The sequence below is a fragment of the Podarcis cretensis genome, assembly GCF_951804945.1.
Source record: "Podarcis cretensis genome assembly, chromosome: 5".
Classification (NCBI taxonomy): domain Eukaryota; kingdom Metazoa; phylum Chordata; class Lepidosauria; order Squamata; family Lacertidae; genus Podarcis; species Podarcis cretensis.
Window position 1 is genome coordinate 512,545 of NC_137174.1, and position 288,358 is coordinate 800,902.

The following is a 288,358-nucleotide window of genomic DNA, read 5'->3' on the forward strand; positions in this document are numbered from 1 at the left end:
GATAGAGAGTAGAAGTACCACTCTCTGGAGTAGATTTGTCAATAGAATCACCAATAATTTCCAGTATAATTTCTTCTGATGTTTTCTTTGAGGATGATTTTTAATGTAGCCACTTTGTAATCATGCCGCTACCATGAGTTTTAATTTCCTGAGCAATTTTTTGTTGGACCCATCCCAAGAATTCTGGCTTAGCTTCTTAGCTCTGCATGTGGGCTTCCCTTGTGAGAACAGTATTGGAACATCAGCCTTTGGCCTGTTCCACCAGGTTCTTCTTATATTCTTATGTCTGAGGGGAATGACCATGGCCCCATGAGAACTACTGACATATCCTGGGTGATCCAGTGCTTGAAGAGCTTCAAGACTGTGATCCATGATTGTTTTGCAGCCGTAGAGCTAGTTATACGTATACAGTTTGCTGACTATGCTATGAGGATGCACAAAAAACACATAGGATTTGCCAACTTGGAATGGTGATATTGGGTCATTCTATTTATAAAATTGGAAGAATATTAATATACCTACATCATCAACTTTCTGTTTAATAAAGAATAAAAAAAACAGTTTGTCAAGAGTATTTGTAGCAAAAGGTCAGGACCCATTAATTCCCTAATGGCATTTTCCCCTCAGCATTTAGGCTGATTTTATTTCTAATGTGAAAATCAGCCACTTTTTGTCAAGCAGCAAAAACATTTGATAACATTGGTTGTGGCCTCCTTTCTTGTAGAATGTTTGATGAAAATCCACCGGCAAAGGCAACTGTAACAGAAGAGTGCTCTTTATCATGAAATTATTGCCTTAAAATCTTCTCTTTTTCCACTTGCAAGTCTGTTGGGGCTCTCATGGTGGTGGAGGAAGTGGGTGTGGATGTTATGGTCATCCTGAGTAGAGGAATGGCCCCTTTAGGGCTGGTGTTAGCAGAGCATAAACGAGAGAGGTTCTTAAATTATACTTGATTTGTGGAATGTTTTGTACTGCCAGAAAAGCATGGATTGAATCAGTGAAACAGGATTGCTATTTTGGTATAGCTTGTAAGGACATTCTTTCTGGGCAACACATTTAACTCATGTGTCTTAAGAGTTCTTATTTAGCCGGCGTTTTTCTGTTTGGATTCCTTTCTCTTTTGCCCCTCAGCTGTGGTTGTCCCCCAAGATTTTAAGGCTTGGGGTCATTTTCTCAATTTATCTTCTCTCTCTGGCAGCTATAATCCATTTAACTAACATTAATATAATTTTAGACTGATGAGTATAAAATCATCTTATATTTTTTATTTCTTGTGCACACAGTATCTTAATCGTGACCCTTCCAAACTTCTTGCCTGTTTTCCCAACTCTGTTTTTGTTCTCTCTTTCTGTGTTGGATCCCTTACTATCTTTCCTTCTTTGCAAGTATGCAGTCCATTCTAGGTCTTCTAATCTAAAGAATTCTTCAGCTTTTGCCCCTTATTAAGCCCACTAATTAATAGCAGAAGAGTGTTGCCTAACTCCACCCATTTAAGTATACTGGTACTGGGGGAAATTGGTTCAGTTGTCTTTTTGTGTCATATATTTATCTTCTTTGCATTTTTCCTCTTGTTTCAGTTTTTACTATCTCTCCTTTGACTTGTGTTTCTGTTGGATAGTAAGCTTTATCTGGATTCATTGGTACCCATCCTTCACCAGGATTTTGGTGCCTTGGCTGCTCAGGTGGATGGTTCTACCCAGTGCTTTTTTCTAAAAAAATAAATGTTTAGGGGTACTCTCATTTTGACTCAAGAAAACAACAATTTTATAGTTCAAATTGGAAAAAATAAATTCAGTAAATGGACAAAAGTGCAAAGATTCACAAAATGTTTAGGGGTATGCGTCCCCCCAGACAACAAACCACTGGTTGTACCTAAGTGAATAGGTAGCCGTATGTAGGAAGGATAAGGCTGCCCGCTTTGGGAACAGGAAAATCCCCACCAATCTGTGGCAATTGCTATTCAAGGCATCTACCTCACACTTGGGTGTGCTGGTACTAAAGCCCTTAAACACCCTTTCTTGTGATTTTTTTTTTTTTAGCAACCTACCTGAAATCTTGCCATCCTTGAACTATATCAGGAAGGCTTCTTAAGTGCCAGGCACCAAGAGGCCAGAAAAGTACCCAGTACATATACCTACAGGGTATCCAAAGCCCTTCAAACCATTCCTGTTCAAAATCTAAGTACTGTACCATTTGGAAAATCTTTCTGTTGAAATACTGGTGCTGAATGGTAAGAACCATCCATCTTGGTAGTTTCCAATGTGAGCACATTGCTAGCAGGGCATTTACCTGTGACTCCTGCATTGCAAGGGGTGACATGACCCTTGTGGCCCTTTCTAACCTTGCTATTCTATGATGCTGTGGAGTCTGAAAATCAGACCAATGGGGAGCTATCAGGATTAACTCCAGATTTCTGCTTCTTTATTTGCTATAAGTTTGATGAATAGTAGACATAGGACACTGCCAAGTAGAATGATAGAATTGTAGAGTTGGAAGGGAGCCTGAGGATCACCTAATCCAACCCTCTGCAACCCAGGAATATGCAGCTGTCCCATACAGGGATCGAACCTGCAACCTAAGTATTGTCAGTACCACACTCTAACCAACTAAGCATACAGCAGATCTCTTGACACTCATGAGCCAGATAAATTTATGTCTGAATATAAAGTTCCCACTTGTCTGTTCTCCAGGGTCATACAGTAAATGGTAAGCAGAATGCATTTCCAGTAGTCCTATCTTTGTCCAGCAGGCACCTTTGATTAAGTCTTTTATATTGGGTGGCCTGCTCCATATTGATGGACATTTCACCTACTGTGGCATTTGAGTAGGTGCGCCTTCCTTGTCCTGCTTGAAAGCAGAGAAGATACAGGTGACTAGGATGGGGAGAAGGTGGCTTTAACTGGTGCAAGCACAGACACTGTGTGGGTTGAAAGCACTTTTTCTCCTTTCTCCCCTTCTCACCTGTAGTCATGTGCTTTATTTATGTGGAAAGTGGTAGTGAGAAAGAAAGTAGAAAAAGAGGTGAGAAGGAAAAATAAATACATAAAGTAAAGAACAAGGCAAAACAGGATAAATTCTCTAAAATTCACCTGGAACTCCAGTTTCCAGCAACTATGTCAGTGCAGATCTAGACAATGGAAAATGATTCCCACCTGCTGAGATGGCAATCAGTCGCTGGCCAGCTTGGAGAGGTCACCCCATCAAGTGAATGCCTGACCTCTATCCTACTAAGCAAACTGTATTGTTATGGATTTAGGGCAAACCTTAGAAATGAATAAATGCCAGGGTTTTGGTTATTTGTGATATGAAAAGAGAATGCAAGCGGCAAAGGAATTTCTAGGCTGGTTTATGCAAACCAGCCCGGTTGGCTTAGTGAAAAGCAAACCTAACATGGCAAAAGGTCAAAACAAAATAAAACAAAAAATTCCTTCCAGTAGCACCTTAAAGACCAACTAAGTTACTACTTAGCTGGTCTTTAAGGTGCTACTGGAAGGAATTTTTTGTTTTATTTTGTTTTGACTATGGCAGACCAACACGGCTACCTATCTGTAAATGGCAAAAGGTGTTGACGGGACACTATGGAGAGCAATCCTTTAATTTGGGGGGGGGTGAGTGATGGGGTGTACATTTGAGGGAACAGGAAAATGGAGTTTTCAAGCAAGGGGTTTTCTGAGAAGGAGGAGAGAGAGCGGAGATCCAACTTTGAGGAAAGCAGCTGAAGGTTGCCTGCACTGCTGCCTCTCGAACTGTGCATGCCATAAGATCTAGACTCCCTCCATGCAGACTGAAGGTATAAATAGGTGAATAAACCATATTTGGTAAAGCACAACAGTCTCCACCATGTCTTCCATTCTCTAAAGTGACACAGACCCTGTGGGGGTGCCTGGGACCCCATGGGCTCTTGCCACTGCTTGGCAGAGAGGGGCAGGCACACGACTTTTGTAACAGTATTTTTCTGAAAAAACTTATACAAATTATAAAGAAAAGTGAGAATAACTTCTAATATAAAAAGCATAGAAAAACTAGGCTGTTAAATATTTCAGCATGTAAATTATTATCTTATTTTTGGAAACTTTATTTATTGCTAAAGGCAATGAAGTGAAGAGAGTTTAAAATTATCTCTGCAATGATTTCTCATGAATTATTACATTATACATATGTGAAAAACATACAGATATTTTCAATACCTTCTCATTTGACTTGATTTGAGAATTTAGAAACCTTTAGATGTGTTCTTTCATTTTCAAAAGAGTTAGCTAAATACACTAAGGCTAATCCATAACCAGAGCACATCCAGTGAAATCAATAAAATTAAGTTAGTGAAGTCCACTGGTTCAGTGAGTCTGCTCTCTGTATGACTTAATTCAGATATTACCCCTTGTGTTTCCAGAAGTAAATGGTAGTGTTTCCCACCTCCTGCTTCTAGTCAAATGGATTTGGAATGAAAAATAAGATTCTACATCCATTTAACAGAGCGATAAATAACATGTATAGAGTTCTAAATGAGCAACCATATGAGCTTCTTCTCAAAGAATGTGATACTGAAGTTATTCAACAGGGACTTGTCAGTTACTGCATTCTTCAGCCATTACTGAAACCCTTGTGATAAAAAGTTGCCATTGTAAAACCCTTTATCTTTGGAGGCATCCTTTAACTAGATTTCATATGGCCATGAAAGTGAAAATCAAAGACTAAAACAAATAAGGCCGTCTGATTAATCTTGAATCAACAACTCAATTCTCAGTGTCTTAGAATGATCATCTGCAGCATTTAGTTTAGTAACTACATACATTTTCTGTGATTTTAGAGGGACAGTTTCTTTTGTTCTGCATCTAATGTAGATTCTTCATGTAATAAAGAACTCAGTTGTTTCTGTGCACAAGAGAGGAACAATTCCAGACTTGATAGGCTACGTTGACGGATAACACAATCAATCTGTGAGGACAAAAGAAAAATATACTTAGAAAAGTAATCTGTATTAAGAAAAAAAATTGCAACTATAATCAGTGAACACTTTGCCTTATTAAACGACACTCAGCTGTATCCAGTGCTAGTTCTACTTAGAGTAAATCCATTGAAATTAATGGCTATAACCAACTCAGGCCCATTATTGTTAATAGGTCCACTCTGTGGAGGACTTTGGTTGGACAGTGTTCTTGAAGCTACCAACATGAGCTTGACCAAACTGCGGGAGGCAGTGGAAGACAGGGGAGCCTGGCGTGCTCTGGTCCATGGGGTCACGAAGAGTCAGACACGACTAAACGACTAAACAACAACAACAACAATGGAGGACTTAGTCAGATACAATCCACTGGACGTTTGTGGGAATTCAGTACATTGCATATTAGAAAGCGTGACCAATGGCTGATTTCCTTTCAGCTTCAAATATGAAACAGAAAAACAAAACCTAAATCTGTGAGTCTACGTAGATATTTCATGATTACAAGGCAAGCAGTGGCTTTAGATCATCTTAGCTGTTCCTGCAAATTGAGTCAGAATATAAATAACCATCAACAGGATTTCCACATATCTAATGGTGTTGTCAAATTTCTTAACTAGGAAAGCAAGCCATGTATTTTTTAATAATCTGTTTTTAATGAAATTTTAGAATACATGTGCTTCACTCCTTCATTCTCTTTAGCTACTGAATTCCTTTAATATGATCTCTGAATAAATATGACACTTTTGTTCCCTTTAGTGCATATAAATAAAATTTAAGGGATTCCCAGGGAATTGTATTTGTTTTCTGCTTTTGTTTTATAAAAATTAAGTTGCTTGTTATGTGTAGCAAGCAGAAGATGAGTAACAACATTGGAGAAGCTCCAAATATTCCATTAAAATACCAGCCTGCTAGATTGGTACTCCAATGAAACATTCATTTTCCCCCCAAATGTAGCAAACAAAACTTAACAAAGTACTGAATCAACGGACAAAACCTTAAGAGGTCAAGAGGCTCTGCAGAACAGCTGGACCCTCTGGGTCTAGGCACAGCCACAGCAAGCCTGGCTGAGAGCTGTAAGAGGGCCCTTGGGCAATGGTGGCTCGAAGTAAGAGCAGCTGTGTCGGTGCTCCCTAGTAAAGAAGCAGACTTGCAACTGTGCAGAAGAAAAGGGGGGAAAGGTGCAGCTAGACTGGTTGCTTGGCATGGCTTAGCACTGTCCCTTTTCAGCACTTGCAGTCAAGCGCAGCATAAGGCCATCACCAGCCTTCTCTTTTTTTTTTTTTATAAAATTTTTATTAGGTTTTCACATTTTATAAAACAAAAACAAAAACAAAACATATATATTTTTTAACTCTTATTTTCATTACCCCCTTTCCCTGACTTCCCCCCACCCTCTCTTCATACATCCCAGTTCCAAAAATTAGTTCAGCAAGTTCTTATCTCCCATCTTTAACATATTATTGTTATTTTTAAACTTAATCCTTTTTACTTATCCAAATTTAATTTATCCAATTCTCTTTTAAACATTAAATCTTTTTTTTTCTAAGGTCGACCTAATTACCCTTCCACGAATTTCTCCCTTTGTATTTTTGTTAATTATATGTCATAATGGCCAAATACAAAAATCATAAAATTTTGAAATTCTGTTCTCCCCTCCCTCCCTACCCCAGTTTCCATCCCTTCCCAAGCAATTATCCTAGCCCGGATTCCTCACATCAGAGGCCTTCAAGTCTCTGTCAGTCTCTCTCTGCCGATTTTGTTGGTAGCCCTTTTTGTTGGTCCTCAGGTCTCGAAGGAATTCTATCTCAGTCACATCATATTTTCTTCCATCCAAGATACTTAATAGCAGTTGCTGCAAAAAGTCAGTTGATCTCCCATACTCAAGGAGGAAGTCCCAATCATATTTCTTTACTCTTTTGAATTCCAATATTCCAAGTGCTCCCGGGACTTCCTCCTTCATCTTTCTCATCTTTCGCAGATTTGTAATCCAAAGATCATCTTCTTTATTTCCTGACAATATGGGCTTCTGATTGATATTTTCCTGCACTTTTTCCATTCCTTCTTTTCTCCCCACCGGTTCCAAAAAAGTTTTTTCTGGTTCAGCTGCAGATTCCTTATCAGGCAAATCCTTTATGCATTCAGCAGAGTCGTTTGTTTTGGAATTCAAGGTCATAAGTTCTTTGTTCATAGCCGTACTCTGCTCTTGCAGGATTCCCACGAGAAAAAACATTCTTTCTATCTCTACCAGTAATTTTCCCTCTGCAGCCATTGTAATGTCTCTAGTTCCCCCTAGGGGGATTACAGTTGCTTGATAGTCCTTTTCCAACAGCCCATTACTTTGTTGTTTATGACTACGTTGTTTCCAGCCACCTCAGTTCAAAAGCAACACTTTTAGTTCAGAAAGTTATTAAATAACAAAGTTCTTAAATTTTAGCCGCCCGTTTGACAGCTCCTTTGACAGCTGTCAAACTCCTTGTTCTTTTTCCTCCGGCTCACACACAGGACGCTCCCGGGTTCGGGAGGGGGGGGGTGTTACACAAAAGCTTCCAAAACTCCTCACTTTCTCTCCAGCACAAAGACTTCTGTCAAACTCATGGAAATATTTTTTATCTAACACCAAAAACAGTACTCTCCACCTTAGTCCACCGATCCTTGCTTTAGATCGTTTGTAGATAGGGGGGTGCGGACTTCCCTTTAGCACATCCCCCGGTTGTACCGAATTCAAAGATATAGATTTTAAAGTCCAAATTCCATTCTACTCACGGGTTATTTGTTTCCAGTCCGAATTTTGGGAAAAAAGTCAGCGCTGTCCGGCCATGGCACGCGGCTTCGCTCCACTGAAGTAGCGGTCTACTCTCAGCACCACGCCGCTCCCCGTACCCTCTCCGTAGCCTTTAAAAAGGCTCTTTGTGGGTCAGGGAGGGCGCTTAAAGGTGCCCACCGAGTCACCAAGTCCGCAGACTTCCGCGCCTGCGGTTTCTGAGGGTCCCCGCGTCGCCGGCGCGGTAGGACCCGTCTTCAGCAGAGCCGATTCCCTCCGGAGCTCGGAGGGAATCCGCCATTAGCCGATCGCGCTAACCCGGAAGTCTCGTCACCAGCCTTCTCAGTGGTTTGGCTGGGACCATGAAGACCCCAGCAGAGAACCCAAGCAAAGCAGCGGAGTACCTCAAGGAACTCAACAAAATCGTCGAGATGCAGCAGGAGCTGCTGGAGAAGATTGAGCAGCAAGTGGCCAAGCTGGATCACGAGAATGCCTGCCTGCAGCTCCGGGCACATGCAAGCTGCTGCTTCTGCAACAGCAGGCAGCCCTGCCCACCTCGCTGCTGCTGGGAGACCTCCAGGAACGCACCACTGGTGATAAATCTGAAGATGAAAGTTCAAGAAACCTCAGGACTCTGCCTATGAACTGCAGAGAAAAGTTGGCAATAATAGGCATGGTGTCTTTCAGGCACACTTGCTCACCATTACTAAGTTGCCAATGCCTGCAGAGGTCCCCCCAAACAAAGTTCCAAAGCCAGGAAGATCTTTGGCCCATCTTGCTGCTCGAAGGCAGACCATTCACCCATTAGCCGCTCCACGGATGGACCAAAATAGGCAACAGACTGCTGGAAACTTTCAGTCACAGTGCAGAAAGGTCTCCAACCTGTTGGCCACAAGATCCGGAACGCTGTCTGCAAACAAACGCCGGCTCCCTCAGCCTGAAGCCAGATGAGCGCCACAACCCTATAGTGGCCTTTGACTGGACTTAACTGTTCAGGGTCCTTTACCTTTTTCCTTTACTTGCTTATAGTAGTAGCATATAGGAATGGTGTGCATAGATTTCATCATCATCATCATCATCATCATCATCATCATCATCATCATTATTACATCTATTATGAAGGTGGTTTCAAGATTTCAAGGGTTGGTTTCTAGGTTTCAAATTAAATCTCTGGAGCCTCAGTGGAGGAAAGGTTTGCTGCTGTCTCCCCACCCGACTCCTTCATAGCTTTTCAGGCTGGAAATGGCTTGTCTCATTCAACACCACATGAACCTAACCACTCAGCTGATGAACAGAAGTGTACCTGTTCTCCTCATGTAGATATTAAAGGATATGCACAGTATCCTGCCTCTGACAGCAGCGGATGCTCCAGAGGAAATACATGAGATGCCAGAGGGTTAATGAGAAAAGGAAATGGTTGCCAGTGAGCTGGTTAGAAGCACAACTTCATTTGTTATTATTTTTTAAAAAAAACCTCAAAGTCAAATATTACAGAATAATTTCCCCATTTATCTTTGCCCCTTCATGGATCACTGCCTTGCCGTGGCGAAGGGGCTTGAAGAACTCAGAGAAGCTATGAACTATGCCGAGCAGGGCACCCAAGATGAACAGGTCATAGTGGAGAGTTTTGACCAAACGTGATCCACCTGGAGGAGGAACCGGCAAGCCACTCCAGTATCCCTGCCAAGAAAACTCCATGGACAAAGACAACAGGCATATAAAAGTTATGACGCTGGAAGATGAGCCCCTCAGGTCGGAAGGCGTCCAACATGCTACTGGGGAAGAGCGGAGGGCAAGTACAAGTAGATCCAGAGCTGATGAAGCGGCTGGGCCAAAGCCGAAAGGACGCTCAGTTGCGGATATGCCTGGAAGCGAAAGGAAAGTCCAATGCTGTAAAGAAAAATATTGCATAGGAACCTGGAATGTAAGAACCATGAACATGGGTAAGTTGGAGGTGGTCAAAAATGAGATGGCAAGAATAAATATTGACATCCTGGGCATCAGTGAACTAAAATGGACGGGAATGGGTGAATTCAGTTCGGATGACCATCATATCTACTACTGTGGGCAAGAAACCCGTAAAAGAAATGGAGTGGCCCTTATAGTCAACAAAAGAGTGGCAAAAGCTGTACTGGGATGCAATCTCAAAAATGATAGAATGATCTCGATACGAATCCAAGGCAGACCTTTTAACATCACAGTAATCCAAGTTTATGCACCAACTACTGGTGCTGAAGAAACTGAAATTGACCAATTCTATGAAGACTTACAACACCTTATAGAAGTGACACCAAAGAAGGATGTTCTTCTCATTATAGGCGATTGGAATGCTAAAGTAGGGAGTCAAGAGATAAAAGGAACAACTGGCAAGTTTGGCCTTGGAGAGCAAAACGAAGCAGGGCAAAGGCTAATAGAGTTCTGTCAAGAGAACAAGCTGGTCATCACAAACACGCTTTTCCAACAACACAAGAGACGACTCTACACATGGACATCACCAGATGGGCAGCATCGAAATCAGATTGATTATATTCTCTGCAGCCAAAGATGGAGAAGCTCTATACAGTCAGCAAAAACAAGACCTGGAGCTGACTGTGGCTCAGATCATCAGCTTCTTATAGCAAAATTCAAGCTTTAACTGAAGAAAGTAGGAAAAACCACTGGGCCGGTAAGATACAATCTAAGTCAAATCCCTTATGAATACACAGTGGAAGTGAGGAACAGGTTTAAGGATTTAGATTTGGTGGACAGAGTGCCTGAAGAACTATGGATGGAGGCTCATAACATTATACAGGAGGCAGCAACGAAAACCATCCCAATGAAAAGGAAATGCAAGAAAGCAAAGTGGCTGTCCAATGAGGCCTTACAAATAGCGGGGGAGAGAAGGCAAGCAAAATGCAAGGGAGATCGTGAAACATACAGGAAATTGAATGCAGATTTCCAAAGAATAGCAAGGAGAGACAAGAAGACCTTCTTAAACAAGCAATGCAAAGAAATAGAGGAAAGCAATAGAATGGGAAGAACCAGAGATCTGTTCAAGAAAATTGGAGATATGAAAGGAACATTTCGTACAAAGATTTCCATAATAAAGGACAAAAGTGGAAAGGACCTAACAGAAGCAGAAGACATCAAGAAGAGGTGGCAAGAATACACAGAGGAATTATACCAGAAAGAAACGGATGTCTCACATACCCCAGGTAGTGTGGTTGCTGACCTTGAGCCAGACATCCTGGAGAGTGAAGTCAAATGGGCCTTAGAAAGCACTGCAAATAACAAGGCCAGTGGAAGTGATGGTATTCCAGCTGAACTATTTAAAATTTTAAAAGATGATGCTGTTAAGGTGCTACACTCAATATGCCAGCAAGTTTGGAAAACTCAGCAGTGGCCAGAAGATTGGAGAAGATCAGTCTACATCCCAATCCCAAAGAAGGGCAGTGCCAAAGAATGCTCCAACTATCGCACAATTGCACTAATTTCTCACGCTAGCAAGGTTATGCTTAAAATTCTACAAGGAAGGCTCAAGCAGTATGTGGACCGAGAACTCCCAGAAGTGCAAGCTGGATTTAGAAGAGGCAGAGGAACCAGAGACCAAATTGCAAACATGCGCTGGATTATGGAGAAAGCTAGAGAGTTCCAGAAAGACATTTACTTCTGCTTCATTGACTATGCAAAAGCCTTTGACTGTGTCGACCATGGCAAACTATGGCAAGTTCTTAAAGAAATGGGAGTGCCTGATCACCTCATCTGTCTCCTGAGAAATCTCTATGTGGGACAAGAAGCTACAGTTAGAACTGGATATGGAACAACTGACTGGTTCAAAATTGGGAAAGGAGTACGACAAGGCTGCATTTTGTCTCCCTGCTTATTTAACTTATATGCAGAATTCATCATGCGAAAGGCTGGGCTGGATGAATCCCTAGCCAGAATTAAGATTGCCGGAAGAAATATCAACAACCTCAGATATGCAGATGACACAACCTTGATGGCAGAAAGTGAGGAGGAATTAAAGAACCTTTTATTGAGGGTGAAAGAGGAGAGTGCAAAATATGGTCTGAAGCTCAACATCAAAAAAACGAAGATCATGGCTACTGGTCCCATCACCTCCTGGCAAATAGAAGGGGAAGAAATGGAGGCAGTGAGAGATTTTACTTTCTTGGGCTCCATGATCACTGCAGATGGTGACAGCAGCCACGAAATTAAAAGACGCCTGCTTCTTGGGAGAAGGGCAATGACAGGCCTAGACAGCATCTTGAGAAGTAGAGACATCACCTTGCCAACAAAGGTCCGTATAGTTAAAGCTATGGTTTTCCCAGTAGTGATGTATGGAAGTGAGAGCTGGACCATAAAGAAGGCTGATCGCCGAAGAATTGATGCTTTTGAATTATGGTGCTGGAGGAGACTCTTGAGAGTCCCATGGACTGCAAGAAGATCAAACCTCTCCATTCTGAAGGAAATCAGCCCTTGTAAAGCTGAGGCTCCAGTACTTTGGCCACCTCATGAGAAGAGAAGACTCCCTGGAGAAGACCCTGATGTTGGGAAAGATGGAGGGCACAAGGAGAAGGGGGCGACAGAGGACGAGATGGTTGGATAGTGTTTTCGAGGTTACCAGCATGAGTCTGACCAAGCTGCGGGGGGCAGTGGAGGACAGGAGTGCCTGGCGTTCTCTGGTCCATGGGGTCACGAAGAGTCGGACATGACTAAACGACTAAACAACAACAACAACATTTATCTTTATATTCCCATTTATAAATCTGGGGCAGTGGGGAATCAGAACTAGCTTAAGGATAGAGGGTGGTGGTGGGGAACCAAGCAAACAAAGCACAAAAGGATCAAGTTGCTCATGGAACAAGAACACTATCACACTGTTCCTATAATATAATTCTTATTATGTTTTACTGAAAGCAAGGTGGTCAGAAAAACTGTTCATATGCACCTCCTTCTGCGAAGGAAGGATGAGATGGTGGTGTTCCACAGGAAAGGCAAAACAGGAGAGGCATATAGCACCTGCCTTAAATGTCAGGTGCCACCTCCTTTTCTCGTAGTTTTCTTTGGAGCAGCTGTCCTGTCCCACCCTCCCCCTCCAGATCATCATGGGACAAGCCAACTGCTTCTTCTGGCTGAACAGGAAATTCCCACCCCTCAACTGATACCTGGGAGTGCCTCTTTTTTGCATATGCAATACTGCATGAAATATGGGGAAGAATATTGGCTTCAGTTGTTACAAAGTCATGGCCAGCATATCATAGCCAAATGCACATGGCAGGCCACACTCTGGATCTTGTTTTCTCGACTGGGCAGGAAGACCAGTCCCTGGTCGTGGTCAGATCACTTCCTGTTGTGATTTAGGATGTCAGCACCTTTTCCTATCCTCAGAGGCTATTAGGAAGGTCTGCCCTCGGAGGCTGATGGGATTCTAAATGGCTCTGGGGTTTTTCCAGCTGATATGACTGGTGCTCCTGTCGAAGCCCTGGCTGACCTCTGGAACACCCAAATGGCTTGGGCTATTGACATGATTGCCCCTGAGTGCCCTCTCCCACTCCATGGAGCCCAATTGGCCCCCAGGTATACTCTGGAGATAAGGGTGAGGAAACAAGCTGGGAGATGGCTTGAACACAAGTGGAGGAAAGATTCAAATGACTTCAAGAGCTCATTATCAAACCTACCTAGTGGCAGTGAAGGCAGCAAAGAAGGCATACAGTGGTACCTTGGTTCTCAAACGCCAAAAACCTGGAAGTGTTTTCAAACGTTTTTTGGAAGCCAAATGTGGCTGTCGGCTATTGTTTCCGGGGCACCTGCACCAATCAGAAGCTGCGCCTTGGTTTTTGAACATTTCAAAAGTCAAATGGACTTCTGGAATGGATTATGTTTGGCACTTTTATTTTTGCTATTTATTTTGCATCTTTATTTCTGAGGCTTTTTTGGTTAATTTGTTTTTGTGACTGTGTGGAACCCAGTTCAGCTACTGATTGATTGTGTGACTGCAGAAATGGATAAAATCCAAACAATGACTATCATCAGTGCAGGTAAGAAAAAAAATAATAATTTTAATTTTTATCATCTACAAAACTGTCTTATTTATTTTATAGTACTGTACATTGATTATTGCCTTCATTTTATGGATGAATGGTCTCGTTAGATAGAAAAATTCATGTTAAATTGCTATTTTAGGGATTGTTTTTAAAAGTCTGGAACGGATTAATCCATTTTGCATTTCCTCACAAGGCATCCAGTGAATGCATTTATTTATTCATACTAGTATTTATATACCACAATATAAAACCCATTAAAAGGAGTACAAAACAATAATTGAAATGAGTAGCTACTGAAGGAAATTCTGAACAACCACTTGGGCCTGTTGGCACTAAAAAAAAAAAATCTTCAAGAGCCATCTAAAAGTCAAAAGCAAGGAAACCTGCCAAATCTCTGCTGGAAGAGTATTTCCACAGCATGGGACCAGCAAAACCTCTTTCCACTCAATAAGGATGGTGGACTAGAAGAAGACTAGAGATTTAACTTCCTTAATATTACCGCTTCAAAAAGATATTTGGTTTATTATTATTATTATTTTGATGTTTTTTTTTAATTTTTACATTTTTTTGTTTGTATTGTTTTATTGGTTTTGTTTGTTTGTTTAAGGTGTTATTTTGTTCTTAGGGGGGAGGGGTCAGGGCTGCCGGGGAGTGGGCCCCAGCCCACAAAATGGCTGGGGCATGTTCCACAGGGGGGGATGCACTGGGACAACCAATCTCAGTGATCATGGGTAGGAGGAGGAGTTACGCTAAGACTAGACCATTTAGCGGAACCACTTGCAACATCGGGGCCCAGTACAGGCCACATGTTCTCCTGCAATGATTTTGCAAAGTTTTTTTGCAGATAAAATTGCTCAGATTCGGGAAGAAGTAGACTCCACCGTGGGAGCAGGGCCGGGCCGGGAGAGTGCTAGAGTTCTGTCTAGTCAAGTTGAGTGGGATCAATTCCAATCTGTTACCTCCGAGGATGTGGACAGGCTGCTTGGATGAGTGAAACCAACCACCTGTCTCCTGGATCCTTGCCCATCCTGGCTTATAAAAGCTAGCCGGGAAGGACTGGGCAATGGGCTTCGTGGGGTGGTGAATGCTTCCCTCTGTGAGGGAGCCTTCCCAGACCCGATGAAAGAGGCGGTTATTGAACCGCTTCTTAAAAAACCATCTTTAGATGCGGCCACAATGGCCAACTATCGCCCAGTCTCAAATCTTCCATTCTTGGGCAAGGTGATTGAGCGAGCGGTTGCCGAACAACTCCAGGCACGCCTGGAAGAAGCGGACCATTTGGATCCCTTCCAGTCGGGATTCAGGCCTCATCATGGGACTGAAACTGCCTTGGTCGCACTGGTTGATGATCTCCGTCGGGCTAGGGACAAAGGTGAGAGCTGTTTCCTAGTTCTGCTGGATCTCTCAGCGGCGTTTGATACCATCGACCATAACATCCTTCTGGACCGTCTTGAGGGGCTGGGAGCTGGGGGCACTGTCATACAGTGGTTCCGCTCCTTCCTCCTGGGCCATGTCCAGAATGTGGTGGTGGGGGATGAGTGTTCAGACCCCTGGGCTCTCACTTGTGGGGTGCCTCAGGGTTCTGTCCCCTCCCCCCTGCTTTTCAACATTTACATGCAGCCGCTGGGAGAGATCATCAGGAGGTTTGGGCTGGGTGTTCATCAGTATGCGGATGATACCCAGCTCTACCTCTCCTTTAAATCAGAACCAGTTAAGACGGTGAAGGTCCTGTGTGAGTGTCTGGAGGCGGTTGGAGGATGGATGGCGGCTAACAGATTGAGGTTGAATCCTGACAAGACAGAAGTACTGTTTTTGGAGGACAGGAGGCGGGCAGGTGTGGAGGATCCCCTGGTCCTGAATGGGGTAACTGTGCCCCTGAAGGACCAGGTGCGCAGCCTGGGAGTCATTTTGGACTCACAGCTGTCCATGGAGGCACAGGTCAAATCTGTGTCCAGGGCAGCTGTTTACCAGCTCCATCTGGTACGTAGGCTGAGACCCTATCTGCCTGCGGACTGTCTCACCAGAGTGGTGCATGCTCTGGTTATCTCCCGCTTGGACTACTGCAATGCACTCTACGTGGGGCTACCTTTGAAGGTGACTCAGAAACTACAACTAATCCAGAATGCGGCAGCTAGACTGGTGACTGGGGGCGGCCGCCGAGACCATATAACACTGGTCTTGAAAGACCTACATTGGCTCCCAGTACGTTTCTGAGCACAATTCAAAGTGTTGGTGCTGACCTTTAAAACCCTAAACGGCCTCAGTCCAGTATACCTGAAGGAGCGTCTCCACCCCCATCATTCTGTCCGGACGCTGAGGTCCAGCGCCGAGGGCCTTCTGGCGGTTCCCTCATTGCGAGAAGCAAAGCTACAGGGAACCAGGCAGAGGGCCTTCTCGGTAGTGGCGCCCGCCCTGTGGAACGCCCTTCCAACAGATGTCAAAGCGATAAACAACTACCTGACATTCAGAAGACATCTTAAGGCAGCCCTGTTCAGGGAAGTTTTTAACATGTGATTTTACTGTATTTTTGGTTTCTATGGAAGCCGCCCAGAGTGCCTGGGGAGGCCCAGCCAGATGGGCGGGGTATAAATAATAAATTATTATTATTATTATTATTATTATTATTATTATTATTATTATTGTATGTAAAAGAGGGGAGGAAGGGCCTTTATCCTGCCTCCTTACTGAGTGGGAAGAAGTGTGCTGCTTGAGAGCAATGAGCTGGGGGAAACCGCATGGTGTATCTATGGCATGCGTGTGTGCCTGTGTGTGAAACACTTCATTAATAGTAGTGTTCACATAAAATACTGGAAGCCCAGCTACGGTTTAATGTATTTGTCCCAAGTTTTGTAGAAATTAAAATGTACACCAACACCCTATTGCATGAATTACTGAATTATTTAAGTCTTGAATAAATGACAGAACAAAAATAAGCAAGCTGCACTACATGTGCATGCAATAAGGACAATGTCACTAATATTACAATCCACAGAGGGGACATTTCCAAATGCCTATTCAACTTTTCTGTGTATGAAAAATCCCAAATCTTTCTTCTCTTTAGATTCATTTGGCCTTCTTCAAGGACAGCCAGGTGCACAGACTCATCTTACATTACAACCTCTCACAAATCCCTTATTTAATCTTCTGGGTTTACACTGCTTTTTGAGCTAGGGTAAGTGGCAGCATGAAAATGCTTCATGTAAATGTTGCTTTAATCCTATGAAAGCCACAAAACAGGCCTAGCTGAATGAGCAGGAAACTGAGCTCAGGAACTCTCTGTGACCTTGATTGCACTGTCGCTCTTGGCACCAGCATGGTGGCCACAAGGTCATGCTGAGGACGAGGAAAGCGACCCAGTCTCACTTGTAGGACCTCCTTTGTATGGATCAGCTGGGCCAATCTGTGTTCTGTGGTGTGTGATGTTTACAATGCTTTGAGCTCTAGGGTTCGATTACACATCTCTCCAATTGCAGATAGATTACAGAATTTCTATCCCCAAATTTGGATGTGACATCAGTCCAATGTGAAATTATTCTTTATTGCTTTTGGTTTTAAAGTATTTTGGAGGGTGGGAAAGAAACAGAACAATGCAGAAAGTTCAAACAAACAAATGAGTGAAGAAATTATTTAAAAACACTCCATGTGTCACCACTCTCTTAAAAAGTACCAAGAACCAGGTCTGTTGACATGTGTTGGTGATAAAATGCAGGGCTTGGAGGACTATCATTAACGTGGCCTCTGGGAAAACACAAATGCACTTTCTGAAATTAAATCTTCAAGTTTGCCCACTGCAGTCAGTTGCTGGCATGTTAACCTGTAGCTGAGGCCTCACATCCAGTGCCAATGCAAATACTAAGGAACAAGAAGAGCAAATCACAGAAAAGGGGAAAAGAGATAGCAACACTCAAATTTTAAACTCAAATACATGCGCACAGGATTATTTTTCACATTGTCTAAACTGTACTTGCTTAGAAACTTCTTTTTTCATGTTTGTAGAAGAAAAAGTTAAAGAAAGAAACAACGAAGACTTTCCTCAACAACAATGTACACAGAGTGGGTGAAGATGAGAATCTCTCTGCTTTTTATTACTGACCTTCAACATAATACAGGTTTTGCAATAAGTATGGTTTCATGATCAGTGTGGAAATGCAGCCTAGTTCCCGCAACTGTTTTATTGGCAAAAGTAAGAAAGGGCTCGGGTCAGTTTGGAAATTAGTACAAGAATATAACTTGAAATTAGAACTTGAGAAAAATAGAACTGAACAAGAAAAATTGAGGCTTGAGCAAGAATTGGAAAAAGAAAAATTGAGGGCTGAGCAAGAAACTGAACAATTTAGGCTTGAGCAAGAATTGGAAAAAGAAAAACTGAGGGCTGAGCAGGAAAGGGAACAGCAGCGGTTTCAGTTAGAGAGGAGACGGTTGGAATTAACAGTTTTAGAAAATCGTAATAATAGTAACAACACTGATGGGCAGAATCAACTGAAGATAGATGTAAAACACTTTCCTGAGTTTAGAGATAAGGATAGCCCAGAAGCATTTCTACTATCCTTCGAGAGAGCCTGTCACGATTTTCAAGTGAGAGAGGGAGATAAAATGATGATCTTGAGAGCTAGAATAAGCGGTCCTCTAGCCAAAATATACGCTCAAATGGCTGAGGAACAAGCCCGAAATTTTGATGAGTACAAGCAGTTAATATACACACGCTTTGGGATTACCTCAGAGCAGTTGAGAAAAAAATTTAGAAGTGTGACAAAGGTGAGGGAGGAAACCTATGCACAGATGGGGGTAAAGATAAAAACTTACCTCACAAGATGGTTAGAGCAAGAGAATGCAGACACGGTACCTAAGATTAGAGAAGTGATAGCGTTGGAGCAATTTTATGACACAATAAATGGCCAATTGAAGTACCTGATAAAAGAAAGGAACCCAAGGACTTCAGGAGGTGGCGCCATCGGCAATGGCAGTTTCCCTCTGATCTGGAGGGAGAAGCCCCGCAAAAATCGGGTCTCACCGCTACAGCGAAGCGGGGACCCTTCCGAAAACTGCAGGCGGGTGAAGCCTGCGACCGTGGGACTCGACGGGCACCTTTGCGCCCCCCCGAACTTGTAAAGGAGCCCTGCAAAGGGCTCCGGAGCGGGACGGGAGTGCGGCGCAGTGCTGAGAGTTGATCGCTACTTCTGCGGAGCGAAGCTGCACAGCTGTTGCCGGAGAGCGCTGTCCTCTTTCCTGTGAAACTTCGATTTGAAACAACTACCCGTGAGTAGGAAATTGGAAAGACTGAAAGATCAAAGGAATAGTCCCTTTGATCGATAATTTGAACTTGAATTTGGCACTGAAGCGGGAAGGCGCAAACAGGAAGTCCGCCTTTCCGGTCTTGTAAATAGATCTAAAGCAAAGACAATGGAACTATGAACTGTGAAAATTGACTTTTGTTGTTGTTTAGTCGTGTCCGACTCTTCGTGACCCCATGGACCAGAGAACGCCAGGCACTCCTGTCCTCCACTGCCCCCCGCAGCTTGGTCAGACTCATGCTGGTAACCTCGAAAACACTATCCAACCATCTCGTCCTCTGTCGCCCCCTTCTCCTTGTGCCCTCCATCTTTCCCAACATCAGGGTCTTCTCCAGGGAGTCTTCTCTTCTCATGAGGTGGCCAAAGTACTGGAGCCTCAGCTTTACAAGGGCTGATTTCCTTCAGAATGGAGAGGTTTGATCTTCTTGCAGTCCATGGGACTCTCAAGAGTCTCCTCCAGCACCATAATTCAAAAGCATCAATTCTTCGGCGATCAGCCTTCTTTATGGTCCAGCTCTCACTTCCATACATCACTACTGGGAAAACCATAGCTTTAACTATACGGACCTTTGTTGGCAAGGTGATGTCTCTACTTCTCAAGATGCTGTCTAGGCCTGTCATTGCCCTTCTCCCAAGAAGCAGGCGTCTTTTAATTTCGTGGCTGCTGTCACCATCTGCAGTGATCATGGAGCCCAAGAAAGTAAAATCTCTCACTGCCTCCATTTCTTCCCCTTCTATTTGCCAGGAGGTGATGGGACCAGTAGCCATGATCTTCGTTTTTTTGATGTTGAGCTTCAGACCATATTTTGCACTCTCCTCTTTCACCCTCAATAAAAGGTTCTTTAATTCCTCCTCACTTTCTGCCATCAAGGTTGTGTCATCTGCATATCTGAGGTTGTTGATATTTCTTCCGGCAATCTTAATTCTGGCTAGGGATTCATCCAGCCCAGCCTTTCGCATGATGAATTCTGCATATAAGTTAAATAAGCAGGGAGACAAAATGCAGCCTTGTCGTACTCCTTTCCCAATTTTGAACCAGTCAGTTGTTCCATATCCAGTTCTAACTGTAGCTTCTTGTCCCACATAGAGATTTCTCAGGAGACAGATGAGGTGATCAGGCACTCCCATTTCTTTAAGAACTTGCCATAGTTTGCCATGGTCGACACAGTCAAAGGCTTTTGCATAGTCAATGAAGCAGAAGTAAATGTCTTTCTGGAACTCTCTAGCTTTCTCCATAATCCAGCGCATGTTTGCAATTTGGTCTCTGGTTCCTCTGCCTCTTCTAAATCCAGCTTGCACTTCTGGGAGTTCTCGGTCCACGGTCCACAATTGACAATTGACTTAGAAGGACTCAAATTGACTTAGAAGGACTCAAATTTCAATGCCAGATAAAAGAACCCCCTTACCGAGTTGCGGTAGTGGGGTGAAGGAAAATAATTATCGGGAAAGAAAGGGAATGGAAAAGACCACAGCTCTATACTTGATATCGATCTGCCTAAAAACACTAGCAAGGTCGTTTTGGGCACGCACCGTTTATAGACATTGTAACTTTTTTGTGAACTCTGCAAGGAAAACTGAAACTTTGGAGGGAAATTTTAAATTTGTCACTGTTTTATTGCAGCAATTGGAAGTTGGGGAAGAGACTTTTGGAAACAAGTATTGCTAAGACAAATTGCTACTGTGCTCCCCTAGGGGAACTTTGTGTCATAACTGGGGATTTTCCATTGCAGCTGGCCACTCTCTTGCTACAAAAACAAGTCTGAACTCTGAGAGTGACCGTGGTTCTCAGACACAAAGTAATGGATCAACTTCAACCTCAAGATAAGCCACAGGAAAAATCAACAAGGATTAAAACCAGACTGCAGCAACGGAGACCATCATTAGTAGCCCCTCCTGCCCCAGAAAAGGAAGATACTGTACAGATGGGAGCAAAAGGAACAGGGTCTGAAGAGAATGTTTCTGCAACACTAGACAAAATACTTGGGGCCCTACAAAATTTGACAGTTAAAATTGACTTAAATACTACAAGTATCAATGATTTGGGACAGAAGGTGAACTTAAACACTACAAGTATCAATGACTTGGGGCAAAAGGTGAATTCTAATACACAGGCCATTGACAGGTTGCTGCAGGAATCTAAAGAGACAAAAAAGATTGCTGAAGAAGCGAAAGAGAAGGTGTTGGCGGTAGAAGAAAAGATACTGCCAATTAACAAACAGCTAGAGGATCATTGAGCACAATTGTCTATGTTTGAACTTAAGGATAAACAGACCAATCTGAGGGTCAGGGTGGTACCGGAATTAGAAGAAGGGGACCTGGGTGATTTTCTCACACAGGAATTTGAAGATTTTTGGGGCCTGGACCCGGATAAACAAGAATTTAAGATAGTGAGTGCTTTTAGGCTTGGGAAAAATAGAAGGAAAAACAGGGTGAGAGACTGTTTGATTACTTTTAGATCAAAAGAAGAGAGAGACAAAATACTGAGTCTCCACTACCAGAAATCACTGGAGATAGAAGACGCCAGAATAGAAATCTTCAAAGACATCCCAAAATATCTACTGGACCTTAGGGCCAACTACGGAGATCTAGTGGCCCTGTTAAGAAGAAACAGCATTATATTCAGGTGCGAATTCCCTCAGGGTCTGTCTTTTACCTTCAGAGGGAATAAAGTAGAAGAAAAAAGAAGAAGATAAAGTGAGATTTTTGAGAGACTACGGGAAAGATCTACAAAAAGAGGCTGAAGAAAAAGAGCCGAAAGCAGGATTATTAGACCTAGGAAGGCACCCCTTGGGATTGGATGAACCAGAAAAAGCGACACTGCCGACGGAACAAGAACAGTTACTGGGAGCAGTTGGAGGAAAAGCCAAATAACTACAACATGTCTCTGCAGATACTAACTTGGAACATTAGGGGTCTAAATTCCCCTGACAAGAGGAAAAGAGTCTTTCACCTGTTGAAAAAAGAACAATTGGACTTGATTTGCCTGCAGGAAACTCATGTAACCAGACTACATAGGAAAGTATTAATAAATAAAAGATTAGGCCAAGAATTCATCTCATCAGACAAAGTTAAAAAGAGAGGAGTTGTGATCTATGCAAAAGAAAGTTTATCACCAAAATTTATCATCAAAGATGAACATGGAAGATTTGTGGCTATTGAAATACAATTTCAAGGAGAGAGACTCTTGATAGTAGGAGTATACGCGCCAAATGAGGGGAAATCTGAATTTTTTAAGAAACTGCATGAGACGCTGTTGGACTTTATGGACTGTAATATCATCTTGATGGGAGATATGAACGGTGTAGTGTCGACAAATATGGATAAGTCTGAAAGACAGATAGTGACAAAAGATGGAAGACTACCGAAAACTTTCTTTGAAATGATAGACAATATGGACTTAATTGATACTTGGAGAACTAAGAACCCCCTAGGTAGAGAGGGGACCTTCTTCTCTGAAGCCAAAATGACCTGGACAAGAATTGACCAAATCTGGATAACCAGAGGAATGACTCCTAAGATCCGAAAAGTGGAAATTTGGCCAAAAACTTGCTCCGACCATAATCCTGTGAAGATGGAAATGAAACCAACATCGACTGGCCCCTTTAGATGGAGGATGAATGACACCTTGTTTAGAGATCCAGAAATTATTAAGAAGGCCCAAAAAATTATGAAAGACTATTTTGAAATAAATTTGAAGACCACAGTGGAAAAAAGAGTAATCTGGGACGCAAGTAAAGCTGTAATGAGAGGGTTTCTGATTCAACAAAATGCAATAAAAAGGAGAACTCAAGAGGAGAAAAAAGAAAAGATTCTGGAGAAAATAAGAGAAGGAGAAAAGAAGCTCAGAGCTAAACCAAAGTCACAGGAGATCCTGAGAGAAATTAAGTTATATCAAGTGCAATATATGAAAATGACAAATCAGGACATAGAATGGAAAATTAAACAGATGAGACAAAAGACTTTTGAATCAGCTAATAAATGTGGAAAGTGGAATGTGGAATAAATGTGGAACTGCGTGGCAGTTGAAGAAGAGACAAAAGTTAAACACCGTTACCAACCTTGAAGTGGATGGAAAGAACATACAGAATCCACAGGAAATTAGAGACTGTTTCCAGAGATACTTTAAACAACTGTATACACAAGGGCCACAGAATGAGATTAAAATCGACCAATTTCTGAAAATTAATGGATTACAAAAAATTTCCAAAGAAAGTAAATTATCATTGAACTACAAAATATCTGAACAAGAGGTAGAAGGTGCCATTCAGAATAGGCAACTGGGCAAGTCTCCGGGACCGGACGGGTTAACCTCCAAATATTATAGAACATTGAAAGACTACCTAATTCAACCATTAAAGGAGGTTTGCAATGAAATTATGGAGGGGGGGAAAAGCGCCAGAGTCGTGGAAAGAAGCTTATATCACACTTATACCGAAAATTGAATCTGAGAAGACACAACTTAAAAATTACCGCCCCATATCCCTGCTTAATGTGGATTATAAAATTTTTGCTGACATTTTGGCTAAAAGATTGAAAAAAGTATTAGCAGAGGTGATACATAAAGACCAAGCTGGCTTTCTCCCTGGCAGACATCTATCGGATAACACGAGGAATTTAATTAACATTTTGGAAAAGTTACAAGTGAACATCAATTCAAAAGCAGTATTGATATTTGTAGATGCAGAGAAAGCCTTTGACAACATTGCTTGGAGTTTTATGAAGAAAAATCTGCAAGGAATGGGGGTGGGAGAAAACTTTGAAAATGGTATAGGCGCGATTTATTCAGAACAAAAAGCCAAATTGATAGTTAATAATGTGGTGACAGAAGAAGTTAAAATTGAGAAAGGGGTGGACAAGACGGAGTGCTTCCGGAAGTGGCAGAGAGATATATCTAAATTTGTCTGGCAGGGCAAAAAGCCCAGAATTACGTTTAAGATACTAACTGATGCGAAAGAAAGAGGGGGCTTCGCCCTGCCAGACTTAAAGCTGTACTATGAAGCCGCAGCTTTCTGCTGGCTAAAAGATTGGCTACTTCTCGAAGACACTGACGTATTGGATCTGGAAGGTTTTAACAACGCTTTTGGTTGGCATGCATACTTATGGTACGATAAGGTTAAGATCAATAAGGTCTTTAAGAACCATATTGTCAGGAAAGCAGTATTTAATGTCTGGACAAAATACAAAGACTTATTGGAAAACAAAACTCCGAGGTGGCTTTCACCTCTGGAAGCTAAGGCCCGAAAAAGACCCAATATGGAGGCCAAATGGCCAAAATATTGGGAAATATTAGAAAAAGATGGAGACAATTGGAAATTGCAGAGTTTGGAGAAAATGAAGGATAAAGTGCAAGACTGGTTACATTACGCTCAGATTAAAGAAGTCTTTAAAAATGATAAAAAGGTAGGGTTCCAGGTGGAGAAATCAAAGTTGGAAACAGAATTGTTAGAACCAAAGACTAAGGTATTATCAAGAATGTATAACTTGCTGTTAAAATGGAATACACAAGACGAAATGGTTAAATCGGTTATGATAAAATGGGCTCAGGACATTGGGCATAATATTATGTTTGAGGACTGGGAAAGGTTGTGGACCACTGGGCTGAACTTCACTGCATGTAATGCTCTGAAGGAAAATGTAATGAAAATGATATATAGATGGTACATGACCCCAGTTAAACTCGCCAAAATATACCATTTGTCTGATAATAAATGTTGGAAATGTAAAGAACATGAAGGTACATTCTTTCACCTCTGGTGGACCTGCCCTAAAGTGAAGGCCTTCTGGGAAATGATATATAATGAGTTGAAAAAGGTATTTAAGTATACCTTCACTAAGAAACCAGAGGCCTTTCTTCTGGGTATTGTCGGCCAGAAGGTGCTAAAGAAGGACCGAACATTTTTTATGTATGCAACAACGGCAGCAAGGATACTCATCGCTAAGAGCTGGAAAACTCAAGATCTACCCACACTGGAGGAGTGGCAGATGCAGCTGATGGACTATATGCAACTGGCCGAGATGACTGGTAGAATCCGAGACCTGGGAGAGGAGAGGGTTGAGGAGGACTGGAGGAAATTCAAGATTTATTTACAAAAATATTGTAATTTGGTTGAATGTTAAGAAGGATGCTAGATCATAAATAACTGCCTACCACTGAATTAGATCTGATTTTGACGATAAGTGAGATTAAGGAAAATATAATTTTTTTGGAGAATTGTTAGATTTTATTTAAATGAGCGGAGATAAGATTGTAAACAAGTGGGTAATTTGCTTGGAAAAATTTTTTTTTCTGTAACGATGTAAGTGCGAGCGGGAGACGTGGGGGAGCCCAAAGAAGTGATGAAATTATGTTATAATATAAGTAATGTTGTTTATTTATGCATTTGTATTCAAAAAACTTTAATAAATATGTATTTTAAAAAAAAATTGAGAAAGGGACACGGCAAGGCTGCCCAATTTCCCCATTGCTTTTTATTTCGGTCCTGGAGGTCTTGCTGAACATGATTAGAAGGGACCACCAGATTCAAGGTATCCAGGTCGGAGTTAAACTATATAAACTTAAAGCTTTTGCAGATGACCTAGTATTGACACTACAGGAGCCAGTCTCTAGTACTAAAAGGGCCCTGGAGCTAATCCAAGAATTTGGTCAGGTGGCAGGCTTTAAATTGAACAAATCAAAAACTAAGGTTTTGGAGAAAAATTTAACGCCGATTGAGAAAGAGAGGTTTCAGAAGGAGACAGACTTGACATTAGTAAAGAAAGTAAAATACCTAGGGGTGAATATGACTTCTAAGAATGTTAATTTATTTAAAGATAATTATGAGAAGTGTTGGTCAGAAGTGAAAAGGGATCTTGAAATTTGGTCAAGCTTGAAGCTTTCCTTACTTGGTCGAATTGCTGTTATTAAGATGAATGTATTGCTGAGAATGCTGTTTTTGTTCCAATCATTGCAAATTATAGACAAGATGGACTGTTTCAAGAAGTGGCAAAGGGACATTTCTAGATTTGTCTGGCAGGGCAAAAAGCCCAGAATAAAATTTAAGATACTTACAGATGCGAAAGATAGAGGGGGGTTTGCCCTGCCGGACCTTAAGTTGTATTATGAATCAGCAGCTTTTTGCTTGTTGAAGGAATGGCTACTTCTTGAGAACACAGACATTTTGGATCTAGAAGGTTATGATAATGCATTCGGGTGGCATGCATACCTGTGGTATGGTAAGGTTAAAGTGCATAAGGCGTTTAAAAACCATATTGTCAGAAAAGCATTGTTTAATGTCTGGACTAAATATAAAGACTTTTTGGAGAATAAAACCCCAAGGTGGCTTTCACCTATGGAAGCAAAGGCTCTGAAAAAGCTTAATATGGAGACTAACTGGCCAAAATATTGGGAAATTTTGGAACAGGAGGGCGATAAATTGAAATTGCAGAGCTATGAGAAAATTAAAGACAAGGTGCGGGATTGGTTACATTATTTTCAAGTAAGAGAGGCCTACAATTTGGATAGAAAAATTGGCTTCCAGGTGGAAAAATCAAAATTAGAAACAGAATTGTTAGAACCCAATGCTAAGATACTATCAAGAATGTATAACTTGCTGTTGAAATGGAATACTGAGGATGAAACGGTAAAATCTGCTATGATAAAATGGGCACAAGATGTTGGACATAACATTATGTTTGCTGACTGGGAACAGTTGTGGACCACTGTGGTTAAATTTACGGCATGTAATGCCTTAAGAGAGAATATTATGAAAATGATATACAGGTGGTACATGACCCCAGTTAAGCTTGCAAAAATCTATCATTTGCCCGATAATAAATGTTGGAAATGTAAAGAAACTGAAGGTACATTCTTTCACCTTTGGTGGACGTGCCCAAGGATTAAGGCTTTCTGGGAGATGATCTATAACGAAATGAAAAAGGTATTTAAATATACCTTTCAGAAGAAACCAGAGGCCTTTCTCCTGGGCATGGTCGGCCAATTGGTGCCAAAGAAGGATAGAACTTTTTTTATGTATGCCACGGCAGCAGCGAGAATACTCATCGCAAAGCACTGGAAGACACAGGACTTACCCACCCGGGAAGAATGGCAGATGCAAGTAATGGACTACATGGAAATGGCAGAAATGACGGGCAGAATCCGAGATCAGGGAGAAGAGTTGCTGGAAGAAGACTGGAAGAAATTTAAAATCTATCTACAAAAACATTGTAAAAATTTTTAATGTTGATGACATTGAAATGAAATGAATGGGTTCTAGTAAAAAAGGTAAAATAAGAACATGAAAGAAGGGATAGATATTAGATAAAAATCAGGAACAAACAATACGTGAAGAAAGATAATTAAAGATAAAATTAATAAGAAGGAATTTGCTAATTAATTTTAAATTGGAATACAAGAAAGGGGGGTGCGAGGAAGTCAAGAAAATAAGTTTATGAACGGTAAGAAATTAAAGAGAGGGATTTTTATTTTTAACTTTTTGAATTATTATTTTTTTAGTGTTCAAATCTTTTTTTCTTTTTTTTCTTGTGTTTTTTTTGTATTATGTTTGAATGTTTATATGTTTGAACGTTTATATGCTCTGTGTTTTTTGTATGTAACCTTTTTCTTTGATAAAACTTAATAAAATATCATAAAAAAAGAAAGGAACCCAAAGACAATAGAGGAAGCAGCTGGTTTAGCCGATAAAATAAATGAAATCAGAGACCACAGATTTGATGGGCCAAAACTTGGTGGGAGATATTGGGAAACAAACAAGAATAAATTTCATCAAACCAAAGGAAATATTACCTCAGAAACTGATAAGAGAAGCACCCCCTCATCAAAAAACCCACATGAGAAGGCACACACCCATACAGAGTTTACTGAGGGAAAAGTCAATAAAACAAGTTATGCAGGACCTAAAGACATTTCATGCTGGAGATGTGGCAAATTAGGTCATAAAAGTTTTGATTGTAAAACAGGAAAAGAAACATCTAGTTATAGCACCACACAGAAACAGACATATTGTATCCAGCCTGTGGAGCAGGGCCCAACTAGTCAGGTTGTCAAGGAAACGGACATGCCAACTAGGCCCGAGCCTGCTGAGGTAGTAGAAGCCAAAGTCCTGCACTGTTATGCGATTCAACAAGATAATCTCTTGTTGAAGAACGCTGGAGAGTATATCTGGGTAGACGGAAAAAGATATATCGGGTTAAAGGACACGGGATCGCAAGTCACCATAGTCCACCCAGAAATAATCAAGGATGAGGCCATAATTCCAGGGAAAGTAATGAAATTAAAAGGAATTTCGAAACAAGCAGAGATCCTAAAGGTGGCGGAAATAGATGTCAGGTTCAAAAACTGGGCAGGGAAGTGGCAGGTAGCCCTTTCGGAAGAAATTCCCGCCCCTGTGCTCATTGGTTGGGACATTTTAGAACATGTGCAGAGTACTTTCATAGTTACCAGAGCAAAAGGGAGCCCACAGTCACCTAATCCTGAGGGAGTGGATACAGTAGCAGAGGCAAACAATGCTGAAGGACAGCAAGGGGATGATCAGTGTGAGGAAAGAAAAAACACCTTTTTGTTTCCTTTGACTAAAAGTCAAACCCCAAGTTTTGCCAAAAAGCAGAAAGAAGATACTGAGTTACAAAGGTACTTTGAGGCAGCCGAGTCGGAGAGGCCATTAACTCCTGAGTGCCCAGAACGGATTTGTTTGAGCAGAGACCTTTTATATCGAGAAGTCCTTGCCCCACCATGGGGGGGGGGGGGTTGAAGAAGTGAGAAGACATTTAGTAATCCCACATGAATACCGAGGCAAAATCCTGCAGCACGCTCACAACAGTGTATTTGGAGCGCATATGGGTATTACACGTACAAAACAGATCTTGCAGGAATATGAATCCTTGTTCAGTTATATTCCAGGAGTGGCCAAGGGTGTGGAACATCGGATAGACACAGGGGAAGCCAAACCCATTGCTGTGAACCTCTACAGGAGGGTATGTGGAGAAGGTTTGCAATGAGGTGCGGGACATGTTAAAAGCGGGAATTATTGCACTTTCAGAAAGCCCTTGGGCAGCCCCTATAGTGCTACTGGACAAGCCCGATGGATCAGTACGCTTTTGTTTAGATTTCAGAAAACTGAACCATGTCACCAAAGCAGATGCGTATCCCATGCCACGATTGGATGATCTGATAGAGACCACTGGGCGATGTAATTACATCACGTGTTTAGATTTAACCAAAGGATATTATCAGGTTAAGATGAATCCGAAGGACCAAGAGAAGACAATCCATGGACATGACTTAAAGAAGAAAATTAGTTTACCCTATAAAAAAGAAAAATCCAGCTTGCATGTGGTATTTCCAATTTCCAAACACACCTGAGAATTCATACTTGGCTCCCCTTATTGCCTAAATCTGACAAAAGGATATATTGTTATTGCCCTTGGTCTATCCTAGAGTCCAGAATGAGAATTTTAGGTATTCTGGGAACCCAAGCCATTTGGAACTTTTTAAAGAATGGCATCTTGAACTGTGCAGGAGGGATAATAGGAAGCAATGCCATTTTTGTTGTATACTATAACTGGGGCCAAAGGAGATGTGTTCTCACCTTTGACAGCAGCAGAAACAGTTTCTCCAGATCAGTCCCATATGGACAATCTTGAGGTTATAGAGGTACAAAATATCTGCTGCCAAATCTGCATTTGATAAAAAGGATTGCTGAACAGAGCATAGCCCAAATCCATCTTGCATGCTGTCAGTGTTTACAGCAGACCTTACAAATGGAACATGGAGATTAAAAATATATATAATGCATGTCTGAAGTAAGAGATATTAGCCCCAAGCTAGCATTCTTAAAGTAACAAAAGCACGGAGCAGGAGACTGGGAACTTTCAGAATTTAAAACTAGATCATGGAATCATTTCAGACAATGAGAACAGTAAGATGATGAGTAGAAGGTACTCTGAATGTGATTTATTATCCTCTTACATGCAAACTTCCATATTTTTTTTCATTTACAGCTATTTTCTATAATCTTGATAAAATTCAAAACTGAAGAATAATTACAGATTGGAAAGTGTTTATAGTGAGTTTGTCATGCTAAGAAATTATAGTATTTATTCTAAAGCAAGGTGTGCTAATAATTGACACCGCTTTAAATGCTTTTGTTCTTTCTAATTTCTTTTAAAGAGCAGAATCCCAGTCTCCTCTTCTTTTATTCTTTTTATTGTTTTATTCCATTATTTTTAAACTATTTTTAAATGGAAGGCATTAAATAGCCAATTGCTAGAGAGAGAAGGGACTATTCCTTGAGATTTGCCAATGTTTTGAAATTTTACCGAGTCAATTTCTTGACAACTTACAAGAACAGAATCAACAGGAAAATGGTATTGTAGAAAGCAGGGTACAGCACTGCTGCCTGACAGTCCCCTACCCTCTCCATTGCCTTATAAAGAGTAGAGGTGGCCAAGGAGAAGGGACACTAAGGGTTCCTTATAGGAAAGAGACCTGTCACCAGTGGAAGCACATTGACTATCGGGGCACCATCACCTAAGAAGGGGCAGGAGACAGGAATCATGCTTCACATGTGGCCATCTGTTCATCTGAGCCCATGCCCCATGCCTTCACATCAATGAGCAAAATCATCAGAATTTGCAGGCGTGTGTTCTGTATGAAATGGAGCTCTACAGCTCAATCCAGCTGTTGAAAAGAATATCCTCATTGTAAACCAATGTAGGCATTCCCAAAATTTCTCATGCCTGGATACGTTAGAATATTTTTAGCTGCTTGCCATGTGCCCACAAAACATGTACCTTGTTCCTTTAATATGACAATGCAAACACATTATTACTAAAATCATCTTTTTGCTTTAAATTTGTTGCCAACAAAATAGCAGGTTGGATCCTGAGATGCTAACTTGAGGAAGTTTCTTCCCCCCTGCTTCCTCAGCAGCCTCCTGCATCACATGCCACATTGCTCAGGAGCCTGCCCCCCGCCCCACAACCATCTGGAGAAACTCTTCGGGGTTGCAGATGGCTGCGGGGGGGGGGGGGGAGCTTCCCTTCCTTGAACTTAAGTTATCTTAGGATCCAAGCCAATGTCTTTTATTAAGTTACTCTATAAATTCAATAATTTAGGGATTAATTGTTACTGCTAACCAACATAATACCCTTCCACTAAACAAAACAAAACAAAATTATGCAAGGAAGCGTAATTCCTTTCTGATGCTGGAGCTGAATCTTCCCCAAGGACCAGCAAAATGCTGACACTTTCAGTTAAAACTATGCTCTACAATGCTTTCTCTAAGTGTTTTATATTAGTTCATAATGATTCACACTGCACCACAGAATTGCAAGTGCAACTCTGCAAGGTAGGATTGGAAGTCTGAAGTAGGCAAACAATGGGCTGGCTTGACCGATGGTCTGACTTGGAAAAAGACTAATCATATTCAGCTAGGACAGTTGCAAAGTAAATACACTTACAAATGCACAGAAACACCTAGCTGTTGTAACTTTTTACAATGCATGGCAGGTAAGGACCATAGGTTTAAAATGAAAATATTTCATGTAGGTAAATAGATTCTCATTCCCTATATTGCCACTACAGGATGAAAAACATCATTGGTGGCTGCCTAACAACACAGAATTCCCTTAACACTAGAGTATTGGCAAAATCAAAGCCTGAACATTTTCCAGAAGAACTATAAAGCATTTTTATTCGATTCTGTGCTAAGCAAGCATGAAGTAATTTTAATTTTATATTGGTGTTTCAGTATGAATTTTATTAATGGCATTTTCAAAATCTGGATAGTAGAGTTGTTATTTGTATGTCTGGGATAGGGCAGGCAAACAACCCACAGAAAAAAATATTGTATGCATTACAGTGGTACCTCTGGTTACGAACTTAATTCCTTCTGGAGGTTCGTTCTTAACCTGAAACCGTTCTTAACCTGAGGTATCACTTTAGCTAATGGGGCTTTCCACTGCGACAGCCACACGATTTCTGTTCTCATCCTGAGGTAAAGTTCTTGACCCGAGGTGCTACTTCTGGGTTAGCGGAGTCTGTAACCTGAAGCTTCTGTAACCTGAAGTGTTTGTAACCCGAGGTGTTTGAAACCCGAGGTACCACTGTATTCTGTGATATGCCATTAACTTGCTGTTGGAACATAATTAATTACCTTTAACAATTCAATATTATTACAATGATTCTACAAACATGGGGCACAATCCATTGATTTCAGTGGGAAGCAGAGCTTCATGTTGGGTTGTGCCTGATGCATTTACAGTCATCCCAGCTGCTTACAATCAAAGCAACTGGTGAGATGGCAGGTTGGCCAGAAAATGAATTTATTTTAGAGAACATGTACAACCATTAAGCTTGCATTAATATATCCATAATTTAAACCTTAATGGTGGAGGCTCCCTTTGTTTCTTATGAAGAACTCAGATCTATAGTGAATAGATAACAAAGCCCCTCCAGTTCTTAGAACCCACATGCTCCCATTATCTGTAATTGACCAGCTTGACAGTTGCTATTATAACCGTACTGTAATGGGGTATGGGGTTGCTTGTGCGTAAAGCGCAAACTGCTCCAGGCCGAGTAGTTTGGACAAAACTTTCCCCCCAGGCTGGACAGTCAGTACACCATGACTGTCTCAATCACTGGAAGAATCCGTCAGTGGGCGTTTCCTGAATTTCTTCCAACGTAAGAGTTCTTTCACACCCAATCGTCGTCTCCTTTCTCTGCGCGGAAGCTGTCTGCGCAGAGTGGGCGTCCCCAGAGGAGGTCCTATGCTCTCTCCGCTGGTTTCACTGGAAGAGTCCTGGAGCCTTCTCTCCGCAGCTCCCTTGGACTCCCCTTTCTCCCTGGTGTCACCTCTATCTCCTTCCCCAGCGGAAGCGTCCTCTCTCCCTTTGCTGGTTCCCTCTCCAGCATCATCATTAGGGAGCCTCAGCGCCACCCTTGGCTCCGATGGCAGTTCCCTGACATCCACCTCCCCCCCAGGGCCCTCCCCACCCCCGCCCCGGTTCCTGGGCGGTGAAGCAGGAAACCCCTGGAACGAACTATCCCCTTCCTCAGATGATTCAAACATCGTTTTCCACCTGCTGCTGTTCCTGTCCTCTGCCCAATCTCCCCAATCTAACTCCTCTTCCTCTGATACCTCCCTTCCCTCTCCCTCTGAAGGAGGATACCCCACAAATTCTTCTTCATCATCCGTGGTTCCAAATTGCTCTTCCCAAAATCTTGCCAATGGTTTCGGCTTCCTTGGAAACTGGCGATGAAACTCCCCCAGCAGACGCTCATCCTTTATCTCTCCTGCAGGCACCCACGCATTTTCTGACTCAGGCTCTCCCTCCCAAGCTACCAAATATTCCACCTGCTTCCCCTTCCACCTTGAGTCAAGTATTTCCGCTGCTTGACTACTGAGTTCCCTCTCCTCCACCTCTGGGTGACTGGGGATTTCTCTCTCTCGCCCCGGAAACTCCCTCCCTTCTCGGTATGGTGAAAGTAAAGACCGGTGGAACACCGGGTGCAATTTCATGTTGGTTGGCAGTTTTAGCCGGAAAGCCACAGGGTTCACCTGCTGCGTGACCTCAAAAGGTCCCAGCCTCCTTGGCCGTAATTTTTTACAACCTCCTTTGAACGGTAGCCCTTTGGTTGACAACCACACCCGGTCCCCAACCCTTATTGTCTCCCCTTCTCTGTGGTGCTTGTCTGCCTGCCTTTTGTACTCTTCCTTGGCCCTCTCCAGGTTCATTTTAAGCTGCTGGTGTAAGGCCTCCATTTCTTCCACAAATTGCTCCGCCGCAGTTACGCTCCCCCTCCCCTCCCCCTCCCCTGGGAAGGCTCTGGGGTGACACCCGTAATTGGCCATGAAAGGACTCATCCCCGTGGACACATGCTCCGCGTTATTGTAAGCAAATTCAGCCAGTGCCAGCTTTTCCACCCAGTCGTTCTCTCTCTCGCCGACGTAACATCGTAGGTACTGTTGGAGTATGCTATTGGCCCTTTCCGCTTGCCCGTTGGTTTCTGGGTGACGAGCCGTCGAGAAGCTCACCTCAACTTGAAGCTCATGAGCTTCCTCCAGAACCTGGAAGTGAATTGCCTTCCTCTGTCGGATAAAACCCTCAAGGGGGCGCCATGCAACCGAAAAACGTGATCCACAAACAGCCTAGCTGTTTCTTCTGCCGATACTGCATGCGAGCAAGCAATGAAATGGCACATCTTGGTCAACAGGTCCACTACCACCATGACCGCTGTTTTCCCCCTGGACCTGGGCAAATCGGTCATAAAATCTATGGATACCACCTCCCATGGCTTCTCCGGAGTGGGTAAGGGTTCTAGTAACCCTGCGGGTGCTGCTTTCTCCCCCTTAGCCCGCTAGCATTGGTCGCACCCCCTCACGTATTCCCGCATGTCTTCCCTTACTCTTGGCCACCAGAACTCCCTGGTAACAAGCAACATGGTCTTGTGCTGACCAAAGTGCCCCGCCGTGGGGTTGTCATGCGATTGCTTGAGTACCCTCCTCCTCAAATCCCCCTATGGTATGTACAATGCTCCCCTGTAATACAATGCTCCATCCTTTTCCTGAAAACCCCCTTGATTTTCACCCGCTTCCCGGAGCTCCCTGATCTTGGTTTGTGCGTACTCGTCGTCCCTCGCCAACCCCGCCAATTCCCTTTTCCCAACCAATACTCCCCCACACACCCATCGGTCCTTGGGTATTACGTGTCGTACTTCTGGTGCCCCCTCTCCTTCTAAGTATTCAGGTTTCCGGGATAGGGCATCTGCTCGGACGTTTTCTTTTCCCGGTATGTACCGTATCTCAAAAGAAAATTTGGAAAACTCCTAAGCCCACCGCATCTGTCTCTGGTTGAGAACCCTTGCAGTCCTCCAGTATTCCAGGTTCTTATGGTCCGTGCACACCTGGATCTTGTGTTGAGCCCCTATCAACAAATGTCTCCAGCGTCGGAACGCTTTGTGAATAGCAAGTAGTTCCCTGTCATACACTGTGTAGTTTTGTTCTGATTTGCTCAACTTCCTCGAGAAAAAGGCGCACGGTCTCCAGTTGGACTGTTCCCCCAGCTGGAGCAAAATGGCGCCTACCGCTCTGTCTGACGCATCTGTCTCCACCCTCATTGGCTTCTGCAGGTCCACGTGCAAGAGCTGCTCTTCCGAAGCGAACGTTCCTTTTAGTTTCTCAAAGGATTGCTGTGCCTCTGCCGTCCACACGAACTTCTTCTTGCCACTGAGACAATTGGTGATTGGTGCAGTCAAGTGCGCGAAGTTCTTGATGAACTTCCTGTAGAAATTCACAAACCCCAGGAACCTCTGCACGTCCTTTCGGCTCTTAGGAGTCTTCCATTCCAGCACCGCCTGCACCTTGCTTGGGTCCATGGCTAACCCCTTGTCTGACAACCTGTAACCCAGGAATTCGACCTCTCGGGCATGGAACTGGCACTTCTCCAATTTCACCCACAACTGGTGCTCCTGCAACTTCTTCAGCACTTCTCTGACATCTTTTACATGCTGTTCCTCGTTCTCCGAGTAGATCAGGACGTCATCTAGGAAAGCCACGCAGTTCTTGTACAAGAGGGACCCCAACACGTGGTGCATGAACCCTTGAAAACATGCTGAGCCCGATTGTAATCCGAAGGGCATAACTAGGTACTCAAAGGCTCCCAGGGGGATGAACATGGTAGTCTTCCATTCATCCCCTTCCCTTATCCTAATTAAATTGTATGCCCCTCGAAGATCCAACTTGGTAAAGACCTTTCCCTTCCTTACCCTGGTCAAAATGTCATCGATTCTGGGCATTGGGAAGGTCACCGGCTCCGATATTAAGTTTAACCTCCTGTAATCACAAATTAATCTCAGTTCTTTTGAGTCTCTCTTGTCCACGAAAAACACTGGACTGCCCCCCACCACCCTCGATTCTCTTATAAAACCCCTCTTCAGGTTCTTGTCGATAAACTTCTGCAACTCCTGCATTTCTCTGTCCGACATGGCATACAGCTTACCCACTGGCAGCTGAGCCCCTGGGAGTAGGTTGATTTGACAGTCAAAGGGCCTATGGGGGGAGCCTATCTGCCTCCTTCTCACTGAAGACTTCTTTCAAATCAGCGTACTGTGGTGGTATCCTCACCTTTTCCTCCGCCTCCAACCCTGCCACTCTGGCTACGGCCATCCTCAGGATCTCCCCCCCGTGGCAGTGTTCTACACAGTGAGCTGACCCAAAGGATACTGTGCGCTGGTGCCATCCCACCACCAGATCATGCAGCGCCAACCAGCTCATTCCCAGTATGATTGGCGGCCCGGCCAGTGTGGCTACATGAAATGCAATTGTCTCAGTATACCTAGAGACTCGCATCTTCATGGGAGGAGTTTGGTGTGTCACTTCTCCCCCCAGGAGTTCCCTCCCATCTATGGTCGTAACTTACAAGGGGCGCTCCAAGGGCAACAGCTGCAGTTGGTGCTCTAGTGCAAAGTCCCTGCTAAAGAAATTGCAACAACTGCCTGAGTCCAGCAGTGCCTTCACCTTAATAGGATGTCCATTGGGTAGCTCTAGCTCCACCTCTATGGCTATGGCCGGTCCGGGGGGGTCTGGTTTGGGCACTCTTACTGGTTGTTTGCCTGGCTGCTGTGCTCCTTGATCGGCAGCCAAGCACTCTCGTTTCCCTGCTGTGAATGCCCCTCCTCCTCACTGCCCGCAGCCCCCACCATCCCTTGCCAAGCCTTTCTCTGCGGGCACACCCTGGCGAAATGTCCTGGCTGTTGGCAGAGGAAACACTTTCTGGTCGCTTTCCCCTCCTTTTTGCGCACCTCGCCGGAGTTTGAAACCCCGTGTGCGCGCGCGCCTCCGATTTCCATTGGCTCCTCTGGCTGGGAAGGTTGCCCCGGCATTTCAGGAATCTGGTTGTCATGCCAACGCTCTGCTTTCCCTTCCCGCCTCTCCAAAGCCCACGCTTCGTGTCGTAGTCCAATCGCCAGCGCCATTTTGGTCAGCTGATCCATCGATTGCGGGCGGGACGAGCGGGAAAGTTCGTCCTTAACCCAGGGGGCTAAGCCTTCCTCAAACAGCATCTGAATAGGTTCCCAACTCACTTCCCACCCAAGTTTGTGGATTAGCATAGAAAACCGTGACCAGTACTCTCTAACTGATTGGCTCCCTTGCTTGCAAGCCATCAGCTCTCTGCGCCCCAAGCTTTGCTCCAGCTCACTCGAAAACATGTGATTCATGGCGCTAAAAAACTTCTTCAGGTCTTTTAATGCAGCATTGTCCGATGCCATCAAGGGTCTAACCCAATCCCTGGCGCCGCCTTCAAGATGCCCAATCACGAAGGCAACTCTTGCACCATCGTCCACAAAATCATCATACTGCAGTTCCAGCGCATACTGCACCTCCGTCTTAAAACCATTATAGTTCCTCGGGTCGCCCCCAAACTTATGCACCTGTCCCGGTACCTTCCTTCCAATGGGGGTGGGTTTCCCCTGAGCATCCTGAGTCTGCCTTTCATCTAGCCGCGCCGCTAGTAAAGCCAGCTGTTGCTCCAAATCTCTGTTTCTCTCCTCCAGAGTTGGTCCTCCCCTGGCTCCCTCTCCGGCGCCTGCTCCTCCTGTCAGACTCATGATGTTCCCTTCACACAAACAACGTCAAGGACTGACGGATTGCTGTAATGGGGTATGGGGTTGCTTGTGCGTAAAGCGCAAACTGCTCCAGGCTGAGCAGTTTGGACAAAACTTTCCCCCCAGGCTGGACAGTCAGTACACCATGACTGTCTCAATCACTGGAAGAATCCGTCAGTGGGCGTTTCCTGAATTTCTTCCAACATAAGAGTTCTTTCACACCCAATCGTCGTCTCCCTTCTCTGCGCGGAAGCTGTCTGCGCAGAGTGGGCGTCCCCAGAGGAGGTCCTATGCTCTCTCCACTGGTTTCACTGGAAGAGTCCTGGAGCCTTCTCTCCGCAGCTCCCTCGGACTCCCCTTTCTCCCTGGTGTCACCTCTATCTCCTTCCCCAGCGGAAGCGTCCTCTCTCCCTTTGCTGGTTCCCTCTCCAGCATCATCATTAGGGAGCCTCAGCGCCACCCTTGGCTCCGATGGCAGTTCCCTGACACATACCATCCCCCTATTGTCAAGGTAAACTTCCAAATTCTATATTAACAAAGAACCCATGTAAAATTGCTCACTCCCTAGACAACAGAAAAAATACCAATGTTTTTAAACATTCTTGCACACTCCACAACATTTCGAGAACATGGCTTCTTGTTTGTGACCACTAGTTTATGGAATCTAGTCACACATTTATAAATATTTTTTGTTGGTACATGAACTTTCTAAACATATGACTCTGGAAAAGGTTGGAAATTAATAAACTTCCATTTGTCAGTGTGTTAAGAAGAAAATAATCCATGACATAAGTAGGCAACTGATAGTATCCTAGTTTTGTTTGTGTGGGAACTAGTGGTCTTTGCTTAAGCTTGGTAATTACACCAGTATGACATTTCACATTTGCACAAGAAGTCTTTTATTGTTTACCGTATTTTTCGCTCTATAAGACGTACTTTCCCCCTCCTAAATAGTAAGGGGAAATGTGTGTGCATCTTATGGGGTGAATGCAGGCTCCATGGCTTCAGTGAAAGCAACACAGAGCGCTCCGGAGGCTTTGAATTGCTTTTGCTGAAGCCAGGAGAGCAAAAGGGGTCGGTGCGCACCGATCCCTCTTGCTCTCCTGGCTTCGCTTCACTGGAGAGGCGCTGCACGGCTTTCCCTCTCTGTGCAGCACCCCTTCAGTGAAGCAGGAGGAGAAATGGAAGGGTCTCTGAAGGGGCGCTGCACAGAGAGGGAGAGAATTTTTTTCTCTTGTTCTCCTCCTCTAAAACTAGGTGCGTCTTATGGTCGGGTGCGTCTTATAGAGCGAAAAATATGGTGATTCCTAATCAATAGCATGTGGCAGGGATACACAGTACACTCTATGATTCATGCCATTCAGCAAAGCTCCCAGAATATTTACTGTACATGTACACAGAGCTAATAATTTCTCTCTAGCATTAACGTCAACTGTTGTGTAAGACTGCTGCTTACCCTTTTCTGTTCCTTGATATATTCCATCAGCTCTTCTCTTGTTTGCTTCACAGCTTTTTCTATAGCTTTTTCACTTTTTTCTTGCTCTTCTAAAATGGCTGCTTTTACAATTGACTATAAAAAAATAAGAGTTACAGTGTGTATAGAGTTTGCTTCAAATATTCACCCTCATATACATATTGTGAGATAAAGGAGATTTTCCTCCTCTCACACACCTGCCTCAGCACATAAATGCTTTGGACATCAGCCTCTGACAATTCTTGCAAAAGGGATGCAGGAGGCAGAGGCATGTAAGTGGGCAGAGTAACAGGGCTGCATCCTGTACTGGCACATGCACCTCCAGGACCCTTAGAAGCAACCAAGGCAGCCCTTTTAACAGTAGGAAAAGGGTTTTTGTTACTATCCAGATGCTCTGGCATCTGGCTGGCCACTATGAGAACAGGATGCTGGACTAGATGGGTCATTGGCCTGATCCAGCAGGCTCTTCTTATGTTCTTATGTACCACCAAAAAGGTGACTGAAACCTGTACAGGATGGATCCCACAGTGGTTGCTAGTGCCCATTTTGACTGGTCGGATGGATGGAAAGAGGGGGGCTAACAATGAGTGGTGGTGGAACCCATGATAGGCAGAGCAAATGTTCTCCCCTTCTTCCTCCCTGCCATGCTCTACAAGGGCAACACCGAGATCAAGGAGGAGTGAATGGAGTAGTGCCCCCTCTATGAATGGATTGTAAAAAGGCAGGCAGCTGAGGGCTGGCTGAGGGCAGACTGAGAAGGCTGGAGTAGAGCCCCATTTGCCCAGATGGATCAACCTCCACTGACCCCACAACTCTGTCATACAAATAAAAGGATCCAGTCTGCCTTTCATCCAGGGCAGGTCTCCCTGTGAACGGCTCCCAAACCTCCTGACGCATGCCCTTTACCTAGTTATGCCAATAGTTGTTTCCCACTGCAAAACACACAGCCCCCCTGCCATACAATGTAAAGCAAAAATGCTGTTGCCAAACTGTTTATAAGAAGGCCTGTAGCTAAGTCACTTGTGGGTTATAAAACTCTTCTGAGAAATAAACAAATATCTTTGCAACACATGGTTATTACTTCATTACTAGCCTTAAGCATTCCTTGTTGCTTTACAATAACATTAGAAAGTAGCACTTTCTTTACTGGCATCTTCTTCTTTGGCGATCACTCGTAGCCGACTAAGATTGTCTTCCATAAACACAGTTTTAACAGTGTGTCCATAAGTGATTGTGGAGGCCAATTCTGGATCCACACGTCCTTCCACAGTGGGGACATTGGTTTCTGGGTGGGAGTTGATCACGGTGTGGATTTGCCAGGCGTGCCTTCCTCTTAGCACGTTTCTCCCTTGTGTCCTGAGTTCGAGTGTCTTCAAAGCCCATGACACCTTTTGGTAAAGGCTGTTCTCCAACTGGAGTGCTCACAGGCCAGTGTTTCCCAGTTGTCAGTGTTTTATACTACATTTTTTTAGATTTGCCTTGAGACAGTCTTTAAACCACTTTTGTTAACCACCAGCATTACGCTTTCCATTTTTAAGTTCAGAATAGAGTAGTTGCTTTGGAAGACGATCATCAGGCATCTGCAGAACATGACCAGTCCAACGAAGCTGATGTTGAAAAATCATTGCTTCAACACTGGTGATCCTTGCTTCTTCCAGTACACTGATATTAGTTCGCCTGTCTTCCCAAGTGATGTGTAAAATTTTTCGGAGACACCGTTGATGGAATCTTTCGAGGAGCTGGAGGTGGCGTTTATAAGTGGGCCATGTTTCACAAGCATATAGTAAGGTTGGCAGTACAACAGCTTTGTAAACAAGTATTTTGGTTTCCCTGCGAATGTCCCAGTCCTCAAACACTCCGCACTTCAGCCAATTTTCAGAAGGGCAGCCAATTTTCAGAAGGACAGTCCACAGGGCATTACGATTTACAGTGTCAAAAGCCTTAGTCAGGTCAATAAACACCATATACAGGGGTTGTTTTTGCTCTCTGCATTTTTCTTGAAGCTGTCGAGCGGTGAAAATCATGTCCACTGTCCCCCTAGAAGGCCGAAAACCATTTTGGGATTCAGGAAGGGTCACCTCGGATATTGTTACGAGGCGGTTTGCTAAGATCCTTGCAAGAATTTTGCCGGCCGCAGCTAATAGAGAGATGCCTTGATAGTTTCCACAATCAGTTCTGTCACCTTTCTTAGAGATTGATAATTTTGGCATCCCTAAAGTTTGCTGGGATTTCTTCACTTTCCCAGATTTTTTCAATGATGCTTGTGAAGTTGTTGTGAAAGTTCAATTCCACCCACTTTGAAGATTTCGGCAGATATCCCATCAGGTCCATTGGCTTTGTTGTTTTTCATTTGGTTAATAGCTGTACACAACTCTCCCAGATTTAGAGATATTGCGAGCTCATCTCTAACTTGTTTTTGCGGAATTTTGAGAGGACCTCAGCAGCTATGGGGGAGTTGCGGTTAAGGAGATGTTGATAATGTTCTTTCCAGCGCAGTGCAATAGCTTCTTTATCTTTTAGAAGTGTGATACCATCTGCTGAGTGTAGGGGGCATATGCCATGAATTATTGGCCCATAGATGGTCTTTGTTGACGGAAGCCAGCCGTCAAAAAATTGGTGCACAGCATAGAAAAAGGACACAGAAAGACAAAAATGTATCTTCAGTGTGGAGAGCAGCTCATTCTCCTTCTCTCCTCTCCGGTAACCTTTTTATTCTCCTTTGTCTCACAGCCAGCATGGTCATCATGCCAATGTCTCACGTTACATCGCCCGATCATGGTTTTACGACACTATCACCATAAAAGGTAATTACTGCCGAGAGGGAACACAACTCCATATATCGTTATACTGCTGCATCACTGAGCTCAGTGAGGGACTACGTAGCATTACAAGCTACTAGTGGCTGCATGGCTCCCACACTTTGTGGTCTTCTAAAAACCCAACCCAAACCCCAAAAGTCCCATAAAGGTAAAGGTAAAGGGGGCCCTGACCATAAACATTAGGAAGAACTTCCTGACAGTAAGAGCTGTTTGGCAGTGGAATTTGCTGCCAAGGAGTGTGGTGGAGTCTCCTTCTTTGGAGGTCTTTAAGCAGAGGCTTGACAACCATATGTCAGGAGTGTTCTGATGGTGTTTCCTGCTTGGCAGGGGGTTGGACTCGATGGCCCTTGTGGTCTCTTCCAACTCTATGATTCTATGATTCTATGATTCATTAGGTCCAGTCGTGAAAGACTCTGGGGTTGCAGCACTCATCTCGCTTTATTGGCGGAGGGTGCCAGTGTACAGCTTCTGGGTCACGTGGTCAGCATGACTAAGCCGCTTCTGGCGAACCAGAGCAGTGCACAGAAACGCCATTTACCTTCCTGCCAGAGCGGTACCTATTTATCTAGCACTTTGACATGCTTTCGAACTGCTAGGTGGGCAGGAGCTGGGACCGAGCAACGGGAACTCACCCCATCACGGGGATTCAAACCGCCAACCTTCTGATCAGCAAGTCCTAAGCTCCATGGCAATCGGCAAATGGTAACGGGGCAGGATCATGAAATCTGGAAGCCCCTAGTTATCATGAACCAGCACATGGACGGTGGATACAGATTCAGTTGTTCCGACTCAAGGAATGAGGGAGTTGAGCAGCTCGGCAGCTGTATCCATGACTGATCAGCCCTTTTTAGGATCTACTCTGCTCACCCCGAAAAGAGGGAGGGGCTAGAAAAGGTGCCCTAAACATAGTTTTCCTCCCTTTTTCCATAACTGGATTACCGCACCCAGTGGGGTCACCACCTAGCGGTCGTAAAAGACAATTGAACTTTGGAACATGGAATATACGGACTTTGTCAGATAACACAGACAGCGAGCATCCTGAATGCAGAACTGCCATCATTGCAAGAGAGCTATGATGTTTTAACATCAATATTGCAGCGCTTCAAGAAACTCGAAGAGCAGGCAAGGGACAACTGAAGGAAGAAAAAGGAGGCTACACATTCTTCTGGAAAGGTCTATCTGAACAAGAACATCAAATACATGGGGTAGGCTTCGCCATCAAAAATGACCCTGTGAAGCTCCTGTCAGAAGTTCCTACCGGCATTAATGAGAGACTCTCAACCCTTCGAATAAAGGTCACCAAAAACCAACAGGCTACTATTTAAATACTTATGCACCAACACTGGATGCCGATGAAGACATTAAAGAAAAATGTTACTCTTAGCTGGATACCATGCTATCAGAGACGCCTAAGGAAGAAAAAATTATCCTCCTGGGTGATTTTAATGCAAGAGTTGGGTGCAATTTTGATCTGTGGCCTGGGACTATTGGGAAAGAAGGAGTTGGCAAGAGCAACCAGAACAGAATCTCACTTTTGACGATATGTGCAGCACACAACCTTGTTATTACCAACACACTCTTTCGACAGAAAAATAAATTTAAAACTTCATGGAGGAATCCTCGGTCAAACCACTGGCACCTCTTAGACTATGTTATTGTCTGTGCTAAAGATCGCCGTGATGTGCTCCTTACCAGAGCTATGACAAGCGCCAACGACTGCTGGACAGATCACTGATTAATACGCTCCACGATGGCTATCAAGATTATACCAAGGCGCAAAATGAACACTCAAGCCCTTCAAGATCCCATTAAGCGGGATTGCTTCCAAATGACTCTTAAGGACCTTCTGCTTTCAGAATTCCCTGATAACATCAAGGAACACTGGACCAAGCTAAAAACATCCATTATTGCAACCTGTGAACAAACTATTAGATTCCAAACCAAGAAACACTAGGACTGGTTTGATGAGAATGACAGTGAGATTGAACGCATGATTGACAAGAAAAGGAAGGCCTTTTAGATCTGGCAAAGAGAGAAACTATGCCACTAAGAAAAAAAACCTATGCCAACGCTAAGGCTGAGGTTCAAAGATGAACTAAAAAACACCTGGTGGATAAAAAAAGCTCAAGAGATCCAGCACTTAGCCGACACTCATGATGCACAGTTTCTTTACTGGTATAATCCACAATTAACCACAACAGTAAGTAATTTAAGGATTATCCAAATATACAACCAAGAGTTACAAATATCACTTTTTTCATATGAACCAGCTCCCTGAGACATACTGTTTAGTGTATTTGATTGTTTAGGTCAGGGGTCCTCAAACTTTTTCAGCAGGGGGCTGGTTCACTGTCCCTCAGACCTTGTGGGGGGCTGTACTATATTTGGGGGGGGGGAATGAACCACCACGGGAGGGGGGAGAGAAAGAGCTGGAGTTGGGAGCCCCCATGGCCACAGTCCCCACTGAGGGAGGAGGGCCCAAGCGCTACCGCCGCTGCCTCGCCGGCCACGACAAGGGCACAGGCGAGGGAGCACGCAAAATCGACTAAAATATGTCCATAAATAAAAATATTATTGCAGGAGCTGCCAGCCAAACTTTGAGGCGGGCACAGCAGCAGCAACAACAGAGCCACTTGGAATGGAAAGGGAGCTGGAGGAGACTGCGGGAGGAGCACGCACGCAGCCCGGACAGAGAGAGGAGGTGGGCGTTGCCGAGCAGAAGCCAACCCTGCCCGCCCTCTTGGCATCCCGACAAGGAGGGCAAGTTGAGGTTGGGCACAGCGTGTAATGTGAGGGAAGCCGAGAGGGCACATGTCTCTCGGGGGAGGTGGGAGTGTGTGTGTGCATGTGTGCATGGTGGAGGAAGCCAGCCCAGTGCCAGGCTTCAGAGGTTCCTTTCGTCAATTGAGGAGGTTGCTGCCGCCGCAGCTACTGACATTGCAACCCACGAAGGCAGTGGCTGGCAGTTGTCCTGGGCTTGGCTCAGCGCAGCCTCTGCCCTCATAGCCTGCCTGCCAGCCACTCTCTACACTGCCTGCCACCAGTCCTTACCTACCACTGGTGGAGCAATATTAGCACAATTGGTAAGAAGTGAGCAGTGGGAGCATTGCAGGTGATTATAATGTAAAGTTATCATTGTGGAACAAATCAGTATGGCATTGTTTGTATGCTTCATTTAGGTCTATCTGTGTATTGTTTTACAACTGAATTACATTTTAAAAAACTATCAACTCACATCAAAATGTCATTTTCATTGCTGAAACCTTTTATTAAGAAATAATAAATTAAATATTGGATTTTCTGTGAAAGAATTCATTACAAGGTGAAGTGCAGGAGGAATTCAATGGGGGTTGGAGGAGAGGCGGAAAGAAGAGCTAATTTGTCTGTGGCTAGGGGGCTAATTTGTCCGTGAACGGTTCTGCCAGGGGTGATGAAAGATCACCTAGCTACAGCTCTGCCTGCAAGGCAGGAATCTCAACTAAAGCATCCCTGACAGATGGCCATCCAACCTCTGATTAAAAACCTTCAAGGAAGGAGAGTCCACCACCTCCAGAGTGAGTCAGTTCCACTGCGGAACAGCTCTTACCATCAGAAAGTTCTTCCTGATGTTTAGTCGGAATCTCCTTTCTTATAAATAGTTCCTTTATTTACAAATATACAGAAGAGCATAAATACAGGAAGAGACATTACCAATAGAATGAACGTGGAAGGCACAACAGCCAGTTTGTAGCAAAGTTGCACCATCACAGATTATTATTTTGTTGGGAACAAACCTGGATGAAGGAATCATTAAAAGACACATGTAGTGAATTGTCGGCAGACGTAGCTCTACAATAACAGAAGAAGAGTATCTGCAGGATGAGGTCAGTGGCCCATCTAGTCCAGCCTTCTGTTCTCACAGTGGCCAACAAGCAGCCCCTGCAAGCAGGACCAGAGCACAAGAACACTCTCCCCTCCTGCAGTTTCTTTCTACTGATTATTGAACAATTAAATTATTTGTTTTACTTTATTAATTCATTTTGATCTTATCATTTTTTTAATATGGATTTTTATACCTTGGAGATTATTATTTTTCAAACTGAAGATGTTAACTATTTTAATAAATATATGACCAACACTTCAGTCCCAGGTATATTTGTTGTTGTTGTTTAGTCGTTTAGTCGTGTCCGACTCTTCGTGACCCCATGGACCAGAGAACGCCAGGCACTCCTGTCCTCCACTGCCCCCCGCAGCTTGGTCAGACTCATGCTGGTAACCTCACAGTCAAAGGCTTTTGCATAGTCAATGAAGCAGAAGTAAATGTCTTTCTGGAACTCTCTAGCTTTCTCCATAATCCAGCGCATGTTTGCAATTTGGTCTCTGGTTCCTCTGCCTCTTCTAAATCCAGCTTGCACTTCTGGGAGTTCTCGGTCCACATACTGCTTGAGCCTTCCTTGTAGAATTTTAAGCATAACCTTGCTAGCGTGAGAAATTAGTGCAATTGTGCGATAGTTGGAGCATTCTTTGGCACTGCCCTTCTTTGGGATTGGGATGTAGACTGATCTTCTCCAATCTTCTGGCCACTGCTGAGTTTTCCAAACTTGCTGGCATATTGAGTGTAGCACCTTAACAGCATCATCTTTTAAAATTTTAAATAGTTCAGCTGGAATACCATCACTTCCACTGGCCTTGTTATTTGCAGTGCTTTCTAAGGCCCATTTGACTTCACTCTCCAGGATGTCTGGCTCAAGGTCAGCAACCACACTACCTGGGGTATGTGAGACATCCGTTTCTTTCTGGTATAATTCCTCTGTGTATTCTTGCCACCTCTTCTTGATGTCTTCTGCTTCTGTTAGGTCCTTTCCACTTTTGTCCTTTATTATGGAAATCTTTGTACGAAATGTTCCTTTCATATCTCCAATTTTCTTGAACAGATCTCTGGTTCTTCCCATTCTATTGCTTTCCTCTATTTCTTTGCATTGCTTGTTTAAGAAGGTCTTCTTGTCTCTCCTTGCTATTCTTTGGAAATCTGCATTCAATTTCCTGTATGTTTCACGATCTCCCTTGCATTTTGCTTGCCTTCTCTCCCCCGCTATTTGTAAGGCCTCATTGGACAGCCACTTTGCTTTCTTGCATTTCCTTTTCATTGGGATGGTTTTCGTTGCTGCCTCCTGTATAATGTTATGAGCCTCCATCCATAGTTCTTCAGGCACTCTGTCCACCAAATCTAAATCCTTAAACCTGTTCCTCACTTCCACTGTGTATTCATAAGGGATTTGACTTAGATTGTATCTTACCGGCCCAGTGGTTTTTCCTACTTTCTTCAGTTAAAGCTTGAATTTTGCTATAAGAAGCTGATGATCTGAGCCACAGTCAGCTCCAGGTCTTGTTTTTGCTGACTGTATAGAGCTTCTCCATCTTTGGCTGCAGAGAATATAATCAATCTGATTTCGATGCTGCCCATCTGGTGATGTCCATGTGTAGAGTCGTCTCTTGTGTTGTTGGAAAAGCGTGTTTGTGATGACCAGCTTGTTCTCTTGACAGAACTCTATTAGCCTTTGCCCTGCTTCGTTTTGCTCTCCAAGGCCAAACTTGCCAGTTGTTCCTTTTATCTCTTGACTCCCTACTTTAGCATTCCAATCCCCTATAATGAGAAGAACATCCTTCTTTGGTGTCACTTCTATAAGGTGTTGTAAGTCTTCATAGAATTGGTCAATTTCAGTTTCTTCAGCACCAGTAGTTGGTGCATAAACTTGGATTACTGTGATGTTAAAAGGTCTGCCTTGGATTCGTATCGAGATCATTCTATCATTTTTGAGATTGCATCCCAGTACAGCTTTTGCCACTCTTTTGTTGACTATGAGGGCCACTCCATTTCTTTTACGGGTTTCTTGCCCACAGTAGTAGATATGATGGTCATCCGAACTGAATTCACCCATTCCCGTCCATTTTAGTTCACTGATGCCCAGGATGTCAATATTTATTCTTGCCATCTCATTTTTGACCACCTCCAACTTACCCATGTTCATGGTTCTTACATTCCAGGTTCCTATGCAATATTTTTCTTTACAGCATTGGACTTTCCTTTCGCTTCCAGGCATATCCGCAACTGAGCGTCCTTTCGGCTTTGGCCTAGCCGCTTCATCAGCTCTGGATCTACTTGTACTTGCCCTCCGCTCTTCCCCAGTAGCATGTTGGACGCCTTCCGACCTGAGGGGCTCATCTTCCAGCGTCATAACTTTTATATGCCTGTTGTCTTTGTCCATGGAGTTTTCTTGGCAGGGATACTGGAGTGGCTTGCCAGTTCCTCCTCCAGGTGGATCACGTTTGGTCAAAACTCTCCACTATGACCTGTTCATCTTGGGTGCCCTGCTCGGCATAGTTCATAGCTTCTCTGAGTTCTTCAAGCCCCTTCGCCACGCCATGAAGGGGCCAGGTATATTTACTAAAGAGTAAACTCGACTGAATTTAACATAGCTGCACCTTCACTTGCTTTCCATTGCTTTCAAGGAAGTCTATTATATCCAGCATCCCTGAATAATATGCTTGCTTCTGCTATGTTAAAATGTTTACTAGATTTTATATGAAATAGATGGGAGAAACATTTTCACATAAATAAAACTGTGGATTTGGCACCCTGTGTACAATTTTATCCTTTTCAGTTGGTGGCACACAAACGGTTGAGTGTTCCACCCCCCCCCAAAAAAAAACCCTACCTGACTTAAGAATCCTCCTGTGATTTATTCTGACAGCTACCATATATGAATTGGCCTTTAAAAGGACCATGTCAAATATAAGCAAGATGCTAAAGATAGAACAAAAATAGTGGAACATTGCCAGCACGCCATCCTGCTTGCACACCATGCAACATCCGCAGCATTGGTATTACAAAGAACACAAAGCTGCAGAGGAAAAGCCAATCAGCTGAGGACAGATGTTGAGAAAAGAGTGATTTGGGACGCAAGCAAGGCCATAATGCGAGGTTTCCTAATACAACAGAATTCTTTAAAGAGGAAGAAACAAAATGAGAAGAAAGATAAGATTCTGGAAAAAATAAAAGAAGGAGAAAAGAAATTGAGGTCTAAACCAAAGTCTCATGAGATTTTGAGAGAAATTAAGTTTTATCAGATGCAGTACATGGAATTGATGAACCAGGAGATAGAATGGAAAATTAAGCAAATGAGACAGAGGACATTCGAATCAGCGGACAAATGTGGGAAACTTCTAGCATGGCAATTGAAGAAGAGACAGAAATTGAACACATTCACAAACTTGGAGGTGGATGGAATGAACATTTTTAAACCAAATGAGATCAGCAACTGTTTTCAGAGCTATTTCAGAAGATTATATGCACAGGGGCCGGAAAACGAAGGAGATATAGAAGATTTTCTTAAGAAATATGGATTACAAAAAATTTCGCAACAAAGTATGTTGGTTTTAAATGAGAAAATAACAGATCAAGAAATAGAGGGTGCCATTCAAAATATGCAACTAGGGAAATCTCCAGGACCAGATGGACTAACCTCCAGATACTATAAAGCATTGAAGGAATGGTTAATACAGCCACTTAAGGAGGTTTGTAATGAAATATTAGAGGGGGAAAAGGCACCTGAATCGTGGAAAGAAGCTTTTATTACACTTATACCAAAGACTGAAACTGAAAAAAATCAGATCAAGAACTACCGCCCTATATCATTACTTAATGTGGATTACAAAATATTTGCTGATATATTAGCAAAAAGACTGAAGAGGGTGTTGGTGGAGGAGATTCACAAGGACCAGGCAGGCTTTCTCCCAGGAAGACATTTATCAGACAATGTAAGGAATATAATTGACATTATGGAACTGTTGGCTGTAAATATTAATACAAAGGCAGTTTTAATTTTTGTGGACGCAGAGAAAGCCTTTGATAATATTTCTTGGAACTTCATGAAGAAGAATCTCCATGGGATGGGGGTAGGCCAAAGGTTTGAAAATGGTATAGGTGCAATATATTCTGAACAAAAGGCAAAGTTAATTGTAAATAATGTGGTTACTGATGAACTTTCTATAGAAAAAGGCAGGGGTGCCCAATATCCCCATTACTTTTTATATCAGTCCTGGAGGTTTTGTTGAATATGATCAGGGGGGACCAGCTGGTAAAAGGAGTACAGGTCGGAGCCAAACATTACAAATTGAAGGCATTTGCAGATGACCTAGTATTGACTTTACAAGAGCCAGACACTAGTACAAAAAGAGTTTTAGAGTTAATTCAAGTTTTTGGTCAGGTGGCAGGATTTAAGTTGAACAAACAAAAAACTAAAGTTTTGGAAAAAAAATTTAACAAATGTTGAAAGAGAGAGTTTTCAAAATGAAACTGGGTTAACGGTGGCAAAGAAAGTAAAATATTTGGGGATTAACATGACATCTAAAAATGTGAATTTATTTAAAGACAATTATGACAAATGTTGGACAGAGGTAAAGAAAGATCTAGAAATATGGTCGAACTTGAAGCTTTCCTTGTTAGGCCGAATCGTGGTGATCAAAATGAATGTATTGCCTAGAATGTTATTTTTGTTTCAGACATTACAAATTGTGGATAAACTAGACTGTTTCAAGAAGTGGCAGAAAGATATATCTAAATTTGTCTGGCAGGGCAAATAGCCCAGAATAAAATTTAAGATACTTACTGATGCAAAAGAAAGAGGGGGGTTTGCCCTGCTGGACTTAAGACTGTACTATGAATCGGCAGCTTTCTGCTGGCTGAAAGATTGGCTACTTCTTGAGAATGCAGACATTCTGGACTTGGAAGGATTCGACAATAGGTTTGGTTGGCATGCATATATATGGTATGACAAGGTTAAAGTTCACAAGGGTTTCAAAAACCATATTGTTAGGAAAGCATTATACAATGTTTGGATTCGATATAAGGATTTGTTGGAAAATAAAACTCCTAGGTGGTTATCACCAATGGAGGCTAAGGAGGTGAAGAAACTTAATATGGAATCTAAATGGCCAAAATATATTGAAATCTTAGAACAAGAAAGTGGCAAATTCAAATTACAGAGTTTTGAGAAAATAAAGTCCAAGGTACGAGACTGGCTCCATTATTACCAAATAATGGAGATCTTTAAACATGACAGGAAAATTGGCTTCCAGGTGGAGAAATCGAAATTAGAAACAGAATTGTTAGAACCCAATACTAAGAATTTATCAAGAATGTATAATCTGTTGCTGAGGTGGAATACAATAGATGAGACAGTCAAGTCAGCTATGATTAAATGGGCACAGGACATAGGTCATGACATTATGTTTGCTGACTGGGAACAGTTATGGACCACCGGTATTAAATTTACGGCATGTAATGCCCTAAGAGAAAATATTATGAAAATGATTTACAGGTGGTACATGACCCCAGTCAAGCTTGCGAAAATTTATCATCTGCCCAATAATAAATGTTGGAAATGTAATGAGACTGAAGGCACCTTCTTTCACCTTTGGTGGACCTGCCCAAAGATTAAAGCCTTTTGGGAAATGATTTATAATGAAATTAAGAAGGTACTTAAATGTACTTTCCATAAGAAACCAGAGGCATTTCTCTTGGGCATGGTCGGCCAATTGGTGTCAAGGAAGGATAAGACTTTTTTTATGTACGCCACTACAGCAGCAAGGATTCTTCTAGCAAAGTATTGGAAGACACAAGAACTACCCACACTGGAAGAATGGCAGACGAAAGTGATCGACTTTATGGGACTGGCAGAATCTGTGACCAAGAGAAAGAGACGGTGGAGGAAGACTGGAAGAAGTATAAAGTATATCTTAAGGACTGTTACAAAATTGAGGAGTGCTAAAATGTCAAGGGGAAGGAAGACGCAGAATTACAGCTGAAATTGTTTGATGATTTAAGGTGAAATTGAGAAAGATAATAAGTTTAAATTTAATTGGCAAAAAGGGTTGCTGAAAAACTGCAAAATAAGGATGCAAAAAGGGTGAGGTATGGGGAAGTCCGAGAAAGGAGGTTTATGAAAATGAGGTTAAGAAACTACATTTGTATGTTTGTTTGTATTTGTTGATGTTTGCATGTTGTTGTTGATTTGTTTTAAAATTGGAAAACTTATAAAAAAAATTTTTTTAAAAAAGGAAAAGCCAATCAGCTGTAATCAGAACTTTACTTATTTTAAAGCTGTAATCAGAACTTTACTTATTTTAGGAAGTCATGTTTTTCACCCATATTACATTCCAAATAAACTAATAAGTTTTTTTTTAATATAGTAAGTCTCCTTTATAATTTGCATTTATCCACCTGGATAGCATATGTCTGAAATGGAAATCCCAACATACCCTGCTCAAAGGAAACAAATAATATTTTGGACTCGCTTATGCTGTACATCTGCTACAGATACCACTGTAAAAAACGTCTAGCATTCCCCTGGTGATATAATATCATTTATCACTGTCATATTTATGTCTCCACAAGGAACAATATTTCCAATTTATTAAGTTACCTGGGAAACTTGGATTTATGTAACATTCAAGATGTTTGTAGAGAAAACAAGTTGTTTTTATAGGGAAAAGTTAGAAAACTGAAACATTTTCAGAACTTTAATGGAGGGGCTTGATACACATTGGCCTTGTACAGATAATGATAAACAACAGTTTACTGTTACAAGAATGAGGTGCAGTGAGCTTTGGTTTCCCGAGCTTGCCCTATCCCCACTCTGAAATGGCTAAAGCTCTTGCTTCTGTTTTTTAATTCAGAATTTTTAATTGATCTGAACTATGTTCAGTTTTCAAACCATTGTTTATGAACTGGCATGTTTCATCTAACTTTCGTTAACATTAACCATAGTTTAGGGTTCAGGTGCTATGCTAAACTGTGGTTAAGCTTCTCTGTATCTCCTCATGGCTGTGCCAGAGAAGGTGAGGGGAGGGGAGAGGAGCTGTCGGGGACTGACTGGATGAAGAAGAGTGGTGGGAGCCACCAGCCCAAGGAGGGCTCCTAAGATGACACCTTAGAGACCGGAGCCTGGTGGTGGGACACTGAGGAGCACTCAGCAGAAGGGACAATCTGGGAGGTGATAGAAGCAGGAGAGCTAAGTGATCAAGGGGATCAGGAGAAGGAGGGCCTTGCAAAGACAGGATTAGAAGCTGAGAGTCACAGCATGCGCAGAGACAGCCCCAGTTCTGCTGACTGCCCTCCCCCCCCCCAGCTCTGCTTGAGGAGGAGCCCACCCCCTTGATGCAGCCTTTGTCTGCTTGGTAGGATGAGTGGTTAGAGGAGAAGGGTGGGCCTAGAGCTTAGTTTCAGCAACACCTTCATTAAGATGCTGGACATTGCTGTATCGTTGTTTCTCTGCTAATAAAAAGCTAATTGCATTCCATATCTTCTGTGTGTGTGCCCTGCCCTGAGGATGTCCTGGCTCATTGATAGCTCCTTGACAGCAGCATTGTTTATCACTATTATGCAGCGATGACCCGGATTTTTTCTAGGCACTGAAATAAGCTATTCTATTTTTTCTGATTTCTATGCGTATGGCATACTGAAGATACAGGGTGCTCATAAATCCTGGAAGTAACAAGGTAACTAAAATATATTTACTTTCTTTTAATTTACCAACTTCAATATTTTGCTTTCCCCTACCCACACTCTATTTTAACAGAAGTGGATGAAATATCCAGGCATAGTACCCCTTCCAGAGTGGATAAGGTCGGAAACTTAGAGGTAAATTTTTCCATTTTTTTTTTTTTTAAATGCTGGCCATCTTTAAAGTTTCTTCTTCTTCTTCTTTAAAAAACCCTCTTTTTTGACAGTTAGATGAAATTTTGAGGGGAGGAATCCTGTAAGATTTCTAGAGGATGGTTGTAGTGGTTTGCCCACAAGACCAGTCTTTTTAGTTTGGGTTGGGGGGAAATTGTGTAATCTTCCCAGTATTTTACAGGGAAGAGGTCTGAAAACAGGAAACAGGAGAGAGGTGCCCCCAGTAAGAAACCTGCCAAATTTCAGACAAATAGGTCAAAGGATTTTTGTACAAGGTGTCTTAAAGTTGTTGACTTCCGGGTTAGCGCCTCCGGCAATGGCGAAGCTCCTCCGATCGGGAGGAACTTGCTCCGTGGAAAGTAGGGTCTGACCGCCACAGCGAAGGCGGAGACCCACTGAAATCACAGGCGGAAGAAGCCTGTGAACTTGGGATTCGGCTGGCACCCTTTGCGCCTCCCCTACTCGCGGGGAAACCCTGTTTTGGGGATCCGGAGCAACGTGGTGTGAGTGGCGCGGTGCTTTGAATCGACTGCTTCTTTCACGGAGTGAAGCCGCATTGCTGTTGCCGGAGAGCGCTGACTTTTTCCTGTGTACAATTGGACTTTAAACAACAACCCGTGAGTAGTACGGAAAATTGGATCTTTAAATACCTTAATTTGACATTGAACGGGGAAGGTTCAAAACAGGAAGTCCGCCTTCCCCTTTTGTAAATAGACTGAAGCAAAGAGCTTACAAGTTAAGGTCTTGGAAAGCCTTATGTAAAGGATTAAACTTCCATCGATTGAAATTATTAGACCCCCCTTGGAAGCAGGAGAAGAGGGGGGAAATTTTGGACCGTGTATCCTGCAGGATGTTGAGCTTCAGACCATATTTTGCGCTCTCCTCTTTCACCCTCATTAAAAGGTTCTTTAATTCCTCCTCACTTTCTGCCATCAATGTTGTGTCATCTGCATATCTGAGGTTGTTGATATTTCTTCCGGCAATCTTAATTCCGGTTTGGGATTCATCCAGCCCAGCCTTTCGCATTATGAATTCTGCATATAAGTTAAATAAGCAGGGAGACAATATACAGCCTTGTTGTACACCTTTCCCAGTTTTGAACCAATCAGTTGCTCCATATCCAGTTCTAACTGTAGCTTCTTGTCCCACATAGAGGTTTCTCAGGAGACAGATGAGGTGATCAGGCACTCCCATTTCTTTAAGAACTTGCCATAGTTTGCTGTGGTTGACACAGTCAAAGGCTTTTGCATAGTCAATTAGGCAGAAGTAGATGTCTTTCTGGAACTCTCTAGCTTTCTCCATAATCCAGTGCATGTTTGCAATTTGGTCTCTGGTTCCTCTGCGTCTTCTAAATCCAGCTTGCACTTCTGGGAGTTCTCGGTCCACATACTGCTTAAGCCTGCCTTGTAGAATTTTAAGCATAACCTTGCTAGCGTGTGAAATGAGTGCAATTGTGCGGTAGTTGGAGCATTCTTTGGCACTGCCCTTCTTTGGAATTGGGATGTAGACTGATCTTCTCCAATCCCCTGGCCACTGCTGAGTTTTCCAAACTTGCTGGCATATTGAGTGTAGCACCTTAACAGAATCATCTTTTAAAATTTTAAATAGTTCAGCTGGGATACCATCACTTCCACTGGCCTTGTTATTTGTAGTGCTTTCTAAGGCCTATTTGACTTCACTTTCTAGGATGTCTGGCTCAAGGTCAGCAACTACACTACCTGGGGTGTATGAGCCATCCCTATCTTTCTGGTATAATTCCTCTGTGTATTCTTGCCACCTCTTATTGATGTCTTCTGCTTCTGTTTAGGTCCTTACCACTTTTGTCCTTTATTATGGTAATTTTTGTAGGAAATGTTCCTTTCATATCTCCTTTTTATTTTTTTTATTTTTTTTAAGTACTTTTTATTCAAGTTTTGAAAATACACATGTCTATACAAATATACGCTATACAGATCATCATATCACCCAACTTACAAGCATACATGTAGATATACAAAAGCATACATGTAGATATACAAGCATACATGTAGATATACAAAAAAGAAAGAAAGAAAAAAAAAAGAAAAAAAAAACCCTTTGGACTTTAGTTAGTCCTGGACTTCCCTCCACCCTATTGGTAAGTATCAAATAATCCTACATTCACGTATTTTCTCTTAAATTTAAATATTAGTTATTCTCTGTTAGAGTTAATCGAAGCCCACCAGTGTCATCTACAATTTATTTTCAGTATATTTCCAGTATTTACTCCAATTTTTATGAGATATTTGCTCATCTTGGTCTCGTATTCTAGCCGTTAGTCTAGCAAGTTCGGCGTATTCCACCATTTTAACTTGCCAGTCACTTATATTAGGTATAATTTCCGTTTTCCAGTTTTGTGCCAGCATGATTCTTGCGGCTGTGGTGGCGTAGAGGAATATATTCTTATCTTCTTTTTTAATCTCTTTACCCAGCATTCCTAGCAGAAAGGCTTCAGGTTTTTTGGGAAAGGTATATTTAAGAATTTTTTTAAGTTCATTATATATTAGTTCCCAAAATTTTTTCACTTTGTTACATAGCCACCACATGTGGTAGAAATCGCCTTCTGCGTTTGTTCTTTAACCTATAAATCTTAGCTAATTTCACCGGTGTATGATACCACCTATATATCATCTTCCACATATTTTCCCTCAATGCCATACACGCCGTAAACTTTATATTATTATTCCATAATTCTAACCACCTTTCAAAATCGATGTTATAGCCCACGTCTATCGCCCACTTTGTCACTACCTCCTTCACCTCCTCATCTTTAGTGTACCACTCCAGTAGTATGTCATATATCCTGGACAGTGCTTTACTCTTTCCCTGTATTACCTCCACATTAAACCTAGATTTTTTATCTTCAAATCCTAATTTCTTTTTATCTTCAGTTAGCAGACCATTCACATTCATATCTCCAATTTTCTCGAACAGATCTCTGGTTCTTCCCATTCTGTTGTTTTCCTCTATTTCTTTGCGCTGCTCGTTTAAGAAGGCCTTCTTGTCTCTCCTTGCTATTTTTTTGAAATCTGCATTCAATTTCCTGTATCTTTAACTATCTCCCTCGCATTTTGCTTGCCTTCTCTCCCCCGCTATTTGGAAGGCCTCGTTGGACAGCCACTTTGCTTTCTTGCATTTCCTTTTCATTGGGATGGTTTTCGTTGCTGCCTCCTGTATAATGTTGCGAGCCTCCATCTGTTTGTATTAGATAGAGCAGGAATGTCCAACAGGTCGATCGCGATCTACTGGTCGATCGTGGGGTGTCCGTGGTCTATCCTGGGACCCCGATCCCCTCCCCCAAAAAAGCACAATAACGTTGGCTCATCCTCCCCCCCAAAATGATCAACAACTGCAAGTTTTTAAATAATGGGAGTAGATCGCAGTGTCTTGGAAGCTGGACACCCCTGAGATAGAGTAACCGTCTATCATTTGAAGATGCCATCATTTTCCCCCCACAAGGTGGGTAGGGATATGGAGTCAAAGTCTATATAGGTGGCATTATAGAGAGGTTGTATTACTAGAGGAATATTTCTTAATCAAATGACGTAATACGAAACATTAATCAATGGTAGATCGCCTTTCCCTAAACCGAGCTTTTTCGTCTGCTAGAATGTTCTCTTGTTCCAGTCAATCCAAGAGTTTCCTGTGTTTTTTTGCATAGAGCTTGCTAACGGTGTTAAATAGACAAATTGCTCTGTAGTTTGCCGGATTGTTTTTTTAACCCTTTTTCGAAAATGGAAACTATGACTGCCAACCCCCAATCTGAGGAAGCCTGTCCATACCAACAGATGCAAGTAAAGAGAGAGGCCAGTACAGGAGCCTAGAAGTCCAAATTGCTTTTAATAGCTTTTTATATTTTAGTGGTGGTTCTTAAATGACAGGGAGGCTGATGTGTGTCCCTGTATCCTTGGGTGGTAGGCAGTGTTTTGCTTTTTGCATTTATTCCTACAAATAATGAAAATGGCCACACTGATCTTGTGGCCTAACCAGTATCTTGTGCCTGCTCTGCTGCTGGTCTCAGGTTTTCGCATAGCCCAGGGGCTCTGTGATCCTTATGAGCCGCAGAAAATGCAGATGGCAGCAATTCCTCTTGCCCCCATAGTCTATCTTAAGTTCTCACTTCTGATCCCAGCTCTCATCTGGGAAGTAACCAAACTACCCCCTGCAAAGGTACTAAGTCCACAGGACTGCAACACTCTCTTGCCCTGACATTCCTGGGACAACCAGCAATCTGTATAGTCAACCACATAACAACACCATTCTCGAAGTAAAAACAAGTCAAATAGCACCGCGCCTTTGTCCTTGTCTCAGCCCTCTGATGTCATCCCTTCAGTTAACCTGCTGCAATTCTGCAGCTGGTTTTAGAAAGTCCTTGGGCTAGCCAGGACTGCCCACACAGCTCTTGGAGCTGCCTCCTCCAAGCTACAAGTGTGAAGAGTCAATGATTCAGCAGCAGCAGGCAAGGAGTGGCTCCCCCTAATTCTGCAACAAGTCCAGCCAGTAAGGACTCACACAAAAATACAGGGGAAGGATAAGTAAGACAAGTTATAAAAAGCCTCTCTCAGGAGCTAAGGCATGATCTAACTTAAGATTGTTAACAACAGTGGTGCAGCTGTATAGAAGTAATAATAATAGTGATAAAAAATAAAAATGTGACCAAAATGTATTGGTCAGTGCTTTACTGCTTACAACAGGGTGCTCTTGCTTTCACAGTAATAGCACTGGAGTCCAGTAACAGGTAAGTGCATGTGAAATTAACTAACCTGACTGCTTTGTCTCTGTTCTTCAACTGCACCTGCAATTGCTTGAGCAATCCTTTCCTGATCTTTGTTTCTCTCTGCTTGCCATAGTTCCTTTTCTTCTACATGGAGTTTTTTCATGTTTTCTCTTTCTGCTTTTACTGCTGTTACAATGGCAGCTTCCAGCTCTTCTTTTTCAATCTTCAAATCATATAAAGGGAAATTAAAAATAGTTTTATCACAGATACACAATGTTGAATAGGATTCCTAAGTCTAGGCACCAACAATAAATATTCTCCCAACCTTTCTTCTAGCCAGAAGGAAAGGCGAGAATCTCCCTCACTAGTGGCAAAGCTTGAAGACTTTTGGAGGTAGAACTGACCATCTGACTCCAACAAAGCTTGTCCGCCCACCAGCTAACCACAGTCAGCGTCACTCTCCCTCAGCCAGACTGTTGTTCCTCCTCTACAGAGGCTGGGAGCACTGGCCCTAGCACGGGGACTGAGAGAGAATACAATCCCGATAGACATACTGGCTCAATCAGCCCTTCTGAAGAGAGAGAGAAAAATGCATGCCCAGAGCACAAGGAATGCCAGAATTTACAGACTAAGGCTGTGACACTCATGCCTAGCTCTCACCTTTCAATGGCAGGGTGTCCCAAATTTTTGGATGCACACCTTGGGCTGTGCATGGACCCCTCAATCCAATTTGGGGCTTTATTTAGCAATTTAGATCAGCCCCAGGATGATCTGAACCCAACTGGATCCCAGGATTCGGACTGTGATCTGGAAATGCAATTATTAGGAAACTGTATTGACTTGCATTGAGAAACCAAAACAACTAACTTTCTTGTTTTTAGAAGATCAACTCTCAAAATTTTGACACAACTCTCAATTTAATCTTAAGTCACTGATTCAGTTTTTGGGCTGGGCCAGGAGGAAAAAATAACTAGCAATTCCAAATTTCAGACATTGTTCACCTTCTACTCAATGGTTCTCACTTCTGAGTAGATATGCACAGGACTGTGTAGTTTATTTTTTTTTAATTACTTTATTCTCATGCCAACAATATTCCATACAGAATAACCATAAAACAGTTCAAAAGGTGATCTCATCAATTCTTTCTGCAAGCCGAGGTACCTTTGCAGAGGCTGCCAAAGCTTCCTTATTGCTTTCCCTCTCGCTCTCCATGCATTTTTCCAGCATGTTCTGCAAATACAATACAAAGTAAAGCGTATTAAAGTGTAAAAATACAAGTGCTTAGTTTGTTATTAAATTCATTATTTTATAATAACTGGGCATTTCCTTTGTAAACTTTATATTGACTTTTAAAACTTATTATACATAATACCAAGTGAATACCAAGTTATGAAGGAGCATAAACCTAGACTGGATTAAGACTGCATGACTGCAATGTACTCTGTGTGGCGTTTCTTTCGCATTTGACCTGGAAGCTGCAGTTAAGTGGAGAATGCTGCAGCACGACTGCTGACAGGAACGAGAGCCTGTCAACATAGAATACCTGTGCTCAGAGATCTGCACTGTTTGCCGATTTGCTACCAGGCCAAGTTCAAGGTGCTACTATTAGTATATGAAGCCCTCAACAACTTGGGACCACCTTACCTACGAGATCGCTTCAATCGGCGGAATTGGCATTACTGCAGGTGCCACATAATACTGGTTCCACATTTGTAAGAACTTGATCATTTAGTGTGGCAGCACCTGCAATATGGAACTCCCTGCCTATTCAGATTAAACGGGAGCTGAGAAGAGCAGGCGCCTTTGCTCTGCTGTTTCCTGTGCCTGCTAAAAACATTCTTGCTTAATAATAATAATATTTTTATTTTATTATTATTATTATTATTATTATTATTATTATTATTATTATTATACCCTGCACTTCCCGGGTCAGAAAACCGGGCTCAGGAGGGCGGCTAACAACAAATTTAAAACAATTGTAGAAGCAGCATAAAATACAGTATACAAACATGAGTAACAATAAAATTCAAAGTTCAAAAATCAATTTGGGGAAAATCCATCTAATAAGCATTAGCTAGCTGGCTGAATTAGTCCTACTTGGGCCAGCGAGGAGACATGGGGAGAATTAGCTGTGGGGTCCCAGAGCCGATAATCTTCATAAAAAGGGGAGGGGGGGAGGAAGGGGAATAAAAGATCAGGCTGAATTCAAATTAAAGGCCAAGCAGAATAGCTCTGTCTTACAGGCCCGATGGAAGGAGGTTAAATCCTGACAAGCCTACCCAGATGCTTAGAAGGTTAAAATTTTATTCTGTTTTAGTATTTTACCTTTTGTATGTTTGTAGCGTTGTTATTTTTTGTGATTTTATTGTCTTATCTTTTTGTAAGCTGCTTTGAGGTTGTTGTTTTTTACAATCAAGAGGTGTATAATTTTTACTCAATAAACATCTAAATCAAATAACCCTACCCTCTAAGGTCCCATTTCCCCTCATGTGCGTGCAGTCATCAGCCCTAAGGAGAGGTGCAAGGCATGAACTTTGTTCTAGATCCTAGAGCTTTGATGTGGCCACAGAGCACAATTTTCAGTCCCAAAGAGGACTGAGGAGCACAGTAAATGTTGGCAAGAGGGAAATGCCTAAGGTGAAAAGCCTAGCCTATGGCTTTTTTAAAAATTTTATTTTATTTCAGGGTTAAAAAACAAACAAACCCAAAGGATCCCCCCAGTAAGATCAGCTAAATAAATATAACCTTTTAAACCCTCTGTCTTCTCCTCTCCCACTCAACAGAAAAAACAAAATAAAAGGGTAGGGTGGCATAGCCTAGCCTATGGGGAGGTTTTCCATTCCTGAAGGGGTGTTGTGGTTCTGGACTGTCAGGAGTTAACACTCCAGGAGTGTTCTTATTGACTGGGTGCACTGCCCACAGGATCCGAGCATTTTATTCCTTCGATCTGTGCTCTGTGGGGGCTGAGCTCTCTCTGAAGAGCAGTCTGTCTGAGAATGTGAGCAAGGTCCTTTCGTTTTTTGTTAAGAGGCAGAAAGCTGCAAACATGCAGCTAGATTCTGTAGGTTTTTCTTTTCTGTTTTGAATGCTTCTAAATAAAAAGTTTTAGATTAGAAGCACTGGTGTCGAGCTGAGTTATTGAGGACACCACGTCGACACAGACAAGCCATTTTACGCTGCGTGTGAACTATGCTACTACCCGGCAACTGGAGAGAGTGGCAGCGCGCGGAGTGGAAGCGTGTGGGCACCATTGGAAGTTTGTCGGAGTGGCAATAAATCAAATTTATTGCAGGGCCGTTGCAGCAGACTCAGTGGGTCAATAGATATACTACCCAACAAACTTTAACAAAGGGTCTTAGTGAAGGAAGGAAGATCTGGAGGGAGGAGAGCTAGGACTTGAAATAAGAGATAAAATAGTGGACAGAAAGTGTAAAATGCTAGCATTGCTTAAAAACCCTTTTGAGAAAAATGCATTTCCTCAGCCCATTTTATGCAGAGGAGTCTTCCACCCCAAACAAAAGATTGCCTGCACCCCAAAACCACCAAATAAATGTTATTTGTTCTCAGAGCTATGTACCTCAAATGACACTCTACTACCACCAAGCGTCTAAGCAGGGGTTGCCAATATTTTTGGACTTGCGTGTTAATTGCAAATTGGAGAAATTATTGTGGGCAAAATGCGCTGAAACACCACAATCAAGCACACACCAGAACCTATTCTATTGCCTGCCACAGGGTGCTTCTCTCAAGGCCAATTTCACCGGGGGGTGGGCACCAGGGAAGCTTTCTATGGGTACCTGCAGGAAATCGTTGACCCCTGGGTTTTAAAAGCTTTAAAGTTTGTATATACAATGTACCTTATATTTTTGTGATTGCTGCAGCAAAGATTCTTCTGTTTTTTCTTCTAACACTTTGTGCTCTTTGTCCAACATATCAAGCAACCTTTGATGCTATAAAAGAAGAGGATCATATGCTATGACTCTGCAACTGCATTAGTGGCAAATGAGAGCTGGTAAAAGGAACAGGTTGTTACAGATAATATATAACACATGTAGACACATATATAGGTTCTGTGTGTGTACTGAGCAGCAGTAAAGGGAAATTGCAGGTTATATGAAATTATACTGATACCTTGTCATCTGCTGTGTGTGCACAACTTCATTTTTATGTAGTACATAGAAACAAGATCAGAGACTCCACTAGCATATGCAGTAAAAATGGTGACAATTCACTTGTAATGTTAGTAAGTATTTAAAATATGGATTTTTAAAAACATTTCAATTTAGTTTGTGCTTATTTTTACCACTGTTTATTCCAATAATTTATATCCCACCTATTATCAGAAACTATATTTTTCCATTCACAATTTTAAAAATGATAACTGAAGCTAGCATAAATGATATATGGAGCTGCTTTTTATAAAATATTGTATATGTAATTAAAAACACACCAGAACTAAAAAGTATTTACTGTTTGATGGGCAATGATGGGGCCAAATGGCTTTCCCTGAGGAAAAGTGCAGTGTGTGTGTCTAATTTTCATGAGAAATGGTGAGGAAGGGGGTCTCTTCCCCTAACTTTCACTGTGCATGCTCATCACTTTCTCCTAGCCTGGCTCCGATATCAAGTGAGCTAAAGCAAAAGTGCAAGGGCACGGGGAGATAAAGACAAGATGGGCATTGTTCAGCTCCCCTCATCCATATGCCCCTTCTACAATAAAAATTAAACATCCCCCGCCCTTGATCTGCAAACAGTGGATACAAGAACATCCATTTGTGCCTCCTAAGCCCGTCCCTAGACAGCCAGAACAGATGTTGCCAGACCCAACAAATACTGTATTTTTCGCTCTATTGGATGCACCGGACCACAGGACGCACCTAGTTTTTAGAGGGGGAAATCAAGGAAAAAAATATTATCCCCCCGAGCCCCAAAGAGCAACGGACAGGCTGCGAGCTTCCTCTTTAGCCTTGAGCAGCATCTTTAGCCTTGCACAACAGGATGGATCGTGCCCGCTGTCCACCGGGACTGGACTAGATGACTCCTGGGGTTCCCTTCCAACCCTGCAATTCTATGACCTCGGAAGTTGTTGGGGGTCTCCACCACTGGAGGCTTTTAAGCAGCGGTTGGGGGACCATCTGCCTGGCGTTCTTTAGCTGTGATTCCTACATTATGAGGGGGCTGGGCTAGATGACCCTCGGGTGGCCCTCCCAACTCTATACAGTCCTACACTTCTGCGGCAGGAGATCCACAGCCACTTCACACAATGCCCACTCCCAATTTTCATTGGAGAGACATGTGGCTTCACTGTCTAGGTAGGTACCCCCCTACCTGCCACTCTTCCCTCACCCCACTTAAGCCGAGGGAATTCCTGCCCAGAGAAGCTCCCAGGTGAGGCAAGGGTTAAGATCTACCTCTGGTAAATGGCTTTGTATCCTCCCTCTTTCCCGTTTCTCTTCTTCTTCTATGCTAGTTCCTTCTCTTGTGTTTTGTTTAATCTGTTTTTATTGTATACTAAAATAAAAGCTGCAAAGTTTCCTTTTTTATAATATTCCCCCCCCCCTCCAAACTAAAACGTTAATCCAGATAAAAACACTGATCCAGAGGAAAATAAGGGGGTGGAGAAAGGACGAAAAAAGAAAAAGAGGTAGAAATAGAGAGATTTTTAAAAAGTTGGCTTCTTTAGCCTTGTGCAGCCTCCCGCGGCTGGAGAGGCGTGCTAGGCAAAAGAGGAAGCCCAGGCAGCGAGCGGGATGGATCGCGCTCGCTGCCCGGGCTTCCTCTTTAGCCTTGCACAGCCTCCCACGGCTGGAGAGATTGCGCAAGGCTTTTCTAGAGGAGGGAGAAGGGACTGACTGGCCGCGTCAGTCCCTTCTCCCTCCTGGGGAAAAGCCCACAAGAGCCGCACGAAGCTTGTGTGTGGCTCTTGGGGGCTTTTCCTGCTTGCCTCCCCCCCTGCATTCGCTCCATAGGACGCACAGACTTTTCCCCTTAGTTTTTAAGATGGAAAAACTGCATCCTATGGTGCGAAAAATACGGTATGTGAAAATAGTTGCTCACAAGTCTACTTGTGAGCAAGTGCAACATCTCTTTTAGGTTCACATGAGGATATGACAGCAGCTGCTACTGCGCTAAGAAAAACTGCACAATCTATTAATATAAAAATAATAAAACTTGAAGTTTTTTCTAATCACTGATGTAGCTTCTGCAATCTTCCATGTGGCCATGCTTTCAAGTGTAAATTTTAAAAGACAAAAGCAAAGGGGGATGTTTTTCAAAGTAATATCTGCAATGGCTCTGAATATGGATATCAAAGATGACAAAGAACAGTTAGTTCTAAAATGCACACAAGTGTGTCCCTTTCCCACTAAACAATAAGGGTGGCCCAAGAGGTTTTAAAGATTATTGACTATGTTGTTCAGTATAAAGTATGTAAAATTAACTGAAGAGATTTACAGACCATCTTCAAGAACAGGTTTTGCTCAGAAATTTGGATAAAGGCCTGAATAAACCACCGTAACTGTTTGCAATGCTTTTGCCCCTCTGGCTTTCTCAAGACATCTTCCCTGGCCTTGATCTCTAAAAGCAGGATCCTCTACCAACACACTTAAAAAAACCTTAACATCTGTAGGGAGAAATTAAGGAGTTTTAAGTAAAATATTTTGGGAAACTGTTTGGTATGTACAGACAGGAAACATTTGCTAAAATAATTTCAGTCAGTTCCTACAGAACGTTTGTGTAGTGGGTGGAATGGGGAGGAATTAGACACATAAGCTCAACTGGGTTTGGAAAACAGATTTAGAAAAGTATTTCTTGAAACTTATCAATACCTATCTGAATGAAGACCTCAGCTTAGTGTCAATTGCAATACAGTTGCTATATTTCTGTTATTTTGCTACACCGAGTTTGGGAAATGCAGTTCATCTACATACCTGAATATTTTATTTAGGAGTTTCTCTTTGTTCTCAGTATGATATTAAAAAAGACAGTATCTCTGACACAGCAGTTTATGAAGTTTCAATCCTAAAAATGTGGTTATTTTGTTCAGGAAGCTTACGATGTTTACACATCAATGGTTTCCCTGACAAACTAATAAATTAATGAGAAATGGAGACAGGACAATTATACCTTATATTGTGCCAGTTATTTATTTTACACTGTGTAAAATTTATTTTGGCTGTGTAATTGGCCCTTATTAGGAAAAGGGTCCAGGAGACGGAAATGCTTTCTCCAGGCCTCTGCTACCTAGGAATCCAGTACCATCAACCACCAAACCTATGTATGCATTAAATAAAAGTGCTGTATTTTTTGCTCCATAAGATGCACCTGACCATAAGACGCACCTAGTTTTTAGAGGAAAACAAGAAAAAAAATATTCTGAACGAAACAGTGGATGTATGATTTTTGCGGTTCATGCTGTGGCGACAGACATGATATGTGATTTGACGGTGACTTTGGGGTAGCCCAATGCAAAAATCCTGAGAATCCATTTGGATCCGTGCTTTGTAACCACGTTTTTGCACCATTGCGGCCCCACAAAACAGTGGATGCGTGATTTTTTTAATGCAGGCTGTAGCCATGGACATGCTATGTGATCTGATGGTGAATTTGGGGTGACCCAATGCAAAAATCCTGAGGATCCATGTGCTTTTACCTCCCCCCTCCCAGGCTGCCTCCTTTATCTCTACAGTCCCTTATCTCCCTCCTGATCGCTTGCCGATCAGCTGCTCACCCCCTTCCCTCCTGTTTGCGTTAGTGTCTTTTCCTTAGCTGGAGCAGTTTTTTGCTCCTCCTTTTCTTCTAATTTCTCTCCTCATTGTTTTAGTATTCCTGTCTCCTTTCCTTTACCTCCCCCCTCCCAGGCAGCCTTCTTTATCGCTAGCATCCCTTATCTCCCTCCTGAATGCTTGCCGATCAGCTGCTCAGCAGCTTTGTTTCAACACCCCCTTCCCTCTTTCTAAAAAAAAAAGCACAATCTGCCTTTTGCCCCTGGGCAATTTGGCTCCAGGGACCACGCATTTGCTCCATAAGACACACAGACATTTCCCCTTACTTTTGAGGAAGAAAAGGGTGCGTCTTATGGAGCGAAAAATACGGCAAGTACTTAAAGACATCTGTCATCTACAGATGAATGGCTGAAGTGATGTGCATTACAAGGCATAGCTGGGGATAGTAGAGCCTCAGAACTGTAGATTTGGAAGGTACCCCAAGGGTCATCTGGTCCAACCTCCTGCAATGCAGGAATCACAACTAAGAGTAATGGTTTGGTCTCTTTCAAAAGGTCAGTCACTGAGCAAAGAAGCAATTAAGGGAAACCTGCAGGGAGTAGGGGTAGTCATAGCTCACAGAAAATCCAGCTGCACAAAGAAGGACTTTCTTTCATCTGTCCTGAATCTTCCAATGCTCAACTTCATTGGATGTTCATGAGTTTTATTGTTAGAGGGAGTAAAGCTTTTATAAACGTCTAATAAACATCTTTTATAATTCTATGTCTTGCATAACTTTATAAATGTCTACTGTGTCACCTCTTACTTACCTTTTCTCTAAACTCAAAAGTCCTGAACGTTGCCACCTTTCTACATAGGGAAGTTGCTCAATCTACTCATTACTATAGCGACAAACTTCACGACCCCAAGCCTCTATCATTTTATGAACTTTAATTCAGAAGCTGAGCTCTCAGCTTGCTAACTCTCATGTTCTTTAATTCCCCCCTCATAAAAATGAGAAAGCACTCCATTTAAAAAAAACCAAAAAACACCACATTGCTGTTTCGAGACTACACCACCTTCCTTATTCTGTACATTTCTAGTGATTCTCCCCAGTGATCTAGAAGCTACAAGCAAGGCTCCCTTCTCAAGTATCACAAGCAAACACAGTATCCTACCACTATGCTGAACAGCTAAGAGGCTCCTGGGAGGCCAGAGAGACACTGCTGGAACAACTCTTGGGTTGGGGTAACTAGCTAAAATGTTTTAAACTGTTCTAATTTTGGTTCCCCTGTTTTGTTTTTGTCATTTAGTGTTGGCTAAATGTTGGCTAAACGGCGTTTCCGTGTGCGGCTCTGGCTCGCCAGAGCAGCGATGTCACGCTGGCCACGTGACCCGGAAGTGTCTCCGGACAGCGCTGGCCCCTGGCCTCTTAAGTGAGATGGGCGCACAACCCCAGAGTCTATCAAGACTGGCCCGTACGGGCAGGGGTACCTTTACCTTTACCTTTAAATGTTTAGTTGAGGTTGGCGGTTATTTTAATTTGGGTAACTGTAAACTGTTTATTGTTATTATTATTATTGTTAGTTTCTATTGATTTATTGGTCTGTTTCTTGCTTGTATAGGGTATTTTTTAATGTTTGATGTTTTGTTGTGACTTTATATATGTTGTAAGCTGCCCAGAGTGGCTGGGGCAACCCAGCCAGATGGGCGGGATATAATTTTAACCACCGCCACCACCAGCAGCAGCATTAGGATCAGGACAAGTATTAGTCACTTCCAGGATAAAATGCCTGAACACAGGACTGTGCTACTTTAATGTCTCAATAATCAGAGTGTGATTGAACTTTTTGCCAGATGACACCACCACTGAATTGAAAAATTCCCCTGTAAGTTACACTTTATATGAGACTGTTGCTGAAAAGTGTTCCATGTCATGTACTCCATCCTCAGTCTAGTGTTGGGGGACGCTTACCTGTGTTGCAATTTCCTAGGCCCCTTGACATTCTTCTTGCTGTGTCCCCCCCAAAAAAAATATCCTTTTGCACAGGACCATAGGCTTTTTTTTGGGGGGGGGGGAGTACCATTCCTGTGAATGGGGACTTTTTGCAAACCCTTTTTTGCTGCAGGGAGTGGGGGAAGAATTGATGGAGAAAGGGAGATAAAGTTTAAATGATTATGTGGATGATGTGCAGATGTTTGGAATGACAATATGGATGGATGGTGTATAGACAACTGCATATGTATTAGTGGGGGAAGAACAGAGGTGGCTTTGGCACCACCCACTTGTGGCTCTGACACCACTCACCATTGGCACGTAGCCCCCAGAATGTTACCCTCAAGCTGGAAAAGGTCCCTCAACCTTATATTAAAGGAAGGCAAAACTGTATGTGGATCACATAATTTCTGTCTGCACCTTTGTGAAAATGAAGCTCAAAACAAAAGTTCAGAATTAGGCTACATTTCTTCTGCAAGTAGTTCTTCAAGCAACAGCTACAGATGAAAACTGTTTGATGTAGAGTCAAATATAAATACGGTCTTGCGGTTTTTCATGATTCCTGGTAAAAAAAATCCAGGCAAAGGAAAAAATCTCTTTCCTGGAATGTGAGTCAAAGAAGATAATGTAAACAGATTTTATCATGTTCAGAAGCAGTTACTTTTTTATATTAAGCTTGTGTCTGAGGAATCACAGCAGGTACACAGCTGCATATAGTCGCAGCTACTTCAAATGACCCATCTATCAAGAACAAGATGAACTGAAATGCAGTACAGAACTGCTACAATCAAGGTTACAAACATGAAGGTGTAAACGAGCAGGCTGCATACTGTATGTCTAACTCAGTAACAGTTGCTAAAAATGTTCCTATTGCACTGAAAAACTATGTAGAAAAGTCAATTTCTCAGGAAAAATGTGTAAGTAAAGCTTCCCTTTGACCACATTAAGTAATCCTTCACATACCATTCATTACATGGCTTCACTGAGCTGGTACATATAAAATGCTGCTCAGTCTCCTGCCACAAAGAGTTATAAGGAAGGGCGTTCTATGGATTCATTAACTCCCCCCTAACAACTCCTCCTCTTCAGTTTTACCACATACATTGTCACAAACTATAAGGAGTGCCAAGATACAGTTTACAACCATGGTTAGAAACAGGTTTGCAAACCCTAATTCCAGTATGAGTGGGGTGGGAGAGCTGAAAAAAAATTCTATCTGTAACCAAAGCGGCACATTGGTTGCCAGATGTGAAATATATTGGCATTCTTTTCCACTCTCCCACCCCACTATATAGACATTGCACTAACAAAGATTAGTTGTAAAACTGAAAGGACAATGCTTGTGTGAAAGTGGAGGATTGAAGAGAATATGTTTGCTTTTCACCCACCATTCTAGCAGGTTCTGGATTAAGCATCAGCAAACAGACCATTAATGAATTGAAACCGTGTTTGATTGGGACACTTTGAGCCCTTGCACCTTTTATGTATGGTGCTTTGGATTTCTGATTCATTGAAACAGGGATAGGACTAAGCTGAAAGGCAAGGGTGGGGAACTGGATTCAACCAGCGGGCTGGATCCTTATCTCCAGCATGCCCTGCAGGCAAAGTTTAAAAGGTCGGGGGAGTGTAACCACCTAACATCTAATGTTACAATGGTACCAGATGACCAGTTTTCACCCACACAGCTTGCAGACGGCTGCATGTAGCATTTTGTAAAACAGCCATGCTAGGTGCTATGCACAGGCATTTGCAGGTGCCCACAAATGCATTTTTGGCCCAGCTGCCTTTGTACCTGCTCCACATCTTATATTATATACAAAGCCAAGAGTGGAACAAATGGCTGTGGCTTTGTTCCAACAGCCTCACAAGCCAAATGAATAGGTGTGGTGGGTCTCATTAGGACAATGGATCAGAGGTTCCCTACTGCTGCCATAAGAGTAAAAATATTGATTTCTCACTAAAGGGCCCTCTCTGCCCAAAATACCACATGGCAAATCACTACCTGGATAGCAAATTGTGGAAGGCTGAGGCTGTGCATGCACTATACCTTTAAAGCACATTTTTTTTCTTAACCAACTACAATGCCCAGAATTCTTTCAAGTAGATACAGTGGACGCTTGCCCTGTGAACGTGATCCGTGCAGGATGCACATTCGCAACCCGCAGCGGCGCGTCTGCGCACACACGGGTTGAGATTCGCCGCTTCTGTGCATGCGTGACCGCCGAAACCCGGAAGTAACCAGTTCTGGTACTTCCAGTTCTCGGCGGGTCCGTAACCCAAAAAAAGCGCAACCTGAAGCGTCTGTAACCCGAGGTATGACTGTACACTATATAAATTATAAATTATTATATAAAATGTGCTTAAAATGTTCTTTAAAGGTATAGTGGGTACCCAGGCTTACACAAAAGTTTAATTATTTCCCTCCAGACCAGTGAACCTCTCAACAGAGAGTTAAATTTAATTAAATAACATTTCATTGTTGCACCCAATTTATCTAAACATAGCCATACTATATGCTATGGTGGTTCATAATAGAATTATTATTATAATCAAAGGAACAGAGTGCAGAATTACACAATAATTTCAATACACCAAAGGAAGCTTTGGACTTGAGTTTCTCCAACAGCAGCCATTTAGGCTGCACAGCAAGAAACATTTTAAATCCCATAATGTATCTGGGATAAAATATGGATACTTAAAATGCAAGAAAATCCACTGTACATTTAATATGCCCTTATATGTCTAAGTAGCTCTTTGAATTCTGTCCCAGATATACATATTTTTATATAAACTTTTGCAAAGAGACATTGCAATTACTTGAGCAATAAGCAGTTCTTCACACTTTTGTGCCTGTTTTTCAATCACAGATGCATACTGTTTTTCAATGGTTTCTTTGCGTTGCTGAAGTGTAGACTGCAGTAAGGCCTGAAACAAAGATACAGCAGATTGGTATAAATGGAGAAGACAGTCAGCCTGTGACTATAAATGCATGCAAATAGAATTTGGTATCAAAGTACACCCACAGATATGTACAATTTCTAAGGCAAATGTTAATATTAGTCTAATGCAAGTTTTATATTTCTGCTAACAGAATTACATTCTTGCTTCTCATGTTCCTTTTTAGAATCTTACATTTGAAAGACTGGTAACAGATAGGGAAGGTGAGTAGTGCTGTTAAACAGATCCAATTCAGTGGGACCACACAAGACGAAATGCTTATGTGAGCCATGGAGGCGGCGGGGGGGCGGGGGGGGGGGGAACCAGACATATTTCCCTGACTGACAAAACTCCACATCCTCTCAGCACACACTGTTAGATCCCATGGGCCAAGCATGATCTTCACAACCACAAGTAAAAACAGATGGAAATTATGAGTTATTTGAAAACATAGAAGCAATGCCCCCAAAATAGTTCACACACCAACTTGAAGAGATCAGACATCAGAACTGTGAACATTAAGAAAGTGCCTCCCCCCCCCCAATAAACCCCACCAACATGCTAAAACAGCAGTATGACGCAAGCAGAATCAGAGCCATACCAGGCTCAGGTAAGCAAAGCAGGAGGGGGAAGGAATCAGCCTTTGAAAAGGGTTATAAGAGAAGCAAGCTCATATTATGCCCAGCAATTTCCTTTAGTTGATTGCTAGTCTTAGCTCTGTCTCATCCTTCCTGCAGTGGCACCGTCTAATTCAAATACTAATACCATATGCTATTTACGTTATTCCTTTAAAACGGATGTTCTATCCACTCAAAAGATATAACACTATGGTTAAATAGGCAACATAATGTTTAAATAAGTTTGACTGAACTATTTGCAATTACAATTATGCTAAAAGAGGCTTATTTTATAAAAAGCAGATCCTTGGCATGCACAGACAGCCAGGCAAGCAAGCACAGCATTCCAAATCTAAAATAGATTTTTGGTTTTGAAAAATAAAATATGTATTTGGTGGAAAGCATTAAGCAAGATGATGCATATATGCAAACAGCCTAGAACAACAAAAAACCACACTAGTCATTGGCATTTTCCAATTACGTGTCTCAGCAAATGCTGTTAATACACCTATTTGCTGCCTTTTAGCACTGTACTTGCCTCTCATACCCATACAGTGGTACTTGCAGGCTTTGACAATGTACTCACCAGGGCAATTAATTACTTCAGTTACAATGAGGTTCTCAGGTTTTGCAATTTTTGCGGCTTATCATCTCGAATTCTGAAGGTGAGAGACAGGGCAAGAGCCAATCTCTCCGTAGGTTACCTGTAGTTATTTTATCAATGCTAATCAACTAAGCAGGGAACCAAGATGAAAAAAAGCTAAATTGTTTTTAAGTACCAAATCTCTTTCCATCAGCAACCCTTGAAGTCAATGAGAGAATGGATAGCCTGTTTCCTAACTTAAGGGATTACTACTTCAGGCTAGCAGTTAAATGATAACCATTCTCTGTAAGGGTTTATTTTTATTATTTCTAAGGAAAAGCTTAAAAGCCACCTTGCTGCTGAAGGTCATTGATAACACTCAGTGTTATCAAAAGTAAGCAGCACTGCTTTCGTAAGTGAGCACCACTGAGCTTAGTGGAACTTACTCCATGGTAAGTTCCTACATATGGATAAGACTGGATTGATGCCACACACAAATGGTAGTCTTTAGGGTACTGCACGATTCCTCCATGAAAAACTGCAATTCTTCTTTCAACATGGCAATAAAATCTGGTAGCCAGAAAGTTAAAACAGGCATCTTACTAGCCAAAATACACATTTACCTACGCTGTAACGTTCACGTCAAATAACAACAATGTAGGTGTTTAATATTTGAGCATATATAAAGCACATATATTTCTATGTAAAAAAGAACAGTCAAGCATTTGAAGGGAAGTAGGAGATAAAAAGCTGTAGAATGACCAATGTCAAATGTTCAGCAACTTGCAAAACGTTTGACAACACAATCCTATATATGTCTACTCAGAGGTAACAAAGCATTGAATTATATAACTCCATCAATTTCACCAGTTAATGGGTGTGCCTGCTAGTCACATAAAGTAATGGTTAACAGTTTACAGTAAATGCATTGATCTCTTTCTCCTCTCTGCTAGCAAGTGGGAACAGCAAGTCTTGGGTAAGTGTTACATCAAAACCAGAGTTCATGGTTTGTTTCACTTTAAGCAAACTGTGATCTAAAGCCAAAGTTGGTTGTTTTTTTACCAACAGTAGGGGTGTTTTTGGTTAAGTAAACCACAATCCCTGTTTTGAAGTGGAAAGGAACAAAGCAGGAGCAATCTGTGTGCTTACAAAAAGTAATGATATGGATATGCAGTCAATATCCACAATTAAAATGCATATAATTTTGTTGCATTATCATGATAGGACTGGGCTTCACAGTTGGCTAGTAGAAACCAGTGCTTGGCTACAAAGCCCAACTGTAATTCTAGGTACTTGCAGCACATCTTTTTTCAGTAAAAATTAAACTTAGTTTTTCAAACACCAACATTCTTAGAGCAAACAAGCTTAGGGTAAACCTCTTAAGAGGTGTTTTGTTTTGCCAATTCAGAGCTATACAGTGCTACCTATAGTTACGAACTTAACTCATTCCGGAGGTCCATTCTTAATCTGAAACTGTTCTTAACTAGAGGCGTGCTTTCGCTAATGGGGCCTCTTGCTGCTGTTGCGCTGCCGGCATACAATTTCTGTTCTCATCCTGTGGCAAAGTTCTCAACTCAAGGTAACTCTGAGGTTAGCGGAGTTTGTATCCTGAAGCGTTTGTAACTCGAGGTATCAGTGTATAGATTTCAAACCAAGCTAAACATGGGTAGTGCTATCTAACAGGAATATTATTAAAATTATCACATGTATATAATAATAATAATTAATAATAATAATAATAAATAATTTATAGCCGCCCATCTGGCTGAGTTTCCCCAGCCACTCTGGGCGGCTTCCAACAGAATATTAAAATACAATAGTCTATTAAACATTAAAAGCTTCCCTAAACAGGGCTGCCTTCAGATGTCTTCTAAAAGTCTGGTAGTTGTTCTCTTTGACATCTGGTGGGAGGGCGTTCCACAGGGCGGGTGCCACTACCGAGAAGGCCCTCTGCTTGCTTCCCTGTAACTTAGCTTCTCGCAGGGAGGGAACCGCCAGAAGGCCCTTGGCACTGGACCTCCATGTCCATGCAGAATGATGGGGATGGAGACGCTCCTTCAGATATACTGGACCGAGGCCGTTTAGGGCTTTAAAGGTCAGCACCAACACTTTGAATTGTGCTCGGAAACATACTCGGAGCCAATGTAGGTCTTTCAAGACCGGGGTTATGTGGTCTCGGCAGCCGTTCCCAATCACCGGTCTAGCTGCCACATTCAGGATTAGTTGTAGTTTCCAGGTCACCTTCAAAGGTAGCCCCACGTAGAGTGCCTTGCAGTAGTCCAAGCGGGAGATAACCAGAGCATGCACTAATCTGGCGAGGCAGTCTGTGGGCAGGTAGGGTCTCAGCCTCCGTACCAGATGGAGCTGCCCTGGACATAGAATTGACCTGCACCTCCATGGACAACTGTGAGTCCAGAATGACTCTCAGCACACCTGGTCCTTCAGGGGCACAGTTACCCCATTCAGGACCAGGGGGTCCCCCGCACCTGCCCGCCTCCTGTCCCCTCAAAACAGTAGTTCTGTCTTGTCAGGATTCAACCTCAATACAGTGGCACCTCGGGTTATATACGCTTCAGGTTACATACGCTTCAGGTTACAGACTCCGCTAACACTGAAATATTTTTTTAAAAAAATAATTTTTATTAAGTTTCAGATTACCAAATTAAACACATCAAACCAATTAATCCAAATTATAACAATACATATCATGTAATCCAATTGTTTTCCAAATTATAAATTTTTGTGGGGTGTACCCATGCTTCTTGATCGGCAGGAGTCCAATCCTCGAATATTTGTGCTGCTTTCATCTTAAGAATGATATTTCCAGTTCCCTCTTCTCAATCCTTGTCGTTACTCATTTTCCTTTTCATTCACCTCCGAGTTGCTCCGCAAGTGGGTTGAAAAAAACAGTCTTATTTGTGTTTCTGTGTGGGCTTTGTACTGCTCTCTAGTAAATCACTCTCATCCAATAGTCCAGGCATTTCCGCTCGAGCAAGCAATCGCCATCTTGTCGTTCCGATGAAATACAGTCTAAAAGCTCGCTCTTTAGCTATCCCGACCTGTTGCATCGTAAATTAGTTTTTTTCCAGGAGGGCTGCCCCTTCCAGTTTGCAATCTCATCGAAAGTAATAAATCTTCGGCTCGCCCTCCCCAAGACCAAACCTCCTGCAACACAGTATCAAATGCTCGTATCAAATCTCCATTCTTACTGTGTCACAGGAGAACCCTTCTTCTTTCCAAATCCTTCACAGGGTAAAACCTTTAAGTTCATATCATTCTCACACAATTCATTTTTAGTTCCATTTGCAATTAGTTGCTGTGACGGATCTTCTAAGAGGGAGGGTTATTAGGTAATCACATAGAGCAAAAAAATAAAAAGTCGTTCCTCCCCCTTTTCATTTCCGTTGCATTCCATTCCACATACCATGTCTGTAGTACTTTGATGTAATCTTCCATCTCAGTCTTCTTCATTTCAGTGGTAAAATTGTTAGCAGATAAGAACCTCCTGCCTCTCTTGAAGCATGTGCGTTATCTTTCACCAATTTTTTTCCTTTTAAGTAACGCAACTAGTTTCGCACCTGGAAGCAGCTTCGCAGGAGTTCCGAGGCCCGCCGACGGTTGTGCACCCAGTGCCTCACCCCCTCCTTCTTCTGAACTCGGGGGTGATTTATGGCAACAGCGGGTGAAAACTGCATCTCTCCCCCCTGGAGAGATGAAGGGAGACTGATTTACTCCCCATAATCAGCCTCTAATTACCTTGTGCAGGCTGGATAGATGTTAATATCCGCCGTCTTCCAAGGCGCCCCTAGCGGCCCCCCCGCTAACCCAGAAATAGTACCTCGGGTTAATAACTTTGCTTCAGGATAAGAACAGAAATCCTGCTCCGGTGGCACAGCAGCAGCAAGAGGCCCCATTAGCTAAAGTGGTCTTCAGTTTCATGTTAAGAACGGACCTCCGGAACGAATTAAGTACTTAACCCAAGATACCACTGTATATCCTAACCAATGATACTCCAATTTTATTTTTATTTCAGTTATTATTTATTGAAACATTTTATCCCATCTTCCGATTTAAAATTTCCAAGGTAGCTTTCAAGAACCAATTAAAGGAAGGACAGAGTAAGAGAAGTACATTTTTTTAAAAGCAGCACACACCTAGAATAGAACCTGTAAGGTGATCAGGTGTCTTAAGGTGTCCAAATGCATAGCAAACAAAAGGACAACTTTTTAAAATACACAGCAGTTTATTGAATGAAGATTTATTGGATGACAGTAATTTTTCATAAGGGACGCAGGTGGCGCTGTGGGTTAAAGCCTCAGCGCCTAGGACTTGCCGATCAAAAGGTCGGCGGTTCGAATCCCTGCAGCGGGGTGCACTCCCGCTGCTCGGTCCCAGCGCCTGCCAACCTAGCAGTTCGAAAGCACCTCCGGGTGCAAGTAGATAAATAGGGACCGCTTACCAGCGGGAAGGTAAACGGCGTTTCCGTGTGCGGCTCTGGCTCGCCAGAGCAGCGATGTCACGCTGGCCACGTGACCCGGAAGTGTCTCCGGACAGCGCTGGCCCCTGGCCTCTTAAGTGAGATGGGCGCACAACCCCAGAGTCTGTCAAGACTGGCCCGTACGGGCAGGGGTACCTTTACCTTTACTTAATTTTTCATAAATCGCAAAAAAGGCACTGGGAGATTATTTTGAATTAAATCTTGATAATGGAACCAAGCTGCAAACAGTATGGGATGCCAGTAAGGCAGCTATGAGGGGACTGCTTATCCAACAAAACTCAACCAAGAAGAAATTAAGGGAAAAGGAAAAAAAGGAAATATTGGGTGAAATATTAGAGAAAGAAAAAGAATTAATAAAAAAACCAAATAAGGAGACAGTTAAGCAGGCAATTAAATTATTACAAACACAATATTTAATGATGATTAATGAGGAAATAGCGTGGAAAATTAGAAGGATGAAACAAAAGTACTTTGGACATGCCAACAAGCCAGGAAAACTGCTGGCATGGCAAATGAGGAAAAGTGAGCAAAAAAATTATATAAATAAGATAAAATCCAATGGCAAAGTCACAGATAAACCAAAGAAAATAAGGGAAGCCTTCATTAAATATTTTACTGAATACTGAAAAGAAGATGTTGATGGAAGAATATATAAAAAGTAGTAACCTTCCAAAAATAAAAGAAAAACTGACATTATTTAATGCTGAAATAACAGTGCAGGAATTTTTAGAAGCAATAAATCAAGTAAAGACAGGTAAATCTCCAGGACCAGATAGAATCTCAGCAAAGTATTATAAAAATTTAAGTGAACAGCTTGTGGTTCCCTTAAAGGACATGATGAATGAGATTTTAAAAACGGAGGAAGTCCCAAAAAGATGGAGAGGAGTATATAACATTAATCCTAAAACAAGATTCAGAGATAATTTTAGTTAAAAATTATAGGCCCATTTCATTATTAAATAGTGATATAAACTGTTTGCATATATTTTAGCCAACAGATGGATTTTTATTTTTTTTGGAAGAATATACACATTAAGATCAAGCAGAATTTCTCCCAGGTAGACAAATGAAAGATAATATTAGGAATGTTTTAAACGTAATAGAATACCTGGAAGTTTGAAATTAAAAACAAGCTGCATTGATGTTTATAGATATAGAAAAAGCATTTGATAATGTTTCTTGGGACTTTATGAAAAAGTCCTTGAAGAAATGGAATTTGGAGAAAAACTTAATATGGGAATCCAAGCTATATATTCAGAACAGAATGCAAAACTAATTATTAATCAGGTGATAACAAAGCAATGTAAAATAAAAAAAGCAACCAGACAAGGATGTCTATTATCACCACTCTTGTTCATTCTGGTCCTGGAGGTTTTAGCAAGAAATATTAGAGCTGACAAAGATGTGGCAGGAATAAGAATAAAGAAAAGTGAGTATAAATTGAAAGCTTTTGCAGATGATTTGATTACTGTAGAAGATCCAAAGAATTCTCTCCCTAGGGTAATAGAAAAAAATCAAAGTTTAGACAGGTGGCAGGTTTTAAACTTAATAAAAATAAAACTAAATTGTTAGTCAAAAATCTTAAAGGAAGGAGCTATCAGAATCTATAGACATAGAAATCCATAAAAAGGTAAAATATTTGGGAATATGGTTGACGAAAAAGAATCACAATATCTACAAAGATAATTATGGAAAAAAATGGAATGAAATAAAAAGGTATCTACAAATATGGAACAGGATGAATCTTTCCCTTTTAGGAAGAATTGCAGCAATTAAAATGAATGTACTACCAAACATGTTCCTCTTTCAGACAATACCGATAATAAGTTATAATGTCTGTTTCAAAAAATGGCAAAAAGATATTTCATAATTTATCTGGAGTGGGAAAAGACCAAGTATAAAGCATAAAATACTTACAAATTTAAAATTTAAAAGAAAGAGGAGACTTTTCCCTTCCAGATTTTAAAATTTATTATGAAGCAGCATGATAATTAAAATTTATTATGAAGCAGCATGACAGTAAGAGCTGTTCGACAGTGGAATTTGCTGCCAAGGAGTGTGGTGGAGTCTCCTTCTTTGGAGGTCTTTAAGCAGAGGCTTGACAACCATATGTCAGGAGTGCTCTGATGGTGTTTCCTGCTTGGCAGGGGGTTGGACTCGATGGCCCTTGTGGTCTCTTCCAACTCTATGATTCTATGATTCTATGATTCTATGATTCAGGATTGGATCAAATTGGAAAAAGAAGAGGCAATAGAGTAGGAAGGACATGATATGTCACACATACTTGTGGTATGAGAAAGCAAAGGAAAAAAGGATTCCACAATCATATAATAAGAAATCTTTAATAAGGGTATGGGAAAAATACAAATAATTATTGGAATCCAAACCCCTGTGGTGGTTATCACCCACTGAAGCATTATCAGTTAAAATGTCAACAATGGAAATTCTTGATAGTAGGCATCTATGCACCAAATGAAGGAAAAATTTTAAGAATTTTTTAAGAAGTTAGATGAGACTCTGATGGACTATATGGATTACAATATGATTTTGATGGGAGATATGAATGGAGTGGTATCTACAAACATGGACAAGGCACAGAGACAGGTAATTACCAAAGATGGTAGACTACCAAAAACCTTCTTTGACATGACTGAAAATATGGATTTACTCGACATCTGGAGAATGACGAATCCTCTGGGAAGAGAGGGAACTTTCTTTTCTGAAGCTAAAATGACATGGACAAGAATTGACCAAATTTGGGTAACTAGAGGACTGGCTCTGAAGACCAGCAAAGTGGAGATTTGCCCCAAAACTTGTTCTGACCATAATGCTGTGAAGATGGAATTGAAATTGATGCCAACTGGTTCTTTTAGATGGAGGATGAATGATACTTTATTTAGGAATGAAGAAGTGACCAAGAAGGCCCAAAAAACTTTGAGAGATTATTTTGAGATAAATATGAATACTACAGTGGAAAAAAGAGTAATCTGGGACGCAAGTAAAGCAGTTATGAGAGGATTTTTGATACAACAGAATGCAATTAAGAAGAGAACTCAAAATGAAAAAAAAGATAAAATCCTGGAGAAAATAAAGGAGAGAAGAAACTGAGAGCAAAACCAAAGTCACAGGGGATCCTGAAAGAGATAAAGTTATATCAAGTACAATATATGAAAATGATGAATCAGGAAATAGAATGGAAGATTAAACAGATGAGACAAAAGACATTTGAATCGGCAAATAAGTGTGGAAAATTGTTGGCTTGGCAAATGAAAAAAAGACAAAAACTTAATACTATTACGAATTTGGAAGTGGAAGGAAAGAATATACAGAACCCAGTGGAGATCAGGAAGTGCTTCCAGAGGTATTTTAAACAACTTTATACACAGGAGAAACAGAAAGAAATGGACATTGATCGATTTTTGAAAATAAATGGACTACAGAAAATCTCTCAGGAAAATAATGTTGAATTATAAAATAACGGATCAGGAAGTGGAAGGGGCCATCCAGAACATGCAATTGGGTAAATCTCCAGGACCGGATGGTTTGACTTCAAGATATTACAGATCTTTGAAAGAATGGTTAATACAACCATTGAAGGAAGTTTGTAATGAAATATTGGAAGGGAAAAGGGCACCAGAGTCGTGGAAGGAAGCATATATTACACTTATACCGAAAACAGAGACTGAAAAGACACAGCTTAAGAATTACCGCCCCATATCGCTGCTTAATGTGGATTATAAAAATTTTGCAGACATTTTGGCTAAAAGATTAAAAAAGGTGCTAGTAGAAGAAATCCATAAAGATCAAGCGGGCTTTCTCCCGGGCAGACATTTGTCTGACAACAACAACAACAACAATAATAATAATAATAATAATAATAATAATAATAATAATAATAATAAATTTTATTTATATCCCGCCCTCCCCAGCCGAAGCCGGGCTCAGGGCAGCTAACAACACTAAAACAGTATGACATTATAAAACATTATAAAAATGAATTAAAATCAAAATTGATGGCAACCATAAACTAAAGTTTTGTAAAGATTGCCAGAGGAGAGGGTCAGGCTGCGCCCTGACCAAATGCCAGGTGGAACAGCTCTGTCTTGCAGGCCCTGCGGAAAGATGTCAAGTCCTGCAGGGCCCTTGTCTCTTGTGACAGAGCGTTCCACCAGGTTGGAGCCGCAGCCGAAAAAGCCCTGGCTCTAGTTGAGGCCAGCCTAACCTCTCTGAGGCCTGGGACCCTCAAGGTGTTTTTATTTGAAGATCGTAAGTTCTTCTGTGGGGCATACCAGGAGAGGCGGTCCCGTAGGTACGAGGGCCCTAGGCCGTATAGGGCTTTGAAGGTTAAAACCAGCACCTTAAACCTGATCCTGTACTCCACCGGGAGCCAGTGCAGCTGGTATAGCACCGGATGAATGTGATCTCTAAGCGAAGACCCCGTAAGGAGTCTCGCTGCGGCATTCTGCACCCGCTGGAGTTTCTGGGTCAGTCTCAAGGGCAGCCCCACGTAGAGCGAGTTACAATAATCCAGTCTGGAGGTGACCGTCGCGTGGATCACAGTGGCCAGGTCAGGGCGAGAGAGGTAAGGAGCCAACTGCTTAGCTTGGCGGAGATGAAAAAATGCCGCCTTTGTTATAGCTGCAATCTGCGCCTCCATGGAGAGGGAGGTATCGAAGATTACACCCAAACTCTTAACGGACGGTGCTGGCACTAACTGCACCCCCGCAAGAGATGGGAGTTGCCCCTTCAGTCCCATGTCGTCCCGTCCCAGCCAGAGGACCTCTGTCTTCGAAGGATTTAACTTCAACCGGCTCCCACGTAACCATCCAGCCACAGCCTCCAAGCATCTGATCAGTGTGTCTGGGGCCGAGTCCGGGTGGCCGTCCATCAACAAATAGAGTTGGGTGTCATCAGCATACTGATGGCAGCCCAACCCAAAACTCCGGACAAGCTGGGCGAGGGGGCGCATAAAGATGTTAAAAAGCATCGGGGAGAGAATCGCACCCTGAGGCACACCACACACCAAGGAGTGGCGGGATGACAATTCCCCCCCAAGCGCCACCCTCTGTCCCCGACCAGAGAGAAACGAGCGCAGCCATTGAAGGACTGTGCCCTGGATCCCCACGTCGGCAAGGCGGTGGTCCAAGAGTTCGTGATCGACCATGTCGAAGGCTGCTGACAGGTCTAGAAGAATCAGCAGCCCCGACCCGCCTCGATCCAGCTGCCTGCGGAGATCATCTGTTAGGGCGACCAGAGCCGTCTTGGTCCCATGACCAGCGCGGAAGCCGGACTGGAATGGATCCAGAGCTGATGTTTCATCCAGAAACCTACCAAGCTGTTCAGCAACCGCTCTCTCAATCACCTTACCCAGGAATGGAAGATTCGAAACCGGGCGGTAATTGGATAGATCTAAGGGATCTAATGATGTTTTCTTTAAGAGCGGGCGCACCACTGCCTCCTTCAGTTCCCCTGGGAATGTCCCGGTGCCAAGGGCCAGATTGATGATATCCCCCAGGGGGGCCCGCACCTTGTCTGGACACGCTCTAATCAGCCAGGACGGGCACGGGTCGAGAGGACAGGTGGTGGGCTTTCCAGCTCGGAGGAGTCTGTATACATCAGCTGGGGATATCCAGTCAAAGTGGTCCAATACTGAACCCAAGGACAGTCGAGGGGCCTCCAGTTCCTTTATTGTATCCAAATTGGCAGGGAGGTCATGGCGGAGCAACAAGACCTTCTCCGCAAAAAAGCTCGCAAATGCCTCACAGCTGTGTGTCAGATTGTTATTTAAATTTGGCTGTCCTTCGAGGGACGTTAAAGACCGAATTATACTAAATAATTGCGCCGGGCGAGAGCTAGCGGATGCAATGGAGGCCGAGAAGTAGGACTTTTTAGCGGCCTTCACTGCCATCTCATAGGTTTTCATAAAAACCCTATAAGATGTTCTTGAAGCTCCGTCACGGGCACCCCGCCATACTCGCTCTAGCCGCCTGAGGTCCCGCTTCATTTTCCGGAGCTCCTCGGTAAACCAGGGATAAACCCCCGGTCTCTGCGGGGTCGGTAAACCCCCGGTCTCTGCGGGGTCGCAGAGGGCGCTTAGGTGCGATCTCATTGATGGCTGCCAGGAGCTGGGTATTCCAGGCCTCAACAAGCTCAGTCAATGAGTCGCCAGGGGGAGAAAGGTCCCGCAAGGCTTGACGGAATCTATCAGGGTCCATCAGCCTCTGCGGGCGAGCCCAAATTGGCTCGCCACCCAAGCAGGGTGGGGGTGGAACGTCAATCCTGGCTTTCAGAGCATAGTGATCAGACCATGGCACCTTCATCGAAGGAAACATGATCACATCTATACCGACGCCAAAGATCAAATCCAGCGTGTGGCCTGCTTGATGTGTGGGGCCCGAAACAAACTGGGAGAGCCCTAATGTCGCCATGGAAGACACCAGGTCCAGAGCCTGTGAGGAGGGAGTGGCATCAGCATGGATGTTGAAGTCCCCCAATACCAATAGGTTAGGGAACTCCAAGGCCCAGCCGGCCACCGCCTCCAGCAGGCCTGACAGGGTGGCTGCTGGTGCGCTAGGTGGCCGGTACACCAGCCAGACAGCCAAGCTCACCTCGGAGCCCCACACTAGGCCAACACATTCAATGCCGGGGATCGATGGCGATGGTAGAGCCCTGAAAGAACAATCTTCCCGGATTAATAACGCCACCCCTCCCCCCCGGCCCACAGTCCGCGACTGGTGAAGGACGGAGAAACCCGGGGGCGCCATCTCTCGTAAGGTAACAGTATCCCCTTCGCGCACCCAGGTCTCAGTCACACATGCCAGGTCAACCCCCTGCGAGGTGAAGAAATCTCGCAGGGTGGCGGTTTTGTTGCCTATAGACCTGGCATTGCACAACACCAGTGACGGAGGTGAGTAATCCTTGCTCACCCTACCCTCGTCTCTCGGGATGGGGCGCAGATTGGAAGGGGTACGAGCATATCCGTATCTCGATCCCCTTCGCCTATGACATCTGCCCCCACCGCCATACCTCCCTCGCCCCTCCACAGTAGGAATTAGGAACATAATTAATATTATTATTATTAGGAACATAATTAATATTTTAGAAAAACTACAAGTGAATATTAATACTAAGGCAGTTCTGATATTTGTGGACGTGGAGAAAGCTTTCGATAATATTTCTTAGAGTTTTATGAAGAAGAATTTACAGGGAATGGGGGTAGGTCAAGTTTTTGAAAATGGTATAGGTGCAATTTATTCAGAACAAAAGGCAAAATTAATTGTGAACAATGTAGTGACAGAAGAGTTTAAGATTGAGAAAGGAACACGACTAGGTTGCCCAATCTCTCCATTGCTTTTCATATCGGTCCTGGAGATTTTGTTAAACATGATTAGAAAGGACCAATTGGTTAAAGGTATACAAGTGGGAGCTAAACAGTACAAACTGAAAGCATTTGCTGATGACTTAGTTTTGACTTTACAGGGGCCAGAATCTAGTACCAAAAGGGTACTGGAACTGATTCAAGAATATGGACAGGTAGCAGGCTTTAAGTTGAACAAAATGAAAACTAAGGTCTTTAGAGAAAAATTTAACTATGAATGAGAGAGAGAAGTTCCAGGAGGAGACAGGATTTACATTGGTCAAGAAAGTGAAATATTTAGGAGTTAACATGACTGCCAAGAATGTGAATCTGTTTAAGGATAATTATGAAAAATGTTGGAATGAAGTGAAAAAGGATTTAGAAATATGGTCAAATTTGAAGCTATCTTTGCTAGGTCGAATTGCTGCGATAAAAATGAATGTATTGCCAAGGATGTTGTTCTTGTTTCAAACACTGCAAATTATAGACAAGATGGACTGTTTCAAGAAGTGGCAGAGAGATATTTCCAGATTTGTCTGGCAGGGCAAGAAGCCTCGAATAAAATTTAAGATATTAACTGATGCTAAAGAAAGAGGTGGATTTGCCCTGCCAGACCTTAAACTTTACTATGAATCAGCTGCTTTTTGCTGGCTGAAAGAATGGCTGCTTCTTGAAAACACTGATGTGCTGGATTTAGAAGGTTTTAACAATGTATTTGGTTGGCATGCATATTTGTGGTATGATAAGGTAAAAGCACATAAAGCGTTTAAAAACCATATGGTTAGAAAAGCACTTTTTAATGTTTGGATAAGATATAAGGATTTGTTAGAAAATAAAACCCCAAGATGGTTGTCACCAATGGAAGCGAAGGCACAGAAAAAACTCAATATGGAGGCCAAATGGCCGAAATATTGGGAAATTTTGGAACAAGAGGGAGACAGTAAAACTGCAGAGCTTTGAAAAATTAAAAAACAAAGTGCGAGATTGGCTCCATTATTACCAAATAATGGAGACATATAATTTGGATAAAAAAGTTGGCTTCCAGGTGGAAAAATCAAAATTGGAAACAATTGCTCGATCCCAAAATTAAGAATTTGTCAAGAATGTATAACTTGCTGTTGAAATGGAACACTCAGGATGAAATGGTGAAATCTGCTATGATTAAATGGGCACAAGTTGTTGGACATAACATTATGATGGCTGACTGGGAACAGTTATGGACCACAGGTATGAAATTTACGGCATGTAATGCCCTAAATTTAATGAAAATGACTTACAGGTGGTACATGACACCAGTCAAGCTTGCAAAAATTTACCATTTGCCTGAAAATAAATGTTGGAAATGTAATGAGACTGAAAGTACATTCTTTCACCTTTGGTGGACATGCCCAAGGATTAAGACATTCTGGGAGATGATTTATAATGAAATGAAAAAGGTATTCAAATATACCTTTCTGAAGAAACCAGAGGCCTTTCTCCTGGGTATGGTCGGCCAATTGGTGCCAAAGAACGACAGAACTTTCTTTATGTATGCAACAACAGCAGCAAGAATACTCATCGCAAAGTATTGGAAGACACAAGATTTACCCACCCGGGAAGAATGGCAGATGAAGTTGATGGACTATATGGAACTGGCGGAAATGACTGGCAGAATCCGAGACTAGGGAGAAGAGTCGGTGGAGGAAGATTGGAAAAAGTTTAAAGATTATTTACAGAAATATTGTAAAATTAATGAATGTTAGAAAAATGATGGAATGAAGTTACATGGCTTTAGCAAAAATGTTATAAGGAATTAGGTACAGACAGATTGTAAATGTATTAAAGGGAAAAAACAAGGTTAGAATATGTTAAGATAAATTACAGGACAGAAAACAGAGGAAGATGGAAAGGGAGCTGGGCATGTTTAGCCTGGAGAAGAGGAGGTTAAGGGGTGATATGATAGCCATGTTCAAATATATAAAAGGATGTCACATAGAGGAGGGAGAAAGGTTGTTTTCTGCTGCTCCAGAGAAGCGGACACGGAGCAATGGTTCCAAACTACAAGAAAAAAGATTCCACCTACCCTCCAATTATAGGCCAATTAGCCTGCTTTCAATAATTGGGAAGCTGTATGCCCGATTCCTCAGTAGAAAACTGACAACTTTTCTAAATGAACATAATATACTATCTGAAGCCCAGGCAGCCTTTCGTGCGAACCATTCAACATCAAACCACTGTCTAATGCTGTCCTTCCTAGCCGAGAAATATACCAGGCCTCTACAGGGTAAACTCTTCGTGGCCTTCATGGATCTGAAATCAGCATTTGACTCCATCCCCAGATCCCAGCTATGGTCCAAATTAAGTCTAATTTTGCAGGACAAACGACTTCTCTTTCTTATAAAAGCCCTGTACAATGGAACCAAACTGCAGGTACGATGCGGTCGACAGGGACAGTTATCGAACAGCATCGAGATGACTAGGGGGGTGAGACAAGGATGCATTTTGGCCCCCACATTATTTTGTCTATTCTTAAATGACCTAGAAGAGAGCTTAATGGACCCAGATGGACACCTCCCAAAAACAGGAATGAGAAGGACCCCCTTGTTGTTATATGCTGAGGACGTGGCCATCATCTCACGTTCCAGACCGGGTTTGAATTATCTGCTGAGGAAATTTTCTGATTACTGTTCTGGAAAAGGTTTATCCATTAATTATGAAAAATCTAAAATTTTAGTTTTCGAAAGAAGCTTCTCCCGGTGCTGGATGGCCATAACCTTGAACAGATCAAATACTTCAGTTATCTAGGGCTCACATTGCATCATACAGGATCTTAGAAGCACCACTGGCAAACCTCCCTTCAAAAGGTGGAGATCACAAAGCTAGCCATACTCAGATTCTTTTCACAAAGGGCAGCAAATATGTTCCAGCAGCCGTAAGGGTTTTCAACGCAAAACTCGTGTCCCAACTCCTTTACGCTGCAAATGTCTGGCATAATGGGGACCTGCCAAAGCTAGATGGCTTTCAGGCAAAATTTCTACGATCTCTGCTGCAGGTTCCCAACTGTGTCTCCAACTCCATACTTCTGTTAGAAGCTGGTGAATGCCCAATTTCAATTAAAGCGTGGTGGGCTGCCCTAAAACATTGGCTCAGGATTTCAGTGTTTGATCTAGGGAAGGGTTTCTACCAACACCTGACCAATGAGGAATTTGTCAGCAAATGGCAGAAAACCATGGCTAAAAAAGCCACCTCTATTGGTCTGTAAACCCCCCCCCAACTGTATTAACTGGGTTATGAAGGCGCCCTAAAGACGTTAAAGCAAAGATTATGGGATAATGCACACAGTGACTTGCGATCTCGATCACACGCAGTGCGTAGTCCGCTGGCAGTAGGAGTACAATATGGGCATGTCTTTAAGTTAACATCTTACATTAAAAACCTGACAGTACCAAACTATCGAAGGCTTGTCACCAAAGCCAGACTAAACGTCTTTCCTTCTGCAGTGTTGGATGGTAGGTTGAGAGGAGTTCCCTACCAGGACAGCCTTTCCTGGTGTGCTCAAGACATCGATTTTGGAGCTTGCAGGGCAGCAGCTGAAGAAGGAGCAAGAAGGGTTTTCTTGTGTGTGTTTCCTGTGGCTGATTAGTTGCTCTCCCTGTGCAAAGGTCAGAGGGGGCAGGGTTTCTGTTGAGGCAGGTGATTAGCTGTGGGAGGAGCTTATCAGAGCTTGCAGGGCAGCGGCGTGCGCCTAGCGGCGCACGCAGTTTAATCCATCTTTTAGATTTAGGTGAGCTAGTCTCAAACGTTTGTTGGGGGAGACCTAGGGTTTTTTGGGGGGGGAGTTATTTGTCCTGTTTGCACGCTTCTTATGATGGAGGACCGCTGTAGCCACCCCCAACAACACGTTCTCAAGATGGAGAGTAAGGGAACAGATGCAGTCGCCTGCGGTTCCTGCGCAATGTTTGCCATCTTGTCAAAGGTTGCAGGCAGCTTTACCTGCAGCAATTGCATGTTGGTTGCCCTCTTAAAAGACAAAGTCCAGCAACTGGAGGAACGTGTAGCTACGCTCCAAAGAATTAGAGAGCTGGAGCTCTTTTTGGAAGCAACAGAGCACACCGTCTCCACCAAAGAGGAGACAGGGAACTCCCCTGAGAAGGAGGCTAGTTCACCAACACAGGAGCCAGATATATGGAGAAACGTGACTCAAAGAAGTAGGAGGCCCAGGGTTCGCTCTGATTGTTTAGAAATACGCAATCGCTTTGAGGTCCTCTCCCCTAGCATGGAAGATGAAGAGCAGACTCCATTTGAGGATCTCTCCCTCATTACAGTCGATCAGGTATATGAAGACGAGCAGCAAAGCCAGTCCTCAGGGAATGTGCAGGCGACCTTGGAACGGACAGATCACGGAAGAACCCCGACCAAACCTAAGAGGAGGCGTGTAGTGGTGATAGGGGATTCCCTACTGAGGGGAACAGAAGCAGTGATCTGTGGGCCTGACAAGATGTCTCGGGAAGTGTGCTGTCTGCCCGGGGCTAAGATCCAAGATGTAACTGAACGACTGCAAGAAATCATAAAACCCACTGACAAATACCCCTTCCTCTTGGTTCATGTAGGAACCAATGACACTGTATGTTTTCTCATCTCTAGTGATTGTCCTGGTTCAAAATTTTTGGAATTTACTGTATACCATATCATGGCTATTTTAAAATTTTCCTTCTCTAGAAACATTTCTGTGAAAGGCATTGGGTTCTCTTGTGGTTCAGGAAATACAGCGCTGTAAAAGGAAATCAGAGGAGCACAAATTCGGCAAGGGAAAGGAAAGAATTCTTCAATGTCAAAAAAATGACCATAGGACTTCAAGACATGTGCTTTTAATATATATATGTAAGATTTTAAGCCACAAAACAACTGCCCATCAAGCAAGATTTCTGTAGATCTAAGTGGTGCCCATTTCGTTTAGTAGTAATGCCAAATCCTGTATTTCTGTTCGTAACAGGGGTCTGACAGCTGGCGTCCCTTTTTAAGGAACATGGCTCCGTTTCAAGTGTGTTAGGTTAAACCCTTCTGACGTGTAATCCTAATTTCATGGCAACTTCAATTCTGCATCCAAAAATAGAGCAGATAATCATGGACCAACCTCTTAACTCATTCCCACTGATTCCACATACAATAAGACAATTCTCTAGAGCAGACACTCTTAATATTTGACTACTCAGTATTAAATAAAGTATTTGAGAATGTTTGTGAACATTATTGCAATTCAGAATAGTAATCCAGAGTAATGGTTTGAATTATATCCTGTTTTGTCATTCAATGCTTCCTTCTTCCAGTTCACTTAATCTCCATTTTATCATAATAAGCAGGACAAGAAGGGGACTGAGAAAAATGAAGATTTAATGTTCAAACTGATGGTGGTTGACTAAACTTGGCCCTAGAAAAGGCTCTTAAATTTCCAACTTGGCACAGCCTTCAATAGCTTTGCTGGCTAATCAAAGATACAATTTTGCCAAGTTTTAAATCTTGCACTTTAATCTATAGCTACATGCTGGCTTATAGATCAGGAAAAGAAACTGATAGTTTGATTTGTTGCTCAAGTTAAATAAAAAAGGTCTCCCTCTGATCAGTGTGCCAATATTATGAGTGAAGGAGAAAATGCAGTTATGTTTAATAAAAAATATTAAGTAAAAGACCAACAACTATCAGAGATGAATTTTATTTCTTTCCTCATGGTCTGCCTTTGTCAAAGCTGTATACATGAACTCAACAGTCCTACAAATATTACATGTCTCCAGCAATACTATAATGATAAATCCAGGAGCACATCTGGACAAAGTATCTGTTCTTTCACAGGAATGTGACCCTGCCCAGAAAAGGCCACATGCCCAAATCCCAGGCCCACAAACACCATCCGCACCCACATCCCACCTACAAAGTCTCTAGGAATTCAGCTTCAGCCAAATAGCCCTCATCCAGCCTACTACTACATCAAAGAACTGCAACCATGTTTTCCAATAAGATGTTGATGTTCATGGCAGCCGCTGATCGTACAAAGGGTGCCATAACCCCTGTGAGTGGTAGTTGACTCTAAGATTTATATGCTAAAGTAATTAGCTCTGCCACCGATCTGCTGGCAGTGAACTCTGAGGTCCAATCTTGGCAACACACATGGATTATCTGAGGATTTAAACTCATAAGACCTCCACAGGTAATCCAAGCTCACATCACAGATTCATACTTTCCGATGCAATGCAATACAAGGCAAAGATGGAATTGACTTTATTTATTTTATGAACATTTATCTATGCCAACTTTCATGTGCAATAGCAAAGTAGTGTACAAAAAAGTCAAGTAAAACAAAACTGCAGTTCTGAACTAAACAACAGCTCCTGGAACATTTACCATTAGGTTTAAAATAAACCACCTGGTGTTAGTGGCCAGCTAGGGCTCAGAAAGTAAATGAGAGTTCAGCCAATGTCAAAATGGCATCAGTGTAGGCGATAGCCACAATTCTTAGGTGTGAATTATGGGTCGATGCACAGATGGGTTGATGTGGATAATACCAAGTTCTTGTCTTAAGAGTCCAAATATCCCCCCCCCCTTTCCTGGCAGACATGAGAATTACAAGAAACACCAAATTCAGGTGAGCTTCCTAAAGATTTGAAGGATTCAAGAAACATAAGCTCTCAGCCATGACAACAAACAAAAAATGAGGAATTTAAACATGACAATATTGTGAAATTTCACAAGCTCCTTTTTAATAATAATAATAATAATAATAAATTTTAAAAAGGGATGTACTAATATAAAGTCAGAAAAAATGCTTTTTAAAAGGGTTTGTGTTACTATGCCCCCACTCCCCCACTGAAAGCAGTATTTCAAGAGCAATCTTAAACTTGGGGGAGGGGGTGTTCATATGAATCAGTAAGATGTGAGGAATAGAATATACATTTCATATAGGATATGATCCATCCAGTGCCAAGTACTTTTTGATTCCAATAGGAGAGTTAAGCTTAAATCCTTTCCACTGAATTTGATTGAACATGAAGTGCTTATCCACAAACCACAATGCTTTGAAAGAAGCTAAAAAAATAAAAATAAAAAGAATTTAATATGTCTAAAAATAATTAATATGCCTAATTCTTTTATTTTGTTTAAACATTCTACAACTACCGGTAAATGATTCCAAGCAGTCTGTTCTTTTGTTTTTACTTTTTTTTAAAGGCTACAAAAACTATACCAAAACATATGAGCTGAGCAGTCAGGTATGGAATACATTAATGTTTATACCAGTCTAGAATGCACCATAGATTAATATGCACTGCCTTTCAGTTCTGAATACTTAAAATGAAGAGCAAATAAAAATTCTTAGCAAACCATAATGTTCAAGCAAACCATTAATTGGTCAAACTGCAAAGTACTGGTCAAAGTCATCATACATGTCAGAATTTATATTTATTGATAGGGATTTTTCCTTGCATTTTAGGAGGCCCACAGGCAAATGTCAAAAAAATCTGATACTGCCTGGTAAGCTTGAAGCCTCCACTGAACATTTTTGTTAATCTAATTTTCATCATCTCCTAGTGAAGAAAATTCACCATACCACTGATAAATTTAAATGTCAACAGTTAGAAACATTTCTAATACTTCTTGCAGGACTTCCTAAAACGTTAGAATTATTGGTCAATGGCAACATTCACAAAATTTCTGACACATTTTTCTGGCACATAGGAAATCATCTGCCTTACACTGAATTAGACTGGTCCACCTACTCCAGTGATTATCACTCTGATCAAGGAAAGCCCTTGTCAGTCAATGTGGGGCAGGGTCTGTGTCTTTCTCTGTCCTATAACATGACATTCTTTAACTGGAGCTGGTGGGGATTGAATTTAAAAACTTCTGCATGCAAGACTGAGCAAATGGCCCACATCTCTTGCTGATGAAGGAAATGAGATGATTCTTACATGAAAGCAAACATCAGGGTTATGCATATTTTTTAAAAAAGAACAAAATAGTTCAGGCAAGCTGACATTTTTAGTAAAGTGGGCTGTGAGATAAATAAAAACAAGATGTTCACTTAAATTTTCAGAAAGTTTTCCACTCTTACTTTGACATGTGACTTAAAACTTTCAGTCATGTTACTTTGAACTTTTAAATATTAGTCCAGATAGAATTTCCTTTGGAAAATTCTTTTCAATAATTATTAATGATGGGAACGAAAGCCTTATGTGAAATTGGGTTTTTAAAAATAAATTAAAAAATCCACACTACACTGTTTTCTGTATGCGCTCAAGGGGGGTTTAGACACATGCTTACTGGCCCACCAGCCTCAACCCACCTCACACAGCAAGCCTCCTTTGAATCTGAGAGGACTATCAAAAGCTGGGAGTAGGGAAGGAGTAAAAAGAAAGCCCCAAGCTCTTTCTTAATACAAAATATTAATTGAGATGTTCTGTAATACAGTATGGTCACACCACGGGTCTTATATTGATGACTATTGCTTTCAGATTACTAATAATGACTGAAAATAAGAATGGAGGGGACCAACCCAGATTACCAAATATATAACCTACTTTTAGCCTCTTTAAAACTTTCAATAGAATATTATTTACACAGGTACTAGGTACCTGAACAAAAAGTTTGTTTTCTCCTGCTCCAGAGGCTAGGGCCTGAACCAATGGCTTCAAGTTACAAGTAAGGAAATTCTAACTAAACATCAAGAAGACCTTTATGTGAGTAAGAGCTGTTCTGACATTGAACGGGCTTCCCTGCAAAGAGGTAGACTAGCCTTCCTTGGAAGTTTTAAAGCAGAGATTGGATGGTCATCTGCCTTGGATGCTTTAGTTGAGATTCTTGCATTGCAGGGGGTTGGACTAGATCAGTGTTTCATATCTCACCTTGGGGGGGCAGGATATTTCAAGGGGACCACACATGAAAATCACATAAATGGGGGGCCACAGCACGAGGCTAGGGGGCCACAGACCGAAGTGAAAAGTGAAGAAAAAAACCACATTTTTTATTTTTTTAAAAATCCTGATTGGATGGCTATCTGCTTGGCCGATCACAAGCGGGTAAGGGGGTGGCCCACCAGGGCCTAGCGCTCCTTCTTGCCATGTGTGTTTTCTTAGAGCAATTCTGGTTTGTTTCTGGTGGGAGAGGGCAATTGCTGAGGCCCCTGTTTTGACCAGTAGAGCCCGCAATCCAGAACCCCCAGGTCAGGTAAGTGCGGTGGTGGGGTGGCAATGGGAGAGCTGCTTGTTGCTGCCACCAGTGCTGGGCCCGGTGGCAGCCTGGGCCTGACTCTTCACGGCGCAGAGTGCAATCCACCCCAGCGCCTAGCCGAGTGGGGCCTTCGGGCGTTGTCAGGGGGCGCAGGGCCCGTCAGCAGCATCAGCTTGGCTCTGCAATCCGCCCCAGTGCCTAGCCAAGCGGGGATTGCCTGGTGCTGCTGACCTGCTCTAGTAAATAACTAAGTGTCTTCTAAGAAGACAGCTGCAGTGAGTTCAGCGGGCCTTACTCCCAGGTGTGTGTGTGGGGGGGGGGGGGGCTATAGTGTTTTATCTAGACAGCCACGGCTGCTCCGGATTACAAGATCTTTTTGCACCAGGTTAGGAAGGACCACTTCCTTTTTAAACTTCTCCCATATATACAGAACTCCCTGTGTGCCTTTTGGACTGTACCTGTAGGTTTCCCCCTCTGTGTCAAATAATTGGAGTCAAGTAAGTGTTGTTTGCTCTTTATAATACATGGAAGATGGATCTCCCTTGGGAGTTTCTGGACTCTCCATCCTTGGAGGATTCTAAGCAGAGGTTGGATGGCCATCTGTCATGGATGGTTTAGCTGCGTTTCCTACGTTGGAGGGGGCTGCACTCAAAATGATGCTTGAAGTCCCTCCCAGCTCCATGATACTATGTTTTTCTGCTTCAACAATATTTCATTATGTTCCTATCATTTTAACTAATGAAATTTTGTAAAAATTATAAACATAATATGTTCTATTTACAAACAAAACATTTAAACAGCTACCTTTCTACAGTGGGGCATGGGTGTAGCCAGAATTTTTTTTTTTTTTTTTTTTAAGGGGACTGACTTTTGTTGGGGGGGGCAGAACCTCAGATTTGTATTAATTTATACTTTTTATGGGACGCAGGTGGCGCTGTGGGTTAAAGCCTCAGCGCCTAGGGCTTGCCGATCGAAAGGTCGGCAGTTCGAATCCCTGCGGCGGGGTGCGCTCCCGCTGCTCGGTCCCAGCGCCTGCCAACCTAGCAGTTCGAAAGCACCCCCGGGTGCAAGTAGATAAATAGGGACCGCTTACCAGCGGGAAGGTAAACAGCGTTTCCGTGTGCGGCTCTGGCTCGCCAGAGCAGCGATGTCACGCTGGCCACGTGACCCGGAAGTGTCTCCGGACAGCGCTGGCCCCTGGCCTCTTAAGTGAGATGGGCGCACAACCCCAGAGTCTGTCAAGACTGGCCCGTACGGGCAGGGGTACCTTTACCTTTACCTTTTATACTTTTTATAGTTTTGCGGGGGTAGCAAAATTACACCCATGGGGAGGGCACAGGTAGGAAACAAGGTTGGAAGGGGCCACAGTTGGAAAAAGATTGGGAAACATTGGACTAGATGACCCTTGCAGGGCCCCTTCCAACTCTACTATTCTATGATTCTAAGTAGATCATGAGCCAAGCAAAAGATTTCCAAGAGTTATATTTACTTTTCTTTACTGTTGTTAATTATCAAGGATAAAAGTTAAACAAACAGCAGCATAAAAGACAGAAATTAAATCATGTTAGGTTAACATGCAAGAGAAAAGTTGGCCGTCACAGCACACGGTTCACTTAATTTGCTCTCTCATATTTTAAGTGTTCTGAGTTTTCCTCAAGCTGTCTTATGCTGTCTGTTTGTTGAAATAAACATGGGAATGGAAGGCAGCAGCAGTTTATGATCTGTGCAGTTTATGATTTATAACAACCTGATTCTCAATGGGGTATCAAATAGATACACACTCAAACTGAGGCTACACCTGAGTGAATGTGGAATAGTGGGCTCCCAGGAGTGGAAGCCATTAGGAATATATATGGGTATATCACGTTGCTTGCTTGGTGCAAATGTTGAAGGTAAAAAAATTGTGTGTGTGTGTGTGAAGGGGTGCTGGTGCATGCTGACACCACTAAAATGCAGTGAAAATAGGGCATTGGGTTGTATGTTAAAATCTTGGACCTCCCAAGTAAATATCTCAGAAATGCGACCCATTCCACAGACATGGCCCACCTAGATAGTCAGACTTCAATGTGTGGGTGAGTCAGTGGTCTCTGGAGCAAGGGTGTAGCATGGGGGTGTGTGCATGTGTGCCAGGGGTGCCATTGCCCCAGGTGCACCATTTTTGAGTGGGTGCGAACCAGACTCCCCCACACAGGCGACCCCAGGACACCACAACATGGTGCTCCTCTCCGCCAGCCAAGGGCCATGTTGGCTGGCCAGGGTCCACCCTGTGCAGGCAAGCAGGTCCCACTTTGCTCCAGTAGGGGGTGGGGTTACTCTGGTGGTGGTGAGTGTTGGCATCTCTCCACCAGGCACTGTCCCCACATGCCCCACCCGGCACATCCCAGGTGCCAACAACCAACACTACACCAGTGCTCTGGAAGAAGGGTAAAAATTTATTGCACATCATGAGACACTCTGGAAAAGGAACATGCTCCACTTTAACCAAAATGGACTTGGGCTGTTGGCAGTTAGTATCAAAATATCACAAATCAGCTTTTAAAGTAATCTCTGGGGGAAAGGTAGCAGAAGCTGAAGAGCAGCTGATTTGTGACAGGTCATCCCTAGGGTATGTTGATGTACAGTTGGTAGATCTTCCAATGCAAAAAAGCCAATGCAATTCTGGGCTGCATCAATAGGAGTATAGCATCTAGATCAAGGGAAGTAATAGTGCCACTGTATTCTGCTCTGGTCAGGCCTCACCTGGAGTACTGTGTCCAGTTCTGGGCACCACAGTAGAATCATAGAATCATAGAATCATAGAGTTGGAAGAGACCACAAGGGCCATCGAGTCCAACCCCCTGCCAAGCAGGAAACACCATCAGAGCACTCTTGACATATGGTTGTCAAGCCTCTGCTTAAAGACCTCCAAAGAAGGAGACTCCACCACACACCTTGGCAGCAAATTCCACTGTCGAACAGCTCTTACTGTCAGGAAGTTCTTCCTAATGTTTAGGTGGAATCTTCTTTCTTGTAGTTTGGAACCATTGCTCCGTGTCCGCTTCTCTGGAGCAGCAGAAAACAACCTTTCTCCCTCCTCTATGTGACATCCTTTTATATATTTGAACATGGCTATCATATCACCCCTTAACCTCCTCTTCTCCAGGCTAAACATGCCCAGCTCCCTTAGCCGTTCTTCATAAGGCATCGTTTCCAGGCCTTTGACCATTTTGGTTGCCCTCCTCTGGACACGTTCCAGTTTGTCAGTGTCCTTCTTGAACTGTGGTGCCCAGAACTGGACACAGTACTCCAGGTGAGGTCTGACCAGAGCAGAATACAGTGGCACTATTACTTCCCTTGATCTAGATGCAATACTCCTATTGATGCAGCCCAGAATTGCATTGGCTTTTTTAGCTGCCACGTCACACTGTTGGCTCATGTCAAGTTTGTGGTCAACTAAGACTCCTAGATCCTTTTCACATGTACTGCTCTCAAGCCAGGTGTCACCCATCTTGTATTTGTGCCTCTCATTTTTTTTGCCCAGGTGCAATACTTTACATTTCTCCCTGTTAAAATTCATCTTGTTTGTTTTGGCCCAGTTCTCTAATCTGTCAAGGTCGTTTTGAAGTGTGATCCTGTCCTCTGGGGTGTTAGCCACCCCTCCCAGTTTGGTGTCATCTGCAAATTTGATCAGGATGCCCTTGAGTCCATCATCCAAGTCGTTGATAAAGATGTTGAATAAGACTGGGCCCAAGACAGAACCCTGTGGCACCCCACTAGTTACTCTTCTCCAGGATGAAGAGGAACCATTGATGAGCACCCTTTGGGTTCGTTCAGTCAGCCAGTTACAAATCCACTGAGTGGTAGCATAGTCAAGACCGCATTTTACCAGCTTCTTTACAAGAATATCATGGGGCACCTTGTCAAATGCCTTGCTGAAATCAAGGTAGGCTACATCCACTGCGTTCCCTTCATCTACCAGGCTTGTAATTCTGTCAAAAAACGAGATCAGGTTAGTCTGACACGACTTATTTTTCAGAAATCCATGCTGACTATTGGTGATCACAGTATTCCTTTCTAGGTGCTCACAAACTGTTTGCTTAATGATCTGCTCCAGAATCTTCCCTGGTATTGATGTCAGACTGACTGGGCGGTAATTATTTGGGTTCAAGAAGGACACTGACAAACTGGAACGTGTCCAGAGGAGGGCAACCAAAATGCTCAAAGGCCTGGAGACGATGCCTTATGGGGAATGGCTAAGGGAGCTGGGCATGTTTAGCCTGGAGAAGAGGAGGTTAAGGGGTGATATGATAGCCATGTTCAAATATATAAAAGGATGTCACATAGAGGAGGGAGAAAGGTTGTTTTCTGCTGCTCCAGAGAAGCGGACACGGAGCAATGGTTCCAAACTACAAGAAAAAAGATTCCACCTAAACATTAGGAAGAACTTCCTGACAGTAAGAGCTGTTCGACAGTGGAATTTGCTGCCAAGGAGTGTGGTGGAGTCTCCTTCTTTGGAGGTCTTTAAGCAGAGGCTTGACAACCATATGTCAGGAGTGCTCTGATGGTGTTTCCTGCTTGGCAGGGGGTTGGACTCGATGGCCCTTGTGGTCTCTTCCAACTCTATGATTCTATGATTCTATGAGATGGCACAGAACTCAGCAATGAGTATACGATGGCTTGTCAGAAAATCGAATGGACATAAGGGGAAATGTGCATACCAGGGTTATTTGTAGAGAGAGAGAATATAAGAAAGAGAGCTGGGGTGCTGAATGCTGAATGAGAAAATAGATACAGGAGAAATAAATAAAATCTTTATTGCATAGAGGGGTTATGATTATTCCTCATAAAACCAGAGTCAGAAGCCAGCATACTGGAGCATTTGTTGGGGGCCATGTACACACACTGGGACTCACACCTTGCCTGGACCCCTCCAATGCCCAGTGGCAGTAGAGCCACCCACTTGTTCATGGGTAGGAACAAGGGGAAGGACCTCTCTGTTCTGCTCACAAGCTGGCTTACACATCAGAAACAGTGTAATGGGCCAGGAGCTGAACAACTCATTTTACAGCACCACTGCTACCTCTTGATAAACAGGCGAATGTGCTGTACTATTTCAGTTACATTTGCATAGATGGAGGCAAATCTGTGTTTGGGTCAAAACAAATATGTATTACTAAATAACTGGTCCTTTAGTAATTGGTTGGTCATGGAACCAATCAGATGCAAAGTGACCCTGGACTTAATCCTAAATGACTCTTAGAACTAATCGTGAAATCTGGCATTGAACCAACTGGGAACAGCTACCACAGTGCTATCAATTAAACATACTTAAACACAATCACATTTCGTACAAAGATTTCCATAATACATTATGGAACATTTCGTACAAAGATTTCCATAATAAAGGACAAAAGTGGAAAGGACCTAACAGAAGCAGAAGACATCAAGAAGAGGTGGCAAGAATACACAGAGGAATTATACCAGAAAGAAACGGATGTCTCATATACCCCAGGTAGTGTGGTTGCTGACCTTGAGCCAGACATCCTGGAGAGTGAAGTCAAATGGGCCTTAGAAAGCACTGCAAATAACAAGGCCAGTGGAAGTGATGGTATTCCAGCTGAACTATTTAAAATTTTAAAAGATGATGCTGTTAAGGTGCTACACTCAATATGCCAGCAAGTTTGGAAAACTCAGCAGTGGCCAGAAGATTGGAGAAGATCAGTCTACATCCCAATCCCAAAGAAGGGCAGTGCCAAAGAATGCTCCAACTATCGCACAATTTCACTAATTTCTCACGCTAGCAAGGTTATGCTTAAAATTCTACAAGGAAGGCTCAAGCAGTATGTGGACCGAGAACTCCCAGAAGTGCAAGCTGGATTTAGAAGAGGCAGAGGAACCAGAGACCAAATTGCAAACATGCGCTGGATTATGGAGAAAGCTAGAGAGTTCCAGAAAGACATTTACTTCTGTTTCATTGACTATGCAAAAGCCTTTGACTGTGTCGACCATGGCAAACTATGGCAAGTTCTTAAAGAAATGGGAGTGCCTGATCACCTCATCTGTCTCCTGAGAAATCTCTATGTGGGACAAGAAGCTACAGTTAGAACTGGATATGGAACAACTGACTGGTTCAAAATTGGGAAAGGAGTACGACAAGGCTGCATTTTGTCTCCTTGCTTATTTAACTTATATGCAGAATTCATCATGCGAAAGGCTGGGCTGGATGAATCCCTAGCCGGAATTAAGATTGCCGGAAGAAATATCAACAACCTCAGATATTCCAATGACACAACCTTGATGGCAGAAAGTGAGGAGGAATTAAAGAACCTTTTATTGAGGGTGAAAGAGGAGAGTGCAAAATATGGTCTGAAGCTCAACATCAAAAAAACGAAGATCATGGCTACTAGTCCCATCACCTCCTGGCAAATAGAAGGGGAAGAAATGGAGGCAGTGAGAGATTTTACTTTCTTGGGCTCCATGATCACTGCAGATGGTGACAGCAGCCACGAAATTAAAAGACGCCTGCTTCTTGGGAGAAGGGCAATGACAGGCCTAGACAGCATCTTGAGAAGTAGAGACATCACCTTGCCAACAAAGGTCCGTATAGTTAAAGCTATGGTTTTCCCAGTAGTGATGTATGGAAGTGAGAGCTGGACCATAAAGAAGGCTGATCGCCGAAGAATTGATGCTTTTGAATTATGGTGCTGGAGGAGACTCTTGAGAGTCCCATGGACTGCAAGAAGATCAAACCTCTCCATTCTGAAGGAAATCAGCCCTGAGTGCTCACTGGAAGGACAGATTGTGAAGCTAAGTCTCCAGTACTTTGGCCACCTCATGAGAAGAGAAGACTCCCTGGAGAAGACCCTGATGCTGGGAAAGATGGAGGGCACAAGGAGAAGGGGGCGACAGAGGACGAGATGGTTGGACAGTGTTTTCGAGGTTACCAGCATGAGTCTGACCAAGCTGTGGGGGGCAGTGGAGGACAGGAGTGCCTGGCGTTCTCTGGTCCATGGGGTCACGAAGAGTCGGACACGACTAAACGACTAAACAACAACAAAAAACACAATCACATTTGACTTCAAAAGAGGAAACTTCCAAAAAATGAGGGGATGAGTTAAATTGAAGTTGAAAGGGGAAGTTGTTGATCAATTCTCTCCAAAATAGCTGGAGATTATTTAAAACCACAATAATAGAAGCCCAGCTACACATACCACAGATTAGAAAAGGCACCATCAAGTCCAAGAGGCTGCTAGTGTGGTTAACAAGCAGAATCAAAGTCGCTATGAAAAACAAGACGAGTTCCTTCAGAGAATTGAAGTCTTTCCCAAATTAGAAGAACAAGAAGGGAAAGAAAACATGAGAAAATAACTGTATGTTGACAATAAGGAAAGCAAAGCAAAACAGAATAAAACACACAATAAGACCAACAACAAACATTTCTTTAAGTATATTGGAAGCAGAAAGCTGACCACAGAGAGATTTAATATCTTTAGATGATAACATAAAGGGTGGAAGGGATGCTAAAGGGATAGGGAGATGCAGAAAAGTTGAATGAAGTCTCTGTACATGTTATTACTACATGTAATGTAAACACATTTTCAAGGACAACTCAAGAAAGTGGCAAGTAGTAGTGGCAAGGGATGAAATTCTCATACTTAATGAAACTAAAAATTAACAGATCATCAGGTACAGGTACATTGTCAGGCTCAGGAATTCTATCCCTCCCCCGATGGCAGCAGCAAGCAGAGAAAAATGAGTTTATTGAGTTTATTCATTCATAATAATGAGAGACAAAAGAATGCCGTATGCCCAAACAACGGTGTTGCTCCAACTGAGCTCCTCCTCCCTCCTGCCTAGCAACAGCATTTCCTTTTACTGTGTCCGCTCGTGGCCAACTGTCTCCAAGTTCTCTGTTCCTGCACTCTTAACAAACGCCGAGTTCTGGGAGAAGGGGGGTCAGAAATACTCTCCAGTGACAACATGTCAGCTGGCTGCTCTGCCTCCTGGCCTTGCCTCACCTTCCCCTTCTCCTAACACTTCCCAACTCTTCTGTTCATCTGTCTCTGAGCTGTGACCTTCCTAAAACCCCTGCTGTAAATCAATGCAGCATTCCTCTTCTCCTGCAGCGTCAGGAGAATGGCGGTGGGGGGGGTGATCTCCATTCCTCCTCCACCTCGTTCCCTTCAGTACAGTCAATGACAAACATCTGTAACTAGTGGTTTTCAGACAAAAAAAGTGGCAGGACAAAAATCCAAAGCAGGGAGCTTGACTAATAACTTATTTTTTATTTAATGTACAGTAGTACCTCTGGATGCGTACGGAATGCATTCTGAGCCCCGTTCGCATCCAGAAGCAAATGCAACCCGCGACCGTGCGAGTCGCGATTCGCCGCTTCCGCGAATGTATGTGACGTCATTTTGACCGTCTGTGCATGCAGCGAAACCCGAAAGTAACACACTCTGTTACTTCCAGGTCGCCGCAGTGCGCAACCCGAAAATACTTATCCCGAAGCTACTTCAACCCAAGGTATAATTTACTGCAGTCCAAAGACCCGTAACATAGATTCAGAATAAAATGCAGATTCATACAGAAACCCCCCCCCCCAGGAGAGGAAGACCGAGACAATATTTGTTTAGTCTTAAGTATCTTTCCTGCCAACCTAGCAGTTCGAAAGCATGTCAAAGTGAAAGTAGATAAATAGGTACTGCTCCGGCGGGAAGGTAAACGGCGTTTCCGTGCGCTGCTCTGGTTTCGCCAGAAGCGGCTGAGTCATGCTGGCCACATGACCCGGAAGCTCCCTCGGCCGATAAAGCGAGATGAGCGCCACAACCCCAGAGTCAGCCACGACTGGACCTAATGGTCAGGGGGTCCCTTTACCTTTACCTATGATTATCTTTGATACGTATGACTACCGAAAGAAACTTTGCCATGGCCACTGTGATATCTTGGACTTTTCTTCCAGAAGATATTTAGTATAGTAAGCTTCAGATTTACCTGGCTGATTTGCCAGTAGGGTTTTAATCAATAGATCTCTAGCTTGCTCATATTGTCCGCAATGCAGTAGGCAGGATATGCCTCATACAATCAATGTCCTGAGAGCATACATAGAGCCTGTTCTGATAATGGATGCCTCTCAGTCTGCCACTTCTGGCAGTCTGCACTTCTGATAGAAATACACTTAATCTGGCTTTGGTAAAGAGACGCCAATAAGTTGGTACAGACAGATTTCTAAGATATGCAGGTATCTGAAAATCATACCCGTAATGAATTCCTACTGCTATTGGGCCACAGATAACATGAGATTGAGATTGGAGATCACTATGTGATAAGTCCCAGAGCCTTTGCCTCAGAGATTCAAGGGCAGTATCATAGCCCAGATGGTAGAAGAAGGTGGCATTCCAATCAAAGTGGCTTTTCTGACCATAGTTTTCTTCCATGAGCTGATAAAACTCCTCGTTGTTTAGGTGTGAAAGTAACCCCTCCCCTAGGCCAAAGACTGAGATCTTGAGCCAGTATCTCAGGGCAGCCCACCATGCTTTAGTTGAGAGAGGGCATTCACCTGTTTCTAGAATTAGAATTGCATTTGGAACACAATTTGGAACCTGTAAAAGGGACCGGAGAAACTTTGCCTGGAACCCATCAAACATGGGAAATAAGCCATTGAAACAGACGTTTGAGGTGTAGAAGAGTTGAGAGACAAATTTTGCATTAAATACCCTAATGGCTGATGGAACATAATGGCCTCCCCTTGTATAAAAGAATCGAAGTATAGCCAATTTGCTTACCTCTGCCTTTTGATAGGCAGTCTGCCAATGGCGTTTCCAGGACTTAGAATGATGGAATGGAAGCCCTAGATACCAGAAATATTTGGTCTGCTCTAGTTTGTGACTATCCAGTACCCATTTACTTGGGGAGAATCTTTTCTCAAACACCAGGACTTTTGATTTTTCATAATTAATGGATAACCCATTACCAGAGCAGTAGTCTGAGAATTTCCTGAGTTGGTAGTTCAGGCCAGGTCTGGATTGGGAGAGGATGGTTGCGTCATCTGCATACAACAAGAGAGGGGTCTTTCTCCTTCCTATTTTTGGGAGATGGCCATCAAGATCCATTAAGCTCGCCTCTAAGTCATTCAAAAACAAACTGAACAAAGTAGGGGCCAAAATGCATCCCTATCTCACTCCCCTGGCCATCTCAATAAAGACCGAGAGCTGGCCCTGCAACCCACACCTAACCTGCAATTTGCTTCCACAGTGCAGGGCTTTAATAAGATGTAGGAGGCATTTATTCTTCAATACTAGATGTAACTTGGACCATAGTTGAGATCTGGGGATGGAGTCAAAGGCAGATTTCAGGTCCATAAAGGCCACAAAGAGTTTTCCCTGTAAAGGTCTCTGGTGTACTTCTCGGCTAGGAGGGACAACATCAGACAGTGATCTGATGTTGAGCGGTTCTCGCGGAAAACTGCCTGAGCTTCAGATAGTATGTTATAGTCATTTAGAAAAGTTGTCAGTTTATTACAGAGAAAGCAGGCATACAGCTTTCCTATTATTGAAAGCAGACTGATAATTAGAAGGCACGTTTGGCTGGCCTCTCTTAAAGATTGGGACTACTATTGCATGTTTCCAACTAGATGGTACTTTGCCCGAGTTATTAACTACAGTGGTACCTCCAGTTACAGACGCTTCAGGTTACAGACTCCGCTAACCCAGAAATAGTTCCTCGGGTTAAGAACTTTGCTTCAGGATGAGAACAGAAATCGTGCTCCGGCAGTGTGGCAGCAGCAGGAGGCCCCATTAGCTAAAGTGGTACCTCAGGTTAAGAACAGTTTAGGTTAAGAACGGACCTCCAAAACGAATTAAGTTCTTAACCTGAGGTACCACTGTACCTTAAAAAGTGCCGCCAGGAGAGGAGCCCACCAGTGCTGATTTGATATGATCAATTCAGCTGGGATAAAGTCATTTCCCGGGGCCTTGCCATTTTTCAGGTTCCCAATTAATGTATAGACTTCTTCCACTGTAACCGGGCTCCATTGTGGGAGCAGTGACAGTTCTGCCGAATCTTCATCATGAAAACTGGAGGGAAGATTTGAATTTCCTGTGAATATATTTCTAAAATGGTTCTCCCATACCTGAGCTGGAATGGCACAGCTGGGGGCTGGAGAGCTATTGCTCAGGAAGCCAGAGACCAGTTGCCAGAAGAGTTTTGTTTCATTGTTAAGCGAGGCATTCAGTAACAGAGACCAAGAGTTTTGTTCAAACTGCCTTTTTTCCGAAGCCAAAGGGGCTTTGTACTCTTTTTAAATTTTGAAATAAGTTGGGGGTAAATAGTTTAGGCCAGTGTTTCTATAGGCCAAATAAGAGTTCCTTAAGGCTTCCTTCTTCATGTGGCACTCTTGGTCAAACCAGCTGCGCCCTTTAGCTATACGGAGGTTGCTGGCTGGGTTTGTGTTAACAGAGACCACATCCTGCAAGTACTCAATGAGATTATCGTAAGCCGTCAGGGAAGAATCCGTTGATAGATCATTGATTATAGTTGATCTTAAATTAATTGCAGTTTGCGAATTCAATCTGGGCTCAGCTACAACAGCCAGCTCAGGTGTCCAATTTTTTCTGCGCATTTCTGGATCTTTAGCTTTATCAATTTTCTGCCATCGTGAGTGTTGGGGAAGGCCGCTCCCTCCACCGGGCCTAGGGGATGCGGCCCACACTCACCACCGCCACAGCTTTAAGTGTTAAAGCTCCAGCGAGGCCTCGGGACACTGATGCTGCTGCTACTGCTGCAGTAAATGTCGAAGATGTTTTTAAATATTTTTAAATGTTTTAAAAGTGTTTTTACTTGCTTGCACTGTGAACAGTGGTTTTTATTTATGTATTTTTATTTAATTTTATTTTTGTTTGGGGTGGGATAAATGTTGAGTGGGGTGGGGATTAGTTTTATTTTAGTATAATTGTTTTTGGCTTTGTTTTGCTTTTACTATTTTGTTAGGCCACTGTAAAGTTTGCATTTTGCTCTTAAGGGGAAAGGATCAGGGCTGCCTGGGAGTGGGCCTCAGCCAACAGAATGGCTGGGGCAGGTTCCACAGGGGTAGAAGCACCAGGACACCCAATCTCAGTGATCACGGGCAGGAGGAGGAGCTATACTAATACCAGACCATGTCATTACCGAGGAGGCAGGTTTAGTCATTGTCTGAGGACTATCCCTACCTCCGGGTCTGGTCCTGACCGGAAGGATACTGGAATCAGCAGGGGAAACCCACATGACCTGAAAGTGTTGCTGTGCAATGCCAGGTCAATGATGAATAAGACCATTGCTGGAGGAGATTGGAGTTCCGGGGGCCTTTGGATTTGGAGGAATCTTGAAACATGCCCTGAAATACTTTATGGATCTTAGCTTTAACTACAGAAATTTGGTTGACCTGTCGAGAAGGAATAAAAGCATCGTTAGGTCGGAGTTTCCCCGAGATCTGCTCTTTAGCATCAAAGAATATGAAGAAGACCTGCAGAAGGGACGTGGAAAAGAGTTAAGAGCCTCGGACATAAGATCTCCAGGTTGATGGACTGTATGGAGTTGACGGAAGTGACTGGCAGAGTCCGAGACCGGGGAGAGGAGATGGTGGAAGAAGATTGGAAAATTTAAAGTTTATATATAGAAATATTGTAAAATTAATGAGTGATAGAAAAATGTTGGAATGAAATTTTATGGCCTTAGTGGAAATGTTTTAAGGAGTTAAGCTTAAATAAGTATACTAGTTTTAATGGAAAATAAGATTAAAAATATGTTAAGACATTTATATGACAGAAAATAGAGAAAGAGGGAAAGGAATTGCTGAGACAACTAATAGAAGTAGAATACAAAAAGGCAGGTGAGAGGAGGTTGATGAAACAAGGGAATGAAAGATAGAATATGGAAAAGGTATGATGTATGCTTTTAAATTGTTTTTGTATTGTTTTGTTTAGTTTATTGTGTTTAGTTTAACGTGTTAAGGTTGTGTTTTGTATAGTTTATATATTGTATTGTATTGTTTTTTCTCTTTTTTTGTTCTTTTTTCTCTTTTGTCTTCTTTCTTCTTTTTCTTTTTTGTAAGTTTTAAAAGTAATATTATTTTTTTAAAAAAATAAGACCACTGCCATCCACGACCTGATTGTGGAAGGAGGATTTGACCTGGCATGTGTGACAGAGACTTGGTTGGATGAAGCAGATGAGTGCATGTTCTGGAAGTTGGGCAATAGGGGCAGTATAGGATTCCTTTTGGTGTACTGACCTCCCCGCTGCGCCAAGGATTCCCTGCCCGAGCTGCTTCAGGTCGTGGCGGATTTTCTCCTAGCTTGGTTGTCCTAGGGGATTTTAATATCCATGCCGACACTACCCTACAAGGGGCCCCTCGGGACTTCGTGGAAAGCATGGCCTCCATGGGGCTGTCCCTGAATACGTTTGGCCCAACTCATAGCCGCGGACATGCCTTAGACCTGGTGTTCACCTCTATGGATGTTGGTGATCTAACATTAAGTAAAAGTGAAACAAAACAAGTGCCATGGTCAGATCACTTCCTGGTGCAACTGGACTTCTCCGCAACCCTTCCCCTCCGTAGGGAGGTGGGACCGATTCGGATGGTCCGCCCCCACCACTTAATGGATCCAAATGGTTTCCAGAGAGTGGTAGGGGATGTTTTATCCCATGTTGATGGCCTTTCAGCTGATTCCCTGGTGACCCATTGGAATACAGAGTTAACCAGGGCTATTGACTGTTTGGCTCCAAAGCGTCCTCTCCGATTGCATGGAGCCCGGACAACCCTGTGGTTTTCCCCGGAGCTGAGGGTGATGAAACAATCGCTGAGATGGCTAGAGCGGCTGTGGCGGAAAACTCACTCTGAATCGGACCGGACACGGGTTAGAGCTCAAGGTTGAGCCTACCAAGTGGCAATGGCAACGGCGAATAGGACCTTCTTCGCCGCTTTTATTGCATCTGCAGAAAACAGCAGCAGGAGACTCTTTCAGGTGGTTCGCAATCGGAACCACCTTCGTCATCTGGGCCAGGTAGGGACCCCAAGATCTCCTGCAATGCTTTTGCAAAGTTTTTTGCAGGTAAAGTTTCTCAGATTCGGACGAGGTAGACTCTACCATGGGAGCAGGGCTGGGGTGGGAGAGTGCTAGAGTCCTGTCTAGTCATGTTATATGGGATCAGTTTCAATCTGTTACCTCCGAGGATGTGGACAGGCTGCTTGGACGAGTAAAACCAACCACCTGTCTTCTTGATCCTTGTCCATCCTGGCTGATAAAAGCAAGCTGGGAAGGGCTGGACGATGGGCTCCATGGGGTGGTGAATGCTTCCCTCGAGGGAGCCTTCCCAGACCCGCTGAAAGAGGCGGTCATTAAACCGCTTCTTAAAAAAACATCTTTAGACCATTATGGCCAACTTTTGCCCAGTCTCAAATCTTCCATTCTTGGGCAAGGTGATTGAGCGGGTGGTTGCTGAACAACTCCAAGCACGCCTGGAGGATGCAGACCATTTGGATCCTTTCAAATCGGGATTCAGACCTCACCATGGGACTGAAACTGCCTTGGTCGCGCTGGTCGATGATCTCTGGCGGGCTAGGGACAAAGGTGAGAGCTGTTTCCTAGTTCTGCTGGATCTCTCAGCGGCCTTTGACATCATCGACCTGTTATACAGTGGTTATACAGTGGTTCCGCTCCTTTCTCCTGGGCTGTGTCCAGAAAGTGGTGTTGGGGGATGAGTGTTCAGACCCCTGGGCTCTCACTTGTGGGGTGCCCCAGGGTTCCGTCCTCTCCCCCATGCTTTTTAATATCTGTATGAAGCCGCTGGGAGAGATCATCAGGGGGTTTGGGCTGGGTGTTCATCAGTATGCAGATGACACCCAGCTCTACCTCTCTTTTAAATCAGAACCAGTGAAGGCAGTGAAGGTCCTGTGTGAGTGCCTGGAGGCGGTTGGAGGATGGATGGCGGCTAACAGATTGAGGTTGAATCCTGGCAAGACAGAAGTACTGTTTTGGTGTCTGGTTATGGTGTTTCTGGAACACAAGTGAACAACACAAGCATGCTGACACCAAACTCTACATACATTAAGCATAATAGAAACACTGCTACCCGACCCCACCCCCATCCATCTCCCCTCCCTCCACCCCCTTTCTTTTTCTTTTCTTCTCCCCCTAATGCCTCAACAAATGAAACGGATTTGTAAAAATGTTACATGGAGAAAAAAAATACGAGGCATTACACTCACACTGTAAAACAAGAAAACCCTTAATAAAATATTTTTTTTTTAAAAAAAAGAAGTACTGTTTTGGGGGGACAGGGGGCGGGCGGGTGTGAGGGACTCCCTGGTCCTGAATGGGGTAACTGTGCCCCTGAAGGACCAGGTGTGCAGCCTGGGAGTCATTTTGGACTCACAGCTGTCCATGGAGGTGCAGGTTAATTCTGTGTCCAGGGAGCCTGTCTACCAGCTCCACCTGGTACGCAGGCTGAGACCCTACCTGCCTGCGGACTGTCTTGCCAGAGTGGTGCATGCTCTAGTTATCTCCCGCTTGGTCTACTGCAATGCGCTCTACATGGGGTTACCTTTGAAGGTGACCCGGAAACTGCAATTAATCCAGGATGCGGCAGCTAGACTGGTGACTGGGAGTGGCCACCGAGACCACATAACGCTGGTCTTAAAAGACCTACATTGGCTCCCAGTACGTTTCCGAGCACAATTCAAAGTGTTGGTGCTGACCTTTAAAGCCCTAAACGGCCTCGGTCTTGTATACCTGAAAAAGCGTCTCCACCCCCATCGTTCAGCCCAGACACTGAGATCCAGCGCCAAGGACCTTCTGGCGGTTCCCTCCTTACGAGAAGTGAGGTTACAGGGAACCAGACAGAGGGCCTTCTCGGTAGTGGCACCCGCCCTGTGGAACGCCCTCCCTTCAGATGTGAAGGAAATAAGCAGCTATCTTCTCTTTAAAAGACATCTGAAGGCAGCCCTGTTTAGGAAAGTTTTTAATATTTAATGCTGTATTGTTTTTAACACTTGATTGGAAGCCGCCCAGAGTGGCTGGGGAAACTCAGCCAGACGGGCGGAGTATAATTAATTAATTAATTAATTAATTATTACTATTACTATTATTCTGTGTGAGAGCGCTGGATTGAATTTTGGCCAGTAGTGGAGATGATTAGAGGCAGATGGCCAATCTCAGTCCTGTTATTGATATAGAAGTTTTTGGTTAATTTAAAGGCCTCCCTGTTATTGAGACAGCGATCTACTGTGCTAGCTCTGTTAGTATGTATGAATGTAAACACTCTTTTTCTGTCCCGGGGGAGCGCCCCGTTAATAATCATGAGGTCAAGACTTATTTGTAAAAAGGGCAGACAAAAGCCGGCATAATTGATTTGACAGTCTTTAAAAAACAGGCAATCATCATTGGAGCCTAATCTGGCCTATTATATAAAATGGCACGCTTAATTTGAAGTGAGTAAAGGAAACTATGGCATTTATGCCATGTACTCTCAATCTGTGCTTGCACTTTGTTTGGTGGAATATAAGCTGAGATAAGAATGATACTTTTGGACTTATAGTGCAAGATGATCCCCTGCGCCGGGTGCTCAAGGACTGTACACTCAGTAACCTGTGACATCAAGGAAGTGGAGACCAGAGTTACAACCCCCCCCCTTGGATGTCCCCTTTTGTGCAGTTTAGTAAAGGTAAAGGGACCCCGACCATTAGGTCCAGTCGTGGCCGACTCTGGGGTTGCGGCACTCATCTCACTTTATCGGCCGAGGGAGCCGGCGTACAGCTTCTGGGTCATGTGGCCAGCATGACTCAGCCGCTTCTGGCCAACCAGAGAAGCGCACAGAAACACCATTTACCTTTTCACCGGTGTTTCTACTTGCACTTTGACATGCTTTTGAACTGCTAGGTTGGCAGGAGCAGGGACCGAGCAACAGGAGCTCACCCCATTGTGGGGATTCGAACCGCTGACCTTCTGATCGGCAAGCCCTAGGCTCTGTGGCTTAACCCACAGCGCCACCCCCGTCCCTCCTCGTGCAGTTTGTTGTTGTTGTTGTTTAGTCGTTTAGTCGTGTCCGACTCTTCGTGACCCCATGGACCAGAGCACGCCAGGCACTTCTGTCTTCCACTGCCTCCCGCAGTTTGGTCAGACTCATGTTTGTAGCTTCGAGAACACTGTCCAACCATCTCGTCCTCTGTCATCCCCTTCTCCTTGTGCCCTCCATCTTTCCCAACATCAGGGTCAGTTTAGAGGCCTTAATTTCATAGGCAAAATAACCATCAAGGACTATGTTGTCAGTTGACCAGGTTTCCTGCAACATTATCACATCAAAACACGTTATGTATTCACAAAATGTCTCTTCCCCTAGTTTGTTGGCCCAATCCATTATGTTCCATGAGAGAATATTGAGGCTGCTCGTTCCGTCATCGGCTTGGCTTCATTGTGGAGGACAGATTGTGATCAGCTCTCCCTCTGTCTCCATAATAACGCAACCATTCTTAGGATGTATACGGTGTTGTTCTTCCTGGGGCTGAGTTACAGAATTGTCCAAATTACCAGCGGTCAGTGATGTTATCCAGTTTGCTGTGGCATTTGGGGGGTCAGAATCAAAGACAATTAGATCTATCTCTGGCAGTCTAAATGTTGCACTTCCCTTAGGAGGAGCATCACCTGGCGATGGCTGATCTGTTTCCAGTGGAGATGGTGAATGGTGAGTTTCGGGGTCTGCCGCAGGTCTAATAGAGGAGCCTATCTTTGACACAGATAGGTTGGGCAGGGTTTCTTTTTTTCTGGGTTTTTTAAAATAATATTTATTGAAGTTTCCACAGAAAAAGAAAAAAAAGTTACAAAGATGGTAAAAAGAAAACACAAAAATTACAAACACTAAAAAGAACGAAAACAATTTTTAAAAAACAATAAAACAATTTTAAAAAAACGAATCCCTTTTTCTATATCTTGCAGTTCATTTGCTTGTTTTCCTGACTTCCTCACACCTCCCTTTTTTGTATTCCAATTCAAATATTTAATTCAGCAAATCCATACCCTCTCTTTTTCTCTTAATTCTTTATCATCACATATTATAGTTTCATATTTTCATCTAATATAATCCCTTTTTACATAATCCTTTTAACATTATTGCTAAAAGCACTTCATTTCATTCCAACATCATTTTAACATTCAATAATTTTACAATGTTTCAATAAATAGTCTTTAAATTTCTTCCAATCTTCTTCCACCAACTCTTCTCCCTGGTCTCGGATTCTGCCAGTCATTTCCGCCAGTTCCATATAGTCTATTACCTTCATCTGCCATTCTTCCAGGGTGGGTAGATCTTGTGTCTTCCAATACTTTGCGATGAGTATTCTTGCTGCTGCCGTGGCGTACATAAAAAAAGTTCTATCCTTCTTTGGCACCAATTGGCCGACCATGCCCAAGAGGAAGGCCTCTGGTTTCTTCAGGAAGGTATATTTAAATACCTTTTTCATTTCATTATAGATCATCTCCTAGAAAGCCTTTATCCTCGGGCATGTCCACCAAAGGTGAAAGAATGTACCTTCAGTTTCTTTACATTTCCAGCATTTATTATCGGGCAGATGGTAAATTTTTGCAAGCTTGACTGGTGTCATGTACCACCTGAATATCATTTTCATAATATTCTCTCGTAGGGCATTACATGCCGTAAATTTCATACCCGTGGTCCACAACTGTTCCCAGTCAGCAAACATAATGTTATGTCCAATATCTTGTGCCCATTTAATCATAGCAGATTTAACCATTTCATCCTGAGTATTCCATTTCAACAGCAAGTTATACATTCTTGATAGTATCTTAGTTTTGGGTTCTAACAATTCTGTTTCCAATTTTGATTTTTCCACCTGGAAACCAATTTTTTTGTCCAAATTGTATGCCTCCCTTATTTGAAAATAGTGAAGCCAATCTCGCACAATAAATCTCGCACTTTATCCTTAAGCTTCTCAAAACTCTGCAATTTCAGTTTGTCACCCTCCTGTTCCAGAATCTCCCAATATTTTGGCCAATTGGCCTCCATATTGAGTTTTTTCAGAGCCTTCGCTTCCGTAGGTGCCGTAGAAGCCACCTTGGGGTTTTATTTTCCAGTAAGTCTTTATACCTTATCTAGACATTAAACAATGCTCTTCTGACCAGGGTTTCTTTATGTAATTGGTCGTTGAACTCAATATTTCCTATTCAGGGGGATGTTTTGGCCAAATGCACTGCCCAAAGCCCTCCTTATTGGCCCTGGAGATTGTACCTTGAATCTATGACGAGTGCCCGCCAACAGGAAGTGCACTGATTGACTGGAATCAGTCCGGCTGTACAACAGTAAAAGTTTTTGTTCTTTAAAACACGCCTCGCCAATATTAGGTGGACCCTATATTTCAGGAGTAATTTAGGGGTAGCTGAGTCGGAGAATGTCAACATGAGTCTAGTGTGCTAGGAGTCCGTCAAAAGCAAGTTTATGGCGATTAGCTTGTTGCACTGGATGTTTAATAAAAGCTTGAGATTTCGCTTTAAACTAGTTATTGATTTCCAGTAAGGCAGCAGCCCATTAAAAGGATATATGTCAAGAACTACTTCCATGCTTTGCAGGATCAATTCGCTGCTTTCGCGTTTGTTGTTTTTGCTATTGGTAGTCTCTCGGATGCTGGCAAGAGGACGATTACACCCCTGTACACAGGGGTCTTGGTGGAGGGGGGGCAACACTGTGGCCAGCCTCGAGTATCAGGAGGGATGTTTCTAGCCACCAGCAGCACCAACTCGGCCAGGAGAGACATTACCTTTTCTAATTTGGTGTTATTTCCTCCACTGTTCTTGCTATTAACAAACAGTGGTCCGCAAGTATTTCTGCATAAAGTGGCGCACCCTCGGATAATAGTTCATGGGTGCTCAGCAATGAGTTCTCCCTTGGGTGGTCTCCTCCCATTAGAGGGTCCCCACCTACCTGGGAGTGAGCTCTGTTTGATGCAGAAGGTTCTAAATTCTGAGCTCTTATGAAATCATCCAGCTTGCTCTCCTTGCTCTTGGGCTGTGGGCTCACTTGTGGAGATGAGGCCAATCTCTTCTTTTTCCTGGACATTTTGGAAAGTAAGTCTTACTCTTGGAGAAGCAGCCACTGCTAATTGCTGCTGTGGGTCAGAGAACTCGACGTCCTTCTAAGATTTGAACGTTTAACAGCAACTCTGACTGATAAGTAGTTGGAAGATGAGTCCGACCGGTAATTAAAACTTTCTCTAAAACTGATGCGGAGCTCAAAGTGGTGCTTCCTCTCACGGCACCATCTTGCCTCCACCATTCTGCTCGTAGAGCACTTACGGCAAATAAAACGCAATATAATAGCCAGAAAAACAACATATTAAAAACACTGGGATGAATGCAAGTTAGTTGCTTCAATGTGACCCATGTTTAATGAGTGAAGTACCCATGGCTTGCATTGTCCAGATTGCAGTAGGAACTTACATAGCCTGCATCAAACCAATTTAACAATGTAATCTCAAACTGTGGTAGCATCACTGTAAACGCCCTGTTTGTTGTGATATTCAGGTCCAAGAAGAAGGCATCTTAGTGAATCTGTGGCTTGGTCAGGTCTTTGAATTGAATTGAAGGTCTTTGGGGTAACATGGGTGGGGGCAACACTTTAAAGTGTGACAGAAATATAAATGGAGTTATGTGTTCTGACCATCAGTTACTGCCTTCCTGGACTGATGATGGAAATAAGAAGCAGAGAAATATATATTCCACTACTGATGACACCTTAGTCCAAACCTGCAGATAACTTCTCCCAATGAAGTATAGCTTCCAGAGAGCAATAATTTCCAGGAAGCAGATAAGGAAGCCACACTCAATGGTACTGAATGGAAAAGTTCACAGGAATCAACAGAATGGCACTCCTTTCCCTCTCCCACCACCAGGATGTCCAAGGCAGTTTCCATTTCAAAACTAGGACAGAAATCAGACAGTAACAGATCCAAATAATTGGCTTCATCCAAGAATCCCTGAAGCAGACATGACAATAGGCTTGATAACAGGCTCAAGACATCCTGTGAGCATTTCTGCTTCCTACACCAAATCCACAGGAAAGTCACATAGCAATCAGAGATGATTGGGTCAACTCACTGTAGCATTTTTATAAAGATATTTACCTTAAATTCTTCCACAATAATAGCCAAGGCCTCATGGCCAGCTCTTCTCAAGTCTTCCAACTCAAGTTTATGCTTCTCCTGTAAGAAATATATAATCATACAGTCATGACAACATCTAGTCAACCCTTTATCCAGTCCACGACACAAACTAAAGTGCCATAGACTTTTCTGTTTGTGACATCGGAAACATATAACATTTATGTGTTTCTAGTTTCACTGTTTTACTATTAAGGCAGAAATACAAAAGTCAATTTAGACTTTAGGTGAAACTGCCGTTTCCATATGGTGCAGAGAGCAGACCATTTAACAGCACAAAACAACTGAGCCTGAGGGTAAGGTACTTTTAAATAAATATCAGCCATAGGAAAGGGTATTTCCAAGATTGCCATGTGTGAACCTCAGTGCTTAAAGAAGCCCCAAGAAATAACACATGCAGAAACAGAAAGAAAAGAACTATGCCTTTGGTCAAGCTAACTGTATACCATCCATGTTGACCCTATGATCTCTGCATCACCCGATTCACTATGTAGTGTATGCAGGGATCATTTGAACCATGAGGGCCAGGGTTTTTATTACATATGCACCCTTCTCCAATGGTTTGTGTAGGCATCCTTATTTCTTCTTTGTCTGGAAGTGAACACAACTTGTTTTAAATATAGACCTTAATACCTACACTAAAATGAAAATAAGCAGGTTGTTTACCAGTAACTGGTGTTCAAGAGGCTACCTGCAACCATACAACTGAGTTCTACACCTCCACAGAGCATCTCTAGAATCTTCTAAAATTTAAATTAACGATTGCTGGAGTTAGCTGCCATCATCCCTGATTGCAGGATAAAATAATAAATAAATCTGGTCTGAAATTTCTTGACCTTTTCAGTCTTTCATCAACTTTTATCATCTTCACAGCAATAAATATGAATTTAGAAGCCTATAACTACTTTTCTTATCAAGGAACCAGTACCATTGATTATTTTATTTTATCCTGTATTTTATTATGTAAACCACCCTAAGATCTCATGATGAAGGGCGTGTAAAAATCTAATAAATAATAATAAATAATCATACTTTTGTTTCCTCCTTTATTTGATATTCATAGCTTTGAGGTTGGCAACATGGTTAAAAGTAATAATTATCCATTGGTTCTGCTATTATAAAACTATAGACATTCATCCCTTAATCACTCCGCTCACTTTTGTGAAAGATGAATTCCATCGACAAGACACCTACTCTCTTCTATAGTTGGGTTACTCAAAAGCTGTACTCTTTGGACACGTTGTCAGGAAGCCTTGGAAATGAACTATGACATTTTGCAAGCCTAACAAAATATATTTCAGCACCTCTGACCTATGATAGTCCATAATTAGTATTTTAACTGAAACAGAGGTTTATTGCAGGGGTAACTTGACCAAGATGTGCCAAAAAGAATTACTGAAACCATCTCAACAGTCCTGCAAAAACAGACCTACTAACTCCTTCCCACAGTCATTCACTTGTGAAGAGCAAAAAGAGGGAGTATGCTGGGCAAAAATTGACTCAACTGGGACAAGCTGCAGCCAAAAGGAAATAATCTAACTTTTGGATCCTGTTTCTAGGTATATTGTTTCATATAGTTAGACCCCTAATGAATGCAGAGATATCTGCCAGTAACTGGCTCGTGCATTATAGCAAGATCTTTGGGGATCTATCTTTAGATCACATGCCAAAATTATCCTTGGAAGCCACAAGATTGCCTTTTTGGTCCCCCGTTACTATTTGAGGATTATTACATCCTTCAGATGGCAAAGCACCTGGAGAGGGTATGCCTCCCACAAAAATAGTTCCACACTCTCCACTGAGCTCAAAATGGCTTACATGGGAGTTATATCCAACTGAATTTTACCTGAAATTATAGAATCATAGAATCTTTGAGATGGAAGGGACCCAGTGGTCATCTAGTCCAACCCCCCTGCAATGCAGGAATCTCAGTTAAAGAATCAATGGCAGACGGCCATCCAACCTGCTTAAAAACTCCCCTCTTGTGGGAGTCTGTTCCACTGCTGAACAGCTCTTACTGTCAGAATGTTTAGTCGGAATCTCTTTTCTTGCAACTTGAAGCCATTGGTTTGAGTCCTATCCTCCAGAGCATGCTCCTTCCTCCATGTGACAGCCCTCAAGGTATTTGAAGATGGCTATCATATCTCCTCTCACACTCCTCTTTTCCAGGCTAAACAATACCCAGCTCCTTCGAGTGCTACTCATAAGGCTTAGTTTCCAGACCCTTGATCATCTTGGATGCCCTCCTCTGCACACGTTCCAGCTTGTCAACATCCATTTTAAATTGTGGTGTCCAGAATTGGACACAGAGTTCCAAGTGTGGTCTGACCAAGACAGAATAGAGTGGTACTATTACTTTCCTTGATCTAGAAACTATACTTCTGTTTATGGAGCCTAGAATAGCATTAGCCTTTTTTGCTGCTGCATCACAATGTTGACTCATGTTAAGCTTGTGGTCCACCAAGACCCCTAGATCTTTTTCACATAAACTGCTAGTAAGCCAGGTGTTCCCCATCCTATATTTGTGCATCTGTTTCCTCCTAACTGCAGAACCTTACATTTGTTCCTAATGAAATTCATATTGTTAGTTTGGGCCCGGTTCTCCAATCTGTTAAGGTCATGTTGAATGCCTGTTTGAAGGAGGCAGTGGTAAAACCACTCATTAAGAAACCTTTCCTGGATTCAGAAAACCTAACTACTGGCCAGTTGCTAATCTCCCTTTCCTGGGCAAGGTTCTGGAGCGAGTGGTCGCAGACCAGATCCAGGTGCTTTTGGAAGAAACTGATTTTGTGGATCCTTTTCAATCGGGGTTTAGGCCTGGTTTGGGAACAGAAACAGCTTTGGTCCCTCTGTCAAGAGACATACAAGGGAAACATGTCCCTGTTAATTGTTCTCGACTTCTCAGCGGCCTTTGATACCATCGACCATGGTATCCTTCTGGAGTGACTCTCCATACTAGGGGTGGGTGGCACCGCTTTGTGGTGGTTCTATTACTTGGGGAATGCTATTCAGCCCTGTGGAAACCGCAGGGCTCAATCCTATCGCCCATGTTGTTTACATGAAACCGCTGGGTGGGGTTAGCCGGAGGTTCGGAGTATGTTGTCAGCAGTATGCTGATGACACCCAGCTCTATTTCTCCTTTACATCTGCAGGTGAGGCAGTGGAAGTGCTGGACCAGTGTCCTGCCTCGGTAATGGACTGGATGAGAGCCAACAGACTGAAGCTCAATCCAGATAAGACTGAGGCACCCTAGACCAGATGGCTGGGAGGTTGCCTGCTCTTGATGGGGTTACACTTCCCCTGAAGGAGCAGGTTCGTAGCTTGGGGGTACTCCTGGATCCTTTGCTGTCGTTCGAGGCTCAGGTGGGCTCAGTGGCCCAGAGCGCCTTCCATCAGCTTCAGCTGGTGGCCCACTTACGCCCCTATCTGGACAGGGATAGCCTAGCTACGGTTGTCTGTGCTCTGGTAAACTCAGGGTTAGATTACTGCCATGCGTTCTACGTAGGGCTGCCTCTGAAGACGGTTCGGAAACTTCAGCTAGCGCAGAATTCAGCGCCCAGGTTGCTAACCAGAACAAGACGGTTTGAGCATATTATACACTAATCCTGGTCTGATTGCACTGGCTACTAAGTAGTTTCCAAGCCCAATTCAAAATGCTGGTTTTGACCTATAAAGCCTCAGGACTGCAATACTTCAAGGACCGCCTCTTTCCATATGAACCTACCCAGACCCTGAGATCATCTTCAGAGGCCCTCCTTTGTGTGCCCCCTCCTTGAGGGGTCCGGATGGTGGCAACATGAGAACGGGCCTTCTCTGCAGTGGCTCCCCATCTGTGGAATGCTCGCCTTAGGGAAGTTTGCCCAGCACCTTCATTGTACACCTTTAGGTGCCAGGCAAAAAGGTTCCTTTTTAATCAGGCCTTTGTTTGATACAATTTACATGCTATGCCATTTTAAAATGTGTGGTTGGGGGGGGGGAGAGCTATTGCGTTGTTTTTCTTTTGTGGTTTTATATCTTGATTTTATTCTGTGAACTGCCCTGAGACCCCCGGGTATAGGGCGGTAAACAAATAAATGTTGTTGTTGTTGTTTAGTCGTTTCCGACTCTTCGTGACCCCATGGACCAGGCAATTCCATGGACCCCATGGACCAGGCACGCGAGGCACTTCTGTCTTCCACTGCCTCCCGCAGTTTGGTCAAACTCATGCTGGTAGCTTCGAGAACACTATCCAACCATCTCATCCTCTGTCGTCCCCTTCTCCTTGTGCCCTCCATCTTTCCCAACATCAGGGTCTTTTCCAGGGAGTTTTCTCTTCTCATGAGGTGGCCAAAGTATTGGAGCTTCAGCTTCAGGATCTGTCCTTCCAGTGAGCACTCAGGGCTGATTTCCTTAAGAATGGAGAGGTTTGATCTTCTTGCAGTCCTGGGACTCTCAAGAGTCTCCTCCAGAACCATAATTCAAAAGCATCAATTCTTCGGCTATCAGCCTTCTTTATTGTCCAGCTTTCACTTCCATACATCATTACTGGGAAAACCATAGCTCTGCTTTTTAAGATGCTTTCTAGGTTTGTCATTGCTTTTCTCCCAAGTAGCAGGCGTCTTTTAATTTCGTGACTGCTGTCACCATCTGCAGTGATCATGGAGCCCAAGAAAGTAAAATCTCTCACTGCCTCCATTTCTTCCCCTTCTATTTGCCAGGAGGTGATGGGACCAGTGGCCATGATCTTGGGTTTTTTGATGTTGAGCTTCAGACCATATTTTGTGCTTTCCTCTTCCACCCTCAATAAAAGGTTCTTTAATTCCTCCTCACTTTCTGCCATCAAGGTTGTGTCATCTGCATATCTGAGGTTGTTGATATTTCTTCCGGCAATCTTAATTCCGGCTTGGGATTCATCCAGCCCAGCTTTTCGCATGATGAATTCTGCATATAAGTTAAATAATCAGGGAGACAACATACAGCCTTGTCGTACTCCTTTCCCAATTTTGAACCAATCAGTTGTTCCATATCCAGTTCTAACTGTAGCTTCTTGTCCCACATAGAGATTTCTCAGGAGACAGATGAGGTGATCAGGCACTCCCATTTCTTTAAGAACTTGCCATAGTTTGCTGTGGTCGACACAGTCAAAGGTTTTGCATAGTCAATGAAGCAGAAGTAGATGTCTTTCTGGAACTCTCTAGCTTTCTCCATAATCCAGCGCATGTTTGCAGTTTGGTCTCTGGTTCCTCTGCCTCTTCTAAATTCAGCTTGCACTTCTGGGAGTTCTCAGTCCACATGCTGCTTGAGCCTGCCTTGTAGAATTTTAAGCATAACCTTGCTAGTGTGTGAAATGAGTGCAATTGTGCGGTAGTTGGAGCATTCTTTGGCACTGCCCTTCTTTGGCATTGGGATGTAGACTGATCTTCTCCAATCCTCTGGCCACTGCTGAGTTTTCCAAACTTGCTGGCATATTGAGTGTAGCACCTTAACAGCATCATCTTTTAAAATTTTAAATAGTTCAGCTGGAATACCATCACTTCCACTGGCCTTGTTATTTGTAGTGCTTTCTAAGGCCCATTTGACTTCACTTTCCAGGATGTCTGGCTCAAGGTCAGCAACCACACTACCTGGGGTGCACGAGACATCCATTTCTTTCTGGTATAATTCCTCTGTGTATTCTTGCCACCTCTTCTTGATGTCTTCTGCTTCTGTTAGGTCCTTACCACTTTTGTCCTTTATTATGGTAATCTTTGTGCGAAATATTCCTTTCATATCTCCAATTTTCTTGAACAGATCTCTGGTTCTTCCCATTCTGTTGTTTTCCTCTATTTCTTGCATTGCTCGTTTAAGAAGGTCTTCTTGTCTCTCCTTGCTATTTTTTTGGAAATCTGCATTCAATTTCCTGTATCTTTCACTATCTCCCTCGCATTTTGCTTGCCTTCTCTCCTCCGCTGGACAGCCACTTTGCTTTCTTGCATTTCCTTTTCATTGGGATGGTTTTCGTTGCTGCCTCCTATATAATGTTGCGAGCCTCCACCCATAGTTCTTCAGGCACTCTGTCCAGCAAATCTAAATCCTTAAACCTGTTCCTCACTTCCACTGTGTATTCATAAAGGATTTGGTTTAGACTGTATCTTACCGGCCCAGTGGTTTTTCCTACTTTCTTCAGTTTAAGCTTGAATTTTGCTATAAGAAGCTGATGATCTGAGCCACAGTCAGCTCCAGGTCTTGTTTTTGCTGACTGTATAGAGCTTCTCCATCTTTGGCTGCAGAGAATATAATCAATCTGATTTCGATACTGCCCATCTGGTGATGTCCATGTGTAGAGTCGTCTCTTGTGTTGTTGGAAAAGCTTGTTCTCTTGACAGAACTCTATTAGCCTTTGCCCTGCTTCATTTTGATCTCCAAGGCCAAACTTGCCAGTTGTTCCTTTTATCTCTTGATTCCCTTCTTTAGCTTTCCAATCCCCTATAATGAGAAGAACATCCTTCTTTGGTGTCACATCTATAAGGTCTTGTAAGTCTTCATAGAATTGGTCAATTTAAGTTTCTTCAGCACCAGTACTTGGTGCGTAACCTAGGATTACTGTGATGTTAAAAGGTCTGCCTTGGATTCGTATTGAGATCATTCTATCATTTTTGAGATTGCATCCCAGTACTGCTTTCACCACTCTTTTGTTGACTATGAGGGCCACACCATTTCTTTTACGGGTTTCTTGCCCACAGTAGTAGATATGATGGTCATGCAAACTGAATTCGCCCATTCCCATCCATTTTAGTTCACCGATGCCCAGGATGTCAATATTTATTCTTGCCATCTCATTTTTGACCACATCCAACTTACCCAGGTTCATGGTTCTTACATTCCAGGTTCCTATGCAATATTTTTCTTTACAGCATTGGACTTTCCTTTTGCTTCCAGGCATATCCGCAACTGAGCGTCCTTTTAGCTTTGGCCCAGCCGCTTCATCAGCTCTGGATCTACTTGTACTTGTCCTTCGCTCTTCCTCAGTAGCATGTTGGACGCCTTCCGACCTGAGGGGCTCATCTTCCAGCGTCATAATTTTTATATGTTGTCTTTGTCCATGGAGTTTTCTTGGCAGGGATACTGGAGTGGCTTGCCGGTTCCTCCTCCAGGTGGATCACATTTGGTCAAAACTCTCCACTATGACCTGTTCATCTTGGGTGCCCTACTCGGCATAGTTCATAGCTTCTCTGAGTTCTTCAAGCCCCTTCGCCACGGCAAGGCAGTGATCCATGAAGGGGAAATAAATAAATAGATAGATCTGATTTTGTCTTCTGCAGCATTAGCTACCCCTCCCAGTTTGGTTTCATCTGCAAATCTGGAAAGCATCCTCTCAATTCCTTCATCCAAGTCATTTATAAAGATGTTGAACAACAACGGGCCCAGGACAGAACCCTGCGGCACCCCACTTGTCACTTTTTCCCAGGATGACGAGGAACTGTTAATGAGTGCTCTTTGGGTTCAGTCAGTCAACCAGCTACAAATCCACCTAACAGTTACCTCGTTCAACCCACATTTTACCAGCTTCACAAGAATATCATGGGGACTTTGTTAAAAGCCTTACTGAAATCAAAAATACACTATCTCCACAGCATTTCCCTGATCCACCAAGTTTGTAATTCCATCACAAAAAGAAAATAGACTGGTCTAGCATGACTTGTTTTTGAAAAACGCATGCTGGATCTTAGTAATCACAGCATCCTTTTCAAATGCTCACAGCTCAACTGCTAAATTATCTGTTCTAGGACCTTCCCTGATGATGTGAAGCTCACTGGTCAGTAGTTACCTGGTCTTCCTTTACCCCCTTTTTGAAGATGAGGACAACATTTGCCCGCCTCCAGTCTGTAGGGACCTCACCTGTTCTCCAAGAATTCTCAAAGATAATAGACAAAGGCTCTGAAATTACATCTGCAAGCTCCTTTAGTACCCTTGGGATGCAGCTCATCAGACCCTGGAGATTCGAATCCATTTAAAGCAGCTAGGTGTTCCCTCACTACCTCTTTTCCTATCTTGGGCTACAGCTCCCTCCTTATGTCACTTATTCTGTTATCACCAGGTTGGGCATCACTTTCCTTCTGGGTGAAGACAGAGGTAAAGTAGGTGTTGAGAAGTTCTGCCTTTTCTCTGTCATCCAATAGCATTTTTCCATCTTCCCCACACAGAGGACCTACCACCTGCTTGTTTTTCCTCTTACTTTGGACATAGCCAAATGAACTTTTTTTAAAACCTCTCTTTCAAGCCTGAGCTCATTCTGAGCTTTTGCCGGCCTGACCTTCCCCCTGTTGGCTACTCGTTGGCTCCTCCTCTGTGATTTCCTCTTTCTTCCATTTCTTATACATGCCCTTCTTAACCCTCAGCTCATCTGTAAGCTCCTTATGCAGCCACACCAGCTTTCTTTGACGCCTCTCACTTTTCTTTCTTGTTGGTATTGCCTGCATTTGTGCCTTCAATATTTCTCCTTCTAGAAACTCCCATCCTTCTTGGACTCCCTTCACACTGAGTATTTCTGACCATGGGATCACACCCAGTAGCTCCTTCCGCTTTTCAAAATTGGCCTTCTTAAAGTCCAGAGTGCATGTCCGACTACACTCGGTTTCTCCTTGCCTCTGTATCCTGAAACCCAGGAGAACATGATCACTTCCTCCCAAGTTTCCAAGCACTTCCACTTCAGCAATCAGTTCCTCCCTACTGGTGAGGACCAGGTCCAAGACAGACAATCCTCTTGTTGGTTCTTCCACCTTCTGAGAAATGAAATTGTCAGTGAGGCAATGGAGGAATTTATCAGACCTTACACTCTTGGCAGAGTCTGAGTCCCAACAGATATCGGGGAAGTTTAAGTCCCCCATGATTACTATTTCTCTCCTTTTTGAATGCTCTAATAAGACATCATCTAAGTCTTCAGTCTGGCTTGGTGGTCTATAGCAGACACCCACAGTAAGGTCATTGTCGTTTCTCTCCCCTGCATTTTTTACCCATATGCTCTCAATCAGCTTTTCATGCTCCAGGTTATGGATTTCTTCACAAGTGTACTCCTCTCCCCTTCCTGTTTGGTCTATCTCTTTTGAACAGGTTATACCCCTCAATTCCTTAATGAACCTATTTAACAAACCTAAGTAAGGCATGCCCACTGTCTATGGGCCCATGAATACGATTATTCCCCTTCCTCCCATTGTTCCCCTTCCTCCCATTTTATCTTCACAATAATCCCTTGAGATAGGCTAGACTAGAGACTGTGACTGACCCAAGGTTACCCAATGAGTTTCATGGCTGAGTTGAATCCTGGTCTTCCATAATGTAGGTCTAACATTCTTACCACTACACCACACTGTGGAGAAACTATGCTATGAAAACAAAATTTGCTATGAAAATTGAATAAAAATGTTAGCCGGAAAACATGGATGTTTAAGAATTTCTCCAGGAAGTCAATAATGAGGACAGACGCACCTCTTGAAGGAGGGCATTCCACACAGGAAACTGCCACTGGAAAGGCCCTATCACAGCTCAATGGCAACGGGACAGCCCCTGGTGGCAGCACCACCACCACCACCACCAAGACCTCAGCTGCCAATCACACTTTCTGAGATGCTTGATCTTGCAGGAAGTGCTCTTTTAGGTACTTTGGTTCCATTCCATGAATTGGGCTCAATAGCTCAACGGCAGCCAGTGCAGTGCTTTAAGGACTGGTGACATACTTTCCCATCAGGCTGTCCCACTTTTATCAGCCTAGCAGCCACGTTTTGAAATAGCTGCAGCCTCCAGTCTGTCTTCAAGAACAGTCCCATATGCAGCGCATTACATAAGTCCCGACAGGTCACCAGAGCTGGACAAAGCTGGGTAAAGTCAGGGCCCTCAAGGTCTATGTTAATACACAAGAGAGCAGGCACCTCAACCTCATTCAGGTCATCACCTTGCTTCATGTGATGCTCCTAAATGAAGTTAGGTTGACAGAGCCCAGGAGCAAAACCTATTAGTAGTGAAACCAACTTTTATGAAATGTTTTCTCCAGAAAAAAATGAGATGGCACACCAATATGCTGCTTCAGGCTTCATTTGTTTGGTAAAGACTGGTTTTATATTTTAAGCTATTTTGTAAACCTCATTATATACCATTTCAAAACTACAGTGCTAAATTGTTTATGGTGCCAAGGTTTTTGCTGAAATACATCAATAACAATTAAAAATCTTAGCCAAAGTATTTTTGAAAAAGCTAATTCAATTATTTTATCTTTCAGATTTAGTTTGATTTTTTTCAATGCTTATTAACTGTTTCTGCTGCTACTGTGCTTTTTTCCAGACAAGACAACATTTTTATTAACCTTTCTGCTGCTATTAGTATTTATTGAATTGCTGACTTTTGTTTGTACGATGATTTTTCTTCTATGAACCAGTTTAAGTTTCTCTCTTTTAAAGTAGAATACAAATTTATTATTATTGTTGTTGTTAGTTAAATATAACTGACGAATTGTAGTGACTAGGTAAAACACTCTTTCATTATGACATGGAAATAAAATGTCTGGTTAAGGTCTCAGGGTCCATAACTGCCAGCATATGAATTAGAATCATAGAATCATAGAATCATAGAGTTGGAAGAGACCACAAGGGCCATCGAGTCCAACCCCCTGCCAAGCAGGAAACACCATCAGAGCACTCCTGACATATGGTTGTCAAGCCTCTGCTTAAAGACCTCCAAAGAAGGAGACTCCACCACACTCCTTGGCAGCAAATCCCACTGTCAAACAGCTCTTACTGTCAGGAAGTTCTTCCTAATGTTTAGGTGGAATCTTCTTTCTTGTAGTTTGGAACCATTGCTCCGTGTCCGCTTCTCTGGAGCAGCAGAAAACAACCTTTCTCCCTCCTCTATGTGACATCCTTTTATATATTTGAACATGGCTATCATATCACCCCTTAACCTCCTCTTCTCCAGGCTAAACATGCCCAGCTCCCTTAGCCGTTCCTCATAAGGCATCGTTTCCAGGCCTTTGACCATTTTGGTTGCCCTCCTCTGGACACGTTCCAGTTTGTCAGTGTCCTTCTTGAACTGTGGTGCCCAGAACTGGACACAGTACTCCAGGTGAGGTCTGACCAGAGCAGAATACAGTGGCACTATTACTTCCCTTGATCTAGATGCTATACTCCTATTGATGCAGCCCAGAATTGCATTGGCTTTTTTAGCTGCCGCATCACACTGTTGGCTCATGTCAAGTTTGTGGTCAACCAAGATTCCTAGATCCTTTTGACATGTACTGCTCTCAAGCCAGGTGTCTCCCATCTTGTATTTGTGCCTCTCATTTTTTTTGCCCAAGTGCAATACTTTACATTTCTCCCTGTTAAAATTCATCTTGTTTGTTTTGGCCCAGTTCTCTAATCGGTCAAGGTCGTTTTGAAGTGTGATCCTGTCCTCTGGGGTGTTAGCCACCCCTCCCAGTTTGGTGTCATCTGCAAATTTGATCAGGATGCCCTTGAGTCCATCATCCAAGTCATTGATAAAGATGTTGAATAAGACCGGGCCCAAGACAGAACCCTGTGGCACCCCACTAGTCACTCTTCTCCAGGATGAAGAGGAACCATTGATGAGCACCCTTTGGCTTCGGTCAGTCAGTCAGTTACAAATCCACTGAGTGGTAGCATAGTCAAGTCCACATTTTACCAGCTTCTTTACAAGAATATCATGGGGCACCTTGTCAAATGCCTTGCTGAAATCAAAGTAGGCTACATCCACTGCGTTCCCTTCATCTACCAGGCTTGTAATTCTGTCAAAAAACGAGATCAGGTTAGTCTGACATGACTTATTTTTCAGAAATCCATGCTGACTATTGGTGATCACAGTATTCCTTTCTAGGTGCTCACAGACTGTTTGCTTAATGATCTGCTCCAGAATCTTCCCTGGTATTGATGTCAGACTGCCTGGGCAGTAATTATTTGGGTCCTCTCTTTTCCCCTTTTTGAAAATAGGGACAACATTTGCCCTCCTCCAGTCTGCCGAGACTTCGCCTGTTCTCCAGGAATTCTCAAAGATGACTGCCAGTGGTTCTGAGATCACATCTGCCAGTTCTTTTAATACTCTTGGATGCAGTTCATCTGGCCCTGGAGACTTGAATACAGTGGTGCCCCGCAAGACGAATGTCTCGCAAGACGGAAAACCCGCTAGACGAAAGGGTTTTCCGTTTTGGAGGTGCTTCGCAAAACGAATTTCCTATGGGCTTGCTTTGCAAGATGAAAATGTCTTGCGAGTTCCTGTGGGGTTTTTTTTCCTTTCCCCCCCTTTTTCTAAGCCGCTAAGCAGCTTATCTGCTTATCCGCTAAGCTGCTAAAAGCCGCTAATAGCCCTAATCCGCTAAACCGTCATTGGGCTTGCTTCGCAAGACGAAAAAACCGCTAGACGAAGAGACTCGCGGAACGGATTAATTTCGTCTTGCGAGGCACCACTGTACATCTAGACTAGCCAAGTATTCTCGTACTATCTCCTTAGTTATTCTGGGCTGTGTTTCCTCTGCTGAATCATTTGCTCCAAATTCTTCAGGTCGGACATTGTTTTCTTTATCGGAGAAGACTGAGGCAAAGAAGGCATTGAGGAGTTCAGCCCTTTCTGTGTCCCCTGTTTGCATTTCACCATCTTCTCCTCTGAGTGACCCCACGGTTTCTTGGTTCTTCCTTTTGCTACGAACATACCCATAAAAGCCTTTTTTGTTGCTTTTAACCTCTCTAGCAAGCCTGAGTTCATTCTGTGCTTTAGCTTTTCTGACTTTGTGTCTACACGTGCCGGCTATTTGTTTGAATTCCTCTGTGGTGGTTTCTCCCCTTTTCCATTTTTTGTACACATCCTTTTTTAATCTTAACTCAGTTAAAAGTTCTTTAGATAGCCACCCCAGCTTCTTTAGGCACCTTCCATGTTTCCGTCTCATTGGTATTGCCTGAAGTTGTGCTTTTACTATCTCCCTCTTAACAAACTCCCAGCCATCATGAACTCCATTTCCTTTTAGTATTACTGTCCATGGGATCTCACCCAGAACTTCCCTACATTTTATGAAGTCGGCTTTCTTAAAGTCAAGAAATTGAGTCCTAGTATGCTTGGCTGCTCCTTTCCGCTGTATAGTAAACTTCAGAAGAGCATGATCACTCGCGCCTAATGATCCTTCCACTTCTACCCCACTAACCAGGTCATCAACATTGGTTAGAACCAGATCTAAAATGGCTGTTCCTCTTGTTGCTTCTCCCACTTTCTGGACAACGAAGTTGTCTGCAAGGCCAGTGAGGAATCTGTTTGACCTTATGCTCTTGGCTGAGTTTGACATCCAACAAGTAATTGAAGTCCCCCATTACTACTATCTCCCTTCCTTTTGCATGCTTCTGTTCCAGGAAGGCATCATCTATGTCCTCCGTTTGGCTTGGGGATCTATAGTAAACTCCCACAATGAGGTCACTGTTATTCTTCTCTCCCTTAATTTTGACCCAAATGCTCTCACTTTGGCTTTGAGGTTCTAAATCTTGGATCTCTTCACAGGTATACACATCCCTGACATATAACGCCACTCCTCCTCCTTTCTTGTCTGGTCTGTTTCTCTGAATTACTGTGTCATACAGCTAATCATTAACATCAAAAGTCACGTTTTCCTTTACCTGGGAAAGCTGGTATTAATGCAATGAGTTTGACAGTGATTATGAGTACAAACATTACATTTATTTACATTAGTCAGATATCATTTTATTACTGCATATTTAAGGACACAGATTAACTAACACTATATACAAATAATATATATTCTCTTAAAATATCTTTTAATTTTTGAAAAACCTAATTTATTTTAAAGACCAACTAAGTTAGTTCTTGGTATGAGCTTTCGTGTGCATGCACACTTCTTCAGATACACACATTCTTCAGATGTGTGTATCTGAAGAAGTGTGCATGCACACGAAAGCTGATACCAAGAACTAACTTAGTTGGTCTTTAAGGTGCTACTGGAAGGAATTTTTTTATTTTGTTTTGACTATGGCAGACCAACACGGCTACCTATCTGTAACTAATTTATTTTGTTTTTTAAGACACAATTTAATTTTATCCACCCAGATTCCATCTCTAACTGTCCTTTGAAATAATTGCTTCCAACTTGAAACTGTTAATATCCAAATGTTTATGGAAGCATAAATAACCTTCTAAACTTAGAAGAATGACTCAGAATGCTACTGAACATTCAAGTGTCTAGACACCTAATGCTTTAGCTGCTATTCAATAACCAAAGCCTGGAAGAAACGGAGTCCTGGCCATATCCTTTGTAATACAGTAGCATTAGATCTTGAAGTCAGACTACATTTACTGGAAGGCTCATCTTCATTTCAACAGAGATGGAACTGCTCTTTTAAAATTGGTGGGTGTCATGTTCTGCTCATTTCTAGGAGTCCACTTTTAAACAGGGGTAGGTAGTTACCACTGTCCCCTTACTGTAACTCCTCCAAGACAGGGGACCCCATTCTGCTGAGGAACCTGTTCAATAAAAGGCAGCTCTCCGTTGGGAATGAAGAATTCAAATTCCCCAGGATTCAATTAAATTCTGACTAGTAATGTTGCAAAATGTCTAGGCAAATGGAATATTTGAACTACACTATTACAGCAGTTTAGAGTATTAAACTAAGAACGGTATTTCACATTGCACTTTAGGGAAGAAATAAAAGATAGTCCTAATACTCACTGCCATTATCACCACAAGTAAGGTTTTCTAGATGCTCAACAAAGTTTCACATAAAGTTTTCTAGATGTTGCACATCATTGCCCCCACAAACAAGTCTACAATCTAATACAAGTAACTCACAACTTATGCACGTTTAACATGTACAATTTCAGTTTTATGCAACTGAAGGCAAGACAGTTGAAATTACACCAATTAAAGGCACAGAAGCTCTTTTTGTGCAGGGTTTTCCTGCAGAGTAAAGAGCTTTTACAGTAAGCTCTCAGACTTCCCTACTACATTCTGGGAGGCTCTCATGAGATCTCGCTGGAACTTGGATCTCACAAGGGCCTCCCAGAGCCCAGTGAGCAAGGAAGAGAGCTTAAAAGTTCTCTGCTTTGCTTGGTGGACAAGACTCTTTTGACATGATGGCTTTGGAAGATAAGATTGGGGGCAGTTCCAAAGGGGTGCAAGGGGGTAGTTTGGGAATAAATGTTTTTGTGTATAAGTGCAATCCCCAGAATATAACCCCTAAATTATTTTATTTTATTTCTATACTGTCCATCTGAGGATCACAGCATGGTTTACAATATAAAATCACAAAAATACATAACATAGTAACAAACAAAAATAATGCCCCCCCAGCCAAAATGCAAGTTACCTGTATACACAATACAACAGAAAAACAGGATAGAGATAACAGAAAAACAAGCCAGGCATTACTTTTTGTAAGGTTACATAACATGAAAACAAGCATTAAGGTTTATTCTATTTGTTCTTTAAGGCAGTGATAACGAATTCTCAGATGTGCTAATATAGATGTCTACACCACTGGCTTTAGATATTACTGCTGCTGCTCCATAGTTTGTTTATAGATAGCAAATTGAAATGACCTGGCTTGAGAACATGATCTTAAAAAAACATGATTTACATGACCCTAGAAGAGAAAAAGACAAGTGAGTCTTGACCGGGAACCGGCCCCTAAACCTACTCCCAGGCCACACCCCCGAGGGCAGCCCATTGGCCCACCAGGGGTGGGCCAAGCCCACAGTTACTTGGGGGGGGGGGGCACCCAGCCAGGTGGCCCCGCTTAGGGCCGCAAACTCTGCCCACCTGTTGGGAAGGGGTGGGTGGGAATTGCTAATGAGCAGCAAGCAGCCCTATGATTCACATGCTCCCTCTCTTCTATCCTTACACTAGAGGTTTTCAACTTTTTGGAGTCCACGGCTCCCTTAATCAACTACCTTCTTTCTGCAGTACCCCTGTGGGGCTCAGGGAGCCCAGTTATGTCACCTCCTGCCTGCAGAGCGAGCAGCCTCTCATCCTTTTTCAGACACCCTCCCTTGTGGAGCGTTACCTCAGCCTCCTCTCCCCTCTCCTTGGGTGTCCTCTAGGCAGCCGCTGCTGCCGCCTTGTCTCTGAGCTGCCCCTCCTGCCCCAAAGAGAGGTGCTTCGTCACACGGACCCACAGGGGCATGGGACTTGTCTGTCCATTCCCAACAGCAAGGGCTCATGGACTGGCTGGCTGGGCTCCCTTGCCTGCCTGCTTACTCTGAGGCCGCCTCAGCTCTTGGCAACCAGCACCATTCCCCTGCAGCGCTTGTAGCCAAGGCTGCTGCAACAAACAGTTGTGCAAGCCTTTGGGAGGCAGAGATGCGAGAGGACATCAGAGGAGGAAGGGAAGGGAAAAGGGACATAGGCCAGTGTTGCCCATAGCACCCCTGGCCATTATTTGTGGCACCCCAGGGTGCCATGGCACACTGATTGAAAATCACTGCCGTACACATTTGAGAAGAGGGGAGCAAAAGCTTCTTTTCACTTCCCAAACACCTGGAGGGCACCACATTGGTTACCCCTAGTTTAGAAAATCACCTGAAGTGAGCTAAAGTTATCTTCATGTTCCTAAAAGAAATTTCTACATAGCAAAAGTAATACTCCAAGATGAAGAACTTCAAATACTATGGAATATACAAACTGACCATTTTAAAGGCAGGAATTTTGTGAGCATTTTCATAATGGATCACATTGATCAAATCATTGCTCTTGTCCTAACATAATTCTGGGTTTTTTTTTCATATTTAGTAGGAGACCTTTATATTTAAATGAAACCTAAAAGAGGAAGAAAAGCAATGTACGCTTAGCATTTCTGAGGAAATCACTGGAAATGGATCTGATGGCTTGACACCCTCATTGCTGGATACAGCTGGGATTGAAAGATGCTAGCTGAAAGGAGCCCAGGCAGTATTAGAAAGTGTACAAATTGGAAAAAGTAAATTTTCTGCCAGTTATTGTGCCCTTTAGGATTTAAAGTCATTCCAGATACATTCTAGCATTAGGTAGTGCTATATTTATCTATTATTTTCTATGTGCTTCTTCATTAATCTACTTTGTTCAATACACAGTTTGCTGTATAAGTTGAGTTTGTGGCTCTGGGAGGTTTGGGGGGGAAATGTCACTGAATAAAACAAGGAAAGGAATTCAAAAGCACAAAGACATGCCAAAAATAAATTGAAATGTCCAGGCAGAAAAACTGAACAGAAGTGGGCATATGCATAAATGTGTTTAATCAACTAGCAAAAACAAGGCTAGAAACTAAGAAAGTACCCTTTTCCTGCTACTTTCCTCAATGCACCATATTTTCAAGCTCTTCTATGACCTGCAAAAGTTCCTGGAATTTCATCTATAAATTTAGTGGCAGGTATAATAGGTAACTTTTTAAACACCCATTTTTCATTATTAGTGTTCTGTCTCCTCTATGTCTGCACCTAAAACCAACCTAAATATTTTGTTAGAAGATGATATTTAACAGGATGTAAGTCATATTACTTTTAAAAGAAAACATACATTTTCTAATACTCTTAGCCACAGAATGTACCTACCTCCAAGATATATTTCCATGCTGTTCATATTCATGTGCACTAAACGAAACAACATTGTTCTACATTTTAAAGTTTGATTTCAAAAATTCATGGTTTTCAACTAAGGGTGGAGCTGAATACATGGGCTGATCGATGACCAAACTAGGTGTGATGGAAGCAGGTCTGCCCTGTTAACGTGCAGGTTAAGGAAGAAGACTGATTTGAAGAGCAAAAGGGGAAACACAAGTTGGTTCAAGTACTGCTTAGACCTCACCTCAGCAATTTCTCTCTCATTTTTCATCTGAAAACCAATTTTGCTCATAAAACCTGCCCTCAACCCACCCTGTTTCAGATAAGACTGAATCTGCCACTTCCAGGAACACCACCAGAAAAAGATCCTGTGAAGTAACTAGAGTTCCTGCCTCAAGAACTAGGTGGTGCTAATCCCAGATGGGCCCAAGATGACCAGAATGGAAGATCAGCCATCACTTTGTTTCTTCACACAGATGCATATATAAGGGGCTGTAAATGACAACCAAGACCCATCTCCTATGTTGATTTGCAGGTGATATGGCAGTTTTGTCATATAATCTGTTAACCTCCCTCCCAAAAGCTATGGTTAACCTCCAAGACTTTAGTATTTTGGCTGCCTACAGGATAAATTATAATAAATCTAAATCCTTATTTCTTAAATTTGACTCCAACATACAACTTGTGACATGTCATTTAACTGGAATTAAGATTTCCCTTTCTCTTCAATATATAGATGTTTATTTACCTGGGAACTTAAATGATTTACCTTAAATTATAGCCTGGTTAACAATAAGATTAATAGGGACGTAGCCTGATGAGCTAAATCCAACCTGTATTTTGAAGGAAGAACTGAATTCCTAAAAATGATGGAATTGCGTAAATTAAGTTACTTATAAAAGTATTCATATGCCACCAATACATACAATATAACACTGTGGTGTACAACAATAGAATCAGACAGAAGTTATCATTAAAATGATTGGCTGATCAAAAAATGTTAACAGTTACATAGGCCTATCTACATAAAAGTTGTTCTTGTTTCAAGTTTTACCTATCCCTATTCCTAGATCTCTGATTGCTAAATGGCAAATAGCATTTAATAATCTTGGACTGAAAAATAAACTGACTTGTAAATAGACTGGCTTGTAACTTTTTTGTACATGAAATTTTTGGGGTTTCCCACAGCTTCAGCTTTAATACAACTTTTAGCCTAAATAACTTGTGCCTATTTAGAGAGGTATTTGGTTGAAATAATAGGTAGATACAATGAAAGGCGGGGACGCAGGTGGCGCTGTGGGTTAAAGCCTCAGCGCCTAGGGCTTGCCGATCGAAAGGTCGGCGGTTCGAATCCCTGCGGCGGGGTGCGCTCCCGCTGCTCGGTCCCAGCGCCTGCCAACCTAGCAGTTCGAAAGCACCTCCGGGTGCAAGTAGATAAATAGGGACCGCTTACCAGCGGGAAGGTAAACGGCGTTTCCGTGTGCGGCTCTGGCTCGCCAGAGCAGCGATGTCACGCTGGCCACGTGACCCGGAAGTGTCTCAGGACAGCGCTGGCCCCTGGCCTCTTAAGTGAGATGGGCGCACAACCCCAGAGTCTGTCAAGACTGGCCCGTACGGGCAGGGGTACCTTTACCTTTACCTTTACAATGAAAGGCAACCTTCACTTCTCTTGGTTTCCTCCATCGCCAGCTCTGCTTTGTTGTCTTGGCCACCATGCTGGAGCACTCACAAGCGGCCTATCGCTCCATGGGCTGATTGTGAGTCATTAAACATTCCCCCAAACAAATGCTGCAGAGGCCGCTCCAAAAAAACGACTTTATAGTATTACTTTATGGGATCATTTACCTTTACCTTTTTTTACATAGGGCAACAGGTGTCAAAGCTGGTAACAAGTGGCTCTCAGACACCCATGACATCACTTCCACACAAAGAATATTTTCAATTTATTTACTGAATGAAGACATTATGTACTCAACCTTTATGGGCAAATTATGCCTAGTATGGAGCAAATGTGAAAACATGAATTTGAGTCATGTGCCCATCTAAGTCATACTCAAAGTAATCCCACTGAAATCAATGGACTTAACCATTTCATCCATAAAATTCTGTGGGCATACTCGAGGAATGATTTAGTTGCATGTAACACACAGATAGGGACGCAGGTGGCGCTGTGGGTTAAAGCCTCAGCGCCTAGGACTTGCCGATCGAAAGGTCGGCGGTTCGAATCCCTGCGGCGGGGTGCGCTCCCGCTGCTCGGTCCCAGCGCCTGCCAACCTAGCAGTTCGAAAGCACCTCCGGGTGCAAGTAGATAAATAGGGACCGCTTACCAGCGGGAAGGTAAACGGCGTTTCCGTGTGCGGCTCTGGCTCGCCAGAGCAGCGATGTCACGCTGGCCACGTGACCCGGAAGTGTCTCAGGACAGCGCTGGCCCCTGGCCTCTTAAGTGAGATGGGCGCACAACCCCAGAGTCTGTCAAGACTGGCCCGTACGGGCAGGGGTACCTTTACCTTTACCTTTACCTAACACACAGATACCAAACAACCTCTCTGGGCTTCCTTTGAATTTGTTACCACCAAATAATGGAGAGCAGCCATTGGCAAAATAATTATACGTCTGTCAGAGCTGCCTCCAGGTCCCAGCTCACAGAGGACCAACGCTAGGCTGTAGTTATGTACAAAAGTCTTTATTGAGATTCAGTCTCCATTTTAAAGCCGCAGCGTGCAGCTCTACGTCCCGACCTTAGACCGGCGAAGTCCTGTCTGAGTCTCCTCCCCCTCCACACCAGTTTAAGACTCTCGCTTTGCTCCACCTCTTCCTAAATTCCTTTCTCCTCTGGGCCCTCCTGCCCGCTAGGGTCTCATCCTTCCTGGACTCCTCTGACGCTGACCCTGACGATTCTTGCCCCTCCTTCCGGCGGGCTTTAGGACCTGGTTCCCTATCCGGGCTACCTTCTGTGCCGCTCGCCTGTACCTTTGAACTTGGCGCGCGCGCCCAGCCTGCAACTTTCCTCTTAACCGTTAACTCGCTCTCTGATGGAGGCGTGGTCCACCCTGACTCATCTTCTCTCGCTGGTGGTGCATGTGTGGGCTCTGACACCTGGAACTCCTCCCCCCCACTACGCTCTGGTGGGGAAGCTGGTCCTGATTTGCAACTGCTGCTCTGGGAGTCCCCGCTGGCCCCTTGCTTCTGGGGTGTCCCCCTTGGGTCGCCCCTTGTCCTGCCCATCGGCGCCCCCTTCTGTGAATCTTCCGATTCGCTGGAGAGGCTCATGGAATCTATCGAGCTGCTGTCATATTCTCCTACGCTGCCCTCGGATTGCTCCCCCTCGCTTTCCATCTCCTCTCCTCCCTGCGCCCCCGCTGAGTCCCTGACATCCATCCCCCCCTCGAAGCCCCCCCTTCCCCCCTCCCCCTCTTCTGGCGTGGGTTCCGGGTGCTCCAATGCTATGGGGGTGCCTGCCGGATACCGGTCTTCCCCCCTGGCATGCTGCCAGTCCGTGACGGGTACATCGACGTCGCTCTCCTCCGCTTCCATCTCGTTGCCGGCGTGCTCGAAACCAGGATCCTCCCCCAACCCGTCCATGCCCCCTTGTTCCCCCATTTCCTCTGGGTAGTCTGCGTGCCAGGGCCCTCTGAGCAGTCTCCTGCGCCACTCCTCCTCGGGTTGAGTGTCCCACCAATAAGAGCGCTCCGCACCCAAGTCTGAGACCGACCCCTCCGGCGAGGTAGTCTCTGGAACCGTCTCCTCAGCCGAGGAGAACCCCTGAAACGTACTGGCTGAGAGTGTGGGGGTGAAAAGATATTCATCAAAATAATCCTCCGGCATGGGCCTGTGTGGGAAGAGTGCGTGGAACTCGTCTTTGAGGTAGTGCTCCTCCACCGCATAGTACGGCACCCAGCTGTTGGCGCTGGCCGGGGCACCTTCCCTTGCGATGAGATATTCGACGCCCTCTTCCCCCCATCTCGAGTCCAAAATCTCCGTCACCTCGTTGAGTGGCCCCGCCCTCGGCGACCCCCCTGTCATGGGTGCATCTCTAAGCGGACTGGGAGCTGTTCCTGGCTCCTGAAACCTGTGAGGTGCCTTGTAGGGCGTTAGCACCGATCTATGAAAGACCGGGTGCATTCTGGAACCCTCCGGTAGTGTCAAACGGAAAGCCACTGGGTTGATCTGTGCCTCGACTAGGTAAGGGCCCAACTGCTTGTGTCCTAGCTTCTTCTTAGCTAAGGATCTGGCCGGCACTGCCTGGGCCGCTAACCAGACCCAGTCCCCTACCCGTATGTCCTCCCCCACTCTTCTGTGTTTGTCTGCTTGCATCTTGTATACGTGTTTTGCTAGGTCTAACTGTCTACGGAGCTGTTCATGGACCTCCTGTAACTCCTCTGCCAATGCCTCTGCTCCCTGTGGCTCCCCCTCCCCCTCTTTCTCTAAGCCCGGGAAGGTCCTGGGATGTCGCCCGTGGTTGGCAAAAAACGGTGTCACCCCCGTGGACACGTGTTGTGTGTTGTTGTAGGCAAACTCGGCCAGGGGCAGATAGTCCACCCAGGTCGAGGGCTGCTGGTTGGCGTAACATCTCAGGTACTGCTGCATGACGGCGTTGACCCTCTCCGCTTGTCCGTTGGTCTGCGGGTGTCTTGCCGACGCTAGGTTGACCTTGACGTTCAGGATTCCCATCAGCTTCCGCCAGAAACTCGAGATGAACTGGCGCCCCCTGTCGGACAGGATAGACCGTGGCAGGCCGTGCACCTTGAACACGTGGTCTATGAACAGCTTGGCTGTCTGTTCCGCTGTGGCCACCTTCGCGCAAGGAATGAAGTGCGCCATCTTGGTGAACATGTCGACTACCACGAGTACTGCTGTTTTGCCCCTCGAGCTGGGCAGGTCAGTGACAAAGTCCAAGGCTACCCTCTCCCACGGTTCGGACGGGGTCTGTAGCGGTTCTAACAGTCCCGCCGGCGGTCTGTGTACTGGCTTGGCCCTTTGGCAGGTGTCGCACCTCGTGACGTAATCCGCGACTTCTCCCCGCATCTTGGGCCACCAAAAGTCTCTGGCTACTAATTCCACTGTCTTTTCCTTGCCGAAATGTCCGGCGCTGGGTGCGTCGTGTAGCTGTTGCAGTACTGTCGCGCGGAGTTCATCTCCCGGTACGTAGATGGCCCCCTTGCGGAGGAGCAGTCCGTCGCGTATCTGGAACTCGTCGTCCTTTGCCGTGCCGCTGCGCACCTCCTCCATCTTGGAGCGCGCGAAGGAATCTGTTAGCAGCTCGCGCCGTATCGCTTCCAGGTCTACTGTGGCAGAAGCGCATGCCCACGCCTTGGGTGCGAAAATGTGTTTGGCCGCTACCGGTGCTGCTTCCTCCAGATACTGCGGCTTCCTGGATAGCGCATCAGCCATGACGTTGTTGTCTCCGGGGATATATTCTATCCTGAAGTCGAAATCCGCAAAGAACTCCGCCCAGCGGATGTGTCTCTGGTTCAGGAACCGCGCCGTGCGCCAGTACTCCAGGTTCTTATGGTCCGTGCGAACTTGCACCGTGTGTTTGGCTCCGATGAGGAAGTGCCGCCACGCCTTGAATGCTGCATGAATGGCCAGCAACTCTCTGTCCCAGATGGTGTAGTTCTGCTCCGACTTGCTGAGTTTCCTGGAGTAGAAAGCACACGGCCTCCAATCCCCTTGCGGGTCTCGCTGCAACAGGACTGCCCCCACGGCTCTGTCGGAGGCATCCGTCTCCACCCTCATGGGCTTGCTGGGGTTCACATGCAGCAGTTGTTCCTCGGAAGCAAAAAGACGCTTGAGTTTCTGAAAGGACTGCTCCGCCTGCTCCGTCCAGATGAACTTCTTCTTCTTGGAGCTGAGGGTGTCCGTGATGGCCGCCGTCTGCATAGCGAAACCCTTGATGAACTTGCGATAAAAGTTAGCAAAGCCGACAAACCTCTGGACCTCCTTCCGATTGCGCGGGCTCTTCCAGTCCAGTACTGATCGTACCTTGGCACTGTCCATGGCGATTCCCTTGTCGGACAGCTTGTAGCCCAGGAAATCCACCTCCGTCATGTCGAACTGGCATTTCTCCAGCTTGGCGTAAAGCCTGTGCTCCCGTAGTCTTTGCAGGACTTCCTTGACATCTCCCTCGTGAGCCTCCTGCGATTCCGAGATCAGAATGTCGTCCAGGAAGCAGACACACTTCTTGTAGAGGAGCCCCGCTAACACGTGATGCATGAATGCTTGGAAGCAGTGGGAGCCATTTTGTAAACCGAAGGGCATAACCCTATACTCATAGGTGCCCAAGGGCGTGAACATGGCCGTCTTCCACTCGTCGCCCTCCCGCATGCGTATAAGATTGTACGCCCCTCGTAGATCCAGCTTGGTGAAGATGCGTCCCTTCCTCACCGTCGCGAGCAAGTCGTCGATCTTGGGCATCGGGAAAGCCGTGGGCTTGGTTTTCGAATTTAAAATTCTGAAATCAACTACAAGCCTCTTCTGGGGCGTGTCCTTCTTCTTCACAAAGAACACAGGACTGCCCCCCACTGCTTTGGATTCTCGGATGAATCCCCGCTTCAAATTGTGATCTATGAACTCCCTGAGCTCTTGCAGTTCGTCTTCAGACATGGAGTACAGTTTTCCGGTCGGCAGCGTTGCCCCCGGCAGGAGGTCAATCTTGCAGTCGTAGGGTCTGTGGGGAGGCAGCTTGTCCGCTTCCTTCTCGCAGAAGACCTCCAAAAACGCCTTGTACTTGTCGGGTACCGCTTGCAGCATGCCCAGTTGTAGCTGTGGGTCATCCTCTTGCCCCTCGTCCTCCTGGTTAGTCATGATGCAATGTTCTGCGCAGTAGGAGGAGCAGAAGGTCAATTTACGCTGGTACCATGCCAATGCCGGGCTGTGCCTGTCCAACCAGCTCATGCCCAACACTATGGGCGTGTCTGACAGTTGGGTGACGTTGAAGCTGATAACTTCGCGGTGATTTCCAATACGCATCACCATTGGCGGCGTTTGCTGTACCACCTGTCCCCCCAGCAATTCTCTTCCATCGACTGTCACTACTTTCAGGGGCATCGTGGCAGGCAGGAGCGCTATGCTATGTTGCTTGATGAAATCCACCCCCATAAAGTCTGCATTGCTACCAGAGTCAATGGTAATAGGCACTTCCATGGTGAGCCCATTGGGAAGCTGGAGTGTTGCGGTGAGCTGCACCACTGGTTTGGGCGGGAGGGGGTCTGTGGGCTGTAAGATTCCTGGGGACTGCTTTACTGATTCGTCTGGCTGGGCCCCAGCGGCTCTGCTTCCAGCCAGACTTCGTCGTTTCCCTGCTGCGGTTCCCTCTGCTGAACTGCTTCTGTTACTTTTGCTGAGGCTGCATTGTGCTTGTGGAGCCTCTGGGGGCACTCTTTTGCCATATGCTGAGCACTTTCGCAGATGTAACACTTCCTGTTCCCTCTAGGAGGCTTCACCTTGGCTGCTCCTGGTGTGAGGGCTCTGGTCGCTGACTGAGCCTTGGCACCACCTATCTCCATCGGCTCCTCTCCCCCTCCCAGTGGAGGCGTGGATTGAGCGCGCGCTGAGTCTCTGGGAAAGAAAGGAGGTGCCCTTGCTGGCGTGCGTCCCCAACGCCCTTCATCTTTGCTCCAGGGACGTTCTTCCAGCCGCACCCCAATCGTCAGCGCCTTCTGGACCACTTCTTGAGTGCTCCGTGGCCTCTCCCCCCTTGCGATTTCGTCTTTCACAGCCCCGTTGAGCCCCTCCCAGAACAGGTCCCTGACGGACGCTGAGTCCTTTTCCCATCCCAGCGCGTTGACCAATGCAAAAAAGCGGGAATGATATTGCCTTACAGTGGCTCTGCCTTGTTTCAGACCGTGAATCTCTCTTCTAGCGACATCCACATCTATCTCTGATAAAAAACAAGCGTCCATCGCCTTAATGAAGGCTTTTGCGTTTTGGAGGGCTGGATCATTATCTCTCCACAGATTGCGCAACCACGCTTTAGCTTCTCCATGGAGATGCGTTAGTATGAAGCCTACTTTCTCCTGCTCATCTCTAAAGTCCTTCTCCAGCAACTTTAGCGCAAAAACTACGTCTGCTCTGAAGTTAGGATATTGCTGCAGACTCCCATCGAAATGCGACACCAGGCTCCCCCCTCTCTTCCCGAGCCCGATCCCTTCGGATTTGGCTGCCGGTGGCCCCTGTTTAGTCAACATTTCCAACCTGTTTTGCAGATCCTTGCAGACAGCATCTGATTCCTCTTCTCTCCTCCTTGCCGCTCGTATTTCTGCGTTAAGTTGTACCACTGCTTCTTGCAAAGCTGCCAGTCGTTCTTCTGTAGTCATCTTGTGCTGCTTTTGTGAGCTCGCGAAGCACCAATCTTCGCCCCTCGCTGCTTCCTCTCACGTTGCGAGGTTCTTTGAAATTGGAGACAGGACTTACTGTCAGAGCTGCCTCCAGGTCCCAGCTCACAGAGGACCAACGCTAGGCTGTAGTTATGTACAAAAGTCTTTATTGAGATTCAGTCTCCATTTTAAAGCCGCAGCGTGCAGCTCTACGTCCCGACCTTAGACCGGCGAAGTCCTGTCTGAGTCTCCTCCCCCTCCACACCAGTTTAAGACTCTCGCTTTGCTCCACCTCTTCCTAAATTCCTTTCTCCTCTGGGCCCTCCTGCCCGCTAGGGTCTCATCCTTCCTGGACTCCTCTGACGCTGACCCTGACGATTCTTGCCCCTCCTTCCGGCGGGCTTTAGGACCTGGTTCCCTATCCGGGCTACCTTCTGTGCCGCTCGCCTGTACCTTTGAACTTGGCGCGCGCGCCCAGCCTGCAACTTTCCTCTTAACCGTTAACTCGCTCTCTGATGGAGGCGTGGTCCACCCTGACTCATCTTCTCTCGCTGGTGGTGCATGTGTGGGCTCTGACACCTGGAACTCCTCCCCCCCACTACGCTCTGGTGGGGAAGCTGGTCCTGATTTGCAACTGCTGCTCTGGGAGTCCCCGCTGGCCCCTTGCTTCTGGGGTGTCCCCCTTGGGTCGCCCCTTGTCCTGCCCATCGGCGCCCCCTTCTGTGAATCTTCCGATTCGCTGGAGAGGCTCATGGAATCTATCGAGCTGCTGTCATATTCTCCTACGCTGCCCTCGGATTGCTCCCCCTCGCTTTCCATCTCCTCTCCTCCCTGCGCCCCCGCTGAGTCCCTGACAACGTCCATTCCAGACAAACACCGTCAAAGGGAAATACCATGTGATACTTCCAAAGAAAAAGATTAAAATTTTGAAGTCATTGTTACAAGTTCTCCAAAGCACTGAAAAACTGATAGAAAATTAATGTTTGCCTATGAAAATGCCAAACAGCTGATGGGATGCATTTTTTGGTTTTGGTTTTGGTTTTTGGGGGGAGGGTTAACCTTGGGAAGAGGGGACCCATGGCTTTATGTTATAAAATTCAGTGGCAAGAGAGCTTCTACTTTTTAAAAGTCCTGTTCTGAAAGAAAAAAAATGTTTTTCAAACTTTCAGGCAACCATGCAAGTCACTGAAAAAGAAAATTGTGTATTGGACCACATATTTAGCCTTAGGGAAGTGGTGAGAGAAAAACAAGTTACCTGTAGCTTGTTGTACTGATCTTGATGTGAAATCAATTTATCCTCCGTGTGTTTCAGGAAATCTGTTTCCAGAATCCTGTATTTTTCCAACAAATCTTCTAACTCCTAAAAAAGATTTAAGATTAACATGAAGAAGTACTGAACCTATTTTTAAATTCTAAGCCAGACTTTCCACAAAAAATATTAAACAATTAAATATTAGTCAACTTTTGGGCAAAGAGAGGAATTGATAAGCCACTGAATTTAAGGGTTTTTTAAGCTCAGCAGAATTAATGGTATTAATATGATATTCACCAGAAAGGTGTATATATATAGAAAGAGAGAGCCCCTACAACATATTCCTAGACTATCAGCAAAATAACATTTTTCCACCTTGTTCTCCGAAGGATCTTGACCTTCTTTCCTGAAACTTTCCAAATAAGTCAAACTGAGTCAGACACCCAGCATGGAAAGGAAAGCAAAATGGTTAGATTTGGGCAAAGCAAACAGCAACTGAGGACAGGATCTTGGACTGGAAAGTGTTAGACAAGTCTAACTATAGGTGATGTTGCCAGCTACAACCATAATGAAATTACCCATAGATTTCAAAGGATGACGCTGAGGAGTTTTAGTTATACCTTTTTTATTCTACATTTTTCTTCATCAGCAGCTTTAAGTTTAACTTCTAGACTTGAAAGTGTTTGCTGAAGTGTTTCTTTATTTGCTTCATCCAATTCTAGTTTCCTATCATTTTCACTTGCTGTTTTCACATCTTCAGTTACACTCAGACAGGAAACTGGTACATTCAAAGAAGGATCAACTGATAATGGAACCTATTTCATTGAAGATACAAAAATGCATAGAAATGACAAGAGATAAAAATTACAATGAGAAACCATTTCCATAGCAATACCTTCCTGAGATGCAGATAATAAAGGTATATGAAAATATATATAGTTCCAGGCGTGTCTGAATAAGAGGGATTTTCGCAATGAGCCAATGAAGCATGCCACTAATTGTGTGTGTCCAAGGTGACTTTGGACCTTGGTTTCCCAAACAGCAGAACTTACCCAATGCAGTCCCTGTAGCAAGACATTTTTGAAACTGAGAAGAGTCTCAAAATCAGCATGGCACAGGAAGACTGCTGCTGAAGGGGGAAAGTGCCAAAAATACCACTGGGTTTCTTTTAATTATTCTAATGGATTACATAACTATAAGAAAAAAATACAATGACAAAAAGAAAATGCAATATTCTTCTCAAGCTGGTCAGTATCATAGCTTCCATTTCAAAATGCACAGGGCACATTGTGTGAGGATAACCTGAGCTTACAGGGTTAAAACAGCTCAGAGTGTACGCACTGCCCACTGTTGGGAGGGGGGAGATTCTACGTCATGTCCGAGAGTCTCCAGTCTTTGTTTTTTTTTCCTCTACTTTCGCTTTTGAGGAGAGAGGACGTGTTTTCACGATGCTGTTCGCTGTGATAGATAATGGATAGTCTGCTGTAAATAAACTGCTTTTAGCTGCTAATATCCTGAGTGGACTTTATTTTAGCACACTGAAGAAAGCTCTGAAGAAGCTTTTGCAGCTTTCTCTTGCTGCTGCGTAAACTCTGCGTTTTTTTTGCTCAGAGCCTTTGGAATGTGGCCTTTGAAGTCCAGCAGAGCTGCGCAGCCGAAGTGGGCTGGACACCAGGGCTTATCTGAGCAATAAATCATCTGATACATTGCTACAGATCAAAGAGAGAGATAAAATTTTGGCTCCAACCCACCTAATCTGACCTGTGACTACAAACTATCAAAAGCAACAGTACTTAATTAAAGACATGATGGTGCAGTTGTAGCACTGATTTCAAATGGGCTCCATGGTTGCAACAGGGTGCTGCAGCTCTGAAATTGAAAGAGGTTAGCACTTGTGACCAATCTTTTTTGACCAAAGGGTTTCACAACAACCCCTCTGAGGGCTGTCTGCCAACAGTGGGCACTACTAGCCACCATGACACTTTTGCACATGCATACACACACACATACACAGTGCATACCTATGCAGAGACATTAAAGAGAGCCAAGGCCGCACACTCCTCAGTCAACCCGATGTTTTCCTGTTGTTATTCTGTGTCTCACACCTACAATAAACCTACCATTCAAATGGTAGGTCATTTCTTCGTCAGAAGGCAAATGGGCAAATTTAGCAGGGGGTCAAATACTTTCCCCCCTCACTGTATCAGCAGAGAAGCAGGGGCATTTTTCGTCATTGTGGCTCTCAGCCCAGGAAGAGGTTTACATTGAAACCCCTAAAACAATTGCCCCCCCCCCCCTTTTTAGCAGAGATTTCAATTGCCCCTCAGATCCTCAGATATGGGATTGACTGGAAAGTAGGGTTGGCTGATATATCATCCAAAACCAGTCTGAAGTCCGTATCATTATATAAGTTTCATAATTTTTGACCTGCCAATATATCACAAATCATTATGTGTGTATGTGTGTGTTTGTCTGTGTGTGCTATGGAAAATCATAATGTGAGGAAATCTGTAAAGCCAGGAAATACTTCTCTTGATTCCTGCAACTCCTGTTAACTCTGCCGGCTCAGCTTTCCCTGGCCTCATGCAGGCGGCAGCAAATTAAAGAGCAGGCGCAGGCAAAAATCACAATGCGAGAAAAGCCATAAAGTCAGCCAGTGCCTTGACATTGCTCCATCCTTATTTCAGGTATCGTGATATATTGGTGAGCTGCAATGTTTAGCTGGTGATGTATCACGGTACTGGAAAGTACCTAATATAACACCAATTTTGCATGGACAGGACATATAAAGTTGATTGAAGAGCCAGAACCAGAGCCAGTTCACAGGCCAGCAGTTCATGTATCTGTTCAATAGGCTAAAGAGATTTTGGTCAGGTGGACTGCAGCCAAGATTTTAGTTGTAAAAATGCATGTTTTACCTACAAAAATTCAGCTCTCCACTCTACTCCTGGCAATATTATGCACATAACAAAATGATTTACAGGGCAATCTTATACGTTTCTACTTACAATTAAGTCCCATTGAGTTAAATGTGGATTAATATCAATTTTGTGCATAAAGGATAAAAATAGGTACGTTTTACCTGTTCTTTAAGATCAGCTAAATTTAAAGTGCTGGTTGATGGCTGACCATCTGTCACCATATCATCACCTGAAGGAATTAATGGATCACAAGAGAAAAAGCTGGCATTAGTGGAAGACAACTCCTGAAGAACCTCAGCAGAAAGTGTTGGAGGTACATGGATTTCAGGTGCTACATAGGAAACATGAAAAAGCAAGCTCAATATACACTTATTTCTGAAATTCAGCATCTAACAGAGATGACAAAAATAGGAACTTGGTAATTAAAGAAAGGAATTTTACAAGTTGCCAATGGAAAAATAGGTAATGATGTGGAGAAAAATTAAGGCTAGATTACTTCGCACATGTATTATCATGATTTCCCCCCCCCCCTTTTTACACTTAAAAAACATTTTCAAATTTGACTATTTTGCCAAGACAGAATAACATGATACCAGGTAGAAACTACACAGTGAATTTCAAATGCTGCTTTTCATTCATAAAATCACATTTGTCATACTATATGTGTCAGAGATCAGACTGAGGATTACAGCTCTGATGAGGAATGGTTGGAACCTCCCCCTCTTCCTGCTCCTGACCAGAATTCTGAAGCTGCCCATTAACAATGGAGAAGAGAATTGGTTTGCAAAGGGATATAGTTTGGAAAACAACATCTGGGCAGAGTGAGTGGGGAACAGCTAGGAGAAGCAGAACAGGAAGAGAGATAACTGACTCCCCTTCGCTAGAAAGTGTCCTGCCTATATCTCCAAGGGCAAGGAGAGCTGATAAGGTTGATTTGCAGAAGGTTCAGTGGTTGCGAAATCAGGCTGCAAGAAGGGGGAAGAGACGAAGATAACTTGGGGGGGGGGGAGTAGGAGGGAAGCTTAATTGGGAGCACCTTTATTCTGAGAATGGCTGCATTGTTCCTTTGCTCTGATCATTAAACACTCTTAAACTGGTAAGGGACTTTCTCCAAAGCCTGACAATATGCTGGGCTCAATATGAGACAGAGAATGTGGATTAAAGGAAAACAGCTGCTATTCACCAGTCACTAGAGATCAAAGACAAATGTATACGTATCAAAAATTATGGACACTGTTTTGGTCAATAGGAACAGCTCCAGTTCAGCATTGGATGATGAATTACATAAAGAGCAAGGACTCTCAACCAGAGAATACCTGCCTTTTAATGTTTTTATAATATGCATACTGACAAAGTAATATTAATGTTGGATGCTCTGCATTTTCCTTGGCATTATGATGAACACTGACTATGAACACTGATTTGGCAATATGCAAAGCCAAATTCATTTGTTCACATTCTAGATGTCATTAGGTTAATGTACACTGTGGTTGATTTTTATGCATACATAAAAATGTAGAATGGTTTTGTGATGTAGAATGGTTTTGTGTCCACATATTTCTTTCAATGGTAAGCAAATGAAGGACACCTCCAAGAGCACTTTCAAAAATGAGAAGGCTAGAAAATGCCTGCAATACTCATACCATTGCGTGTGAGCGATCAGTTGAAGTCATTTGCAGAGGAACTGCTTGTCTACACCAGCCCCCAAGTGCCCTGCATCTCTAAAAGATGCCAAATTGCCAAGACAGGCATTAATATTTTCCTGGGTTACTCGATCTGGAAAGGGAGTGAAATAATCTCCCAGATAGCTCAAGTACTTGACTGTATAATCCTTTGCTGCAGGCTCCAGCATTTCCACGCTGGCAAGGATTAAAGCCTCTGCCCCACTGAGGAATGTATTAAGAAAGATGCCAGGAGATAGCAACCTTCTTGCTAGCACACCACTAAGATCCTCTGCCCTTAGGCTTAGATCTCAAGAAAATGCTGTTTATGAAGAGGTAATAAAATGAATAATAAAAGATGTAAATTATTTTATCATTTGTTTCATTCGTTTCCCTTCCAGGGGCTGACATGTCAGCAGCTCTCTACTCCTTCCTTGGAAAGTGCCAGCTTTGAGAGGGCTACCAAAGAACCGCTGTCTGGAGAAAAGTTAAGGACACTGTTGGCCTGAAAGATGGATGCTAAGCAGAGCTACCCAATGTCTATGTTGACATGTCTATACATTGCTGAAAGCACAGTCAATTCATTAGACTACAAGAAAACAGAACTAGCAAAGATACACAGAATCATAGAACTGTAGAGGTGGAAGGGATCCCAAGGGTTCAACCCCCTGCAATGCAGTAATCTCAACTAAGGGCCACATATAATGGGACAAAACTCAGTGCTGTTTCCAGACGGGTGGCTTCAGTGTGGTTTCCTTTTCAAGGCAAGGAGACCGGTAGCATCATGAGAAAGCTGCCAAAATAGTTACATGGATCACCTCAATGATGGTGAGCATAGAATTGCAGAGTTGGAAGGGACTCCAATGGTCTTCCAGTCCAGCCCCTTTGATTTCACAAGTCTTATGCATAGCTTTGGGCAATGCAATACCACCAAGCCAACATTGCAAAAAGATTTCCCTTGGGAGCTCTAACTCAAGATACTAAAATCTATTCATGTTAACTGAAGAGCAAACACTGCTACTGGCCTCCACATAAGAAAATCCTGTCATGGTGGGGTCCCACCCCATTCTGCTAATATGTGAGATACACACCTACTCCTCCAGTTACTCACGCCTACCTCCTCCTTTGCTTGTGCGTTTGTTATATCTGCTTTTGTATGGTCACAGAATTATATATCTAATTCTTTCCCCATTAACGCAATAGATCTGCACAGTTTACCTCTTTTTCCTCTCCAGAAGCATAGTTTATGCAGATTTAAAGTCTGCTAAAAGTCTTGTTTAAATTTTAAATGGGTGACAGCTGTAGTCTAAGTACCAGCAAGGATATCAGGGCTCTACAAATCAAGCAAGCTTCCACTCTGCACACAACTTATGACTATATTAGATTTTGACCTGTGCCCTGATAACACCAGTTTCAAGTATCACATGTTTCATTTTTAGATTAATTCTAAAGACTATCTCATTACTACACACATATATGAAATGGAGAAAAACCTGGCCTCCCACATTTTTCATCACAATGTATGGTTGAGCTGCTTTTTCCCAGACCCAAAAAGCACCCCAAAGCACATGCATGAATCTCCTCCCCATCTGTTGCAAGATTTGGATAATAGACACAGGTGTGTCTTAGTCTCTTAGGTTCTCATTATGCACAAGCAAGACACTGCATGCCAAAAACCACAAAGCCTGCACCAGTGGAAACCTATTTCTTAATGGTTATATACACAGATGTACTGTTTCTGAACTGCATTCCAAAGACTGTTTGATATTTTACAGCCACTACTGGAATGACATAAGAATGGAAGGAGTGAAAAGGGATCAAGGGGGTTAGAATGCTGTTAAGGTGACAGGAAGCAACACCACAAATGAGGCACAGGAAACCATGGAGTTTGCTATTGCTCAACATGGAAAGACCTGCATTTGTCCATCTGGTTTCCCTACTTCCCAAAGATAATCCAAAAAGTCATTTGCAGTAAAGGCTGCAAAGGAACAAGCTGAAGCCTTAAAGTGCACTTCCAAGTGTTCCTTGGCAAGCAAAGCTTTCAGTAAGCACCAATCAGCTGGCTAGAACTTACAGCAAGCTGCACAGGGATTGGCTGCATTATGGAGTTTCCGATTAGGTAATGTACACAGACAAATTTTCATATGCCCTAGAGTGTGATCTAATTGAGCAGGTAAACAAAGCTAAAACCTTAGAAACTGGCACACTTAACCAATACAGTGGTACCTTGGGTTACAGACGCTTCAGGATATGCATTTTCGGGTTGCGTACTGCACCGAACCTGGAAGTACCGGAACGGGTTACTTCCGAGTTTCGGCACTTGCACATGCGCAGAAGTGCCAAATTGCGACCCGCGCGTGCGCAGACGCAGCGCTACGGGTTGTGAACGTGCCTCCCACACGGATCAGTGAGAAAACTTGTGGGAAATTTTTTGGGGGGGATCATCCTACACCACTGCTTATAGCACAGATATTAAGATAATAATTAATATTTAATGCTGTATTGTTTTTAACACTTGATTGGAAGCCACCCAGAGTGGCTGGGGAAACTCAGCCAGATGGGCGGGGTATAAATAATAAATTATTATTATTATTATTATTATTATTATTATTATTATTATCATTGGAAACATCATCCAATAAGTTGGAAACATCGTAAGGAATATCAAAAGATCCTTGATACAGATTACAAACCTATAAAGAACCTAGCTGCGAGTTCAGCATTGTAAACATTGATCACTGTTATAATAAACTGGCCTCCTTAGGTAGACAAAGAAGAAGATAGTTTTAAGAGGAGGAATGTGTTGAGCTAGGCCTGAAATACAAAGTCCTGTGTGCATATTTAGATTTTAAAATACTTAAAGTGGGAGAATGATTGTTGCTCCTATTCACAAGTAAATTCACTTATATAGGTACAGCAAAATGCTTTCTGAAACAAAGAAAAGACTGTCTTTTTGCAATCTTTGTCAGTGCAAGGATATTGTACGAAAAGTTATAACCTTTTTAAAAAGCAGTGGCTTTCGCACGAGGAAGCCTAAATGTGCAGTTCACAGCAGACACATTAAATTGAGACTGGCCTGTTTTATCTTGGCTTAGAATACTTCATGAAGAGAGACAACAAAGATGTACAGTGGTACCTTGGTTCTCAAACTTAATCAGTTCCGGAAGTCTGTTCCAAAACCAAAGCGTTCCAAAACCAAGGCACACTTTCCCATAGAAAGTAATGCAAAACAGATTAATCTATTCCAGACTTTTAAAAACAACCCCTAAAAAAGCAATTTAACATGAATTTTACTATCTAACCAGACCATTTCTGGGTTAGGGTTAATTTTAGGATTGGGTTAGAGTAAGTGTTGTTTCATGTTTTCTTGTGATTTTGATCCATTTGGGGTTGGTTTGCTTTTTTCAATTTGTTGTGTTGCTGCTTTTTCGTGAGTTGCAAGTTTGTTGGCTTTGTGGTTTTCTGGAAAGTTTCAGTTTTAATTTTGAATGCAGCCCTGGCGCTGAGTGAGGGAAGGCTGGGCTGGGACGGCAAGCGAGCAGGCAAGGGATATCGCCGCCGCCGCAACCGCCCCAGCTTGCTCCTGCTTGCAGGCAAGTAGGAGTCGGATTGGGCTGCTCTGCTAGGCAGTGCGAAGCTCCCGCTTCCCAGTTTAGAGAGCCCCAATCTGTTGCTGCTTGCACAGGAACAGGAGCTGGACCCGGGCCACTCAGCTGGGGAGGTGCAGGCTCTGTTACACTTTCCGTTGAGGAGTTTGCAGTTGCACTCCCCTCAAGGAATAAGTTTAAAGGAGCCCCCACCTCCTCATCAGAGCCCCTGCACCACCTGAAGGCAGCCAGGAGCTCCTCAGCTGAGCTGCCCAATCCCGCTCCTACTTGCGAGCAAGTAGGAGCAGGGCAGGGATCTGTCAGAAGTGGAGGCTGCGTGCTTGGACTTCCCCAAGTGGGAATGGACCTCCTGATTATTGAGTGATGTGGGTAAGTTCCTCATCAACAGAACCTGGGCAGGCTACCTGGGGCCAACATTCACCTTACCACTGGCAGTAGGCCTAACAGCCCCACCGTCTCCCCCATGGCCCACTGCCCGAGGACCCCAGCCAACACAGCTTCTGGCTGAGCAAGCTTAACAACAGGCGTTAGCTTAGCTTATTTAGCTTTTAGTTGCTATTTTGTAACTATTGTTTTATACTGATTTGTTAATCATATGACTTATGTTGTAATTGTGATGTTTATTTTCTGTTTTATTATGCTATTGTTATTTATTGTTTGTAAGCTGCTTTAAATGAAAAGTGGCACAGAAATACAATAAATCAAATAAAATCAAAGCTTTATACTACTGCTAGGACCAGAAAATATAGTGTTATTAATTAGAAATATATGGTGGAAATACTAGAATGAATTTCACATCCAATTACATAAATCCTGCCAATAGTAAAAGCAAAAGATTCTTAAGATATCAAATATGACAAATCAGCATAAAACCTGTACAAACGCTAACACTGCCTCTTCTTGTAGGTTATGAGTAACAACTAAAAAGAGTAAGTCAAGTAGGTATATGTTTGCATTAAAAAAAACCCCATTCCTTAAAGTTCTATCCATTTAAAAGGAAAGACTATCAACTTCAGAAGCATTAAGCTACAGAATACATTATGTTTGACATTAGACTTTCGCAGTAGCACCAGACCCATTCAAAAATATTTATGACAGGGGGGCCACTAGGGGCGCATTGGAAGATAGCCGACAATACCATCTCTCCGGCTCACACGAGGTAATTAAGAGGCTGATATGGGAGATTGAGGGCACAAGGCGAAGGGGACGACAGAGGACGAGATGGTTGGACAGTGTTCTCGAAGCTACAAACATGAGTCTGACCAAACTGCGGGAGGCAGTGGAAGACAGGAGTGCCTGGCGTGCTCTGGTCCATGGGGTCACCAAGAGTCGGACACGACTAAACGACTAAACAACATGGGAGTATGCAGCCTCCCTTGTTACCCCAAGGGAATGGGGAACACTGCCTTGCCTGCGGTTGCCATAAATCACCCCCGGATTCGAAAGAAGGGGGTGAGGGCACTAGGCACACAGCCTTCGTATGAGACGGCTCTCCCTGACGCTGTCTCTGATCGCGCGGCCTGGTTGCAGGAGCTCAAAATAAACAATTAGAGAGAAGCAAATGCACATTTTTTGAGCGAAGAACGGGAGTTAAGACTGCTAACTGAAGTGACCTCTGTGAAGTGGAGCAATCGGTTGGATTTAACAGGAAAACATAACAAGAAGATACATCAAAGGGTCGGTATGTCAGAATGGGACGGAATGGGGGGGGGGGACTTTTCTTTTATTTTACCTTATGTGATTACCCAACAACCCTCCCCCCAAGAAGAACCGTTGCAATTACCGATTATAAGCAGGATGATTAAGAACTGTGTGGAAATGAATTACTAATCAAAGACATGGTTTGTGAAACATCAGGGAAGGAACGAAGAGCCTCTGGAATGACGCAGTCATAAAAAGAGACTTGTTTAATAGCTGGCCAGACTACTGGATTTACGATCGAGGGGGAGGAGACCATGGTAATTGGAATGTGAGTTCTACCTGGCAGAACCCCCTAAGATTGAGGAGAGATTGTCAGACCTGCGAGGATTTAATGGGCAGACGTTAAGAATGTTTTGTTCGGAAGTGTGGAAATGGCGTCTGTCTGTGTGAAATATGGCTCTTGGAGGAACGGAAAATCCACACGGGATAAACAACGTCTGTTTTCAACCCGCTTGTGGAGACTATCAGAGGTCACAAAGAAAGGAATATATGACAACAAGAAGAAAATGAGGAAAATAATAAAGAGAAGATTGGATAGAACTGTGAATACTATTTGGACAGAACTGTAACATCAAAGCAGCAGCAAGAGAGATGTTTGGATCCCTTTTTGAGCTCGAAGCATGGGTACCCCCAACAAAAATTTTAAAATTTGGCTTTGTAATTTGGAACTAATGTGATTTGATTGGTTTGTTAATAAAAATTATATTAATATATATATATATATATTTATGACAGCTGTTGCTTTTCAGTAACAAAACTGCACACTAGCACTAAATAGAGAAGTTACAAATGTACATTTATCAAGCAGTATGCTTTAAAATTACAGTAATTACATTATAAATAGTCTCCAAGGTCACTTCAATAGTAGTCATGGACAACAACAAAATGGTTCAGAGTTCATGGACTTATTCCAGATGCTCTAATTTAAACTGGTAAAGTAAAACCTGATTTTGTTTGTTCTCTCTACCTGTGGGAAATGCTGCCCAAGGAATAGCTGGAGAAGTAACTGGGGGTTCACCATTTCCATCCTTAAAGTTTTCTGCTGCCTGAAAATACAAGGCATATTATTAGTGTTTAAGACGTGGACTTTCCAGCACCACGTCCTGATCAGGTACACATTACATTTCTTGTATAGTACAGTGTTGCATACCATGTTAGTTTAAACATGTTTTTGCCATACACTTGAGGATATATTTCCCCACCGCCCCAGCTCAATGTGAAGGGACTGCAAATGAGAGGTTCCATTATGTTAATCCAGTCACATGGGCAACAACAGAAGACATTTCCACTCTGTGCTCTTTGCGATATCACATCTCTATTGCTGCAACCTCCACATGATTCCTCTTCCAGATCTGTAGTCCACAAATATTACATGGGTGCCATGGTAGCCATGCTCCTTGGGACTACAGCAGTGCATTCTATGTTGGGTTGCCCTTGAAAACAACAGTTATTTAAGAAGAGACTTTTAATTATTTAAGATTGAACATACCGTATGTTCCAGCGTATAAGACAACTTTTTATCCCTGGAAAATCACCCCAAAAGTTGGGGGTCATCTTATAAGCTGGGTATACGCGTTGGGAAGGAGGAGAGGGAGCCGGTGAGCAGAGGCGCCCCTTCTGCCGTCGCTCCTCCTCCTTCCCCACAGAAGGGGACGCAGAAAGTCCTTCTGAGCGTGGCGTTCACCCGCCTGCCCGCCAAACGCCTCGCCTCGGGCTGCTGCTGCTGCTGCGACAGCAGAGGCAGTGGAAGGGTGCGTGCTCTGCCCCTTCTGCCGTCGCTCCTCCTCCCTCCCCACAGAAGGGGACACGGAAAGTCTTTCCGAGCGTGGCGCTCACCCGCCTGCCCGCCAAACGCCTCGCCTTGGGCTGCTGCTGCGAAGGCAGAGGCAGTAGAGGGGTGCGTGCTCTGCCCCTGGCAGCGCTCAAACTCTAAAACTCTAAAATTGAACAGCAAAAGTTGGGGATCGTCTTATATGCCGTCACCTAATACGCCGGAATCTACAGTAAATAAGTTAGTTTAACACTGTATTAACTGAATGCTTACAAACTATTTCTTAGCTCCATACCTCAAAACCTCCAAAGTCGTCGTCATCCATTTTCCTGGAAATACCTAGAGAACAATATAAGATGTTCATTTACAAATCTTTACCGTTCATTAATAATCCTCTTTCTCTTTAATCTCTGAAATAACCTAAGTGGTAAAAATGTCCTTGAAATTCCCTCCTGAGTCTATGTTTAAATGACAATTAAAAAACACATAATGAATGGAGTATAGAGCTCTCACAAACACCAGTATTTTTGATCCAGACTTTACTAAAGATCCACAGGTAGGTGTGGTTTTAAGTGGATAGAACTTTGTATTGAGATTTATAAGGATTGGTTCCAAGAGGGAGATCATGTGCCCAGGTGTTAAAATATAGAGAACACCACCCCCTTGCTTGCATGTATCCAAACACAGGGCAGCCAATCCCATTTTGCTGTCTGAAGCCAAACGGGAAGGTGTCACTCACCCCCCGCCCGGCCTGGCAAAGCCTCACTTACTGGGATTGAACAGCGGCAATTTCTAGCAAGATCTCACTGGAAGCCACTGCCAGTTCTCCTCAGTTATCCAGCAGTGGCATCAGGGGCTAGCAGAACACCACCCCGTGCAATTCCACCACCCAAAGCAGCTGCCTCATGGAGTCTACCTCATGAACTCAAATATTAAGATCTTCAGTGGAGCACTTCCAGCAGGTGACCCAAGCATCTGGGCTGACCTGGGCTGCTACTGGTGAGAGTACGACAACATTCCAGTTGTCAAACACCCTCCCCAAAGACATTTGACTGGCACCTACTTTATAGTTTTTTCAGCCCCAAGCAAACACCAGACTGTTTTAGATACAATTTCAATCCTACTGACTGTTTAATGTCTTTGATGGTACTGTATAATCTTTATCACTTCAAACTTTGTACACCACTTTGGAAGATTGCAGACCAGAAAAATGATATAACGTACACTTAAAATACTTTATGTAGTCAGCTTTAAACCATTTGTTCAGTAAGAAGGGTAAACAGGTTATTCTCAATGTTTAAGCAAGAATTCTCAACTCTATAAACCACCAAGAACCCTCAGGACAAGGAGGAACAAAAAGTTAATAATGCAACCAGAGGGGGAGTAACTGAGAAGTAGGATGTTTGTCTTATAATGAAATCTACAATTAATGCACCAAGTCTGCACACTTGGAAACGGTTATGGCAAAATGTTCCACACCAAACAATCAGCATTAGTTATTTTTGTTAATTAATTATTTGCTGGTACTTAACCTTCCTAGAGCTCAACTCTATTCAGAGAGGTTCAAACAATCTATGTTGAAGATGGAACAACAGAAGTGCAGGTACACCCTTGTGCAAATTTGTGGGCTTTTGGATGGAGCCCGGCACGCTTCCCTGTGCCCCACTGGACTCCCGTGGATAGCTCTCCGTCAGCTTCCTGTAGCAGAGTCGTCGCAGTGGTAGAAAACTGTTGCAGTGTGTGTGTAATAAATCAGACTGCACGCAAGCGTTCTTGCTTATCTCTAACAGTCTTTAATCGTGTAGAAAAACATTATAAATCAGCCCAGCGAGAGAGCGCACATCTTGCTGCCTCGCCGCAAAAGCGAAAGGAAAAAAGACACAGAGAAATCACTCCCCTCTGCGAACATGGCCACGCCTCAGAATGTGAGACGTCACTCAGAACTGTTTAACCGTGTAAGTTCTGATTCTCTTCACAAAATTAACTGAAACAAAGAATGTTTTCTATCTTATTCATAATCCTGTACTCAAAAAAACACACGAAATGCCAGTTGATCATTATGGTGTCAGAAGCCTGCAGCCAACAGAAGGAATTATGCGCTTGCCGCAATATACTGAGGTTCTACGAAAGAGAGTTATTCTAGAGCTGGAAAAGAGGTATCCTGACAGTGCTGGGATATTGCAGCAGGATCTGCAGAGAGGAGTGGGACAAAATACCTCCTGAGGTGTTTGCAACCCTGGTGGCCACCTACAAGAAACATCTGACCATCAAGGGTTTTGCCCCCAACAAGTTTTTGCCACCAACAAGGGTTTTGCCCCCAAGTACTAAGTCATCTTTTGCAAAGCGATCAAATACTTACTTCACCCATTATAATGCACATCAATCTCTGACTTTTGTCTTCTGTGTTTCTGGAGGTTTTCCTGTTGTTATTCTGTCTCTCACAGCTACAATAAACCTACCATTAAAATTATGGACCGGTCATTTCTTCGACAGAGGGCCAACAGGCAAATTTAGCAGGGGATCAAATACTTTTTTTCCTTACTGTATATGTGAGTTTTGTACATGTATATGTGAGTTTTATACAATAAACTACATTGTTTGTTTCAATTAATTTGCACAAGGGTGTATATATGACATGTCTGAAAACCAGAGCCTTTTAGATGGCAGTAATTAAAGAAATGGAGGTAATCGGAGGAGATGTCCTGCCGGTGAGCTCACTTGCTATCCAACCTGGCTATGTCAAAGATAGATAATTGCTAATACATTTATTAAAAGCTTCATGTATGGCAATCAGTTATAACTGGGGGGAAATCCAGTTTTTCAGAACTGGGTGATTGGATATCTAGAGTATTGGTTGAGGGTGGAGTGTTCAAATGATAAAATTGATTAATTTAGTCACTAGAAGAGAGAGCAGACTGAGTGATCAATTTAATGAAAAATTGAGAGGCTGTTATGTATTGGTTAAACCAAATATCAAATATTATAATAAGTTTATAAATTAAATATTAGGTACTGTTTATTTAGGGGACGCAGGTGGCGCTGTGGGTTAAAGCCTCAGCGCCTAGGACTTGCCGATCGAAAGGTCGGCGGTTCGAATCCCTGTGGCGGGGTGCGCTCCCGTTGCTCGGTCCCAGCGCCTGCCAACCTAGCAGTTCGAAAGCACCTCCAGGTGCAAGTAGATAAATAGGGACCGCTTACCAGCGGGAAGGTAAACGGTGTTTCCGTGTGCGGCTCTGGCTCGCCAGAGCAGCGATGTCACGCTGGCCACGTGACCCGGAAGTGTCTCCGGACAGCGCTGGCCCCCGGCCTCTTAAGTGAGATGGGCGCACAACCCCAGAGTCTGTCAAGACTGGCCCGTACAGGCAGGGGTACCTTTACCTTTACCTTTACTGTTTATTTCTTACTGGCGTTTTTCCTTGTTGAATACTTAATCATTTAAGTATTAGACTGTACTATCATGATATCACTATTATCACATGTATACACATGTTTATCTATGTATAATATACAAATTGTTTAATAAATAAACTCAAGTATAATAATTTTGTGTAATATTAGTAGTAAATATGTTAGTAAAAGTTCATTTTCATCTTTATATTTACTCTGAAATCTTAAGTTTTGTGCACTAGGGATGGAAATATTTTTACATTCTCTGTTGCTGTTCCAAATTGGCACAGTGGCTCATTGCAATAATGTTTCCTGCTTTTCACATTGCCCCTTAGCTTTCCTGGTGGGTTCAGCACAAACTACAGCTTTACACATGACTGTGGTGAGTGTCTGCCCCCACAGACGTTCTTCCCTAAGTTTCATTAAAAGGGTTCATTTACAGTTTGGAAGCTGATTGGTACACTCATGACTTTTGTGGCTATTGCCAGATATATTTTTAACTAAAGCACTCTTGCTTCTTTGGAAAAATTTTAAGTTATGAACCCTGCTAATGAAGATAAATTCAGCCATGAGTTGACCATGGAAAAGTACACAGAGGGATGGGGGGGGGCTGGTGGATTACATACATGGGCTCCCTGCTTCCCTGGTATCTAGTCAAAATAAATAAGATCAAGCTATTCAACTAGTGGCTTAGAAAGTTAAGTTGTATTTGAACCAAAAATAATCCTTCCTAAAGCAGGGGTGGTAAGTTTTTTTGATGGTCTGCATCTTCCCATGGGAAAGTGGGAGAGAAGGAGAATTCCAGAAGTAGGCAGGACCAAACAAACTGTCACACAACCTTAACACACACCATGCAGAACAACAGCACTTGATAGTTAAAGGTAATTTTCAATTAGTAGCCCCCTCCACAAATCTTTTAAGTGAGATTTTTAGTAAACTGGAAGGTAACCAGCTACCTTCCTATTTAGAAGAGACTCAGCATTAATTTTGATTAACCTGAAGTTTATAAAAGTAAACTGAGAGGATTACAGTGAATAATCAATTGCTTTAGTTTCCTCTTTTGTTTTCTACTGCTTGCTGACACAGAAGAGAAGATGGGCAGAGCATCCAACAATTTCCACTCAGCTGTGAACATTACCTATGGAAAGTGGAGATTTGAACCCTGATCTCCCAGGTTGTAGTCCCAACACTCTTAACCTACACAGTCTTCCTAGAGTACTTCTGCTATGGGGCAGCTATATAAATTAAGTAGGTAAATAAATATCAGGAAAGCAAAATGTCACTTAGAGAAGGGTCTAAAATATTTTCCTTGAAGCTTGGATTTGTTTTATTCTGGATTGTTTTACTTGATGTATAAATGTGTTGTAAACCATTTTGAGATTTTTTCTTTAAAATATAAAGCGGTATAAAAATAAAATGAATCAGACTGGAATGGTGTCTAGACATTCTGTTGTGGCAACCATTATCTAGGCTTAAGGTTTCATTTGGCAATTAGCTGAGTTTCTAACACTGATGGACTTATTCACATTGAATCTTTGCCCTGCTCTTTCCAGGCACAGGTCCGTGCTGAAAAGCTCTGTGTCTGAGCGTTATTTTTATTTATTTTTTTGTCCTAAAGCTTTCCCCATGAAACCCTACTTTTTAGTGTTCAATCAGAGCATATATTATGGTTTGCTCCAACTGAGCTTTAAAGAGTGGATTTTTACAGTGAAATATCCAAAGCAAAAAAAAGGGCACTCTTGGACATGGAGCTTTAAAACACAGACCATGCTTGGAAAGAGCAAAGGAAAGGAAAGTGTGGATAAGCCCTTCACTCTAACAGTTTTCACAGGCACTCATCAGCATTTCTGCAGTTCAAAATTACATGATCCTGTTTAACATTTACAATTTGGAGCACATGTATTAAGTTCCAAAAGGTCAGCTTCACAAAACCAGATGACAGAGGAAAAATGAGGATTCTGTACATGATACATATACTTAGGAAAGGCGAAGTTTAAGAAAATTTACACAAAACTCACATTAATAACTTCTGAACTTATGCCAACACATGACCTGTAGGGTAGGAAATTAAGCTACTTATTTCCGGAGACAGAATCCAAACTCTTCTAGTAAGAAATATGGTACTTTTGCAATGAATTTAGATAAGGTGCAACTGCTGAATAGGATACCTGTAGAATTTTTCAGTGATGGTAAAAGCTAAACATTTTTAAGAAACTTATATCCATGCAAGAGCCTTACTCAAACATGAACATTCAGTTAATCAGTCATTTCAGTTTCCTTTAAAAAACAAAGATTTTTCAATCACTATTCAACAAGAGGAAGAAAACTGTACTTGCTTGAAAAGAAGAGTCATAAATTTTCCCACATTCAAGTAAATAAAGGATCTCAGAGGTAGCTTGAGGAAAAATTATGTGGGGTCTAAAGTTGTGGCACAGTAATACATTACTATAGTGCCATCTGCACTACACATCTGATAAAACTTGGGCAGCTTTCTGCTGTCATCTTGTACAACTACACTGGCAGGCATGGTACCACCCACTTTCAAGTCTGCATGACTACACTACAGATGCTTCTCACAGCCATGTTTCAGCAACAAATCCCACTTAATCCTATGTAGCACTGCACACATCCAGCAGAAATACCACCTACAATGAATGATCCAATGGCATCTCACATTTGTATATGCAGAGTTAGGGCCAAACCTCCACAGCTCCCCCTAGCCCTCTTGGGAGGGCTGCTACTCAGTACAATTATTCATTGAAGAGGAGTGGTTTCCTACGTGGAATTCACATGATAAGACCACCAATAGGGCTGGCATCATACTACTGGAGTTTACCATAAACTGCGGGCTCCGCAGCTTGCATGGCACACCCAAAGACTGGTCCGGGGGATTCTATACTTTTCTAGGATCGAGAGGGGCAAGCGTTATAGACTACATCTGGTCCTCCTCGGCACTTAATGATAAGGCATACTGTTTCAATGTGTTTAATAGAACCGAAAGTGACCACCTCCCAATCGCCATCTCCTTCCTCCACACACAGTTGGGGCTTCCCAGCTCACTCCACCTTCAGGACCCACTGATCTTAGCCCCCGGACGTAAGAAGTGGGATACCTATCTGGAGCAAGACATAAAAGTCCTCCTAAATTCCCCTGAGATCCTAGCCTTGAAAGCTCAGCTGTTAACAATGAATGTGAATCATTTCTCAACTTTTCAGCAAATTTTAGCCTACTTGCTTCCTTCTCTCACAAAACCTCCCCGTGACTGTAACCTGGAAGAATCAAACTTGGTTTGACCAAGAATGCAAACAGTGCAGAAGTTGGCTTAGATCTCTTCAGTCTGATTTGAAATTAGACAGCACCCAGAGCAAAATCAGGGAGGTAGCCCAATTCCGTTCATACTACAAGAAGCTGCTTCAACATAAGAAATTGCTCTTTGCGAAAGAACGCTGGACGGCGCTGTCAGTGGCCATTAAAACCCATGACGACAAGAAATTCTGGAACTTAATTAATGCAGGTTTAAGACCCCACTCATTCATCGTTAATAACATCACAGCAGCCAGTTGGCACTCTCACTTTGCTCAGCTGTATTCCGCCCCAGATCCAGTAGTAAACGTAGTCTCTATTCTACCAGCATCTGCCTTGCCCACCTGGGAACCAGTTTCCCCAGAGAGATGTTTACAACTAATCAGCATGCTTTCAGGGGATAAATCCCCGGGGGAGGATATGATACCACCGGAGGTATTTTTATCGAACCAGACGTGGTGGGCCCCTGTTTTAGCATCTCTCTTTACCACTATTAATGCTACTCTTAAGATCCCATCTAACTGGAAACAGAGCATAGTCATCCCAATACATAAAAAAGGGGACCCACAAGATCCGCGTAACTATCGACCTATCAGCCTGCTGGATATTTCATACAAGGTTTATTCTAGATTCTTGCTAGAGAAATTAATCGAGTGGGCAGAAGAAACAAAGCTATTCCACCCGGAACAGGCTGGCTTCTGTAAAGGTCATAGTACATCTGGCCAATGTCTTGTTCTATTTACCCTGATTGATAAATATCTAAACAGGTTCAACTGCAAACTACACGCGGCTTTTGTGGACCTGACATCCGCTTTCGACTCCATCCCTAGAGATAGGCTATGGCAGAAGCTTAGCTACACCAACATAGATAAGAGACTCCTCCACCTTCTTATGGAAATTCACAATGATATATCGGCCAGAGTAAAATTTGGCCCTCTGGGAGCCCTTTCTGATTCTTTCCCTCTGAATAAAGGGGTCAAACAGGGCTGCCTCTTGGCCCCTTTTCTATTTAACTTCTACATCAATGACATCGTTACAACCATGAAGGCCCTAAACCAATCTGCCCCCTCTTTACAACAGCTCAAGATCCCCATATTACTCTACGCAGACGACATGGTGTTACTGTCTTTAACCAAGCAGGGCTTAAACAACATGCTCAGAGGGCTCATGACATATTGTGATACCAACTCCCTCAAAATCAATTTCGCCAAAACCAAAATTCTTACTTTTGGCACGAAAACTCGGAAGCCATTCTGGAATTTTGAGGGCCACTCTATTGAATATTGTTCAGCATTCAAGTATTTGGGTATCACTTTTCAGCATGGGCTTAGCTGGTCAGCTCACCTAAATATGTCCATCCTGGCTGCCCGTAGAACCATCAAAGCTTTGGAGAAATTCTTCTATGCAAAAGGCGGCCAGTTGGTTCCACCAATCAGAAAAGCATTTATCAGCAAAGTCCTCCCGATGCTACTGTATGGGGTTGAAATCTGGGGGTGGAATTTAAAAACACTACAACGGCTCAAGATTCTACAAAACTCCTTTGCACGAAAGGTACTGAGTCTCCCCAAGGGCTCGGTTGCTGCACAGTTAAGAACAGAACTGGGCCTCCCCTCCATTGTTGCGAGAGCCCACATTAGAATTATTAGTTTTTACTGTAAATTAATCAAAGCCCCAGGTTCCCTTTTAGCCAGGCAAGCCTTTTTAACTTGTTCTCACAGCAATAAATGGTCCAAGGCCATGGAGACTATTACTGCACGCTACTCCCTCCCAGATCTGGACACGCTGTCAGCTTGGGATCAACATAAAATCCGGGCCTCGATTCTTACTAGAGACGAGGCCATGGACCGGGCACAGTCCACCACAGCTCGCCTCTCTATGTGGCTCCCTAAAGTGAAAGTGGTAAGATCACTTGCCAACTACTTGATAGACCTGACGGAGCCCAATTTGAGAAGAGCGTTTACCATGGCCCGTTTCCATTCTATACCCACGGCCTTCCTGCAGGGGATTTACTCTTAAGACCCCTATTACTCAGCGTTTATGTCCATGCACAATGAATGAAGTAGAGGACTTCATACATTTCTTTTTCTACTGCCCTATTTATGAGCTAATAAGAACTAAGCTCCTCCTCTTGATCCCGTCCACCATCACATCTAAGGAAGACTGTTTGAAATCGCTTCTTGTGGACGCAAATCCCCAAGTTACACGTGGGGTGGCAATCTTTATAGTGCAGGCCTTGAAACTCAGGGCTACTTTGACGGGGTAGTGTGTCCTAGACCTGGTCCTGTCTTAATTCTTTTATTTCCTTTTTAACCTAATGTCCCGAGCCTATTTTGGGGCCATTATATGCTTTTTATACATTCGCATTCTAGATTCCCGGCGCTGGCAACTAAATCTTTACATTATTGTCTTAGGGTAATTTAAATGTCATAACCCCAGTAATATCGCCTTGAATTTTGTGTGGTTGTTTGTTTCTAGCATTTTTTGTTTTATCCTGCTATGGCTGTATGCTAATGCAATAAAGGTTTGATTAAAGTTGTGGCACAGTAATACATTACTATAGTGCCATCTGCACTACACATTTGATAAAACTTGGGCAGCTTTCTGCTGTCATCTTGTACAACTACACTGGCAGGCATGGTACCACCCACTTTCAAGTCTGCATGACTACACTACAGATGCTTCTCACAGCCATGTTTCAGCAACAAATCCCACTTAATCCTATGTAGCACTGCGCACATCCAGCAGAAATACCACCTACAATGAATGATCCAATGGCATCTCACATTTGCATATGCAGAGTTAGGGCCAAACCTCCACAGCTCCCCCTAGCCCTCTTGGGAGGGCCGCTACTCAGTACAATATGAGAAGTTTTCCTCCTCCCAAGACAACAAAAGGCAACCACTCAGGGAAGGTGGGAGGTGCAGAGCCTGGACATGGAATTATCCTATCCTTCAGCATCAATATGCCATATCTCACCAGATATTTTTTAGTTGTATCAGATTGAGTGCATGGCAGAATTTAGAGATATTTGGGATTTTAACGAGGCTTGTGATGTTGCATGATTATAAGATGCTTTTATAATATCCTCAACAGTCTGCTGCATTTCTGAATTTCAAGGGAAGATGCTTTGGTCTGATCCAGTTTTGCTTTTTATTTGTTCCTAAGTAATGGTGAATAAACTTCCAGCTACTACTGATTTCTCATTAAGGAATTCTAGTTTAAGGAAAGCTACTCAACCCAGTGTACACAGAGCAGTAGAGTGCTATGGCTGAATGAACATGTACTATCAGTATCATACTGATGAGGCAAAGAAAGGATACAAATTGGAACACACAGGATTCCCTCCCCATGAGAACTTCCTGATTTTCCCAGTGAAGAAGTAGCAATTCTGAGAGGGGGGATTAAAACCTCTGATGAATGTTTTCTCTTTCAGAATAAGTGAAACAATGGTTGAAGTAGTGCTTTAAAATAATTTAATCAAACTGCTACAAAACTCCAAGAAATGTGGCCCATGTTCTGGAGTTCTAAACAAGTAACACTCTCAGGACCAACAATAATTACAAATTACAAATACAGGTAATTCGCAACTCATGTACATTTAACTTGTGTGGATTCAGTTTTAAGCGCTTGGCAAAAAAGAAGAAGAAGAAGAAGAATTAAAAAAGAGATTTGGGCTTTATGTACTATCTCCAGAACGTAACCCTCCTGTAAGTTGAGAGGCACCTGTATACACTTATAAGAGGTAGATAGAACAGCGCAAGATGCTTTATACTGAAGCACCTAACTGTGCTACATATACATGTGTCTACTAAGAGGGAAACTCTAGTGGGCTCAATGGAGTTTACTCAAAGTTAAGTATTAATACATACTTTTGAAAACAGGAAAAACTAAGCAGAAGTTGAAAGTTGAAACCACTAACAAAACCATTAAACACTATACTTAAAAAGTATATAGATCTTAGAAATTGTGCAAAAACAAAAGAAACTCATATTTTAGTAAAAGGTCTACTGATGCACACTTTAATTGGCAATAACTCCACTGAACTCAGTGAGACAGGCTTCTAAGTAAACATTTAGAGGAACAAACTTTACACAGCACGATAATTTTAGATAAAATTAACAATGCTGAAACTATATTTATTGTTCCATTGTATCTTACTCTAATCTAAGAACAGGGCACATGCAGCCCTCCAAATGTTATTGGACAACTCTCATCATTAATGCAGATTCAGGCTGATGTGGGTTGGGAGTCAGAGACTCCCCTTAAGTGCTCTAATCAGTCTTCAAGACATTCATAGTTACTAATTTTCATCCACAATTATTTATAACAGAGTTAATTATAACAATGTGGCACAGTTCTAAACAGACAGCCCTTTCCTCTTCTGGGATATGAATGCAGTCACCATTTCTAGTTATCAGTATCCGATATTTCAGAAATAGAGCAAGCCTTGAACAAAAATTATTCAATTAACTTTTCTTGCCTAGCATAAACTAGAATCAGCACAATATTGGGGAAAAAGTTTCCATTTCAATTTCCACGAAGCAGGACCATCATTCTAGTAAGGCACAAACCACCACCATCAGCCCACCATTTCATGAATGAAGCATGTCATATACTACTCAGGACTGATGACTCTAAAAGCACTTATCTTGAAATTCACTTCTTTCACAGAAGCAGTTACACCCACTCTAGAAAAAGCAATTAATTACTACATTGTCTGGAGGTTTTCAATGCAGTTATCCAATATGTCTACCCACTATTCCAGTTGTCACCATTCCATCTTTAAAAGAAGTGAGGATTACCATGGACATAATCTGTCCAGGCATTGGCATACCCTCCTGAAGTTTCAGAACAACAGTTGATGTTCCATCTTCCCAAGCTTTGTCCAGAATCAACCTGGAATGGGACTTTTCCCAGCACAAGAGCACCCCCTTGTGGACATACAAGCTCACTTGGAGACTGGTGTGTGCAGACCCTATAGAGTTGCAAAAGAAGGAATCTTCAGAAAGTGGTGGAACCACCAATAGAATACAGTGGTACCTCAGGTTACATACGCTTCAGGTTACATACGCTTCAGGTTAAAGACTCCGCTAACCCAGAAACAGTGCTTCAGGTTAAGAACTTTGCTTCAGGATGAGAACAGAAATCGGGCTCCGGCGGCACAGCAGCAGCAGGAGGCCCCATTAGCTAAAGTGGTATCTCAGGTTAAGAACAGTTTCAGGTTAAGTACGGACCTCCGGAACGAATTAAGTACTTAACCTGAGGTACCACTGTATTATTATTTACTGGTCATTCAGAATGAGGATGTTTCCTTTTACGTTGAAGAGTTGCCTTTTCAGGTCATGGAATAATGTAGAAGAATTGTGAACTCTCAAACCAGATGAGCCAATCAAATTCTTCTCACCTAATATGGGTTTAGGTTTCACTGAGTTTCTTTCTTGGAGGATTGTGTAGTAGTCAGTTGCTATACATCAGGGTTGGATAGTTTTGTTCTTTTGAAAAAGAATGGTGGCCAATTATTTTATGGCATATTTTGACTATCTGGGGAATCTTAAATGTCATCAGGAACTAATCCAGTTCAAATGTAGCATGCAAGTTATCCATCTCTAAAATAAGTATCCTATCACATGGGTACAGTAAATACATCATTAATTTATTTCCAAGTGCTACAATGCCAGAACTAAAAATGTTACATTATTTGTTATTAATGTCTGGGTTTGGTCCATAAAGTGATTTAAAAAACCAAAACCTTTCTACCTTTAGTCCAAAAGAAAGATCTTAAATGAAACTGTAAACAGAACCTGGAAAGGAAAGGAAAGGAAAATGGGGGGGGGGGGGGACTTCCCAAAATTTCAAGTAATAGTTTCCAATCCAGGTGCCTCCACACTAAACCCTTAAAATTGACCCAATATTAAGATATTGTTATAGCATCAAAGCAATGACACATATAACTATAAAAAGTTTGAATGTAAGGATTTTAAGTATCATTAGAAAGTTAAAATCTAGTACATAGACATCAACTTGATATTATCTTGAAATTTGTAACAGGGAGGGAAACTTTTAAGAAAATATCTGAAAATACCTTAGAAATCTGTGTGAAATGTAATTCAAAAATATGTGGTAAGGGTACACCCAGCTACTTTAAATGAATTCAAATCACCAGGGCCTGATGAGCTGCACCAAAAGGTACAAAAGGACTGGAGGTGTGCAAATGTTGTCCCCATCTTCAAAGGGGGGGGGGGAGAAGTACCAGGTAACTACCGACTAGGAAAGGTCCTAGAACAGATAAACAGTCAGTCTGTGAACACTTAGAAAAGGATGCTGTGATTACCAAGACCCTGCATGGGTTTCTCAAGAACAAGTCATGCCATACGAATATCATTTCTTTTCATGATAGAGTTACAAGCTTGGTGGATCAGGGGAATGCTGTGGACTTAAGTGTATCTTGATTTCAGTAAGGCTTTTGTCAGCACTGTTAAACAGAAAGCTGTGCAATGGAGCTCTCTTCCCAATCCTTCCAACCTGATGCTGGAAGAGAGAAGTCCTCTACTTTCAGTCGCCATAGGCCAAGTAGTAGCAGACTCCCTCTGCAACAGCAGAGGCATCAAATCCACATTTGGTTTATATGACCCAGAAACTAAGCCTCCAACAATACAGAGATCATTTGTATTAAAAATGTATACTGACTAAACTTTTAAAGTCTTCTTTCAAAATGATTAACTCACAGAATTGTGGAAATACTGGCCTTTTTAGAACAATTATTACTGGCATTTAGAACAATTACTGGTTTACAAGAAAGCAAATACCTCATTATGAATTAATTTCAAGTTTGAATGACAAAAGAATGGGGACTTGGACGTTTCTGAACTAGAATCACAAACACTTTTCACAATGAATACTCACACTTCCAAAGAATAATAATAACAAATATAAAACAAAATCAAGGTCCTGACGCAAATCTTCTTGATTGGCTTGGTATATCCATTCAAACACCATGGTATGCAGTCACATCATGCAAACCTGCACAGATTTTCCCACATTATCAAACAATTCTCAAGTGCTTGTATGGCTCCTAGCTTTAGCAGTTTGCTCTGGTATACGTGACTAAAGACGGGGAGGATCCTGCAACTCAATTAATTTGCAGTTTATGTATGTGTAAGAGAACTAGATACACAGCCAGAGGTTTAAAAAAAACAAAAACAAAAACAAGCTTTTGCTGCTGCTTATCCCAGAAGATAACTGCTTAACTTTTAAAAGATGGCTGCACTGCTGGCTAAGGAATAGTGAAATTAGTGCATATTCACAGTAAGATGCCTTGTTATATGAATTGTGAATTTAAAAGAAAACTATTACATTAATGGTACCTCACTTGAAAAAATATTACATTACAGTGGTACCTCGGGTTACATACACTTCAGGTTACAGACTCCGCTAACCCAGAAATAGTGCTTCAGGTTAAGAACTTTGCTTCGGGCTAGGGAAGAATTAGCATGGGTCCTGCAAAGGGAAGTCCTGCCTTATCAACCTTTTGGGAGTTCTCTGAGGTTGTCAACAAGTAGGAAAGGAGTGGGCACAGGCAAGAATTGTAGGGGGCTGGGCATGGAGGGAAGCACATACACAGAGTGTCAAACAACTAGTCTCCCATTTGTGGCAAATCTGGTGACTCAGGAGCTGTGAGCCCTGGGCATCAGGTCAACACTGTTTGCACAAAGGGCTGCTATGTACGACCTGTTACTCTTGTGGAGAGCAAGAAATTGCTATGGATACCCTCCCAATTTTTGCTACCCCTTCACATAGTAGTGAGGCCCAGTAGGCACCTACAAAGAGCACAACTTTCTCTGTAGTGGTACCTACTCGATGGAATGCTTCACAAAATGCACCCACAAATTGCTTTTTAAGCAATGCACAAAAACCCTTGAATACTATTATACAGCAAAAGTATAAAAATAATTATTATTTTTTATTTAAATTGCTTGTTTAATTGTTTAAAAAAATCATAGGCCGTTATACAATGTTAGTCAAAGTCTGGATAGACCACTGCTATCCTGGGATCCTTCAGGCGGAAGGACAGGATATAAATTTAATAAATCAACATAATATAAATTCAATAAATAATAAATCCATTGACATAAATGCATAGGATGGAGAACAAAACATGTTATTGTGTTGTTTTGCCCTCCATCATAAGGACATATGACATACGCAGAATAGTGGTGTGTACGGTGGCTTGGATTAGCTGACAACCAATCACCATGAGCTCTACACAAAAGTAAAATACTTTTATAGAGATTGGTTAAACAAGAGCAGCAAGATGCATAAGACATTAGCATCACACAGAATGGCAAAGCAAGGAACATCAGGAATACATTTTCTAGGACAAAGTCTAACTGACGATGCACCTCACTGGATCTGAAACACCTATTCAGCCTAGAATATGATGGTGAGAAAGTTGCATTTGTATGCTTTGAGGGTCTCCTTCATGACAAACATACGATGCAGCTGATCTGCTGAGATTTGATGTGTTCAATATAGCACCTATAGAAATCAGAGCCTGACAATAACGTAACTTTCATCTCCCTGACAAATGATATAGGCATGGATGATGTGACCAAAGATTTGCTGGTTGCTAATGACAGATGAATACAAATTGCAGTGTGTAACGTGATTAAAGTAAAGATTAATCAGTGCAACTCCAGTTTCATGATCCACTGAAAAAAACTTTAAAATTTCCTTCATCATAATATTCAAACATTGCCGCATCAGCAGAACATTAAAAAAAAATGATCAAGGTGATGGTAAGCACATCTAGAGACTGCTTAATTTTACAACTGCTTAATGCCCCAGGTGCTAGCCAAATGATATAAATGTTGAATGTCCTATGGCACTGTTGCTTACAAAAGCTAGAGAACAGATGAACACTTTATCCACTCCAATAGTAATGATGTGGATGCTCTACATGAAGTCCCATATTTAGATTTGAAAATATGTATCTATGACTATCAAGTTATGCCGAACCTCAGAAATGTTGGCCATAATACTGATGTATTTTCCACTCTGCAGTGCCAAATCCAATGGCAATACAGTCATACCTTGCGTTGAAGTAGCTTCGGGTTGAACGTTTTCGGGTTGTGCTCCACAGCGACCCAGAAGTAACGCAATGTGTTACTTCTGGGTTTCGCCGCTCGCACAGATGCTCAAAATGACGTCGCACGCATGCGCGGAAGCAGCAAATCACGACCCGCACAGACGTGGGTTGCGTTCACTTCAGGATGCGAACGGGGCTCCAGGACGGACCCCATTCGCATCCAGAGGTACCACTGTACATTCTGTCATTTTTTACTGTTAGATTTGAGTCTTGCTGCGAAACAGAAACAAACATTCACTTTTGGGCCTGGTGTGCAGTCAATTCATTACCATGAATGAATATCAAGCCCTCTTTCTCTCTGGTGTCCTTAGGACAAGAGGGGTAGAGGTGTAAGATGAGTTAGTGTCTGCTGGTGGCAATTAGAAGAGACATCTCCAGTTTTCAGGGAAGTCTTGAGGAAGCCAGCACACTTTCATCCTTGTGAGGTGGCTGAAAGAGGTTATGAACTAGTTGTAGTCATCTCCACAAACAAAGATCTTAGGTTTCTGTTGCTGCAGTCCCTGACCACAAAAGCAACTGAAACATGGATGATCTCTGTCACTGCTCTGTAAACAACTTGTTAAGCTTCCATGTTAACAAAATGCAATTCTCAATGGCCATAGAAAAGTTCTGCTGGAAGATATTTTTGAAACAGCGCTACCTTGTCAGTGGTACTGGAGGGGATAGGTGTTACTCAGGTGCCAAGACATAGTGGGTCACGTGTACAGTTCCCCAAAAAAGAAGAATGCCAGGCTACAAATATTTACCAAGAGCAAGAAGAATCTGCATATGTGGCCTCCAACAAAAGATCCTGCATTGCAGGAGATTAGACTAGATGGCCCTTGGGGTTCCTTCCAACTCTACAATTCTATGGTGTTCTCCAGCTTCCTGTTGCACATTCTAATCACCAGGCAAAGATCCAGCTTCAAGCATTGACATGGAAAGGCAGAATACAAAGAAACCATGGTGTTATTCCTGCACATACCTCTGCCTGAAAGGGAACTGAAATCATGACAAGGTTACCTCCTGTGTCCATTTCCTGCCCGAAACCTATGACACATGGCCACAAAACAAAATGCAATACAGTAAGGTGCACCTGTTTCAATGATTGTAATGTACTATCGCCTGAAGTTGTGATGCCATGGATGTTTTCCATCCGGCTGCCAACCGTTTTCTTACACTCTAATTTGTGCGTTTCTTCACCACCCACATTTCTACATGTCCATTTGAACCTGCTCTCTATTTACAACAAGTGACTTTCATCTTGCACGTGCTCTAAGGGTTATGGCCATCTCTCTTGCTTATGGTCGTGACTGCATAATTCTCCATCCCACCTGGATATTCTCCCAAGTACAGTGGTACCTCGGGTTAAGTACCTGATTCGTTCCGGAGGTTCGTACTTAACCTGAAACTGTTCTTAACCTGAAGCACCACTTTAGCTAATAGGGCCTCCCGCTGCCGCCGCGCCGCCGGAGCCCGATTTCTGTTCTCATCCTGAAGCAAAGTTCTTAACCTGAAGCACGATTTCTGGGTTAGCGGAGTCTTTAACCTGAAGCGTATGTAACCCGAGGTACCACTGTATAGGAAATGAATGGCATTTGAGGCTGGGGCATAGAGGACGGCAGCCTTTGAGAGGGGGCCGAGGAGAGGGAGGGGGGGGGACTCTGAGGGGACCCACGTGGCGGGGGGGGAGAGAAGAGGAGCCTCAAGGGAGGCAAACGGGGAGCCCCCCGCCCGGCCGCCGCCTAGCAGATCACGCCAAGGCTGAGGGGGGACGCAGATAGCCACCCCCCGGGCAGAGAAACAGCGCCCTCCCCCCCCCTGCTCGCCGCCGTAACCGCCGCTCCCCTCACCTGCACGCGCGACGTCGCCGACACCGCCTCTGCGGCCCGCCCCCTGGCCGGCGCGCGCATGCGCCTGTCGGGCCGAGAGGGGGAGGGGAAGCGCAGGAGGCGGGAAGAGGGCGGGTTGAGGGGAGGGGGTCCCCCAAAGGGCCTTTGTGGGGGCTTTCCTATTGGTTTCCCGCTGGCCCTCCTGAGCGACAAAAGCCGCGCGTGGACTGAATCTCGCGAGGTTGTCCCGTTGGGCCTCGTTGGCCAGAGAGAGAGGGGCGCGTGGCAGTGGCGGGGAGCCGGTTCAAGGGGAGCTGAGGCGAGCGTCTCAGATGGCGGGATCCTCAGGGGCAGCAGATCCTGAGGTAGATCTTTATTCCCCACTTGTTTCTTGTGAACAGTCCTGTGGGGCAGCTCAATCCCCATGGAATTCCCGGGGGCCTGCTCCTGAATGCTCGAGATGGTGGCCGCAGGCTTCCGTCAGGTGCCAGGTATCTGTACAACTGCAATGCTTTGCTAGGGAGGAAACCAGAAAAACAGCCACGTCACTGACCTGCTTGGCCCCCTCTGTAACCTCATGAAGTGCCAAAGAGCCCAGCCAGGTTCAGGGGCCACCAGGCGTCATGGTTCCAGTAACACGCAGGTGCCCTTCAGTAATGTTGTGTATTTAAGATTGTTAGGAAACATACTTTGGATATGTATTCTGGTGGGAGTGCACCAGGCACATAAAAATTCTCCCAAATATTTCTCATAGCCTAAAGACTTGTGCAGCCAAGAGCTTAGCTCTTGTAGCATTGCTATGGCAGTATACCCTCCTGAGAGAGACTTAACACCAGGCTACAACCATGGATTCAGTGATCTATGAAATCTGACCATCTTTTAAGTGCAGATTAACTTTCCTCTCTTATTTTAAATTAATCTATTCAGATTTCATAGAATTGTAGAATTGGAAGGGACCAAAAGGCTCATCTAATCCTGATTGAACAAAAATGAAATGCTTTTAAGCCCCATTGATTTCAATGGAAGAGGTTTGATTTAAGCATGCCTTACAACTCCCATAGAGAATTAAAACTCTATAGCTAGAACTCCCATAGAGAATTAAAACTCTATAGGGCCAGATTAAAAGGTCAGCTGTTATTTAGTAGTCCTTGAAAGACTATTCCATCTTTCAGTGTCCACAAGACAAGTAGTGGTAGTCAGGAGACATAATTCTGAGATCCGTATCTCTTGGTATTACACTGTCATCTTGTAACATGAAGCTGAATGCTGAATGTCAAACAGTTGTGTAACATTCAGAATACAGTGGTGCCTCGCAAGACGAAAATAATCCGTTCCGCGAGTCTCTTCGTCTAGCGATTTTTTCGTCTTGCGAAGCATCGCTATTAGCGGCTTAGCGGCTTAGAAAAAGGGGGGGAGGGGAAAAACTCGCAAGACGTTTTCGTCTTGCTAAGCAAGCCCATAGGGAAATTTGTCTTGCGAAGCGCCTCGAAAAACGGAAAACCCTTTCGTCTAGCGGGTTTTTCGTCTTGCGAGGCATTCGTCTTGCGGGGCACCACTGTAGTAATCTGTATGCAAAAGTGTTCTGAAAACTAGAAAAGTGAATAACAGCCCCATTCAAAGAAAACATTTTATGAAATGAGTACAGTGGTAACTCGGGTTACAGATGCTTCAGGTTATGCGTTTTCGGGTTGCGTGCCACGCCAAACCCGGAAATACCAGAACAGGTTACTTCCAGGTTTCGGCGCATGCGAAGAAGCGCTAAATCGCAAACCACGCGTGCGCAGATGTGGCGCTGCGGGTTGCAAACACTGCGGGTTGCAAACGTGCATCCCACACAGATCACATTCGCAACCCGAGGTTCCACTGTAAAGGTAAAGGGACCCCTGACCGTTAAGTCCAGTTGCGGACAACTCGGGGGTTCCAGCGCTCATCTTGTTTTACTGGCCAAGGGAGCCGGCGTTTGTCCGCAGACAGCTTCCGGGTCATGTGGCCAGCATGATTAAACCGCTTCTGGAGAACCAGAGCAGCGCACGGAAACGCCGTTTACCTTCCTGCTGGAGCAGTACCTATTTATCTACTTGCACTTGATGTGTTTTTGAGCTGCTAGGTTGGCAGGAGCTGGGACCAAGCAACAGGAGCTCACCCCGTTGCAGGGATTCGAACCACCAACCTTCTGATCGGCAAGCCCTAGGCTCAGTGGTTTAGACCACAGTGCCACCCGCATCCCTATGAAATGATTAGCATTTCAATTAAGATATTTCAGATAAACATGTCACAGTAAATAAGTATTGGGATATGTCCATAAATTGATCTTGTTTTCAAAAGTGCAGGTAGTTTGTGTAAAAAAAGAAGAGAAAAGTAGTAAGCATGTATGTGCATTGTAATACATCTTGTTGATGTGCTGGGCCCGGGAGTAACCTGAGTAACGTGGTCCAGGTCCGGTCCCGAATCCAAGGGTTCCGTGAGGAGTCAGTCCGACAGGGCCAAGGCAGGACACGAGGCAAGAAACCAGGCAAGGTGAGACACAGGATCACAGGCAGGTTTTGGCAAACAGCAGCATTGCTCCCGCAACCTGTGGCAGGGTCCAGCAGCCTTTTATCTCTGTAAGGGTAACGGCCAGTCCTGATCCCCCAGTGACTCACCTCCTTGTCTCGCCCGAAGGAGAGCACTGCTCCTGCGAGTACTCAGGTCTCTCCTCTCAGACCTCAGTCTCTGCAGCTCGGGAGATGTCAGTGGGTACTAGACCAAGAGGCCGCCTCAGCCTCTTCTGATCCAACTGGTGGTGGAGCAGCTGTAAGTGATTGCCCAGCTGAAGGCAACGAGGTAATCCCCGCATCTGGAGCCAGGGCAGGCTCAGGCCCCTGACTCGGCCCAGCTGGTGCTTGTTGCAGGGGAACCTGTGCAGACTGGGGCTCTCCAGAATCAGACCCCAGACTAGGTTCAGCTTCCACCTGAGGCAAAGGATCTGGTGCGGACTGAGACTCCTCTGGCTCCGAGTCCGACCCTGAGTTCCAGGCCATCACACCATCCCCCCTCCCAAGCCCCCCCTCCGGCCGAGGGTCCAGGCCCGGCTTGCTGGGGTAAGCAGTGTGGAAGGCCTGGAGGCAGTCAGGTGCGTGAACGTTGTCCGCTGGTTCCCAAGAACGGTCCTCTGCCCCATATCCCTTCCAGTCAGTGAGGTACTGGAGCTTTCCTCTGCGGGACTGGGTATCGAGGATACGTTCCACCTCATATTCCGGCTCCCCCTGCACCGACACTGGCTGAGGCCTCAGACAGTGTGGGTGAAACTCATCAGGTGGGGTGACTGGACGGAGCAGCGACTGATGGAATACTGGGTGAACCTTGAGTGTTGGAGGTAACCAAAGGCGATACGCCACAGGCGACACCTGGGCAGTGATGGGGAATGGACCCGTGAACCAGGCATCCAGCTTCTACGAGGGCCAAGAGTAGTGCAGGTGACAGGTGGAGAGCCACACCCGATCGCAGACATCGAGCTCTGGCCCTTGCTGACGGTGGCGGTCAATCTGGGTTTTATAGGTGTTCTTGGCCTGACCTAGTTGCTCCATTAGAAGTTGCTGCTGGGATTAGAGCTCCTGTAGCCAGTTCGTCACTGCGGGAACCGCAGGAGCCGGCAGCATGCTTGGGAACAAACACTGGTGGTACCCATAGTTGGCGTGGAACAGGGTCTGTTGGGTGGAAGCGTTCACTGCATTGTTGTAGACGAACTCGGCCAATGCCAGATAGTCGATCCAATCATCCTGGTGGAAACTGCAGTAGCACTGGAGGTATACCATGTTCGGCCTGTCCGTCAGTCTGCGGGTGGTAGACCGACGATAGACAGACCTCTGCCCTGAGAGCCTGGGGTAGGCTGTGCCAGAAACGGGAAGGTGAACTGAGCGCCACGATCAGAGATCAAGCGTTCCAGTATGCCATGCAGGTGGAAAACGTGCTGCAGGTACAGTCACGCACGGAGCGCAGTGCACCATCTTAGTGAAATGATCTGCAAATACCAGGAGGCAGGTGTGCCACGGATGAGGCGGGACTGGCAGTGGCTGAAGCAACCCAGGAGGTCTCCCGGTCAATCCCTTGGCCCACTGGCAGACGTCGCAACCCCCAATGGACCGCGCCACGTCGGCCTTCAAGTGGGGCCACCAGAATTCCCGACTTACCAGGTGGGTGGTCCGATATCTCCTGAAGTGCCCAGCTGCCGGGGCATCATGAGCCATCTAGAGTACCTTGGCCCGCAATGGTCCCGCTGGGATGTACAACCTACCCTGGTGCATCAGTAAACCCTGGTGCAGAACCAATTCTGGATATGAGGGCATGCTCTGCTGGCCAATTCCCAAATACGTTCCTGAGTCCACACGTCGATTCGTTGCTGCTCCCGCACTCAATCCTGCAGTGACTTGGTCTCCTGGGTAGTCAGGAATGCAGCTGGAGGTACGATCATTGTTGGCTCCGCCTGCTGCACTGTCTCCGCGATGTCCTCTGGTTTCCGAGACAGAGCGTCTGCCTTCTGGTTTTGGGAGCTAGGGATGTAGCAGATCTGGAACTGGGAGAAGAGCAGCGCCCACCACATCTGCCGCTGGTTCAACTTATGGGTGGTCTGAAGGTACTCCAAGTAAGAACAGGTGGTCGGTTCTTACTTCTACCAGGTGTTGAGCACCTTCGATGCAGTGTTGATGCGGTGCGGACTGAGACTCCTCTGGCTCCAAGTCCGACCCCAAGTCCCAGGCCATCAAAGCTGAGGCAATGACACACAAGTCTATAAAATTGTGCCTCAGGTTATGGGACGATAACTTTTTAAAACTTTGACCTTTGTCTTGTATCTTGTGATCACAGAAAGTGTATAAATACGCTTAATAGAAGTTAGTAAGTGCTAATAATTTTACAAACTTTGATAAAGGGACTGGAAACCAAGCTTTATGAAGAACTTTTGAGGGAGTTGGGTATAGTTGCCTGGATAAGAGCAAACTGAGAGGAGATATGATAGCCTTCTTCCAGTATTCAAAGGGCTGTCACGTGGAAGATGGAACAAGATTTGTTTTCTCCTGCTCTGGAGTCTAGGACCCAAACCAATGGCTATTTGACTGCTGATTCAGGATCCTAAAGTGTGTTTTATATACAGTCATACCTCGGGTTGAGTGTGCTTCAGGTTGAGCACTTTCGGGTTGAGCTCTGCGGCAACCCAGAAGTAACGGAGCGTGTTACATCCGGGTTTCGCCGCATGCGCAGACACACAAAATGACGTCACGCGCGGAAGCCACAAAACACATTCTATTCAGGATGTGAACGGGGCTCCAGAACGGATCCCGTTCGCATCCCAAGGTACCACTGTAATCAACTTTTTATTTCTGTTCTTTGTATATTGTGTTGCTCTTTTGTTGCTATGGCAAATAAAGATTCATTCATTCAAATGGCTTTAAGAAAGGAGATTCTGACTAAACATCAGGAAGAACTTTCTGATGCTAAGAGCTGTTCGACAGTGGAACGGGCTCCCTTGGAAGGTGGTAGACTATTATTCCTTGGAGGTTTTATGATTATATGAAAGTATTTCATTTATTTGTTTTATTAAAATTTCTAAGAAATTTTTCCTATGAAGGAACTTTCAGAACTTGAATTTCATTTGAGGACAAACCCAGGCTTGATCCACATTGTAGCCTCTTGTTTTTGTAGGCAACATTAGATTATTATTTTTTAAATGCAATTGCTGCTCATTTGGCATATTGTATGGAATACCATGTTATAAACCCTGAGAAGTAGTGTATAAACATTTTGCTTAAGTATGACTGTTCTTAATATTCTCATATTCTCAGCCAGTGAGAATAAAATGGAAGATTCAACTTTTCCATGGATCCACTGTAAGGTCAAAGATGGGATGTGAAAAGTGAAAAACAGTGTTTCAAACCAGTTTTGCAGGAGCAAAGACACTCCCCATCCAAACACAGATGAAGAACAGCAGCAAAACATAGGGTTGCCATATTTCACAAAGTAAAAACCAGGACACCCCAAAAGTTGTTTTAGAAAACCTTTTTTTAAAAAAAATAACTTGCCTAAGCTCTAGGACAAAGCACCACCTTTTGGATATTCTCCACACACACACACACACACACAGGATATCAACTCCGCCTTTCTCCAGGAACATGTCCAGGAAAATCCGAACGTATGGCAGCCCTAGCAAAACATAGTATCTCGAAGTTTGTAAAGCCAGTCCAAGAAATCACAGAAATAAAGGTCAGAAGTAGTGGTAACAATACAAGTAGCAGTGGGTGTCATATGCATTGTAAGGAGCCAAGAAACAATAATACTTTTTAAAAAACTGATTTGAATCAACCCCCAGTAGCAACATAGTAATATGAAGAACCTGTTCTGAGACTTTTTGCTAGACATACAGTACAAGCCTATGCATGTCTGTTAAAAAAAAAGTCCACTGAGTTCAATGATACTTACTGTGCTAAGTAAGTTGGTATAGCATTGAAGACTTAGACCTTGCTGTTGCCCCTACTGCTGGCTGCTGTGCCAATGAAGAATTCTGAAGGTTCCCCACTAACAGGTAGAAGGAGAAGATCCCTCTCTCTCTCTCTCTCTCTCTCTCTCACACACACACACACACACACACACAGTCCCAAGAAACTGCTGTTCTCCAAACTTGTTGTTATTCTCGTCCTTTTCCATAGAGATACAAGAGCGGAGAAATTCTAAGTATTAGTTTTGTTTTATTTATATAATAAAGCATTATCAAAATGCAGGCAGGTTCATATGAAAGAATATGATCTTGCAGATAGCTTGGACCTAAGCCTTGTAGGGCTTTATAGGTCATAAGCTGTACTTTGAATTGTGCCTGGAAATAGACTGGTAGCCAGTGGTGCTGTTTTAACAAGGGAGTCGTCAGCAATCTGGCTGCAGCTCTTTGAGGCAGTTGAAGTTTCTGAGCCCTTTTCAAAGGCGGAGTATTGAGTAATACCCGTGTGTTTTTAATCCAAACGGATTTGGCATTGGTCACTGCAGCTAAATCAGTCATTTCAAGGAATGGACACAGCTGGCACACTAGCTGTAAGTGTGCAAATGTACTCCTGGCCACTGCGAAGACCTGTGCAACCAGGCTCAAGGCTGAGTCCAGGAGCATGCCTAAACTGTGAACCTGTGTTTTCAGGGGAAGTGGGACCCCATCCAGCACAGGCAGAATCCCCGTTCTCTGTTCTGCCTTCTGACTGCCCAAGAGCACCATTTCCTTATCTGCCTTTCCCAAGTGGCTCCAACATAACAGGAATGACATCTTGCTGACTGGCAGGTCTGAAATTATTCCAGATGCACATGCAGTCCGTATCCCTGATGCAGCCTGGGGAAGGGGGGAGAGAGCCTGCAACAACAATCTACCCTCACTCTCCCCCTCCGCTTCCTCCTCCTCCTGGATAGCTCAACTGGATAGAGCATGGTGCTGATAATGCCAAGGTTGGAGGTTTGATCCAGTATGGGACAGCTGGATATTCTTGCAATGCAGAGGGTTGGACTAGATGATTTTCAGGGCCCCTTCCAACTGCATTTCTGATTTCTCTCTTTTTCTTCATCTCTCTCTAGTCACACCCAGCACCTCCCTTCTTTGATTCTTTTACTAACATATATCTACTCATCAGCCTTTATTCATGTCACAAGGAGTCACTAAATCTGCTTAGAGATTTTATTTGTAATTGAGCTGTTTACAAATTCCATGAAATGAAAATAAATGGCTACTCACTATTCGCTTCCGTAGAAGGTGTGCCACCTTCTACTCCCAGGACATTGTACAAAGTGCTTTCCCTTCACTGCTCCCTGGGAGTCCAGCATGCCTCCTGGTCCCAGTACCAATGGGCTGGGCAAGCTGTGGTGGTAGCTGCATTCATCATTCACAATTTGTTATTTCTTTTTTTTAAATTGAGTTTATTTACAACACACACACACACCTGTCAAACTGAACATGAAAATAATCAAAAGAGAAACAAGCAACAAGACATAAAACAAAAAAGTACAAATAAAACATGATATTGTATTACTTGTGGCTTGTACGAGTCCGCTGTTTTATTTGTTTTGTTGTGTTGTGTTGTGTTTCATGATGGGCGTAAAGCCGAATAAACATTTTGATTTGATTTGATATTGTATGAAAACTTATACAAAACAAAGTCATACACACACACACATATACATACCATATTTCAGTTCTTGTTTTTTTCCAATTGACTTCCTTCATCCTCAACATGGTTCTTTTATCGTTTTTGGTAAACTCTTTTTAGTTAATTCTTACCCCTTTTTCTTTCTGTTTTTAACTTAAGTACCATAAATTATTTTGCAGAAGTTACTGTATTTTTCGCCCCATAGGACGCACCTAGTTTTTTTTTTTTGGGGGGGGGGGAATAAAGAAAAAAAAATATTTTTCCCCCCCCCCAGGCACAGGGCTGGCGCGGGGGAAGCCCGAGCTTCCCCCGACCCCAGTCCCCAGAACAGCCTACTATCCACAAGCCTAGGGAGCCGCGCCAGTCTCCCCAGGCTTGCAGAGAGCTGCGCGAAGCCCGGGCGCGCTCTTCAGCGCGCCCCGGGCTTCAGAATGCAGGCAGCTTCGGAATGCAAGAGGGTTGCGTGGAGCTGCGCCAAGCCCCAGAGCACAGGCAGCTCTGCGCAACCCTCGGGAGCCCGCGCCGGGCTCCCTAGGGTTGCGCAGAGCTTCCTGAAGCCTGGAGAGCGAGACGGGTTGGTGTGCACCGACCCCTCTTGCTCTCCATGCTTCAGCGAAAGCCTGTATTCGCCCCATAGGACGCACACACATTTCCCCTTCATTTTTGGAGGGGGGAAAGTGTGTCCTATAGGGCGAAAAATATGGTAATCAAAACAATGTGTTACTTCATGTGGCATGGAGCCCAAGGTACACCCAAGGCCTTCCAGGCACTGATTTGCCCTCCCTCTTTTAAACTATTGTTTCTATTTTCCGGAGGCTGTCTCTTCCCAGCATCCTCTTACTGATCTCTAGTGTCAATTACCATGATCTTGTGGGGGGTCAGCATTGGGGTGGGAGCAGCATCAGAGTGTTTTGCCTACAGCAGCAAAATGTCTTGGGCTGGTTGCTGACAATAGCGGCAATTGTGATGCAGGGTACCACCATGTCCCCAGTGCTATTTGACACCTGCATGAAAATGTTGGAGCACTTATTAGAAGATTTGGGGTGAGGTGTCATCAGTACACTGATGATAGCCAGCTCTAGTTCTCTGTAACATTTGAACTAGGAGATCCAGTGCAACCCCTGGACCAGTGTCTGGACTCGGTGGTGGGCTGGAGGAGGGCCAGCAGTTCAACAGCAGGTGCTTCAATCCCCTTGGCTCCAGGGATCTGCTTTGCAGGGAGGGTTACAGAAGGCGCCAGTGCTGTAGGCTGCAATGTGGTTGTGGAGAGCATGAGACCCAGTGTCTCTCTCTTATCCTCTCCCCCTACCAACCATATGTTTCATTAGGGGTTTTGAACTCAGATTAAATGTGTGGTTGGGAAGGGAAGGAGGAAGGGGAAAAACCATCTCCCCCTCCTGTGAATCAATTTTGACCCAAATCGAGGCTGAGACTTAGTCAGGGTCAGTCCAAAGTTGTGGACTGGGGCAGGGGTGGGCTGTGCACAACCCTAGGTAATGTGTTGTTGTTTAGTCGTGTCTGACTCTTCGTGACCCCATGGACCAGAGCACGCCAGGCACTCCTGTCTTCCACTGCCTCCCGCAGTTTGGTCAAACTCATGTTCGTAGCTTCGAGAACATTGTCCAACCATCTCGTCCCTTGCCGTCTCCTTCTCCTTGTGCCCTCCATCTTTCCCAACATCAGGGTCTTTTCCAGGGAGTCTTCTCTTCTCATGAGGTGGCCGAAGTATTGGAGCGTCAGCTTCACGATCTTTCCTTCCAGTGAGCACTGAGGGCTAATTTCCTTAAGAATAGATGCGTTTGATCTTCTTGCAGTCCATGGCACTCTCAAGAGTCTCCTCCAGATCCATAATTCAAAAACATCAATTCTTTGGCGATCAGCCTTCTTTATGGTCCAGCTTTCACTTCCATACATCACTACTGGGAAAACCATAGCTTTTACTATACGGACCTTTGTTGGCAAGGTGATGTCTCTGCTTTTTGAGATGCTGTCCAGGTTTGTCATTGCTTTTCTCCCAAGAAGCAGGCGTCTTTTAATTTTGTGGCTGCTGTCACCATCTGCAGTGATCTGAACATGGAGCCCAAGAAAGTAAAATCTCTAACTGCCTTCATTTCTTCCCTTTCTATTTGCCAGGAGGTGATGGGCCTAGTCGCCATGATCTTAGTTTTTTAATGTTGAGCTTCAGACCATATTTTGCACTCCCCTCTTTCACCCTCATTAAAAGGTTCTTTAATTCCTCCTCACTTTCTGCCATCAAGGTTGTGTCATCTGCATATCTGAGGTTGTTGCAATTTCTTCTGGCAATCTTAATTCCGGCTTGGGATTCATCCAGTCCGGCCTTTCGCATGATGAATTCTGTTAAATAAGCAGGGAGACAATATACAGCCTACTCTGCCTACTTTGCCTATTTTGACTTCTGAGGAAGAAGCTGCTTCTCTGCCACGGGCAGAAACTGAGGAATTACAATTGGAAGAGATGGCCTCAGGAGCTGCCGGCTCTATGTTAGAGAAAATTCTTGAAAAATTGGAATCTTTGGACAAAAAAGTTGATCAGCACATAGCTAAAATCGACCAAAATACAGAATGTTTAAATAGATTAACTGGACAAGTTGCACAGAATGTACAAGCAATTGGAGAATTAAAGGAGACTGCAGGTGAAAATCAGAAATTGGCTGAGGATACCAGCCAAAGATTGGGAAATTTAGAAAAAGAGGTAAGGCCACTCAGCAAGCAAGTAGGTGAACACCAGACCTATCTTTCTATGATAGAACTTCGGAACAGGGAGACCAATTTAAGGATAAGGTCGGTACCAGAGGTGGAAGAAGATAACTTAGCTGAGTTTCTGACTAAAGAATTTTCCAAGTTTTGGAATTTAGAGGAAAAAGACTTTAAAATCATATCTGCCTTCAGGCTTGGAAGACTCATAAAGAAAGAGAAGCCCAGAGACTGTCTAATAACACTGAGATCAAAGGAGGACAGGGACAAGATTTTAGGTCTGCATTACGGAAAGTCACTGGATATTCTGGATAAAAGAATTGAAATTTACAAGGATATTCCTAAACAGCTGTTGGACCTTAGATCTGGCTATTTGGAACTGGCAAGATTGTTGAGGAGCAATTCAATCATCTTCAGGTGGGATTTTCCTCAAGGATTATCTTTCACTTTTAGAGGGAAGAAGATCAAGATCAGAACACAGGAAGATAGAGACAAGTTTCTGACTGCCTACGGAGAGGACCTTCAAAAAGGACTTGAACTACCTTCGGGGCCTGGAGCACCAGGGGTGCCTACACCCTCGGATTCTGAAGACCCAGCGAATAAGGTACCACCCCTAGAAAAATAATCAGATTTATTCAGGATGTCTCTGCAACTTTTGAGCTGGAACATAAATGGCTGTAACATCCCGGAAAAAAGGAGGAAAATTTTTCATATATTAAAAAAGGAACAATTGGACATTATTTGCTTACAAGAAACACATGTGACTAGGCTCCACAGAAAAGTATTAATAAACAAAAGACTTGGTCAGGAATTTATATCTTCAGACAAAGTAAAGAAGAGAGGCGTGGTGATATATGCAAAAGAGAGCCTGTCACCTAAATTTTTATTTAAAGATGAACATGGAAGAATTTTGGCAATCGAAATACAACATCAAGGAGAAAAGATTCTAATATTAGGAATCTATGCACCAAATGAAGGGAAATTGGAATTTTTCAAGAAGCTGCACGAGACTATGCTGGATTATCTGGATTATGACAACATCATTATGATGGGAGACATGAACGGGGTCGTATCCACTAACATGGATAAGTCACAAAGTCAAAATGTTACAAAAGATGGCAGACTACCAAAGACCTTTTTTGAGTTGACAGACAATATGGATTGGATTGACATTTGGAGAACGAAGAACCCCTTGGGAAAAGAAGGAACATTTTTCTCTGAAGCCCAGCTGACTTGGACAAGAATCGACCAAATATGGATAACTAGAGGTCTGGCACCCAAGGTCAGAAAGGTGGAAATCTGCCCAAAAACCTGCTCCGACCATAACGCACTGAAAATGGACATGATACTATTACCAACCGGCTCCTTTAGATGGAAGATGAATGACAATTTGTTCAGAGATCAGGAGATTATTAAGAAGGCCCAGAAAGCATTGAAGGATTATTTTGAGATAAATATGAACACTACGGTGGAAAAAAGAACTATTTGGGACGCAAGTAAAGCTGTGATGAGGGGATTCTTGATACAACAGAATGCTGTAAGGAAGAGGATACAAAATGACAGAAAAGACAAGATTTTGGAGAAAATAAAGGAATTAGAAAAGAAGCTAAGATTAAACCCGAAGTCACAGCCGATCTTGAGAGAAATTAAACTTCATCAAGCACAATATTCGAAACTGATAAACCAGGAAATAGAGTGGAAGATTAAATTAATGAAACAAAAAACTTTTGAATCAGCAAACAAATGTGGGAAACTGCTAGCTTGGCAGTTGAAGAAGAGACAAAAATTAAATACAGTTACAAATTTAGAAATTGAAGGAAGAAACATTCAGAACCCCAAGGAGATTAGAAAGTGTTTCCAGAAATACTTAAAAAAATTATATACTCAAGGGCCGCAGGACGAGGTTGAGATTAAACAATTTTTGGAGAAAAACGGACTTAAAAAATTGTCAGAAAAAAATAGATTACTCCTGAACAGTAAAATAACATGTCAAGAGATTGAAAATGCCATTCAGAATATGAAATTGGGCAAATCTCCAGGACCAGATGGGCTGACCTCCAAGTATTATAAGACACTAAAAGACTACTTGATACAACCACTGATGGAGGTCAGCAATGAAATTATGGAGGGGAGGAGGGTGCCGGATTCGTGGAAAGAAGCATTCATCACATTAATACCTAAATCGGATTCTGAAAAGACACAACTTAAGAACTACCGTCCCATCTCCCTGTTAAATGTGGATTACAAAATATTCGCAGATGTCCTGGCAAATAGATTTTAAAAAGTTTTAAATGAAGTGATTCATAAAGACCAGGCAGGCTTTCTCCCAGGTAGACATATGTTTGCTAATACAAGGAACATTATTGACATTTTGGAACTTCTGCAAACAGACATAAACACTAAAGCAGTGCTGATTTTTGTAGATGCGGAGAAAGCCTTTGATAATATTTCTTGGAAATTTATGAAGGGAAATTTAAAAGAAATGGGAGTGGGTCGGGGTTTTGAGAATGGGATTGATGCAATATATTCAGAACAAAAGGCTAAATTGATAGTAAATAATGTGGTTACAGAAGAGTTTAAAATTGAAAAAGGAACACGACAAAGCTGCCCGATTTCCCCTTTGTTATTTATATCTGTTCTGGAGGTGCTCTTGAATATGATTAGAGGGGACCAGTTGGTGGAAGGGATTCAGGTCGGAGCGAAACAATATAAACTTAAAGCTTTTGCAGATGACCTGATTCTGACCCTGCAGGAGCCAGAATCTAGTACAACAAGAGTATTACAATTGATTCAAGATTTTGGTCGGGTGGCGGGATTTAAACTAAACAAACAGAAAACTAAGGTGCTGGGAAAAAATTTGACAGATACAGAGTCGGAACGGTTTCAGAGAGAAACAGAACTAACTGTGGTTAAAAAAGTGAAATACCTAGGGGTAAACATAACAGCAAAGAATCTGAGTCTATTTAAGGATAACTATGAAAAATGCTGGTCTGAAATTAAGAGAGACTTGGATAGTTGGACAAAATTGAAGCTTTCCTTGTTAGGCCGTATTGCTGCTGTTAAGATGAATGTATTGCCAAGAATGTTGTTTCTGTTTCAAACATTGCAGATTGTGGACAAGACAGAGTGTTTCCGGAAGTGGCAGAGAGATATTTCTAAATTTGTCTGGCAGGGCAAAAAGCCCAGAATTAAGTTTAAGATACTAACTGATGCAAAAGAAAGAGGGGGCTTTGCCCTGCCAGACTTAAAGCTGTACTATGAAGCCGCAGCTTTCTGTTGGCTAAAAGACTGGCTACTTCTCGAAGACACTGATGTACGCATATTTATGGTATGACAAGGTTAAGATCAATAAGGTCTTTAAGAACCATATTGTCAGGAAAGCAGTATTTAATGTCTGGACAAAATACAAAGACTTATTGGAAAACAAAACTCTGAGGTGGCTTTCACCTCTGGAAGCCAAGGCCCGAAAAAGACCCAATATGGAGGCCAAATGGCCAAAATATTGGGAAATATTAGAAAAAGATGGAGATAATTGGAAATTGCAGAGTGTGGAGAAAATGAAGGATAAAGTGCGAGACTGGTTACATTACGCTCAGATTAAAGAAGTCTTTAAGAATGATAAAAAGGTAGGGTTCCAGGTGGAGAAATCAAAGTTGGAAACAGAATTGTTAGAACCAAAGACTAAGGTATTATCAAGAATGTATAACTTGCTGTTAAAATGGAATACACAAGATGAAATGGTTAAATCGGTAATGATAAAGTGGGCTCAGGATATTGGGTATAATATTATGTTTGAGGACTGGGAAAGGTTGTGGACCACTGGGCTGAACTTCACTGCATGTAATGCTCTGAAGGAAAATGTAATGAAAATGATATATAGATGGTACATGACCCCAGTTAAACTTGCCAAAATATACCATTTGTCTGATAATAAATGTTGGAAATGTAAAGAACATGAAGGAACATTCTTTCATCTCTGGTGGACTTGCCCTAAAGTGAAGGCCTTTTGGGAAATGATATATAATGAGGTATTTAAGTATACCTTTACTAAGAAACCAGAGGCCTTCCTTCTGGGTATTGTCGACCAGAAGGTGTTAAAGAAGGACCGAACATTTTTTATGTATGCAACAACGGCAGCAAGGATACTCATCGCTAAGAATTGGAAAGCTCAAGATCTACCCACACTGGAAGAGTGGCAGATGCAGCTGATGGACTATATGCAACTGGCCGAGATGACTGGTAGAATCCGTGACCTGGGAGAAGAGAGGGTCGAGGAGGACTGGAGGAAATTCAAGATCTATTTACAAAAATATTGTAATTTGGTTGAATGCTAAGAAGGATGCTAGATCATAAATAATTGCCTACCATTGAATTAGATCTGATTTTGACGCTAAGTGAGATTAAGGAAAATACAAATTTTTTGGAGAATTGCTAGATATTATTTAAACGAGTGGAGATAAGATTGTAAACAAGAGGGTAATTTGCTTGAAAAATTTCTTTTATGTAATGATGTAAGTGGGAGCGGGAGATGTGAGGGAGTCCAAAGATGTAACAAAATTATGTTACGATATAAGTAATGTTGTTTAATATTTACGTATTTGTATTTAAAAAAAACCTTAATAAATTTGCATTAAAAAAAAATATATACAGCCTTGTCGTACTCCTTTCCCAATTTTGAACCAATCAGTTGTTCCATATCCAGTTCTAACTGTAGCTTCTTGTCCCACATAGAGATTTCTCAGGAGACAGAGATGAGGTGATCAGGCAGTCCCATTTCTTTGAGAACTTGCCATAGTTTGCTGTGGTCGACACAGTCAAAGGCTTTTGCAAAGTCAATGAGGCAGAAGTAGATGTCTTTCTGGAACTCTCTAGCTTTCTCCATAATCCAGCGCATGTTTGCAGTTTGGCCTCTGGTTCCTCTGCCCCTTCGAAATCCAGGTTGCACTTCTAGGAGTTCTTGGTCCACATACTGCTTAAGCCTGCCTTGTAGAATTTTAAGCATAACCTTGCTAGCGTGTGAAATGAGTGCAATTGTGCGGTAGTTGGAGCATTCTTTGGCACTGCCCTTCTTTGGCATTGGGATGTAGACTGATCTTCTCCAATCCTCTGGCCACTGCTGAGTTTTCCAAACTTGCTGGCATATTGAGTGTAGCACCTTAACAGCATCATCTTTTAAAATTTTAAATAGTTCAGCTGGAATATCATCACTTCCACTGGCCTTGTTATTTGCAGTGCTTTCTAAGGCCCATTTGACTTCACTTTCTAGGATGTCTGGCTCAAGGTCAGCAACTACACTACCTGGGGTGTATGAGGCATCCATATCTTTCTGGTATAATTCCTCTGTGTATTCTTGCCACCTCTTCTTGATGTCTTCTGCTTCTGTTTAGGTCCTTACCACTTTTGTCCTTTATTATGATAATCTTTGTATGAAATGTTCCTTTCCAATTTTCTTGAACAGATCTCTGGTTTTTTCCATTCTATTGTTTTCCTCTATTTCTTTGCATTACTTGTTTAAGAAGGCCTTCTTGTGTCTCCTTGCTATTTTTTGGAAATCTGCATTCAATTTCCTGTATCTTTCACTATCTCCCTCGCATTTTGCTTGCCTTCTCTCCCCCGCTATTTGTAAGGCCTCGTTGGACAGCCACTTTGCTTTCTTGCATTTCCTTTTCATTGAGATGGTTTTCGTTGCTGCCTCCTGTATAATGTTATGAGCCTCCATCCATAGTTCTTCAGGCACTCTGTCTACCAAATCTAAATCCTTAAACCTGTTCCTCACTTCCACTGTGTATTCATAAGGGATTTGATTTAGATTGTATCTTACCGGCCCAGTGGTTTTTCCTACTTTCTTCAGTTTAAGCTTGAATTTTACTATAAGAAGCTGATGATCTGAGCCACAGTCAGCTCCAGGTTTTGTTTTGATGACTGTATAGAGCTTCTCCATCTTTGGCTGCAGAGAATATAATCAATCTGATTTTGATGCTGCCCATCTGGTGATGTCCATGTGTAGAGTCGTCTCTTGTGTTGTTGGAAAGCGTGTTTGTGATGACCAGCTTGTTCTCTTGGCAGAACTCTATTAGCCTTTGCCCTGCTTCGTTTTGAACTCCAAGGCCAAACTTGCCAGTTGTTCCTTTTATCTCTTGATTCCCTACTTTAGCAGTCCAATCCCCTATAATGAGAAGAACATCCTTCTTTGGTGTCATTTCTAGAAGATGTTGTAAGTCTTCATAGAATTGGTCAATTTCAGTTTCTTCAGCACCAGTAGTTGGATTACTGTGATGTTAAAAGGTCTGCCTTGGATTCGTATCGAGATCATTCTATCATTTTTGAGATTGCATCCCAGTACAGCTTTCGCCACTCTTTTGTTGACTATGAGGGCCACTCCATTTCTTTTACGGGATTCTTGCCCACAGTAGTAGATATGATGGTCATCCGAACTGAATTCGCCCATTCCCGTCTATTTTAGTTCACTGATGCCCTGGATGTCAGTATTTATTGCCATCTCATTTTTGACCACATCCAACTTACCAAGGTTCATGGTTCTTACATTCCAGGTTTCTATGCAATATTTTGCTTTACAACATTGGACTTTCCTTTTGCTTCCAGGCATATCCGCAATTGAGCGACCTTTCGGCTTTGGCCCAGCCGCTTCATCAGCTCTGAATCTACTTGTACTTGTCCTCCGCTCTTCCTCCGTAGCATGTTGGACGCCTTGTAGAAATGGAAGGGTCATCCCATCCAAGCTCCTGCAATTCCTTATAAAGGGGGTCATTTTGCCAAGTTGGCTACAGATCACTGTAATAATTTTTGCATATTTTTTGAATGGCTAGACTTCTTTCTTCCCAGCTTGTAGATATTATTTCCTTAAAATACGATCAAGTTTGCTTTAACATTCTATCCTAGTAGATACTATTTAAAGCATTTAATCCTTTAATATAAAAATAGGAACCAGCTTATTTTTCTTCCTTTTTAATAGACCCTAAACAATAATGTGTGGTCTTCTTTCCTGAATTCAGATCATGAAAGAGCTCATTATTATCAAATTACAGGTTTCTGAGGGATATATGATATGATAATTACTGGCAAAAGACTATGCAGTATCAACATTGCATTCCTTCTATGAATAGAGGCTATGAAAAATGTTTTACAGCTTGATATTTGCATACAAATATTCAAAGACTGAAACATGCACAGAAATATGTAGAGTTAAGACTCAAACAGTGGTTTTTAATGAAACAAAGCAAACAAGTCAATAAAATGTTGTCAATTTCACACTTAATCTACTCTTGCCAGTGCCAAATGTATTCTATTTTGTGTCAAGAAAGGAGGCAAAAAATTGGTCTCTCCAAGATCTCACTCTTGAATTTAATCTTTTCTAAGAGGATCTCACTGTGTAGCTTTTAATTACAAGACCAGTGGCAGCTGGAGTGTCCAAAATGTGGTGCACTCTCTGCCATGTCTGTATATAAGAAGCCACTCCGTCAATATTTGACAAATAACACTTACTCTTGATGCTGTGTACCTGATGCTGGACTGACAGCTTCATGTTTTCTATTCTATCTGGTGGTAATCTTGTATTCAAAAGACAGCATGCTTATATCAAGAGAGGACGGGTTTGCTCAGAAGTGGGTAGGGCATGCTGCCACACAGGGCAAACCGGGCATACAGCCCCTCCCACTGTGTCATCCTGTTCCCCCTTAAGAAGAAGCTAAGTAGGCTACTGGGATGGACCAGGGCATGACTACATGTGACTGGTGTCACATCCCACCTTTATCAGTTTCCTCTCTCAATATTTTATATCAGTGTATCTTGCTGCTTTAATATTCCCAAGCAATTGACAGAGGGTTTTTAAAAATTAACAAATCTCATTCTACAGATTTCTTCAATATGGTCACTGTGAATCCTTCAGATGCATTTAAGGGAATTGCTTTATTGCTACTGTTTCTCTAATAGCTTGTGATCCAGGACAGAAATTTAATTTTCTCACTATGACTTTTCAACTTCTTTAACAACCCTTGTGAGAGTCTTTGTCAGAGGCCTTATGTAAGCCCAAATAAATTATGTCAGCTGGCTTGCTTTCTACAGTACAGCTAAATTCTCACTTCCAAAATTAACTTTAATCTAATTCAGAGAAATATCAAGAACACTAATAAACTATATTTGCTTTTATTTGTTTGTAGTGGTTTGGCAATAGCTGGACTGATGCTTTGCCTAGCCTTTAGCCAGTCATGTTCATGTCAATAAAATGAACTGGGTTTTAAGTGTTGCCCTCATATTCCTTTGAACACTGAATAACTTGCAGCTCTGGTGTGTCTGATGCACGTGAAGAACTTGTGTCATCTACCTGTTCTGTCTGGAAACTTTGCTTTCAGAGGTAATCAAAGTGATGCCAAGCAAAAAGACACAACTCTTTGGCAACTAAGAAATAGCACAGCTGTGTGTGTAGAAAGCCCACTCCTTGCTATCCTACCCATCTAGTTTCATATGACGCCAAGCTTCAGATTGTCACTAGGCCTGTGTAGTGTTCTCCACCACCTGAGTCGCCACTTGCTAGGTGTTAGAGGTGGGGTGTGTATGTAGCTCCCTTTTGAAAGGCCGATGGGGCACTGAAGGAGAACAGCCTCTACTATAGTCTAAGTACTGCCAGACAGTTGGTGTGATGCTTCTGGCAGGGAAAAGACTTAACAGAAAAAGTGGTGGGGCTGGTTGCTCTGCACAGGCCACATCTCCAGGCCATGCTGCCATAAGTCTTGTGTCTTAGCATAGTGTCACCACTTCTGGCAACACCAAAAGAGAGGACCCAGATAAGCATACAAAATTTTGAAATAATTATTCTAATTTAAATAGAAATGTAGTGATTTTTCTTATTGCAGTGAGTCCAGGTGACCTATGTACCTGCTCAGTTTGCTATCTAGTTGATGGGGTCCTACTTTGCATTCTTATGGTTCTGTATAATTAACCAGTCTTAGAGAAGGCACTCCTTACAATAGAGGACTGTGCTTTTTAAAGTAGGGCATGTGGCCACACACCTACAGCAATGGAGAAATTTGTTGTGTATTCAGTGGTCTGTGTTTGCCTGAGCTTGAGTCTGGACTAAGTATTCTGAGTTCCTGTGTTCTGATTCAATACATGATCACAGAACATTTCAGAATTTGGCCTCTGCCGTTGGCCCTTGAACTCTGAGTCGTGATTTGCAGTTTGGAAGTTTAGACAGCCAAGCACGGGAGTGGGTTTCAGAAATGTATATAAGCAGTTGCTTTGCCCCTGTTTCCCAGTTTCCGGCCTGGTGGAACGCTCTGCCTCATGAGACCAGGGCCCTACAGGATCTGATTTCTTTCCGCAGGGCCTGTAAGACAGAGTTGTTCCGCCTGGCCTTTGGCTTGGAGCCAATTTTATTCCCTCCCTCTCTTTCTTTTTTCTTTTCCTTCTCCTGCGATGAGGCTACATTTTAATATTTTAATGTTCCATTATTTTAATGTTGTATTTTATTTTTGTTTTTAAGTTGTAATCATTCATCTTGTTTTTATTATTGCTTGTAAGCCACTCTGAGCCCGACCTTGGCTGGGGAGGGCGGGGTATAAATAAAAAATTATTATTATTATTATTATTATTATTATTATTATTATTTAGTTCAATAAAGGTTCTTGCTGTTATCACCGTGTCTTGCCTCATGGGAACCCACCTACACTTCAAACATTTTCACACAAGAGCATATTTCAATTAAAACACATTCCCCTTGTATTTTGTGGGTTAACTCACTGTGTTGAATTTCTTTTTGAATTGCAGTGCACATTTCTTTGCATACCATGTTCACTTTGGCTTCTGTGAATTAATGCTTAGAGGATTTTATCTTAGACCATGGCATGGACTTGATGTCTACCCCAGTCAGGCCTCTGAGTGTAAACTATTCAGTATGGAAGATGAACTATCAGACCAGCACAGGAGTATCAAAAACATTTCTCAAGTGGTAGTGCAGTTCAATGGCTAAGCTGTGCACATATCAGTGTTAATACACATGTCGGTTGCACAGATCCACAATTTCCATGTGCACTTTTGTGCACATTTACCCACACAAGTGCTTTTAATTAAACTCTAGTGTTTCCTGTCCACACTAGTGGGCAGTACTTCATGGAATGTATTTGCACTGTGTGTTGTTGTCCCCTCCCCTCAGTCAGTACTTCCCCACCCTTTCTGAGTTCTGACAACCTGAGATCCTTTGTAGAGATGCACACAGGTATTTGTTTGGCCATGTGAGCAGCCATTTAAAAGAAAGAGAGAGATACAAATGTTCTGATATACCAGGCTTGCACAGAATGGTAGGTTAAGGGGGGGGTGGCCCCACCAGTAGTTCAGCCTCCCTGTGTTCCAAAAACCTGGAGGTACATCTTTGGCATGAACACAGGTGTGTGTTTACCTGAGTGGTTGGCATTTAAAAAGAGAGAGAGAGGCTTTCCAATAGACCAGACTTACATAAAACATTGAGTTACCGTATTTTTCACTCCATAGGGCGCACCTGACCATAGGGCACACCTAGTTTTTAGAGGAGGAAAATATGGGAAAAAATATTCTGAATAAAATGTTGCACTAAACTATTTAAAGCAGCAAAGCGGGCGGCTCCTGTCCGCTTTGCTGCTTTAAATCGAGCCTCAGAGGAAGGTAGGAAGGGGAACCATGGCTTATCTAAGTCCAGTTAATAATGCTGAGCCAGACTTATGGCCATCGAGATTAGCCTGGCCGTCTCAGTGGAAATCTGGGGAGGCTGGGGTGGACTTTCAGTGGTCAAAGTGTGGTTGTGTCTTCCTGCCCGGCATCTATTTCCTGCTGTCTTTCCCCCCTGCACCCCCGCACCCTGCTTCGAGGGAAGGAAGCGGAGCCATGGATCCTCTGCTCGCAACTGCAGTGGATTCCCTCCACTTTGAAGCAGGAAAGTGGGAGAGGAGCTGCTTACACGAGTGTAAGCTGCTCCCCTCCCACTTTGCTGCTTCAAAGCAATCACGGAGGAGGGAATCCGCTGCAGCCGTCAGCAGCGGAGGATCCATGGTCCCCTTCCTTCCCTCCTCCGTAGTTGCTTTGAAGCAGGAAAGTGGGAGAGGAGCTGCTTACACGAGTGTAAGCTGCTCCCCTCCCACTTTCCTGCTTCAAAGCAATCACGGAGGAGGGAATCCGCTGCAGCCATCAGCAGCGGAGGATCCATGGTCCCCTTCCTTCCCTCCTCCGTAGTTGCTTTGAAGCAGGAAAGTGGGAGAGGAGCTGCCTACATGAGTGTAAGCTGCTCCCCTCCCACTTTGCCGCTTCAAAGGGAGCCTGGGAGGAGGGAATCTGCTCCAGCTTCCCCCACCTCCCACAGAAGCTGTGCGCTCTTTAAAGGGGCTGCGCAGCTTCTCCTAGCTTTTCTGGGAGGTGGGGGGATTCCCCCACCTCGTAGAAAAGTCTGCAGGAGCCGCGCAGCCTTTAAAGGGGGTGCCGCTCTTGGGGGCTTTTCCCCAAGGAGGGAGAAGGGACTGATGTGGCCCTTGGGGGCTTTTCCTGCCTGCCTCCCCCCTGCATTCGCTCCATAGGACGTACACACATTTTCCCTTGCTATTTAGGAGGGGAAAAGTGCGTCCTATGGTGCGAAAAATACGGTAGTTAAAAAAAATACATGTGATACATCAAATCCAATTTAAACTGCCATGTGTGCATAGGCTAAGTATAAGCCAAAAAGTTCCCAACTGAAATCTTCACTTCTACCACCAACTGACTTAAAGGGCCCCAGGCAACCAGGCAAGTCACCATATTTGTTGCTCTACATCTTCACTACAATAATAATGATGTTCTTGCATGGGGTGTTCTTGTAAGGAATAATGAGATAATGTAGGGGAAGGACACTTGAAATCTGCTTTTCTGAATGCTTAGTATTAATATTAAATAGCTAAATGAAAAGGAAAGAACCATCAAGCACAAATCTTTCTCAAAGGATTTTTAAAATACTGGCACCCACTAAACCATCCATTTCTCAGTGTTGATCTTCTTTGTTTGTTTGTTAGCATGGGACAGATGATTGATATGGCACCTGAATGCACATCCACTTTGCCAAAATTGACTGCCTGGCTATTTTCCCTTCCTTATCCCTTGCCAAGGGGAAAAAATATCCAGTAGCTCAAAGAAAACTTCCTGATGTCATACCCTGGAGCAGCACACCACCCACCGCCTGACCTCCTTCCCTTGCAAGAAGAAGCTTCCCCCCAAGAGGTGTGGGAAAGGGAACTGCTTTTATGTTTTAGCAACTGTTTCTCCTCCACCTATTTCCTTCTTAGTTTTCTTACTTGCTGTATATATCACTATCCTCTAACAATAGCTTTGTTTCCACAGCTGCACTGATTATATTTCTCAGTGTTTCTCATTTTTTCCGGAACTATTAGGGTGGGTTGTTTTTATTCATTTAACTTGGAACAGCCTGCAATAATATTGCAAGAAGAGTCTGAGAATAAGGTAATAAGCACAGGCCACTTTTATTTCTTTGTCTGTTTTGTTAGCCCACCCCCCACCCCACCCCACCCCAGCCTCTATCAGTTTATATAACAGTAAGTCTGCTGTGATAGTCCTGGAAAGGTAGCCTGGAAAATCCAAATGTTTAGTAGGAATTTTCCAAAACACTCACACTGCATTTAAATATCCCCATATGCTTAATTCTTCCCGTGTCGGCCCTATTTTATCCCAATTTTCTACCAAAAAACAAATATTTGGGGGAATCTTTGAAGTCTTAATGACCCACTTCACACATATCACTAAGCTAAACCAGGGCTGAGGTGAATGAATGAACATAGGGGCATTCACAGGGGGGGGGGATCACCACCAGGATACTCATCCCCCAGTCCTCCTGGTTCACATTGCCCAATGTTGAGATAGGATTTGACTTAGCATGACTTCCAAACCTAGAGTCATGGCTTGTCTCTCTCAGACAAACCAGGCACAGTAAATCAAAGACAAATCTTGGTTGCAGCTAGTGTTTCCCTCTTCTAGTTGTACAATCCTGTAAGGATAAAGCAATGCCTTATGGGTAGCCTCTCACAGAACCAAGGGTATTCCTTGGTCCAATTTTTCTTCTTGTGAGCATAGCGAGGTTCTCTGCTTGCATGAGGTTTTAGGCGTAATCCCTGTGGATATCCCTCAAGGATAGGATTACTCTAGGATTCTGTGAAACTGTATGATTATATCTGATAACTTTGGTTATGTTTATTTGACCAAGTACACTTTACTTTGTTGGAGAAATGTAAAAAGGGTTCTAAGACTGGAGGTATCACTCACAGAAACCCAAGAGAAAAAGATGCAGACTTCAAGAGTCTTTGCTCCACCCATTTCATCCTTCTCCAGGTTCTGGGAGTCAGCGGGGAGGGGAGTTTGTCACAGCATGCATCTTCACCAGCTGGACTCATCTCTGCCTCTTGGTCTCCCTCCCCTTCTGTTTTAGGTTCGGACTCTGATTCTGGACTTGAAGCCCTGTTACCTCTTCAGCTTCCCAGTCTTCTCCTTCTGACCACTCATCATTGTCCCATCATCATTCCCCAGGTTCTGAACCTTCTTCCCTTGGTTCCACCCACCACTCTGTGTCCAACCAGCCCATGGCAGGTTACATCTGATAGATATTTATCTCGTAAAACAGTGTGTGTTAAAAATTCATTTTCCAATTGATCAGATAGATGACAAGTTGTTTTGGGGTACTGTATGTAATAAATGTTCATTCCCGAACAATGGAAAGAATGGACTGTTCTAATGCAGAGTCCAGCATGGTTTCTAATTGGATGGGGATGGCTGTGTGTTGAGATCCCTGCATTGCAGGAGGTTGGACTAGATGGCCCTTAGGGTACCTTTCAACTCTTACCATTTGATTCTATGAATTCAAGATTAAATGCAATTGCTATGTCTAGCTGGTTCTCTTTTCATGCATACAGCACAGACCCTCCAAGTGGCCCTACTTTCCAGGGGCAACCCTGATTTAGAGAAGTCATCCCGGTTTCTGATTTGATTCCAGAACATCCCACGTTTCCTTAGGATGTCCCCAATTTCAGTGAAGAAATGTTGAAGGGTATGGAGTTATCTGACCCCTGAGCCGTCTGAAGGCAATCCTGTATAGTGAAGTGCTTTTTTTAATGTTATATTATGTTTTTATATATATTGGAAGCTGCCCAGAGTGGCTGGGGCAACCCAGTAAGATGTGTATAAAGAGTAAAATTATCATTATGGAATGGGATGTCCCTATTTTCACTGGAGAAATGTTGGAGGGTATGACAGCATTTCATGCATTCTAACAGTATATTCCTTCCTGTGTTCTGGAACAAACATCCATTACATATAGTACCTAAAAGCAACTCGTTCTACACTAAAAAGTAGACAGGCACAGGTCTTTCTAGTTTAGCTAGGCCATAGACCCAAAATAAAATGCAATCATTAAAGCAATAACAGTTATTTTTATTTTTAATACATTTTTATTAATTTTCACAATAAACAAAATCATTACATTAAAGAAAAATGAAAAACATAAAATAATACATTTAAAAAAACTGTATACACCATGGGTATCCATAACATTACAAGTGTTTTTAAAATGTATTTACTTCCTTGCAATGCTTTCCCATTCTTTTTTATATTTGTTATTGTCTTGATTTCTAAGTTTTCAAGTTAGTTGAGCCATTTCTGCATATTCCATTAACTTAATTTGCCAATCTTCCTTAGTGGGGACTTTTTCTTCTTTCCAGTGTTGGGCTAGCAATATCCGAGCAGCCGTTGTTGCATACATGAACAAATTCTTGTATTCTTTAGGTAGATCCATTCCTGTGATACCTAGTAAGAAAGCTTCTGGTTATTTAACAAAGGTTATTTTTAACATTTTTTTCAATTTGTTATATATCATTTCCCATTTTTTTAATTAACCTTACATTGCCACCATGATAAAACATACCTTTGACTTCTTTACATTTCCAACACTTATTTTCCCTTGTTTTATACATTTTTGCCAATTTAATCAGTGTTAAATACCACCTATACATCATTTTCATATAGTTCTCTTTAAGTAAGGTACATGCCGTAAATTTTATATCATTCATCCATAGTCTTTCCAATCTGTCATCTGAATAGTATGTCCCACGTCTTTTGCCCACTTTATCATAACACACTTGACCTCTTCATCCTTAGTTTCCCATTCCAACAATATATTGTACATTTTTGATAATAATTTAATATCATTTTCTATTATTTCTCTCTGGAAATTTGAAATTTCATAGGTGAATTATTTCTTTTTATCATTTTAAAATATTTCATTTAACTGAAAATATTGTAACCAATCTGTTACCTTCTCTTTTATTTCTTGAAATTTCTTCAATTTTAATTGATTATCAGTTACTGTTAACAAGTCTATATGTTGCTCAATTAGTTTTCATATTTAATTTTTTCACGGATACTGTATTGCTTCCAGCACAGACAGCTACCATGGTGTTTCCCCCCCTAATAAATCTTTATATTTCCCCCAAACTTTAAAAATCACATTTCTTATTATATGATTCTGGATATGATAAGTACTTTTGCCTTCTAGTACCACAAGTATGCGTGCCAACCAAATCTATTGTCATGTCCTTCTAAATCTAATAAATCTGTATTTTTAATACTATCCAATCCCGGATCCAGCATATGCAAGAAGCTTCATAATATCATTTTATATCTGGTAAGGAGAAGCCCCTCTGTCTTTAAGATCTGTTAGTAATTTATATTTTATTCTTGGCTTCTTTCCTTGCCAAATCTTGAAATATCCTTTTGCCTATCTTTGAAGCAATTTACATTGTTTATCACTGGGACTGATTGAAACAGAAATAACATTTTTGGCAGTATGTTCATCTTGATTACCGATATCATTCCTAATAATGATAGACTCATTACTCCCCAAATCTCTAAATTTCTTTTTATTTCTTTCCATATTATTTTTTCCATCAGTTATGCTACCCTACTTCTTGGACGGGTGAGAGGTTCAGGCACTTACCTTTGTTTCATTTTGCTTTTTTGGAAATAGATCAATGGCAGCTTAAGATGTTTTATAGTATTTGAATGTATACACAGATATACAGGTTTTACATAGGTGGAGGTACACTTTAAACACTTTTAACAGAACTTTGCCCCATGTAAAACACATACTCCTTTGGGGTACTATTCACCTGTTAATGATAATACCACATACTTAAATGTGATTGACTGGAATTGCCTCATGAAGAATCTCATGTTTTTGCAGCAGTAGTATTTGTGCTAAAGCTGAAAATCAGTATTAAGAGCAGAATCCATAAACCATGGTAATTCTGGGGAAATGGATTTCCTGTCTCTCTTGTTTTTGTGTGTGAATCTAATTAAGTGCAGACTTTTGGCTGCTGGATCATTTTTTCCACCGATATCAGAAAATAGAGTTTACAAGTACAGAAAAAGACTAACAAATACTTGATAAGGTTGGGTTTGATTAGATACTAGATACTTGGTGGATTCCTGCCTATATCCTACATAGTCCTACTGAAACTATTGTAGACTAAGAATCAATACAGTGTAGTGGATAGAGCACTGGATTTAGATTTTAAAAGATCAGCATTCAAATCTCTGCCCAGCTATGCAACTCACTGCATGACCTTGGACCGTCTGTGGTCATCTGTCATGCCAACCTACCTCATAGGTTGTTAGTGAAGATTTGAGTGGAATAGTCTGGTATGCATTCTCTGGTCTTTTGGAAGGAAACCTAGAAAAATGTATGAGATCTTCAGCCCCAATCTTGTGTTGTAATATACAGTTACTGACTTATACTTGCATGCATGAAAGGGTTAACCTGAGTCCTGAGCTCAAGTTACCATGGGTGGAATTCATTGGGCCCCATCAGCTTTGCTTCTTCCCTCTCTTTCCTTCTTCAAAGAAGCTGTAGCCAAGCATGGCTCCCAACTCATGTATAAAACCAATGTCATTTGAAAATCTCTCCAAAAGGAGGTTTTTACAGCCTGCACATTTGCTAACACAAATACCACATTGTTCTTTTGTAAAGAAACCAGGTTCTTTTCTTTTTAAGTCATTAGAACCTTTCTTTTTCATTTTACAGCCAACAAATAGCGCCTTTCTGAAACTCTGAGTAAAATCTTCACCTGTTTTGCAAAGCTAAGCGTCTGTGATTTATTCTAGCCTAAGCATTTTCATGGGGAACCTTTGTTTAAAGGTGGATAAGGACAGATGTGACTCTAACCAAGTTTTATTTATTTTTTTATAAATATTTATTAGAGTTTCCAAATTAATACAAAAAACAAAAAGTAACAAAAATACAAAATTAAAAAAGTTTAAACAAATATCATTTCCATTACTTATTTCCATTAACTTGTTTCCCAGACCTCCTCTCACCTCCCCCTTTTGTATTCCAGTTCGAATTCTTAACTCAACAAATCCTTATTGTAACTTATTTATATCTTATTATAATTTATTGCTCAACCTTTACATTACAGCTGGTAACCACTTAATTTCTGTCCAACATCATTCTAACATTCATTAATTTTACAGTATTTCTGCAGATAGTCTTTAAATTTCTTCCAGTCTTCTTCCACCGACTCTTTTCCCTGGTCTCGGATTCTGCCAGTCATTTCTGCTAGTCCCATATAGTCTATCACCTTCATCTGCCATTCTTCCAGAGTGGGTAAATCTTGTGTCTTCCAATACTTTGCGATAAGTATTCTTGCTGCTGTTGTCGCATACATAAAAAAAGTTCTGTCCTTCTTTGGCACCAATTGGCCGACCATGCCCAGGAGAAAGGCCTCTGGTTTCTTCAGGAAGGTATATTTAAATACCTTTTTCATTTCATTATAAATCATTTCCCAGAAAGCCTTAATCCTTGGGCACGTCCACCAAAGGTGAAAGAATGTACCTTCAGTCTCTTTACATTTCCAACATTTATTATCGGGCAAATGATAAATTTTTGCAAGCTTGACTGGGGTCATGTACCACCTGTAAATCATTTTCATAATATTCTCTCTTAAGGCATTACATGCCGTAAATTTCAAACCAGTGGTCCATAACTGTTCCCAGTCAGCAAACATAATGTTATGTCCAACATCTTGTGCCCATTTAATCATAGCAGACTTCACCATTTCATCCTGAGTGTTCCATTTCAACAGCAAATTATACATCTTTGACAAAATCTTAGTTTTAGGTTCTAACAATTCTGTTTCTAATTTTGATTTTTCCACCTGGAATCCAATTTTCTTGTCCAATTTATAAGCCTCCGTTATCTGATAATAATGAAGCCAGTCTCGCACTTTGTTTTTTAGTTTCTCAAAACTCTGCAATTTCAATTTGTCTCCCTCTTGCTCCAAAATTTCCCAATATTTTGGCCATTTGGACTCCATATTGAGTCTTTTAAAAGCTTTTGCTTCCATTGGTGACAACCACCTTGGGGTTTTGTTTTCCAATAAGTCTTTGTATCTTATCCAGACATTGAACAATGCTTTCCTGACAATATGGTTTTTAAATGCTTTATGTACTTTAACCTTGTCGTACCACAAATATGCATGCCACCCAAAAGCATTATTAAATCCTTCCAAATCCAAAATGTCCGTGTTCTCAAGAAGCAGCCAGTCTTTCAACCAGCAGAATGCTGCTGATTCATAGTAAAGTTTAAGGTCTGGCAGGGCAAATCCACCCCTTTCCTTTGCGTCAGTTAATATCTTAAATTTTATTCTGGGCTTCTTGCCCTGCCAGACAAAACTAGAAATATCTTTCTGCCACTTCTTGAAACAGTCCATCTTGTCCACAATTTGCAATGTTTGAAACAAAACCAACATTCTAGGCAATACATTCATTTTTATAACTGCAATTCGACCCAACAAGGAAAGCTTCAAGTTTGACCAAGTTTCTAGATCTTTTCTCACTTCCGTCCAACCTTTTTCATAATTATCTTTAAATAAGTTCACATTTTTTGCTGTCATATTAATCCCCAGATATTTCACTTTCTTGACCAAAGTCAAACCTGTCTCATTCTGAAACCTTTCTTTTTCAATTGATGTTAAATTTTTCTCTAAAACCTTAGTTTTTAACTTATTCAATTTAAATCCTGCCACTTGACCGAATTCTTGAATTAAGTCTAAAACCCTTTTAGTACTAGATTCTGGCTCCTGTAACGTCAAAACTAAGTCATCTGCAAATGCTCTCAATTTGTACTGTTTAGCTCCGACCTGTATACCTTTAACCAACTGGTCTCCTCTAATCATGTTCAGCAAAACCTCCAGAACCGATATAAAAAGCAACTGGGAAATTGGGCACCCCTGTCGTGTCCCTTTTTCTGTCTTAAATTCTTCTGTAACCACATTATTTACAATTAGTTTTGCTTTCTGTTCAGAATATATTGCACCTATACCATTTTCAAAGCCTTGCCCTACCCCCATCCCCTGTAGATTCTTTTTCATAAAACTCCAAGAGATGTTGTCAAAAGCTTTCTCCGCATCCACAAATATCAAAACTGCTTTAGTGTTTATATTCACTTCTAATTTTTCTAAGATATCAATTATATTCCTCAAATTATCAGACAAATGTCTTCCCGGGAGAAAGCCCGCTTGGTCTTTATGAATCTCTTCCATCAATACTTTTTTCAATCTTTTAGCCAAAATATCAGCAAAAATTTTGTAATCCACATTTAATAACGATATGGGACGGTAGTTCTTAAGTTGAGTCTTTTCAGTCTCTGTTTTCGGTATAAGTGTGATATATGCCTCTTTCCACGACTCTGGCGCCCTTTTCCCCTCCAAAATTTCATTGCAGACTTCCTTCAAAGGTTGTAATAGGCACTCCTTCAAAGATTTGTAATACCTGGAAGTCAGCCCATCCAGTCCTGGAGATTTGTCCAATTGCATACTTTGGATGGCACCTTCTACTTCCTGTTCGGAAATTTTATAGTTCAACATCAGTTTACTTTCTTGAGAGATTTTTTGTAGTCCATTTGTCTTTAAAAATCGTTCTATGTCCATTTCTTTCTGTGGCCCTTGTGAATATAATTGTTTAAAACACTTCTGAAAGCAATTTCTAATCTCAATTGGATTGTGTATGTTTTTTCCTTCCACTTCTAAGTTTGTAATGGTGTTTAGTTTTTGTCTTTTTCTCATTTGCCAGGCCAACAGTTTCCCACATTTATTCGCTGATTCAAATGTCTTTTGTCTCATTTGTTTAATTTTCCATTCTATCTCTTGATTCATCAATTCCATATATTGTGTTTGGTATAATTTTATTTCTCTCAAGATCTCCTGGGACTTTGGTTGTACTCGCAATTTCCTCTCCCCTTCTTTTATTTTCTCCAGAATTTTATCTTTCCTTTCATTTTGACTTCTCTTTTTAATTGCATTCTGTTGTATTAGGAACCCTCTCATCACGGCTTTACTTGCGTCCCAGATTACTCTTTTTTCAACCTCAGTATTCAGGTTTATTTCAAAGTGGTCTCTCAAGGTTTTTTGGGCCTTTTTATACACTTCTTCATCTCTAAATAGGGTGTCATTCATCCTCCATCTGAAGGAGCCAGTTGCTGTTTGTTTCATTTCCATCCTTACAGCATTATGGTCGGAGCAAGTTTGGGGCAGATTTCCACTTTTTTTATCTTTGGTGCCAGTCCTCTAGTTACCCATATTTGGTCAATTCTAGTCCATGTCAACTTAGCTTCAGAAAAGAAGGTTCCCTCTCTTCCCGGAGGGTTCTTTGTTCTCCAAATGTCCACCAAATCCATATTGTCAGTCATTTCAAAAAAAGTTTTTGGTAGTCTACCATCCTTGGTGACTACCTGTCTTTGTGCTTTGTCCATATTTGTAGATACTACTCCATTCATGTCCCCCATCAGAATCAGGTTGTCATCTAAATAGTCCAGTAAAGTCTCATGCAACTTCCTAAAAAATTCAGATTTCCCCTCGTTTGGTGCATAAATTCCTACTATCAAAAATTTCTCTCCTTGAAATTGAATTTCAATTGCCAGGTATCTTCCTTGCTCATCTTTAAAAATTAATTTCGGTAAAAGTCTCTCCTTTGCATATATCACTACTCCTCTTTTTTTAGCTTTGTCAGATGAAATAAACTCTTGTCCCAATCTCTTATTGATAAGTAATTTCCTGTGTAGCCTCATTACATGTGTTTCGACTCTAACCAAGTTTTAATGTGCTTGGAGCAATCTACAACTCTGCTATGGGAGAGTTAGAATCTCTTTTCCAATCCTGTCTCTCCAACATTTTGAACAAATGCACTGTTCTTTGATGCTCATCCAAAAGGGAAAATATTTATTTTCAGGAATGACTGTGAGCACAGTGCTTCCATAGAAATAACCAAAACAGCTTGTTCATATATCTATCACCATCTAATTACTCAGCCCTTGATTGCTCTCAACTAGATGTGCCAAATGTCTGTGTTGAGAAAGTTGTGTGTGTGCGCGCGCGCACACATGCGCATGTGAATTGACACCCATTGATAGGTAAGTTCTGTCTAGAGCAATTCACGTAATTCACCAATTCACATCTGCAAATCATTGTGTGGTGCTGCATTCAGTGACTGATGAGCTTGTGCTTATGAATCGACTCTTATTAGTCACCTAAAACTTGTTCCTATATACAAAGGTGTTAGAACTTATGGGATCAGTTTTAGCAGTTGCAGCCTGCAGTGGACAGGATGCTTGCAGCAGTGAAGCCAGCTATGTGCCATCTCAATCCCTATCCATCATGACTGGTAAAATCTATGGTAGTAGAAGGAGATTGACTGGATGGGTCTAGAGAGCGGTTAATGCCTCAATATAGGAGGGAATTGTGCCTACCTGCTTGGAGGTGGAGGTGGTGTAAGTCAAACTGCTGCATTAGCAGCATTGAAGGAACCTCTTCAGGGGACATGGAGGTCCTGGACTGTCCAGATGACAAGATTCACTGTTGAGGTCTAAAGGAAAGCACAGCAATACATTTGGCACTAGCTTGGCTGCAGGAGTTGCCAGAAGAAAGTGTACAAGGCACCATCCAAAATCTTAGGGACTCCACTCTGGAATTGTGTAGGGTATAGTCTTATTTTCAAGATGTCCCACAAGGCAGCAGAGATTTAGGATCAGAGTTTACCTTCTCCCAGATGGGCTCCCTTCCCAGGAGGACATGCCCTGCCTGCCCTGCCTTCCCCTCACTTCCCTCAACAGCAAATGCTGAAACCGCCTTATTGACCATTGGACCCACAATTGGTCTCGTCTGCTCATCTGCTCAATACATACAGGGGAAATCCCTAGCTCACCAAGGGTTTGGGACCCATTGGCTACCCCCCACCTGGTTTAGCCAGCCAGTTGAAGCTGTTCCTGGGGTGTTGCCACTGTTGCATGCTGACAGCTTCTAGGAATCACAGGTGAGAGATGAGTGGAGGGTGGGAGCCAAATGTAAACCACGCCAGAAGGAGCATGATGTGTCCATCACTAGAGGTACTAACCCTTCCCTTCCCTAACACCCCATACATCCCATAGAATAAATGATATATTCACTATTATACTTTCCTATGTTGCTTGTTCAGTATTGAAATTGCTTATCAACTGGAATATTTTGGTACCCATGTCATTAAGAAACAAAGCCGAGCTGCATTGAACCACTTTTCAGCTTGAAAGCAAAATGGTCATTAGATTATATCAGAGTTCCCAAATGCTCCAGAACTTTATGAATAATACTTTAACAAAACACTGTATTAAGAGAGATGATTAATTTTGATTTCACCATCCCATACTGTATGTGGAAATGTTGATGATTCCTTATGTAACTACTTATAAGTTGAAACATGTCCTAGAGTTTCAAAGCCCGCCCCCCCCCAGCAAAATTCTATTTATATTACATGAGGCTCACATTATGGATTTTCCTAATGGTTGCAATCTCTACCCCTCTATTGATGCCCACACTTGACAGCATGAGCTGAACCCAAATGGTCTTAAATTGCCACTGTGAACTAGTTTCTAGACTTCTTTTTAGCCTTGCAGAAGGATTGTCTAACCTAAAGAGGATATTCACACATTCAAGGTTGCACATTAGCCCTACAGATGTGGTAAATAGAACCAACATACAGTAGGGCAGTACTTTGCACACCCTAAGCCTGTTTTCATTGTATCCAATGAAGTCATCCCATTTGTGTCTGTTGGCACAACAGAACTTCTGCCACCACCGTTCTTCTCACGCATCCCCCTCCAAATCTGCTCTGGAGGATTGGGGCATGCAGGGAAAGGGAGGGAAAACTGTTGCAAAGGCAGAAGTCCTTGTGTGAATAGGATGACTACACTGGCTGCAACCCATTATGTCAATTTGTGATCAAGGCATGAAAAACCTGAATTTATTGCTTGAATGGCCTAGAACCTGGATTTCTTCCCTCATTTCACCAAATAATTGAGGCCAAAAGTATTGAACTTCCATGTGTGTCTCAGTGAAAATGTCCCAGGTATGTGGAGAAGTGAGCTCAGTGCTAGGAAGCCCAGAGCAGGGCACAATCATGGACTTTGTCAAATTTTGGAACATGGTGTTGTCTGGGGGAAATCCTCCCTGTAGCTGACGGTTGTTACCAGAAAAATTGTGCATGACTGGGAATGAGATTACTTATTATTTGTTCAAGGTTTGCTTCCCCCACTCTACTCAACATGTTTTTGTTTTCAAACCCCACCAAATTTCTCATTCTATCAGGTTTTAAGCAATTATTTTTTAAAAAAGAAAAAAGCAACCTAAATAATAAGAATGGGGGGGGGGGGGAATAAAGTATTTTTTTCAAATTGCAAGTAAGAAATAATTGCCTGCCATGGCACCCAGCTAATGTTTTCTAGATTCCTTATGTTTTATGAGGAGAAGACTATGCAGACCCTTGTTGCCATTACAGCTGCAAACAGAAGATTTGCATATGAAGAAGTTCCAGGTGGAGGGGAGCCCCAAACTGATCGTAATTGGCAATAATCTGCTGGAGAAATATTTCTCAGCTGAGACAGTAGAAAGAAAGCACTATACATTCCTTGCAGCCACTCCCTTAATTCTCATAAGAGCATCAGGAAAGTTTTATAATGCATGGCCAAAGGCTAGTAAAGTTGAACAAATAAGTATAGTTATTCATTCTCTCCATGCAATAATGAGTGTATCCCTGCCCATCCTTTGCTATTACCAGGGCCCTGTCTCATTGTTTCCATTTTGCTATGACAGTAGAATATAGCAAATCTGATGACTAAGACAGAGGATAATATATCAATGCTGATGTGTTACAGTTCCGTTCATAGTATTAAGTGAAATCCAAAGTATAAGCCTTCCTACAGTTCCTTACTTGTCTTCTGCTTAAAATCATTGAGAGCTATTTCATCATGGAACAAACCTGAGACAAACTGATCTGTTCTGCTCCAATCCATGGAATGATACACATGAAACCATTCTGAACAGCTGCATATTGGGCCAGATTAGTCATAGATGAAGTGGAAATTTGAAATAGCTACAGGCGTGTCTTGCTCTGACATAGCGAAGCCGTCCACAACAAACTCAGAAGAGTAATCACATACACATACACAGTGTAATCAATGAATTGACTGTTGTCCTTGCACGATGCACTAAATTTAGATATCTCACGTGCTTCCCACTAGTGGGGCTTTATGGAGCAGTAGGACCACCCCACCTCTCTTTTTTAAAAAAATATAATATTTATTACTTTTAAACACTACAAAAAAAAGAGAAAGAGAAAAGAAGAAAAAATAAAACAATATAAACATTACACAACACAACACTGACACAATAAACTAAATAAAACCAAACAAAACAATTTAAAACACACATCATACAATTTCAATGTCATATCTTTCATTTACTTGTTTCAATGACCTCACACCTCCCTTTTTGTATTCCACTTCTGTTAATTGTTTCAGCAATTCCTTTCCATCTTTCTCTGTTTTCTGTCCTATATTTATCTTAACATATTCTAACCTTATTTTTCCCTAATACTCTAATAATCTATCTATACTTAATTCCTTATAACATTTCTACTAAAGCCATATAACTTCATTCCAACATTTTTCCAACATTCGTCAATTTTACAATATTTCTATAAATAGTCTTTGAACTTTTTCCAATCTTCTTCCACCGTCTCTTCTCCCTGGTCTCGGATTCTGCCAGTCATTTCCGCCAATTCCATATAGTCCATCAACCTGGTGATCTTCTGTCCAAGGCTCTTAACTCTTTTCCAAGTCCCTTCTGCAAGTCTTCTTCGTGCTTATACAGGAACTTTGCTTTGTCTTCTACTGATCTTATTTTTATTTTCCTTCCTTTGAGGCTGAAGAGTAGATCTCGGGGAAACTCCCTCCTAAAGATGATTTTATTCCTTCTCGACAGGGCAACCAAATCTCCATAGTTAGACCTAAGATCCAAAAGGTATTTCAGAACGTCTTTAAAAATTTCCTCTCTTGACTGTTGTTCTTCTAAGTTCTTCTGGTAGTTCCAACAGTCTCTTATTTTGTTCTTCTCTTTTTTCCCTCCTCTTCCAAGTCTGAAGGCCCTCACAATTTTAGTCTCTTCTTGACCCAAGTCCAGGTCTCAAGAAACAGCAAATTCCTGTGTGAGGAAGTCCATCAAATCCAGTTCAAGCAGGGCTCTGATCCTCAAAATCTGTTTTTCTTTAGATTCAATCATGACAGGCATCAACTTATGATCATCAAGTTGCGTCTCTGAGGCTGGGACTCTTTCTCTCTCCAATTGTGTTATTTTAGGTTCAACAGCAACAGCTTTCTCCCTAGCCTTCTCCGCAGTTTGCCATGTCAAAGTAGATTCCTGTGTCAATTTCTGGATAGTTTCTGTATTGATGTTCACCTTTTGTCCCAAATTATTTATACTTTCTATATTTAAATCCAGCTTCTTGTGAAGCTGTTCCAGTGAGTCATTTATCTTACATAATGCAGCCACTAAGGCCTCTTCTGTCAACATTCTTGACCGATTCAAGGTCAGTCCCAGAATCTCGCAGCTTTTTATCTTACAGCTGGAAATTTCCCCAGCTCAGCTCTTATAACAGTTTCAAAGGCTTCCTCTAGAGGGAAACAGTTTCTATTTGTACTAGTCCTTTTAAACACAGTTCAAACAATAAAGTTAGTTTCAATTTTCAGTTACTTTTACTCCTTTTTAAGAGCAGACGGAGAGAATGGAAACAATGTATCTCTCTTATTTAGCTAGCTGTCAGCGAACGTTCTATTCACTATCAATGAACAATCCAAAAACGTCAGTCTTACTAGCAGCCCGTTTCCAGGTTCGGAGCGGTGGTATTTTAACTTTCTTCGCTCTCTCCTGCAGGCACACACAATCCAAAACTTCCCCCCCTCTTCTCCTGCTTCCAAGGGGGGTTTGATGTTTTCTACCGATGGAAATTTAGTCCTTTACAGTAGGCTTTCCAAGACTTTAGCTTACAGTCTCTTTGCTTCAATCTATTTACAAAAGGGGAAGGCGGACTTCCTGTTTTGAACCTCCCCATTTCGGTGCCAAATTAAGACGTTTAAAAATCCAATTCTCCGCTCTATTCACGGGTAATTGCTTTAAGATCAAATTGTCCACAGGAAAAAGTCAGCGCTCTCCGGCAACAGCTATGCAGCTTCGCTCCGTGGAAGAAGCAGTCAATTCGAAGCACCGCACCACTCACCCCACGTCACTCCGGAACCCCGAAACCAGGTTTCCCCGCGAGTGGGGGAGGCGCAAAAGGTGCCAGCCGAATCCAACGTTCACAGGCTTCACCCGCCTGTGATTTTTAGTGGGTCTCCGCCTTTGCCGTGGCGGCCAGACCCAGATTTCCACGAGGCAAATTCCTCCCGATCAGAGGAATTCCGCCATTACCAGAGGCGCCAACCCAGAAGTCCAGGACCACCCCACCTCTCCCTCCTGCTGCTCATGGCAGCCAGGCAGAAGGTTGGGGCGGGCAGTAAGATTTCTGTGCAGTCTGGAACTAGCATAGCAATCAGGCCCACACTGGGCCAATAATGTTGCACATTGTCTGTGAGACAGCCCAGCTCCTCCCCACCTCCTGAGTGACACATTTGGGGGTCTTCTGCTTGTTACTGCCAACAGACGGAAGGATGCAATTATACTTTTAAAGAACGGTACAGGTGAATCAGTCATAAAAAAGAACATAGTCAGTGCCTGTTGTCTTCCTTTCTAGTGTTTGTTTATTTAATTCATTTATAATGTACCTGTGACGGACATCAAAATCAGACCAGTCTGGTGATGCAGTGCCTCAGAATTCCACCAGAGGGTTGGAGCCTCTCTCTGATTGGCTACTAAGACAGCCAGTTGGTGGTGGTGGCGGGGGGGGGGGGCGGGGAGTACACTTTGTAGTTCACTATAAGCATATAAACTATAGGTATGAAGTGAACTACACTTCCTAGCCACTCTACATAGCTCTTACCTGTTTGCTTAAAAAGGAAACATATATTTGAAAATGACCCTTAGGCTACCTCATAATATTCATTGTGAGTGCAGATGCAGATGATCCACACAAAAATCCAGGTGTTTGACTGGCTGAGAACATTTAAAATAAGCACCTGAAAATAAATGCATATTTTTTTAATGCCAGAAATATTTCACTCAAATTATGCCAGGTTAAAAAATATGTTGGGCTCAAGTAAAATATATCAGAAATGTGACTTGACCAGGACTGAGCATCTGGCTGAAATTCTTTTATCCACAAAGCCATCTATCTTACTCCAATAGCTTTAATCACACATCTTATAGTCATGCTTTTAACTCCATTTCAGCTTCTCTCAAGCTTTTTTCTCTTTGGTCTTATGACTCATTGTGATGGACAGCTTTTATGCACATTGTATTTTTATGTTGTACATTAAATCTGATATCATGCTCAGGTGATTTCATGAACTAACATGAACTAACTGGTGTGGTTGTAATTGATTCAGCAGTTGACAATAGCTTACAGTTTACACATCCTGGGAGTTAAATAATGTGCAATGCTGGAAGGATTCCTGCCTAGCACAGAAATAACAGCAGTTAACCCTCTAGCAGTATTTATTGTGAAGAACTTTTATGCCAAATTGATGGAGGAGGCCCCTGAAGATTTATTTTTTCATAATCCTCTAGTAGTTATTTCTGGATTAGAACAATATAGCAGCCTCTTAATAAGACAGAAGCCCTTAGAATACTCTGTTGATGTTGCTCTTTGGTAAGAAGTGGTGTCACGCATTGTTAGAGCTTGGATGGATGCAAGCTAAAGGCACCAGCATGGGTGTCCCATGCAAAGTCACCAGAAATGGCCACTGTAGAAATCTCTTGGACTTGGTGTACTTTTGGCCTGGATCAACAGCAGGGTTCTGCTTATGCACACACAACCTATATGAACCATATAACCCTTTATTTTTGCATATTCGTGAGCCCAGCACACAGTACTGCAGTCACAGATTTGCACCTGCCTGCAGCTTGCAACTGGAAAAAAACCATCAGCAAGAGACCAGCTGTTCTGGCACGAACATAATGCTTGTGTGCAGATGAATGCCAGTGGCCCAAGGATTTTATGTGGGCAGAGGGGAGTCCCCAACATAAGGCCATGGTGGCTGCTTCTATGTGGAAGGAATATGCAGCAAACTCCAAGGGGTTGGGCCCACATGTGCAGATGGCCTTTCTGAGGGCTGCAGTGAACTTGCTCCTGGACAATTGGGCACCATTACGGTGCATCATCAGAGGGCCACTCCCAGCCAGCCTCACCTTCAATTATTTCCTAGCATGTTGCCAGAGTTGTCAGGAGGGGGATGTCTTCAGATAAAGTGTGGCTCCTTTACCCAACTGGTCCATCTTTGAAGAATGCAATTCAATTTAAAAATTGCCACCAAGTCTTGACTCCCCTTGCGATCAACTGAGACAGATGATATGGTCAGCTGTTCATGCAGGAGTGTGAGTTTTTTTGGGGTGAGTGGCTTTCTCAGAGCCATGCCAGTCTGCTACTGTTGCTTCAGCTGCAAATGGTAAGTGGTCTTTATAAAATTAACCCAGGGTAGCTGGGAACAGGACTGGAATCATGCTGTGTCTGGAGGGAGGTCTGAAGAATAATCGACCTCAGAAGGTTGCTGGTTGGCATAGAAGGGAATCTCCCATTAGTGCCAGTGGAAGTTGCTTCTCTAAGGGAAATTGCTTTATTTGAAGATCCTTTAAATTACAGCAATATATTAATCTATATTTCACACACTGAGCCCACTCTAGCTGCTATTTAGTCCATTTGTTTCAATATGTCATGTCTCAAACTAGGGATAGAGAAGAAATTTGGTTTGGTTCACAATATAATGCAAATGTACCTAATTCCTAAAAGAATATGCAAACCAAAACACATCTCTCATTGGACATATGTATTTCACCAAATTTTGTGATGCAGTTTTTCAAACTAAATATGTATTAGAGGACAGACCGCAGAAATATGTACATTAAAGAAAATTATATGCAAAACATGTTGTATTAGGGAAAATTGTGGCAGAAATGTGTTCCTCAGGAGAAATATGCCCTAAAATGAATTTTCATGGCATGCCCCACCAACGTCTGGCCAGAGGCGGCGGCAGCAGCCACAGGTCAGCAAGTCAGTTCTGCAAAGAAGGCTCCTGGGCAGCAGTGGGGCAAAGCAGGTTGTATGATATCTCTCCTCCTAGCATGTTACTCCTGCCCCCAGGACCTCATGCACCGCATTGCCAGAAACTGGACTGATTATATAGAACTGAATTGGACCAGCTGGGGTACAATAGCTGCTTCTGTGGTAACACTAATAATCATGGCTTCGGTTCTCTATTTTTTTAGTTTTTAAAAGCAGATATAATGTGCCCACTAGACTCATTGTACCTACAAACTAAGGGCAATGTGGATTAGAAGGCATTTCCTTTGTTTAGCAGATGTTAAGAAAATGTGGCAGGCTGTGTTAATTTTATCATAGGCAAGTGGAACTAGCATCTGTTTTGATTTTCCCTGACCACCAAGAAACACTTGCCTTTTAACTAGATACTCCTTGGTTTATACAAGTATGGAAAAGCTTTAAACAACCAACACCAAAGACCCTCCAGTTCCCAGAAGAGCTGTTGAGTTATGTGTCAAATAATTCATGTATTATGGGCGAGATGGGTAGGGAAAACAAATACCTTCTGCTTAAGTTTTAAAGTGTGAACAATTAACTAAATTATGCCAATGCAATGCAATGCTTAGTAGTAAGTTATGTAATAACCACAAAGTGCTGATCCTTCTTTTATCTCTTGGGCCTTTACATTTTGCCTGTCCTACAGAAAGAGCTGCTTTCCGACCATGTGCCCCCCCCATAACCATTCAAGTTACTATTCCTCCAATCACTGGGCAGAAACAATTTGCATATAGGAGAATCCCAGTCCTCGTTATGCTGCCCATGGAGCAAGTGCACTGTGCTCCCGTTTTTATTCTTGAATACAAAATGCAAAGCAGCAACACAACTCTAGAAGACAAAATCAGAAATGCAGAAATGCACAATCACCTGAAACACCTTACAAAATTGAAACCAAATGCCATAGCAAGGGACTCTGGGCAGGAAGCTGAACGGTATTGGGGCTCACATGGTCTTTTCATCACTCCTTCCTAGAACCATAGAATTATAGAGTTGGAAGGTACCCTGAGGATCATCTAGTCCAATCCCCTGCAATACAGGAATATGCAGCTGTCCCTTACAGAGATCGAACCTGCAACCTTGGCATTATCAGCAGCATGCTCACTGAGGTGTTGAAGGTTGTGATCCAGGAAGAGAGAGGAAAATACCAGAAGGTGGTGTCATCAGGAAAAATTTGGTTTCTTTGACCATAGTCTCTGCTTTCTTGAGTTAGAAACTTCTGCCAAGACATGGGCTGCACCTCACAGCAGTTTACAAAAATGTGTTTGCTAAAAGTCTCACAAAACTGATCACAAGAGCATAAAACTAGATCCTGAGGGGGAGGGAGACAACATTACAGACAACAGAAGAACACCCGGTACTGGGGATAATGACTTCATTGATGCTCAGGAAACGGAGATGGTGCTCCAGAAACCTGTTAAAGAGCAAGAAGCTTCAAGAAGGAAGTAGTTGGAGGGAATGATTCATGGTTTCAGTTGTTTCTACACAAATGCACAGAGTTTGGGAAACAAGCTAGATGATTTGGAGCTTTTAATACAGGATGGAAATATGACCTGGGTGCCACAATTTAAGAAGGATATTGTCAAGTTGGAACGTGTGCAGAGGAAGGCAACCAAGATGATCAAGGGTCTGGAAACCAAGCCTTATAAGGAACAGTTGAAGGAGTTGGATATGTCCTTAAAAGAGAAGACTTAGCGGAGATAAGACTTCTTTGAAAATGTTTTAATTTAACAATTATAGTGCTATAAATTACTGAAATATGTTTTATATTTCAGTAATTTATAGCACTATTCCAGAGCGCTTCAGTCTTAGATCACATGTGTTTATTTCCTTTCCTAGTTCCCTATACTTTACAATACACAAAGGAATGTCACACTGGTCTAAATAGTATACATATTTGAAATTCAAGATTATCTGATTTTTTTTAATAATATAGCACAAATAATTGAGTGCAAGCTTCAGTTTTATAGGGAATATGATCTTCATTGTAAACTTGCAAGATTCTGTTTCAAATCAGTTTTCATCTCAAGCTGTTTTGCAAACCCAAGATCTCTTATTACTAAGTTCATACAGTGATTTATCTAAAGATTACAAAGATTTCTGAGCCTTATTAAGCTCAACAATTCAAGTTGTTTGTGAGCTTCCTGCAACTGCCTAAAAAAATTTTTTTCACCCTCTTAGTGTTACATTGCCCTTCTAATTGTTGGATTCTTGTAATTAAGTGATTCTTCACCTTTTTCTTTTGTCCTTTTGTTTAGGCACTTCTTTAATCCCTCTAATGACCATCTTCACAGCCTGCCATCCCAGTCCTATAGACAAGTCTCGCGAATCATTAAGGCCATCTCCAGACTGGTGTTTTTTTGTGGGTGTATTCTGCAACATGCCAGTGATGCAATAATAGTGCATTAGTGCTGGATTTATACTAGACTGTCCACATTCCTCTTTGCTAGTTGTTCTGCAATGATTCCACACTATATTTGCCTTCTTGCCTTCCATAGTGCAGCAAAAGTAGACAGTAACAACACCCCTGAACATTTGCATACCCTCCAACATTTATCCGATGAAAATAGGGACATCCCATTCTATAATGATAATTTTACTATTTATGCCCCACACATTAGCCAATTCAAACAGGCAGAGTCCCAGGGGCACACACAGCTGCCACAGGAGGATGACATCCTCCAGCTGCCATGCGGAGCTGAACAAGGGCCCAGAGTGGCCAGGCTGCACTGGGCCACAACTGCCAGCTCACCAGGATTACCGGTGAGTGTTCTTTCTAACCTTTACCCTTTTTTGGGTCTACAAATTTTCTCTATGAATTTTGACACCTCATCTATTTCCAGTCTTACTTCACAACTAGTCAGAAGATTATTTGTACCTTGGAACATGTTCATAATTCATTTGCAGAGGCATGTAAAGAATGCAGCTCAAGTGTTCTTTGTTCCTGCATTTTCTGCTTCTAATACTCGAAAGTCTCATTTGTGGCTCACAGGTCTCAGCACAGGTGAGATGTTGAAGCCCCTTTTATGCACATCTAAGCCACATACGGGGACGCAGGTGGCGCTGTGGGTTAAAGCCTCAGCGCCTAGGACTTGCCGATCGAAAGGTCGGCGGTTCGAATCCCTGCGGCGGGGTGCGCTCCCGCTGCTCGGTCCCAGCGCCTGCCAACCTAGCAGTTCGAAAGCACCTCCGGGTGCAAGTAGATAAATAGGGACCGCTTACCAGCGGGAAGGTAAACGGCGTTTCCGTGTGCGGCTCTGGCTTGCCAGAGCAGCGATGTCACGCTGGCCACGTGACCTGGAAGTGTCTCAGGACAGCGCTGGCCCCTGGCCTCTTAAGTGAGATGGGCGCACAACCCCAGAGTCTGTCAAGACTGGCCCGTATGGGCAGGGGTACCTTTACCTTTACCTTTTAAGCCACATACACTGGTGGGGTTGGTTCACAAGTACATGGTCATCACATTAACAGCAAGATCAAAATGAGACTTAAATACGGGAGTAACATACTTCGGATTCATCAGAGTTGAGTGATGAATGCTCAGCTGCTACCATGGGCCACCCCCAGGGCTTAGTTTGTTTCAGATTGTGTGAAACTTCCATGTGTTTCCCGGTCACAAGTGAGTGTATCCATGGCAAGAAGAGAAGCATTTTGAAAGGGTAAAGCTGATCTAGTAAATGCTCATTATATTTTGTATTAAATTATTTGATTGCTATCCTACTACAAACTACTGTTGAGAAGTCTCACTCATTATGGGAGGGCCATTTTAAAAAATGGCATCATGCTCTTGATTTCTTCCACTCCACCGGTAATAAGTAGCACTCTTACCTGTGTTTTGCATTTCTCTGCCCTTATTCCACATAACTGGCTGCCACAGACAGAGTCAGAAAATCCCACAATGTCGGACTTCCGGGTTAGCGCCTCTGGCAATGGCTGAATTCCTCTGATCGGGAGGAATTTGCTTCGTGGGAATCCGGGTCTGGCCACCACGGCGAAGGCGGAGACCCACTAGAAATCACAGGCGGGTGAAGCCTGTGAACGTGGGATTCGGCTGGCACCTTTTGCGCCTCCCCTACTCGCGGGGGAAACCCAGTTTTGGGGATCCAGAACGATGTGGGGTGAGCGGCGCAGTGCTTCAAATTGACTGCTTCTTCCATGGAGCGAAGCCGCATAGCTGTTGCCAGAGAGCGCTGACTTTTTCCTGTGGACAATTTGATCTTAAAGCAACTACCTGTGAGTAGAGCGGAGAATTGGATTTTTAAATGTCTTAATTTGGTGCCGAAACGGGGAGGTCTAAAACAGGAAGTCCACCTTCCCCTTTTGTAAATAGATTGAAGCAATGAGGATGCAAGCTGAAGTCTCGGAAAGCCTATTGTAAAGGACTAAATTTCCATCGGTAAAAAATACTAAACCCCCCTTGGTGGCAGGAGAAGAGGGGGGAAAGTTTTGGACTGAGTATACCTGCAGAAGAGACCGAACAGAGTTAATATACCACCGCTCCGATCCTGGAAACGGGCTGCCAACAGGACTGACTGTGATTAGAACGTTCACTGACAGTTAGTTAAATAAGAGCAATACATTGTTTCCATTGTCTCCATCTGCGTTTAAAAAGGAGTAAAAGTAACAGAAAATTGAAACTAACTTTATTGTCTGAATTGAGTTTAAAAGGACTAATACAAATAGAAACTGTTTCCCTCTAGAGGAACTGTTTCCCTCTAGAGGAAGCCTTTGAAACTGTCACAAGAGTTGAGCTGGGGGAATTTCCAGCTGCAAGAAAAAAAACCTGTGAGATTCTGGGGACCTTGAATCGGTTAAGAATGTTGACAGAAGAGGCCTTAGTGGTTGTATTATGTAAGATAAGTGACTCACTGGAACAGCTTCACAAAAAGGTGGATGTGGTAACTACTAAAATTGACAATTTGGGACAAAAAGTGAACACCAATATAGAAACTATTCAGAAACTGACACAGGAATCTACTTTGACATGGCAAACTGCGGAGAAGGCTAGGGAGAAAGTTATTGCCGTTGAACCTAAAGTAACACAATTGGAGAGAGAGAGAGTCCCAGCCTTACAGATGCAATTTGATGACCATAAGTTGATGCCTGCTATGATTGAATTTAAAGAAAATCAGATTCCGAGGATCAGAGCCCTATCTGAACTGGAGAAGGAAAGTTTGATAGATTTCCTTACACAGGAATTTGATGACTTTTGGGACCGGGACTTGGGTCAAGAAGAGATTAAAACTGTGAGGGCTCTCGGACTTGGAAGAGGAGGGAAAAAAGAGAAGAACAAAATAAGAGACTGTTGGAACTACCAGAGGAACTTAGAAGAACAACAGTCAAGAGTGGAAATTTTGAAAGACGTTCTGAAATACCTTTCGGATCTTAGATTAAACTACAGAGATTTGGTTGCCCTGTCAAGAAGGAATAAAATAATTTTTAGGTGGGAGTTACCCCGAGATCTACTCTTTAGCCTCAAAGGAAGGAAAATGAAAATAAGATCAGTGGAAGACAAAGTAAAGTTCCTGTATAAATATGAAGAAGACTCGCAGAAGGGACTTGGAAAAGAGTTAAGAGCATCGGACAGAAGATCACCAGGTTGATGGACTATAGGGAATTGGCGGATATGACTGGCAGAATCCGGGACCAGGGAGAAGAGTCGGTGGAAGAAGATTGGAAAAAGTTTAAAGACTATTTATAAAAATATTGTAAAATTAATTAGTGTTAGAAAAATGTTGGAAAGGAGTTATATGGCTTTAGTAGAAATGTTACAAGGAATTAAGTACAAATAGATTATTAGAATATTAAAGGGAAAATAAAGTTAAAATATGTTAAGACAATTATATATTAAAGGGAAAAATAAGGTTAGAATATGTTAAGATAAATTACAGGACAGAAAACAGAGGAAGATGGAAAGGAATTGCTGAAACAGTTAATTAAAGTGGAATACGAAAAGGGAGGTGTGAGGAGGTTGTTGAAACAAGTAAATGAAAGTTAAGAAACTGAACTTATTAGATGTGTTTTAAATTGTGTTTGGTTTTGTTAATTTAATGTTTGGGGGTTGGTGTTGTGTGGTGTTTTTGTTATTGTATTGTATTGTATAGTTCTGTTTAATTCTTTTTCTTTCTTTTGTAGTCTTTAAAATGTTAATAAATATTATTTTTTTAAAAAAAGAAAATCCCACAATGTCTTGTTGACATGGGATAGGTGCTCCTACGTAATAGGGAAGCGGGAAACTTGAAACAAGGATGCCATTTTCATTTTTATTTTTTTTTTAATAATTTTTATTAACTGGCCAATCACATCAAATTAAATCACATCGCATAAATTCCACATTACAAAGCCAAATTTTTAAATTTTTGTTGGGGGAACCCATACTTCAAGATCCAAAGGGGGATTCAGATCATCTTCTTATTACTGCGTTAATGTCCAAATCAGTCCCAATCAGTCCAGACAAAGTTCATAATTCTATCCAGTCTTATCTTGGTGTTTCCGCATCATATCTTGTTCATATAATTTCTCTTTTTCCTTTACGATCTCTTCTGTTAGTCTCCTTAAGCCGATAAGCAAGTATAATGATCCTGTGTGGATTTCCCGTTCCTCCAAACTAAGTCCAGATGGTTTCCATATATCTCCTTCGTAGATAACATCGCTCTTTCCATCATAAATTAGGCATTGTCACTCTTAAGTCCCACCGAGAAGTTGATTTCTCTCTTTCTCCTCCCAGACCCAAGAGCTCCATCAATGCCTCCCAAAATAGCGATGGCATTTTTAACTGCGTCATTCCAAAACTCTTAGCTTTCCAGCTTCATCTTGAAACATTGCTTTGGTTCGAAAGTTTATCTCCACACAGTCTTAAATCCACAGCTTAAGTCCTTAATTTCTGACTCATTAGGGGAGGGGATTCTTGTTTAATCACATAAAAAAGAAAAGGCAGGTTTTTCCCCCCTCCCCCCTCAGTCATTTGTCATACCGTATCTTGACGTATCTTCTCATATTTTATTCTTGTCTTGTTATCAGAGATCTCTTCTATCAGCAGTCTTTACTCCCCCTTTTTCCTTGAAGTATGTGCAATTTATCTCGTCCAAATTGTTTCTTTTGAAGATTGTTGCAACTAGAGGTGCGGATCAGAGACAGCGTCGAGGAGTGCCGGAATCCCACAGGAGGGCTTTGTGCCTAGTGCCCCCACCCCCACAAATTCGGGGGTGGTATAGGGCACAGCAGGCAAGGGGCGTCCCCCCCACAATCCTGGGGGGGTTAAGGAAGCTAATTACCCCCATCATAGCCTCCAAATTACCTCGTGTGGGTCGGAGAGATGTTATTGTCAGCCATCTTCCGATGCGCCCCCTAGTGGCCCCCCAAGGATGCCATTTTCAGTAGCAGCCCCATTCCATTCATAATTTGTAATTCTGTCCTAAAAGAGTTGCAGAGTCATACATTCAGATAATGAATATTTGTCTGTGTGCAGTTAGACTTAGACATTCTTGTGACAAGAATTTCTCCCAAACCTTGAGTGTTCAAGTGTCAGCACTGCATGCATGTTGAAGTACACACTGGCATGAGTAAGAGGTACCACTGTGTCTAGATACAAATATAGTTTCACAATGTAGAAAATCAAATCAATTACCGGTACTCTGAATGTTGTGAACACTTGTAGTTTAGATAAAAGGTCATCTATCATCACCCATTCACAGGAAAACTCAACACTGATGGGGACTTGACATCTGTTCAAGAACACATGCCCCCATAACAATTAGCAGAATTAACCCTGAGTTTTTCCTAACTTGAAATAAAGTAATTGAACAGGAGAGTTATTGCAATTTCCATACTAAAGAAAATGAAGCATTCAAGTTGGAAAAAAATTACACAGTAATTTGTTTCTCCCTTTCATGTTAAAAAGCATAAATTAGATATCAGTAAAGGGCCTTTCATCACACTCCTGGATTTCTTCCGCTGGGTTGCTAGTTGGCTTTCCCACACATTTATTCATATGATGAAGCTTTGTTTACATGGGACAAGAACAGACTTGTGTAAGGAAGCAATTAGGATGGGCGAGACTTTGGTAAGAGAGCACATTTCCATATACATTTCCTTGCAAGAACAACATTGAACTTGCTTCCCACGTCTATGTTCTTTCCTCAATCTGAAGCTTCAGCTATTCTGCAGGAGACAACTCAACATAGGTAAATGTTAAGAATGTAACATACATGGACTTTAGTAATTCTATCTATCCTAATTCAAAATGGAGGCTTCTTTAATTATAGCATTCAGTTGGGCAGATTTCACATATATTTGTTCCTGACAGCTTCCACAAGTTCCTCTCCCTCAAATGCAGCCCAACTTCAGACCAGAGTTCTCAATCAAGTAGAAAAACAGCCAGCATGGCAGAAGTACAGCACATTTGTGCAGCACATAGTCAAATTATGGAACTCCCTCCCTCAGGAAGCAGTGATGGCCATCAAATTGGATCCTTTTCAAACAAGATGAGACAAATTCATGGAGGAGAGCAGAGCTATCAATGGCTACTGCCAAGGTGGCTGTGCTCTCCCTCCACAGTTGGTCGCAGCAATGCTTTTGAACAGCAGCTGCAGGAAATCATGGATGGGGACAGGGTTCTGGGGCTCATGTTCTGCTCACTGGTTTCCCAAAGGCCACTCATTGGCCACTGTGAGAACAGAATGCTGGACTAGATGGGTCATTGGCCTGATCCAGCAGGCTGTTCTTATGTTCTTAATGTTTGCTTGCTTGCTTTAAATATTCTGGCGGATTGCCAGAAAAACCATGACCATTTTTTGCTAGCCCTCTGGTTTTGGTTGGTGAGGTTTTCTAGCCATGCACAGCAACTTTAGGCAAACAGACAGCTTTTGGAGATAGTCCCTAGCCCCAAAGGCAGCTGAAAACCACTGGGCTGTGCACCCCTGCTCCACACATAGACCCAGCCAGGGCTTTGTTTCTGGGTTCACCTATGGACCCAAGTCATGGCTCTGCCCCCTGAACCTGGGGACTCTATCCCAGGACATGCCAAATTACTTGAATTTTCTGTTGGCACCCCCTGATGCAACCAAACTCCCACATCCCAATGTTCCACACAGCTTGCACCATTCAGGCCCTTGTTCATGCTGCTATGGCATATAATTTAACAGTGCCTTATGCCCACATATTGCACCAGTACATAAAGCACTGAACTCAATTGCTGCGCATGTTGGGCAAGGAGATGTTTCAATGTGTTTCCATCCATGTGCAGCATCAGTGCTTACCTGTCACCTGCACATCGGATAAGTAATGCTTAAATCAAGTAATAATTGCTCACTCAGAAGAAATGAGAAAGAAGTAGATCATCTGCTTAGTCAGAGCACACCTGGAATACTGTGTCTAGTTCTGGGTGCCACAGTTTAAGAAGGATATTGACAAGCTGGAACATGTGTAGAGGAGGGCAACCAAGATGATCAAGGGTCTGGAAACCAGACCTTATGAGGAATGGTTGAAGGAGGCTGGGTATGTTTAGCCTTTAAAAGAGAAACCTGCGAGAAGATATCCAACCCCAAATATCTTAAAGGCTGTCACTTGGAAGATGGAACAGCCCTTTTCTCCTGCTCTAGAGGGTAAGAATCAAACCAATGGCTTCAAGTTACAAGAAAGGAGATTACAACTAAACATAAGGAAAAACATTCTAATAGTAAGAGCTGTTCAGCATCAGAACCTCTCCTTCATTGGAGGTTTTAAAGCAAAGTTTGGCCATCTGTCATTGATGCTTTAGTTGAGATTCCTGCATTGCTGAGGGCTGGACTAGATGACTCTCAGGGTCCCTTCTAACGCTACAATTCTATGATTCCATCTTTTCTGTCTTATTGCTCAGTTCCTCATAATGTTCATGTTCTGTGACATATCCAAGGAAGGCATCTCAAGTAGAGGTGGTGCAAAGCTAAGAAAGCCCTACACCTCTTGAATATTCTGAACCAACCTCATGTTACCAAGCATTAAGTGGTCCAAAAATGATTACCGTATTTTATTGAGAGCAGAAGCTGAGAAAGCACTCAAGATGGACAATTTAGCAATGAATCATAATTGTGGCTATTACTACCTGCATTTTGCATTTCTCTGATTTCACTAATATGCTATTACTGATCTTCCATAGTTCAGTTTGTAAAAGATAAGAGAAAAACTCACCACTGGAATAAAAGGTTGACTCACCTCTACTCTTAAAGGAAGTATAAGCTTTTAAATCCCATAAACTCCTAGAGGCGGCATTAAGTCCCTTAATGGCTTTAACTACTGAAAGCAAGATAAGCTGCAGTAACCCCTTCTGGTAAAGTCACTACTTAAACTGAATGCAGGATTAAAGGGAGCAAGGGCCTAAGTCACCTTTATTACTTGGGTGGAGAGAAAGGAGTTTAGAGTACTGCTAACCAGGGTTCAAAAGGACAGGGGTTAACACATTAGCTGGGATTCCAATCCCAAAGTTGTTTGAGAACTTCACCTATCCAGCCACCCAAGAAGGCTCTTAGTTGCCATGTAAATAATCAAAACACCGCAGGAATTTAGGGCACATTATTTTGCACTATGACATTGGCAAGAACTACAGCAGCTTCCTTGCCACACTGCCTTTCAGACGCACAGTTTTCACTAAAGAAACCTATTAATGTGTAGTGTGCAAGTTGATGTGCTGCACAATCAAACATGGGGGAATTGGGAAAACTTAAAAGTATTATTTTCAAATATGTTTGCCATTCCTGCAGCAATTTACTCATAATGGAATCAAAGTGCTTCGAGAATGTCGTTCTCAAAGGATGCAGTGAGTCCGGCAATTTGTTGATGCAGGTGTATGATGGAATTTTTTTGGGAGGGGTTCTATCTTGCTGGGAATATGTATTTGATTTCTGTATTTTCTGTGACAGCAGGGAACCCTTTGAACAATGGTAAAACACACTTCATTTTAGTTAGGTGCTAAATATCTGTACAACAGGAATGCTAAATCTTCACAGTATTTGCAAGGAAGCAAGATGGAGAGAAAACCAGAACAGCTTGGCCACTCCTCTGTGACTCCCTCACTGCCAAACAGACCAACAAGATCTAGTGCCCACCAACCGCTCCAGAATGGTGCATTCCTTTTTAATACTGGTTGCCTCCATGGTTTGGCTTGATTTAAGGCAGTTTCCTATTTTCCCATGGACCAGAGGCAAGCAGGCTGTCAAGCAGGTTTTAGGCATGGGTAGTCCCAGAACAGCTCAGTTTTTGCTACAGATTGCATATCCAAGCCAGAACTGGCAACTCTATAAGACCCTGTGGTAGCTCTAAGGGATTCTTGTGTCACATGAGTACTGCTGAGTTGGTAACAGCAAAATCACCCTTTGGCAATCCACACTGATGCTGATGCAGCTCAGCAGAGAGCCCAGGCAGCTGATCACTCCTCCAGCAACTTGCCATGGTGGCAGCGACAATCAGGTGCCTGGTTCCTGCTGCTGAAATTTCAAGTTTCCTTAATATTTTTCAGTACATCATTCTGACAATGCTCTGGTTAGCAGGACACAAATCAAACTCATTAGTATCCAATTGTTAGATGCTAACAGTGGGTGTTAAGCAAATCTCAGGCTTCGGCTATAGACATACAAATATTTCAAAAGTATTTAAGCTCCATTAGGGTTGAAACAAAAACAGCCATTATAGAGATGTACTTGCAATAAAGCATTCTGTGGTTTTAGAAATTCTCATCTTAGCTCAGTCATCAACACAGGTTCTGTTCACAGTGGGATAATTTTGCCCATAATTTCCAGCTACATTTTGCCCTGCCATTTGCAGCAAAAGCTACATATTGCTTTGCTGCTTTATACCCTGAGAAATATATATTTGTCCATGTTTCTCAGACTTTGGCTTCCCAATGCATAATAAAATAGTAAATGTTGCCTCAAAGAATTAGCATATGGTCCAATGTAGCAACATCCGATTTTGCTGCTGAGTGATATTTTAACTCCTTAAACAGAGTGTTCAAAGCTTGAAGAGCACCAGATGTTAAGCCTTCCATACTGAATCAGCAAAAACCATAAACATGCATTTATCACTAAGTACTGCACAGTCTCAAAGGGACTGGGAATATTCTAGCATTAAGGTAAAACCTTAAAACAGGCCAGAAGGCTCAGCATCTCAACAATGTATTTGACATATTTAGCCTTTCCTCACAGCTCCAGCCCACTGATCATTTTGTTTTCCATTTGCTGCACCTTTTCCAGCTGTATAGTATAATTTTTGAAGTGAGGCAAACAAAACTGTCTACAGTATCTCAATTGTGGCTACCCCATAGATTTGTATAAGGCCATCATGATACTGGAATTGTTCTTTCTAATAATCCTTAGTTTGGAATTTGATAGGTCAGTTCAATGCGCTCTTCTGTAGAATTGTCTCTGGTTCTGAGAATTTAGGAATGCCTAGGTGCTGTGTGTTAACTAATTAGGTACAGTGGTACCTTGGGTTACATACGCTTCAGGTTACATACGCTTCAGGTTACAGACTCTGCTAATGCAGAAATAGTGCTTCAGGTTAAGAACTTTGCTTCAGGATGAGAACAGAAATCGTGCTCCGGCCGCACGACAGCAGCAGGAGGCCCCATTAGCTAAAGTGGTGCTTCAGGTTAAGAACAGTTTCAGGTTAAGAACAGACCTCCAGAACGAATTAAGTACTTAACCTGAGGTACCACTGTATAGTGGAATTTCCCAGCCTAGCTGGTGAAACAAGGAAGATTTACTAACAAATCCTTTAATAATAATAATAATAATAATAATAATAATAATAATAATAATAATAATTTTAATTGAAATTTTCAACTATACATTTTCTGCCATTAAATATCCACCATTATAATAAAGCATTCATCAACTTCTCTTCTACTCCTTCCATGGTTCTTTTAATTTTCTCATTATTACTGCATATTCTATTACAAGCAATTAATTCCCCCCATTTTATATTTCCTCATTTTACTTTATACTGTTGAATTTACCTTAATCCTGCTAGCATTTTCACTTGTTTACAATTATTTTCCAAACATTCCACAAAATCTTTCCATGTCTCTTTGTAGACTCAATATTCTTGCTCTCTTATTTTCCTGGTTAGGCCTGCTAACTCTGCATATTCTATCATTTTAAGTTGCTATTCCTTCTTCTTAGGGACCTCTCCCACTCTCCATTTTTGGGTTAACAAAATCTGAGCTGCTGTGGTTGCGTACATAGAATCATAGAATCATAGAGTTGGAAGAGACCACAAGGGCCATCGAGTCCAACCCCCTGCCAAGCAGGAAACACCATCAGAGCACTCCTGACATATGGTTGTCAAGCCTCTGCTTAAAGACCTCCAAAGAAGGAGACTCCACCACACTCCTTGGCAGCAAATTCCACTGTCGAACAGCTCTTACTGTCAGGAAGTTCTTCCTAATGTTTAGGTGGAATCTTCTTTCTTGTAGTTTGGAACCATTGCTCCGTGTCCGCTTCTCTGGAGCAGCAGAAAACAACCTTTCTCCCTCCTCTATGTGACATCCTTTTATATATTTGAACATGGCTATCATATCACCCCTTAACCTCCTCTTCTCCAGGCTAAACATGCCCAGCTCCCTTAGCCGTTCTTCATAAGGCATCGTTTCCAGGCCTTTGACCATTTTGGTTGCCCTCCTCTGGACACGTTCCAGTTTGTCAGTGTCCTTCTTGAACTGTGGTGCCCAGAACTGGACACAGTACTCCAGGTGAGGTCTGACCAGAGCAGAATACAGTGGCACTATTACTTCCCTTGATCTAGATGCAATACTCCTATTGATGCAGCCCAGAATTGCATTGGCTTTTTTAGCTGCCGCGTCACACTGTTGGCTCATGTCAAGTTTGTGGTCAACCAAGACTCCTAGATCCTTTTCACATGTACTGCTCTCAAGCCAGGTGTCACCCATCTTGTATTTGTGCCTCTCATTTTTTTTTTGCCCAAGTGCAATACTTTACATTTCTCCCTATTAAAATTCATCTTGTTTGTTTTGGCCCAGTTCTCTAATCTGTCAAGGTCGTTTTGAAGTGTGTTTTGAAGGTCGTTTTGAAAACATAAATATTTTCTTCTGACTTCTGGGTACCTCCATCTGCATCATTCCCAAAAGGAATGCCTCTGGGTTTTTTGGGTGGGGGGGGTGTTCTTTTAAACAGTTTCCCCATCTTATTATATATCATTTCCCAGTAATTAACTATTCTGAATGACCATCACATATGAAAAAACGTTCCTTTACATTTATCTTTACATTTCCAACACATACCAGATTCAGATTTGAACATCTTTGCTAACTTTCTTGGACTTAAATACTATCATTTTCATATAATTGTATTTCTATGTGTAGCATGCAGTAAATTTTAAATCATTCTTCCATTATCTCTCCTAGATTTACTAGCAAATCCTAGCTTTCTCATGATCTATATTTAAAACAATATATTTTAGATTCCCTTGTTAAACTAAGAACTGAAAATGGAAAATCTGGTGCCAGAGCAGGGAAGCCTGCAAGTAACATATGGGGTTCTTGGGTGGATGTCCTTATCCCAGCCACTGGACAGGGCTCAACTACTACCTGACGTCTGCTCTGGGCTTGCCTGGAGACAGTGTCTTCAGGTGAGTCCGCTGGGGCTCACTACAATAGGAGGGTCCCCATTAAAAGGCATTTTGGGCTCTTTCAAACTTTATTGACACCCTGTATTATAACACCCTGAAGTTACAGTCTATTTCCTTTGTAAACCATGGGTGATATTCAACATAGGGGGGAACATAGTTGAATGCATGAGGGGAACATAGTTGAATACAACCACATGTCATTTTATTTTAATAAAATAAAATAAAATCACATTCTGCCCCTCCGATTTTCATTGGAATTGCAGCATATGAGGGAGTGAGGCTTAGCTCTTCCCTTTCCAGCCACAAATCAGTCCTCTATGTGTCTAAGTGCAGGGATGGGTGTTGCCAAGGCAAAAATGGGCATTGCCATCCCACATTCACTCTTATACACACAGCACACATACATCCATGTACACTCCCCAGTGTGCTGGAAAAAAGCCCTGAATTTGGCTCTCATTAGGAGCCTTCAGTAATCAAGCCTGCTCATGTTTGCCTGGCCCCATTGCTATACCCAACATCCTGGGCTCTGATTCTTGCTAAAGTTGGTAGAGTCTTGAGAAATGGTGATGACAACATCACAATATTTGGCAAATTATTTCCCCCTAGTTCAGATCAACCCGTGATGTTCCCCTGGCTTAGCTTGCTTGTTGCCATACAAGGCAGAGGGTGCCATTCATCTTGGTGTACCAGACGTTTCGCAGGCCCATCCCCGCACTTTCAGAGCATCTGGTACAGTCTTGCTTCTGCCATCAAAGAGTATAGATAGCACATCAGCACAGGGTTAGCTGATGTGCTATCTATACTCTGGGCTTGAGTACAAGAGACTTGCCTTTCCAGTAATTATGAGCAAAGGATTCCATTGCTTTCAAAAGGAGGACATCACTGGACAAAGGAGCTAGAAGTTATGTTAAAAAAATGTAATGCAGTCAGAAGGTACCGGTAACTTTGTTTTTTTAGTTCTTGAGAGTGATGAAAAGATGAAGCTTTTTATGGAGGAGGAATTCAAAGACAGATAAACTGAGTCGGTAAGTCATCCCTCTTCATGAAGCACAAAGGTTTTTCTACTGCATCTCATTGGGACATTCTATCACCGCCCTGCCATTAAGTGTTTGGCAGGCAGGGGGGAGTGGGGTGAACTTCCCTGTCAAGTAACTAAATCTGCAAAAAGTGAGTCTCATCACCATTCATCAGGGTAGAGAAATTGAAAGAGCAACAGAGGCAGAAAGATCTGAACTTTTACCCATTTCCCACATAAAGGACTTCTGTGTTTTCCAATGGAGAGAGTGAGCTTGGCATATAGTCATATCAAGCTGACAGAAATGTGATACAGTAGTCATGTCTGCAGGCCAAAAGCCACAGATACCACAGTTTAACTATGTGCCCTGTGAATAAGTACTTCATTTTGTCTGTCCCAAATCTCCCAACATTCAGCTTCATAGGATGCAAGGCCATCCCCAGGTTTTGGGGAATGGAGGCACGGGGCTTTGGGAAGGAGGTGTGAGGCTCTGGTAGAGTCCTAGAGCCCTCCCACCATAGGTGCCAACTCCCTGGGGCCCTGGGTGCCCAAGCATCCACAAAATTCCCCATGAAGAGGCCTGGCACCCACAAATTTCGGTGCCAGCACCATGCACGCTGTATGGTACCCATGGCTCCGGGCACCCATGGCCGCAGAGCCAATCTGGCAGTCCTGCCTCCCACCTCCTTCTCAAAGCTGGGAACATGCTAACTAGGCTTTAGGAAGGAAGAAGGAGAACTCTAGGGCTCTGTCACAGCCTCCTCCCTCCTTCCTAAGCACCTTGCTTACTGGGCTTTGCTGACACAGCCCTCAGTCCACCCCTGCACCCAAGGGCCTCACTACTTTGACCTCATCAACAGTTTCCCCCTGATGACAAGCATTTGCCTAGGAGCACTGATCGCCTTGCCTCTCCTTCTGCCTCCATTGTTTCTCAGCCTTCCATATGAAGGGCAGGGGAGGAATCTAAACATAATGTTTGATTGTTTTTACTAATAATTTTAATGTTTTATTATTTTGTAAACTGCACTGAGATTTTATAATTTTAATGAAATAAATCAATAAACCTACAGTAAGTTTTGAGTCACTTTGGGTGAGCCCTGTTAGAAATTGCTCCATCCTGTTGCCCTTCCAGAAGTGTTTCCTGTGCTCTGTTCATGCCTTCTTGTTCTGCTCTGATAAGCTGGAGCATGGACAGAGCTAGCTCAGACTCCTGTACCATCCCTTCTAGCAAGCATACCCATTTGCACTTGCTGCAGGTGTAGTTCTGGGCATCCTCAGCCTTCACCTCAGGGATACAGGACTGAGGCACATGCGCTCCAGGTCAGGATTCAAGGCCAGAGCCTGGATTCCTATTCCCAACAAGACTATAGCTTTCTGAGCTACAGTTTAATGATAATAATAATAATAATAATAATAATAATAATAATAATAATAATTTATTATTTGTACCCCGCCCATCTGGCTGGGTTTCCCCAGCCACTCTGGGCAGCTTCCAACAAAGATGAAAAGTACACTAAAATGTCACATATTAAAAACTTCCCTGAACAGGACTGCCTTCGGATGTCTTCTGAATGTCAGGTAGTTGTTTATCGCTTTGACATCTGATGGGAGGGCGTTCCACAGGGCGGGCGCCACTACCAAGAAGGCCCTCTGCCTGGTTCCCTGTAACTTGGCTTCTCACAGTGAGGGAACCACCAGAAGGCCCTCGGCGCTGAACCTCAGTGTCCAGGCAGAACGATGGGGGAGAAGACGCTCCTTCAGATATACTGGACCGAGGCCGTTTAGGGCTTTAAAGGTCAGCACCAACACTTTGAATTGTGCTCGGAAACGCACTGGGAGCCAATGTAGGTCTTTCAAGACTGGTGTTATATGGTCTCGGCGGCCGCTCCCAGTTACCAGTCTAGCTGCCGCGTTCTGGATTAGTTGTAGTTTCCGGGTCACCTTCAAAGGTAGCCCCACGTAGAGCGCATTGCAGTAGTCCAAGCGGGAGATAACCAGAGCATGTACCACTCTGGCGAGACAGTCTGCAGGCAGATAGGGTCTCAGCCTACGTACCAGATGGAGCTGGTAAACAGCTGCCCTGGATACAGATTTGACCTGTGCCTCCATGGACAGCTGTGAGTCCAAAATGACTCCCAGGCTGCGCACCTGGTCCTTCAGGGGCACAGTTACCCCATTCAGGACCAGGGAATCCTCCACACTCTGTCCCCCAAAAACAGTACTTCTGTCTTGTCAGGATTCAACCTCAATCTGTTAGCCGCCATCCATCCTCCAACCACCTCCAGACACTCACACAGGACCTTCACCGCCTTCACTGGTTCTGATTTAAAAGAGAGGTAGAGCTGGGTATCATCCGCATACTGATGAACACCCAGCCCAAACCTCCTGATGATCTCTCCCAGTGGCTGCATGTAAATGTTGAAAAGCATGGGGGAGAGGACAGAACCCTGAGGCACCCCACAAGTGAGAGCCCAGGGGTCTGAACACTCATCCCCCACCACCACTTTCTGAACACGGCCCAGGAGGAAGGAGCGGAACCACTGTATGACAGTGCCCCCAACTCCCAGCCCCTCAAGATTATTGCTTTAAGATAACAAAACCCACCAGTCCAATACGGACAGAACCTCTTCTGAGGGCTGGGTAGAAAGGCTCCAGCTTTCTACACACTGGAGTAACATGAACCTGTGTTCATTTCCAGAGTCTACGTTTCCAAACTCAGACTGGTTTTTCACTACTGTAGTTTGTAACTGAATATTAGAATGAAAACAGTTTCCTTTAAGGGCGTCAGTCAAGATAAGATTAAACACAACATACATTTCAAAAATGCAGGAGAACAAAGCAGAATTAAAATGAGGTTTGGAACAAAAGAAAATGATAAATAACTCTCTCAAATTTGCATGTGGGTGGATCATGGCCAGAGGCATCTAACTTCCAGCTCCTCCTTTAAAGGGGAAATAATAATCCCTTCTGAAAGCAAATAAATACCTTGGTGAAAGTCAGGCTTAGGCATGTATACACTGACCCAGACAAAGGTTTTGTGCAAAATGATGCTGTAACCAGTTACTCTCTCTTGTTGAGCAAAGCCGGATGTTAGTAAAGTGCTAGAGAAATTGGGGAAATGTCTGGAGGGGGAAAAAACTTATTAAGGTTTTTAAAAAGAAGGATTAAAAAAAGAGGGAAGGAAGTAGTGCTGTGGTTTGAATTAAAACTATTGTATCTCCTGTTACCTCTAAACTGTTCCTGCTCTGCTAATACCTAAGGTACAACTGTGCATTAGAAATGAAGCGAGCCAGGAACAAATGCAGTTCCATCAACCCTATTAACATAAATGCCACAATAATTACTACAAAGTAACACACGGGTGGCGCTGTGGTCTAATGCATTTTAATGTTTTAATGTTGTATTTCAATCTTGTTTTTAAGTTGTATTTCAATCAACTTGTTTTTATTATCAGTTGTTAGCTGCCCTGAGCCCGGTCTTGGCTGGGGAGGGCGGGGTATAAATGAAATTTATTATTATTATAGGGCTTGCCAATCAGAAGGTCAGTGGTTCGAATCCCTGCGAAGGGTGAGCTCCCGTTGCTCAGTCCCAGCTGCTGCCAACCTAGCAGTTTGAAAGCACGTCAAAGTGCAAGTAGATAAATAGGTACCACTCCGGCGGGAAGGTAAACGGCGTTTCCGTGCGCTGCTCTGGTTTGCCAGAAGCGGCTTAGTCATGCTGGCCACATGACCCGGAAGCTGTACTCCGGCTCCCTCAGCCAATAAAACGAGATGAGTGTGTAACCCCAGAGTCGTCTGCGACTGGACCTAACCATCAGGGGTCCTTTACCTTTACCATTTTTATCAAAACCATTAGGACACTGTTTGCTCATTGTAAAGGATTTCTCCTCTTTCCTGCAGTCCGTTGCTGCACCGCTGCATTTTGCCTATGCATCTGGGAGTGAAGGGCAGATGTTTCTCCTCTCCACTAAATCCCCCCCCCCCCCCGGTCTGGTGTGGCATTTCCCTCCTTGCCAAAAGCAGCGCAGAAGCACTCCTTGTATATATGGATTTAGGCCTTTGGTATGAACATGCCACATAGAAAATGCTTTCTGCTTTAGTCATATCTGCATTTTTAAATATCTGAGTGATTAGATTCCTTAATTTTATTTGAAAATGGAGATTTAAATCCCCCTGCTGAGCTCTTTTTCTTTCAGCCTTTGACATCATGTAACTATAGCTGCAGCACATATTCCTCTTCCTCAGTAGCAGTCTATTGTTTATTGTTTGCCATAGTGCAAAAGTAATTTGTGCTTCTAAGGTCACCTTCAGTTTGTCACTATTCTGAGGGAGGGAGCCAGTTGTTTATCAGAAATGTAGATTTGCACAATTAAAGTGAATGACAGTGTTCTAGCACAACAAAGCTACTTAAAACAACAACAGACATTTGTGGTAAAGAAATGTGTGTGATAACTATCTACAGACAGGACGTCATATAATATAGAATCATAGAATCATAGAATCATAGAGTTGGAAGAGACCACAAGGGCCATCGAGTCCAACCCCCTGCCAAGCAGGAAACACCATCAGAGCACTCCTGACATGTGGTTGTCAAGCCTCTGCTTAAAGACCTCCAAAGAAGGAGACTCCACCACACTCCTTGGCAGCAAATTCCACTGTCAAACAGCTCTTACTGTCAGGAAGTTCTTCCTAATGTTTAGGTGGAATCTTTTTTCTTGTAGTTTGGAACCATTGCTCCGTGTCCGCTTCTCTGGAGCAGCAGAAAACAACCTTTCTCCCTCCTCTATGTGACATCCTTTTATATATTTGAACATGGCTATCATATCACCCCTTAACCTCCTCTTCTCCAGGCTAAACATGCCCAGCTCCCTTAGCCGTTCTTCATAAGGCATCGTTTCCAGGCCTTTGACCATTTTGGTTGCCCTCCTCTGGACACGTTCCAGTTTGTCAGTGTCCTTCTTGAACTGTGGTGCCCAGAACTGGACACAGTACTCCAGGTGAGGTCTGACCAGAGCAGAATACAGTGGCACTATTACTTCCCTTGATCTAGATGCAATACTCCTATTGATGCAGCCCAGAATTGCATTGGCTTTTTTAGCTGCCGCGTCACACTGTTGGCTCATGTCAAGTTTGTGGTCAACCAAGACTCCTAGATCCTTTTCACATGTACTGCTCTCAAGCCAGGTGTCACCCATCTTGTATTTGTGCCTCTCATTTTTTTTGCCCAGGTGCAATACTTTACATTTCTCCCTGTTAAAATTCATCTTGTTTGTTTTGGCCCAGTTCTCTAATCTGTCAAGGTCGTTTTGAAGTGTGATCCTGTCCTCTGGGGTGTTAGCCACCCCTCCCAGTTTGGTGTCATCTGCAAATTTGATCAGGATGCCCTTGAGTCCATCATCCAAGTCGTTGATAAAGATGTTGAATAAGACCAGGCCCAAGACAGAACCCTGTGGCACCCCACTAGTCACTCTTCTCCAGGATGAAGAGGAACCATTGATGAGCATCCTTTGGGTTCGGTCAGTCAGCCAGTTACAAATCCACTGAGTGGTAGCATAGTCAAGTCCGCATTTTACCAGCTTCTTTACAAGAATATCATGGGGCACCTTGTCAAATGCCTTGCTGAAATCAAGGTAGGCTACATCCACTGCGTTCCCTTCATCTACCAGGCTTGTAATTCTGTCAAAAAACGAGATCAGGTTAGTCTGACATGACTTATTTTTCAGAAATCCATGCTGACTATTGGTGATCACAAGCATTCCTTTCTACGTGCTCACAGACTGTTTGCTTAATGATCTGCTCCAGAATCTTCCCTGGTATTGATGTCAGACTGACTGGGCGGTAATTATTTGGGTCCTCTCTTTTCCCCTTTTTGAAAATAGGGACAACATTTGCCCTCCTCCAGTCTGCCGGGACTTCGCCTGTTCTCCAGGAATTCTCAAAGATGACTGCCAGTGGAAACAAATATATCCGTGCGAACAAATTGGAACAACTAAAGAGCAGATCTTTGACGATAGACCGCTCTGTAAATTTTGGTTCTCTCATTTTTCTGATCTCAAATTCAGTTCTCCACATTTCAGAAGCAATTTGAAGATTTTTTTTTTAAGATCCCCATTAAAATTCATTGGCATTTTAATGTGAATTTTTCCTAATAACTGCATTTTGTATGTGATTCTCCCTAATATAATGCATTTTGTATGTTATTTTCACCAATATATTAATCTTTATTAACTTGCATGCACATGTTACATGATACATGTTTGGTTGACAAACTGCATCACAAAATTTGGATAAGTGCGAGTTTTGAAGGGTGGCTGTGTTTTGGTTCTCACATTGTTTCAGAAAATACAGATTTGGTTAATTCACCTGCAAAAGTCAACTGAATCAATTTTCTCCCCCAGCTGCTAACAACTTAAATGCAAGTTTGTGCAGCAAATCAGGATGGATGAGCAATGAGCAGGTGGTCTAGGAGCCCCTAATGAAGGGCTGGGGCTCGCGTTATGCTCATCTCCAAGAGTGTCCCCCCTGCTCTTGCCCCCCCCCCCCCCCGGCACTGACATTCTGTCGCCTCTTGCCTCTGAAAATGGAAGCTTCATTTAGCAATGGTGGCCAGACACAGACAGACAAATCAGCCATGAATCTAGGGCTATTGAGCTCAATAAGTTAATGACATGTTTTATGAAGCGCTTCTTTGTGTCTGTTCTGAATCAACTGTCACACAATTTCATTTGGTGACCAAGAGTTCTAGTAAAGAACTGAATCGATCTCCCTGCAACATGCATTATCATTAAAAGCTTTGTCACTTCTCCTCTTTAAATGTCTCTCTAAACTAAAAAGTCCCAGACACTGGAGCCTTTCCTCATAGAGAAGGCATATGTTGGTTGCTCTTTTCATCTTTTTCCAGCTCAACAATCTCTTGTTTGCAGTGAGGCAACCAGAACTGCATCAAGTATTCCAGACATCACTACATAGTAGATTTCTCTTGGGATTATGATCCTGCCTGTCTAATTCTGTCACAGAATTCCTATTTAAAGAAAAACAAGTGGGCATACAGTGGTACCTCGGGTTACAAACACTTTGGGTTACAGACTCAGTTAACCTGGAAGTAGTACCTCGGGTTAAGAACTTTACCTCAGGATGAGAACAGAAATCGCGCACCGGTGGCAGCGGGATGCCCCATTAGCTAATGGTACCTCAGGTTAAGAATGGTTTCAGGTTAAGAACGGACCTCTGGAACGAATTAAGTTCGTAACCAGAGGTACCACTGTACAGGTTAAAGAATGAAAATAAATAAATCTGTATGAACCACCTGACATTAGCAACAAAGGCAAATTCCATGCTAGGGAAAGTTTTCAATTAGCAACAATCATGCCTCGGATTACTGCCATTGTACATTATTCTGTCATTTATACGCCCACGTATTTTAATTAAAATTCTAAATGGTTTGCATGAGATCATTGGTTTATCTATTGCCTAATCTGACTGGCAACCACACTTTAAGATCTCAGGATTAAATCTTTCCTGCCAACTATGGTTAGAATTGTGTACAGTGGTACCTTGGTTTGCAACTGTTTTGGATTACAACCATTCTGGATTACAAACATGTCAACGTGCATGTCCCTTTTTTGGGATTACAACCCATTTTTTGGGATTACAACCCATTGGGGGGGGGAGGCCCCATTGGCGAAAGTGCGCCTTGGGTTACAACCTGTTTTGGTTTACAACCGGATCTCCAGAATGGATTGTGGTTGTAAACCAAGGTACCATTGTAGTACCTTTCATGAACTGTAGAGTTACGGTAAATGGGAAGAAACTGTGTATATACAAAACTTGTAAAGATGGTTGTCTTCATTGAATGCAGCCGCGTCTGTGACTTCCATTTGATCAAAAGCATATAAACTGAGAGTTACTCAAGCGGATGCCAGCTGAAAAGGGAATACAAAGCACTTACTCAGGCGTAGGCTGAGTGGGAAGAAGCACCATGGACAAAGACTTGTTTCTATCCTTAAGTATTTTATTGTATTTTTAATATTTTAATATTTTGTTGAAAGTCACCCAGAGTGGCTGGGGAAACCCAGCCAGATGGGCAGAGTATTATTATTATTATTATTATTATTATTATTATTATTATTATTATTTGATAGTTGTGAGAATGCAGCTCTTTGCTGCAGTTCTCACAGATAGCTTCAGCATCCTAAGCTAAAGGATGCCCAAGGCAGAGGAACATTTAAGACGAGGAGCCAAGCCAACAGCTCCAGGGAAATTATTGCACTGCTAACCATCCAAAGAGCATGAAACAGATTGGCAGTACCAATGGAAGCACCCCATTATTTTCCTTCATACAGACCACTTTATTAAACTTCCTTCAACAGTGGGGGACCACCTTTAAGGCTAGTGCAGTCTCCATGCCAAATTAGTCCATAGACATTGGTGAAGCTGCCAAGGAGGGAGAAGTTATGCTTGTGTTCATAATGTAGATATTTGCCACCCACTGAGAACCAGACTGAGAAGCCATCCATTCATGGATTTATTCTATTTATTTTATTACATCATATCAGGTAAAGTTCCTTCCTGAATCCTTGTGCTGCGGCTGAAAATACCTCCAAGCAACACTTTCAGATTTAAGTGGTCTTTCCATTAGTCAGAATCTCACTCCTCCTGTTTCTCCAAAATCTCATGGTGAACATGGTAACAGCTTTCTTATTATAGGCTCAATAAATGTATCAGAGCCTAAATTTAGAATTACAAATGGTATTGGCTTAGATTGATTCTGTGATCTAAACTGGTGTCCGATACTATAGCTCAGTGGTAGAGAGCATCTCTGCAGACCCACCACTCTGGTTCAGCCTTTGCCATCTGTAGTTTTATTTATTTATTTATTTATTTATTTATTTATTTATTTATTTCATGCTCTTTATTGCAGCTTGTATAAACAGTGAATGAATCCCCCCCCCCCAAAAAAACCTCTGCCTTTATATACATTATTTACACAATGGGTAGTTAAAACAAATTAGAGAAGCACAGTTGGAAAAGATCTCTGACTGACAGCTGGCAGCACAGACCCAGAACTCAGGTAGTAGAGACCAATGGCTTGACTTCATGTGCTGATAGCATTTGAGCAGGCAATTGGGAAAAGGTCATCACACAGTGACTTGAACCCGGTTTCTGCACACCATTGCAGGAATGGGGTCAGGTCAAGTAATGTGTGATCTGGGACCGGAAGACTGGAAGAGATATAATCACAGAAGCCAAGCTAGAAATGACTTTCATTAAGATGATAGCGAATATCATGGAGTGGTGGGGGTTCCAGGACTGGCAGGGTGAGGGGTGCTTGGGACTTGGGTCAGGAGACTTCAGCATCCCTGTGGAACAAGGAGATGGGCCAGAGGGGGTGGGGGAGAAGGGGCCCATGGGAGAGCAGGAAGGCCTCAAGAAAAGCAAGGAACACAGGGAAGAAGAGATCACAGAGCCCTCCAGCACAGAGGACCCTGGAGGAACATGACTCCCTGCCCCCGCTGTCTTCAAGAGCCAGGAGGAAGATTAGGAGGGCAGAACAGCTGGGGCAGCCTGTACAAAGGAGCACCAGATGAAGAGTTAAGAGCCAGGGCAGCACCTGAAACCAATGGAGCTGAGACCCAGCTGGTGAGTCTCTGCCCAGCAACTAAAGACTATATAAGAGGAGGGCCATCATTCCTGACACCTAGGAACCACCAGAGGTGGAGGACTGTAGTGTAGCTAGCCGGTGCAGAGGAGCCACCAGTCCTGGTGTTGAGACTGAGAGCATGGCACATGGGCTCCTGACCTCAGCACAGAGCACCCACAGGACACACTATCAGTGACCTCCATTCATGTGGTGCTATATAACAGGGATGGGGGAAACTCAACTCTGGAAACCAAATCCATCCCTACAATCCCTATCATCCCTGCCTCACCCCCCTGGGTGCATTTGCCTGTCTGTAATGAGTTCTTGAACTCTGATAATGCCTCTCACTTGTCTAGCTGGAGGGCAGAGGTGGGGGGGGTGTACAGACAAACTAGCCTACTGTAAAAGGTAAGATATACACCCATAACTTCACCCATGTATGTCTTTAGCTCCAACCACCACTGGCATGCCCAGGAGGCAATGCTGCCCTCTACCTGAAAAAGGGTTCCCCATGCCTGCTATATAGGAAGTGTGGAGGATACAGCTGGAATGAGACCTGCAATTGCAGCAGTGGGATCAAGGATGAGCTGAGGGAAATGGTCATTGAAAGAGCAGGAGCAGGAACAGAGCTAAGCATTGTAGGAGCTAAGCAGGGCCGGCCCATCCATGAGGCAAGGTGAGGTGACTGCCTCAGGTGGCAGCATCCACAGGGACAGGAGATCCCAAAGTTAATCTTTATTCTCTCGCCAACCCATTCCTGATTTAGATCTTCACTCATCCCCTCTTTCCCAGTGTGGGAAGTGGGGTGCAATTTTGTGGCTTGCCTTGGGTGTCAGAATGTCTTTGGCCCGCCCTGGAAACAAGCACTCAGTCCAGAAACAGAATGAGAAGAAACATGGTGCAGAACACAAGCACACAGAGAAAGAAACTAGAACAGGTTTAAAATGCAGGTACAGGGACGCAGGTGGCGCTGTGGGTTAAAGCCTCAGCGCCTAGGACTTGCCGATCGAAAGGTCGGCGGTTCGAATCCCTGCGGCGGGGTGCGCTCCCGCTGCTCGGTCCCAGCGCCTGCCAACCTAGCAGTTTGAAAGCACCTCCGGGTGCAAGTAGATAAATAGGGACCGCTTACCAGCGGGAAGGTAAACGGCGTTTCCGTGTGCGGCTCTGGCTCTGGCCAGAGCAGCGATGTCACGCTGGCCACGTGACCCGGAAGTGTCTCCGGACAGCGCTGGCCCCTGGCCTCTTAAGTGAGATGGGCGCACAACCCCAGAGTCTGACAAGACTGGCCCGTACGGGCAGGGGTACCTTTACCTTTACCTACAAGATTTAGCAGGACAAACATCCCAGGCATTCTGCCTCAAGCAAACTACCCAGGAAAGACTGGGAGGTCAGCAAGCCAAGATGTTGTTGCCTGTTGCATGGACAAGGGACTTTAGGGTTCCCTGAATGGAATCAGCAGTAGCCAATATTTTATCTCAAGGTGGAGTCATACAAAGTGGCAACAGTGGCAGAAATGGCAATTGCTTGCCAAATACAACATCCCTCACTCAAAAGGCAGGATGTAGCTACACTACTCACTTAAACTGATTTCTGTTCCCCAGGGCTCTGGGAACTGTAATTCTGCCAGTGGTAATTCTTGGCATCCTCACTAAACTAGAAGCCACAAGTAGGAAGGTAAGCACTTAAACTTGCCACTGTTTGTCCTCCAAGGAATGGGTCCCTTCTTAAGGAATGTTTCCCTCTTCCTCAAGGTGACACCTCCTTTGCCAAGACTCTCCTCCTTGACAGCAGGGCATCCTTGGCATGCTACACAGGTATAATGTCTCCGAAGGACTCGTCCACGACATCTCAGCCTCTCTTTACCTTATCCAGGTCCGCCACTTTGGCCTCAAGGGAACAAACTCATTCCCAGAGATATTTGTACATATGTCACTAGAAGGAAAACATACAGTCCTCAGTGGCTGAATAGCTAAGGAAAGTTGGATAATTTTTGATTCTAACATATACAATTAAAAGAAGATAATTTGAAGAAAAGTTTTGTACAAAATTGCTCTCTTTTTATTTTATATTGGAACTAAATAATCCAAACCATATCACGTATCTCAAATTGCTTCCTATATAAAAGATGCAAAAGAGAGAGGGAGACTTTTGTTAAAGAGCTCCTGCAAGCATTCCCAGCCTCTGTAGTTATAGCATCCCCCTGCCACACCATAGGCATTTCCAGAGGCAGAGTGCCTGGCTTGCCCTCCAGCCCACATGCCCTCCAGGTGCTTATGTGGTGGCTGCCAGCAAGTGAGAATGGTGTCTTAGTCCTCTCTCTCTACAGATCTATACTATTGACAGAGAAAATCCTTTGGCAAAGCCTTGAATGGAAAGAGCTTAACTCGTCAGATGTAAGCCACTCTGCCTAAACTAACAAGCTGTCAAATAGCGAACTTTTACTTATTAGCTTCACAAAGCAGAGCAAAACAGAATGACAACCGATAGCTTTTTGCCTACCAGACCAACTCACAACATTGGAGGAGGACTGGCAGGCCAAATTTTGCTCTCACGTGGAACTGCTACACGAGAGCAGCTAGAAACTGATCCTCACCTTCCATATCCATCACCTGTGATTATGTGGTATGGGGAAAATGTGTTTTCTTAGTCAAGCCAGCCTCTCCTCTCAGTCCTACTGCTCTGAAAGTGCTGCTTCTGTTCAGTGGAGGTTGGTCCATGGTTGGTCCATTAGGATGAAATGGGCATTGCCCACCAGTCTCAGTCTGCCCTCCGTCACACCCACACACCCTTCTTTCTTACTTGCCTCCAGTCCAGGAGGTGTCAATACTGAACTCAGTAGGAGAGGAAGGTGCAAAACTGGAGTTTTTTGGCTCTGACTGTTATTGACTCTGGGTCCACCTGCTGTTGGCCTCTGGCACCTCCTGCAGTGCTACCCAAAGGCTCCATCATTCCAGACAGATGGGGTATGCCAAATACTACAGCCAAGTTTTATGAGACACTCTATTAATCCTATACTGCTAAGAGCAGAGAGGTCACATTTCTGATTGTCCACCATGCAGGTGCATCTCATTAAATAAATAACATATATTTTATTTTATTTCCCTGTCTGTTCTCATCCCACATACTGTCTACTCCACTAAAACCCAAGGCTCTTCCTTCTCTTCTTCATATTTCCTGCATGTAATTGGATATTTTGATTATTAGATATCTCGATTAGAGATATCTAAACTAGAACGTGTCCAGAGGAGGGCAACCAAAATGGTCAAAGGCCTGGAAACGATGCCTTATGAAGAACGGCTAAGGGAGCTGGGCATGTTTAGCCTGGAGAAGAGGAGGTTAAGGGGTGATATGATAGCCATGTTCAAATATATAAAAGGATGTCACATAGAGGAGGGAGAAAGGTTGTTTTCTGCTGCTCCAGAGAAGCGGACACGGAGCAATGGTTCCAAACTACAAGAAAAAAGATTCCACCTAAACATTAGGAAGAACTTCCTGACAGTAAGAGCTGTTTGACAGTGGAATTTGCTGTCAAGGAGTGTGGTGGAGTCTCCTTCTTTGGAGGTCTTTAAGCAGAGGCTTGACAACCATATGTCAGGAGTGCTCTGATGGTGTTTCCTGCTTGGCAGGGGGTTGGACTCGATGGCCCTTGTGGTCTCTTCCAACTCTATGATTCTAGGTGGTGGCACCCTCGTAATAGAATTTTTCTTCTAGATAAAGACATTATCTGAGCTTGGAGGCTAGGATGTCTTTGGTGATGTTTGTCTTGAAGTCTTGGTATGAGCATTGTGCTGCTTTTCTACAGATTCAACTGCATCCTTTGTGTGAATTCAGCTTCACATAGCACAAGGCTTTATTGGCTTCTTATTTCACAGATGCAATGCCATATCACATAAAACCCTGCCTGACTGAGTCGCTTCATAGTAAGAGCATGTGAGCATGAAGGGCATTTGCCTGAGCATGTGTTGGCTAAAAGCCCTGACATCCCTGACATCCCTGTGCTTTCCAGCTCCACTGCACTTCCCCACATGGGGTAAGAACCCAGATAAGGCAGGGTTTGGCAATCACTGGGGAATTCTAAGCACATTCAGCTGAAGAATTTCCCATCTGGTTTTTCCTCAAGAGCCAGGAGGCTTTGAAGTGCAGCCAGTGCATGTGGAGATGTTGGGGTCTGGACTTGTATGTATGCCCCCATTCTTCTTTTGCCTGTACTGATTGGGTACTGTGCTGCCCTTTTTTGTGTGACATCCAAGACTTGCTTCAGTAGAAATCCAGTTCTCCCGCCCTCAAATCCATTTCACGCTATAGTACTCATTTGAAATGAGGGCCAGCCAATGCATACTGATTTTTTAAAAAGGGACTCCCACTTAAATGGCAGCCTACATTTGGGGAAGGACAGCAACTCAATGATAGAGCACCTGCTCTGTGTACAAAATGTTCCAGGTTCTGTCCCCGATGCATCTCTGGGTAGGGCTGGGAGGGGCACCCTGTTTGAAACCCTGGAGAGTGTAGACAGTACTGTGCTGGCAGGACCAATGGGTTTTGGATTAGACTGGACAAGACTTGGGAGTGGTGGGAATTGTACAAAACCCAACAGACTGTCTTTGCAAACTGCAGATTGATGTCTGTTCCAATTCAGTGGTAAACAGCAGGTTTTCCCAGGAAAACTGAAGGGCAAATGGAAAATCGCTCAGACCCATGCCTAAAAAGTGCAGACAAGTGGAAAACCTCTTGAACCAGTGCTTTCTGAGCACAGGACAAGCAGCAGTGTGGATGAGCCCTCATTAACCTCACCTTCCCAGGATTTAAGAGGAATAGCGCAGGCCTTGATAACTGCTGGAGTTGATAACTTCCTCCACTTGCAGTTCCTTAGTGTGATTTGGTAGAAGGCAGATTTCTGTGTATGGTATCATCAGCTCTAAATGTTGCATGCACCTTTGTGATGGCTTTTCCACAAGAAGGAATAGCACAGGAATAGCAGCTGGGAAGGGACGCAGGTGGCGCTGTGGGTTAAAGCCTCAGCGCCTAGGGCTTGCCGATCGAAAGGTCGGCGGTTCGAATCCCTGCGGCGGGGTGCGCTCCCGCTGCTCGGTCCCAGCGCCTGCCAACCTAGCAGTTCGAAAGCACCTCCGGGTGCAAGTAGATAAATAGGGACCGCTTACCAGCGGGAAGGTAAACGGCGTTTCCGTGTGTGGCTCTGGCTCGCCAGAGCAGCGATGTCACGCTGGCCACGTGACCCGGAAGTGTCTCCGGACAGCGCTGGCCCCTGGCCTCTTAAGTGAGATGGGCGCACAACCCCATAGTCTGTCAAGACTGGCCCGTTCAACATCTTGTCTCTTCTTCACTGGCATCCCTGCTTTCTCCAATTCACAGGTTCCCCCTTCTGGGACTGAGCACCTGCTTGGAGATCTGAAGAAGTTGTTGTTTGAATTAGTGTCATGTGCTGTATGTGGAGCTGCCCTTGAAGATGCCTCAAAAATTTCAACAGGTCCAAAATACAGTGGCCAGATGACTGGAGTTACTTTTAGAATTTACATAACCCCCACTGATATAACTGGGACCCAATGGTGAAGGATGTGCCTTTTCGGTAGTGGCACCCACCCTGTGGAACACCCTCCCATCAGATGTCAATTAGATGACCTTTAGAAGGCATCTGAAGGCAGCCCAGTATAGGGAAGCCTTTTAATGTGTAATGTTTTATTATCATAGAATCATAGAATTTTAGAGTTGGAAGGTACCCCGGGGTCATCTAGTCCAACCCCTGCAATGCAGGAATCTCAGCTAAAGCACACATGACAGATGCTTTGATATATGTTGGAAGTTGCCCAGAGTGGCTGGGGCAAGCCAGTCAGATAGGTGGGTTACAAATATTTACTACTACTACTACTGCTACTACTACTACCCTCTTATTACCCTCTTTCCCACCATGCCATGGCTTGTGCTTCAAAACCTCATGAGTGGGCTAGCCCTGCTTACAATGGTTTGATATCCTGTCCCTCCCCCAAAAAAAACCATAAGTGGTTTGTGTTTACACTAATCCAATTTGGGTAATTCAAGACTCCTTATCAGGTTCTGCAAAAACACTGCATGTCTGCTTCCATACTTGTTGTGTGCTATTCCTAAAAGTCATGGTATCCAGTGGCATAGTCCAAAGAGAACAAGTTTTTCTATTTTAATTAATGTGGATTAGAACTAAAATGGATTTTAATGTTTTTTGAATGCATGAACATACAATGTTGGAATTGAATTGCAGTGTGGACACTTTGTCAAGAGCAACACCCTGCTAATTATTTAGTTTAGTTTTATTGTATTTTATTTTTATTAATTTGTTACATTTATATACCATATGTTCCTCCAAAGTACTCAAGGTGGGATATTTGGTTCTCCTTCTTCCCATTTCATCCTCACAACAACCCTGTGAAGTAGGCTAGGCTGAGAGACAGGGACTGGCCAGGCTTCAAACCCTGGGGATTCAAACCCTGGCCTCCAAGGTCTTCATCCAAATATGGCACCACACTAGCTCACTGATACATGGTTATATTTTGTTTTCATCTCATTTTTAGAAATTTTTGAATATTGTTATTATCTATGGATAAATAAATAAATAAATGGTTTTGTTAACGGATTCCTGAAAATGGCTTGATAGCTAAGAGGCTGCCAGCACAGCGTTCTGGCCCGAGTGTTTCCCTCCGCAAAATAGAGAGCTGCCTTCTCAGCAAAGGGCATATTCTAAAGACCGGACAGGCTGATCTTGTTCATGGCTGCCCCTCTGCACTCCCCTGAGCTAGACGTGCTTTTAAACGGCTACTGTCTGATGTTGCAGCCATTAGCTCTCATTACACCATGGTGGGGATATACTAAGTCTGACCGGGCAACATCCTCTGGCCTGGAGGGTCTGGGATCTGAGAATAATGACTCCCCAGGTGTGTTGCTCAAGAGGTACTTCCTCCCTTTTTGTCATCTTCTGAGCATGAGTGGGGGCAGGCTTCACTCTTCAGGGTTCACCCACTGAGCACAGAAAGATCTGAAACAAAGAAGGCTAGGCCAATTGTTTAGTCTAGCACAGGAGATGGAACTCTACCTGATGAGAGTTCTGATTCCTATGGAAGCCTGAGTGCATAAAGGTTTATGTGTCTAGGCTTCTCTAGCTCAAATGTCTACATTGGACGCCCACCCCCATTGGGTGACCAATCTGGGTGATCAACACATGAAGCAGGCCAGATTTCCAAACACAGGCATGATAAAGACAAACTCATCAGGGAGCTGGGGTTGTCTGCAGTGCCTTGCGCACACTAGCTGGCAAACTTGAATTTGTTGCTATATGTTATGTAAAATGGCCCACAGAGTCTAGGAAAAACAAAGAGATATTTTTCTTTGACCCTATCTCATACTGAAGTGTTTGATTCAAGGTTTTCCTCTTTCTCTCACACTGCCTAGCCCTCTCTTACAAGCTAGGTCTCTCTCACTGAACCAGAAACATTTCTAGAAAACTAATGAGTAGCTGGAATGCACTAATAAATATTGCACATTGGGAGTGAAACACCATATGCAATGCAGCTTGCAATGCTAAAAGGCAAGAATAGAAAAAGGTACCTGCATTCTGTTCATTCCAGTCCTCAAGAATAGGCAAGTCTCACCTAAAGGCAGCCCTCTGGCACAGAAGCAACCTGTAAAATGATTTAATATCTTTTGAAAAAATAGTTTGATCTAATCTAACAATGTCAACTGCATGATAGACAGCAGGGAGTTAATTTGCTGCACTGATATTTCATAAATGAGCCAAAAGAGAAAGGGTTACCTGTTATTGCATTACTATTGCACCAGTAGAGAAAAATATTATTTGAATGCCACCATTTCCAGAATTTGAACCAAGGCTTAAAAGGGGGGAAATACTCAGGTTTGACATAATCCAGTATCATTCTTTGTTGTCTATACAAATACTTAATTTGCATACACCTGATGGTCTAGATAATTATCTGACTACCCTTTCCAATCTGAACATTTTCTGCCAGTGACACAAGACATTGAGACAAACTTTATATGGTCAGTACCAAGTGGATTTGTCCCCATGCTTCAAGAATGAAGGCACAAGGCAGTAAGTGGCTCAAAAGGGGTTCGGAGAGACTTTCAGGAGCCAACCACATATCTTGGGGGGGGGGGCACACATCATAGATGCACTCAAAGCCTTCAGAATATGATTGGTTTTACAGACCCAAGTATAACTAATTGCAGAGCATATTTTAGACACTGTTTAATGTGGATAAGTTTTATTTTTCTCCTGTGCATGACATTACACTTGAGGCTCAGGTTCTTTATCAAGGGCATACAAGCTGTTTTGGGGTGGGATGGTGCCCTCCTTCCCCTCTGTGATGCTCAGAGCCTCAATAATTACTAACTGGCCCCTGATGACAGGCCAGGATGAACCTGAAAGTCATCAGGATGGCAGCTTTTTATAAACAGATGTGAAGTCTAGTATTTTTGTCAAGGAATGCAGAGATCCATGTGTTCCTTTAACCACTGTGTTTTGGTCGCTATAATTTAGTCAGGAATTTGAGACTGAGAGCTTTCTACGCTCAATCACTACTTGGCAATCATTTTTCCATTTTCCACTTGGCATTTGGAAAACACCACAATTTACATGTGAAGCTCCAGCTTCCTTCCCACTTCCCAGCCCAAAGCAGGCACTCATTGTATGGCTTGAATGACAACTGCTTGCACTGTCAACTTCAAGAGATAAATGGAGCTTGTTCATTTATATTAGGCCCAGCCTCCTTTCAGCCTATCAACATATGACCAAAAATATTTAAATTCATGTTTCCTTTGCAGTTCAAGCAATGGAGCACTGAAACCTGGATGTATGTTTGGTCAAACATGACAGTTCAGTAATAGGTAAACAGAACTGAAGGCTCAAGAACGAATTCAGACATAATGTAGTAAGTGGGCATGGGGTGCCACTACAAGCTCATGAAACCCTTTCCAGAAAATTTCTGTGCATGATGAGTTTTGAGTTTCAGCACATTGCCCGGCTTAACTCTGTCTGCAAGAGCGCTTCTGTTTAACCTTAGGCTGTTAAAATAGCAGATTGTGACTTATGGATGCATTATTATTATTATTACTACTACTACTACTACTACTACTACTACTACTACTACTATAACCAGAACCTAAAACACAGAACCTTCCAGGGCCTCTTTTCTCAAATGCTTCATGGTAGCGACTTGTAGGTTCGTTACCTTTATCTGTGTCAATAGGCTTTGCTAACTTATAAACTAACCCTGATAATTAAATCAGAATGTTGACAATGAAACAAAAAAATAGGTTATCATTATCTCCATATTATGGATGAGGCATTGAAGCTGACAGAGAATGGCTAGCCTAATGGCTAGGTCAAGTATAACATGAAAAATACAATAGAACGAAGACTTTGGCATTGTTTGGCATTCAGTAACCTTTTGTGCTAGCGGGCATGGATAAACAATAGGGCTATGCATGCTCCTCTCCATTCAATCTGGGGCCCAATTTGGTGATTCAGATTCAGGCCCTGGATACTAATCAATATTTGATTGTTTGTTCTTGCCACCTTTGCAAAATATTATTTCCTCTTTCAGCTTTAAGTACAAATATTCACTTTTCAGTGTCCTAGAAACCCTCATGTATAGCAACCTATTTTTGCACTTAAGTAGTTTGAGTCCTTTGTTAAAGTTGAGGCTTTATGGGCCAAACTGTGCTCTCTACAGGTATGTGCCCTGGGTAGGTTATGCAGACCTCCTGGGGTCTGTAGACTACCAACTGGAAACCATTGTTCTAAAGGAATGCATCTAAGTCAGTTGTGGAAGGCCTTCAGTCTAGAATTAGTGAAATTCACCAAATTCTCTGCAGTACCTTTTGCTAAGAAGGCAGAAAGGGATGGATTTCCAACTGCTCCTTGTGATGGATCTCCCATAACCACATCAACTATGAACACCTGCCTAAGTCATCTAGGGCAAGAGTTAAGTTTAAAACCAATATTTTGCTATTTATTGCTTTGACGATAACTGTGTATGTGCTAAATGATAAGTCAGCCTGTGTATGGTGACCTGGGGAAATTCTATTTGGCTTTCGTCAGCCCTGTCCTGTCAGATATAAGAACATAAGCCCTGCAAGATTTGACCAGGGGCCTATCCTGTTCTTTCAGTGGCCAACCAGATGCCTATGGCAAGCCCAGAAACAGGGCCTGACAGCAACAGCAATGCTTCCCTACTGGTGATTCACAGCAGCTTACATTCAGAAGTACATGGCTTACAAGCGATGGCTAGACATCCCAGGTAAAACACAGCTATCATGACTGACAAATTACAAAAACAAAGTATAATAACGTGTGTGTGTGTGTGTGTGTGTGTGTGTGTGTGATCAGACATGGAAACCTTGCAGCGTTTTAATTTAGTAACTCATGTATATTACTAAATAATTACTACTGATTAGATTAGGTACTATTAAGAGTACCCAACAGAAGGTAGCAGCTCCATTAACTTGCAGTGTCTTTTGGGGTGAACCTAGTCTCCATGGTAAAGCTAGAATAATTAGACTGCCATGAAACTGAGCTTCCCGGTGCCCCCTTGGTGCCAGGTTTAAGGAGAGTATTAGCTACTCTTCAAAAGCCCATGGGGATGTCATGGATCACTTTACAGTTAGGAGGTGGTTTGTTCCTAAGCAGGAGATAATACAATTAATTTAAATTACTCCCAGCAATGAACCCTGATGTCTGCAATGCCATACACACATACCTAGGAGTAAGCCACATTTAACTCAACAAGGATTTACATATGAGTAAAGTATAGGATTGAATTTAGCCCAATGAACTATTTCAGCTTTGTTCTAGATGTATGTTGTACTGCAATATACTTGCTTTATCTAGACTTATGTGGATAAATGCTATCTTCCAAAGGTCAAGACAGCCAAGCAAATCTTTCATGTGCATAAAATGGTAAATGTACCCCTGCCCGTACGGGCCAGTCTTGACAGACTCTGGGGTTGTGCACCCATCTCACTTAAGAGGCCAGGGGCCAGCGCTGTCCGGAGACACTTCCGGGTCACGTGGCCAGCGTGACAAAGCTGCATCTGGCGAGCCAGGGCCACACACGGAAACGCCGTTTACCTTCCCGCTGGTAAGCGGTCCCTATTTATCTACTTGCACCCGGAGGTGCTTTCGAACTGCTAGGTTGGCAGGCGCTGGGACCGAGCAGCGGGAGCGCACCCCGCTGCAGGGATTCGAACCGCCGACCTTTCGATCGGCAAGTCCTAGGCGCTGAGGCTTTAACCCACAGCGCCACCTGTGCATAATGAGCAATAAATAGTTTATTTATTTAAGAAGAGGACCCCCCCCCAAAAAAAAGACAATTTCACATCTATATTTATATTGTAAACCACCCTACGATCCTCAGATGAAGGACACTATAGAAACAACAACAACAAAAATAAAAATAAAAATGATGATGATGATGATGATGTTTGAAAGATCTAGGCAATTCTTTGCCAACATGTAATCCATAGTAGCTGTTTGTGTTTATGTGTTAGGCTCTTGACATGGCAGCGAATATTATATCCCAGTGTAATATTTGGCTTTTAACTTCAGCAGTTAGAGACCCAACCTTCTAGATCAGCAAAAGCAACATGGGTTAAGACATGAACAAGCCTTGTCCATGCCAGAAGGAATACAAGCGCCCCCTTTCACAGTCTTAATGAAATCATTAATTATGTCAGCAACTCAAGCGATAGATCTCCAAACACTTCACATGGCTCAAGCAACAGAGCAGTCCCAGAAACCCTGGAACTTCCAGAGAAGGGTTTTCTTACACGGATGTGTCCTAACCACAAATAAAAGTACAGTTCCATAGCTTTCAGATTCAACTAATTTTTGCTTTGCGCTCTCATAAAAGAAATCAACTGGTGTTTTAACCAAGAAAGTTGACTGCCTACATGCATTCTGTAATGGTGCCATGATGCAATCGAGGCTAACTTCTTGGATCTGAAAATATACCACACATCACATTAAGGCTAGTTCTTCAATAGTCTGCTTTCATTTTAGTTAACATTTACTCTGAGCTCCTTTCCAACATTTAAAGGTAATTCTTAGCACCTTCCAGCACCATTTTTCTTGACATAAACATTCACACATGTTTACCTTCTTGGAGCCTTTGCTAAAAAAAAGATGGGCCTCTCTATGTATAGGTCAGTATCTGAACTTAAGGGAGGGGAGTCAGGAATTCAAGGAAGGAACATTTCCAGCTAGTGGAACATTTCCAGCTAGTGGAACATTCCAGGTTCCTATGCAATATTTTTCTTTACAGCATTGGACTTTCCTTTCACTTCCAGGCATATTAGAATCATAGAATCATAGAGTTGGAAGAGACCACAAGGGCCATCGAGTTCAACCCCCTGCCAAGCAGGAAACACCATCAGAGCACTCCTGACATATGGTTGTCAAGCCTCTGCTTAAAGACCTCCAAAGAAGGAGACTCCACCACACACCTTGGCAGCAAATTCCACTGTCGAACAGCTCTTACTGTCAGGAAGTTCTTCCTAATGTTTAGGTGGAATCTTTTTTCTTGTAGTTTGGATCCATTGCTCCGTGTCCGCTTCTCTGGAGCAGCAGAAAACAACCTTTCTCCCTCCTCTATGTGACATCCTTTTATATATTTGAACATGGCTATCATATCACCCCTTAACCTCCTCTTCTCCAGGCTAAACATGCCCAGCTCCCTTAGCCGTTCTTCATAAGGCATCGTTTCCAGGCCTTTGACCATTTTGGTTGCCCTCCTCTGGACACGTTCCAGTTTGTCAGTGTCCTTCTTGAACTGTGGTGCCCAGAACTGGACACAGTACTCCAGGTGAGGTCTGACCAGAGCAGAATACAGTGGCACTATTACTTCCCTTGATCTAGATGCAATACTCCTATTGATGCAGCCCAGAATTGCATTGGCTTTTTTAGCTGCCGCGTCACACTGTTGGCTCATGTCAAGTTTGTGGTCAACCAAGACTCCTAGATCCTTTTCACATGTACTGCTCTCAAGCCAGGTGTCACCCATCTTGTATTTGTGCCTCTCATTTTTTGTGCCCAAGTGCAATACTTTACATTTCTTCCTATTAAAATTCATCTTGTTTGTTTTGGCCCAGTTCTCTAATCTGTCAAGGTCGTTTTGAAGTGTGATCCTGTCCTCTGGGGTGTTAGCCACCCCTCCCAGTTTGGTGTCATCTGCAAATTTGATCAGGATGCCCTTGAGTCCATCATCCAAGTCGTTGATAAAGATGTTGAATAAGACAGAACCCTGTGGCACCCCACTAGTCACTCTTCTCCAGGATGAAGAGGAACCATTGATGAGCACCCTTTGGGTTCGGTCAGTCAGCCAGTTACAAATCCACTGAGTGGTAGCATAGTCAAGACCGCATTTTACCAGCTTCTTTATCCGCAACTGAGCGACCTTTCAGCTTTGGCCCAGCCACTTCATCAGCTCTGGATCTACTTGCACTTGTCCTCCGCTCTTCCTCAGTAGCATGTTGGACGCCTTCCGACCTGAGGGGCTCATCTTCCAGCGTCATAACTTTTATATGCCTGTTGTCTTTGTCCATGGAGTTTTCTTGGCAGGGATACTGGAGTGGCTTGCCGGTTCCTCCTCCAGGTGGATCACGTTTGGTCAAAACTCTCCACTATGACCTGTCCATCTTGGGTGCCCTGCTCGGCATAGTTCGTAGCTTCTCTGAGTTATTCAAGCCCCTTCGCCACGGCAAGGCAGTGATCCATGAAGGAGAGCTCAAAATATGGTTTGAAGCTCAACATCAAAGAAATGAAGATCATGGCCACTAGTCCCATCACCTCCTGGCAAATAGAAGGGGAAGAAATGGAGGCAGTGAGAGATTTTACTTTCTTGGGCTCCATGATCACTGCAGATGGTGACAGCAGCCACAAAATTAAAAGACGCTTGCTTCTTGGGAGAAAAGCAATGACAAACCTAGACAACATCTTAAAAAGCAGAGACATAACCTTGCCAATAAAGGTCCGTATAGTTAAAGCTATGGTTTTCCCAGTAGTGATGTATGGAAGTGAGAGCTGGACCATAAAGAAGGCTGATCGCCGAAGAATTGATGCTTTTGAATTATGCTGGGGGAGACTCTTGAGAGTCCCATGGACTGCAAGAAGATCAAACCTCTCCATTCTTAAGGAAATCAGCTCTGAGTGCTCACTGAAAAGACAGATCATGAAGCTGAGACTCCAATACTTTGGCCACCTCATGAGAAGAGAAGACTCACTGGAAAAGACCCTGATGCTGGGAAAGATGGAGGGCACAAGGAGAAGGGGACGACAGAGGACGTGATGGTTGGACAGTGTTCTCGAAGCTACAAACATGAGTTTGACTAAACTGCGGGAGGCAGTGGAAGACAGGAGTGCCTGGCATGCTCTGGTCCATGGAGTCACGAGGAGTCGGACACGACTAAATGACTAAACAACAACAAGGTGAGCCAACCTTCAACTTCTCAATTAATATTTCATGTAACACCAAAATTAATGTAGAAGGTAAGCATGAGTCACTTTTCTCCAGAGTTGTTAATAGAACTAGATCTCAAACACACACACACACACATTTTCATGCTGCCTCACTGGTACTTACAATCAATTAATTTTCAGTTTGTGGGTTGGGGTGGGTGGGTACCCTTCCATGGAAGCTACATAAAGTGAATAATTCATGTCTGAGTTTATTCTTTCATCCAGCTCCCAAGAGACCTTATATGAAGCAGCATTTGCAGTCGCTTGGGATCCATATGGGTTTAGCTCAGGCCCACACTCTTTGAGTATCACCCTTTATCTGTATTTGGTCAGTGTAATCAGCTGGGAAGGGTGCAATGATACACTGGGAGTCTCTCGGAATTGAATGTGCTATATCTCTCAAGCACTGAGCAAACCCATAGTCATATCACTGTCCACTGATCTAGGATCACCCATCTGGCTCTAATAAAATTCTGTTACCTCCCCATGACTTTCCCCATTTCACTTCGTGCTCCAACCATGGAAAATCTTGCCAATGGGAACCATAAGAAATTCTTCCTCTCTAGCCCTTCCTCCCAGTCCTAGGCTCATAGAAAGCAGTCTCCTTGGATTCTAGTTCATGCACCTATGTTGCAGACTGTGATTTTCATGATGCAAAAACATATGCACCTCTTAGGCTTAAGAATCATAGAATCATAGAGTTGGAAGAGACCACAAGGGCCATTGAGTCCAACCCCCTGCCAAGCAGGAAACACCATCAGAGCACTCCTGACATATGGTTGTCAAGCCTCTGCTTAAAGACCTCCAAAGAAGGAGACTCCACCACACTCCTTGGCAGCAAATTCCACTGTCGAACAGCTCTTACTGTCAGGAAGTTCTTCCTAATGTTTAGGTGGAATCTTTTTTCTTGTAGTTTGGATCCATTGCTCCATGTCCGCTTCTCTGGAGCAGCAGAAAACAACCTTTCTCCCTCCTCTATGTGACATCCTTTTATATATTTGAACATGGCTATCATATCACCCCTTAACCTCCTCTTCTCCAGGCTAAACATGCCCAGCTCCCTTAGCCGTTCTTCATAAGGCATCGTTTCCAGGGCTTTGACCATTTTGGTTGCCCTCCTCTGGACACGTTCCAGTTTGTCAGTGTCCTTCTTGAACTGTGGTGCCCAGAACTGCCCACAGTACTCCAGGTGAGGTCTGACCAGAGCAGAATACAGTGACACTATTACTTCCCTTGATCTAGATGCTATACTCCTATTGATGCAGCCCAGAATTGCATTGGCTTTTTTAGCTGCCGTGTCACACTGTTGTCTCATGTCAAGTTTGTGGTCAACCAAGACTCCTAGATCCTTTTCACATGTACTGCTCTCAAGCCAGGTATCTCCCATCGTGTATTTGTGCCTCTCATTTTTTTTGCCCAAGTGCAATACTTTACATTTCTCCCTGTTAAAATTCATCTTGTTTGTTTTGGCCCAGTTCTCTAATCTGTCAAGGTCATTTTGAAGTGTGATCCTGTCCTCTGTGGTGTTAGCCACCCCTCCCAGTTTGGTGTCATCTGCAAATTTGATCAGGATGCCCTTGAGTCCATCATCCAAGTCGTTGATAAAGAAGTTGGGCATCCAACCCTTGAAGTAAATCCTGTATATCAGCTCCATCATTCCTTGGAAATACGTTTTAGATCAGAGTTGCAATCTGATCCAATCCACAGAATGTGTGAACAATATCTATGCTTAGTAGCTTACAAGACTATTTTTAATGACAGATTAAGTAGCATGGTAATACTGATCCTATCATTACCTAAAGAAAGCTATCAACATACACACCCTGTACATATACTCAGTCCCAGTGCTATTTTTTTAGAAAAAGAGCTGCTGGAGCTCACCCTTGTTATCTTAAAATGGCAATGGCACCCACTTGAAAGATGCCAGAGCTGAGCTCCGGCTGAAAAAAAGCCTTGCTCAGCCCTTCACACAATGTTTAAGCCTTAACATTAAACACTGCTACTCGGCCCAGTATACCTGAAGGAGCATCTCCACCCCCATCGTTCTGCCTGGACGCTGAGGTCCAGTGCCGAGGGCCTTATGGTGGTTCCTTCATTGCGAGAAGCAAAGCTACAGGGAACCAGGCAGAGGGCCTTCTCGGCCGTGGCGCCTGCCCTGTGGAATGCCCTCCCATCAGATGTCAAAGCGATAAATAACTACCTGACATTCAGAAGACATCTTAAGGCAGCCCTGTTCAGGGAAGTTTTTAATCTGTGATATTTTAGTGTATTTTTGGTTTTTATGGAAGCCGCCCAGAGTGGCTGGGGAAACCCAGCCAGATGGGCGGGGTACAAATAATAAATTATTATTATTATTATTATTATTATTATTATTATTATTATTACTCTTCCTCCATACCTGTTTGGTCTTTTCCTTCTGAACATATAATAATAATAATAATAATAATAATAATAATAATAATAATAATTTATTTATTTATTTATTTATTATTTATACCCCGCCCATCTAGCTGGGCTTCTCCAGCCACTCTGGGCGGCTTCCAAAAAAATATTAAAATACTATAATACATCAAACATTAAAAGCTTCCCTAAACAGGGCTGCCTTCAGATGTATTCTAAAAGTCTGGTAGTTGTTGTTCTCTTTGACATCTGATGGGAGGGCGTTTCACAGGGAAGGCGCCACTACCGAGAAGGTCCTCTGCCTGGTTCCCTGTAACTTGGCTTCTCACAGTGAGGGAACTGCCAGAAGGCCCTCGGTGCTGGACCTCAGTGTCCAGGTAGAACGATGGGGGGTGGAGACGCTCCTTCAGAAATACTGGACCAAGGCCGTTTAGGGCTTTAAAGGTCAGCACCAAAACTTTGAATTGTGCTCGGAAACGTACCTGGAGCCAATGTAGGTCTTTTAAGACCGGTGTTATGTGGTCTCAGCGGCCGCTCCTAGTCACCAGTCTAGCTGCCGCGTTCTGGATTAGTTGTAGTTTCCGGGTCACCTTCAAAGGTAGCCCCACGTAGAGCGCATAGCAGTAATCCAAGCGGGAGATAACCAGAGCATGCACCACTCTGGCGAGGCAGTCCGCAGGCATATAGGGTCTCAGCCTGCATACCAGATGGAGCTGGTAAACAGCTGCCCTGGACACAGATTTGACCTGTTCCTCCATGGACAGCTCTGAGTCCAAAATGATTCCCAGGCTGCGCACCTGGTCCTTCAGGGGCACAGTTACCCCATTGTTTTCTGCTGCTCCAGAGAAGCGGACACGGAGCAATGGATCCAAACTACAAGAAAGAAGATTCCACCTAAACATTAGGAAGAACTTCCTGACAGTAAGAGCTGTTCAACAGTGGAATTTGCTGCCAAGGAGTGTGGTGGAGTCTCCTTCTTTGGAGGTCTTTAAGCAGAGGCTTGACAACCATATGTCAGGAGTGCTCTGATGGTGTTTCCTGCTTGGCAGGGGGTTGGACTCGATGGCCCTTGTGGTCTCTTCCAACTCTATGATTCTATGATTCTATGATTCAGGACCAGGGAATCCTCCACACCTGCCTGCCTCTTGTCCCCCCAAAACAGTACTTCTGTCTTGTCAGGATTCAACCTCAATCTGTTAGCCGCCATCCAACTTCCAACCGCCTCCAGGCACTCACAAAGGACCTTCACTGCCTTCACTCGTTCTGATTTGAAAGAGAGGTAGAGCTGGGTATCATCCGCATACTGATGAACACCCAGCCGAAATCCCCTGATGATCAATCCCAGCGGCTTCATGTAGATGCTGAAAAGCATGGGGGAGAGGACGGAACCCTGAGGCACCCCACAAGTGAGAGCCTAGGGGTCTGAACACCCATCCCACACCACCATTTTCTGAACCTGGCCCGGGAGGAAGGAGCGGAACCACTGTATGACAGTGCCCCCAGCTCCCAGCCCCTCTAGACGGTCCAGAAGGATGTTATGGTCGATGGTATCAAACGCCGCTCACAGATCCAGCAGAACTAGGAAACAGCTCTCACCTTTGTCCCTAGCCTGCCGGAGATCATCAACCAGTGCGACCAAGGCAGTTTCAGTCCCATGATGAGGCCTGAATCCCGACTGGAAGGGATCCAAATGGTACGCTTCTTCCAGGCGTGCCTGGAGTTGTTCAGCAACCACTCGCTGAATCACCTTGCCCAAGAATGGAAGATTTGAGACTGGGCGATAGTTGGCTATCGTGGCCGCATCTAAAGATGGTTTTTTAAGAAGTGGTTTAATAACCGCCTCTTTCAGCGGGTCTGGGAAAGCTCCCTCATGGAGGGAAGCATTCACCACCCGATGAAGCCCATTTCCCAGTCCTTCCTGGCTAGCTTTTATGAGCCAGGATGGGCAAGGATCAAGGAGACAAGTGGTTGGTTTCACTCATCTAAGCAGCCTGTCCACATCCTCGGGGGTAAGAGATTGGAACTGATCCCACGCAACTTGACTAGACAGGACTCTAGCACTCTCCCGGCCCGGCCCTGCTCCCACGGTGGAGTCTACCTCTTCTCGAGACTGAGTGACTTTATCTGCAAAAAACTTTGCAAAATCATTGCAGGAAATCATGTGGCCCGTACTGGGCCCTGATGGAGCAGGTGGTTCCGCTAAATTGCGAGCCACCTGAAAGAGTCTCCTGCTGCCATTTTCCGCAGATGCAATAGAGGCGGTGAAGAAAGTCTTCTTCGCCGTCGCTATCGCCACTTGGTAGGCTCAACATTGAGCTCTAACCCGTGTCCAGTCAGATTCAGAATGGGTTATCCGCCACCGGCGCTCTAGCCGTCTCAACGATTGTTTCATTGCCCTCAGATCTGTGGAAAACCACGGGGCTGTCTGGGCTCCATGCAATCGGAGAGGGCGCTTTGGAGCCAAACAGTCAATAGCCCTGGTTAACTCCACATTCCAGCGGGCCACCAGGGAATGAGCTGAAAGGCCATCAACATGGGATAAAACATCCCCTACCACTCTCTGGAAACCATTTGGATCCATTAAGTGGTGGGGGTGGACCATCCGAATCGGTCCCACCTCCCTACAGAGGGGAAGGGTCGTGGAGAAGTCCAGTTGCACCAGGAAGTGATCTGACCATGACACTTCTTTGGTTTCACTTTTACTTAATGTTAGATCACCAACATCCATAGAGGTGAACACCAGGTCTAAGGCATGCCTGCAGCTATGAGTTGGGCCAGATTTATTCAGGGAATAAATGCTTTCCACAAAGTCCCGAGCGGCCCCTTGTAAGTTCGTGTCGGCATGGATGTTAAAATCCCCTAGGACAAACAAACTGGGAGAACATCCGCCATGACCTGAAGCAGCTCAGGCAGGGAATCCATCCACGATCAAGTCATGGATCACAATGGTTTTATGGATCATTGACCTGGCATTGCACAGCAGCACTTTCAGGTCGTGTGGGTATCCATTGCTGATTCCAGTATCCGTCCGGTCAGGACCAGACCTGGAGGCAGGGATAGTCCTCAGACAACGACTAAGCCTACTGCCTCGGTAATGACATGGTCTGGTCTTAGCGTAACTCTTCCTCCTACCCATGATCACTGAGATCGGTTGTCCCAGTGCACCCCCCCCTGTGGAACCTGCCCCAGCCATTTTGTTTGCTGGGACCCACTCCCAGGCAGCCCTGACCCCTCCCCTTAAAATCAAATTAAAACCTATACAAAAAAACAAACTAACAGAACAATAAAACTATAAAAACAAAAAACAGAAAGTTACAAACACAACATAATTAAATTAAACAAATTCCCACAACCAACTAAACACCCACCCCACGCCACACACCTGAGGCCTTCCTGGAGCCCCATAGGCTGCGGAGGTGAGTATGGGGCTCGCCCCCAGGCCCAAGGTGGAAAATGGTCTTCCAGGGGGAGCGGTCCTCCCCAAGACTCATAGGCAGAGCGGCAGCAGCAATGTCCCGGGCTCCCTTGGAGCCTTATATGCAGTGGTGGAGTATGGGGCTCGCCCCCAGGCCTAAGGTGGAAAATGGGCTTCCAGGGGGAGTGATCCTCCCCAAGACTCACCGGCAAAAGACACATGTGATGAGAAGACACAGAAAAATTTTGATAAATAAAAAATTAGGAAAAGAATTTATTTCATCGGATAAAACTAAAAAAAGAGGAGTGGTTCTATATATTAAAAATAAAATAGAAGCCCAACAAATTTTTAAAGATGAAGAAGGCAGAATTGTGGCAGTACAAGTCAATTGGCAAGGTGAAAAAATAATAATCGTTGGAGTGTATGCACCTAATGAAAACAAAATGGACTTTTTTAGAAACCTAGAAGAGAAACTATTTGAATATTTTGATCAAAAGATTATAATTATGGGTGATATGAACGTAGTGGTTTCGATGGAGATGGACAGATTAAGAGCAACAGGAAAATCAAAAGAAGGGAAATTACCAAAGACTTTCTTCTCGATGGTAGAAAACTGCAATTTAATTGATATTTGGAGATTGAAACACCCATTGGAAAAGCAGTTTATGAGAGGTTTTTACATACAACAGAATGCAATCAAAAACAATTACAGAGAAAAAGAGAAAAAAGAAATCCTAAAACAAATTATGGAAAACGAGAAGAAACTTATTGACAGACCTAACGATAAAAAACTGAAACTTAATATAAAGACATTACAAGCGCAATTCTCTATGATAATAAACAAGGAAGTGGAATGGAACATCAAAAGGATGAGACAAAAGAACTTTGAATATGCAAATAAATCTGGGAAATTACTAGCGTGGCAGATTAAAAAAAGGAAAGAACAAAATATGGTACATAGGATTGTGGTTGAAGATAAAGAGATTGAAGACTCGAAAGGAATAAGGAAAGGATTTGTTGACTTTTATAGACAACTATATAAGAAGAAGGAGAAAGACAATTTAAAGAAAATAGAAAAATATTTAAAAGAGAAAGGGGTGCAGAAGATTCCGACGAAAGAGAAAAGTAAACTAAATGAGAGGATAGAAATAGAAGAAATAAGAAATGCAATTAAAGAATTAAAAAGCGGAAAGACTCCAGGGCCAGATGGATTTAGTGCAAGATATTATAAAGAAATGAAAGACATCCTAGTTGTACCACTGAGAGAAGTAATGAATGATATATTAACAAAAAAAGAAATACCAGACACATGGAAAGAAGCATATATTACTTTAATACCCAAACAAGACTCAGATTTATCTCAAGTTAAGAATTATAGGCCGATCTCGCTTCTAAATAATGATTATAAACTGTTTGCTAACATATTAGCAAATAGGATGAAAAAGGTGTTGAAGGGTTTGATACATGAAGATCAAGCAGGTTTTCTTCCTGGCAGACAAATGAAAGATAATATTAGGAATGTAATTAATATTTTGGAGTATTTGAATGCCAGGAATGACAAGCAAGCTATGTTGATATTTGTGGATGCGGAAAAGGCCTTTGATAATATCTCTTGGGAATTTATGTTAAAAAACTTTGAGATGATGGATATTGGACAAGGATTTATGAATGGTAATAGTGCAATATATAGAGATCAAAGAGCAAAGTTAATAGTGAACAATGTGGTAACAGAAAATATAAAAATAACCAAAGGTACAAGACAGGGATGTCCGCTTTCACCATTGTTATTTATCACGGTCCTGGAAGTCTTTTTAAGAGCAATAAGAGGTAATGAACAGATAAAAGGGATAACAGTAGGAAATAAACAATATAAGGTTAAGGCCTTTGCTGATGACTTGGTACTAACTTTGGAAAATTCGACAAACACTGTAACAGAAGTTCTGAATGAAATAGAGCAGTTTGGCCAATTAGAGGGATTTATTTTGAATAAGAAAAAGACAAAAATGATTAGTAAAAATATGGACCGAGAAACTATTGATAAAGTGCAGCAACAACTAGAAATAGAAGTGGTTAAGAAGGTTAAATATTTAGGAGTTTGGTTAACCCCCCAGAAGTATTGATTTGTATCAGAACAACTATATACCAACCTGGAGTAAGATTAAAAAAGATTTAGAGGTGTGGGGAAGAATGAAATTCTCATTTTGGGGAAGAATTGCAATAATAAAAATGAATGTGCTACCTAAGATGCTATTTCTATTCCAAACCGTTCCAGTAATCAGGGGGGCAGCTATTTTTAAAAATTGGCAAAGAGAGATTTCAAGGTTTATATGACAGGGTAAGAAGCCGAGAATAAAGTTTAAGCTATTGACGGACGCGAAAGAGAGAGGAGGCTTCGCCCTGCCAGACCTGAAATGATATTATGAAGCATCTTGCCTCTGCTGGTTGAAGGAATGGATGAAATTAGAAAATACTGATTTATTAGACCTAGAAGGATTTGATAACAGATTTGGGTGGCACGCTTATTTATGGTATGACAAAAAGTGAGTACATAAAGGTTTTGAAAACCACATCATAAGAAAATCTCTGATCGAGGTTTGGGAAAAGTATAAAAACTTGTCGGAAGCCAAAACTCCGTATTGGTTATCACCATTGGATGCGTTGAGTGTGAAAAAAATCAATATGAAAGGGGGATGGACAACTTATCAGAACCTAATAACAAAAATTGAAGGCAAATGGAGTTTGAAGCCATTTGAGGTAGTTAAGGAATATGTTAATGATTGGCTGCATTATTTTCAAATCAATGAAATGTTTAAAAAAGATTTAAGATTAAGAGGTTTTGAGGATAAAGAGTTGAAATTTCAGAAAGAAATAATAAATTGTGATTTTAAAGTGCTGGCTAAAATGTATAAGATATTACTAGAGTGGCACACAAAGGACGAAGAGATAAAATCGGTTATGATTGACTGGGCCAAAGATTTTGGATATAATATAAAAATGGAGGATTGGGAAAAATTATGGTAAGAAGGATTAAGATTTACTGCATGTACAACAATAAAAGAAAATGTGATGAAAATGATGTATCGATGGTATGTAACACCAGTGAAGTTAGCAAGGATGTATAAAGGATATAACAAATGTTGGAAATGTAAAGAAAAAGAGGGTAATTCTATCATATGTGGTGGGAGTATAAGTAAGTAAAAAGCTTTTGGGAAATGATATATAATGAATTGAAGAAAATGTTTAAGTACACTTTTGTTAAGAAACCAGAAGCGTTTTTACTTGGTATTACAGGGAATGAGATTAATAAGAAAGAAAAGAAGTTATTTTTATATGTAGTGACTGCAGCAAGAATACTGATGGCTCAGAAATGGAAGCAAGAGGAGTTGCCTACACTAGATGAATGGAGAATGAAGATGACGGACTATGCAGAACTCGATAGACTGACTGGAAGGATCCGAAATCGACGAGATCAGAGATTTATAGAAGATTGGGAAAAGTTTACAGAATATATGCATAAATTAAGTGATAATCAAATAACGTTTGTAAGCTTTAATGAAGCTCTGTAAGAAGAAATGTTAGAATATGAGTAAAACTAAGAAATAATTTATAAAAACCATTGAAGAAAGGCTTTAGAAATGTGTAAGAAATTAAGAAGGGAAGGAGTATCAGGCAAGTTGAGGGAAGTCAAAAAGAGAATGGATATAAAAAAGATGTATGATTTGTATAAATTTTGTATTGGAAAAATTGAAAAAAAAATAATTTATAAAAAAAAGACTCACTGGCAAAGCGGCAGCAGCAACAGATTATACCTCTCAAATTCTACATTCCAGTCATGAGTCTCATCCCACCAAGTTTCAGTAATGTCTATTAGGTCATATTTGCCATCCTGTATTAAGAGCTCAAATTTGTCTTGCTCTCATACTTTGTGCATTAGTACAGAGAGCACTGGAACCATGAGACATTCCCTCCAGCTGCTCCCTTCTGTTTGTTTCCTGTAAGGAGCAGGAGTCAAGCATATGTCAGCAAATAAAACAAAGTGTCAGTGACGTTAACTCCTTATTCAAAGCAACCAAAGCAGTGCAGGTCTAGTAATCCCAGCAAGTCTTCCCAGGAGGTCTTGCCATATGAGGTAGTTTCAAGGACTGAAGGTCCCTGGCTTCCCACAGCTGCCAAAGTCCCATCTTCTGCAGGATTTCCCCCAAGCAGTCTAGACAACCAGTCTTGCTCTGCTCTTTTCATTTCTCTGTGTGTTCTAGGAGACTAGGGGGTGGGGGGGGTGAGAAGGGGAGTTGGTTGCAGCAGAATGAGGAGATGCCCTAGATTCTTCATCAACCTGCCTCATCACCACATCTTGGGCCCCCTCCTCTCCAGCCTCTTCTTCTCCCTCTGGTCACTCAACATGGTCCCACCACCAATCCCCTGGCTCTGGGCCTTCTTCCCTTGAGGACTGCCTGCTGGGGGCTCTGCCCTGCCTCTCTCCACCTGGCTTGGGGCGGAGCCTGACAGGCTTCACAAGGACTGCGGCTGCTACCCGGCGGAGAAGGCTCCTCTTTTTAATTGTTTATAAATTATATTTTATGTGGTGTTTTAAATGGTGGAGTTTTTTGTGCTTTTTATTTCTCTGTTGGGGGGTGGGATGGGTGTTGGGTTGGGTATTGGTTTAATTTTAGTATAGTTGTAAATTGTTTTTATTATTATTAGTTTCTATTTTTATTTTTTGGCATAGTTGGTATAGTTTTGAATAGTTTGTATAGTTCTGTTCTTAAGGAAAGAGGGTTAGGGTTGCCTGGGAGTGGGCCCCAGCCAACAGAATGACTGGGACAGATTCCACAGGGGGGAATGCACTGGGACACCCAGTCTCAGTGATCACGGGTAGGAGGAGGAGTTACGCTAAGAGCAGACCATGTCATTACCGAGGAAGCAGGCTTAGTCGTTGTTTGAGAACTATCCCTGCCTCCGGGTCCGGTCTTGACTGGAAGGATACTGGAATCAACAAGGGAGAGCCACATGACGTGAAGGTGCTGTTGTGCAATGCCAGGTCAATGATTCACAAGACCGCTGTCATCCATGACTTGACCTGGCATGTGTAACAGAGACTTGGTTGGATGAAGCAGATGGGCCTATTCTTGCCGCTGCTTGTCCACCAGGGTTCTCTTACACACAACAACCCAGGTCATATGGGTGGTGAGGGGGGGGGGTTGCAGTGATTTTTAGGAAGTCATTAGCTTGCACCAGGCATCTTATTGGGAAGACCCAGTTTTCTGAGTGCATGTTCTGGAAGTTGGGCAATAGGGGCAGTACAGGATTCCTTTTGGTGTACCGACCTCCCCGCTGCACCAAGGATTCCCTGTCCAAGCTGCTTCAGGGTGTGGCAGATGTTCTCCTGGAGACATCTAGTTTGGTTGTCCTAGGGGATTTTAACATCCATGCCGACACCACCTTACAAGGGGCCACTCGGGACTTCGTGGAAAGCATGGCCTCCATGGGGCTGTTCCTGAATAAGTTTGGCCCAACTCATAGCCGCGGGCATGCCTTAGACCTGGTGTTCACCTCTATGGATGTGGGTGATCTGACACTAAGTAAAAGTGAAACAAAAGAAGTGCCATGGTCAGATCACTTCCTGGTGCAACAGGACTTTAAAAAAAAATATATATATTAACATTTTAAAGACTGCAAAAGAAAAACAAAGAGTTAAACAAAACAAAACAATACAATACAAAAACACCACACAACACCAACCCCCAAACATTAAATTAACAAAACCAGCCTGGATAGCTCAGTTGGTTAGACCATGGCGCTGATAACACCAAGGTTGTGTGACTAGTTTCAGAACTCACAGGGTTAAGGAGTTCTGAATGACGTCTCTCCATTCCTGAGGCGTGACTAGAAAGGAGGGAGTGGCTTTCTCTCACTGCCTGTTTTTTGTCTCTGCTTACGAAGGAGACAGAAGCAACATGAGCGCTTTGAGCCCAGGAAAACTGTTTTATTGTTTTACTGCATGAATAAAGACTGGAATGTATACACACTGATGTCTAAGTGTGTTTGATCTGCTAAACACCGGAGAGCAACAGCAAGCTGCGTTAATACTCTGCAATTGTGGCTGACGGTGGACGGAGGATCGAAGCAGCAGAGGCGCGAGAGAGGAAGTGTGCCGGGCTGTAGTTCAATTAGCTAATTGGGGTCCAATCCAATTAGCTACGCCACATTTTCACAGGTTGCAGGTTCAATCCCTGTATGGACCAGCTGCATATTCCTGCATTGCAGGGGGTTGGACTAGATGATCCTCAGGGTCCCTTCCAACTCTACAGTTCTATGATTCTATGAAACAAACACAATTTAAAACACATCTAATAAGTTCAGTATCTTAACTTTCATTTACTTGTTTCAACGACCTCCTCACACCTCCCTTTTTGTATTCCACTTTAATTAACTGTTTCAGCAATTCCTTTCCATCTTCCTCTGTTTTCTGTCCTGTAATTTATCTTAACATATTCTAACCTTATTTTCCCCTTTAATATATAATTGTCTTAACATATTTTAACTTTATTTTCCCTTTAATACTCTAATAATCTATTTGTACTTAATTCCTTGTAACATTTCTACTAAAGCCATATAACTCCTTTCCAACATTTTTCTAACACTAATTAATTTTACAATATTTTTATAAATAGTCTTTAAACTTTTTCCAATCTTCTTCCACCGACTCTTCTCCCTGGTCCCGGATTCTGCCAGTCATATCCGCCAATTCCCTATAGTCCATCAACCTGGTGATCTTCTGTCCGATGCTCTTAACTCTTTTCCAAGTCCCTTCTGCGAGTCTTCTTCATATTTATACATGAACTTTACTTTGTCTTCCACTGATCTTATTTTCATTTTCCTTCCTTTGAGGCTAAAGAGTAGATCTCGGGGTAACTCCCACCTAAAAATTATTTTATTCCTTCTTGACAGGGCAACCAAATCTCTGTAGTTTAATCTAAGATCCGAAAGGTATTTCAGAACGTCTTTCAAAATTTCCACTCTTGACTGTTGTTCTTCTAAGTTCCTCTGGTAGTTCCAACAGTCTCTTATTTTGTTCTTCTCTTTTTTCCCTCCTCTTCCAAGTCCGAGAGCCCTCACAGTTTTAATCTCTTCTTGACCCAAGTCCCGGTCCCAAAAGTCATCAAATTCCTGTGTAAGGAAATCTATCAAACTTTCCTTCTCCAGTTCAAGTAGCGCTCTGATCCTCGGAATCTGATTTTCTTTAAATTCAATCATAGCAGGCATCAACTTATGGTCATCAAATTGCATCTGTAAGGCTGGGACTCTCTCTCTCTCCAATTGTGTTACTTTAGGTTCAACGGCAATAACTTTCTCCCTAGCCTTCTCCGCAGTTTGCTATGTCAAAGTAGATTCCTGTGTCAGTTTCTGAATAGTTTCTATATTGGTGTTCACTTTTTGTCCCAAATTGTCAATTTTGGTAGTTACCACATCCACCTTTTTGTGAAGCTGTTCCAGTGAGTCACTTATCTTACATAATACAACCACTAAGGCCTCTTCTGTCAACATTCTTAACCGATTCAAGGTCCCCAGAATCTCACAGGTTTTTATCTTGCAGCTGGAACTTCCCCCAGCTCAACCCTTGTGACAGTTTCAAAAGCTTCCTTTAGAGGGAAACAATTCCTCTAGAGGGAAGCAGTTTCTATTTGTATTAGTGCTTTTAAGCTCAATTCAAACAATAAAATTAGTTTCAATTTTCTGTTACTTTTACTCCTTTTTAAACGCAGACGGAGACCATGGAAACAATGTATTCCTCTTATTTAACTGTCAGTGAACGTTCTAATCACGGTCAGTCCTGTTGGCAGCCCGTTTCCAGGATCGGAGTGGTGGTATATTAACTCTGTTCGCTCTCTCCTGCAGGTATACTCAGTCCAAAACTTTCCCCCCTCTTCTCCTGCCACCAAGGGGGGTTTAGTATTTTTTACCGATGGAAATTTAGTCCTTTACAATAGGCTTTCCGAGGCTTCAGCTTGCATCCTCATTGCTTCAATCTATTTACAAAAGGGGAAGGCGGACTTCCTGTTTTAGACCTCCCCGTTTTGGCACCAAATTAAGATGTTTGAAAATCCAATTCTCCGCTCTACTCACAGGTAGTTGCTTTAAGATCAAATTGTCCACAGGAAAAAGTCAGCGCTCTCCAGCAACAGTTATGCGGCTTCGCTCCATGGAAGAAGCAGTCAATTCGAAGCACCGCGCCACTCACCCCACGTCGCTCCGGATCCCCAAAACCGGGTTTCCCCGCGAGTAGGGGAGGCGCAAAAGGTGCCAGCCGAATCCCACGTTCACAGGCTTCACCCGCCTGTGATTTCTAGTGGGTCTCCGCCTTCGCCGTGGCAGCCAGACCCAGATTTCCACGAGGCAAATTCCTCCCGATCAGAGGAATTCAGCCATTGCTGGAGGTGCCAACCCGGAAGTCATCCTGGTGCAATTGGACTTCTCCTCGACCCTTCCCCTCTTCAGGGAGGTGGGACTAGTGATGTTAAATTCCCAAGAATAATCTTTTGGAGAATATTCTCGATTAATGATTAATTTTTGTTTAAAATAGGAGAATATTCATTTTAATGCATTGAAAATGATATAATAAGGTGATGGCACCAGTAATTGTCATGTTAAGGTTTGGTATGAGGAAACTCAGTATTTGGTATGAGGAAACTCAGTATTAAATCATATTTTATTCTTCCATTAGAACATGTACATGTTATAGGACAAGTCAAAAAATACAATTGGCATGTTAAGGTTTGATACAAGTAAATTCAATAATAGGCTAACTTGTGCTTCTAATAACTCTAAAACTTTTGGTGACTAAAACACTGCTTGGTAAACAAAACTATATGCATACATATAAAAAGGAAGCCATTAACATTAAATATATCTATTGAAGAATGGAAGGGACTTGACGTAATGTTTTGTTCCTGAATAACAAAGCCTCTGCAGAGGAATTAGAAGCTTTTTGGAATTAGAACATTTGTGCAGGAGAGCAGGGGGAAAAAAAAAGAGGAGGAGAGAGAACAACAAGAACAATAAGAATAACAAGAACTGGACAAAGTTGGAAGATAGACTCCTTCCAAGATTGGACATGTGAAACCAAAGATGACCAAAAGATGGCAAAGACTAATAAAAAGACGGCAAAGCGGACTGGTGAAGGACTGTGGTTTAGATGTGGGAGCTCCAGGATGACAGTAGACATTGATGGACATTGGGAACGCAACCGGGAAAGGGGGGAGGGAAATTTGGAATCCAAAGGGTGTTAAACTACATTTTATTCTTTTTTTTATCTTTCTGTTTATCTTAATCTGTATTGCATATTAAAGACGGGAACTCGTGGAAGGGAACAGGTCGATTTTAGGGGATGGGAAAATATTTTTTTTAAATTGGGCCAATGATAATAATTTTAAAATTTGGGGTAAGAATTTGTTGAATCTATTTGAAAGAATTGGAATACAAGAGGGGGAGGGGAGTGGAAGTCCTGGAAAGATGCCAATGAAAATAAGGTTTTAAATTTGGATGTTTTTCTTTTTCTGTTATATTTGAAAATCTTTAATAAATATTATTTAAAAAAAACAAAAAACATTAAATATATTATCATTATATGATAATATATTTCAGTATGTCAGTCTCTGGTAAATGGCACCTTGTACTATTGAATGGCACTACAAAACCAGTTAAAGGTAAAGGTAAAGGGACCCCTGACCATTAGGTCCAGTCGTGGCCGACTCTGAGGTTGTGGCGCTCATCTCGCTTTACTGGCCGAGGGAGCCGGCGTACAGCTTCCAGGTCATGTGGCCAGCATGACTAAGTCGCTTCTGGCAAACCAGAGCAGCGCACGGAAATGCCATTTACCTTCCCGCCAGAGCAGTACCTATTTATCTACTTGCACTTTGACATGCTTTCAAACTGCTAAGTGGGCAGGAGCAGGGATCGAACAACGGGAGCTCACCCCGTTGCAGGGATTCAAACCGCCAACCTTCTGATCGGCAAGTCCTAGGCTCTGTGGTTTAACCCACAGCGCCACCCACATCCGCAAAAACCAGTTACTGGCACTAAATAAAAATTCAATTCAAAGTGTTGGTGCTGACCTTTAAAGCCCTAAACGGCCTTAACCCAGTATACCCGAGGGAGCGTCTCCACCCCCATCGTTCAACCCAGACACTGAGGTCCAGCGCCGAGGGCCTTCTGGTGGGGCAAGTTTTTAATGTTTGATGTTTTATTCTGTTCTTAATCTGTTGGGAGCCGCCCAGAGTGGCTGGGGAAACCCAGCCTGATAGGTGGGAAGGAAGGAAGGAAGGAAGGAAGGAAGGAAGGAAGGAAGGAAGGAAATAATATTGAGTGTTCCTCATCTGGTGCTTCCCACACTCATCCAGCTGGCATCCAGCCAGTCCATGACATTTCCTGCCATTCCACAGGTTTCAGGTTCCTGTTTCCTGTGTATCAAGGGAGCTATTATTCCCAGTACCAGGTATTCCCTTATCTGCTGTAATATTGTCTGCCTCCCCTCTTAGGATTTAGTTCAAAGCTCCTTTCAGGTTTCCAAGATCTGGAGATTATTTTATTGAAGCAGAAACAGACATCCAAACAACATTTACACAGTTTACAAGAAAGGTCAGATCAGACCTTAGGTAACAGTGATTACTATTATAATCCACAATACTACGTCAAGAAATAAAATATTGAGAAGATATTGAAGTAAAAACAGCAAAGCTGAATGAGAGAAAATGGAAGGAGAAAGGAGAAAAAAGGAGCCAACATTCAGTATTTCTGAAGTAGAGCCTATCAGTTAACTTGGTAAATGCTGTGTGTTCCAGAACATACTGATCTACAGTTCAGGTTGCATCTAAAGGATGCATAGGTTTTTACATAGAGCATTTTACTGAAACACACTTCATCAATTATTGCTTAACTTTGTAACTTTCTCCCTATACCAAATTTGCACTAGTCTATCATCACACTGTTTTCACTGGCTCTTTCCCAATGTTTTAAAGGCAGGGGAAGGAGGAGGTGTAGGAAGGAAAAAGAGAGAGCTCATGTCTGAATTTGCCAGTATGTGACTGAATCCTGTCTGAAATTAGTGACAGTCTCGATGTGCCCTCAGGGACACATTGCAAAATACACCTGCAAAGAAAACATGCAGGAAAGACTCTTATTGAGTTAGCTGGTATAGGCTGCATATGGCAACTATTGACAAGATGGAACATGTGCAGAGGAGAGTGACTAAGATGATAAAAGGGTCTGGAAACCAAGCCTCATGAAGAACGGTTGAGGAAGTTGGGTATGTTTAGCTGGGATAAGAGGAGACTGAAGAGGAGGTATGATAGCCATCTTCAAATATTTAAAGGGCTGTCACAAGGAAGATAGAAGAAGCTTGTTTCCTCCTGCTCTGGATTCAGGTTAGAAGAAAGGAGATTCTGACTAAAGATCAGGAAGAACTTTCCGACGATAAGAACTGTTTGACAGTTGGAGGTTTTTTTAACATAGGTTGGATGGTCATCTATCATGGATGATCTCGTTGAGATTCCTGCATTGCAAGGGGTTGGACTAGATAACCCACCGGGCCCCTTCCAACTCTACAATTCTGTGATTCTATGAGTCTAAATTTGCAGTGGGAAATCTTTCACTCCTCAGATTCGCCAGACTGAGTCAAAAAGCTGATCTATTTTTCTCATACAATTCCTGAATGAGAAGACTGGGCTACTAACTAAGAGGGTCATGGGTCCTTAGAACTAGCATACACAATACAAACACAGTAACAAAAGAAACGAACAAAAACTTACAAATCTGGAAATTGGTTCCCTTAGTATAAAAGATGATTATACAATTTAACCAAATTGGCCCATCTGACAATACATTTATTGGATATTAAACTATATCTACTATATAAAATAAAATTACAATGTTCAGACTTTTCTACATAATTAATACATCAAAAACTGAAGACTAACAAATATTTGAGCCAAAGACAAACCTGATGTCATGAATGGAAAGTACTCATTATATCACTACTAGGGGTGCCAACCTGAATAAAATGTGTGTGTGGGGGGGGAGGTAAGCCCTGCCCCACATAATTGATCACATGACACAGTGCACACACAGTACTTGAATGGCAATGCCCACTCTAGGTATTGACGACATTCACTGATGTGCTCTACTAAATCTTTTCCTTTCCAAATCATTTTATTGGTTATTGGGGTAATGCAAAAAAGCAGAAAATTTATATTAAAATGTTAGGCTTGACAAAATGCCTACCTTCATAGTCTGCCAATTTACTTGTTCAAACTGCTAGCCACTGGGATGGGGAATGAATCAGCTGAACAGATTTCTCTTTTCCAAAGAAGCAATTGTGAGCCACACCACACATTTTATTTAATCTGAATCCAATAAATGTTCAGTATTTAGATGTGAGAACAAGATGTATACGCAGGAGTTTTTAAAATTGCCACATACAGTTTACAGCAATATATATGGTTTTAGCTAATCTGGATTATGGACACTCAGATACTAAATCTGTACTTGTCCAAACCTGACCTAGATGACAGAGTCCCAAGATATTTCAGAGGTTCCTCTTGCTCCTGTTGGCTTTTTCCGAACACTGGAATGTCAAAGCGCAAGCCACTTCACTTCCCACCCAGTTAATCAGAATCTTATGCAAGTCAGTTGCAAGTGTGTTCCTTTCTGCTGGAGGTGAGGTGGCAACAACAAAAGGAAGGTATTTGTGTTTTTAGTGAATCTGGATTAGGGACACCCTGATTTTAAATCTGTGCTTCTAGAAACCTGGGCAGCAATGTGAGAAACCTTTATTAGGACCAACCAAAATGTCACAAAATAGTGAGCAAGCTTTTGAGTTCTCCAGAACTCTTAATCAGGCTAGATATTAAGCAAAGTGGAGCAGGGTTGAAGCTGGCTTGTTCATTGGTGTGTATTGGTCACAGATAGCATGTAGGAAGAAGTTGCAGACTTAGTTGGATTAGGCTCTTCTGGGCATTATGCAGTTTTCAAGTGACACCAAGAGATGACTGGACAAAGAAATTCTGATTCCTGCATATAAAATTCTGCCATGGACTACAACTAGAGACCAGACTGACCAATAGTGGCAAAGCTGGATGAATAGAAGTCAAGTGGGTGGCTATAATGGGAAGTATTAGACAAAGCAGATCACCTGCTGATCAGGAGCATACCCTGGTATTTAAAAGCGGGGGTGATCTGTGGCCTTACAAATTTTGCTGGTCTGTCTATCTATATCTATCTATCTATCTATCTATCTATCTATCTATCTATCTCTATCGATATCTATCTATCTATCATCTATCTATCTATCTACCTGTCATCTATCATCTATCTATTTGCTTTTCATCATAAGATCTCAGAGCCATCTAGATCTCCCACCATTAGCCATGGTTCCCACATGATCTAAAACAAGATAATATAATGCTTTAGGCTTTGCATCCATTCTCCCAAATAGGTTGCTCCAGATACAGTGGTACCTTGGTTTGCAAACTCTGGTTTGCATACATTTTGGATTACAAACACATCAAACCCGGAAGTGTGTGTCCCGGTTTGCAAACTTTTTTTGGATTACAAACAAATTTTTTTGGGAGGCCCCATTGGAGAAAGCACGTCTTGGGTTACAACCTGTTTTGGTTTACAAACGGACCTCCGGAACAGATTATGGTTGTAAACCAAGGTACCACTGTATATAACTGAGGATATCAAAGTGCCTTGGGGGTGCAGGGGATCTGTGGAACAAATGTCTACACCCCTAGCCCCAAGAGGCTTTTGTGTATAAACAGCTTTATCATTGTACCATCAGAAAAGATATCAGGAAGGAAGGAAGGAAGGGGGTTGCCACTTGCTATGACCAGGAGAGAAACTTCCTGGGCTGCAACCACCATGGACAGCTCACTGGATTGAACCAGCCAGTCCAAAGCATCAAGTGCCTTGGAGTCACAACCCGATTCTGTGTTTTATCCCTCTGGAGTTCTGCCACACTCCACAGCCTACACACCCGAAGCAAATGCCAGCAGCATTCACCATGGAGCTATATATAGAAGGAACAGGCTTTATGAATTAAATAACTGAATCTTTGCCCTCCTCAACATGGAAAGTCAATCTACTATTAGTCAATCTACACACAGAGAGACTACTAGATTCTTAGAACCAGGCAGCAGGTTTGGCACAACACACTTCACTCTCTTTGTGTGTTTTAACCTAAATTCTTACAGGCATCCAGCCAAAAAAGTATGTTACATGAAAACTGCTGCAACAATTCATAAGTGGAAGAAGCTGCATCAAGTGAAGCTATCCAGTTCAACCCACCTGTTCATAGTTTAGTAGTATCAGGAAGTGTCTGTGCAGGGAGAAAAAGAGGGAGGTGCACTGCTCCTGATTACAGGAACACAGGAAACAAGAGGCTGATCAGACAGGACACCTACGTGGGAGAATCCACTTCCTAGCAGGCTGGATGGATCATCAAGAGATTTGACAATAGGTAGGTGAGGTGAGTTACACAGTGGGGGTGGGGCAGAATTGTACAGGAAATTTGTAAGACACTTTGCCTGTTGAATAGTGCTATGGAAGTCACTGGTGTGCAAACACCAGTTGAAATGTTACTGGCCTGAGTTCAAAGTCCAGAAAGACACCTTTCTGGAGAACCCTCCTAGAGCTGTAAAGGCCACAGCTCCCAGCCCATTCATTTGGCAGTAGAAGTTCCACTGAGACTTCATATCCTGAGTAAACACGTAGAGGATCAGGAAGAAGAGCCGCTTGGCTATTCCGGAAGTCAAATGTCCAGCTGAAGGAGGAAGAAGAGGACAGGAGCACTGATGCGTATGCATACTAGGGAGCAGGAACAGAGAAACAAAAAACACCCTAAGGGGGGAAGCGGGTGCACTTTGAATCCTTTGTCAGATTTTGCTGGGGCAAACCAAAGTAGGAGCTCTTCCAGCCCGCGGATATTAAGGGAGCCCCAGCCCACCCCCTGAGTCAGACAACAGAAGCGCTGGCCTGGTGGCTCCTCGAAATCCTTCAGGCGCTTTTCCTAGCTAGGAGGTCTGCTGACACGCGCGCCTCCGCCACCATTCTTCATCCACTCCCTGCGCGTATATAACCGTTTTAGCCCAGGAAAAAAGCTCCAGGGCTCATTTCTCGCATTCACCAGTCCAAGACGTGAGGTCGGCTCTCAAAACGCACAAACAAGGCGTTCGGAAGCGAAGGGTTTAAAAGCGCAGGAGTGCGATCAGATAAGAAGCGCCTCCTGGCGCGGCAGGCAGCCGAGCAGTTCTCTCCAGCAACCCCTTCTTGCGGAAGAGACGCCGGCAGCAGGGGCCAAAAGCCGGGGCAGCGGGGCAGCAACCGCCTCAGCTCCGCTCCTCCGGGGCATTTTGGAAACAGCTGTGCTGGAAGGGAAAGGAGCCAGCGGGGCAGCAGGAATTCCAGAGGGATGCAATGGCAGGAAGGTGACGGTGCGGGAAGGAGCCCGGACTGGGATGCCTCACGGCTCCGGCATGCGTGTGTGGGTGTCCCGCGGGCCAATGGCGACGAGAGGAGGCGAGCAGGAACTCCCTCTCCCCTCCATTTGCTGGAGGGCGCGGGATGGGGCGGTCGCCGTCCAACCAGATGGGGCTCTGGGGCCCCGTCCAGCCAGCCCTCCCGGGGCCGCGTCATGCCCAGGCCCATTCGCATCACATGCTCCCTCGAGGGCAGAAAGAAAAAAGGGGTTCTCCCATCCCCACCCCGTTTCCGTATAGCTATATATAAGGCGAATCCCTCTCTGTTCCTCCAGTGACACAAAGAGTCAGAGAAAAGGAAGCACCTGCTCCTATTATCTTATTTTAATTTTATTTGCATTCTGTTCATTTCTCCCATGCAAAATAAAAACTCCTAGGTTTGGATTACTGGGGCTGGAAGGGGAGAGAGAGATTCCCTCTCCTGTGACTGGCTTGCTTTCTAGGGTGGAAAGGAGGGGAGAGAGACAAAATAAATTCTGGAAGCGACCGCTGAGAAAACCAACTTTGTCTTGGCCAGGCTGATCTCTGAGAAGGCGAAGAGGAGAAGCGCTCAAGGAAAAGGTGAAGTAATGAATTCTGGGGGAACTTCAGTTTTCCAAGTCTTTTTACACCAACTGTTTGTTTTTCCCAAGTCTGTAATGAATGGGTCGGCAGCCCCACAGAAGATCTCTGGTGGTTTTCAGAGAGCAGCATTTCCTGGGCAATGCGGAGAAAAGAAATCCGAGGACCGGTTGATTTGTGCATTTGCCTCTGTTTGAATTGGCTGAGCAAGAGGCAGTTTGGAACTGGGTAGCCCTGCCGCCTCTTTCAAAATCCCAAACAAATCCTGGGCTTCACCTGATTTGAGATCTCTAGTTGGGGGAATTTGGTGTGTTTCAAATATCTCATTGTTACACTGGAGGCAGGCTTGTGATGTAGTCCTAGAATCATAGAATGGTAAGATTTGGAAGGGAATCTTTGGCCCAGTGTGGGGCTCGAACCCAAGACCCTCAAGATCTACTGACTGAGCTGTCGGGAAAGAAGTTCCCAGGATTGGGTGTGTGTTGGATGGTGGGGATGAAGACTCCTGCTGGGAAAATGTGTCCATTAAACTTCCCCATAAGCAGAAGGCGGGTCCATTCTTCCAAGTTCCATTGAACTAATTGGCGTGACTCCCAATCATTCCAATGGGGCTGGTGAAGGAGCAGAAGTAGCGCCACGGAGGACCCTTTGCTGACTGAAGGGGACTGGGCAGGGGAGGCCGGCCCAAGACATTTCGGCCAAAAGGGCACCAGGGAAGGTCGGCCCTGAAAGACTGGCCGCCTATCGGGATTTGCTGCCTGACAGGCCCGCTCCCCTTGCTCCGCAGGGCGCCTGGGGCGCATCCCAGGAACCAAGGCGGACCAGTTCCGCCCGGCTCTGCCCAAGGCCGCCGGGTTGGCCGCTTCCACAGTCTACACACCCGGGGCCTTGCTCCCGAGGAGCAGCTTCACTCAGCCCTTCTTTCGGGGGGAGGTGGAGAAATGCCCTTTGGGGCTTCGCCCCCGGCGCCAGGCCCGCTCTCTCGAAAGCCTCTCGTCAGCCGGCTCGTCCGCTCCGGGGTCGGACAGTCCCCAGCCTTCCCGCGGGGGGGGGGGGGGGCGGTCCCTGGCCTTCGCCTGATCGGAACCCGCGACCCGCAGCCTCGCTCTTCTTCTTCGCATCTCCAGCAGCTCCGCCGAGCCACGAGGGCTGGGCCCGGCTTCTCTCTGCACCGCGCCTTGGTCCCCGCCGTCGGGCCGCCGGCTAGCGCGAGCCCTTTCTCAGGCGCGAAGGCGCTTCGCCGGCTGCCGCGGCTGCCACCGCCTCCTCCTCCCGCCGGGGAACGACGCGGAGCTTGGCGGCGCCTCTGGCGGAGGAGTCCTGGCCCGGGCCGGAGCGCCCTTGGCGCCAGGTCGCCCCGTCGGAATTGGGCCTCGGGGAGGTGGGGAGGAGGAAGGGCCGCGGGGCGGACGGCGCCCCCTCGGCCTCCCCTCCTCGCTCCAATCCCAGCGGCAACTGCGGCGGAATGAGGCCGGGAGACCTCGGAGGACAGAAGGACCCGGCCCCACTCTAGGCTCGCTCTGGCTCGTGTGAAATGCTCCCTCGCTGCACGTAGAAATGTAGCGCCTCAGGGACCCTGATGCATTTTCTGCTTGCGGGGAGGTTGGTTTGAAATGCGATCTGCTCCTCGCGACACGGAAAGGCACGCTCCATTCTGCTGCCTTCGAAGAGAAGTGGCGCCGTGTCCCTCACGGCCGATTTCGCATCCCACCAGCTCCGGGACCCAGAGGATCTTGCTGGCGGGCGTGGGAGGCGGGCGCTCTTCCGCCAAGGGTGGGGCTCGCCGCCCGCCGGCCGCGCTGGGGTCTCGGCCCATGTTCCTCGGGCGCCATCTCCTCCTCCTCCTCCTCCTCCTCCTCCAGCAGGTTTCCCAGAGGCGGCTGCTCTCCCCGCTGCCTCCCTCCTCCCTTTCGTAGCGCTCGGCGGGTGTGCGCGCACCAGGACTCAGTGTGCGGCTGTGTGTTAGTAAGTACTGTAAGCAGAGAAGACAACTTGCCGGAAGCTCCTGACCTGAACCTCGATTTCTAGGTACTTTGCCGACGGAGGATGCGTGGCTTTCTCTCTCGGAGAGGAAAGGAAAGCGGCTGCATGCAGTTCTTGAAGGGCGCGTCCCCCTGCCCAGTTCAGGGCTGTCCTGGGACACAGAATCCTTGGTTCTGTTGCCCACCTAGGCACTCGGCTTGCTTTCAGCTCAGAAGATTGCTCTGGATTTTGTGTGTGTGTGGCGGGGGGGGGGGTAGGGACGAAGTGGGGAATCCACGCGTGGGACCTCCGTCTCCGCTTCAAAGCGCGTCTCACGCACCCACGCGCTTAGGAGCAAAAACTTATCGTGTCTTCCTTCGCAGGTTCCAAAGACTCACAGCAAAGCGACGATGTTCCCCAGGCTCTTTCACCAGTGGAGTTTCCTGGTTTTTCTACTGAGTTACTGTGTACCCTCCTCTGAGAGATCGCTGGAAGGGAATAGCCGCAGACTGTAAGTTCCAGTTTGATCTTCCTCTCCTCTATCATAACAATTGGAGTGGTTGGGGAGGGAATTTGGATACAGCAACAGCTCTGATCTCCTCTTTCTAACAGTGGCATTTCAGCTTTTCACAGGGGAAAGTGCGTGAAACGTCTTAAACCAGCTGCTTATGAAGTCATTGGTCAGGGATACAGATTTTATTCAACCTTTAAAGAATAATAGCAATAAGGACAAGTTTAATTTTAGAAAAATAACAGATAAGGAACTATCTTTTTCACTGCTTCCAGTTTTTTAAAAAAGTGATGCTGGTTCTCTATATGCATAGGAAGATATTTTTCAAAGACTGTTTGGGGACAGCATAATATTTGGAAGAGTTGAGAACAGTGATGGGGTTGGGGAGAATCTCACTCAGTGATTCTTGGCAATGCATAAGAGGAACAATTGCTGTCCTTAAAGGACACAGGGTGGGTGGGGAGCAGAGCCTCACTTGTGTGCAATTACAAATATACACACAGACAGTATTCATATTACAGGAATGCTACAATAGCAGACACACTACAGACTTCAGATGTGGAAAATGGGGCTATAGGCATGTTGGCCTAGGTCCCAGCTACACTGTGGGAGAATATACATGACACTTATATCACAGACATTGCCTTCGCCCACCTTGGTACCGTGACAGTTAACATTAACTTTCTGGTCCAGAGTTAAATATCTGATTTAGTGAGAGTTTTGAGATAAGAGAATCTGAGAAAGAACCCAAAACATGTATGCTCCCCCACTGCCCCCATGTCTATTAATATGAATCATATGCCTGCATATGTAAACAAAACAGAGAAACCACCCATGTCATTAATCCCGCACTGTGGTTACAAACTAATGATCAATAGATTTCTAGTTACTTAAGATCCTGATCCTGAAATCTCTTTATGCTGGTTTAATTATTCGGAAGGGGAGTGTCCAGTAAGTTCAGAAGCCAAGTATAAACCAACAATTTTAGGAAACCATATATTCCATAAACTTAGAAGTAACAGTGCTGCTTATTAGCTTTACGCTGTTTTACTGCTTTTATTTGTTTTTAGGCTCTATTTTTATATTAGTGATTGATGTTTCTGGGGGTGGCATTTATATGTCTAAGGGACTTGCCTGATGAAGTACATTGATTGTTGGGATTACTAATAATAAATCCATTCAAATTTGGTTGGAAAATGCATGCATGAACTTTGTCCCAAAATGCAATCTTTAAACCTCCTTGAGCAATGTGGGTAGAGAACACTGTCCTGAAGATAAAGCTAAAGGACATTCTCTTCCCCTTGTTAGCACTAGTTACGTCTTTTATTTGGAAATGCTGTGTGGTATTCAGCTAGGTTTTACTCAGATTGGGCATATTAAAATTAATGGACCTAACTTTGACATGTTCATTAATTTCAGTTGATCTGCTATGAGTAAAACTAAGTTGAACGCCACCCCATGCTTCTCACCGCAGCTAATAAGAAAATCCATGTTTGGATTTGTGTTGAGCCTTTCCCTTGGAACCAGTCCTATATATCTTTCTATTAATCAGGGGTCCCTTTCTTCTGAGGCAATGCTCCCCACCACAAATCTCTGATTATTCCCTCTCCACTAGATGTTACCAAGGCAAAATTTGCAGTCACACACCCCTTGGTGCTAACCCAGACTGAGTCACTGTGTGTGAAGCGATATTCCTGAACAAAGCCCACAAACAACAACAGCCTGCCATATTACAAAGAACAGCTGTTTTGAGTTGATTGGTAACTTAGTTTGGTAGGCTATATACTGAACGCAGCAAGCTGCCAAAAACAGATTTGGTCCCAAAGACCGTAGCCTCTGCCTGTCCTATAGTCCAAGCCAACCTCCAACTGTGGAATGAAAGAGTAAATTGTGGAAGAGGGGCTTCACAGGAGTCTGTAAACATGAGAATGCCACCAAACCCACAAAGTACCTTACAGATCAGTAAACATTCTAGTGATAGAAAGTTTCTTGGCATGTATTTTCCTAAAGACTCCAGGAGGAGAAGGCAAACTGCAGTTACGAGAAGCGAGCTTTTTGGAGGCAGTGAAAGAGAAATTGGGCCAGGACGACTGTTTGAAGTTATGGTGATCAAGACATCAGGAGTGGACACTTTTCTAATGATGACTGGTTAACCATTTTTCCTTTGGGGATTAGCAGTTTAACCCAGCCAGTGTGTTTATGATGCTGAATTCATAGCAGTCAGTACTGTGTACATGAGATTGAATGATAGCTCTGTGAATGCGGCATACGATGTATACAGTAATTTGTGTGGGTACTTCTGGGCAGCGAGAAACCATAAGCTCTCAACTCTCAAAATTGCTTACCACATGTTAGCATTGCATTAACTGCATCTGGTTTGGGGTCAGAATTCTTTCATTTAACATGGCTTGCAGGCTGGAAGGGATCTCTAGTGGGTTATCCTAATAATTTCGAAATCTTCAATCTTTCTGTTTTTAGGAACTCAACAAGTAATCCACCCCAGTGATTAGGCACACATGAAAAGTTTAATAGTTTAATCTTTTCCCAGTTACATGGAATGGGAGAAATAAGTACATTTCCTATAGCCTGTGTTATGGTTCTATTATTTATATTTATATTTATATTTATATTTATATTTATATTTATATTTATTTATATTTATATTTATATTTATATTTATATTTATATTTATATTTATATTTATATTTATATTTATATTTATATTTATATTTATATTTATATGACATCATTTACTAGGGCCTTCCCAAGATGTTCTGGTTCCTGCTGTATTGGGGTGCGTTTTTTAAAGAGTGTGGGATGACCTTTCTCCCCACCACTTCCCCTTTTTGGTCACAGATTACTACAGTCATACCTCGGGATGAATACGCTTCAGGTTAAGCATTTTCAGGCTGCGCTCTGCAGCGACCCGGAAGTAACGGAGCGTGTTACTTCTGGGTTTCGCCGCTCGCGCATGCACAGACACTCAAAATGACATGCGCGGAAGTGGCGAAACGCGACACGTGCAGACGTGGGTTGCGTTCGCTTCAGGATGCGAACAGGGTTCCGACATGGATCCTGTTCACATCCAGAGGTACCACTGTATTCCTCAGAAGCATTTACAGTAGCGGCCTACACATTGGTTCAACACACTGAATGGTTATTTTAAAACAATTAACTGGGTCCATGAACTATGTGAATGCACATGAATGTCAATCTAATATAAATGCACAGAGACAAGCTGTGCATTATTATTATTTTACTTTAACGGGGGGGGTGCATGCATGCATCTCTCACATACATCATTTAACTATCGGTAAATTAGACGAGAAGGGGTGGGGGTGGAGAGATGAGAGTTGGAGAGACCAAGGTGGGGCAAGGTGAATTCTTCACATTTATTTGGACGGGTCAGCCAGGCTTTTGGCTTCTAAATTTTTAATAAAGTACCTAATTGTTTGGATTGTTAACAAGGGAGAAGCATCCTGAGAAATTCTGAAAGCACTGCAAGATATGTCGCTTTGGACAGACTGGCAAATATGATAAAAATAGTAGCTAAGAACTAACTGGACCTTTATAGGTCCCTTTAACATTGCAATTTTAAGGGTACATGTTTTAGTGCAGTGTATCATACTGCCTGAGGTACATGCCTTCTCTTCAATCCTTTTGCCTTCCCATGAATCTACATGTTTTGTTTGTTTTTAGGTTCATGAGTGTGCTTCTAATGTTAGTAGCTTGCAGTGTTTGAAGTGACCTTTAAGTGAAGGGACTTCCACACTATAACTAAGCTATTGCAGTTTATGAGCTGGAATCACATAGAGTTTTATCAGGCCTGTATAAACCATTTTAGTTAGTGTGAGAGGTGTTACACTGTGGTAACATCAACAAGGTGTCAATTAGTACAAATAACTTTCATTAAAATGCTAAAACTGACTGTATCAATGGGATCCCCAAGCACTTGGCAATGAGCACATACAAAGTCAAGTTTGATTGCCACTGAAGACTGTTTTTCCACTGAGAGTCTCATCTAGCTCTGTTGCTGCCAGGGTTTCCTAGTTTGGAGCTCAGCCTCTTAGCCACTAAGGCTACAACCACTCTAAAGATCAGGCCAGAGCAAATACCACAGGCAAGACCTTGTTATAAACCTTGACACAACTCTTTTAAATGAAGTTACTCTACACATGCAAGTCATCAAGTGCTGAGGAATCAAGTTTTGAGAAATGAATAAATGAACATCAATCCAAGTGGCGATGGGGTGGTAATAACATTTCATGTTGGTATTTAAGACCTCTTGACCTCTGCATGTTACACAGAGAAATGCCGGTCTCTACATTCAAAATACAGTGGTACCTCGGGTTACATACACTTCAGGTTACATACCCTTCAGGTTACAGACTCCACTAACCCAGAAATATTACCTCGGGTTAAGAACTTTGCTTCAGGATGAGAACAGAAATCATGCAGCAGCGGTGCAGCGGCAGCAGGAAGCCCCATTAGCTAAAGTGGTGTTTCAGGTTAAGAACAGACCTCCAGAACAAATTAAGTTCTTGACCCAAGGTACCACTGTAGTCTCTATGGAGATCAATGCATCAGGCGGCAAGTTGATATATGGTTCTCATTGCTGCCATGTTTCTCGATAAAATACATCAACATGCCTACCTCATTAAGAAACAGAGTAGTGACATCCATTGACTTGACCAATAGGAGTCCCCTCATTTATAATATGATATAATATGTTTGTGCAATAACCATGTGAATGCCTCAGCGCATTCCAATACTAGCAGACTGGAAGGACAGCTACTTGTGGCACCTTTGGGATCTACAATCCCACTTCCCTTTTTCCCCTGTGCAGTTCACAATGCATCCACCTTACCCTGAGGCAGAAACACACATTTTCCCATAGTTAATTACTTCCCAGGCAACGCTTAGATCACTTGTTGGATCACAATATGGTTTCTGTGGACCACATTTTCTTAACTCCCTTGTTATTCCAGTCTGCACTCTTGCAAAATGCCTGGTTAAACCATTGCTTAAGTAGCCTAGAATTGAGGAAGCTGAGAAAATGTGATATAGACTGCTCTTGTTGTATAAAACAGTAGTTTAGGAAAGTATTATGTATATAGAAACAAATTAAGCGTGCCTAACAGGATGGGTGCTGCTGAGGAAAAGTGGTTAATAGAGAATATAAGACTGAGGCATTGAGTAAATCTCCTGACATCTAGGCTAGCTTGGAGCATGTATGCCAAGAAACTGTATTCTACATGAGAGATGGCCACCTGATGAACAGCAGACCAAATATTCCCTTCAAATCACTCATCATCCAAAGTTGTTTTATTCAGTCCCTAGTAGTGCTACTAGATTATAATCAAGAGATGGTAAGTGGTTTGCCAATGGCTTAACTTCAAAGGAAAATAAAAAGGCATTTTTTTCAAGTGGAAAGAAAGAGCTAACCCATGTGGCAACTGCCTCCAGATTATCACATAATGCTCTGTCTATAGTTGGGTGCATGTGCACCATGCATAAAACCATTCTTGCTGCTCTATAAATTTATTATGGGGTCTGACCAGTGATGAGGTTGATTCATTTGGCAGCATGCACTTCTGAGTCACAGTCTACCACCTGAAGAGTAGAATGCCCCAGAGAACATATAAGTTGGTCATCCTGTTCCAGTAATTGAAAATCATAAAAACAGGTTGATACATCCTCAGCACATGGTCTCCTTTGCATCATGTTCTGGTGACACAGTTTTTCACCAAGTACTTGTTCAATCTATGTACAAAAAACATCCCCATACTTTAGACACGGAAGGGGCTTGCACACCACAAGTCAACAAAGCGTCTCCACTGAGAGAACAAATATGTCAGCGTCTAAGGCAAGGCCCTATAATTAATCTATTCATAAAAGGTATAGAACATTAATTTCTTTTAAACTAAAGGAAGTTCCTATCTCAGAAATCCATGCATGATGCATTTGCATAAGAATTTGCATTTCTAAGGACCCATTTTGATATTACAGCAGTGGAGTTGCTGCTGCAATGTGTCTCTTCTCTGGGCTACTCTGGTGACATCAGAAGGATGAGGTCACTTGGGAAAAGGCCACGACAGAGCTTCACAACATCCCAGCATTGTTCTTCCTGAAAATTAGAATAATGCTGGCATAGAAATGAGTCATGCTAAATCTTGCCGCCCCCACATGATCTCAGACTTCTCATGCTACCAGAGTGGTGCAGGAAGGAGACATTTTCCACTGGTCCATATCATAAAGTTTATGTCAGAAGACACCCTGACATAAGACTGCTTTGGGGATAATCTGTTTGGAAATATTTGCCCGTATTAAGTCAAAGAATGCATAAGCTGAATTTTTATTCCCCTACAATACATTATGCCCATGTCTTTTGCAACTTTATGTGGTTGTCTTTGATAGCTAAGACTGCTCAATAGGTCGAGTGTAAGATAATTTGCAAATTTCAATTTTATGCCAAGAATGTATCTGAAATCTTCTGTTTCTGTAAGGAAAAGTGAACCAAAAGTAGCTCATATCCAAGGAAATGCTTTAGAGGTGGAAGGTTTCACTGTACCCAGAAAGGAATAGATTTGGCTAAACTGATTAGCAACATTGTTTTTTTATTGAAGTGTGGATTTGCTTTTTTTCAAGCAGCAAAAGGACAGTATCAGAATACCAGCTGTTGCACGATAAAGGAAAGTCTTTGCAAGATATTCGAAGACGAAACTTCCTGCAAAATTTAATTGAAGGGGTTAACACAGCCGAGATCCGGGCTATGTCAGAGGTATCACCAAACCCTAAACCTGCCACCATCGCAAAGAATTATGCTGTCCGGTTTGGCAGTGAAGATGAAGGCAAGTGCCTGACTCAAGAGACCAACAAAGCCCAGACGTACAAAGAGCAACCTCTTAAGGCTCCAGGAAAGAAAAAGAAAGGAAAGCCCGGGAAACGTAAAGAGCAAGAGAAGAAAAAAAGGAGGATTCGTTCAGCCTGGCTCAGCTCAAGAGGGTCTGGAAGTGGAATGACACAGATCCCCCTCTTGGACATCTTTGGAACTACACATATCAATACAAGGTAATGCTCTTCAGCCTTAATGCAGAAGGTAAGAATTTAAATGTCCAGGGTCTACCCAAGACAATAGGATGCCTAAAGTGGAAAACTCAAATGGTAATCAACATGGGCAGAATGCGTTGCAAAGTTCTCCTATGCAACTCCATTGATGCAAACTGGAGATGTGCAAGGGAGTCTGGTTCATGGATTGAAGGAGAAATAAATGATGTTGAAAATGTGCTGTTTCCAGCAGTTATACCTTGCCTCATAGTATGACTGTCTCTAATCCCCATTTTTTCTACATCACTTAGAGAGTGAAAATTATTAAGCTACTTCCTCTTCTACAAGAGCAGTAGCTCCCCACTTCTTTAAGGTAATTTGTTTGCTTTAAGCTACCAAGATAAATGTATTCCTTTTGGAGATACAGTGGTACCTCTGGTTACATACTTAATTCGTTCCGGACGTCCGTTCTTAACCTGAAACTGTTCTTAACCTGAAGCACCACTTTAGCTAATGGGGCCTCCCACTGCTGCCGTGCTGCCACTGCACTATTTCTGTTCTCATCCTGAAGCAAAGTTCTTAACCTGAGGTACTATTTCTGGGTTAACGGAGTCTGAAACCTGAAGCGTATGTAACCCGGGGTACCACTGCAGGGAGAGGGGCAGCAAAACAGTGTTTGCCTTTGAGTCAGTTCTTCAGTAGCAAAGTTACCTGGACAAAACTCCAAGCTCTTGGATCCCTCTTTAAGGAATTAGTAACTACGTAACAACTATATTTACTAGTCCTTGGAGGCGGGCAAATTAATTTCAGAGAGATTTGTATTTGTGCTAGGGAAAATCAAGCCCTTTACAACTTCTGCACATTTTAAAAATGCAACACGGTTTTTCTATAATGAGAGGCGTTTCAAATTTTAGGATTATGAGATGATAGTCTACCTTATATCTTTCACAGATATAAAAAGTAAGCTATGTCCCCCGCCCCCTTGTCTTTAACAATTTACACCATTTTTTTAAAAAAGAAAAAACCTCACTGTTTGTATCCTTAGGGGAGAACATGGAAAGTTTCTCTTAGTAATATCTGCTAACACCAGCCAGCCTTTCTGCCATAATATTTTCCCTGCCATTAGGACTTGTTAGTTCAGTTCCAATTTTGCTGCCAGCTTGTCAAACAATTACACTGTTGCTGAAAAATGTGGAGCATTGCCCCGGGGGTAGAGAAACATGTTTCTCTCATGTATGACAAGCTTCTTTAAAAAGAGTAAGTTTAAGAACTGCAAATTTGCACAGATTCCATATCATCATTTTCTGAAAGAATTGTGAAAGCTCTCATTTTTTCACTCCCCTTTAACTCAAAGAAAATATAGTGATTTTTATTTCACCCAAAGATTTCAGAATTAAACATTGCAATATGGAAATTATAAACATGCTTACTCTGAAATTCAAAAGAGTTCAACAGAATTTGCTCTCTAACAGGTGTGCTTCTTAGGATTGAATCTTATTTTCTTACATTTGTAACCTACCTTTCTTCCAAGGGTCTCAAAACAAAGAGCATGGAGTCATCCCTTTTTAGCTAGTATATAGACTATTGACTTATTTGTAATATTAGACACTCAGTTTGCAGCAACAGGCAAATTTAACCACTATTTATATACTCCTGACCAAGCATTACTAGTCTCCTGTAAATATGTGGAAACGTAATAAACAGAGGAGGCACCAGACCACAAGATGCACCTAGTTTTTGGAGGAGGAAAACAAGAAAAAAAATACTCTGAATCTCAGAAGCCAGAACAGCAAGAGGGATCACTGCACAGTGAAAGCAGCAACCCCTCTTGCTGTTCTGGCTTCCGGGATAGCTGCGCAGCCTGCATTCGCTCCATAAGACGCACACACATTTCCCCTTACTTTTTAGGAGGGAAAAAGTGAGTCTTATAGAGCAAAAAATACGGTAAAATTTGGGTTCCTGTGTGGGCAACACCTACAGATACACAAGGTGTCACTTTTGTATTATTTGAACTGCAGGACTCAAATATAACTCATGGTCATCCACATGTCAAAATTGGCCTAATCTTCATGTAGACGACTTACTATTCACAATAACCCATTCCCAGAGATTTTCTAAGTTTATTCTTAGGACTTGCATTTCTATCCACATTTGTGTGTGTCTTTTTTTGTGGCAGTCTTTTTTATTTATTTATTTATTTATTTATTTTTGCTGCCCATGGTAACCATTTTGTCCTAGCACCTACCGAACTTCAACCACTATGAGTACTGGCATCACATTTTTCCCCAAAAGAAAAACTGTCTGCCTGTTTCAGTGGTAAAACAGCCTTCCATTGGTGCAGTGTGACTTCCCCTTCTTCTCCTCCTCTCCCCTGCAGCTCCTTTGGACTACCTTTCAGGGGAGGATGCGAGGGATGAAGAAGAAGGGGAGGTTCTATCACATTCAGTCCACTCATGCGATGTTGGATGTAATCCATTGTGTTATAAATATTTTGCAACGTTTGAACCAACATTGCTGCGTCCAAAGGATACCCAAAACGCTCAAAGCGTTTCTAGATTGGGGCTTGTCTCAAAACATTTTTGTTTTCAGTATAATAGTTTATGAGTATTATAGGGCCTGTAAGGACTTTGAACACTTGAGATATTTGAAATATATCTTTTAGAAAAGGAAGTGATTAAGCACAAGAGCAAAATCCCTTCTCTGCCAAATAGAATGTAGAATTTCAGCTTCTGAGCTTCCAAAACAGCTTTACCTGATGCAGTGCTAATAAGGTGGCAAAAAATGCGTGTTCCCACAATGTTAATCAAGCGACAATCAGCCTTAAAGACTGGTAGAACATTTCCAGGAAAAGTGACTTCAGTTATCTTTTCATGATACAACTCTGCTTTCCCCCTCAAATTGCAGATTTTAAAATGCTTTCAATTATTTTCCTCATACACAGTATAAGAGAAATCAAGGTGTGAGCTTGTCTTAATATAGTGCAGCCAGCATTCAAAGTGGTTGTTTAATTTGATCAAGGTAGTAAAAAAACCAAAACCTGGACATGATCAATCTGCTTATCACTTCCATGGATTTGTGTGTCTTATGTCAGGATCTTAGGTAAATAAAGAAAGCTGCTTGAGGGCTGATGTGTGAAAATCTTCCAGCTTGTCAGGATGACACAGAAAACTAGGCTACCGCAGCTTTGCCTAAAGGTTGTTTGCTCATCTTTGATAAATGGTCACCCACCACTATTCCTTCATTTGGCTGTTTTGGTTCTTTCTCCCGGTCCTTTCCCCATTTTTCAAGTTGTAAGCCAGTCACTCACTTTGGGAACACAGCTAAAGATGCTGTGCACAGATATCCCCAGAAATGGGAACAGACTTTTCTGAAATATATCTCACGAAAGAGTCAAAGGCAGACTGGAGAATTACAGGTCTGGGCAGAATAAATCTTTGCCCAATGGCCACCCTCATCAGGAAATGTAAAACAAGTAACAAAGATGGAACAGATCTTGAACAGGATGTCATATCAAACATAGGAAGCAAAGCTCCACAGGCCTGAATGGAACTTGGCTGCCTAGCCTGGATTTGGAAGGTGGATTTTTCACAATACCTAGTTTTAGATTTGTTTTAGTAGCACTATATTAAATTGTGATTAAAATGTGATGCATTGCTAATGACTGTGCATTGAGGGAGGGGGTCTCAGGAGAGACCCAGCTGCAAAGGATCAGCTACTTGGAATTGATCTCTAATACTTCACATTGCTAGTTTCATAGTACTGAAAACCATGCACAGTAGAGACTGAACAACAAAAAATCCAGAGTTGTTCATCATCTCTTCCAACAGGCACACCCTGTTGTGAGACTATAAATGTTGTGTCCAATTATTTTGTATGGGAAAATATTAATTCCCCCCATTTCTCTTCTCTTTCTTTGCAGGAGGCGTTGACATCGTCAGCTGAGATTTTTGGAAAACACACTGCAGTATTCTGTAATAGTCAACATATGGAAAGTGTTAGAAGTATTTATTATCTGTAAATATTGTAAATGTATCAGAATAAAACGTTGGCCACAGATGCTCTCCAAAACTGCACATTTGAACATTGTGAATATTGGGAGATTCTTTTTGTGCAAAGACAATTCTTGTTGTCCATTTACCATAATTTATTTTGTTGAATGATGTATTTATTTCCATGAACGTTTATCTTGGTGCTGCTGACTTTCTATAATTTTTGTAACATAATGCACTTTAGATATACATTATGTCTTTTGTTGATATGACGTAAATAAATGGTTCCTTTTTTATTGGTTTTAATGAGTTGCCCAAGTACAGTTGTTTAAAAAACAAACAAATCTTCCACGCATGTATAAAAGGCGGTATTTTTACAATTTATTTTTTTTAAAAAGGCCAATAAAATATAATGTAGTTAAAATCATATCATGACTCAGAGGAAAAAGTGTGTCCTCTTAAGATCTCAAGGACAAGGAACAATCATTTCCCCCTTTGCGGCATCTGAAAATAGTCTTCAAACCTAATATGTTTATATTGGTTTTGCTTCCATTTTCATATTAGTTTTAAGTTAGAAATCACTAACGATGTATTGTGCTCCAGTATCTGGCATTAAGGCAGTGGAGAAGCTGAACTGGTGTCTAATACTTGTGGAAAAGAATTCTGCACAGGGGGATGTGCTTCAGTCTTACAGGGCTTACATGGAAACACAAATTGATCTCCAAAAGTGTTAGTCCAGAGTTTCCCAAGGCAGAGCACAAGGGATGGAGACAGACGGAGGTCAGGTTGGAGGGTGGGGAGGAAGTTGTAGCTCCTCAGCATTCTTCCAGCAACAAAAACCTGGCAGAAAAATGCAGATGAGACCAAAGGGGCTTAATGCAAGCCATGAATCCATTGCTGCCTTGGAGCATCTGAAGTCTGAGTTTTTATAAATCTCCCATTAGAATTTCCCACCTCATTCCAAGTTTATTTCCAGATGCTGCTACTTCTATTACACAGGAATATACTAAAATACTCAATAGATTCTTCCTTCCCTACAGAGTTTATTGGAGGTACAGTTTGGTCTTCCCCAATATCTAGTATGCTGATTCTGATGCCTCCTTGTCTTAGGACATAGGAGTGGCTGAATGCATGGAGAATGTGTGAAATACCCAACACAGTGGCTTGACTTTGGGTAGACCAGCAATTCCAAGCCCACTTTGGATTCATACTCAGCAATGTCTCCTAGTTCTAAGATAAATGATTAGGCCTTGAAGACTGGTGGATACAGTCTTTGTTGCCTACTGTGGGTAAATAATCATTGAGAAACAAGCTGACAGCTCATATTTCAAGTGTCTTGACATGCAGCTCAATCCTATCTGTATTTCCCAAGAAGCAAATTCCACTGATTTCAATGAAGCCTAATCAGAAGTACACATGCATTAGATAACAGTCTTAGACTAGTTTAGGGCAGCAGGGGAGCTAACAGACACCCTGATAAACGTGCTAGTCTTTCAGATAGCATCAGTTCCTCCAAACCAGCGACCTACCCTTGCAGATCAGATATACACTAGACTGCTTCTTGCCAGCCAGCTGCACAGCTTACTGCCCAAGTAGAAACTGCCAAACGGATTTTGCTGCTGCCATATGCACCAGTGGAAGCATGTAGGCATCAGCTGCAAATTCCATTAGCTTAGCGTAGTCACCAGCCAAAAGTCATTAAAAGTCAGCAATAAAGCTGTATAGATGGATCCTTTTCATTTGGCACAACATGGTAACATTCCCACAATTCTTATCACACTATGCACACTTGTTTTGTATATACACATATAGTACACACATGTATTCCCATTAT

General features: G+C 43.1%; 3 protein-coding genes across 31 annotated transcripts; 1 reads left to right on the forward strand and 2 right to left on the reverse strand.

The window, feature by feature from the left end:
- Positions 1–4,047: 4,047 nt before the first annotated feature.
- On the reverse strand, positions 4,048–189,762 carry CCDC91 (coiled-coil domain containing 91). Of its 21 annotated transcripts, none has more exons than XM_079975247.1 (15): positions 170,869–170,918; positions 164,726–164,866; positions 158,607–158,640; positions 153,497–153,540; positions 152,398–152,476; positions 144,622–144,791; positions 142,160–142,354; positions 141,543–141,647; positions 114,390–114,467; positions 70,881–70,988; positions 62,223–62,315; positions 59,527–59,595; positions 58,412–58,588; positions 39,078–39,191; positions 4,048–4,935 (listed from the first exon to the last, which is right to left on the reverse strand). In XM_079975247.1, exons 4-15 carry the CDS (start codon positions 153,524–153,526, stop codon positions 4,804–4,806), a joined length of 1,350 nt encoding a protein of 449 aa, XP_079831373.1. In that variant the 5' UTR covers positions 153,527–153,540; positions 158,607–158,640; positions 164,726–164,866; positions 170,869–170,918; the 3' UTR covers positions 4,048–4,803. The 21 variants fall into 21 exon arrangements, with proteins under 21 accessions (XP_079831373.1, XP_079831390.1, XP_079831371.1 ...); XM_079975264.1 differs by lacking the exon at positions 170,869–170,918 and adding an exon at positions 165,974–166,692; XM_079975245.1 differs by lacking the exon at positions 170,869–170,918 and adding an exon at positions 165,974–166,692 and having other exon boundaries at positions 164,694–164,866.
- Positions 96,293–103,988, reverse strand: LOC307215756 (uncharacterized protein). Its single transcript, XM_079975421.1, has 2 exons — positions 102,408–103,988; positions 96,293–96,411 (listed from the first exon to the last, which is right to left on the reverse strand). The coding sequence occupies exons 1-2, from the start codon at positions 103,339–103,341 to the stop codon at positions 96,374–96,376; spliced, it is 972 nt and encodes a 323-aa protein (XP_079831547.1). The 5' UTR covers positions 103,342–103,988; the 3' UTR covers positions 96,293–96,373.
- An 81,573-nt stretch (positions 189,763–271,335) lies between the features above and the next one.
- PTHLH (parathyroid hormone like hormone) lies at positions 271,336–286,830 on the forward strand. Of its 9 annotated transcripts, none has more exons than XM_079976541.1 (5): positions 271,336–271,436; positions 272,832–273,015; positions 275,361–275,488; positions 282,137–282,559; positions 286,455–286,830. In XM_079976541.1, exons 3-5 carry the CDS (start codon positions 275,388–275,390, stop codon positions 286,462–286,464), a joined length of 534 nt encoding a protein of 177 aa, XP_079832667.1. In that variant the 5' UTR covers positions 271,336–271,436; positions 272,832–273,015; positions 275,361–275,387; the 3' UTR covers positions 286,465–286,830. The 9 variants fall into 9 exon arrangements, with proteins under 9 accessions (XP_079832667.1, XP_079832669.1, XP_079832668.1 ...); XM_079976542.1 differs by having other exon boundaries at positions 271,428–271,445; XM_079976543.1 differs by lacking the exon at positions 272,832–273,015 and having other exon boundaries at positions 271,339–271,436.
- The last annotated feature ends 1,528 nt before the right edge of the window (positions 286,831–288,358 follow it).

Coding starts and splice junctions, on each gene's coding strand:
- CCDC91 (XM_079975244.1), bottom strand. CDS start 171,273: ATGGGGATTGAGCTGCCCCACAGGACTGTTCACAAGAAACAAGTGGGG. Junction 114,468..141,542: donor ATCAGTACAACAAGCTACAG/GTAACTTGTTTT, acceptor TATTTCTTACAG/GAGAAGCATAAACTTGAGTT. Junction 58,589..59,526: donor CTTTGGCAGCCTCTGCAAAG/GTACCTCGGCTT, acceptor TATGATTTGAAG/ATTGAAAAAGAAGAGCTGGA.
- LOC307215756 (XM_079975421.1), bottom strand. CDS start 103,341: ATGGATCTTGATGGCCATCTCCCAAAAATAGGAAGGAGAAAGACCCCT. Junction 96,412..102,407: donor CTTTACCAAAGCCAGATTAA/GTGTATTTCTAT, acceptor AGAACGGCTAAG/GGAGCTGGGCATGTTTAGCC.
- PTHLH (XM_079976541.1), top strand. CDS start 275,388: ATGTTCCCCAGGCTCTTTCACCAGTGGAGTTTCCTGGTTTTTCTACTG. Junction 275,489..282,136: donor GAAGGGAATAGCCGCAGACT/GTAAGTTCCAGT, acceptor CTTTTTTTCAAG/CAGCAAAAGGACAGTATCAG.